Source organism: Amia ocellicauda, chromosome 23, assembly GCF_036373705.1.
Source record: "Amia ocellicauda isolate fAmiCal2 chromosome 23, fAmiCal2.hap1, whole genome shotgun sequence".
NCBI lineage: Eukaryota > Metazoa > Chordata > Actinopteri > Amiiformes > Amiidae > Amia > Amia ocellicauda.
In genome coordinates, this window is record NC_089872.1 from 14,236,468 (window position 1) to 14,480,260 (window position 243,793).

The window sequence follows — 243,793 nt, forward strand, 5'->3', positions numbered from 1 at the left end:
AGACAGTGCAGGGCAAACAAAGGTGGCAGGCAATTAAGTTAGTGAGATGTGGTTGAAAACATGGCAGTACTTGTCACTTCTACAGTAGGCATCTGTGACTTATTACACAGAGCACAGGGCTGAAATGTCATGTATTTTTTTGTTTTTCTGTTCAGCTCCTTATACAGAGGGACATGACAATGTGTTGAAGGCAGTGCTCATAGGGACAAATCTTGTGATAAAGATCACCAAAGGCAAATGAAAGCAGTGCCGATAATTAACACTGTGGCCAGCATATGCTGTCAAGGCTCTGCGACAAAGTAGTAATTGGTAAGAAACAAATCACTGTCTGCCACAACAAACACTTGATGACTGACAAAAGCAGGAAAATGAAATAAATTTTCCTGCCCCAGAATGCTCCATGGCGTGGGGGGCTACAGGAAGGGGGATTACAATTCTAATTCCCATTTAGAAAATTGTCTTATTCACATTAACAGCAGGAATCACTGAGAGATAATGGTATTTAAAAAGAAATCCAGAAAATGCCTTCTAAAAGAAACAGAAACTTCTCCCTAATTACTTTCATCTCCCCTGAGTGTTTTCTGCATTGAGTTATCCAGACAAAGGGTATCTGTGAGCCTCAGTCTATTTGTTTGTTTGTTTTTTAATCTTAAATATTAACAATTTAGTGTTGTTTTGGCGATTTAGATCCTACTTATTAAAATGACCTTTTAATAATAAAGAAAGAAAATAGTCCTGTTAGATTTTCCTTTCATTTTGAATGTTTACTTACCTAGTGATCTCATAACATTTCAATAAGATTTGAGATTATGAAGCTGAAATACTCCATCTCTGTATTAACCCATTACTGGCACCTTGCCATGTACACTACCAGTCAAAAGTCAAAACACCTCAATTGTTCCAGTTTTTAATTAAATTTATGCAGTTTAATGTCTTATTGTACTCTGAAATTAAAGCATAGAACAAATAAACAATTGGAAATTAAAAAGAAATCATGGAATCGTGTCGTTTAACAAAATGTAACCCCTTAAACTGACAAATCCCTTTGATACTTGGTGTGAGTAGGAATAAAAAATCTCAGAAAATATTGACAATTATGGTAGCCAAGAGAATTAGCTTTCAAACAATGTGCGCATTGTAGGAATTGTAACTTCTATGCACAGGAGCTGCCAAATAATACTTAAGAGGGTGTAGTAACACAGTATATAACTCTGAAATGTATGTTATTTTTCAGTTTTTGGTAGCCTAAACTTAATTTTTTACCTCTGGCAGCACTGCGCTTACCTTTGTACCATTTCAGGTTATTCACTGGACTAAATTTCAATAAAAACTGGAAAAATGGGGGTGTTCTAAAACTTTTGACCAGTAGTTTATGTGGACATCAACATCTCTTAATCCACACAGTACCTTACTTTATAACAATCACAATGTAGTATCAGCTACTAAACTGTTTTCACCATTCACACAAAAACCGTACAGGACAGTTCACTGCCAAAACTTTTTAATTTTACATTTCTCACATTGAGTGTATGGCAAATCGGCTGCATGGTAAGCTACTCTTATACTTTAAAACAAAAATATATTGAGTCAGACACATTACAAAGTTGTACAGCCCATTCTAGAAGGCTGATTCAATATCTTATCCTGTGACATCGCACCAATAACCTGAGAAATAGCAGCACAGCTACAGTGCAGGGAAAAGGGATATCAATAGTTATAGGCATAAGTCAAACGATGCCCACTTCAGAGACTGACGTAACAAACGCCACTTCTGAAAACACTCATTATTATGCTTTGTACTGCGGGCTAACAGGGAGCATACGATGGGCATTTATAATGAAAGCGTGTAATGATACTATAGTTAATTAATTTTTAAAATTTTATGGCATTTTATTAACAACTGTAATCGCCTTTAGTCAAAACAGTTGACTAGTACACAAGCTCTTTGAAGGCCTAAGGTGATAAAATAATGAGTTTATTAAATTATGAATACCTAATGCTTGGGGAATACCAGCTGTCGAGGCAGTGGCCAGGAAGAATTACTTTTATGTGACAAAATCTAATTATTTGGCAAGGTCTTGAAGCAGAAAGTGCTGACTGACTGGCCCCATGGGATTGGTGGAATGACTGTTTCATTTTTACATACAAAGTGAGTATTAACCTACAGCATTTAAGGTGCCCAAAAATGCTGTAAGTCCATCAAACCTACTGGGAATTAAATGTGAGGATTACTAATGTAACTCACCTCTTAAATAAAAGATATCATGCTTCTAGCGTGAAACTTTTTTTTTTTTTCTTTTTTACTAGAAATGTGATTTGGCCTTTAAGATGGATTATATACATAAATGCTGTCCTTCACTTTTGTGCACCAGGGACCAGTAAACTTTAGCACAAGCACCAAAAGTGATCATCGAGACTTGCTTTGTGCATGTAATTTTGTTAAGGATTCGGCTGCATTGACTATTTAGTATAGATTTGCAATTGTTAAAATTGATGCAGCAGTTAACTTGTAGCTATATTCAAAGTCTGAGGCCTTACAGATAAGTAAGGTTTAGAGTGTAGTTTAAGGTATAGTTTAGAGTTAGATAGATGCATTGATACCTGTTCACCCACACATTCAATTTCATAGTTACTATTATAGAGTAGCAAAGTCATTATACTGGTGTGACTCTTGGTGTCTTTTACATTGCTTGTTATCTATTGCTGGTTTTTGTGTTGTCCCAAATACATTCAAATAAAGCCTTAACCATGGTGCTGATATGTCTTAGTTTTGTTCAATAATGTGACCTTTACTATTAAATTAAATCAGTGCCTATATGCACAATATTGTAATGAGGCGATGCAGCACAATGGAAAATCCAACCTAATTTGTCATGAGTGTTTGTGTGAAAACTACCTTGTTTGCTTTTTGCAAGACTGTATAATATTAATAACACAATGGCAAAGAAATGTAAACGTTGAATTCTGAGTTGAAACAGCCAATTAAAGTTAATGAAATCCTAATATTTTTATTTAATACGTTTTAATATGGAAATCTAGTAATTGAAAATGTATCAAGTGCTGAAGCCAGAAGGACTGGGTGCATGGATTTATTAGTGTTTATCAGAGCTTTGTGCCCAAGGACCTTCTTAAACACACCACCTGATATCCATGATGTGTGGGCCACCAGAAGCCAAGGGTCTCCACAACCCCAGAAGGTGTGTAGCCTGTTTCTAATGACAAAACAAAAAACTGTCAGGATATTCATGATAATCTTGTTAGGAAGAAGCAGCAAAAGGTCAGAGCCTACAGCCAAACCTGTGAAACATTTCAGCTGCCCTTTCAGCAGTATTAACCAAGATGATATTTGAGCACAGAAGGTGAAAGCAAGAAGCAGCAAGTAATGAATGCACTGTCACTGCCTGCGCTGACACTGTTCCTCCCTACACAGTTCATTAAGGAGAACTTAATGGCTGGCTGCTAAACTGAACTTATTAACAATTCAGTGCCTTACCTGCACACTCAAATTCGTTAAGAGCACGATGTACAGGTCTTGGAGACCACATACTTTAGTCTGGAGACTGCTCAGTGGTCTTATTGGTGGAACTGTTGATTGTAGGTAGGGATATCTCCAAACAACAGTTAGATACTGGTCTCTGACTGAACAGTTGGTACAGCAGCGCACAGTACCATCCCAGATACTTCAGTATGGTTGTTACTGGTCTTGTGCTACCATTTGTGGATCTCCTGTGATGTCCCTGCCTACATCTATGTCAAAGAGTTTGTCAATAGTTAAACCAAAGGTATAAATTATACTATATTTGCTGATGCATTCACTTTTTATTTGATTCATTTTGTAAACTGGTAAAACGTGATGTATGTATTGAGTTATTTAACATAGCATATGGCAAATATTCTGTTTAATTGGTTTTGGATAGGCGCAACTTTGATATCGAACCAAAAAACAATCCAGATTGTATTTATTTTATTTAAAAATAAAAGGACCAAACAGACTTTTATTTCTTCCACATCTTCACGCTCGACACCTGTTTCATTACTGTCTAACAATTCCCTAACAGTCTGAGACATTACACTTAGATGCCCAAAACCTCTGGGCTCATTATTTAGATCTTCTGGAATGTGAACTACACTTTTATGAGCACATCTGTTATACCTCCCAAATGTGAGATCTCAACACACATAATGTGAAATATTATGATGACATCTGGTACACATCATAGAGTATTTTAATCACTTAGATGCCAGACTTTTCTCTATTCTCAGTTTCCTTACCCCAAACAGTACTCTGTTCAGTGGAGGTTGTTTTTATTATAACTTTATTATAACAACATATTGACCAATTGTGCACTACTTTGACAATTTAGCTTAGTTATTTTTTTCCTCACTTCTGTAGCAAAGCATTATACACATGTGGGGTTCAACACAAGTGTATACATTTAAGACTTTTGGGGGAAAACAGGAGAAGTACCTTTTATGTCACCAAATTGGAGTCCACAAACAATGCATATTTTCCCATATACAGCCTTCCAGAGATTGTTGAATACAGATTCAAGTGAACTATAGTTTTTAATCAGCTGACTTAATATTTGAGATGTAGGTAGGTGGAGCTATATATGTTCAGTGTATTGTGTTTCTTATAATTATATTTATGATGAATTTTACATGCCAATGTCTTATTGTGTAATAATTTGTACAGGTTACTTTAATTACAGTGTTGGGCTTTGATAGGGATGCATACATATTTAACAGTCATGCAAATAGTAAGAGACACTGAAAGAGAATAATACAGAACAATCTATTTATTATTCATTTTGGTAAAATCTAGAGTGCTCTTTAGTGTAATGCAGTTGGTTTTCAGTGGGTCTGGCAAATCTGATAAACCTACTTTTTAAACTTCAGGAAAATAGTACAGATTGGAGGAAACAGCAAATCTCAGTTCTTAAGTACATTAGCTAAGGCAGAAACCACGTCTTGGTTGTCATGGTAAAAATATTCCCATTGCACATGATGGCAAAAAAAAAGATCTATTTGTAACTCAGTTAAGTCCGTTAATATGGTATTGAATGTTCTTTCAGCACAGGTCTTAATGAATGTCATCCTTTAATTTAAAAACAAATACTAGAATGTCTCTTCAATTTGGGAAGCAGATTATCTTTCAGATGTTATTCTATTAGCAGGATTCACATTTTAACACAATTACAGATTCCCTAACACTAGACTAGTTTTTCAAATTATCATGCTAGTACTATTATTATTATTATTATTATTATTATTATTATTATTATTATTATTATTATTATTATTACTATTATTATTAAAAATAATAATAATACCATGACAACCCTGACATGCTGAACCCCTGTTTTTTTGCTTTGACTTTCAATATTCATCATCTACTGCTAATGTTTACATGAAACTTAATAATAATAATACCTTTAATGTAAACCTTAGCAATAAATGTTGAATATTGAATGTCAAGGCAACAAAACCGAGGTTCAGCATGGGGTTCAGCTACCTATACACTTTGGCCACAGCCTTAGGATGCAGGTTGCATTTAGCAAAGATCAATAGTCCCCAAAATAAGTGACTCTTTTTTCATTCAGAGGACAGTATTATAATATCATAGTCTTCAGGTTTGATCTTTTCACTGTGCCGGTCATTTATTTCCAGTTCACTTAATAGTATGGCCAGCATTCAAATTAACCTACACAATAATTCAGTGGTGCTTTGACCTTTTTCAGTACTGACCAGTAGATATCTTCAAGATTGTGAAAGCACCACATGCCAGCAAATCTGAGGCCTTAGAAAATGAACATCTATTTCCTTTTTGGACTGATTACAGTTGATCACATACTTTAGACTCATCCCACCAACTCTTAAGATCTTCCAAAACAACCCCCTCCACCCCCATTTTGAAAAGCAACTGCATCACTGCATCATTAACTTCAAACATTTAGTCATTAAATTGGTTAAATACTTATTAGAGTAATACTATAAGATAAAAAATCTTAGAGACTCATTGTACTGTACTATTACACCAATTATAATGCGTAGGCTAATCTTTTTTTTTTTAAAGGAAAAATAAATAGACTAGTCTGCAGTATAAAAGCCATTCCACAAGTTTACTTTATCAAATCCATTTTCAGATCAGCTATAAATGTGCATGTATTATAATAAACAGGGATAGCTTCTGTTTTGTTTAGAAAGTATTCATATTAATAACATCTGTCTCTAAAAGTATTATGCTATGAATGTGTTATGTGCCTATTGCTTATGAATTACAAATATTTATATATATTTCAGTGGTCACTAACACATAAAAAAATCTGACACAAATCAAAATTCTCAAACTGTGCCACTGCTTGTAGCCTTCAAAATACAGACACTCAGCCTTTCTGGTCAGTCTGAATGGGTACATGGGAATTGGCTCATCTGAAAGTTAAATGAAGTGTCTGTCTCTGCAGGTGTGTTTCTATAGTGTCTGCCTGAACTATGGTGTGATAAATGAATGATCACTTCTAAGTTGGCTGTTATCGGAAAACAGAGAACAAGAGCACCATAAAAATATGCAAACTATTATGTTGCTATAAATAATTAATTTATACTTGTTTATTTTATTCTTCTGTGTCATGTTAAACAGAGGATATTCTTACAGTATCTCAAGAGTGCTCTCTCCATTTATTGCTTGATGTTAACATAAATTACAAAGCATATTTGTTTCTTAAAAAGTGTAGCCAACTGGTTGAACACTAAAATTAATTACAGCAATATCTCATGGCAGTGTGAAAACAGCATACTGGAAGAATTTGCATCATAAAAAGCTCCCACTGGATAGTTCAACAAATAAAGCATTTAATCTTTTTTTTAATAAATAAAAAAAGTTATAAATGTTAAAAATGTGTAAAGCAAAATTAAATAAGCATATGAGTATCTTACTGGCGAAGACCAATATTAATTTCTAATTCAGATTTGGGGTTAAATATACTTGAATATAGCTAAAGTTAAAGTTCTAGAAACACTAGGCTACTTTGCTCAATGTGTGTTCATGTGTAAGGAAGTTATTTTGTAACAAACCATTTCAATATTTACCCTCTACATTTCATGCAGATGCTACATATCAGTTTCTGTGAGGTAAATATTGATTGATGTATCTCATAAAGTGTCAAGCATGGGGAAAATTTTGTATTATTAGGCAATATGACTTAATCTCACCTGGCTAAATCAGATTTTCAATAAGTCCACTGCAACCTCATCTGCAAGCTTCCAATGATTCATTAACCTTCAGAGGTGCTTCCTCAGCGTTTCACCGGCCACTCCATTCTGCACCGTCCTTTCCTTGAATCTAATTCATTTATCCAAAATCACTTCACTGCAGTGTCTTGTCACCTTGTAGCTGTTGAGGAATGTGCTGTTGGTACTGTTTTTAATGATAAAACTTGTTTTATTGACTGTTGTCCATTGACTTTGGTGTCTGAGCTCCTCAACTGCATATTTAAAAGGACAGAATGCATGCATTTCCAAGGTTAGAGTTCACAGCAGTCCATGGCATCTACCTCATTCTCAGACTTTGTGTAAAAAGTATAATTGTTTTACAAAGTTTTCAAGGCTATGAAGCCTTAATTGAATTACAGTAAAGTATCAAAGTAAAGTATTTACGTATAGCTACTGAACATGTGCAATTTATTGTAGAACAACAGAGTACGGAAAAAAATATGTAGTGTGTGACAGTGTTGGAATTCACTTCAATAAAACTGTGTGAGATTAACAAGCATGATTTATCTCCTAGTATGAGATAACCCTCTGTCAGTTTACTATCTGTAACAAGCACCATTGACAGCTCCATTAAACATGCAGTCATGTACTGTGCTAAATGTACAACTAAATCTTAAAAATGAAAGGAATTCCTTGTCTGAAATAAATTGTCTATGATCTAATTAATTGTATTAGATCATACAGTCTTCTAAAATTTGATTATGATAATAGTTGTCCATTGTTGTCAATGATGTATGCCTCTGATTAATCCCCAAGTAGTTACATCCTGGATAAAAGAAGAACTTGTCTGTGTCTCCAGTCCACACGGTCCCATCAGGAATGGACACAGGTTTTGACCTTCAAACTCTTATTAAATGAGATTTCCTTTAATTCTCAACTTTTACCATAAGCAGCATTTCTTACAAGCTTTTCTCCCTGACATGTACAATTATTATAAATTCATTCTCAAAATAGCTAACCGTGGAAACTGACCCAAACTAGATTAAATACATATTAACCAAGTAACCAAGTGAGTTGAAATTCTTATCAATCACTTTACAATAGACATTAAGGTTAAAAAGATGTCCCATTGTTCCACTTTATTGTCACTCAGATATGTTGATTGGTGTGACACTATAATATCATTTCTGACATGTAATAAATACAGGATTATCAAAGGCACTTATTGTGACAAAGTAGTATTTAATCAGAGATAGTGGCAAAGATAAGGCCATGGTAATTTTCAACCAAAGAGACAAGCCTTCTTCCTCAAATTGCACTTAAGCACTGTCTGTGACCAAACATAAAGCAACTTCTATGCTCTGAATGTATTCTCTATTTCACACTCTGTAGAGCATATCATACTTCTGCAAATTTATTGTGACTTATGAGATGAAATGGAATGTGTTGTATTAAAGGGACCACTCGAGCACACAAGGCCGAGGCATGAAAATCTAAAATATATTATATAGTGAGATCAAATACGCTGAGTAATTATAATCTGGGTTGTTTTACAAATGGCTGCTCTTGTTCTCTAAAGTGAAATTCCTAAATTCACATGCCTCAGTAAACCCTTCCGTGGAAAATTGGGTTGCAGATAGTGAAAACTGTATGACATGTTTTTCGTATTCAGATTAAATTCGAATAACACTTAAAACGTATTGAGGAATGCAAAATGCTGGAAAATGTTACTGAAAAGATGCTGAGGAAGGTAGGGGTGGGATGCTAAATGACTTTTAAGTTGTGCTTCCAGGTAAACGTCTTATTAGGAAATCTCGCCGGGGTAGCAGTGATGTGGAAAGCTTGTGTGAAGTGTTTAAATTACACAGCCCTCCCTATGCTGAGCCCTAGGGGATGCATGTCAATGCCAGAAAACGTGAACACCTCAGTCTGAGGCGCACTTGCATTGTGGCTTTCTAGCAAAGAGTGTGAGGAAGTGAGTTTGAGGCCTTAGTGCCCAAGAAGATAAGACAGCAAGCAGGGCATTTGTGTATCCTTTGCTTTGGTACACAATGGACATTAGAAACATACACACTGCCAATGTCCTGCTCTTATCCGTGTTACACTAAAGTGGCTGCTGCTGACAGGCTTGACGAAGAAGCATGTAAATAGATGTCATTTGAGTCCGAGGAAGGCACTCAGCAGACTAGACAGCAGAAGAACATACTCAATTGAGCATTATATAGCTGACGAACGATTTTGCTTTTATCCACATCATTTCCTTTCCCATCAACACAACTGCCGAAAAACACTTTCTATCGTCCTTTTCCTTTGTCCCTAAGAAGACCAAACCTAAAATGTGTATCTAAGCAACGCACTGCGGCTGTTTATCTCACTCATACATTCTCAAACACAAATGCTTGTTTTCAAACTAAAGGTGTTAACGTGAACTGGCAACAAGACACCTCAAACTGGGATCTAATTTGATGCACCAGTTTTTAAAGGGAGGGTACTTGTTTCGGGTAGGAATGGTGTGTGGACAAAAATACATCACAGCAAGTACAGTGGTTTATACGGATGTCATGCATGTTTTTATGAGACCTAAGAGTTGCTCAAATCTGCATTAAATTGAAGTCTGAAGTGATTCACAAGCATTATCTAATTTCCAGGAAACACAAAGCATGTTTATTAGCCAAGCAGTTAAATACTGAGTTTTCTTGATATGTCAGAATGCAGCAGATTGTGGGAGATGATACATCACAGATAAACTAATAGAAAATAATAATAATTACAATAAATAAATAATAATATAATAATAATATGGTAACCGGAATAAACTAAAATTATATGTTTTTAACTTAAAATATAGAACAAAACATCCAAGCTGTTTAGCAGTGGCAAAATAAGCTAAAACTTTCAGCAACAATAATTTGCATATTTCATAGGATTTGGGACTGCTTCTCTTCCTTTGAATTAGTGTCATTACGCTGTTTGGAAATCATAAACTGAGACCCATAAATCAGTGCTCGCTATTAGAGAGCAGCTAATCTGAGCAGAAACCCTTGCATTACAATAAACCACAAATCTTATTGGATATGCTGAATAGGTTTAAACAGCTACTGTCACTCTCGAGAAGTATGCATACAGAATTGGCAATGTTCTAGTGCAAAACCCCAAATTGGTCTCTGGGGAAAACAGCAGAGACAAATTAAACAAGGATCACAGTAAGGGGAAAAAACACATCACAGAAATCATCACTTACATGTCTCTCTTGTGACGCTGAGTACGATTATTACATAAAAATGTTATGATGCATTTCATGTCTAAATAACTTTCCATTCCATTGACTTGTTAAAATAGCTCACAGATGAGAATTAAATGTTTTTTGTTTTTTTTATGTATTCCTGCTTATGCAATAGAGCACTGGTCTAAGATTAAGATTAATATTGTAAAGGTATTTTATATTTTGTTGGGAGACTGCCTGTTGTGTGTTTTAACAGGTTGCATTGTGAATGTCATGGATGAATGTGGCAGTTTGTGGAAATTATTTGCAAAGAAATTAATATTTAATGTAGGCAGAAAGATGTGGTCTACATTTGCCATTTTAATGGAGGGAACCATTTTCTCACATAGAAACAATTTGTGGTGCTAGCCAGTGTCAATCATGCTGTCTCACATCGCTGTCAATTCCATGAATCAGTGTGCAAGTGTGACTTGATCCATGAACAGATTTAAATATCTATGTATGGATGTCACAGCTGTTATATTCAATGTAAGTCAACTCGGTTTAAATTGGTCTGCAGATGTTTGAAAGCATTTGGAGTGTATTTAATGTCCATTTTGTTTAGGATGTAGGATCGTGATTAAAATACATTTATGGAAATAAGATATTACAAAATCAATCAAATGAATCATGAGATATTTAATATTACAGTCGTGTGAATATGAAATAAACCAAAATTAAATTGATTTTGACTTTTATTCAATTTGGGTCCTTTATTCTGTAAGTGTATGGAAAGGCTTGAACACTCACTACAGTCAAAATGTGTTAATACTAAAGCTGGAAATAATTGTTATATGGTCAGTTTCTTGCAATGGCTTGATCAAACTTTTTTCTTAAAGCAGATTTCCTGTTTTATTCAGGACTTATTATTCATAATTGTTTATTTGTCTGTGAGATCGTCAGGGTGTGACTTGGTACTTGAGCGAGCACCACAAAGCAGCAGTCTTAATAAAACTAGGGTAGAATGAACTATCGAACACCCCTAGGCAAAAAGTCATAACTTTTTTTTCATAACTGATACAGCAGCCGGGGAACATACAAGTCAGATATGTCTTCGGTACATTACAGTGAAAGATTTCTCCTGAGGCGAGCTTTTGTCATAAAGTAATACAGGTGTCCTTTATCAGGTTTTCTCCTAAACACTAAAAAAAAAGGTTAAAAAAATACATTAATTTAGGGATCTTGTACAAGAACTACAAAAAAAGTGTTTCCTAGTCATAAAAAAGGTCCAGCAGCATCTCCCCAGAGGATGTATATAGAATTATGTGAAATAAATAATGCTTATAATATATGTATTACATTTAAAAGGCTGAGTTAATAGGTGTTTGCTTTCATTCTTAATGGAATTCTAATTAAATAGACTTAATTTTTCCTCCAGAGTCATTACCCATAATAAAGTCAATCATTATTAATAACTGCCTAGTTTGGTCAAGGGTTTTCCTTGTGAAGTGGAAAATTTGCGGTTTTGACACATGCTTTAGTGTCATGATCAAATTAGATTGCCTAGAATCATAAAATGTAATATATTTAAACTAAGATGAAATGGGGGGAAATAGCATTGAATCGTATGATCAAAATACTTCTCCAATCATTGAAACAAACTACAAATGGTAAATAATGAGTGCCGTTGAAACTAATTCAATGTGACAGTTTAGACAGCCCAAGATTAAATTCCTCTTTAGACAAAGACATAAATACACATATAACCACAGTTTTACTGTTAGACTGCTGAGTGTGATAAAATGGGGGGGACATCAAGTTCACATCATTTTTCTTTTATGGCTTTAAAAGGTCACAGATCAAGAAAAAATAAGGAAAATAAAACACTCCTTCCATTCTTCTTGTATTCTTAAAGCTCGTGGTACAGATAATGTGCCATAAATACTGTGTACAAATTAACAATAGGATAGAAAAGAACATAATTTTTTCAAGACAACAAACCATTACTATTTTGAAATAGTATAGTTAATTTGTGAATAAACCTATCTGATCTGCCTGATCTGTCTTGAGAACATTGTTTTCAATAAATTACTAACAGTTTTAGGATTACCTATTGATGCGAAGGTGTTACATATTCAAAGTATATATTAGATGATAGTCCTGCACTCAAACTGCAATTAACTGTGAAATATGTGATGTGATGTTTATCCACTTTTGTACCCGCAGTTACATAAAGACCCAGTAGATTTAAATTATCCTTAAACTGCTTCTATGTATTAAAATTTTGTTATTATTTTAAATAGAATTGTATTCCCTGGAGTTTCAGTGGCATAGGTTGCAAGATAAGTAAACTGACTTTGATAAAGTTATTGCTGATGCATGCCTATAGCTCTACTGAGAGCAAGTAAGGAATGAACTTGAGTTTTCTGTGACAGGAGCTGCTACCTATTGATTGCTCTGTGATCACTAAACAGATTTAAGTTGCCAGAGTTTAACTTCAATCTCAGGAGATGCCAGACAGGGATATCAATCACCAGTCAGGCTTTTTCCACACAGGCTCTATAGTAAAGTAGTAAACTTTACACATAAGCCCTCATAACTGAGAAGGATCTGTATCAGAGAAGTGAATGTGAATATATTAAAAGTTAATTTTAATAAATATGTATACCAGTAATTCCTTTTGCAAGTTGTGATGCTTTATTAGGTAATTTGTTTGAGTGTGACCATTTAACTGCTAATGAACTAATATAATGTACTAAACAACTGTATTATTGAATAGTTGTGATGTAAATTATTGGTAGAAAAGATTAACTGAAATATAAGGAATAAATAAATAAAAAATATTTGCTAAAAATAGGGTTGTTTTTTGTCAGTGTAATTGATTTAAATGCTTAATTACAAGTAAGACAAAACATCCCCAAAGTGTTTTAGGACAAAAAAACACAAAAAAGACAAACATATTTTGACCGTGCTCCACAAAATGACTCATTTGGGGTCTACTTTATCTTCAGTGCCATTGTGTAATTAAACAGTTGTGTTGTTAAATGTTTTTAGCCTCTTTGAACAACTGTATTTAACTTAAATTAAAAAACAAGCTGTTTGAATGTGGAGCCACGGAGACACTCTATTTTAAATTATTGTAATGTCGGTTTAATTAATCTCTGGAGATAATTATTCAGTGATCCTCAGCGCAGCTCTGTAAACCTGTGAAGTGAGGCTTTGAAAGTTTCATCTGTCATCAGCTGTCTTAGTTATTCACACACGAATTAGCACAGTGGTGCTGCTGGAAGGTCAATTAAAACTGAAAAAATTATTAAACAGTGTAAAATATTAAGGTCCTTTACCCAATGTAAACTGTTCTACGCAATGAGCAAAATATTCCCAAGTGAATTTCGAAGGTATTTATTTTCCTTTTGGCTAACTCTTTTAAATACTCATTCATATTCATTCAGGTGTGTTGTGAAATATCCATAATTATACATATGTTGAGGATTAATTGAATGGATCTTATTTTTTCTGTCACATTAGACACATTTCCAATCTGCAGTTTAATATATGTTTGTAATTCTATACTGTTCTGGTAATTCTGCACACAGTGACATTCCTTATTGTCATGCATTTGGGATCTGTGGAACAATTCTGAAGCTGGCACCTCTAAATCACTAAACTCAGCCCTCCCTCTATTTCAGCTGATTGTATATTGTCATAATACACGTGGCAAATGAGCTCCTTTTCATAGATTGTGTAGGTGCTGAACAATGCAATACATAAAATAATGAAATATCCCTTTCTCCAAAGTAAGAACATAAGAACATAAGAAAGTTTACAAACGAGAGGAGGCCATTCGACCCATCATGCTCGTTTGTTGTCCATTAATAACTAAGTGATCTAAGGATACTATCCAGTCTGTTTTTAAATGTTTTTTGAAAATCTAAGTATATCACATCATATGCTTTCACGTGATCTACAGCTGCAGTTGCATGTTCAAAAAATTTGAATAAATTAGTAAGACATGATTTGCCTCGTCTAAACCCATGTTGACTATCTCCAAGAATATGGTTTTAATTAAGATGCTCTTCTATTTTCTGTCTAATCATTATTTCCAACATTTTACAAGTGATGCAGGGGAGACTGATTGGTCTGTAATTTCCTGGCTCAGGATTGGTATGACATTTGCCGTTTTCCAGTCAGTTGGCATTAAGTGTCATTTGGAATATTTGAGTTAGTGGCCTATAAATAATTTTCCTAATTTCTTTAAGTACTGTTGGAAATATACCATCTGGCCCAGGTGATTTGTTTGTTTTTAATTCTGCTAGTCCCTTTAGTACCTCCTCCTCATTTATCCTGATCTCTCTTGGGGTTTGACTGGACTGATTGTTAACCTGTGGCATGTTATCTGTTCTTTCTTTTGTAAAAACCTCTGTGAAATACTCATTTAGAAAATTTGCCACATCTTGTTCGTTTTCCAAGATACTTCAATTTTTGCCCTTTATCTGTTTCACTTGCTCCTTTATTGACCTCTTGCTGTTGTAGTATTGAAAAAAGCTCTTTGCATTAGTTTTAGTTTTAGTTTAGAGCTATGTTTCTTTCGATTTCCCTCTTTGCTTTCCTGATCCCTTTCTTGAGATCTCTTTGCAGTTGCAACATATTCTTTGTATTTTGTTTCATCTCTATCCCTTTTGTATGCGCTATACAACATTTTCTTTCTTTTGATATTTTTTTGCATACTTCTGTTAAACCATTTTGTCCAGTGTTTTTTGGTCCTCAATTTGCTAAGTTTTGGTACAAATTTCTCCTGAGCCTCAAGTAGTATATTCTTAAAATATACCCATCCATTTTCAACTGACTCTGTATCCAGTGTGCTCCAGTCTAAAGTGCCACCTCATACCTTCAAGGTTTGCTTTTCTGAAATTGTACACCATTGTTTTAGACTTTGTCCTTGTTTTGTTAAAGAATGCCTCAAATTTAACCATATTGTGATCACAGTTTGCCATTGGTTCTCTAACTAGTGTCCCTCTGACTCTATCTTGGTCATTTGAAAATATCAAATCAATGCATGCGCTCTCTCTGGTTGGTACCCTGACAAACTGAGTTAGAAAGCAGTCATTTACCATCACAACCATTTCTATTTCTGCTTCTTTAGTCCCAACTGGGCTTTCCCAGTCTATGTTTGGGAAATTGAAATCCCCCATTATAACAGCCACATCCTTGCTACATGCAGTCCTGATTACATTGTACAATGCAACATCTTTCTGAATATCTGAGTTGGGTGGTCTATAACACACTCCTACCACTAATCCTTCAGATCTTTTATTCAAAAGTTTAACCCACAAATATTCTGTTTCATTACTAGGATCTAATTTGAGTTATTCTGGGTTTGTCATTTTTGACATAAAATGCTACCCCATCACCTCTTTGATTTTGCCTGTCCCTCCTAAACTGTATCCTTTCAACTTGTATTCATCCCCATCATTTTCTGTAAGCCATGTTTCTGTGACTCCTACAACGTCATAGTCACACGCCAGCACTGTGGCTTCTAGGTCTAACATCTTGTTCCTCATACTCCTGGGATTGAGGTACAAACATTTCAGGACTTTCGTAATAGCAATTTCCCTTGGTTTTCATTCCTTAGTGGAACATCTCCCATTGTCAGAGCTCCCTGCCCCCTGGTCCCTTGTTTAAAAGATTCTCAATTACTCTGCACATGCGTTCTCCCAATGCATTATACCCACCTTCTGTTTAGATGTAGACCGTCCGGTTTGTCCCATCTATCCCAGAAGAAAGACCAATGCTCCACAAATCTAAAACCCTCTTCCCTACATCAAGATTTCAACCACGTGGTAAACTTTCTAATCTCTGTCTCCCTGGCCATCCACGTTGTACCGGAAGTATTTTATTTATTTAGTTTATTTCTCTGAGTTTAGCTTACCCCACTGAAATGTCGATAGCTGATTTAAAATTAACTTTTCCTACAACATTTCCCATTGCAAAACTCTTCTGGGCATCTTGCACATTATTATATATCAACATCTTGCACATTATTATATATCAATAGGCTATGGGACTATGGGAAACATTTAAGTGTATTATACAACTTTAATAAAGGTCTATATACTTTTGAGGGTTGTGAAGCTTTACTAATGAATCCTACATGTCTGCAATTGCCTACAATTAGCTTGTAATTATGCCCATTCCAAAGATGAATGACTTAATAAATGTTGATCAACAGTGACTTCTCTTTAATGGGATCATCTCAGACATACAGTACTGTGCAAAAGTTTTAGGCAGGTGTGAAAAAATGCTGTAAAGTAAGAATGCTTTCAAAAATAGACATGCTAATAGATTATATTTATCAATTAACTAAATGCAAAGTGAGTGAACAGAAGAAAAGTCTAAAGATAGGCAGATATTTATCCATCATGCAATACCATCAGGGAGGCATCTGATTGGCACCAAATTCATTCTGCAGCATGACAACGACCCAAAACATACAGCGAAAGTCATTAAGAACTATCTTCAGCGTAAAGAAGAACAAGGAGTCCTGGAAGTGATGGTGTGGCCCCCAAAGAGCCCTGATCTCAACATCATCGAGTCTGTCTGGGATTACATGAAGAGAGAGAAGCAACTGAGGCTGCCTAAATCCACAGAATAACTGTGGTTAGTTCTCCAAGATGTTTGGGCCAACCTACCTGCCGAGTTCCTTCAAAAACTGTGTGCAAGAGAACCTAGAAGAACTGATGCTGTTTTGAAGGCAAAGGGTGGTCACACCAAATATTGATTTGATGTAGATTTTTCTTCTGTTCACTCACTTTTCATTTAGTTAATTTATAAATATAAACAATTCAAATGTCTATTTTTGAAAGCATACTTTACAGCATTTTTTCACACCTGCCTAAAACTTTTGCACAGTACTGTATGGGGGTTAATTCTCAGAAATAAGCAATGTGTGTGCCGCTTTTTAAAGATAACACAAGATAAGCCATACAATGCTACCTTGTTGATCAGATGAATGTCTGAATGAATACTTTGTGTACTCTCATACTTACAATTTATCTCTTAGCCTATCTATCTTTGTGCAATGTTTGCATTGTGCGACAATGTTTTAAGACCAGGGAACCAAAGAATTAAAAAACAAAAAACTTGAATGATCTGTCCTGGTATATAGATGTGCTAAAACATGTATGCCTTAACCAAAATCATTGCATCTTCCACAGAAACACTGAAGACATTGATTTATGAAATATCAATATTTTGAAATTCTTCAGGGATTTGTCAAAAACCTTACCATGTGGCGGTCAGACAGTCTCTTATAGGACCACTATATAACCAAAAATTATTATAGCATTTAGGGGGAATGCCAGCCATGCTTCACACTGAGACACCCTTACCTATCAACAGTGTAATTATTGGTATGTCCTGAGGAGAAAACATACCTCTCAACATTGTCATCTCCTAAAGGCTGTAAATAATCAGTAAGGAACAGCGGGTAATATCTGGTTTTATTCTCTTGTTCCTGTCAGTCAGGCAGATTAGACAGCAAGGGGAGAACTGAAGGAATCTTAACTCTCACAAGACGATGAATCAATACTATTAGCTTGTTTCACGAAACACTTATGCATTAGACATAATTTTGTTAAATATAAATGACTTTCTTAATATGCTTATTGACCCTGTTTTTGTTTAAAAAGTCACACAGAAAAGAATAGAAACATTTTATTTTTGCTTTTTCAGCAGAAGAAAATCAACAAAACATCTGAAATTATGTTCAAATTATTATATTATTATATTATATTATAAAATATAATTAAGAGTATTAGTTTTATAGTTATGATATATGTTTTTACAATACAGGTTGATTTGTTTTGGACAGAGTAGCCCCCCGCAGGGTTGGTGAGATCAGTTTAATCTCAGACATTGACATTCATGTGAAAGAAAATAAGCTAAAACTGCTGTTCAGATTTCAAGTACATGGGTGAATGATTTTATAAACTGCAGGCGATAGTTGTACTTTGTATAGTAAATAAACTGTCAAGTGCGATTCGTGGCAACTAGTATTGATGTCAGCACCTGTGTTTGCACTAATCCTCTTTGAGTTGTGGTTAGAATCTGTACCTCAAAGGGAGATCTGACTCCTATTAATACACACATAGATGCAGCAAGAGTGCAGGAGGATGGAAATCTGTAAGGTAGAGGTGTAATGCAGAATGTTAAAACAATTCAAATTACAAAGAGTTTCAATTAGAAATAGAATTGACACCTCTGTGAAGCAGGACAAAAAACAAGAACCAAATTAGCTGCTGCTTTTAGCACTTTTTTTGAAATCTCATTATGTGAATACCAAACAACAGCAATATCCTCTAGCCTGCTATGGTAATATACCTAGCCAATGCTAATATATATGTCTGCTTAAGGAATTTCAAATAGACAGAGGATATATATGACAATATCCAAGTGCCCTCAAGATACTTAAATAACCACAGCAAGGAGTTTTAATGAAGCACATCTGTCTGGAAATGTGCATTATCTGTATTGTGTTGGAGGTGACGGTCTGGTCACACAAGCAAAGGGGAAAAGGATTGCAGGTTTAACACCAGGAAAAAACAGAGCTGAAACACACTTGAATTTTAACTGTTGGTTGGTACTGAGCAGGCTTTGTATGTTAAGCTTTTTGTAATAATTATATCTATATGTGATTACATAAACCAAGTAAATGTTTTGTATTAACTGTTCTAATTTAACATAGTTTATAGTTATTATTCTAATTAATGCATTGGATGATATGCTGTACATAATTTAATACATTCTGTGAAATCTTAAATTGATTATTCTTCCACTCAAATTAATATGACAGCTGATGTTCGTACTTTACTTCTTTCTTAACAGTAATCGTTAATAGAAATCAGTGATTTGTTTTTAAATGAACTGTGAAGTTTATAACTGGAAGTCCATAATAAAATGAAAGTCCATGAGCACAGCACTAATGACAGTTCCCATGTCTTGGGGTTTCCTGACAGTGCTTTCTTTCATATGGCAATAGAAATCCTATGCTACCAGTATCTAAAGGGTCTGGTTACTGTGGAAACACTACATTGGGATCAAATATAGCCAGTCCAGTAACAAATGCACATAGAGTGAAATACGTGCCTTTCTCGTAATTATATTAATTATTCTAGCACAGTGGAAATCAATATAATGTATTGACAGGTAAATATATTGTAAAAATGAAATAAATATTTAACATATTTTGATACAGGGAGACATTCAAAGTCATTCAAACACAAACTTGATTTGAAACAAGTATAAGACTGAGTTGTAGGGATAATCCTCCAGCTTTTTATTGAAGTTATAGGTTTTATCTCTTATTCTTTGTAGGCAGTTATCTGAAGTGTATCTCTCATTAGAGATTTAAGCAGATAAAATGCAGCTATAATTGCCTCTGTGGCTGATCTGTTAAATCACACCAGTAACAAAATCACTAAGACCTCTTTCCTAACACAGAGCGAACACAGTGAAATTAACCTAAACAGACACAAGTCGATTCTTTTCTGCCTTCTCCTTGGGCCCAGAGGCTAATTACATCTGACTTTCCTATTTTTAACCTTAGCCAACCTTCACTTTTTAATCCTGCATGTTGTACAACCTGAAGATGTTAGTATTTCTGTTAAGCTCTTTATCGGGTTTGTTTCTCAAATAAAGCACTGATGCACATCAAAATGAATGAAAAATACATTTTCCCTGAATCCTTAAGTGAAATATCAAATACAGTCTCATTGAGTATTATGTTATCAAATCAGTAAGTCCTACGCACCAAGGGAACTATTTTAAATGTTGATTGGCAGTTGGTTGAATTGTAATTGTTTTTTAAATATATTCCTTGTTATAACTTCTTTAACAGCACAACAGCATTTTGGATGTTGCTATAGTTGATTAACTTGTATGACAATAATTCATTTTGCTTTTTGCTCATCAAAATTAAGATAATTTAAACAAGCTTTTTCAGTGGATTGTTTTACTGTTTGAATTCATTCTATGTTTCCTGATTAGAGTCAGGCATTACACGTGACCTTAGATCTTTTTCATCAGCTTTTTAATTATTTGGAAACACATGGCCCTAATTGCATGCATAAAATGGGATTTCCTCAGCTGTCAAATATGGCCTTCATACTCTAAAAGCAACTTGTTTATTTATTTATTTATTTAATACATGTAAGTTTTAACAAAATCAATAATCCTCCAGCATTCCTGTTTTTTACTTTACTGCAGACACATTTCTCTAAACTGTTCTATCCTCGTGTTACTTTTTAAATTAGGGGTTGTTGCCCCTTCTGAAATGTATAATCATAGTCAATGTATTCTTAGCCTCTGTCCAGAAAGCATCCTGTATTTCGATCTATATTTATTTTTCCTATAGACATACGCAATGGATCTGTTTTCTGAGGGCCATCTCTTACATATTGAAGAGCATCTGGAGCAGGTGGGGACTTCAAAGCTTTTCTCTCTGTACTGTGTATCACTGTGTTAATCAAAATAGTAATAGCTTTTTGTTGTTAGCTATGTGTAATAAATGTTTTAAAAATACATTGTGCAGATATGTAGAATAAATGGCAGCTTAAACCAAAACCAACAGCCTTGACTAATGACCTTTGTGTCGAACAGAAACAGATGGAGGATGTATGAATTCTCTAACAGAATAAGTAAATGTGAGAAAAGTCACATTCACTGGTTATGAAGAGTTATAAGGCTGGATGCTGACAGGTGGTGACGAAGACAAACCGTGTATTAAAATGTATAAAAAAGTTGAGTCCCTTTCTTCCATCTTTTCCAACAACATAACAGTGATGAATTTCAATAATTTGACTAAGGATTGGTGATTGATGGTTGCAATTTAAAACATTCCCATTTTGCCCAACATGGCAATACACAGGAATTCATCAAAAGAAAATAAGGAAATGTTACCAAAAGCTTATTTGCCCACGACATAATCAGATTGGTTCCTTCTGCATGAAAGCAGACTCAAAACTATACAGTATGCAACAAAATTAGTACTACAAACAAACAAACAAACATATAACTTGTAATCACAGATGTTTTCAAAGACTACTCAAGACATGGTGTGATGGCTTAGGGATTTGAGCTCATGAGCAGAGCCTTACATTTCAAAGCAAAGTCTATCATTTATAGTCTGATAATCGCACTAGTCTCTATTAATTGAGCCTTTTAGATGGTGATAACTTGAGCAAAATGTGCACAGGTTCATCAGCAAGCATCTCCACCCAGCAGCGTTTCTACAATGGGGCAAGGCTGCAGCATTAGATACAGGAGCGGAGCATCTGGCAGATGGTGCCTGTCTCTGTGGAAGAGTGATTAGTTCTTAAACCATCAGCTGGATGAGACAGAATCAATCAATGTAATGGTGAATTATTTTCCGTTTGTACTGTGCACTGGGGTTACTTTATTTGCCCACAGAACATGTTTCCCAGAGAGGATTGCTGTTGAATTAATTTCATAAACTGTTTCAAAAAGTGTTGAAATAAAACAACATACAATTAAGAATTCACTTCCAGAATGAAACATCTTTTTGCATGCTCAGTTAAAAATGTTAGCTTGATCTTTACATGAATTTGATATAAAGGATTTGCTGCTCTGTGAGTAATTTATATGATTTAAATGTCTTGAAAGTAACACATCAGTTGAACTTTAAATCATGAATTATGCTCTTGGAAAACCTTTCTTTATAGCAACTGGATTGGCTTTGTTTCAGTGCATTGTACAGTGTATACGTCTATGCTTGGAAAGTGTCAAAGTGTTTATTCCTCATCTATGACTTATTACAGCTTTCTCATATAAGGTATTCTAGTGTTATTACGTTGTCATTTTCTGTTACATATTCAAGATTTCTGTGTCACTGCTGCCACTTAAATTCTTTTGCAGGTCCCAAATCAAATTGCAGGTTCAAGGAAATGTTTTACCCTAGCGCTGAGGGACAAAGGGAACACTAAAATGCAACTGTAATGCAGAAAAGCAACCATAAAGTGAAAAAAAAAAACTTATTAGATCACTGTGTGAAATAGTTTTCTTCTGTCTCTGATCCAATAAGAGCATGTCAGGGGACTTTCCTCCAACTCTCAGATTTTATGATTGAAAACAATGAGATTTATTTTTCTTATTTTTGTTACATATATACATACAGTATGTTATCGCGTAAACACATATTTTTTCTCTGTATAGTCTTCTCTAAGCCCTGAAGTATTAATGATACATACATACAAACAAATAATTGTATACTTTTAAAAGTTATCATATAAAATATAGTTTTGATGATAACTGATAACTGATAATTGGTTTTTACTTCATAAAATATACTTTATATTGGTGGCCTTTCATAAAACTGTAAATAAGCTCTGATCAATAGAATCCCACCCTTAGATTTTTCTCAAAACATAAGCTGTTCAAAATTGTTTCTCTGCTGGTAATCAGGTAAAAGCATCCACAATGCAGCATTCGATGTTTGAAAATATATTTCCAGGGCGAAAATGAAAATCCACCAATAGTTATATGTTGTTGAGTGTTCATCAGTCAAAGATAGGATAAATGTATAAAATAAGACACATCATGTAATGGAAAATCATCTGCACTGAATTGAACTGCTATTTGCCAGGAATGCCTTCAGGGCTTGTCAATATAAATGATGTAGGAAATGTTACAAAATTCTGGTCTCAGTGCTTACATGTATGATTTTTTGTTTTGTTTTACAATTTAATGTATTAGTTTAACAACCTGTGCCTTACAAGGGAGAAAAGAAGAGCATCCAGGATGCAAAGGCACATTCATTGCCACTCACAATTTATGTCTGTAAACTTAAATTGATTCTAATTGCAATTTGGTAAAGCATGCAATAAATGACTGAAACACATGACTTGCAGAATACTGTGGGTCTGAACATGGCATTATTCAAAATGCTTATCTTGTCTAATTGTACACTTTTACAGGTCTTCTTTTATATTGAATCAATAAGTCTGTCATTGGTAGTTAGCTGACTTACCTTTTAGTGTCTTACTGAAACTTTGTTCACCCTTTACCCTGGTGTATGCAATCAAAGTCTTTTTTTAAAACTATGCAACGTTTTTTTGTTACAGCAAAACCGAAAAGAACCTTGAACATTTTGATAGCTGGAATTTATTTTGGTCTCATCATGAGAAGATGGTATGTTCATTCCACAAATACTGAGCTGCAATTTTGCCATAAAACACCCTGAACACTGACATAGAGATAGGAAGTTAATAAGAAAATTATTAATTATCTCTTAAGATGTAAGAGTCAATAACTTCTTTATCATATATCACCTCTTATGATGGTGAAACTGATTTTAAAAAATTGATGGTGATTATATTATTTGTCATTTTAGAGTCAGCTATTTTCATTCTCAATAATTATGACTGATATAATTTTTGTATAAAGATGAGGTTGCTACAGATAGGAATAGGGAAGAGTGTACATTCTGAAGAAATATACCAACATTATTAAATTAGTACATTAAATATGGTATTAGTCTTTTATTTATTAATCAGCACAATATTCATAATTTCCCTGTGTAGCAGATACTCTTATCCATGATAAAATAAATGTTCTTGGTAGCTGGATGTAACCTTAAACATCCACTAGAAAATACATTTGTCATGTTATATAAACAACATTGACTATACAAAATGTCATAAGTGCAGGACTGTCAATTGTGAGTCAATATGAAAAACAATTTTACATCCAAACCCTCTGGCAAAGCTAGATTAAAACAAAGCTGCTATATATTTAAAATGAAGATCAGGTATCAGTTTTCTACATTTATCCATAAATCACAATGGTAAATTTTCTTTAACTGAAACCCTATTCAGTTTACTATTAGAATGTTATAATGAATTTATGATTCATTTTTCATTCAAATACAGTAAATACAAATCATAAGAAGCCTAATCCCACTTGCACCAGTTTATAATATGTTTTTGCCCACCAAATGAAGTGCCCTGGCTTCTCTGTGGATTAGTCTGTGAAAGCCTTGCCTGGATTAGAAAAACAAAAATGTTTGTCAGATGTTGCAACATAAGTTGTTCAGATCTAATTCCCCCACAGACCTTATGTTATCTGAAATATGATGTAACTTGGTTTTTAATACCATCCCAGCAATTCTGATTGAGATCCTTTCTGTGTGATAAATGCACATGCAAACATTAAAATAAGAGCAATGGTCTATGAGGAGTTTATGCTTTGTTACTTTAAAGTCACTGTAAATGTTGAAAAGCAAGATGAGTTTGAGACTCAACTTTTAATCTATCCCTGTTGCTTGACAACATAATATTATCTATTACTTTGCCTTCTATCCCCATGATAAACCTTGAGTGGTGATGGAAGACACCAGAACAGAACTGTTTCAATGGAAAGTGAAAAGGTGAATGAACATAACAGATAAGACAAAAGCGAAATATGTACAGACTACTTTTGTATCACTAGTTCAAGCAAGTGATGAACATTGCCGATGACATTTCTTGTTCCACCCAATATATTGATGATCCTCGCAAAATCAAGATAAATCACTGCTGAAAAGTACACCAAATGTGTACTAAAATCAATCAAGTTCACATCACAAGTCATTAATCAATGAGCACCTCTTCTGTCAGTCGCCTGCTTGGCTGCATTTATTAGGCACTTAACATTCCCCTCACATGTCTTGTATTCCTTGTGCCGGGAGAACTGCAGACTGAAGCTGAGTCGTCTTTTTATCCAGCTTTTCTTGCATTGTCCTCGTGGTATGTAGGATCAAAGGATATCTACACAGTGAAGGGTACTGTTCATAACAGTGCGGAATGTAATTGCATGTAAAACAATCTTAAACTGTTAAAACATGCATCAGGATTAAATGTGACCCTCTTGCTCCCATCCCATGACATATTTCTCTTTCAAGTGCATGATTTCATTAATACATTTCTCTGAAGTGGCTCTTGTTTGTACTTGTCTCTGTCACATTTGTCCAGATCCCATCTGAAGATATTAACATGAGGATCTATTTTCACATAGAGTATTCAACACATTACACAATTTCATACCTGAAATATATTTTCTTAGCACAAGTTGCAATGCATTAAATATCAACCCTCAAATTAATTAAAAATGATCCATATAATGTAAGTATGACAGCTTAATGTGCACTTATGTTAACTTTCATATAATCTATTTCCACTCAGGTAATTCAATTTCTATAGAAGACATGTGACCATATGAAGAACATGAAAACCGCTTTATTTCAAGAGATGCAGCTCCGGATTGTAACGATGCAGCTTGTTAATTAGTTTGCGTCATCAATGTCTGACATTCAGGAAAAGTATCTGTAATTAGAGCTATTCATTTGTCTGATATATGCAGTTAGAAGACATGCTCATTTGTCATCTTTCACCAAATCCCCATTGCAGACAGTTTGTGGTCTAAAAGCTGATTTTGCTAAAATGTTAACTTTTCAAGAAAGATCTGTTGTTTATCAAAGGAGAAACCATATTCACTCTAAATTAGTCAATACATGTGTAATTTTCACAAATAAGGAAATTAATAAGGACATGGAAAAGGTAAAACATTTTGTATTGTTGTAAGCATTACTAGGTAGTACAAACTAGATACATCTTTACAGTAAATTTACATTAAATTCCTATTCTTTACCAGAATATGAGGTCGCTTACTATTAATTCTTCCCATCCCACTCTTATTTTTCTGTTATTACATTAAACTCCACAGTTTCCAACCTTTTTGTTGTTCAATTTTAGGTTAGAACAAGTGGTTGGTCATTTTAAATGCCAAGGTTTTAAAAAACATGAAAATTGATTAAAATGCCATTCTGTATTTCATGCAGCACTTTCCCATTGTTTTCAGAATGCAATGATGTGAGTTTGTATTTTACTGGTGAAGAATACATCATGATCCCAATTGATTTCCCTTCATGACATTTGCTGAGGCACCATGCACATTGATCAAAAAACAGTGTCAACATTTGTCACAAATGGCTGATTGCAATCTCAAAGTTAAAATTGCGAGATGGAAAATTGCATTAACTCTGCTGCTTTTGGTACAGCAGTACAGATCTATAACTTTCTTTCCCCACCTGAAATGAAGTTCTTGTCACGCTTGGCAGCCAGGTAGAGCGGTATCTGGAGATAGAAGACATTAGAAAAGATATTGAAAGCACAAATGTTTTTATAATTTGTGGGGGAATCTTAAATGTGAATAATGATCCAGAACCAAACAGAAAAAGGCAATAGAAAATGAAGAATTAGAGATTTAAGGGGTCATAAGGAATAGCACAAAACTATGACTAATCTTCATATGAAAAGTAAATATTTGCTGATATGATTTTCAGAATATTAGGTTTTAATCTATTTCCCTAATGCAATATATATTTTATGTTATTGTTTTTAGGTCTCCTCATGTACAACAGTTGTCAGCATCCATACATTCTAAAGAAGGTAAGAAATTAATTTGTTTGTCAAAATAAATATGTTTTATGCCTGACCTGTGCAGGAAGAAGGATCCTTTAATAAACAGTGAATGAAATGCTATTCTTCCAGTCAAGTAGAGACTTTTTCCTAACCATTTTGAGCCATGTCACCCCTCCTTAAGGATAAGGTTCCACACCAAAGACTGATGCTCAGATTGGAAGCTGTAGGCATTCAGGGTAATGTAAGTAGATGGATAATGAACTGGTTGATTTCTAGGAAACAGAGGGTGTCGATTAGAGGAGTCACTTCTAACTGGAGTGAGGTTGTTAGTGGAGTTCCACAGGGATCAGTACTAGGGCCTTTGCTGTTTCTAATCTATAATAATGATCTGGACTCTGCGATAGTTAACAAACTTGTCAAATTTGCAGATGATACTAAAAAAGGTGGCTCATCAGATACAATCTCGGTGGCACAGGCTATTCAAAGGGACTTAAGATAATATTCAGTTGTGGGCAGACACCTGGCAGATGAAATTCAATGTGGACAAGTGCAAGGTATTACATGCAGGTAACAAAAATGTCCACTATAATTACACTATGGGAGGAACAGAACTAGATGAAGTAACGCATGAGAAAGACCTAGGAGTCTACGTGGACTCCTCACTTTCTCCATCCAAACAATGAGGGGAAGCAATAAAAAAGGCAAACACAATGTTAGGGTATATTGTCAAAAGTGTAGAATTGAGAACAAGGGCAGTAATGTTCAGACTGTACAATGCAATGGTTAGAGCTCATCTGGATACTGTGGACAGTTCTGGGCTCCACACTTCAAGAAACATATCGCTGCTCTAGAGGCAGTTCAGAGGAGAGCAACCAGACTTATTCCAGGTCTGAAGGAAATGTCCTACTGAGAGGGACTGAACCTTTTCACCCTGGAACAGAGGAGACTACATGGGGACTTGATTCAAGTCTTAAAAATCATGAAAGGCATCAACCACATCAAACCAGAGGAGCTTTTCCAGATCAGCAGGGACACACGGACCCGGGGACACAAATGGAAATTGGGCATCACAAGGCATTCAAGGCGGAAAACAGAAAACTCTTCTTCACACGGAGAGTTGTCACAATCTGGAATAAACTCCCCAGTGATGTGGTTGAAGCTGAAAATTTTGGAACATTTAAAAATAGACTGGATAGGATCCTTGGATCACTTTTGCCTCGTTTCCACTCATTTAAGCGTCCCTGTCGTGCCATGCCATGCCGTGCCAGACGTGTCCCAGAGCTTTTTTTGTAAAACCAGGCCGTTGTGAAGCCCATCGCCTCTTATGGGAGGAGCAGAGCGATTGTGGATTTGGTTTAGTGTTTAGACAGACAGAGATCAACACTACGAGCGATACAGCCTGACGTGGAAAAGACTTTTGTGTCTATTTTATTCTTTCTGCTTTACATGATTGTAAACAGCGTAATAAATACACATTTCTGTTAAGAAATATTAGGAAGAGCTAAACGCGTATAGACAACATTATATTCAAACAAGCACGTTCCCATAAGAATACGTTTCCATGTGCAACAATAACTACATATTTGCTATTTAGTATTATTATCATCATCATTTGTGCTAGTATATATGGATTTTAAACGGCACAACGTGACTCCCTTAACTTATTATTCTTTCTGCAGATTTGTAACTGCAAACAATACTTTTTGCCATATTATTTATAATTTACTTAACAGACGTCCTTAACCAGGGTAAATTACAGTTGAAACAAAATACACATGTTTCACGATTAATCATCCAGCTACAGTATAGCAGGTTATAATGTAATAAAGTGTACACGTCTCAGTCATGGTGTTTATGGACTTATGGATGCAATTATTAAACCAGTCCTTAATGTTTTAGAGGGAAACCCAGATCTGCTGTATTTATTTATTCATTAATTTAAATTGTAAAGGGGCACATGTTAACTAAATCGTGTTCGCCTTCATACTGATTGTCTCTGCGGATTGTCCTGCACACCATTCACAAAACAACAGTGTGAAACACCATCTAGTTGTTCATTAAATATTAATAAAATTGGCTTCCATGGGAAACGAGCTCATACAGATGTACATAGTTTTGTAATTCTTTGAAAATGTATTTATTTATGTATTTAATATTCTCTTTCTTTCTGTTGTTTCTACCATTAAGGTTACTTAGAGATATTTATTTTTAGTACTTTAGCAAATGTTTGCTTTTAAATTAAGTGGTAAAATTAGGATAACATGTTGGTCCAGACTGGGGTTAGGGTTAGAGTCCTCAGTAAACCGAAGCTTTTGTTAATATTAGCATTGTGTTTCCACTGAGGTAACTAAATCGGGTGTAGATTTGTATGGGCCTTTCAATTTTGGTGTTGGATAGGGTTGGGGTTTGATCTGTTTTTCTGACCTAAAATGGACAGGGTAACCTATCAGTTTAATCTAATTGTTTATTGTGTGCTCAGCTTACAAATATGGTAAACTCCTATTTATTTAAATGAACAACACCATTTCAAAGCCATTTCTGCTTAAAAGAATATGAAAATATTTGGATTTGTTGTAACGTCTACCTGAAAGGTTAGGAAGTGACATTTAAAACAAATTACATTGAAATGTCCTGACAGCAATCAGCCTAGCCCAAAAAGTCTTTGAATGATGTACTGTACAAAATGATGAACGACATCTTTATAGAACTGAACCTGAATTAGAATGATGTCCAAATGAATGCCAGCAAGGCAGTTTCTACAATGCAAACCCGTATTCGTATTCAGTTGTTCTGTCCTTAATCACAATTTGATTCTAACACTTCTAGTTTTGTTCTTCTCTTCTTTTATTGATATGAGGCTGAAGTTGGTTCCTGGTTTGCAAGTGATAAGAGCAATAATACTCTGAAGCAATACGCCGTATATTATCATTTTGCTTTTTCATGCAGTTCGAAATCGAGAGGGTTTCAAAAAACATGCAAAGATGACAAGGGGAATTGTGTAAAATGTATTATGATGGGAAAAGAAAGTATAATTTAATATGTACAATTGAACTGTATTACGACAGGGGGTATGGACTGCCCCTCTATAGAAATCATTGGCAATTACTGTCAAAAGTTACACACCCACACGTAACAATCAACTGGAATCTTAGGTTTATGTAATGGCTTTCTTCTTAGACCATTACCTCTCTCTCTCTCTCTCTCTCTCTCTCTCTCTCTCTCTCTCTCTCTCCCCCTCTTACACATTTTTCTAAAGGTTGGCTTTGAATTATATGTAATAAAAAATTATAGGTCATGGCTGAATAGATAAATTACATTATACATAGTGAAACACTATCATCATTATTATGATATGTTGATAATATATATTTCACATTTCATTAATTTAACTACATACATCATCAGTTGCTAAAACCTTTTTTGGTGCTATGTAGGATCCTAATTAATTGTATGAAATCAATTTTCAGACAGTCATATGTGTTTAAAATTTGCTTCAAGATCTTTTTTTAACAATCCTTTGTGGAGGTATAGTTACAGCTCAGGAATGTTGCGTGGGTGATTTTGCTGGATTGGGAATTTAACCCAATGGGAGCTCTGTATTTTACTGTAATAACCTGGCTCTACTAGTTTGACACCATTTCTGCTAATTTAATTCAGTGCTTAAAATGTGTATACAGGGGACAAATCATTCATGCTCCTTGCTTACTCTTCATCTGAGGTGTATTAGTGAGATTTGATAATAGATTTTAAAAAGTATGCAACATACAGAAAGTAAAACAAAGACTGTATATATAATTTTAGTAACATCCAACTTCTGCACTTCCTTTAATAAACACATTTTTCAGTATTCGTCATTGAAGAAATAGACTTCAGTTAACATTGGCACTATGCCAAGTAAACAATGGACTACGGCAAAATAAAACTTATTTCAATGTTTTCAACCTTCTTCAGTTGCTAAACACTGGAGGGGTGTCTCCTGCCCTCTCCCCCTAGGACTGCTCTCCGCTGTGGCCTGTTCCTATAATTACCCACCATGTTTAAGACATGCTGTGCTCTAAGAAACACTAACCCACGGTAGTCAGTTGCCATGATGGATTATTGTCAAAGTAATCTTGATGAAAGCCTCGTAGTCATCTTCAGTTTATTCAAGGCGCTAAAGTGCCTAAAGTTTCATTTGTAGGAGCAAAGTTTTGGATTCGTTTTATATTTTCAGTTTATTTATTTTTCCTTCCATTCTGAAGGCAGTATTTCTAACCTGTAATGTACCATTTAAAAACATCTGACGGCTTTCCCCCTGTGAGTTTGTTAAGTTGAAGGAAGGGAATTGTAGCTTCATTTTGTGTCTGTAGATGGCTGTCCCTGCAAGGGACATTGCTCACAACTTGACTAAAATAAAAATCAGATCATATTTAAAGCGGTTCACAAGTGCCAGTGTTATGTTGGTCATTATCAACACAAGTCTGAATCACAGGATTCAAACCTGAATTATATGAAATGTTTAATCCCAGAAGCCACCGTTCACTGTACACCAGTTGGGAACTTTGCCAGATCCCATGATGAATACATTTTCTCCACCATTTTTATATTTTATGAGGGGCTTTACTACAAACCTTGTGGGCAGGATATTTTGAAGTGTATGCAGTAATCAAATTATGTACAGTTAGGTCTTTCATCTTTAATTTGAGGGTAGTTACATCCAAATTGGGTGATCGGTGTAGGAATTACACCCATTTGTATATGTGGTCCCCCCAATTTTAGGGGTTCAAAAGTATTTGGACAAACTAACATAATCATGAATTTAATTGTGAGTTTCAATACTTGGTTGCAAATCCTTTGCAGTCAATGGCTGCCTGAAGTCTGGAACCCATAGACATCACCAGATGCTGGGTTTCTTCCCTGGTGATGCTCTGCCAGGCCTGCACTGCAGCTGTCTTTAGTTTAGTCTTGTTCCAACCTAAGTGTATATGGATAGACATTGTGCTTTATAAAATAATAATGACAGCTTTGAAACTTTTGCAGCAAAATTATGAATTGTCTTTTCAACGGCATCAGCATATTTTATACTTATAATATGCCTTTGCAAATTTAAAATTCCAAATATTCACCCCAAATCAATGTAAATACAAAAAGTAATTGTTATGGAAAGCAGTCACTGGACTTTTACTTCTTCTTTTTACCTCAAAGTTGCACTGTCAGGAAATTACATTAATCATTGTGTAATCTTAAAAGTCATTCCTTCTTAAAGCCTGACTCAGTTCTTTTAAAATGATTATATGCCCTTTAATAACATTGGGCCATGACAGTGTTGTTTTATAAATCCCTGGTATTCAGGGCATCTGTGGACTCCAGAGAATTTTGATAACATTCCACGTTATATGTGACATTATTACACAAGTCCTCTCCTGACCACAATCCACCTCTGCAAAATTATGTATCGTTGCCATAAGGACTGTTTGTGTTACAAAATAATTTACTCATGGAAATACAGCAAATAAGCTCTCTCTTCATAGCTTCAGTCTTTAATGATGTTCTTTAAAAATATTATAGGTGATCCCTCTGAGAGTTTAGAATTATTATAATGCAGGGAAGATCCCCAGCGTACAGTGAAAATGCCATAGCTGAGGAACCTGGGTTCAGTGATTCTTTTTAAAGACATCTCTAATCAGTTTAGCATCTATACATACTGTGCTTGTGCACTGGAGAGAGACTGTCCTTTATTAAGCCACAAGCAACATTAAGGGTTGACTGAATCAATATTAAACCTCATAGCTGTGTGACCTCCACACCACTTGTTCTTTGGAAAGGGCTGTATGTTTTTGTTTTTTGTTTTTTTCAAATTGTTTCCACACATATAATAAGTCCAATTTCAGCTTTATCTTACTTTGGAAAGACCTGTGAATTTTGAAAAGATTGAGAGTGCACATGTTTGCATATGTCTGCTATTGGAGTAGGTTCAAAACGAGTGATTTATTGAAGGGAATGTATCCTGGACGATTTATTTGGGTTTATTTTTACTATAAGGATTCATAACTTTGCATTAACTAGACAATAATGCATTTCCCTGAGTTGAACATACCAGAGCACCAGAGCAGCAGGCATACAATGAGATTTTTCAATATTAATTATACATGTGAAATGTATTGTACCTTCTATCCAGCTTATTTGTATATTTTATATGCAGTATTTCATTGCACAAATAGGTCTCCAGGTGGAAATGTCATTTTTTGTCACCTTTAATTTCCAGCCAGTTAGAATGGAGCAGCACTAAGATCGTTCAAGCCGTACATATTCGCTTGTGTTGTTATCACAATGGTTATAGAATCCCATCTACAAGATTAGTCATGCAGTGACTCACTACATCGGATAAAGATGACATTTATCACCATTAGGCTGCCCCAAGCATCACCGCAGCAAGAGTCCTGAGCCGAGAATCTTCCTGCTGATTTGTTTGGAACTCAAATGGAGGAAGGGAGAAAGGTTAGAAGGAGAATAATAAACAGTGGCAAAATGACCGACTGTGCCATAGAGGTGCTTAGAGATTTGCTGACATTTAATCTCTCACTGCTGTGTAAACGTTGGGGAGATTTCATGTGAACTTTAGACGTTCCAGTGCCAACCTTTCTTCTTATGATTTTATTCTTAAACTACCACAGACCTCAGGTACAATGTTACCTTGCTTGTGGTGGTTTCTTGGTTTGTTACCACTTTATTGCCTAAGGTGTAGCCTGGGGTTGGTCAAAACCATGACACACAAACTAACAGCAAACTGAAAACCTGTACTTGAGAGTGATTATATTTACTAGTAGAAGAATAAAGCATCTGACATTAAACAAAGCTGCTACTGAGAACAGGCTTGTAGGTTTCTATTAGTGAGGGGTCAAAGTGATTTAATCCCAGCTTGGGTATTGGAATACAGACTGCAGTTAACTGTAATGTCCCACTATCCTACTGATTTAATGTTATTACAGTCCTATCTTAAACAGGATTGTGGCAGTTCTGGTGCCCTACCCTTCCTTAGAGGACGCGGGTGCCATCTCCCTGTAGGTGTGTGATTGGCTGGGTGACCAAGCAATGAAAGCAACCATAATATCCTTCTACCCAATCAGAGTAGGTAGATTTTTCTGTAGTAGGTTTCAGAGTAGTTGGTTTTTCTGATAACCCTTATGTTGATAATCTTCTCATCAAATTTGTGTAGGTTCTGTAGAACAGAATGGTGTATTCTTAAAAAGCTGAATCAAAGTTTATGAAATATTAAAAAGAGCGATGGTAGTACAAGGAAAAATATTTGCCTATCATCTACTAGTATCATCTACTGTATGTTTGTAACCCGGGGGCTACAAACTGAGAAAATATTATTTTCTTTTGAGTTATAAGCCATCGTTTCAAAAAGCATTGTGTGCAGTCATTGTCAAAGAAACATTAACTTAACCTAAGAGTTGTAGACGTATATATATTTGAATGTCCTTTAAAAAATATAATTGACTAAATTAAAATTATATTTAACAGAGTATTTTTTCCACTTCTTCCACGTAATTTGTTTAGACATGAAAATAATATAAGCACGTTAATGAGCATAATTTGAACATTGCTGGAAGGAAGCCCATTTGGCTGGCCATATGCTGGCAGGTATGGTAACTCAGAAGTGTGAAAATAATTCTGATTGAAGCAGTAATTTGAAAAGCATGGGGGAAACTGACCTTCATATCGAAGAGGTCAAATTCTATCAAGAAAGCTTTTGTGAAAACCCAAAGTGACAAAGGATCCTTTGCCCAAGAGAAATAATACGTGAAACGAAAATTCTCTGAGGTCAGGAAGCTCCTTGTTGCATTGCTGCACTATGGCAATTGAGAAATCATTTTTTAGAAAAGTTCTGGCATAGCTTTAGAGATTTTGGCATTTCTATAGTAATCAGACACTGGCTACAGCCACACGTTGCACTTGATTTCCTTCACAATATGCCAGTGGCATAAAAATTGATTAGTGGCGATCTTTACAGCAATGGGCACATTGAACAGAGGTTTTCTTGCAAGGAGAGTCATTTGAGATAGATGGACAATGTCATTTGAGATTTATACTCTATAAAAATATTTACCAGTATTGTAAGAAATGACCCATGCAGTTATCACTGCAGTTAAAATCATTTATACATGTTTACATTTTTGGTGCTTGGATGTCTATATATGTGTGAATACAAACAAGCAAAGATTGAAAATGTGAGCAGAGATAGTTTTCACACATATTTGTATCAGCTAATATAAAGAATATGTTAAACTGAAATACATATATAAATACATATGTGTTATGGTACAAAGCTTTAGTTGAAGCAACCCTTCGGATTCCCCAGTGAATCAGGCACCCCAGTGAACGCTTCCAGTAACAGATGAGACTTTTCAACAGGAGACAGGCCCAGGAAGTAAAGTCACTGACACAATGTCTGTTAGTTTATCTTCAGTTTATTCGAAGTTTCACACAGCCTTTTATACATCTACAAGCAATATTTCAAAGGAGGCCATCCTGAACCTGGATGATATTTTCTTGGCATATGTCCCGGGGCAGTTGCGAGACACAGGAAGCAATAGTTAATAAGGTATTCTTTATAATTGGGGAAACAATATTTTATCCAGACATGGAAGGGCTGGTACCAAGGACACAGCACACACTATACTGATAAGAGCATGATATGTATAGTTTTGGTTCATTACCTAAGGAATGTCCACGGTAGTAGAAATTATCTCTATCTGTCACACAAGTCTGAGCAGAGAAATCATAATAAGAACAAAGAAACCCTAATAAGAGCAAGTTTTAACTAGTAAGTTATTGGAAAGTTATATTATATTTTCTAACAATATGATATACATTTTTTGTAGTACTTTTATTGTTTAGTGCAGTCATTTATCCCCTGCCCTTGGTTTTGTAGATGCCCCTAGGCATCTGTTGCTCTTTTACATTTTTGGTATTGGATAGGGTTGGGATTCAGTCTCTTATTCAGACATATCTGATATGAAACAATGTTTATAGTGTCTTTTCTAGTGTAGTGTATAGTGTATAGTATTTTCTTTCAGATTTGGGTTTTGGCTTGGGTTGGGGTTCAGCCTGTATTTGGGCCTATATTGGGCAAGGTAACCTATTGATGTAGTACATTGTTTTATAGTGTCACAACTTTCCATTTGATGCTGCATCAAAGATTCACTATACAAAATAAAGATTATAATTATTTAGGTTTTAGTTTAAGTGTTTTTTTCATCCCGGTCTGAGGTTAAGGTAGGTAGATAGCCTATTGATTCTGACAGTACCTTATTTATTTAAGCTTCAGTAATATGTATGTGTTTATTACTACGGCACACTGGTTCGGAAACACTGATGTTGTATATGCCTCAATGTGTTTCCTTGTGCTGGTTCCTATCTCAGTTTTTTACTGTCCTCAAATCCTTTTCCTGTTTGGTATAATTGTTTAATCATCTAGGACCACCCTTTGCCTTCAAAACAGCATCAATTCTTCTAGGTACACTTGCACAAAGTCAGGGATTTTGTAGGCGTATACTCAGGTGTATGATTAAACAATTATACCAAACAGGTGCTCATTACCATCAAGGCATCTGATTGGCCCCAAATGTATTCTGCAGCATGACAACAACCCCAAACATACAGTGACAGTCATTAAGAACTATCTTCATCGTAAAGAAGAACAAGGAGTCCTAGAAATGATGGTATGGCCCCCACAGAGCCCTGATCTCAACATCATCGAGTCTGTCTGGGATTACATGAAGAGAGAGAAGCAACTGAGGCTGCCTAAATCCACAGAAGAACTGTGGTTAGTTCTCCAAGATGTTTGAGCCAACCTACCTGCCGAGTTCCTTCAAAAACTGTGTGCAAGTGAACCTAGAAGAACTGATGCTGTTTTGAAGGCAAAGGGTGGTCACACCAAATATGGATTTGATGTAGATTTTCCTTCTGTTCACTCACTTTGGATTTTGTTAATTGATACAAATAAACTATTAATATGTCTATTTTTTAAAGCATTCTTACTTTACAGCATTTTTTCACACCTGCCTAAAGCTTTGCACAGTACTATATATATATATATATATATATATATATATATATATATACACACTCACCTAAAGGATTATTAGGAACACCTGTTCAATTTCTCATTAATGCAATTATCTAACCAACCAATCACATGGCAGTTGCTTCAATGCATTTAGGGGTGTGGTCCTGGTCAAGACAATCTCCTGAACTCCAAACTGAATGTCTGAATGGGAAAGAAAGGTGATTTAAGCAATTTTGAGCGTGGCATGGTTGTTGGTGCCAGACGGGCCGGTCTGAGTATTTCACAATCTGCTCAGTTACTGGGATTTTCACGCACAACCATTTCTAGGGTTTACAAAGAATGGTGTGAAAAGGGAAAAACATCCAGTATGCGGCAGTCCTGTGGGCCAAAATGCCTTGTTGATGCTAGAGGTCAGAGGAGTATGGGCCGACAGATTCAAGCTGATAGAAGAGCAACTTTGACTGAAATAACCACTCGTTACAACCGAGGTATGCAGCAAAGCATTTGTGAAGCCACAACACGTACAACCTTGAGGCGGATGGGCTACAACAGCAGAAGACCCCACCGGGTACCACTCATCTCCACTACAAATAGGAAAAAGAGACTACAATTTGCACAAGCTCTCCAAAATTGGACAGTTGAAGACTGGAAAAATGTTGCCTGGTCTGATGAGTCTCGATTTCTGTTGAGACATTCAGATGGTAGAGTCAGAATTTGGCGTAAACAGAATGAGAACATGGATCCATCATGCCTTGTTACCACCATGTACCCATCCTCTGATGGCTACTTCCAGCAGGATAATGCACCATGTCACAAAGGTCGAATCATTTCAAATTGGTTTCTTGAACATGACAATGAGTTCACTGTACTAAACTGGCCCCCACAGTCACCAGATCTCAACCCAATAGAGCATCTTTGGGATGTGGTGGAACGGGAGCTTCGTGCCCTGGATGTGCATCCCACAAATCTCCATCAACTGCAAGATGCTATCCTATCAATATGGGCCAACATTTCTAAAGAATGCTTTCAGCACCTTGTTGAATCAATGCCACGTAGAATTAAGGCAGTTCTGAAGGCGAAAGGGGGTCAAACACAGTATTAGTATGGTGTTCCTAATAATCCTTTAGGTGAGTGTATATATATATATATATACAGTGAGGGAAAAAAGTATTTGATCCCCTGCTGATTTTGTACGTTTGCCCACTGACGAAGAAATGATCAGTCTATAATTTTAATGGTAGGTGTATTTTAACAGTGAGAGACAGAATAACAACAAAAAAATCCAGAAAAACGCATTTCAAAAAAGTTATACATTGATTTGCATGTTAATGAGGGAAATAAGTATTCGATCCCCTATCAATCAGCAAGATTTCTGGCTCCCAGGTGTCTTTTATACAGGTAACGAGCTGAGATTAGGAGCACTCTCTTAAAGGGAGTGCTCCTAATCTTAGCTCGTTACCTGTATAAAAGACACCTGTCCACAGAAGCAATCAATCAATCAGATTCCAAATGCTCCACCATGGCCAAGACCAAAGAGCTGTCCAAGGATGTTAGGGACAAGATTGTAGATCTACACAAGGCTGGAATGGGCTACAAGACCATCGCCAAGCAGCTTGGTGAGAAGGTGACAACAGTTGGTGCGATTATTCGCAAATGGAAGAAACACAAAATAACTGTCAATCTCCCTCGATCTGGGGCTCCATGCAAGATCTCACCTCGTGGAGTTTCAATGATCATGAGAACGGTGAGGAATCAGCCCAGAACTACACGGGAGGATCTTGTTAAAGATCTCAAGGCAGCTGGGACCATAGTCACCAAGAAAACAATTGGTAACACACTACACCATGAAGGACTGAAATCCTGCAGCGCCCGCAAGGTCCCCCTGCTCAAGAAAACACATGTACAGGCCCGTCTGAAATTTGCCAATGAACAACCGAATGATTCAGAGGAAAATTGGGTGAAAGTGTTGTGGTCTGATGAGACCAAAATGGAGCTCTTTGGCATCAACTCAACTCACCGTGTTTGGAGGAGGAGGAATGACCCCAAGAACACCATCCCCACCGTCAAACATGGAGGTGGATTATGCTTTGGGGGTGTTTTTCTGCTAAGGGGACAGGACAACTGCACCACAACAAAGGGACGATGGACGGGGCCATGTACCGTCAAATCTTGGGTGAGAACCTCCTTCCCTCAGCCAGGGCATTGAAAATGGGTCGTGGATGGGTATTCCAGCATGACAATGACCCAAAACACACATCCAAGGCAACAAAGGAGTGGCTCAAGAAGAAGCACATTAAGGTCCTGGAGTGGCCTAGCCAGTCTCCAGACCTTAATCCCACAGAAAATCTGTGGAGGGAGCTGAAGGTTCGAGTTGCCAAACGTCAGCTTCGAAACCTTAATGACTTGGAGAGGATCTGCAAAGAGGAGTGGGACAAAATCCCTCCTGAGATGTGTGCAAACCTGGTGGCCAACTACAAGAAACATCTGACCTCTGTGATTGCCAACAAGGGTTTTGCCACCAAGTACTAAGTCGAAGGGTTCAAATATTTATTTCACTCATTAACATGCAAATCAATGTATAACTTTTTTGAAATGCGTTTTTCTGGATTTTGTTGTTGTTATTCTGTCTCTCACTTATAAAATACACCTACCATTAAAATTATAGACTGATCATTTCTTCGTCAGTGGACAAACGTACAAAATCAGCAGGGGATCAAATACTTTTTTCCCTCACTGTATATATATATATATATATATGGATATATATATATATATATTAATGGATCTCTTGGGATCCATTCGATAGCTTCCTTTGTCCATCTTTGATCTGTTCTTCTTGTAATGTGTCCAGCCCATTTTAACTTTTGCTCACAAATTTTGTTTGTTCTTTGATACATTCATTTATTTTTCTATCTCTTAGTATTCCAAACATACATCTTTCCAGGCTACTTTGTGTTGTCTGCAGTTTCTGTAATACTTTTGCATTTAGTGAATAGGTTTATATATATATAAAATTTGTGAGCAAAAGTTAAAATGGGCTGGACACATTACAAGAAGAACAGATCAAAGATGGACAAAGGAAGCTATCGAATGGATCCCAAGAGATTTAAAAAGACTTAGAAGACCACATCAAAGATGGGAAGATTAAATAATAAACTTTGCAAGCGTGGCATGGAAAAGAGAAGCTGTAGTTCAAAGAAGGTGGAAAAATCTTGTGGAGGCCTTCATCCAGCAGTGGATCAATATAGACTGATGATGATGATGATGATATATATAATACATATATCGATCAATGTCATAGAATGTAAATGTTGTGATTTCACTGTTATTATTGTGTGCTGGTGTTGCTCAGCTAATATTAATTGATATCAGGTGGATGTATATCTACTTTGCATGAAGTTGAAAAACATTGATCTACTTACATTTTCTTAGATGTAACAAAGCTGTTAAACATGGCTTTTGATTTACTCAGGTTCGTATATGCATTTTCCCTGTATCTGTTTTGCGTTTCAAATGTAATCATCGTCCTTGTTAGCTACTCTACTACTGTTTTTATAGTCTGTTCCTCTTAAAATAAAACGTGATCCTGCATTTGTAGAAACATTGCAACAGGTAAAGTGTCCTCTTAACCTTTCATCACATTCAAACCATATAGATTCATATAGAGGAAACCCAGATGCACTGAATGCAGGCTGTGTATTTATTGTTTTTTAAAACATTTATCCCAGCTCTCCTTGCTGCACTGAGGATATGATAAGCCCTATGGTTTAGTGATCGCTAGTTTCAGCCTGCCCTGTGTCATTAACAGACTGTGATCATGAACTCCCAAGAGATTCTCTGCAACACGCTGCAAGTCCAAATGAAAAAAATATCATATAACCCTTGTTCCATTTACCAATTTAGAGAAGTCAGTTCCCAACATTTAACATTATATTGCACAAAATATTGTATTTTGAATACTACTAGTTGTAATTATGGTCTGTTTAAGGGTTGAATGGGTCTCTGCTTTGTTTGTCAAAGTCAGTAATGGGGGACAGAAAGTTAAACCACATTACTTGACATAATGACTCCTTTTCTAATGAAGAGCCACTGGATTGTGACTGTTTTGCATTCATATTAATCTTTGAATAGAGATTAAAAAAAAGGTTAATAAAAATCACCTTGCTGAAGTGTGCCGAGCTCTATTAATCATCAAGAGACTATTATGTTAAAATTAAGCATGCCCAATACATCAAGATAAGGGGTTAGGTAACTGTTTGTGTCAGTGATCAAGAATTGTTTGCAAAAGGAATGGACTGAATTACTGATAAGCGGTGTGAATGTGTTTCAGAGGACTGACGATCTGAACTATTTCTTGTCATTCATATCTGTGGGAATTTTATTTTAATGATAAAGGTGCAAGCTTTGCACAGGGCACAACCATGCAGAGAGACGTTCTTGTGCCTTTGTGCCTACCAGTGAGGAATATTATTTTTGTGCCTCAGATTTCACATCGTCATCCATCAACTTCAGAATATTGCTGGTATAGCAGGCAGCTACAATTTCTTCCTGCCAACTGGGCTTGCAGCAGCAGTGTAGATATTACTGTAGGGGAAAGAGGCGCTATTAAAGACGCAGACAACAACGACTGGACACTCGGGACAATAGAAACAGTCAAATTTCTACAGGGAAATCCATTACTCTTTTTTTATATAATTTCCACAGTTAACATCAGTAAATTGCTTTTTTCTTTCCTCCAGGCTCTGTTGACAAGGCCCTGCTTTCCTACCTCAAGCTTACAATCTTAATCACAAGCCTGTCTTTCAGCATACTCTTTTTTCCCTTGTGTTTGTAAATGTGTAAATGTATTTACCAGACAGCAGCATTTTTGAAGGAAGTAACAACGCAGTGTCTTCATTTTCTAGAACTAGTTTATTTCAACAGGATTTTTTTTAATTGTCCAAAAAACAAATGTACAACTTGAAATTACAAACTTGAAATTACACAGGGAAGTCAGTGTCATAAAGGGGGTCTCTTACTACTAACCCACTCCACTGGCCAACATTGAGATTTAGTTAAACAAATAAAATATTTTTTATAAGCTACTACACTGAAACTATTGCTGATACAAGTGCAGGTATAAACTTGGCTTAACAGTCCCTGTGGGCTTGAAAATGCACAGTACACAGAATGGATATACATGTAGGTTTTAGTCATCAAAATTAATAGGGCATTTTCTTCCCATCAATGTTGATGGCTCTGTGTTGGTGACTGAGTGTCTGAAGAACATTACCATCTATCTTCTGGAAGATGTGTTGTGAAGAGTGTTCTTGCTATAAACCATTTCATGATTGGTGCTTTTATGGACACCCTGGACTATCTGTCAAAAATTGTCATGTGGAGCTTCTCAGGGGGCAACTGAGAGACTTCCTTATTTGTTATCTAATCAAGTTGTTACATGCCAAGTGTTATTTGTTAACAGCTGGTGGTAAAGCTGTTGAAGTAGCTCGAGAGTAATTATAATGACCCAGATTTTACATGAGTGTCAGAAGGGGTCCTGTCCACATAACCGTTACCTTGTCATGTATTTATTGGTCTTGTTTGATTTTCTCCAGGCTTCCCCAATTGCATTAAATAATAATATTAAGAGTAAATACAACCATATTCATAATTTCAGTAATTAATTCAACTAATGCACTTATTTATTTCACATTTAGGTGACTAACACTTTGCCAGTTAAACTGTAATAACTGTGGCATTCATGTATGTTGGATCACAGCAGGACTTAATATTAAAAGCATCTGCGCCCTACAGTCTTGCACTGTCTGAAGCTCCCAGTATCTTTGATACTGAGAAAAAGAGCACAGAACCCCTTCACTGCACAAGCTGTCTCCCTGGGTCCCTCCTCAAGGTATCATACTTTAATGTTATGATGGCCAACATATGAGTAAGTTATTTTAATTAATTAAGCATTCACAGTACTGGCCTATGGGCTTGGTTTGTTTTAGCATCCAGCTAATCAATTAATGCAGTGGCAACACTGCAATAAAGTGAACACCGAACAATATGACCATGTGTTGACACAAAATTGTTGACTCCAGGGGTTGCTTTCAAGACAACCACTATTCCAAAGAAAATTATCTTCACAAATAATACCATCTAAGAAATATACTGTATGCAGGCATGTTAAATAATACAACTGTTACGTATTGAAGTTGCAGAGATGGACCTATGCAATCAGAGAACATTACACAGCATATACAGGGAACCATGTCATGATACCATGTATTACACCTCTGCAAACATGTCTCTCATGTAATAGTTGTCAAATACCAAAATGTAACAAAACTCCAATCTCACACGGTTGCTAAAACTAAATCTTGTCAGCTGGTTCGGTGCTTATCATGAGAGGGTCTGGGGTTTAATTCCTCACACACACTCACCAACCCTGTCTGACTAGCAAAGTGAGCTATTAGGAAGAAAATGTATTACCTTTCTGAAATATAACCTATAAAACAGGAATATTGATATATGGAGATACCTTTAAATATATACTACTTTTATATTTTTCTTTATTTGTATTTCTCTATCTTTCTTACAAGTTGTTGGACCATTTATGACAATTTGAGGATCAAATGACTTCACATTTACAAAGATGGCTCCCAAGACAGTTTTATTTTCATTACATTTAAGTGAATCTCATTCGATTCATTTGGTTAAAATGTATTCCCACAGCATGGGGCAAACATGTTTATATATAAACATATTTATTCTGTGCCAAGATTGGAAGATAATATTCCTGGTGAAATGCTACATTTCAAACAAAGAAAATTAGAATTAGACTATGATATTATCAGAGGAGTACAGACAAATAAAATATGCTATAAATCGAAATTATTTTTCAATAAAAGTAATAGAACATGAAGGTCTTTATACAGAAAGAGAATGCAGAAAAAGAAAGGAGATAAATGCACTGTGATGAAGTTTGCAGGAGGGATGAGTAAAACAATGCATTTTACCTGTGTTTTCACCGCGGGGCACAAGTTCATAAATGAGCTCTTCCTTCCAGTGCTAACACCATTTTAAGCACCACGACCTTGACAAATCCAGAGCCTGAAGCCCACATGTAATACAACTGCTGCTGTAAACAGCCAGTGTTTATTTTATAAGCCACTTCTTGCTTAATGGAAGACAGTACCAGAAAGCACAGCATAGGTTTTGTCCATAGAAAGTATAGCAACGGAAACAAAATAACAAGATTGATATTGATAATAGTTACACATTCACAGTCCTTATCCGTCCGCCCACCCACGTAGCTCGAGTCCATAACAGCTGACTGGCCGTACACAGCTGAAAAAGCGAACAAAAGCTCTGCTAATGGATGTTACTTAAGATGCATTGCAAATGCCAGTTGATTCATGGTTGTCATTATTATATGCTTCCGAGGAATACTCAAAGATGTTGATAAAGGAAAGAAAATCCATACTGGCTGTGCATTGCATTGATATTTCAGTCCTCCCTGTGTTTGTTTATAAAAACAACAGCAAAAAATACAACCACATTAGCTAAACTGTAATTACATAGTAAGGTTAGTGTCGAGTAGAGTAGATAGCATGTTTGAGTTCTCAGCATGACATGTTATGAATGGAAGGTTTTATACAGAGCTGTATTGTGTTAATTAATAAATTAAAAAGTTTATATTTATATTACATTAACAGTGGGTATAATAATGACAACAGCAGCACAGATATTCAGGTTCTTGTGGGGGGGAAAACCTATAAAACAAAACTGTATGTCAAAAGAGTTTGTATTAAATGCAGTTTAGTCAAGTTCGAAGCCTCTGTCAGGCAAATTCTACTGAACAAGAGGCATGACAGTCACTCTAAGTCTTACAGAATGAAGATGACTTGGGTATTTGGGAAGATAAATAAAGCATCCAAAATAAAAAATGAAAATAAACGTTTAACTTCTTCATCAGTCACAGAGGATATTATAAGGAGTATTATTAGTGGTATCAGCAGCAGTAATAATAATAGTAGTAGAAGGTAGTAGTGGTGTTATTGAGTTTTATTTATACACTTAACGTTGTGGCACATCTGGTGGACGGGTGAGCCAGACAAAGTCTGAAAGATTGTTGCAACGGGGCACGGTGCCATCATGCAGACTTCAACATGTCACCACTGACCTCTGTTTGAACAGAAATACATTCTGCATATTCATTTTCATTCTTATTTTCTTTAAATATATTCATTATTGATTAATAATGTTGTACACTAAGGCTTTCATTGCAAAATATTTATAAATATATCCTTATCTGTTATTTTGTGTTCCTTTATTGCCTGTTTTTCTGGTGTTAGAGCAGCCCAGTTTATTCAGCAGATAACTCCATTGCCGGTTACTGCTCGTGTTAATGAGTTGCACTCTGCCTCCAGTCAATGTTAATGTCAGTCATGTCCTCTTCTATCTGCTAGGCTGTGGCCTTTAGCTGTCTCAGGTTTCGCTCTGAAACAAGAAGAAAGCAGTCACAGTAGCAGGAACCGCTTGACATCCTGTCCTTTAAGCATTTGCCAAATAATTACGACATGCCAATCACAGTGAAAGAAAACATACATGGTCACAGTGCTGACAGCTGGCTTCTCTGACCTCCTTGTAAATAATTAAAAAAACAACTCCTCTGCTTTCTAGTTCCCAAAGAATGTAAAACAGTATAGTGACAACTGCCTAATTTTTCCTATGGGTGAAATGTGACCTACTAACAATACATAAAAAATAAAAATAAAAAGTAAACATTGAACCGGCAAACAGGCAAACATTGGATCAGAGCGGATGATTTCATCAGATTACCCAAAAGCATTTTACAATGTCAGTTCGTATTGAAGAGAAACTATTCATAAACCAGACCTTCTTGTCATCCTATATTGTTGTCTAAAAACAGGGGCGCATATTGTAGAGCACACAACCGCTGGAAGCACACAGGATATAAGTTTTCTACACCTAAATGACAAAGACAGTGATTGAAATTAATTAAATTGAAGGTTGTTCACCAAAGTCATATATTTTATATTGTGAACTTGAAAATTAGCGGCTTGTTCAGAAGGTTTTTAACCATTGATCACCTCTTTATTTTCAAATGAGTTTATTCATCCCTAAATATATATTACCCAGTCACAAGAAATGTCATGAACATTAAATATTACATTCTTCACCTTTCAGCCTTACATTAAAAATCATTATTAAATACAAATCTGCAATATAAGCTTGTGAATATTGAAAAGGATTTGTGATATGTTATTTGTTTTGAAGAGCTACAGTGGTTTTTGTTTCAACCTAGCTCTAAATTGGAATGAATTATTGTGTTAATTAAGAGTAATTTGATCTTCAAACATTGATTAAAGGTATCTGTAAAGCCCCTCAGATTGGGGCTCTTAAATATATGCAACACAAGACAAGTGCTGCCTGCTCAGTGGCTTAAACGTATTCTGAGCTATATTATATCCTACAATGTGTTTCATTCTGTGATAAGCGCATATGTTTTGTGTTTGTGGAAGAATCTCTAGTACACTGTATAATTGCTATCTCTGGCAGAAACCAAAAGGGGCTGGCAATACCATTCCTAGCCTAAAATTCTGATGTATTATCAAAAACCTGATTTCAGCTTTCCTGATGTGTGTAGCTGGAGGTCATATTCTTCTCTGCATGAGTCAATGTAAAGCACACAAAGGTCAGGCTGCTGCTGATAATTTGATCATATGGCCGCCTTTCTTTTTGGAATCAGCAATACAAGCACCTTGTAAATATAGAACTGCAAAACAGAAGAAGGGCTCTAACAAAACACACAAATAAGTATCTGCTTGTTACACATAATGGTAAAGCTTAAGGTGTTGTGAATATGAATAATATAAACACACTACTTCAATGATACTAATGATAAATAAAAAGTAATCTTATGTTTTAGCACATCCTGTAGGCAAATATAGAGGCTAATCAGTCAATCAGAGGTGTAGACTACCAAGAAAGGCAGCAGCTGAGGTTGTTTTTAATAGGCTTTGCTCCTGTAGTTTCAGATTTCTATCCTTGTCTTTATGCCATTTACAGGAATGCTATCAAACAAGGTTGGATGCGCACTGTATCAGACTGAACAACTAATGCAGCTCAGAGTAGTCCCAGTGGAGTAGGGAATATTATTATTCAATAAAGTAGCTCTTACAAGCTTAATTTAATTGCACTTACAGTGCATCTGCACTGCAGTTTTCCTGTAATTTGAACAAAAACAAATGAGAAACCTTAAAGCGCCTAGAGAAAAGCCTTTTCTCTTATGATGTAAATAAATGCAACCTTTAAAATAAACACTCATAATCTAATAATGAAGATATTACACATGCACAAATCTAAGATGAAGATTCCTTTTCATCTTAGAAAAGTTTTAGATTCACAGGGTGCTTCTTTTCTATCATGCTCGAGAAAGTAAGACTCATCATTGTTGCTTGGCAGCTGCAGGCTTAGTCTAGTGTTATGTTTGGTGTGTATCTAAATTTTGCAGTAAATCACTTGTATAAAATACAAATACAAATACTGTGTAGTAATATTAATCTAGAATATAATACATTGCATATTATTTCATGATTACTTTAATATATACTTTGAATATAAATACGAACAGCAATTTTGACATATGTATATTCTCCAGCAAGGAGCTGTTGAGGTTATTTTGAATGAATGCAGAATATCTTTGTGAATGTTATATTTGCAGACATGACCAATATTGAATAAAATATCCCTTTCCAAGAGTAGGAAAATTTAAGACCAAATCTGAGCTGGGGATTCCAAAATATTATGAAACTACAGGTTTCCTCTTTTATAGATGTTTTCTCACATTATAAATTAGATATGCATTTAGCCCTGAATTATATATATATATATATATACACTGATCAGCCATAACATTATGACCACTGACAGGTGAAGTGAATAACACTGATAATCTCGTTATCATGGCACCTGTCAGTGGGTGGGATATATTAGGCAGCAAGTGAACATTTTGTCCTCAAAGTTGATATATTAGAAGCAGGAAAAATGGGCAAGCGTAAGGATCTGAGCGACTTTGACTAGGGCCAAATTGTGATGGCTAGACGACTGGGTCAGAGCATCTCCAAAACTGCAGCTCTTGTGGGGTGTTCCCGGTCTGCAGTGGTCAGTACCTATCAAAAGTGGTCCAAGGAAGGAAAAGCGATGAACTGGCGACAGGGTCAAGGGCGGCCAAGGCTCATTGATGCATGTGGGGAGCGATTACTATGGGAAGAAGGCAAGGCAGTGTGATGCTTTGGGCAATGTTCTGCTTGGAAACCTTGGGTCCTACCATTCATGTGGATGTTACTTTGACACGTACCACCTACCTAAGCATTGTTGCAGACCATGTAAACTCTTTCATGGACACGGTATTCCCTGATGGCATTGGCCTCTTTCAGCAGGATAATGCGCCCTGCCACAAAGCAAAAATGGTTCAGGAATGGTTTGAGGAACACAACAACGAGTTCAAGGTATTGACTTGGCCTCCAAGATTCCCCAGATCTCAATCCAATTGAGCATCTGTGGGATTTGCTGGAAAAACAAGTCCGATCCATGGAGGCCTCACCTCGCAACTTACAGGACTTAAAGGATCTGCTGTTAACGTCTTGGTGCCAGATACCACAGCACACCTTCAGAGGTCTAGTGGAGTCCATGCCTTGATGGGTCAGGTCTGTTTTGGCAGCAAAAGGGGGACCTACACAATATTAGGCAGGTGGTCATAATGTTATGGCTGATCGGTGTATATATCTTTACATTACTGCACTTTGTGGTCATATCTAACAATGCACATTAAGTAATATATCTAGTGACTGCATGATGTTTATTGCACATGAACTCAATCTTCCATTAAAGTTGTCATTGAACATGGATGCCCAGTGCTGAAACATTTTCTTCAAATTGCCCAGTCATCATTTTTTATTGTGTTCTTTACCCTTTTAGCCTAGTCATGACTCCCATGTGGTATGTTAGGTCCAAAGTAATTTTCTAAGGTCATTATCACAAACAGTGTATGATGCAGCAGCTTGCCCTGCAGCCACCATTTTCTGTGTGTAATTTCAGGAGTTAGATTACCTCCATGTGCAACACAAAACATGCATTATTAAAAAAAAAAAAGCACAAAGGCTCTCTGATCAATGCAGTTGGTATAAAGCTGTACAGGTTTAAATTTGATTTAGATTATTAATAATAGGTCATAGGGTTTCAAAAAAATAAACTGCTAAATATGCTTAGATTATATACAACAAGTAATTCCTGTCCCTTCCCACCTCATTGAGTGTAGCATGAAGAACCTACATTTACTTTAGTGTTTTGATTGAGCCTTCTCCTTTCCTGTCTTGAGTATTAATGTATTTCAGTATCTCTTCCAGCAAATATCCCTGTGCCAGGCAGTGGCGGTTCTAGACCATTTCAGCTGGGGGGGCCTGGCCGGGGCCAGTTGTATTATAGGGGGGCTATCATCGTCCCCGGGGTAGGCCGAATTAGCGGGGGGTGCTGACGTTGTGTTGTCCGCGGTGCTACTGGGGGGTGGGGGTGAGGGTGCTGACTGTGTTTTGTCCGTGCTGCTAGCAGGGGGCGGGGGTTGCTGACGGTGTTTCTCACGCCTATAATTTTAGGAACTGAAGTTAGGGGGGACCTGTAGAGTCGCCCATGGTGCCAGGTAATTATCCTAAAAGCCCTGAATCACTACATTAACTGTTTTCGGAGACAGCCATGCTGAAATTAGCTGTGTGATAATGTCTCCTTCTGTGAACTTGATGGACCCCATAGTAAAGGTATCGTCTAGTTTACTGAACAACAGTCACTTCCAGTTTGTTAATACAAAATAATAATCACCTGATCAAAAAATCACTCTTCTGGAACTGCTGAGGAGGTTTGCTCACTTGCTTGGCTTAACGCTGCCTCCAAGATCCTTCCATCAGTTTTTATTCTGTTAGTTGAGATGGGCTAAGCATTATGCATTAATATACTATTTGCAGGATTGTTTTTTTTACCATTATCCAAAATAGTTAATTTTCATAATAACATAATGCCTGTACCATATTAGTTTCAAATATAAACTCTCCTGTGGTATGTCTTTGACACAAACTATTGCACAAAAATTACATGAAGGTTTCATATTCATGTCTGTAGCAAATCTGGAGCAGGGCAGGATTATGGGAAAACAGTGTGCGTTAGGAGTTGGCAGCTTGACAGTAGACGATGGAGGAAATAAATGCTTTTGTATGCTGTTTATTGAAGCAAGCCTGTCTTTTTTTTTTCTTTTGAGGTTAAGACATCCCCTTGGGAGGCATGCACAGTTAATTTGTTCAACTCTGTAAAATTATGAGACTTGTTTATATAACACAAAAAGCACTTGCAATGTTTCTGGGTGTGCACTCTGGCAGCTGACCAGACAAATTGAATTGAATCTGTTTCTTTTTGACGGATTTTTTTCCCTCTTTATTTTACATTGAGTTTGGCTAACTGATAAAAGCTTGTGTTTATTATTTTTTAAAAGCTTCTTATGCTATCTCACCTCTATGGCTTCAGTTGAAAATGTCAGATCTCTAATCATGTTTGCGGCTTATTTAAAAACATAGACTACAAAGTAGGACATGTCTTAGATGGACATTTTTAATCATGAGAAAATGCAAACATGAAAGTCTATACAATTCACTCAATGAACTGTCACTCTCATGATCTACAGATGTTTATGGCAAGAGCAGTGACTGTTGAACAAGAAAACTGTTGCGTTTCCCATTTTTCCGCTCAGTAGAGCAGCTGTTGTTAGATTACGGCAGTTTTTTCTGAATTAATCAGCGTGTGAGAAAACAAAAACCCCTTCCAATCAAAATGATTACCATCCATTTGAAAATATTTATAAATAATTTGTGTTTTTTTTTTTTTTTACATTTGATTAGAACCGACAGATTTAAAATTCTGATGTCATGCTAGGGTCGTTTTTTAAGCATCTACTCTTTGATTTCACATAAATACTTAAAGTGTGTTTCCAATACTCATACTCTAGAACATAGATATTTTATACATTAAAGATACATTCATGTTTAATACAAGGAATAAAGGTATACAATTTATAACATAAACGCCTGCATTGATATGCTTTTCTTCTATTAATTTAACACTCCCCAGGAGAAAGTAGTAGTTTCTGCAATACATAAGGGATAGAGACTTCATGTTTATTCACAACGGCTGTGGATGTGTCAGATGTGCCAAAGTTTGCTGACTAACGTATAGGCCTAGCTTTTTGGGAGGCCAACCAAAAAGCCCCAGGAATGAGCTGACAGTGCCAAATTCAATCTTAATATTGATTAAAGGTCTCAGCATGCAGAGGTGAAAAGGGAAACTTTCCATCCCCGATACGTAACAGACAAGGGCTCACAAGGGATCGCATTTCTCAAAACTCGGATGACCTTGTATGTCTTTTTTTTTGGCAAATTCCTCCTATGGTATTTTATCTTTGAAATGTCCGTAACACTGCAATAAATGCTGTTGTCACAGCCACAGACCAGCCACCCAGTCCAAGCATTTCCACTTTTCCCTCCCAGATGTCACCATCACCCTTCCTTACCAGTAACTTCTCCCAGCTCAATGATTCAATCAACGTTCCTGAAACCCCTGTGGGCTCATGCGATCACCCTCTGCTCCCTTTCGCACTGCACCTCCCAACCTGGTTCTCTGCTCTATATATAAATCCCTTACTAACACTCAATCATCGCAAAGTTTTGTCAGTGTTGTAACATTGTATCCTTGACCTCCTGATTTACCTCCCAACCACGACTTTGGAAATGATTCCCTGTTTGCCTGATCGCCCGACCCTTGCCTGTAACCACGACCACATCTTTGCCTTGCCCTTGTTTGCCCTGTTCTGCCAGTATCCACGCCTGTCTGACAACCTCTGCCACTCACCGCAACTGGGTCCCCTGTTCCCGTGTCCTGGTCAACAAGACAGAGGGATACATTGTTACCAGAGTTCACTGAAGTAACTCTTCAGAATGGTTGTTTTGGGAAAGATGGATTGTGAGTTGTGAGGTATAGCAGGACGAGCTGGTTAAAATGCAGAGGATGAACTGACAAAACAACAAGAGCCGTGTCATTGAAAACCGCAGTGTCAAAAGTTTCAAAAAACTAAAACACCCACAGGAAATTTCCAACTCTCTGCCTTTGTAACCTATGATATGCAGAGGTCTTTAGGGAACTGCTGCAATGTCAGTTTTCCTCGTAAGAGTTCAAAATGATCTTGTAGAATGTGACAGCAATTAAACGTTAGACCAGAGGAAGCTTTAGGTGATAAGCAGCGTCAAGCATTACACTTTTTCACTTTGTAGGCTTACTATGCAGTGCCCATTTCCTGATGGTTTTGTGTCTCGAATGGCCACAGTTAATTTACCTCTTTCATTTCTAGAATAGTTTTGGGTTTGTTGAACCTATTTCATCAGAATGTGCAGCCTGTCTCCATGTAATAAAGACACTCAGAAGATTTAGATATCATTTTTTCCAATGGCTTTGGACTATGTGCCTGACTATGTTTCTATGATTTTAAAGTAGGCAGATGTGTGTTAGGTATTGTAATATGTTCATCATTGTACATCATTGTAAGCAAGGCTTCACACTAAACTTCACAGTCATGTTTGCACAGTACAGAGTTGTATGTTTGTAGACTCAATTGTATGTTTGCTTATGTTGGATTTCTTCTTATCACTCAAGTTTCATAAATTGAAAAGCCTTTCTTAAGGACCCAGATCCCTGAACCAACATATTTGCATTGCATTTTCATAATCAATCAACAAATTTACTTAAGTCTTCCGATTAATCTCCCGTAGGACTGTATTCGAGTTATGCTATAGCGAAGTATAATTATGACATTGTAATCAACAGATTAGGTTTATAAAGACTCAATTTATGTGGAAATTTGAAAATTACAGTATAAATAAATAAAGCATTCTAATTCTAAATTAAGTCTATTAAACACAATGACAATTTCATATTTTAGCTATTTAATAATTCAAGAAAACCAAGTTTGATTGATGAAAATACTTAGCTGTTTTCCAGCTCATATTAACTCTAAGTCGTGTGCTGCATTTCTGTCTTAAATAGACATCATATTCTGTCTTTACTTCGGGTACTGGGGTAAAGAGGAAATTCTTAAGACATAAAAATATCACAAATGTAATGTGGATGCCATAGTGCTATTAGTGGCATATGGGCCCAGATGCCTTCTTAGCATGATTCCAAATGATCTTGTGTAGTTAGGTAGACAGAAAGAGCTCTTGACGTTTTTTTTATTTTATTTTAACAAAAATGTGGCCTTTTCCCACAAATCACTGTTGGATGAAAAAAGGACATTTCTGGAAGTGATAAGTATTAAAACTGCAGCTCAGCTTGCAGTTTTAAGTTCTGAAAATGTATTATAGCAAAGGTTCAGAACTTGCATGTACCTATTGAAGTTAATTATTAGGAAATGAACCACAGCATTCATCTGAAGCTTTGATTTTGTCAACTTTTCTTCTGAGAGAAGACAGAACAGAGTTGCAGGGGAGGTGAGGGGGTCTCTGTTTTCTATAAATGCTGCTGCAAAGACACCTTCACCATCAATTTGAATGAAAGGTTAATTTAGGTTAAGTACATTTAGTTTGGATGACAAAAACAAGCACATGTGTTTACCTGTCTAAATCTAAAATAACATTTTATTGTGTTTATTAGTACATTAGATGCACATTCCCATACCAATTGTTTCCCTTTAACTTTCTAATTAGAGTTCATCAAGACATGTCTCCTTGTGATATATAGGAGGTCATTGTGAGAGAGATAAATCTCTGTAGTCTACTAATGAAAACCACTCCCTGGGGTCCACATAGCATTGCTCTTGCTCTCTTTGCTTTACTCTCCTATGCCCCTGTAGTTAATGCTGATTTACTTCAGTCACATTTTGGAAACTAAAACCTGGACTTCAACACTTTAATTCCTTATTTTATGGTTGGAAAATTAGTTATATTTTATGCAGTTGAAGACCTTTTAATTGTCATTTTTTATTAATTTCAATATTGGGGTTAATTCTGTGATCTGCCATTACAAGTGACATATTGAGGTTAATGAAAAAATAGCCCAGTGTCTTCCCTTGTACTCTGACTGATGACAAAATGTGATCATTTCACTGTGGATCTTTCTTTCTTTTTTTTTCTAAATTTTAAGAACCCATTAGTGTAAAAGCGGACATTTCATTACTCCTGTTGGTCATCTAGTTTAATTCCTGTTCATTAATTTATTCTTATTCATATTAACTTAGTTTAGCAGCACAGTTCATAGTTACTTATTTTCTGCCCAATTAAATGTGGTTTGATTTATAGTTCTAAAATAGCTCTTGCAAAGAACCACCACTGAAAATAAACTACTGCCCATGAGCAAATGGTATAATTGAGGAAAAGTAATACAAAGTTTTCCTAAGTGTCCGTAGGCTTTTTTTACTTTAAAGAAATCTTTGCATCTCTTTCATTCTTCATGGCCTATAATAACTTTGTAGGAAATAAAGAACCTGTCAGTGTTTTTTTTTTATTATCATTATTTCTTTGAAGTGCATTCCATTCATCATAGATTTGTGAAATCAAATCAATCAAAGATGGATTACTTTTCAATAAGTCATTTTCATAAAGCCTGTTCATTGATCATCAAAATAGTGTTTTTGGATTTACTCACAATGTATGATCCTTAATACTGTTCTGCTAAATCTAGACATTTGTTGTCCTGGTGTTCACTATGGGTTCAATGCATGGCTTCACAGACATATGGCTAACGCAATATATAGTGGTGGGTAGATAGTGCTATGGGGGAGTGTTGTGTAAAACACCAGGCACTGATGTTTTCCTGTAGAAGAACTTCATCATTTGGTCTTCAGAGGCACCGTCGGACTGTATGGCAGAGAAAGACAGAATACCCCTGTCTAAGTTTGTGTGAAAGAGAGCCACTTTCAGTTTTGTACTTAGTTTATCAAAATTGATGTATTCGTTGAGACTTACTTGCATTTCTGAGATAAAAAAAGCATTTTTTCTTCCAGTAGTTACACTGATTTTCAAAGGCACCTATTGAGTTTGCATTTTGAGCCTTTCTGAGTCATTTTAAGAATTAATGATGGCTCCCTGGAAACCCTGAAACATCCTGGATTATATAATGACGCATGAATAAAAAGCAGTCCTGCACTTAATGATATATTCTACATGAATGTTAATCTGATTTTTCTTTAGCAGAGTTTCTGAATTTGTGGAGAAATAAATGCCTACATGAGAAATATAATAAGAACTATGATGGCATCTGAACACAGATAGTGTGTTTGTCTTGTAGCAATTTGTTCTGAATGAAATAATGCGTGTTTTGGAATATATCGGACAGTAGTGATGTCTAATTATAGTAGTTTAGGTCTTAAAATATGCCTTGTGTTTTGTCTGGGGACAGACTCGAGTAAATATTTAAATGCATATGTTATTGTTTTGGTACCCACACAGGTGGAATTAACATGTGTCAAATGGGTGACTGGGCACCAACTACAAGCCAGAAATGTAATCAGCTATGTGCTAGATGGGACTGGATGATGTAATGGAGTTTGTATGTGCCAAGCTTTAGTAGTATTATGATTTCTTATTCCTGTGATACTTATTGAAAACACATTACCATGACCTTTAGCAGAATCCTCTATGTGTAAGACTTCCAGTCACTTTTTTAATTTCTGCATATTCATGACCTGTTTTTATAGTTTAATATAGAGAGCAGAAAATGCTGTGTTCTTGTATAATGTGTAATATGCTTTAATCCTTAATACATACAAACAGGTAATAAAGAAGTGTTCAATAGACCTACACCTTTATTTTCTAAATGACTGTATTAGTAGTGTCTGTTCTTCTGAATAATTAAGTTTGCAGTTTCCTTCCAAATACATGAAACCAAATCAGTTTTAATGTGTAAGACTTTGTAATAAACTATTTAAACTGCTCACAAGGTGAAATATTTAATATTCCAATATTGAACAGTCTTATCCTTTTCTAAACAAATGGTGCAAATTATCCCTTTGTACAAAAGGTTGCAATAAAACTGTCCATTTACCAAACACCTGAAAACATGTTCACTTTAGCTATCTTCACCTTTATCTTATTACTATGGCAATGATGGCATTGAACCAGGAAAGAAACAATGAATGATAGTGTTGTTCTGTACACAAGAACCTGTTATGTACCATCAATATCACAATACACCATTGCTTCATGTTCTCACTGCCAAGACGCACATATTGTTATAATTGAATACAAGGCTCCAGTGTTCTGCACAGCAACTAAGAACATTTATTTTTGTCCCTGTATAATTATTTCATCATAAAGTCCCATGGCTGACAGATACCACACACAGACACTTTGTTTTCATCTTCTGTCAAGGTTGTTATTTAATCGATTGTGATACCAAATGGTTCCAGACAAAGCTATTTGTTTTGATTGGTGACACAAGCCTGATAATAGATCAGACTTTCACAGAGATAAAGGGTCTGGTCTAGTATGTATTAACTGAATGGTAACAGTGTTGTTGATTACCGAGTTACTGTTACCTTGACTCTGCATGGAAGTCATAAGAGAAGTCGTGCATGATATCCACATGTTGACATTCTGCTGATGTTATTATGAACTTGAGAAAGAAGGTGTCATGGTGTTCTCAGTTCGTTCCACACAATGTGTTCCCAACGCTCTCAATAGATTGGAAGTTCATTCTTTATCTCTCAGCTGGATTCTCACGTATGCTTCCACAAGGAACTCTACAGTACAATGCAGCTGACCAGTGTCTCACTCTAAACCTTTTAGGTCTGGATCAAAACAAGTCAAAGAGATGTTGAAAGATTTCAGTGGAGGTACATTAAGACCTTTATTAACTCTCAAGATACCAGTGTTATGTATATGTCACAAACATTTGACATGCTTGGCAGAAAAATATGTTTTCCAGGCCACAGGCTTATCGTGCTATGTTCCTGAGTAGTAAGAAGGGTTAAGGCATGCAAGCAACTGATGATTCATTATGATACTTCACATGCTAGTACAGAGGTCATATGTGCCCCTGTGGGCTGTGAGGCCTCTTTTCATCCTCAAGTTATTTAATATTATGAGATTTTATCAATTATGATGGAAGATGTGTGGATTTGCAAAGTCTACATTGTATACTAGACCTTTGATAGATATTTGATCAGATGCATTAGTCTTCAGTTAATATTTACAAGATGCAAGAAATGTGAGTCTGTGATGCATGAACTGTAACAAATGTAAAAAGAAAATATCTTTCCACAACTAGCTAACAGTAGTCCTGTTTCAGAATGACTTTTACCATAGTTGAATGATACAGGTAAAATAGAAAAACATGCAAAGAGACAAAAAATATATGAATATGCCTTGGAAGATTATTAAACCCAAGCATTTCCCCTTTTTAATAATTCCACTTGTGCTTTAAAAACTGCAGCACTCGAAGACAATTTTCATTTTAAATAACAGACAGCATCTTCACAGATCAGTATTTCCCCTCCAGTTCTCATCAGAGGGAGAGCGAGCGAGAGAGAGGAACATTCCCGACAGGAACATTTCAACGAATAGACAGCCTGAACCGTCCCCTACAGCCCACTGCCATGCCACAGAAATAGCCTGCCAGATGACCCACAAGCCTGAGGTGTCGAATGAAGTGATTTCACAGCCTTATCTCTTCATTCTTAAGTGATGGCTTTTATCTTCCCATATTAGGAGAAAAACAAGTCTTTCCTTCAGTCTTGTTCTTTTGTTGCTTATTTGCCACTGAAGTGAGTATTAGCCATAGAATTACAACAACATGAGAACAGGAGAGAGGCAGCACATTATTAATTATATAAGAGTCTACACCTAAACATTTTTTTTTCATCCACATATTTGAATGCATTCAAAGGTAATGGTATTTGTAAGCATTGGCATGTACATTTCAGGGCTCTTCTTTTTATCTGATAATAATGAAAGATGTGAAATATAAAGGATGAGTAAACTCCATTTTCAATGAGGGGTATTTTTTTATGTTTTACCATACCTGAGTGTTACCATAATCCAAAGAAGAACTTTTTCAGTATACTGAGATAAGAGCCACAGTACAGCTGATGCCTGCTGAGCCGGCAGCTTCAACTATTTGGCCGTGAATCTAATTAAAATGAAATGGTACGCCATTCTTCACACGGAAATGTGATAAATGGTTTGACTGATCTATTAAACGATTATTTGGAGTTAGATTAATCAAATATAAAAAAAAGAGGGGCCAGGAGAGAAATTGTAATAGTAGCAGATGAGTAGATGAGCTTCCCAGATAGGAAAATGTTCCAGCTCCGCCATTACCCACGTTTGTTAGAGATTAAAGAGGAATTAATCCATAATTTAAAAAACTCAATCATAAAACCGTGAGAGATACTGGTTCCTTCCGGTTAACAGTGTTTCAACAGCTGGCCCCAAATGTTATCTATGAATGCTTTCAGTTTTTAAAGTATTTTACAGATGACGAAGAGAAGGTGTTACACTGAGTTTGACGACACATCTTCCTTTTATCTACAGTAAGGGGTGTTCTTCTTGAGGACACAATTAATCCACACCATGGTAGGTGAATGGAAAAGAGAGCAGGGCACAGCAGTATGAATTTTTAAACTAGCTTCCCCTATAGCAGCACTGACAGTCGTTTATAGGACAGCTGGGACGGTTATATAAATCAAATCGAACCATATACATGCATACCACTTGATTTGTTGAAGTGCGAATTGTTGAATATTAAAGTGCTTATTATAAAATTATAATTATATAAAATATAAGTGTGATATAAGTCAGAATATGCTGTTGCCTGAAAAATTTATGAATGATTAATTACGTGTCTAAATTATGTTTGAGTGCTACCATTAATCCATTAGACACTGCATGTAAATCTCTTGAGTAGACTACCTGAAATAGACTTTAAATTATTCAATCAGAACCTATACATTGCAAATGTACATGTTCTGAGAGAGAGCATGCGGTCGTTGTATTTTCCATTTACCAAGCTGGAAGCTGGAAATGATCCATAGAATGTGTATTTCATGAAGTATATGGTTAATAAGATCCCAGGTGCATCATTGCATGTCTCATTAGTCTAAAATCTTATTTTCATATATCATTAGCTCTGATGATGTAGAGAGAGCCAAATCTATTTAATTTCTGTTTTTGCTGACTTATAATTTATTTGCATTATGGTCTTTAATTGTGTTCTTGACATCTTCTGAATTTCCCACTGGATGGAAATCCTGTTATATTTGCAATTTTAAACACTTGGAAACAATTTCCAGTGTAGTCTGAATTGATATAATTGTCCTACTTTATCGTTTTCCTTTCAACTGAATTGCAATATTATAGATTTCAGTGAAGGAAGATTATTTGTTTCAAGCCTCAAATCCTCCAATTATAATTTGCTACCAGTAACCTAGACATAACACATAATTTGAAAATAATGCACATACAGTGTCGAGTTTCTCAGTTCATATCCTTATTTCTAGAATCCTTATATTACAAAGTATTTCACTGACTCCCTTACATTACACTGACTCCCCTGCATTACTACTATACCAAGAAGTATTCATATTATTTACTGGCTCAAACAGTTTATTTCTGTATATGTTTTCATAAGCTTCCTTTGTGTATTTATTTTCCCCACAGTATCAATCTCTAGAACATTGGATGTACACTTCTTTAAATGCAACCTGATTTGAATTTTCAGAAATCCCAGTGGAAACGTTATGTTTATATTCCTGGGAACCATGTAATTTAATTCTATAAATCAACCATGAACAAACATTAGAGATAATTAACACCATTTACTACAATTAATATGCATGTTTTTATGTATTTATATGCTTTCTAAGTTCATACAGGCTTTCCTTAAGATATACATTACATACCATTTTGCCTGGGTTTTTCAAATGACCTGACATGAAGCTGTCTCTCAGTTCTAGTTCTATGATAAGAAGTTAAACTATTCCTCCACATTAAGGCAAGGTACCTGTGGAAGACTGTATTAGATTATGCATAAGATTATATCCAACTGAAATTTTGGATGAGCTACAGTCGGCTTCCATCAACAATTAGAAAGAGGTCCACTTTACCAGAAAATAATTTGTGTAGGCAATAAAGGAATCTTCATGAGGTCATTTATGCTGTGATATGAAAAAATCTAATTACAGTTTAATTCAAGGAGGGTAACACTGTAATAGCAAGAAGAATTGAAGGATAAGCTAAAATAACTGCATAATAGACACTATTACCAAGCACTCAGTAAAGGGCATTGGAGGAGAAATTGAGGAGACTTTTAAAATATATTCTGTTGTTTGCAGTTCTCCAGAGGACAAATAAGGTGTTCAATGTAATGGCAAACTTAATTCTGTTGTTTTCAATTCAAGGGCTTATATGGGTTTCAGTTGTAAATATTAAATGATATTCCCTTCTTACAATGACCCCTGCTTGTTTTAATTGCTGCATAGTTCTTGTACAATAAATCAAATATGAGAAACCAGCCAATCACAGAGCAGCATTTCCAAATGTTCCTATACCTCCTATATAAGTTAATATATAAATTGTGTTATGTGTGTCTCTTATTGTATAAGAGACATCGCCTCATGTCATTTGGGAGATGACATATTTTTCATAATAAGAGACACACTAAGAAAACTTATTCTGGACCATAATTCATTATTAATTAAAAGGCTTTGTACTGATGTGCTGTTGCCATGCCTGGATACAAAGCAGTTTAAAATACATCACGCCCTGTTAAGTACTGAAAGGATTCAGAAGTATAATGACCTGCTGAACTATCCCTTCTGTAAGTTGCACTTTAGCAGTGACACATTTCCATTCTAGCTAGTTTTGTGTAGTTGCCTTGATCCCTGGAGATCATGTGATAAACCTTTTCTTAGTGTGGTGTTGGCTTTCTAGTGTCAATGACATACACCCTTAGCAAACGGGAGACATACTTACAATGCTACAGATGATCAGAAGTGACCACTACTTTATGAATAAAGGTGTTATTTCAAACACAGTCTTCATGAAACAATATAAGCTAACATAGACCTCTGATGTCATTCCCATTCCACTTAAAGTATTCTTTCAAGAAAATGTATTCACAACTGCAGTAAAAACAACACCACAGGATCATACAGAGCACTAAAGTGCAATTATACTTAAGACAAAGGTTAAATAAACTGTTCCTGGTATTGTAATGGCCACTTCAAAATATAAAGGTGAGAATAATTACTCATGGTTCAGTTTCTTTTTTTGTTGTCATATCTTGTGTCACATGTGCCTCTTTTTCACTTACTTACTTAGTTTAGATTCTGAAATGGGTGTTTTTCCAAAAGTATGTTTGTAACTAGTCAAGTGCAGATCCATCCTGCTTTGACATGTCACGTCTGCCCTCTGATGCAGCCATATCTTTGTCGTATTGTAAAGTGAGGGTGGAAGGTACACCTAATGAATGAATACAGCACACGCTGTGACTATTTATTTTTCCCATTTGAGGTGAAGTAATATCACTGCTTCCATTTTGGCCTGAATGATGCTGTAGTGTAATGATGTACAAAAAGCATTGCATCTCTTAAGAGTACACTATCCCCTAATTCCTCAATCATGCATAGACATTTTGCTTTTTTACCAACCTTTGATCTTCTGTGAACTTCATCCATCTGCAGATCTCCATTAGTCTCTGAAATTCTGTCAAATGGAAGAGCCGTATATAGCTGGACGTCTTCGCCTTTTCAGAGAGCATAATTAGATGTTAATGGGAATATAGGATATAATTCAGTTGCATACAATATAATTGAAGATAAATAATGAGAGAAACTTAAATAAGCTGTCTATTGAAATAATCTTCAGAGGGCTGCCTATCTTGAAATATAAATGGAAAAGTCAGTTACTAAATAAATTATGGTGCAACAGGCAGATCAATGCTGATCTCCAGAACACACACAATGTCTATATTCGCTGCACAATTGCAAAAACATTGCCGCATGTGATGGCCTAAAATGGAGTTATGTATTCTGTCATATTCATATCATATTTAAATATGTTGCAGAATATCTGTTGGCTCTTCACACTGTTTGTGCTTGTTTATATTATGTCTATATTATGTTAATGTCAGTGGCACTAAACACTGTAAAACAGGTTTGACTGTATGTACTATACAGCATTTCTCACTGACAGAAGAACATAACAATACAGGGTATATTTCAAGAATAATGTAAACTCTTTCTGTTCTCTGTGTGTAAAACACAAATTGTGTTTACGTATATATAACGGTCAGTTCTGCACAGTGTACTAGGATTAGATTTTTATCATTTTTGCCATTCACAAAGTAGTTACTTTTCATCATCTGAAACATACTGTAGCAAAAAAAAGGTCTGCCTCTTATGAGTAAACCTAGCAGTGCCTGGTTTAAGATTTGGAACTATTTCAATCATTATTTAAGTAAGTGGTACTTATGTATTTATTTATTTATTTTAAATGGGTATTGATATAAAATGGCACCCCTTACTCCAGAAGCTCCTTCCAGTTTCATTAGTCCCCTTGTTTCTCTCCGGGCTCTTTTGTCACTGGAGTTATTAATAGTACATGCCTGGGATCTATGTGCGTGTGAGCATGAGATCGGATCAAAAACCATGCGGCTCATGTTGCTGTGCTGGGCCCCGGCCAATGCTGGCATGCAGAGTGGTGACAGGAACGGCGTCCTCTTGTGCTTTGCTGGGAAAGGGATTTCCATGTAGCCTCCACTTTCTGGGCCACATCCCATGGAGATGGCTTTTGGGTCGGCACGGGCAGGGAGCAGTGTGCGTGTGTCGGGTGATAGATAGAGTGGCACACACAGCAAAGTGTGATTTACAAATTAAGACCAGGCACTTTGCACCAGGAGACAGCACAGTTAGGGTCAATCGCTATCCCTGCATATTTCTTATCTTCACCTCCCAAATGTTATGTTAAAGTATTCCAGAACAATCTTGGTAGTAGCAGTGTTAGCATCATGTTTTTAAATACTGCTGAGAATTTAAAATAGGGCTAATATCTAAATAGATGTTTTCCAGCAGTTCCTGGTTAGAAGGGTATAATTACCACTTTGGCTGTGATAACAAGTTTATTGTACTCTCGTATTGCTTCTCCTAGGGCTATTTTTATAGCACAAGGCATATATTATCACACTATAGCATGATACACGCTAAGTTAATGGATCAGTACCCTGCCCTCCTTTGGTAACTTTATATGAGTACTCCACTACAAATGACAGCATACTGTACACGCTTGCAGTTTTGCTTTGGTGACCAGTCGGGAATAACTTGTAGTTTTGACCATGAGTTTGTGTATTTTATGTATTGATCCAAACTAGGGGGAGTGGTCAGTTGTGTGGAGAAATCATTGAATTGGTAGGGCTCTACAAAAGAGCCAATAGCTATCTCCTTTCTATCCTTTCAATACTCCACAACAAGCAGCGTAGGTTACAATGTGCACTGCAATTACAAATGTGGGAAGAAACAAAAAGCTGAAAGCTGTCTCACTGGCATTTGCCGACTGCTTACCCAGGGCTTGACCTAGTGGGTCACAGAGGCAATCTTCGTGAGCCCTGATCCTTACAGCTCCCAGTGATCAAAGAACCATAAGGCACAGTGCCAATTAGATCACATGTGACCTGTGGGTGAAATATATATCACCCAAGACTGAGCTACTCAGATGTTTTAGAATGTGCCGCTCCTTCTTCCTTTGTGTGTCTTTTCATTTTAACAGCAAATCTAAAATGGCCCTCCAGACCCAATTAGATTGTGTTTTTGTTGGTCTATTGTGGTGAATTTCCTTTAAAATCCTTTGTTTTTAGCTCTCTTTATGATGACGCTTCTCAAAATTGACAGAATTTATCAGGTTTTTGTTAACATCCATGTGATGGTTTAGCATCACACAGTGTCAGCAGAATCACAGTGAACCTGCCTTTATTAATTTGTGCAGAATCGTTATAGCTGTTTTATTATCCTCAAGTTAATTGGAAATAAATTATTTACAATGGTAACTGTGGATTACTTTAAATCTGTTGGTATTCTACCTTTAAATGATAAGAGTGCCAAACTGCAAGCATAATTCGTGAACCCACAGTAAGAAATATTTTTGTTAGTTAATGCCCATTTCTTTAATTTGTCTTACAGAAATTACCAAGCCTGTTAACCCTTAAAAATCGAATTCAGGTGGTTTATTTGTAATCATGGTAAATACACAATGAATGATCAATCATTATAACATACCCATTGCAACCTTTATATGTGGCAAAAAGATGGAAGCACAACTCAACATTCAATAGTTGATAGTCAACTGTCAATCTGCATTTAAAAAAGTATTTAATGTATACTAAATATTAGGCTGTAGCTTGCATCCATACAATAAGGCAAAATCAAGGATGTATTTGTTTCTGATATTTATTCCCATATTATTGAACATCATCTTAATAATGAAGAAAATTATTTGAAAATGTAACTATTCAACGAATTCACTGGGGAAAATAAACAGTCTATTTAATTTCTAAGCATGGGTTTCTACATTAACCGTAGATAAATAAACAGTCTTATGTCAGTACCATTATTTTATGCCAGCATCATAGCAAGGGAAATGATAAAACCTCTGCAAAGGACTAAAATATATTTAGCTACACTATGAACAAAAAGGTTACATTGAAAAGAAAAAAATGGGAATGGTATGTTCAATCCAGCTTTTCTGAAAATAGACAGGATATTATATTTCAATCCCATAATTTTTTGTAAGATGCTACTGAAATTACCAATTTATAGGAAATCTCATATCATGTTTGTGTCAGCCCGACAAAATGAATATAAAACCTGTTATTTTATGAACACAGACAAAATTGGAATTGTGGGAAATGTTCTTTTACCATTTATCTTCCATTAAAGAGGCAGGCTGGAAACACGCTGTATAGTAAGCTTTTAAACAAATATGCTTTGTTCTTGATTAAGTTGAACAAAAAACATTATATAAGCTTCCCAAGGGCTGAGAGCTTTTAATTACAGTGAAGCTTGCATAAAATATCCATTTGGATGGTTTATGTATTTAAAAAAAAAAATCCAATGAATGTTTTACACTGGTTATTACACTTTTTATACATAAAATGTAACGATATTGAATTACAGAAAAGGCATAATTCTTGTAGTTCTGCTTCCCATCTGAAAGTAGTTCTGTTTCACAGTAAAAGGTAATATATATAGCTATATGTATAGATACTATATAGTGACATATAAAAACAATACTCCTGAATTTCGTATTGTATCCCCAACAATAAAAAAATGAAACTTACAGCAAAATCAACTGATCCTCTAATTGCTCCCAAAACAGCTTTTACATTTATTTCACGTCATAAAAAAAAAAAAAAAATTATTGAGGGCTGCAGCTTATATCATCGGGGTTCATTGGCTGCAGTCTCCAGTCATTTGACCTTTGTGCCAAGATGTGTGAAAATGAAGTCTCTTCTCTTGCAGATCTAGAGTTTGGGAGGGGGGGACAGTTCACTGGAATCAGTTTGTGAAGAAAAAGCTAAATAGAATAAAATAGAATTATTGTGAGAACTGTAAGTTATGCTGCGTAAGGGCATCTGCTAATAAATAAATACTACTGCTACTACTACTACTAATTAATTCATCATTAAGGAAACTAGATGTCTTATAATGTGTCATTATTTGTATTTATTTGTGTTTTGAAAGCTGGTATGACTCCTTCCTGGTTATTTCAAATTCTATAAGACTATTATTATTATTATTATTATTATTATTATTATTATTATTATTATTCATTTCTAAGCAGATGCCCTTGTCCAGGGCGACTTACAAAATATAAGCACAATACAAAGTGCAATAATACAGTTCAATCCTGTTATCCCTGACAGTCTATCCCCGCTTGGGGTTTGTGGGGTATATATAGGGCTATGTAATAGAATAGAATGCTAATTTCACAGCTGGTGGTAAAGAAGTTCTGAAGTTTCAACATTGACAGCCTGCGACTGGTCTATCTGGTTAGATAACAGTATGCAATGTCGAATAACCTATCCTTGGGTTTAACTGTGTATCACACTGAGCCTATATTTACACTTTAGAAAAGAACACATCTCCCTGATGATCTTGAATTGTGATCTCTAGAACAATCGCCTCTATAAAGCCTACAGAGTCTGTCTTATGAAATTATGATGTAAGAGCAGACATCACCCTATACTTGACATAATTAGATCAAATGTATGAGTGCCACTCAATCTGTGGGATTCAAATCTTTTGCTGCTTTTGTAGAATATTAAAGTATTCATTTGTATTAATTTAAGCTGTGTAGTGTGACATAAAAAAATAAAACACTACTTTTCTTACATCTAGTCATGGTTATTTTTAAGTAGATATTAGTGTAGTGTAACCCATTAATCATTTTGGAAGTTGTTTGCACGTCTTTCTACACATTTGAGTGTGTATGGTATTTTACATTTTGTAACAAAAAATAAATTCGAAAAAATGAATGAATATACTAGCAACGTCTGGAAGAATGAAACATGCTGGATCAGTATGTTCCTTGTTAATTGCATGTTTGCATTATTATATACAACAGAGATTAGATTTCTGTACTGGAGCCCTGCGCACATTTCTAATTCTGAAGAAGACAACAAATGCAAAATACATCTGAACCGCAGCAAAACACTGCAAAGTGCTCCAGAAAACACGGGGTGATGGGGGGGGTGCACTGTGCACCTTAAGCCATTCTATTTACAGCTGATTTGACGCTGCCCTGGAAACAGGGAATTAGCTTTACTGTGATGTGCAGATCTGCAAAGATATGCTCTTCAAGAATGTATATTAGACAGGCTCCAATGAACAGAGGAATTTATAGAACAGATTAGATTTCCAGAGTGGTTGATAATGGTGTGATTGCATTTTTATTTAATTTCAGACTCACAGTAACACCATTTACACCAGGGCAGTGTATATGTGTAGCTATTCAGAGATTTCAGTAATGAAAACACTGATTTCCTTTTGAATTTTTCAAAGATTTTAAAAATGGAATTGCATTAATTTTGCACTGCTCCTACAGAGATTAAATTCTTTGGCTTTCGTTATGCTTCCCAAAGCTGAAACGTTAGTTAAAATATTAAAGAACAAATTATACTCCTGGATCACTTTCATCTCATCATGGAAGCAGCTTTTGTTATGCCGACGGGTGATAGACACGCAATGGGAAGTCAAGCACGTACAGCGGCCTCCATATGTATTCATACTTTTGAAGTGTGACTAAAAGCTAATTTAGCATGAAACTGCAGTTGTAAGCTCCATACAAATATATCAAATAAATAATTGTATTATCAATATTGTGTGGATCAATAGAATATCAAAAAAGTTAAATACATTTCTAAATACACAATGTTAAAATATTTCAATCATTATTTTATCAAACCTCTTGTAGCTTTCATAACATGGAAAAGGTGTTTACTGAAGCCATTTCATAGGTTCAACCACTCCTCGATGTACAGTAGAAAAGCTGCTTGTATTAAGCACAGAGCCTGGTCAATATGTGTAGGGGTTGATATGGGACTAAAATTGTATTACTTTGAGTGCCACCAAAAATGTATGCATACCATACTGCACCGTATCATTTATAGTGATTTAAGAGAAATCCATTCTTCTGTATTCGATAACCACTGCATCAAGTACTGTGATGAGTCGGACCCGAACCCGCTGGACACAGGGTGTGAAGCAGGGGACACTGAGCCATTGCAGGGCAGCTCAAATATTTATCTTACACAACGAGATGGCTCCTGAAATAATGCTTCCCAGAATCTTTGGAGGTCTTTGGAAATGTGCATTTGGTCCAAAACAAATGCCTTCCGCAAACAGTTATTGATGCACCTTATTTATTACTCACACTTTTCAGAGTTGTCCTGGATCTTTTGTATTGATGTAAAAGAAAAACGAGATTAAGAGGAGGCATCATTGCCTGGTTTGTCACTGAATGATGAAAAAGCAATAAAATGGTGGCGATAAACATCCAAAGCTCCGTGCCTAATAGGCAGATTTGTCTGGGCTAAAATCCATTTACCTGATTTAATCACATTGGCACACATCCTACCGTTACAAATTATGCCTGTCGGTGTTGCTAAATAGATGGAGTTTAGAACAGTATATGGTACAATACTGCTATAGTTTCAATCCTCCAGGTGATATTATTATTATTTCACCTTTTTGGAAAGCATAGTACTTTGCCAATGTCCAATCAGATATCCTATTACACACCAAGCATGAACATCTATACAAGACATAGCAGCCAGTGCATTGTGTAGTCAGTCAATAATTGCATGGGAACAAAAAACATCTTTTAATATGTTTAATCCAGATGTATTTCTGCATGATCAACAGATGGTCTGAGGAACAGATTAACCTTCATATTTCACATAAATTGAGACTTTGGAGCTTACATTTTTGTTGTTGATGTGTTTTTTTTTTTAATTTCTATGGAAAGGTAAGGTAGGCAGTAATGTTCTCATTAACATATGAAGACCATGGTGGTCCAGAACTGACTGCCATTACATTATAGCTAAACAGTGGTTGGTTTGCAAATGACACAGGATCAAGTGCAATTACTGTCACTTCCACATCAGTAGGTGCTTATGTAATAATTGTATGCAGCACAATGCTCTTCTTTTTTTGGCTTTAATTAGTTACCTGAAATACTGCGAGTAGGTATCCATGCTGTTTTGTAGATGCCACAAAACATCAGTATCATACTAAAGGAGATGGCTCTCCACTACAATAAAATAGATACGCAATTGGTCATTATGCATGATGGATTTTGATTGTATTTTAATTAAAATCAACTGGACATGTAACTGTCAAAAAAGTATAGCAACTCACAGCATTTCCTTTTACTTCCTTTAAATGTGTCATCCAGGCTGGTTCCCTGTCGTGGCAGTTTAGAGAGTTAGTTGTTGAGTGTAAAGTAGTTGATCTGAGAAACAGAAAGTAGCCTGGAGAATAATTCAGCAGAAAAACTGTAAAACTCTGTAGCATGAATCGAGGACTTTTGTATTTTGGTTGAGGTCCAACAATGCATGAAAAGTATTTGTTTGAAAAATCACCAACAGTGCTTTTGGACACTCAACAGTGTGGATGCAGGTGCTGAGACAGGTTCCTGCCGAGTAGCACAACACCTCTCACTGTAGAGACAGACATGTGGTTTAGATTGTCCACTTGTTGACAGCTCAGTATTGGATATTCGGATTTAATAAGCAACCACTGAGAAATTAAATATTGAGTTTACATTCTTTGCTGTGGACTTTTTTGTTTTGTTTTGTTTATTGTCTTGAAATAAAATGTATTGATCACCAGAAAGGAAATGAACAATTAGAAAAATAGAGTTGATTATGTATTCCCTCAAGAGGATGAGCCCACTGTGAAACATCTTCATTGTTTTTTAAACTTAATCTTAATCAGTGGAGAGCAGAGGAACTCAACGCACTATATAGTTCAAATCTCTAGGGAACAGCAGTCACAGACAGCCTTATTAGGAAGCTCTGGGTCACTGGAGCCACAGAGCTCCTCTGGGCACCTGAATTACACAAGACTTTAGGCTCAGCATAAGCATCTGGAAAGAAGTGGGATGGCATATTTTGTGTTTGTTACTATGCTCGAGTTTAAGAGAAATTTAAGCAGAGAGCTTTAATCAAAGCTGAAGTTACCTTTTGAATGCTCTCAATCTACCAAGTTATGTCTATAGCATTGCAAGATTCATTCTCAATGCACCATGTCAGAAACTGTGTTCTCTATAGCTTTCTGGATTCAAGTCTTCAAGTGCTGTGTTCTTTGAGTTTAGATGTTATGGGTATAATGGTAATGTCCCATTATCTTTTATCTATATTAAATCTATATACAGTAATTACAGTGCACATTTCTAATTATGTGCCTACTTTACTTCAAATATCTTTAAAGCAAAAGCTAATGAAGACTGTATATTTGGCGTCTTATCGCTATAGTGTATGTCCCAGGGGTCAACTGCACTGCGCTTTTATATGAAAAGGAAACAAAAGCTCAAATGGTCATAGTTATCACAAAGATGTGATGCGACAATATAAAAAAAGGAAGTAAATATATTTCCGGATGTCTCTTTTCCTTGACGTTGCTCTGAAAATCGTGAAATGAGATATAAGCTGCTGCCTGGAAGGAAGATTATATAAAATTGCAAGAGGGGAAATTAAAATAGAAACTTAATGACAGGAGAGGATCCTAATATGGAAATTGTGTTGGATTTAAAATCAATGAAAACCAGGCTCCTGATATGACGGAATAAAAGAGATAAGACTACTGTGGTGAATCACATTTTGACTTTAGAGATACAGATGGCCCTGAAATATATGACACGTTCCTCTGGAGTTTAAAGCCAAAAACAAGTCTCATGACACCCTTAAACTTTTTTTTTTTTTTTAATTAGTGTATGTAAAGTATGAATGAATCAATCAAGTATGAATTAATCAATCATGAAACCATTTACAATTTGAAAAAATAAAGTGTATGTTCATATTGTCTAAACTAAGATAAGCTTCATTCCAAATTATATCATTTTTATCTGCCAAATTAAGGAATAGGTATAGTTTACTGCTGAGGCTTGCTATACATTAACATTTCATCAAGCCTCTTGAGAAGTGACAGAAATATACTTTGCTTTGTACAGAAAAAAGTACTATCCCTGATAATATTTTATAGGGACAGATGATTTTATAGTTTCCTTCTATACAAAATAACTCAAAACAGCAATTCACTATGGGTGTCACAGCATCACAGTCATGTATTGATCTGAAGTTTTAATAAATAATCTTGTTTGAAAAAAAAGTAAATGTTCAGCATTCAAACTACAGAGTATTACAGTTGTAAAGAAGAAAGGTTGTAGAGGTAAATTACATTAAAGCCCATATAGAATAATCCCACTAAAATGTGAAGTCATTGCCTTTTATAAATAAAGCACTGCAGGTTTTACTTCCATTAAATTTTAAGTTTCAATTTATACTGACACATACATATTGTTCAATACAATCTCAAGCTTAGGTTTAGCAGCATGTATGCTAATAGGATAAGCACATCATATTAAAAGTAATTTATAGAACGTTGAAGGTCAAATGTGTTCTTGACATCACCCGAAGTAATCTAAAGTAAGTTTCTGAATTATTTTGTTTGTTTATTTATTTCATGCAGGTAAAGGCTATCAGTAGGAACTAAGCAAATATTGTAATGGTTTCTGGTATCCATAGGAACAGTCTCTGGATTTCATATTCACTGCATTCCAACAGTTTTTCAAACTCTTTCAGCGAAGCCTTTGAATGTCACTGCTGTAAATTAAACATTGCCTTGTTATTACTACTTTCAGATGGCTGATCAAAGTCTGAGGTAATTATATTCCATAATATAAGGCTATCTAAATGTATCCTTACTGCTATTCCACGGTGTCACTTGTTTAATATTGTTATGAACATTGCATATTCTCTATACTGTACAAGGTCAGTTTCAATCATAAATTATACACTTGTACATGATTTACCCTCTTAGTCATGTACATAGAAACAAAAAGAAGAACAAATACTTACTGAATTAACACATTTGCAGGACATAATTTGCAGGAGCCAGTTATCCGTTCTGTTATTTCTCAATTAAATGAATGAGTCTGTTTCATTGTCTCACTGTGTAATGATTTTCACATCAAGGTTACCCATGCACAATATGTTTAATTAAAAAAGAATTGTACACAACTTCACCATAGGTGGCGTGGTTAGGCCTTGGTATTAAATCTTTAGATATTTAAAAAAGACAGTTGGAGTTGCGGCCACCGTGGCCGTGGTTGGTAAGGTAATTAAGAAACTATCTTAGCAGTGCTTTGCAGATTACCATAAACGGCTACACTACTCTTGTTTGCCGTAATGACCAATCTAAAGTATATTTCTATTGGCATTTGGGTACCGGCTGATATAAAATGTTCAATCCCAGTCAAATGTTAACTCGGTCATTCTCAAAATGTTCAATCTATTTTGCTGGCATCCTAATTAACTTATTATGAGAACAGTATAATATCCAAATGTTTTTCTTTGAATTACAAAACCTCCTTGTAACATATCGGAAGTGCAATAGATTCCTTGGCCATAAAACTGGCAAGCAGAAAGAAGATAAATTAGCTGCATTATTAATAAGAAGTATGTAATGTCTTGTGGGTAACATAAACATTTCAGGCTTTTATCTTCTTCATAGTTCACTGATCTTAGCTTTCTTCTGTTGGCTTAGTATTTTGGATTGCACATTATTCTTTGTCATTCTTCAAACCAATAAAGACATTGGAGGAAAAATAATTATGTTCAGCTAGGCAAGGCTTATTTGGAATAGACTTTAAATGTTTTGTGCAAACTGTTCTGTACATAAGAAATCATAAGACTCTAGGAAGTTGGTGTTTGCATTGAATGAGATGGAGAGTGTTTTTTCATCTTATCAAATTGGTATTTTCTGATATCTTATTGGGCACATATTTGAATATAAGATAAGTGAACTGTCCTTCAGAATGGGTCTGATCAGTAAGGTGGTATGTTTTGGTCCAGGAATCTCTCGTGTCAAATAATGATATCCAGTGAATTAATTGTATCATTCATCAGATTGAGACAAAGTTCACAGAGTCAGTTCAACTGGCAATTGAAATTCCCCTAGAAACACTTAAAGCATCTGTTAATTTAGTGCACAAGTCACCGTATTTTTAATTACTTTGTCATGAACACATAGCACAGTGCGAAGCCCTGGTACATTTCAGTTTAAAAACAAACTCAAATGTGTTCAGGCTGTAAGATATTCTACGGTGCAGCCTATTTCTCGATCATGAGAGATCCTAGCTTAAACTCTTCTTAATCTATGTAAATACATAGTGTGCTTTATCCACACAGATAGGACTGGCTCTGTGCTTCAAATTGTGAATAAAGCTGCAAGTTTTGCATTAATTCCAAAACAAAGATTGTTCCTCAATACTATTTTTAGTACATTCAATGAGACAAGACTTCACATTAATTTATTTGCATAATGCATTCCCAATACAATAAAATAACCACAAACAAATAAATACAGTAATGTGCACACTATGTATATATTAGCATAAATGTTTTTTTAATTTATAATTTCTCCTTTAAAATCCCTTTGTTTTGCAACTTAAGTTATTTCAGTTTTGTTTTGAAGGTGAGGTAGGATTCTTTCATTTCACACATCTTCACACCAACCAACGTTTTACACATTAACATTTAGGATGAAACCTACTGGCTTAAGTAAATGATGTGATGTCTCACATACTTAGGATACTAAAGTAGTAAAAAGTGTTTACATGACTTGAATCCCAAGTGAGTCCCGGTATTATGCAGTATGCTCCAGGAGGCTGAAAGTATTTATTTGAGATTTAAAGCAAAGAGTACTGCAAAAGTACACTGAAATAATTGCTTTTATCCATGTGTGGACACATCCTGTCACTCTAAAACAGAAAGCAAGTACATATCAGTTGAAGTTTGTGTCTTCTAATGTATATGGTCTACAAACTTGTATGAGTGAATTGTAGTTACATTATAATCTAGAGATAGAGATATTTATGTAATGTTATCCTTGTCATCTTACTATTTTGTTTCCTTTATCGTTTTCTAACATAATCTTCAAACTGAGTGGTGAGAATGACCTTAACAGTAATATTAGGAAAATGTTTATTATCAATTGATTTTATTTCCTGTTATTTTGAAAGATACAGGTCAAATCCAACTATTACATATTAGTCCATGTTATTTTCTAAGCGAATGTGAATATTTCTGAAGGATGTCCCATGCTAGATGATAAAACAAATATGAACTGCACAGCATAGTGAATTTTCAGTGCCTAATCCTCGCACAACAATGGATCGATGTGCAGCCTTATTGTATGCAATCTAGGCACATTTAAAATGCATTTATTGTACCATTGTACTTTAAACAGCAGCATCAGTGTTTCATAATTTCTGCAACAGGATTTCTAAATTGTTTTATTTTTAGTTCTTTTTAGACTTTATCTATTATGAAGATACAAAAGGAAATGCAGTCATATATGAATGAGTTACAGGAAACCTACATACTTTGTGTTCACAAGAGAATCATTCAAGAAAGGTGACTAAACAATATGTGATGAATCGAGTGTAGGCTGACTTGTTCAATGTTATTCTCTCACCTGATTCAGTCTCTGTAACTCTGCACAAGTGCTGAAGAGTGATGGTTAAATCTGCTTCTGCAGTGTAAAGCTTCCCTGAAGTACCCGCTGCTGCTGTTCCTATCCCTCCCGTATGATGTCATGGTGTGATGTGGATACAGCTGTTTTCAAGGACTTCTTTCATTGGAAACTGAAGGTCTTATCTGTTAATTTTTTCCACCAACAACAAGTGATTTAACCTTGGTGTCCTAGATACATTCTTACTAAGAAGATAGGTATTTTAAAAACAAACCAAATCTTGCTCTGGATAACATTTTAAAACCAAGATGTAATCTCTCTATTATCTGTGAAAAAAAAAAAACATACATTTGAGAACTGACATTATTTCTGTACGCAGCAGGATACATTGTTTTACTTTTAATAATTGCTTTTTTGTTATAGTTCTTATATACTGCATTTGGAAAAAGTAAATTAAGTGATATCGGGGACCTGCAGTTTTTACACTGTTGTAGAATTGGATTTAGGGCAGCAAGCTACAATGTATGTCATGTAACATAATTTCATCACCTGGGTTCCCTCCACCAGTTGAGTTTCATATACAGCAAATGGTTAGATAAATTAAATAAAGACACTGTTTTCTGTCTGTTTTTGTTGTTTCTATATTCCTTTACACTTGACTCTATTAGTCTTTTAATCCACTGTCCTCTGTAGGTAAGAAAGTTTCGCTGGCAAAACAAGTCTAATTCAGATTTAAAGTGGCTGTACATCAAGGTAGTAGCCTCTGGGAACATTTGTGTATTCTCCTTATGTATAAGGAGACCCTTATACTTCTGCAAAACTATAAAATAATAATAATAATGGAGATTGAGCATACTGTATTGCAGCAGAGCATGGACCTTGTATCTCACTGAATGTAGCACTGTAGTTTCCTAATCGTCATGAGCATTGTTCTTCACAGATTCCCTTCTCTGCAAACATGCTCCTTGTGTTCCACATTTCCTACTAGGTGAGTGGAAATTGATCCTTTAAGTGGAGGCCCATTAGAATAGAGCAAACATTGTGCTTCTGTAGAAGCGGGTCAGGCTGCGAAGGCTGCAATTATATCTGTACGTCTTATTTGAGTCAGATATGAACACACACAGCAATAATGCTTCAGTTAAATAGGACTCAGGACTATGGAAATCAATGAGAAAGACACAACTGCAGTGGTAATTGATTTCAACCTGCTATATATATATATATTAAGAAGGAGAATTATACTTTAATCCATAAATGTATGACTTGACATTGTGTACATAACTTGTGTATCAACTTGACAATCGTGTCAGGTTACAGAGTTCTGTAACACGTCAGCTGCACCTTGCATTTCTCAGTGCACCTAAAAACTAAACTAGCCTGGTATCTAATACTTAATTGTCAAAGTTTTGAATTTGTCTGTGCCCAGATTTACACATACTCAACATAGCATACATATTTAATGTATGCATGTATTGAATTCTAAAAAATATATACATTATATGGTGTCTTGGGTGTGTATACAGATAGTTTGTTATCTAGTCCCAGGTCCATTCAAGTGATTTTTCTGAATCTGAAATGAACCTGGAAAGCAAACATTTTAAAATAGAGCAATTGTTGAGGTATTGCAGTAACTGTATGTTACTAGAACTGAACTGATGTTTTGCAACCCGGGAACATAATTTTGCTTTACACAGGGTTTCTCTTGTGTTTTCTCAAAACAGCAGAACAAAGTTTTCTTACAGAATTAAAATATGTCATGATGTCCTGAATATGTCAGCATTTAACTGCAGGTGCGGTGTTGCATGTGAGATATAGCTATGGAATAAATACATTTATCAAGTGAGTTTGGTTCCAGAAGAGGATTTTCTGGTCTTATGCAGAATGCAACCATTTTATTTATGAATTGGTTTGCAATTGAAAAATCCAGGCTTATTTGACTTAGATCCTTAGGGAATCTCAACAGGCAAACTGTCATATTTACTGCATAGTGCATTTAATGGGGTTGAAGAGGGGGATTCATTTTTGGTATCCCACATAAAGTGAATGTAACTTTTCAGGCATGATATAACTGATTTACTATAGACCAGATCAAATCTCTGAGCAAAAGTCTTATTCTTTAGATAGTTTGTCTTCCACCATTTATTTGAAACATATTGCATTGAAACCTCAGTAAAAAGTTCCATACTTAAATTAATTTATTAAAGATACATTGCATAAAGGAGATATGTTATTTTGTTTATTCCCTGGTATAATAATCATACCAGTAAGTTCAAAATAATCAAATCAATTTAATAAAAAACTATGCTGTTAAACTTTTCTTTGGATTACTTTCAAAAACATAAACTTTTATTGTTTTTCCAACATAAAAAAGGTTACACAGAAAAAAAAGGTTACAAAGTAACTGTTCAGTGTAGTACAGAGGTCGAAATCCAATCTTCTTATAAAGAAAATAACAGTAAATGGTCTTATGTAATATCCTTAGTCGAGATTAATGTTGACAAACAGAGTATAAGAGAATGGAGGAATGGAGGCATTATTCTGAGGGTTTAGCAATCTGAGACAAGCAGTTATTTGTGTATCATCCAAAATAAAATAAAATATGAAACTCCAGGGACTGGCACATAGGAGAGAACTAATAAAATGTTCAATAATATCTAGTCATTCCAGTTTCATTGCACATGTAAACAACTGAGCTGCTCATTTGTCTGTTGGTTATGTTTCTTCTAGGGAGGTAGGGAACGATCCGAGAAGAACAGAATGCTATAACATACATCCCTTGCTTTACTTGTACAGAGAGACTTGATTCCAAAGAGTTGCACCTTTTGCACAGATGGTCAAAGACAATATGAAACAATATGAAGTCCTGGCGTGCTTCAGTAATGGTCACCTTGAAGGTATAGATCCAGTTGTACATGATTCTTCAAGTTTTCTTCTTTTGTTCTACAGGTGAATGCCTTCTTCAGTGCATGTGAGAAAGCCCACATCTATCCTCTACAGTGTTGGTGAATGTCTCCAGTCACACCTGACGTGGCAAACGGCATACAGCGGTGCTAACGAAGGCTCTTGTCAAGAGGCATCAAAGCTGTAAGGAAGTATGAAATAGATGCTTAAAATGGCTTTATTTTTAGCTTCTTTATGAGAGAGACATTAGGCATTAATTATGATAAATCAAAGCAAACAGGCTTAATGCAAACTGCTAATTTCAGTCACTCAGTCTCTGCTAATCAATTTTCCAGTGCCTTATCTCTTTCTCTCTGGAGAGAGAAACTCATCAAGCATGTCTCCTGTCTCCTTTACTAGTCAATATAAAAGACTGAACCCTTTGTTATGTACATAGTCTCATCATGCTATTGGGTTTGAGCCCACCACCACCGTACAGTCAGTGCAACTGAAGTTTTGTCTGTGCCACTGATATCGCAGCAGTCTTGTCTGTTTAAATATATCCGTATCATCTTACCCTTTTATGACTCTAAGTGTTGACTTGGGGGATCAACGCTTGTTGGTTTCATTGAACTGTGACAGAGGGAGATTACTTTCCTCAAATATTTTTATGCCACAAGATTGACTTATTTTCCCCTCTCATTTGAAATGGTCTCCAGCAGCCATTACTTATTAACAATTCAATTCCACACCCTGCTTAGATCAAACTATGATCCCAAAAGACATTTTCTCTATAAAGGTAGATTAAAGACAACTGTGATGAATTGACCTACCTCCTAGTCTCCCTGTTGGAAAGCTCAAGCACCATTAGAGTGAATGTCATACCTAGGTTTTTAAACATAGGTATTGTATATGCTGCAGGGTGACACCATTCATCTTGCTTTTAAATTAGACTCATTTTATGCAGTTAAGGTGAGCACAAAAATCCCTGCATGGTCCCTATCACAATGCCAGTACTGGAGCTCATCTTAGATTCTGATATACAAAGGGGCTACACATAAGTAAATAAGACACTATAGTTTGGGAAGAACTTCTCTTTCATATGGAAGCAAACACAGCGCTTCTGTTTAGTGCATCAGCTATTGCATTATGCAAAGTAGTACTACATCAGGAAGATGTGTGGACAAGACCCGCACTCTTGTTTGTGGTGCTGTAACCCATTCTGTGCAAACAATGTGTATTCATGTTCTCCAGGGAGTGGAAATGTGGTTATATCTAGTCTCTGTATATATTCACAGTCTCTTCCCAGATTCAGTTACTCTATTCAAATGTATGAACCTTCGTTGAGAATGCAGTGATGGCAGATCCTTACCTGTCCCAAAGCTTGACACTCCTACAGGTGGTTGTGCAACAACCAGCGGATATTAGTGCTACAAAGAATGAGATCAAAAGTAATCAAATACGGCCCAGATAAACCAATGGGATTCTAGTAAAGGATGTATTGCTAAATAAATTAATTTTGTAAATGTTAAATCCATTGCTATGCACATTTTAATTGTGACTCTTGAAAAGACTTTACCATGAGAAGTTTGGGAGTGAAATTATAATAACCTACTCATTTTCCATTGTCAATTTCCAATCATATTTGAATTCTAATTGTGATGTCATTATAAAAGATGTATTCATGTTTGAAACTGTTGTGATACTGTTGAGGTCCTGTGCTTCGGGCTTTAATGTGATCTAGCAACCACGGGCTTAATGGTGTTTACCAACCTGTATGGACTTGGTTGCATCATAACATTTATCAAATAAAAACAATTTATTTTATTTGCAATGCATCCTTGAATAGAGCAAATCATCATGTATATATTTTTTTGTAATACAGAGAAATGTGTAACCTTCCTCTTGCTATATAGAAAAATAAATGTAGGCTACATCCTGAATATGTTTGTAAATTATTAACATCATAACTGGTGACACTAGCTTTAGGCAAGTTATTTTTTTCTAATTAACACTCTAATCTTCTTCTAGACAAATTAGCATATGGGTGAACTCTGTTTTTCACTGTGGTAGATGTAGAAGGTTATGAGTATGCTGACCACATATATTTAACCAACAAATATATAGAGAAGATTAAATCTGCCCCCACCATTTAAATATGTACCTTAAAACAAATTAGCCTGGTGTTTTAATATTTATTTATTTCCCACTTGGTGAGTTTGTTTGGTGGAGAGTCGTAGAAGATGAGCACCTTCACTTTACTGTTCGGTGAGTAATTTAATGTAAATGGCTCAGAACTATAATTAGTCAGTGGGGAAATGTCATACCTTAAGCACTTTAGTAAGAAATTGAGAGAATAATGGTGATTAAACATTAACAATCTCTTCACACATTTTCTTTGTACTTAAACCCAAAGGTCAAAATTCTACATATTGCACTAATCACTGTCAATTCAGACTGGATTCTTACATCTGGGATTAGGTCAATGTTGTACAATATCTTATTCCTCATGTTTCCTTTAATTAAATGTCTTATACCGTCTGTAATTATCATCATAATTTTTTTTGGACTGACATATAATTACCTTTTTTGCCCTTTTTACAAATTTTCAAGGTAGGTTTTGATGAGCTGCAAGGTCTGATTTGTCTGCAGCCAGATACACAGAAGCATTTGATAGAGATTCCCCAGTAATGAAAGCTGATGGCATATCTAATGACAAGACTCAGTCTACGGTCTGTTGCTCGTGCTGATATAAAGTCTCCACTAAGGATAATGTCACAAAAGAAAACCTGTTCCTACAGGTAACATACAAATGTGAAGGATAAGAACACAATCAAGTTATTGTCAGTACAGCTTAGAGATCTAAATGTAACTTTTGAAAAGTATATAGCCATTCGGTAGCCTTTTGAAGGAAATCTAATAAGAAAATATAACTATTATCTCTGGAGGCTCATAGGCAGCACTTAGCTGAACCTGACATCAGGAAAGAAGGCAGTAAACATCAGGTAAAGCCCTCAATCATATAGTTAAGTGTCTAAAGCCAGATCTGAGACAGGTGTGTAAAGCAATTTCCTCATTTGAAATTATTTTTAAACCTTGAAAGCCATGCAGATGTATATTTGTGTTTTTTTTTTTGTTATTTTGTTTGTCTTTGTATGTCTTGTCCATTGCATGTCATTAAAAAGGCTGCAGTACATCCAAATGGGAAAAACAACAAGTGTCTGCATAATGAAGCCGTTTTAACTAGGTTCAGAATGGTTTGCCCGCATCAGCTTTAATCACAGGACTGAACGCTGTGATTGATGTCTCCAGTCGGAGAGCCCACATTGCTTTCTCATGTCTTCTGCTGTTTTTGTCTGCCTCACAAGACAACCAGTAAGATGGTTCTTTTTCAGTCGGTAACCCTGTCTTTGATTAAATCCCTTGTCAAAGAAGACCAACTAAATGTGTGACACTGTTTCTGTGTGGTGAAATACCTTTTCTTTGTTAACTGTTCTCACATCCTACAAGCTCTGACAGGCAGCCAGACGCTGGTGTGGCATTACTTCTCGTTTTGCATGTGACTGGCAAAAAATATATTCTCATTCTAAGAAATAATAAACAGCCTGTCATTGCATTTGTTATATATCGTAACTTGTTTTTGTTTTTTTAATAATTGTAATTTCATCCCACATTACCTCTCCTCAAAGTAGGGCAGAAAAATAGATCTCATGACATGTAAACAGGAGACATTCTTCTTATCTTAAGAGATAGAAATGTGTGTTTTGTCTCTGATGAGATTTTTACAAGTATAAGCAAAATATACCTATGCCTCTTGGTCTTATAACTACTTATTCCCATGGTTAAAATACAAATCTTAGTATCAATGCATTTTAAAAGTCTAATAGAAAAATATATTTCACTTGAAATGATATTACCCTATGACAGATTAAGTCAATGATTATAACACCATCTTTAAAAAGTTGTCTATTACATCTCTTCTTATATTCCTAGTTAGCATCACATTTATTCTGGTGATAACAAGCATTTAGTAATGTTTCAAGCATACTGAGCACAGTTTATATTTGTTTTTCTTTCTGAAATGTGAATTTCTGCCCTGACATTAAGCACTATTTCTGATTCTCAGCTGACTTGTGTGTAAGTAGTTTAAACAGTGATTTGCCCAAACTCAATTTGCAGTGTGTTGTAAAGTGTAAATTGCCTGCCTGAAAAGCTTGACAGCAGCCTGCTTTCATTCACATCAAATTATACAGGGAAATACGATTCCTTTCAACAAAACTGCTCCTGAGACACTTTAATTATCTTTATTTATCCAGGTATATAATTTTGTTTTACCATGAGTATTATGAACTTTTATTTTCTATAAGACTATAATATGATTTTTACTATTTTATTTTAATTTACATTACGGTAGTTGTTCCTACTGGAAGCTAAAATGTTAGGATTTTAACTGTATATTCACTTCTACCAAAGTACAACCTGTATGAATTAACAACCATGACATCCACATTGGTTCTTGTACATTTCAGAAAACGTACAGAATCACTGCCATGTAACCTGTCTAACATAATTCATGTCTGAAGGAAACTGGAGACTTGTAGGATTTTCATTAAACATCTCATGCACACAAATAAAATCCAACTTGGGGCAATATAGCTCATCCAGACTTTTGGAGTCTCATTTCAAACGTAAAGCAGCAAAAAAAAAAAGTATCTAATAGCTGTTGCTATGGCTACAATATACATCTGGGACAACAGAAAAATGGTGTGACTGTGGAATAACTAGACCTTCTGCTTTACAACTTACTTTAGAGAAATTCACCTGAGGCATAGAACCAAAAAAACACATTTCAGTTTCATGCCAGTTTCGAGGTGCAATTTAACAGTAATTACTCTAAAATTCTAATTAGAAATTAATTTACATCTTTGAGAAGACATTGTTTAATATAGTCAATTGAAAATGGTATTTATGTGTAACTTTTATTTGATCTAAGTGCTTAATTGTATTATGGTATATGAGAAGTCAAACATTTGCATTCTGGTCTAGGCTTCGTGATGATATCTTTATTTATTTCACAAGGTTGGAACTCAGAAATCAATATCCTTATCATTTTATATCATGTCACTCAAAGCAGCTCAATCCTTCAACATCAATTATTTACTTAACCCATTGGAAAAAACAAACATCCTGGGCCAGTTGCCTAGGGTGAATGCAGATATTTTTTCTAGAAGTACATTGATCATACTTTCCTGCAATTTATTTCACATATGTCTTAGGAGTGTGATCAAAACCAGTCCCATAATGCATCATAATATGACCAATCTGTCAAGCATTACTGGTCAGCAAATCTGCAACAGTGCTGTAGTTGGTCAGGAAACCTAACATCAGTCACAATAAGTGCTTCAAATCTTGTTATATCAAACAAATGCCCAGACCTGACAATTGTATCATCCATTTCCATCAAGTGTGAAAATCCAGTTGGCTCTTGTTTTGACAAAAATGTACACTGAAAGAGACCTGCAAATACTAGTCACAAAGAAACTGAGGAAGAAAGTTCTAGCACCAGCCTATAGAAAACGAACCTTATTTTCTGAGTAGATAGATGCATGCACTTTTCTAAAACATTTCTAAAACATTCCACTCTGTGAATTATTGTATTATAGTACTCCCTGTAGGCCAGGGAGTTGAACATTTCAGTTGAATTTTCAGTTGAACATTTTACATAAATTACAAGTAAATCTTGCTGCTGAAATGCTTTCTGATGGAAAAAAATAAAGTAAGTCTTAACTTTTGTTGCTTAAATCATACAAAGTACAGCCAGTGAACTGTCATCATGTAGAGACAGAATCTCGGGAGATTAGGGAGCCTACAGATATCAGTAAGAAGTGGATAACCTGCACACTTGAGACATATGACTCAAGACACATTTAGCCCATATGTTTGAGAAGCACTATATATTACAATGGCCTTAAACATCTTAAGTTCTAAACTGATCTGTGAGCCCTGGGTGTCTTTAACCATAACAACTATTTAACCATAAGTCACCTTTAACTAACCATAAGTCACATGTTTAGCCAAGCTTTATGTTCAACATAACACTTAGGATAAATGCTGATATGGACAATGACAAATGTTTACAATACTTTAACCACACCTCATTTGAGAGCCAATTATATATACAAAATTAGTGCAGGAAAAGTATTGTGGCTTTAATTTATCCCCTGTAGGGTCGTCTTTCACATTCCCCTTATAGATGGTAATCGCTGGGAGCTAGGTCTGAACTGTGGGCCTGATTTATAAATCTCCCATAAGCATGTGGCTGAAATAGGTGCCCTGCATAAAAATGCTTACCCTGGGAGACCAAGCAAAGGCATATATCATGAACCATGTTTTTTTTTTTTTAAGGAGCCTGCAGGGGTATGGTTTTTATATCTCCAAACACAAAATTCTGACACATTTCATAAATTTATAAGAGCTATGACTGACTCCCTGAGGCTTGAGCCCGCTAGTCGTGCAGTCTATGCAACGTCTGCGGTTCCACGGGAGGATGTGCCCAACCTAATAGGAGAGTAAATGTAAAAACTGTTCATTTATTTTTCATTATCCCAGTTAGCAAATCCTGGCAAATTGTCCTCTGTCTCTTTACTTGAGATGAGAAATGTTTTCTGCTGCTCACGGAGGGTTTTCTGGTATCGCTGGCATGCAGCTGGCTATTCAGAGGCATATGGCTCACAAAAGCCAAAGGACAGAACAATGATTGATGACCAGCTTATGATCAGCTGAGGCACTGATGTTCCTTTGGATGGTTTCTTTGTACTCTCATTTGGGGTTTTGAGACACTTTCTTAGTGCTAGCTTGATTCAGAGAGAGAGAAACCCTCTGAAATTAAGTTTTGTATAAATATCGGCTGTGTAAATGACAACAGCACAGTCATACAGTAGATATTAAGCATGGATTATGGGCCAACAGCTGTCCATGTTTTCAGTGGTCATATGGATGCTGAACTGGGGGAGGGGATTTTTAAAAAACTCTGGCTTATGATATTAGAAGAATTTATCGAGATACCTCTCACTTACCCTGAATTAATTCCTTTAAAAATACATAAATAGACATTTAAACAGTGGGGGGGAAAGCCCGGATGTCGGTGTTAGTAAGTGTCAGATGTTGTTTCTGAAAATGTATCAAGGTTACGTGCTGGTTGATGGAAAGGGTCAGTTTGTTGGAAGCATATGCACCAATTAGATGTGAAATATTATTCACTACAAATACAAACTTCAAAGCAAAATGCAAATTCAGCCAGGAGAGCAGCTGTTGGCCTACTTAGCCTGCCCCTTTAAGAAAGGCATATGATAGCTCTCGTAGAAGGTCCAAAAAGTAATATTGGAAATAAATTAACAATGAAGAAGAGGTATTATACATCATCTGTGTTCTGCTGTCAATCTTTTCACCCCAAGACTCAAAACTAACATCATCCCACAACCACTAAACCTGTCTCCTGAGAACATGCATTAATGAGTTTTCTGAAAATATCTTTTAGGTTAGGATCTTATTGACCTAGTTCCCTCGAATAAAAAAATTATAAAAATAATAGTTGATTTGGATTTTTAAATTTTTATAATTTAACTAATTAGAAGTTCATCTGGTCGGTAAACAATAATGACAGCACCGGCTTGAGATCTAAACTAAAGCTGGGAGATCACAGTGTTTTCGATTCAGTATATCTCACTCTGAAAGTCAAAAAGTTTTGCAATATTCTTTATCTTTCAAAAGGAAGATATTGGTATCATTCCAAACTGTGGAACTGGAAATTCCTGACTTCACTGGTTTATTTTTTCATACTATGCAGGAATGTAGGGTTTTTATGAAGGCTAAAATAAAGATCCTTTACTATAATAGTCGAATATATATGCAGAAAGGGGAAATGTTCAAGAGTTGATATTAGGCCCTTGGAGATTCTTTAGGACTTATGTACACATGACATAAGACCCCCTCGAAGGCAGATGAGTCACAATCGAAAGTATGTGACATTTTTAGATTATATCTTTAGGTGGGAAAGTGAGATGACTGAATCCTCTTTCTCAGAGGGAACAAAGAAGAGGAAACAGAGCCTTATTGAAACACAGAAATATGTACACTACAAGTCAGCTGGCAGTATTTTTCATTACCTAAACTGCAATTAAGTCAGTCCATGGGGCCTCTTTGAATGTCTTTGAACTTCCACCTAATTGATTACTTATGAGATGTAGAAGCCTGTTAATCACAGCATAAAAAGTGTTTTGTTCATTTTTATATAAAGCGATTTAGTTTTTGTTCCACGTAATTATTTTATAAACCAGACTAAAAATCAAGATGAATGTAGTTTTGTATTCTACAGGTATTTATGGATGTATGCATTTTACAGTGTTTCAACTTCAAATAAGAGTGGCTGAAGTTAAAAATATATTTATAGGTTTAATGTATACAATAATCTGATTAATAAATAATGTATTAATCATCTGGATGGATCATCTTGATACTGAAAGGTCATTTTCATATGCCAAGCAAACTGTAATAAAAAAATAAAGAAAGTCAAAGGCGTATATATTAAAAAAACTAAATTACCAAATTAATGTTAATGATATTTAAATAAATATACAGACAGTTATTTATTATTTATGGATGTGAGCGGCTTGGAAATATAAACCAAAAGGGCTGTTTTTTCTCTCCTCTCTGAGAAAATGCAGAGCTGGAATGTGTCTTGGGATCTCTCAGGCCCAGAACTGTGTGCCTGTTTGAAAAGGGTAGCACATGCAATATAAGCCCCAAATGAGAATAACCTCCTCAATTTTAAGATTCAAGCGAAAATTTGTTTAATATTTTTTTAAAGATGGAAGGTAACAGTTTGCAATTCATGACCGAGTTAGGGATCTACATCAGTAGTTCCCACACATTCCCAAAATAACACTGACGGTTGCTTTACTTTTAACAGTATGGAGTTAGACTGAACAACCAGTGATGTGCAAGAATATTTTCTTTTTCAAGTCACTTTTCTGTCATGGCTGTTTTTGAGGACTGTGTTTTTGAGGAGTGTGCACTGTTTTTATTATGTCTTCCTTGTGGTTTTACTTATGTGTTTTCTCCCAGCCTCTTCAGAGTAAGCATCTACTTGTGATAGCATAAAAATAACCATGAGAGGCATTGCGTCTCTGTCTCCCATGGGAACAACCACTTTGGCGTTTTCATTGCAGATAGTGTTATTTCCTGAGAGACAAATTGCAGGTGCTGTTAACTCCTCATAATCCATACTGCCATCACCACAACTAGGGGTTAATTGCTTACAAACCTAACAAAGCAATATAGCATTCAATTAAGTAATTAAGACCTAGGTTGAACAAAAAACAGCAGGACAGGGGGTACTCCAGGACCGGTTTGAAAACCCCTGATATAGTTTATTGGCTGCAGAGATCTCCTTTAAGGTTCAGTTGGTCCCCGAATAACAAAAGTGTCAGACAATTGTCATCGAAGAATGAGAAAATTTACAAATATTAATACTGTTACATTTATATTAGGACCACGTTTACATAAAAAGGCTACAGGTGCAGATCTTTCTTGTGGCAAAAGTATTTTATCTGCACAGATAAAGAAATGTGCAGATTGGCTCAAAACTGCTCAATAGTTCAGCCTGCTTACACTACTGCTTTTAAAATATATATATAACTTGCAACACTAGGTGAATTCGGCATTCAGATGTATGCACAACCTACAAAGCTTGATTGATGAGATGACAATAGCTTTGGTGACCTGTAGATACCGAGAATCAACCATCTCTGCCCTCAGCAAACAGCCATATTCAACAAAGTCATTACTGTGGAATAATTAGGAAGGTTTTCACTTCCTTCACATGTAATAGCATTTGCATAACTATTTTGTTTTAATGGCCCTACCAATTAACTGTGATTGTTTCCCAATTTCTTGCAGATCACTGACTCATTTCTCCTTTATTACAAGACTGACTCAAAAGTATAATTTTGAAACACTGCGTTTATTCGTTTAGCTCTTGGTTTTCTACAGCGCTTTCACATATCTTGCTGTTACAGCACCACACTAGATTGACACAAGCTGTCTGCTACAGCGTCTAGACAACAACACCACATATATGTTATTGCCCACTGTGTTGCACTCAGTTTAGGTGCACAGCATGTTTCTTTCTTTTCAACCACACATGCTTGATTTTGAGGCCTATTCTGTATGATCCATTGTTTACTGGTATACAGTACTGCCTGTATTCACTGACTGTAATCGAGAGCTGAAACCAATGACATACAGATCAAATGGATGACTGAATAAACAACTGGTTGAATTCAGAGAGGTACTGGTCGTGAATAATAGGTTAAGGAAGTATGACTGAACTTAGAAGAATGGTATAATTGTTTGTGGTTTAATAGTGTGGTCACTAAATATACTATCGTTTTCAGTAGGCTTTTTTTGTCAAACTAATCAAGTTAGGTCACGCACACAAATATCTCATTGTAACATCATAAATATTGTGTTAAATCAATGAAATCAAAAAATTCAGAGCTAGAAGATTCGACATTGGTCCAATCTGAAGTCTTATGGAATGAACTGTCAATCCTGGTCTTTCATAACTGCATCAAAATGTAAACCTGTTATATCTAATAGGAAGCTTATTATCTAACTATTCACAATAATTTTTTTCTTGATTGGAAAATATAATAGACTTTTTCAAAATCACAGGCATAGAATAGACATGAGGATCATATGGGAAATGTATCAGAAAACAATATTTTGTTTACTTCACTACAAAAGTCTATCAAGCGTATGTTATGGCTTCGTGCATATGATGAATTGTTCATACACTTGAAAAGTTTCTATTGGGCATTTTTCTATAGCAAGTTTCTTAATAATTGGTCATTATCCACAAACATTCTACTGTAAAATATATTTCTCTCTCTCTCATTTAAAAGTGTCAGTCATCTTTCTTGACTCATTTTCTGCTGCAATTACAGCACACCATTGCATGCCACAGAAAACTGAATTTAAAAACAAAGTTAACTGGAGATTTGTAAGCCCTGTTTTTAGCAATACTAGTGTGTCCTGTCAATGACCTGACATGTCATTTAGGCTACTCTTTTGATTATGCCTCGCTGTACACTGCTGAGCTTTTAAGCAGCTTTGAAATGCTGAAAGAGCAGTGTGGTTTTGAGGCAGTATATAACATCTGAGTATATGGAAAATCTGTGGTACATGCTGTTATTAGCTAGTCCCCAATCCTAAGCAATAAGATGCATTATTCAAATAAAACCAGGACTCTACTGCTCCCTCATCAATATACAGAGAGCAGCGTGTGAAGGAAAAGATTAATTCAGCCTCACTCTTTTTGTACTGATTTTGTGAATACATCCATCTCTTTCTATATACCTTTCCTTCCAGAAGAAAAAGATTATTAAAAGTATCCTGGAATGTCACTTTAGGTAACAGTGTGATCAAACAGGGGCATTCTTAATATGTAGCAGCAAGGCATCAAATGCTATATGTTGCGGTTTGGCTGAAACAGTAAGAATGGATAGACAAAGTCACTGAACAAGAAAGCTCAAATACCAGAGGAGAACCCATACTTTAAGTTAGGAAATTTAAAGAAAGAATACTGGCTTCCTCTCCAAAATTCAGCCTTTCAGACAAGAACTCAGGTAAATCACATGACTAGCCATTGATTCACATACAAGTGTACATGACATTAACAAGAGTCTAAGATTTTCTGCCCCACGGCACAGTAGCCAACATGATATTTGTTTGACTCAGTCTAGGTCTCAGTGGGTCCCTGCAGTCATACAGCAACTGGAGCGAGGGTGAATTAATTAATACTAGTCAGATTACATATTTTTGTTAACATCACAATATTCAGAACAGTTTGTACAACACACTTAAATTATGAAGGTACAGCCTCTCTGTATATGTATAAGTTATAATCCGAAATGGGCTGTGTGCAGAAATCTATCACGCCTTTTGTTTTTGGCCTTTAACCACCAAGGGCATTGCAAACAGCTGCAGAGTCAGGATTGGGTCATACCTATTAAAAAACAGTGGTTTAAAAATAAATAGAAAATACCACTGTACTGATTCAAACTGTCTTACTAATGGTACTGCATTGGGTGCTTCTTTTGCATAAGATATATATGAAATATACGTGCATTTAGTGATCAACCCATGTTCTTATTACTTCACATCCTGTAGCTAACCTTGAGATAGTTGCATAATATATGATACATTGTATATATAGTTAAAAGAATCTCCATATGTAGAAAACAACTTTATGAAATAATAATTTTCAATCTGTAGCTTCAGTTGCTAAGCAATAACCTGCCAACGATAACAGAAAATAGCTTTCTCTCTGCAAAGTATTGAAGGAATTCCATGCACCATTTCTGATTATTATGGTGCTCTGTTACTGCCACAGAGGAGTTTTATGGTAGATATAGAAAGCTAAAAATACTATGATTAAAATTGTGATGTTTATTAAAGTAATAAAAGCTGACAAACTACTGATTGAAAAGTACAATATTGGGGGCGATATATATACATATATTTTAATGGCATTGATGAAATATATCATATTTTTGTAATTTGATTAGTCAAATTACTAGATTTGTATATAACTAAACAATGGCATGATTGGTATATATGCCTGTTATAATTCAATACCAGATCTGGTCCAATATCATACTCACAGTTATAAACCTGTTAGAATGTGATCTGGGATAGAAAGCTGTTATTAAAACATGTTTAGTTATATAAATATCTTGTCTCTGTGAGCATCTGTTCTGAAATCTTTGTGTTAGAGAAAAGTAAACACCACAAGAAAATCCTACACAAACACAAACCCTAGTTTACAAAGAAAGCAGATTCCCACATTCAGGCGATTGTGCATCTCAGACACACAAAGTAGATGATGTGCTTGTTCTTTGGTTTTATTATTGCAACCTCTATGTACCCTCTATGGCATTCTCCCTTTGATGTATCAGCAGATGTCCCTATAAAGGGCTAGATTTTCTTCTCCAAGCTCTCAGGAGTGAGGCCGAGGTCAAAATGTACTGCATATTTAATGATTGTAACAAGAACCCTTTAATTGATAGGCTGTATATTGTGGGGTTGTGTGCAACAGATATAAATATGTTCTGAAAAGTGCAAGAGCTGAAAACTTCAGTAGAGTAAAGGGTATCATTTGTTATTATTGTTCTAATCCTAAGAAACTGTAATGAAATAACCCACTATACAGAAAAGACAGGTCACAGTGTCGCCATATGCATGACTGAGCTTTCTTTCTGACAATGGTATGAAGTATTATTTGCATGCTATGAATTAAGAAACAAAGAGAAAACAAGCAGTCACTCCAAATAAGGGATTCTAGACCTGGAAGTAGAAGTTCCTCAAGTTAAAAAGTGAATAGAATATAAGTAGAGAGTTTGTTTTTTTGTTTGTTTGTTTGTTTGTGTGTGTGTGTGTGTGTGTGCGTGTGTGTGTGTGTTAAATCCGTAGGCCAACTGAAAGCCCACCCAAATTAACTAAGAGCGGTTTCGCCTGCCAAGCTGACCAAAGCGTGGCATTCCCTGCTGTTTCTTACAACTGGCAGATCAATATTGTTTCCATCTGCTTGCAACTCGTATGAAATATTGCCGCGTTAAAATGGACACTCTGGGATGTAGTGGATAACGAAGAACTGGTAAAAGAAAGCAAAGCCAAACTACCTGCACCATTGTGTTGCTCCTGTCCAGGCACAGAGAGGCAACATATAGTGCTCTTACATTCATACCACTTGTTAAAACTGAGAAGATAATGATGAACTCTGCTCCAGGAGATTGCTTAACTATGTGCCCTTGCCTTGTCCTACTCTCATGAAAAGGATAAACTGACCTGCTCCTTAAACACTTCTGACGACCCTTCCACATCTCCTCGTACACATTTGCTTTATAATTGGCTTAATTTGTCAGTCATCCTCTTACTTTGAGTGAGGAAGTCTGTGTGTTTTACAGGTTCCTCTAAAGTGTAGATATGCATGTCAATGTGATGGGGAGGAACAAACAAAATGTGGATTCAGGACTTTTTCCAAAAGTAAGACTTAGAATCGCATTTCTGAAGCCTGACATTATTATAGTTTCTTATAGTTTTATCATATTAATCAAATATATAAGTATAAACATGTGCTTAATCAGTGTGTAGCCAAATTGTCAATTTTATAATTGTATTAAACTGAAAACAATACATTAAAAAACTCATGAGAGGAGAAGAATAACATTCTCTTTAACTTTTCATAAATAAAACAGGGCATAGCTTTTGATACAGAAAAGTCCCCTAGCATATCATACAACTTTTGAAAGTCTTTGGCATTTGGATAGCATGAGCCAGCAACTGCACAAAGACAGTTGTAAGGATTTTTGGGTAATCCAATAATCAGGAGAGTACAGACTAATTACTATTCAGCCTCACTGCAGCTCTGTGTCTGTAAAGGTATCACTCCCATGTTACTGCAATAATTAACATAATATTGTGTGATTTGGGAGGGAAAGAAAAGATTCTGTAATTAAGTTTTTCTTTACAACCACATTCACAGTACTGAAATGTATTCAAAGCTTTGTTATGTAAGCCATGGAATCTAGATTTTATAAAAAAAAAATGTGTTTCCTACATGGATTCTGATGTGGTTACTATTTTAATCTAGTTCAGACGTGAATCAAAAATCTATATAACAATCACGGTGGGAATAAGAATGCATCAAGATTTTGTGTTACAGTTTGTAGAAGTAGAATTGGTCCAATATAGGATTACTGTATTTCTTTTCATCTAATATTATTACACAAACCTGAACTATACAATATATAATTTAACAAATTGAAAGAAAACAACAACTATCAATTAATTGTAACAATATTTTCCTTTGTTAAAAACTGGACTCAAAAAGTCGATTGTCGATATCTGTATCTTTGGCCTAAGTGTCATTACCTACTTCTTCCTTTCTATCATTCATACATTTTGTCATTTTGTAGATGATTATATCCTGCCAGCAGAGCATCACAGCAGCTTCCTGTTTTCTTAAAGAATGTGTGCTTCATTTGCCACATATGGTACTTTCAAAAATACATTAAATCCAAAGAAATACAAAGTTAAAGCAGTGCAGAGAGAAGTTGTGCAATATTGCATGGTAAACATATTATCTGTCTTTAATCTATTTTTGTGCTGGAAAAAAAGGTAATATTTCCATCACAGGACTTGTGTGTCAGGTTAGATGGAAACCATTTTTTAAAATACAAAGTTTGTGTAAATAGTTACATAGAATGGCTGAAACCCACAACTAGGGGGTATAAAGGTTAACAACTTTATGGCACCATTTCTGTTCTGTCAATGCATTTTGCTATCGTCAAGCCATTAGCAACACAAACCTAATTGACATGAGGCCAACACAGAGGAATTAATTTCAAAGTAGCATCAAACAAAAGCTTGGAGTGGGGATCTGCTGTTATCATTGTGAGTGGAAAGTAAGTCCATTTTTCATTTTCCTCCCAGCACCGTTAAAAAGATTAATGGTGGCTTGATTTAAAACAAATTAGTTTGAAATGTATTGCTGCATCTACAGCCTCATGATATGACATAAGAATAATCCATCCTAATTTGATACATTTTGTGAGTAAAAACTCATTTACACCACTAATACTGAGTAGATACCCACTATATTCAATTATTTTATAAATCACCTTCATTATCACACCTATGATTATGGGTTTTCAAGGTCAGTAGAGAAGGGCATACTAATAGAAAAGAAGCCAGATATATGGACCAAAATGGTTATTGGACGTTGTATTTTTTCAATTATTTTTAATGGTGCCAATGTTTGTTGTTTCAGATTACATTTCATTCATTCCCTCCCTCAAGTTGACACTGGGCTATATTAAACAGAGGTTTTATAGCCTAACCTATTCTGAAAAAGCGCTGCCCATTAACTACAGGTTAGTAAGCTATTACCTTTATTGGCATTTATATACAACAATTACAAAATTTACAGCAGCTTCTAAGTCACTGCTACTTATAGATTTAGATATACAAGAAATCTATATGTTAACTCATATAAAAGATAGTGTAAAAAATCTATCTTACACATAAACCATGAACCTCAACCGCAATCTTTCTAAATGCAATTTGGTTCAATTGCAATTACATGTTCCAAACTGCTTTTCCCTTCGGGGAAAGTAAAATGCCCCCCAACAAAGTAAGGGATTGGCCTTGATGCTAAATTTAACTTTAATTTTTCTCAAGGTCACTGTATAGAAATTCTCCACTGATATAACAAATGCGCTTCTGCTAAGTCCTGCAGGAGTATTGACTTGCCTTTGGTGAGAATACATTTTTTTTTGTCTTGAAATTCTTCAACAACTTCAAGCTCCGCTGTGTTTAGCCTGACCTTGTATTGCTTACATTTCTTAACCGCTTTGGGGGATGTTGTTGAACTTTATTAAATCTTATTATTTCACAAAGACGACATGTGGTTTGCTATGGTATTCAACTGCAATTCATGTTTTTTTCCCCAGTTGGAGCTGCTTAAATAAATTTGCAGAACATGTGATTACCTCTTTAGAGCCAGAACTGTAAACATGATTAACCTAGATTGCAGGGCCTGCAAAGCCACACTTATGGGCTCTAAGTCACTACGTAGTTTAGAGTAATAACTAACTCCATAGAAGGAGACAAACCCCAATTATTATTTTTTTATTGTTTGTTCTTAATCTTTCAGTACCTCTCCTGTCCAGACCTATAAATCTGCTCAGCTCAAACAGAAAATAACACATTTTACTGTTGGTTGTGCTGCAAGGCATAACATCTTTTCAGGTACAGACTATAAACATCTGTCCACTGCAGCGTTGATTATTATTTTAAGTAAAAAATTACCAGAAAGCAAAATCGCCCGTGTTGCATGAAATCTGACAGTGGTAAATCTGACACAAAAGATGTCAGATGAACACTTACAGAAGTCATTGAACACTTGCAATTTGTTCTGTGTCTGATATTATGTTGATAAAATGTCCACTTATTGAAGCACAGCCCTTTTGACTTTTGACAATAGTATCACTTTGAGCGCAGCACACTTCCACAAAAATAAGTCCATGAAAACCTCTTAAGGGATAATCCAGCATGATGTTTTAAAACTAAGCTGTACATGTTCACAGAATTTGAATTCCTAGTTAATGGCAATGCGTTTTGCACAAATGTGAGCAGCAAGCAAAGGTAATGTATCCTTTTTGCTAATAGTGAATCCAAGGTTTATCCCTTTTCCTTCTTTGTGACTTTGTTTAGTTTAATTTATAGGTTAGGTTTAGGTTCATTTTTTTGTATCCAAGGCAAGTAACAATAAAAATAAAAATTATAAGTAATGGAATATATTTGTATGTTTTGAAGAATGATCATCAAAGCAAAACAATATATAAGAAATTACAATTAAATAAATCATGAAGCTGTACTTATGAAGGAACACTCTAGGACGGGCCAACATCAAGTTGAAAGTCAAACTTGGATATTACACGGAAAGGACTGTAAAAAAATATGGCAGAAACAGAAATGTTTATGTGCTAGTTTCACTCTTTCCCCCAAAAATGAAGCCTAACCTGTTTAACCTTTAATCTAATTTCAATATTAAAAACACTAAAGATTTGACTTTTCAGATTAACTGTCCAAATATATTACTTTGATTTAATGTTAAGATTAAGTGACGTTTTTGCCAATAATAAATTGCCGACAGCACTTCCAGACAATGGCGGAACAAATCTAGTTTGAATGCTGTTGTTATTAAGCACACCCAGTCACCACAGTCTCCTGTTTTTTTCCTTTGCAGACAGGATTCTGGGAAGCACAGTAATTGATTTCCTCAACATCATTAAGAATGGACAGTTGTGCCTGGCACATGCAGCTTCAATAGACTGCTTTATGTCTAGTTAACTCATTTTATAGATACACTGCATCTGTTCTGTTAGAAACACATATAAAAATACGATGGAAAATTATGTAGAAATATAAGTAAAGCTTACACAATGAAAAGTGCTGTTCTTGTTATAAAATAATATATTATTTATATAAAGAATATTTGTATTTGTTTTATATAAAGATCAAGTACTGAAACATAGGAGATAACTAACTAAATTAGATTTTGTTAATCGAGAAAAACAAATCTGCATATTAAAACATGTCTGAAAGCCAAATATTGCATCTGCGAACTCAGTGCAATTAACTATAAATGAAACACCATTATTTTGTTTTATCGCAGAGTAAGGCAAACAGTTCACCTCCAAGAATGTGCCCTGTGGTTTCAGTAAGCTAAACTAGTTAGCACTTTTCTTTTAAAAATCCTTATTAACCACAGTAGGGGTTGAAAATACATGTCTTACGAATGCTTTGATATCTTTTCACACTGCCTTAATCTACTAAACAAGGCTAAGAACAAAAATTAGAAATAAATATGCAGAATAATTTAATTGCAAGACAAAAAAAGAAATCTAATTTTAGTTTATTTTTAGTTTGGTTCGTATCAGACACAAATCATTAGGCCTTGTGAATCAGGTCAAGATTCTGGAAAATAAAATAAAATCCATTCTTGCATCCTAATCATCATTTAACTGTTACCTTAAAACATTTAAAATTAAGAATATTTTGTTTAAAACAACTTTTTTTTGTTTTCCAGTAATAAATATGTAATAAAGCCCTGCAAAACTACCCCACAATAAAGAGGATAATATTGTTAGAATGAAGGAATTAGATATTGCATATAAATTATTTTATATAAAGAATAATATAATAAAGGTGTCTAAAGTTGCATTTTAAATCCCTTAAGATATAAATGCTCAAATGTGCCTACAAATGTAAAATGTTTATTTGCAAAACTTCACTTTAGTGTTTCTTCGTATTTCTGGGATTTAAACTTCTATTAAATCATTCTGTGAATCACTTGAACTGAGTTGCATACCTCACAAAACAAACAACAATACAAATATATATATTTATATAGGGCCCTGTAGTGCAACTATGCTCTAACCCTGTGGGATGTTCCTGATGTGCTATTTTAATGTCACCACTACTGATGCAGTGAAACCTGCAGTGTCTCAGAAACCCGAGAATTACCAGACCCCTGGAAGGCCTGGCAGTTCTGGGTTTCAAACGTCAGAGAGAGATACTGTCACTGCTTAGTGTTTGGTGTCTTATGTGCCTGAAGTCTTTGCAAATGAGGTTTCAGTAGGTCTATCAACCCACCATTCATCCCATTGTAAATACTTCGGTGATGAGGTGACATTTCCTCTGGCACTGGTCTCCTCGGCATCCCCTCTCTACTGGGACTCGGGTACTTTAAGTGCTCTGGGCTTGCGCTGTACTGATGCCTGAGCGGCTCCGGGCTCCCTCCCCGGGCTTTCTGTAGATGATCCGGTGTGCTTGTCAGTGCCTGTTTCTGCAGATGCTCAGAACTCACACTGCTGTGTTTTTGGAGCTCAGGACTAGCACCACCAACACCAGCTCCACCACCCCTGTGCTTCTGGAAGTGCTCTGGACTATTGGTAGTGCTCATGAGGTGTTTCTGCAGGGTTTCTGGGCTGGCACCAGGGTGTTTCGGATGCTCGGGACTTCCTCTGCCCAGGCCATGGTGCTTTTCAGGGCTTACCCCTCTCAGGTGTTTGTGATCGGGGCTCGCGCTACATTTTGTCTTTTGCTGGTACTCTGGACTGCCACTCCTATGCTTTTGGTGCTCCGGACTTCCTTCACTCCGTGGCTTCTGCAAGTGCTCTGGACTTCCTGTGGTGAGATGTTTGTGATGGAGGTGATCGGGACTGTCTGTGCTTCCTGCACTGGAGGTGCTGCTCCCGTCTCCCACATCCCTTAGTAACCCAGTACCAGGGGCTGATATATGGGACAGGCTGTTCTGGCTGTCTATGGAGTTACGACTGCCTGCCCCGCCACTCTTCTCTTCATCGAGCATCAGACAAAGCTCTTTGAGTTCTAGGTTCTCCTTGATCACCTCTTCTTGCTTTACCTCAAGCTCCTTGAGTTTCTGCAAATACAATGTCACCTCTTTCCGCATAACCCCAGCACTGTATCTCCCAAGCCTTTGCCACTCCCTGGACACTTTTTTTCCCTTTTGCCTGTCGTCATCTAAAAAGCAACAAAGGTCTCTCAACTCCTGGTTGTCCTCTTGCAGCTTCTGGTTAATGTCCTTAATTGCACAGAAAAAGAATAAAGATTTAATTCCAAAAGGGAGTTGAACCATTGTCCACAGTACATATAGAAATCTGCTAGCGTGTGATACTGTGTTTCCCAAATATTTATCATAAAACATGTTTAGGATCATTTTAGCAGAGTTAGCGCATGAAGAAGGAATGTACTTCAAGTCATGCCTGAGTTGTCTGTCTAAGGATTTACTCAAAGTGTAAGAGATTTCAAGACTGGCAGCTTAATTTGCAAAAACTCTCTACCATCAGAAATAACGTACATAAAAACACAAATTATATGATCTGTAAAAAAGCAAAACATGAAAAAGGCAGTGAATGAAAACCTCTAAAAAGTCCACTGAGATTGATGAATCAGTAAAATAATCAAAATCCATTTATATGATATGCCTTACAGCAGTGGAGGGAGGTAGGCATGAAAATGTTTGACTAGTATATTTTCAAAAGTGATTGTTAAAATACCCTCAGGATATTTCTTTATTAGTAATTCAAGCTAAATCCAAAAGTGATACTAAGAAAAAGTATCCTCTCCAGCATGGCAACAGAAAACGCCTTGGTCAATGAAATACAATTAGGAGGTAGGTGTGCACGCTGTGTGGGTGTATGACGTCAGTACTAGGAATATGAGTGTATCAGAGATCGTGTTCTTTTTTTCGGAACCTGTCAATTTGCTGCAGCACAGGTTCCCTGCCTGCCAATTCAACCCCAGCTCTTTTTATGCTGGAATCATTCAGTGACTCTTTGGAGCATCCGGCTGTCTGATTAGCTGAAAGTTATTCAAATTTAGAGTCTTACAAAGGCATCAAAGTACTTTTTTGTCCGCCTCAATTAATAAAAAAACATCCTTAACTATCAGGTGGAAAGAATTTGTAAAAATAATAATATCCATCACACAAATGTATTATGTACTAAAAATATGATTTAATGTTTAATCTGTTTGCCTGTAAAGAGTTGTGTTATACTGCTATAAGAAAGTTGTTTTCTTAAATACGGTTCCATTTGAGATAATTCAACGAGGTTTAAATATAATATAGATGACAAAGTATTTCCATTTTTTATATAAAATCAAAGATGAACGTTTGTGGTTTTACCATTGTCATGGACAACAGGTGTTTCTCTGCTTACAGTGTATGGACTAACACCCTGGTGAATAGCAAAACTACCGTAATGTGTATTTGCACATTCTATATATATATATACACACACACATATATGTATACGCACACACACACATATATGGTCAGTGAAGACTGTTCATGACATGATTTCATTTCATGTTAAAAAATATATAAAAAATAGATGTATTATCTCGATACTATATTAAGAACAAGATCAACTAAATTTCAGCTAATGTATGGAATATATATATTCCAATTTAAATGCTGCTAAAACACATGCACTTTCCCACTATAGCAAATGCACAGAGGAAAATATACGTTATCCTAGTCATCTCCATTTGGCAATCAATACTGTACTTTGCGATGAGGTGTATCCTTTCCAGTTGTCTTCTCGGTTAGCTGTAGCTGCAGGTACATGTCTGTTGTTTAACATGACTATGATGACCTTACCTTGAGTCCCCTGATCTCGGTGAGGTGCAGCTGCAGTCTGCGGTTGACCTCCCGGATCAGGTTGCCGTGGTCCAGCATGAGGCTCATTTTCTCGGCTTCAGCCCGCCGCAGCCTGCGGACCAAGTCCTCTTTACTCCACTTCAGCAGCTCCTCGTCGGGCAGCTTGGACAGATCTTCAGCGGGACTTTCGGCACTCTTTGACATGGTGGTTATTATTAGCGAAACGCCCTTTCCATAGACACGAAAAATCAAGATACTCGCGTAGCCTGTGTGCTCTTGATGAAGTTAGTCTCTATCGCATAGTCGTGTGTTACCCATCTTGAAAATATCATCCGAGGCAATAACCCAAATATCCGAAACCCCGCGTGCAGCCCCGCGCTGGCTCACGTGGCTAGTCGCGTTCCTTCCGCAGTGGGCTGAGCGCGCGGCGGGCTCGCGGGGAGAGCCCCATCTCGAGCGGGGCGCGCGGGAGCTGCTGGCTGTGCAGAGGCATTGGAGAGGCTCCGCAAATGCAAGACACTGCAGCGACCGACTCGGCACACTGGCACCCTGGAAAGCTGTTTCCTTTCCTTTTTTTTTCTTTTATTCCTTCCCGAGAATCCAATTCAGAAAGAATGCATGGTTCCCAAGCGCCACCTGCAGTATTAAAGTGTATATGCGTCACGCTATCACTGTTTTGTTTGTCTTTGAGCTTTGAATATTATTGCTGAGCAATGTTTCAACCAGTAGTTAAAAAAGAAAACTACAGCTGCCGTTTTCAAATGGTAAAAATGTAGTATGCATTGATCGTTTGCAGCGGTCATTTGCAAAACGAATGGTGAAGGAGTATTGTAAGTAGTTTCTGAATACTTCCTCAATTGAAACATAACACTAGCATACAATTTAAAGGGTAATTTAGTTCCATTACAGGGTGCAATTTTCTCTATTTATATATCTATTTGTATTGTTGTATGAAGCACAGTCTGATTTATAGGCTATAGCTCTTTGAATATATCCTTACATGTTTATTAAATTACTATAACGTGACAACATGATCACTACAAAATTAATTTGTGCTGCAGAAAAATCTACTGCAGTGCAGTTTCCAAAATTGTAGGTGGCTAATAACTTCAGCACACTCTCCTATAATAACCCTGTCTCACAGCAAAGTGTACCATTAAGAAATACATTAACAATATTTACAAATGCTGTTCGTTAGTGATTAAATATAATAAATTAACAATAAACAAATGTTTTACACTAAATTACCCCCCCACACACACACACACACACACACACACACACACACACACACACACATATGCCCACATTAAAATATGATTTAAAGCACTTACATTTGTATTACAAATAGTTACAACTATTAACTATTAACTATTACTATTCAGTTTAAAATACACTCACCTAAAGGATTATTAGGAACACCTGTTCGATTTCTCATTAATGCAATTATCTAATCAACCAATCACATGGCAGTTGCTTCAATGCATTTAGGGGTGTGGTCCCGGTCAAGACAATCTCCTGAACTCCAAACTGAATGTCTGAATGGGAAAGAAAGGTGATTTAAGCAATTTTGAGCGTGGCATGGTTGTTGGTGCCAGACGGGCCGGTCTGAGTATTTCACAATCTGCCCAGTTACTGGGATTTTCACGCACAACCATTTCTAGGGTTTACAAAGAATGGTGTGAAAAGGGAAAAACATCCAGTATGCGGCAGTCCTGTGGGCGAAAATGCCTTGTTGATGCTAGAGGTCAGAGGAGAATGGGCCGACTGATTCAAGCTGATAGAAGAGCAACTTTGACTGAAATAACCACTCGTTACAACAGAGGTATGCAGCAAAGCATTTGTGAAGCCACAACACGTACAACCTTGAGGCGGATGGGATACAACAGCAGAAGACCCCACCGGGTACCACTCATCTCCACTACAAATAGGAAAAAGAGGCTACAATTTGCACAAGCTCACCAAAATTGGACAGTTGAAGACTGGAAAAATGTTGCTTGGTCTGATGAGTCTCGATTTCTGTTGAGACATTCAGATGGTAGAGTCAGAATTTGGCGTAAACAGAATGAGAACATGGATCCATCATGCCTTGTTACCATTGTGCAGGCTGGTGGTGGTGGTGTAATGGTGTGGGGGATGTTTTCTTGGCACACTTTAGGCCCCTTAGTGCCAATTGTGCATCGTTTAAATGCCACGGCCTACCTGAGCATTGTTTCTGACCATGTCCATCCCTTTATGACCACCATGTACCCATCCTCTGATGGCTACTTCCAGCAGGATAATGCACCATGTCACAAAGGTCGAATCATTTCAAATTGGTTTCTTGAACATGACAATGAGTTCACTGTACTAAACTGGCCCCCACAGTCACCAGATCTCAACCCAATAGAGCATCTTTGGGATGTGGTGGAACGGGAGCTTCGTGCCCTGGATGTGCATCCCACAAATCTCCATCAACTGCAAGATGCTATCCTATCAATATGGGCCAACATTTCTAAAGAATGCTTTCAGCACCTTGTTGAATCAATACCACGTAGAATTAAGGCAGTTCTGAAGGCGAAAGGGGGTCAAACACAGTATTAGTATGGTGTTCCTAATAATCCTTTAGGTGAGTGTATAGTGTGTATGTATGTAATATTGAAGATGTACTAAATTACTTTTGAAATAAATTGTACTATTCGGGTATCTACCCAGTTTTACTCATTTTAATCAATATACTGTCTGTTTGTTTGGCTTTGTTTGATTGTTGGTTTGTTTGATGTTTTTTTTTCTATTACGTTATGAAAATGGAACAAAGATGGTAGCAGGTATGTTTCCTTGTTACCCCACAACTGCACTCCTAACTCATCACATCAATTTTCATTCTGCTCAGCTCTTTCCTTTTTTATATTCAACATCAGGTCCACTGTCTGTTTCCCTTCCTTTCTTCAGTGTGACAGGTGTTGATGTTAACATCACAGCCAATGGGGATTTCATACTGCTTGCCTTTCTAACATATTTTAGATTTTTTCCATTGTTCAAGGGATTTCAGACAACATTGAACACATACATTGCTGCCATTTTCTCAGCACCGTAGGACTTCTGTTTAGATTCTAAGTTTAGACCCAATCAAAATGTTGTCTTACCTGTGAATCACATATTGTGCCCCATTGAATTTTTAGTTATACATAATAGAAAATGGGTTTCTAACAATAAATTAAAGCATTATTTGGTAAAAGGTTGTAATTGTGATTTACAGGTAGGTCTTAGATTTGATTTGTTTTAGGTCCTATTTACTAGAAAATAGTTGTTTTAGTTAAGCCTTTCAAAAAGCTAAATTCCACTGAAGGCAAAGCAGCATTTTAGATGACAGGTTTTAAAGAATAAACAACTCTTCTATTTACTGTTATACTAATTTGTTCTGTCAGTTTTCCAGCTAGAATTACATTCTGTCATGTTTCCAAAAGTCATAATACTTCTTCTACTTGTTGCTTTAATGTTATGGTTTTTTAAAGATAATAGCAGATAATTACTTGTTGTATTACTGTTAAATTATAATGTTTTGTCAAAAAATATGATTGTCAGTTATACGGTATTCAGGAATCAACACCTGATGTGACATTACATATTACACAAATACATATGCAATAAAACACATAACATAAGGACAGATTCACCTGCTGCAAAAATATAGGTGCATGCTGGTATGATAAATCTGGACTCAATTTGCAGTGTGAGATTCCAAAACATATGGAACAATGCTGGTTCAACATCCATGTGACCCAGGCTATATTACTCATCACCCGGCTGGCTCTCCTTCTCCTGAGCCTGCCATCACATGTTCTACAGCTGAATGCCTCCATCTGCTGGCCCAGTACCTCCTGCAGCAAATCAACCATCTGGTGGTCCTTGTGGTTCTGCTCCTGCTGTAATAAACGGCCTGACTTTAAGCAAGTCAATGACCCAAATACTGACTCTCCTTGAGGCAAGGGCACCTGCCCAAAGCCCCCTTCCCATGTCTCCAGAGTGGCCAGAGATATCACCATCACCACTGGGGTCTAAGAGAGCATCAGTCACTACCTCTTTGGTGAGAAAGAACAGTGATTCCCTGCTACAGTTTTGGTTAGATTATATTGATTTAATATTTATGTAATGTTTATAGACAATTACTGAATGAAAGAATGATTGACAGGTTTTTGTAACTGAAATCCTATCTTTCTTTATGGAGAATGTGTGAGCAATAGATGTTGTGGTCATTACATTATATTTCAGTAGAGACTACGCAGGTACACGTAGGTATGGGCGTGCCAAAAAAGCAAGATAAAACAAGCTGGTAAACCGGTAGCAGCAGTGTTTTCAAGTGCGCACTTCTCTTAAAAACCTCTTTATTTCACTGGATAAAGGTAAACATTCTCAGCTACTGAATGCAGCACTGTCTTAACATTCTTATAGTGTGTATATTTTGCTAGATTGGTATATTTAAAATGTGTCAGTGTATTTCCTGATTTCTTGACTTGACTTTCAATGTATGTGTATGTACAGCACTTTAAAAAACAAACAAGCTGTTTAACAGGGTTTTTACATTCATAGTTTAACACATTGGTCATCTAATCATAATTTAACCAGCTGTATAATTGCAGTTGATTGTATATACAGAAAAATAATTCATTGTCATTTAGTTTGACGTTATGAAGAAGTTATTTCACGGTTTTGTATTTGTTGTTGGAATCATTTATACACTTCCTTATTTGTTTTACCAGAATTGTGTAATTGTGAAGTCTGTCACCACTTTAGTATTTGTCTTTCCAGATTAATAAGGGAACATGACATTCTTGTGGTACTGTGTCTGTGGACTGTTTTTCTTCACAACTGTGAAGGCTACCAAGGGGCTTGTAGGAGGCATTGAAGAGATTCCTGTGAATAACTCTGGAGTACTTAGGAGTGCCCAGTTTGCTCTGGATAAGTATAATAATGCAAGCAATGATATGTTCATTAATAAAATAACTCAAATTTTCAATGCAAAACTGCAGGTAATTTGTTTTTGTATTATTATTATTATTATTATTATTATTATTATTATTATTATTATTATTATTATTATTATATAGGATTGTAAATAAATATATTTTTATTTTTCAATAGGTGGTTAGTGGGATTATGTACCAGTTTGGTGCTAAAATAGGACGCACAGACTGCATGAAAAGAAATTTCCCTAATGCAGAGTCATGTCCTTCAGCCCCAAGTCACGATCAGGTTTGTTTTTTGTAATGTGTCTTATAATACAGATAAAAGAGACCATAGAGGATGCATCAATAATGTATTTTTGTAAAATCAGTGCATCAATTTGTAAATATATATTTATTTCCTTTAGCAAATCATTTGTGATTTTGAAGTCCTGGATGTCGTATGGCTGGAAACAATGGAACTTTTGAAAATGGACTGTAACCCCGAAAACTATTGAGCATTTAAAAACAAACTCTCAGAGGAGCAGCATCTTTAAACAGCAGAAATCATTTCGCTGCCAGGTATATGGAAAATGTATAAAGCCTATACACACTGAGCAGTTACTTGATGATAGAAATGATAGATTATGTAGTTTGTTATTTTAAAACAAAAATGTGAATTCATGTAAAGTCTATTTTCTATTGTATGTTCTTTGTGATGATCAGTTTTGAACATAATTAAACATAATTTACTCTATTCAACTTTTCTTCACTTAACCAGTAAGTATAATCTGTTCACTGTATAAATACATTCATACATAAAAATCTAGATCTTGATATTACATATATCAGGGGATGAACTGATGTTTTGATTGTTTTAAACAGTTTTGTGTCTGCTGATATTGTGTATGCCATATTGAAAACATGATCCTACACACCATTAATTTTCCACAAGTAAATGTATCGAATGGTTAAAGAAACAATTGGTCTTATTTTCCTCATTGAAAAGACTGGCTTTACTATCTTCAAACCTGTTTCCATCTCAGAAAAAAAGACCAGAGATGTATTACAGAAGAAGATATAGCATGTATTCTTGTTTAAGCCCTTGCTTAAGAAACAAAAACATAAACACAAAAATATTTAAAACATTTAAAGAAGACATCCTCCCCAAATGACAATAGTACCAATATTTGAATAATGACCTTTCAGATTGAACTCAAGTCTCAGCACAAATCAGATATTCACAAAATTCCCATCCACTGTGTGTATGAGATAAGCCTCAACTTCCGGTGCAGAATCACCAAGTTCACAGATCTTGTGGAAGAATAATGTAATACATACATTCAAATCCAATTGTAACTCAGAAGCCTGTATAAGAACTGACAGAGATTTTAAAACAGTCACCAGATATGAATGCTTTTTAACAGTGTAATTAATTCATCTGATTGCCTAAGCAAAAGGCAGAATAAGCTCTACTTCTGGGCATGGATTTAGGCTGTTTTAACATGCAAAACAGTGTTTTCAGTTTTACTGCACAAGGTTGTGAATGCACAACTGATGTAATAAATAAAAACAAGTTATATAAAAAAACATTTTTTTCATGAACAGTATACATAATAATGTATACATTAATTCGTGGTCATGAATGAAGCTACATGATCAGTACAAACAGTTAATTAAATAAATGAAATTACAAATGAAAAGATCAAAACTTATTAGACAGCAAATAACACTGATTTTCCATGATTTTCTCCTTTTCATGTTTCATGTAATTCCATGATTTATTTTACTTCCTTTCAAAACCAAATACTGAAAATATGAAATTACTGCATTTAATCAAAATTTAAACATTTTTCAATGTGTGTATTTGGAGCAGTATGTTGTTGTGACAATTCCACTCAGCACCTGTAGATGGCGCATTCGTCTTCATGGGTTTGCAGTTTCTCTTCCTTGACGTGGCGATCAACAATTGCGAGTGACGTCGACAAAGTTGCAACCAATCACGTTTCTGCTGAGCCGGATTTCCTGAAACTGGTAGTAACACGTCATTCCACGGGCGCTGCAGGAACCGGCGCACGGAATCGCTTCCATTCATTAATCCATATAAGTTCATCTTTCTTTTTCCAAATTTAGATTTTTTTTAAATACATATATATTTTTCTAACACCAATTACCAGGTGTGGATTGAACACCGTTTTTTTTTCTCCCCCATCTGTGTTCTGTTAAGAGGTAGGTTACATTTCTAAGTAGGCCGCTGCTTTTTCTGTGAAGCCTGCGATTCAATTAATGTATTGATCCGAGAATTGGAAGTGCTGGAAGGCATTCATGTTTAATCTTTAGATGTATGTTGTGTTTCTGTTAAGAAGCCTTCAGCACATTATACTAAGTTTGACTGAAAGCTAGACATTTTAATTCAGTAACTGCTACTAGCATCATTTTAACCATATGTAATAATCATGTAGTTTAAGTTAACGACTTAGCTCCTACAGTTGGGTTTCTTAAAATGTACCTCCTTACCTGTGGGGTGGGGGAACGCGTTTAGTCATTGTTAGTGTATTTTAAGTTGTCACATTACTTTTAACTTGTGAATATTAGTGTTGTGTATATGTAAACATCCTGTTCCAGCTGGTGGTATATATTGTGCTGTTATATAAATCTCACTTCTTATAAAGGCAACATTGTCTCTCAATCCTGTTGTTGTCTGTAAAGGTAGATTCCTTGGAGGGAAGGGGGATCCATATTTTATGTCTATTTTTAGGATTAAGGAATAATGAATCTGCAGAAGTGTCTCTCTGAATTTCCCACCATATAATTTTTCTTCACTAAAGTTATTTCATAGTTATTTTTCTTTCTAAAAATATTTGAAAGTGTTATAGCTAAATCGGTAGTATAGTTTTTAAAAGTTGGTCATTGTGTTTGTTTTGAAATTTACATATCAAGGATGCAAACAAGTGTAGTTCTTGCATACAGTAGAAAATAAATCAATGTATGGATATTGCATTATATTGAAAAACAAGAGTAAAGGTCAGTTTTATCTTCCTCTCTGTAATTCTACTTAAGATTAGCAGTTCAAACATCTGCTCATAGAAGCCACAGTTTGTCTTCCTTATGTATACGTATACCGAATCCTTCAGAATGCAAATACAATCTCCATCAGCCTATATCCATTCACTGCTGGATGAAGGCCTCCCCAAGATGTTTTCACTGACTTTGATCTACAGTATCTCTTTTCCATATCACACCTTTAAAGTTTTTCATATTCCCATCTTTTATGTGCTCATCTTCTAGGTCTTTTTTAATCTATTGCTATCCATTCAATAGCTTATTGGTCCATCTTTGATCTGTTCTTCTTGCAGAGTGACCGGCCCATTGCCGTTTAACATTTTCACTCATCCAATGATGTCACATTTTGGTTTGTTCTCGGATCCATTCATTTCTTTTTCTTATTCCAAGCAGACATCTTTCCATGGTTCCTTTGTCATCTGTGCTGTTCTGTTGTTATGAACACAGTGTAGGCTGTGAACTATTTCTCCATTGGTTGTGTTCTTCAGATCTAGCTGATCTAAGTACCACCTGGGAAAGCTGTGCGGCTGTGCAGAAATTTAACACCATGTATGTGTGTTTTTGTTTGCCTATATACACATTTGAAATACTGACACAAATGTCAAGCTCTCTTTTTCTTCTGATTTACTATTTGATACTGGTTTAACAAAACCAGGCAGCACTGTGAAAATGCTTCCGGTGTCTCAAAACAATGGAACTGAAAGAAAACAAAGAACTAAATATAAGTGCAACGTAAATTGGAACTGTAGGTGTGTCAGGGTTTACGCACTTGCATTGATAAAGTGTGCTCTTGCCATTCTTTGCATTCTGAAACTGGTTCAGCAGGTTAATTTGACGTCACAGCCAGTGACGCATTGCACACGTAAAAGAAAAGTCAAAAGGGTAGTTTTGAGTAGTCAGAATCAGAAGTTGTGTGGACTTGTTATTGTGAGGAACATACTTAATACAAGGGGTTCAACGTTTGTATTGCCATTTCTGGTATGTATATGCTGCTGTACTTTTATTTGTATGAATTCATTAAGAATTCCAACTTTCTTTTTTCAAGGTTTACTTTACAGTCAAGTATACATACATATAGTCCATGCCTTACACTAAAAATGGTTTTGGGTGCCTTCACTCATGTATTTATTTGAAAATTTGGGCCAGTAGTTTTCTACGTGTGTTTAAGACAATATACCTTTTTTGTGTGTGGTATTATTCTTGAAGATTAATTTATTCAGGGCAGTACACTACTTTTTTACTACATTGTACTATAATCACTGACAGTGGGGACCCATTCTGTTTTTTTTGTGTGTTTAATAACCCTTCTGTAGCCGTTTGAAATATCAACAAGGTGAAGTTCACTGAAATGGCCAAGCTTATACTATGTAGCTGATTACTAACATTTTTGGTCATGTAAATATTAAATTACGTGTCTCTGAAGTACAGTGAAACAGAGTTAAACAAAACTTGTTTGATGTTTGTGTTAGCTGTGTGTATGTATATTTATGTATATGTGTGTGTGTGTATGTATATATATATATATATATATATATATATATATATATATATATATATATATATATATATATATATATGCAGCTAACAAGAAAAAACTAAAAAAAACATGCTTTCTCTTTTGGTCTCTTAGTGTTTCATGGCAACATATCAGGAGTTCATCCAGCAGAATGAGGACCGGGACGGGGTGCGCTTCAGCTGGAACGTCTGGCCCTCGAGCCGACTGGAGGCCACAAGGATGGTGGTGCCCCTGTCCTGCCTCTTCACCCCCTTGAAGGAGCGCCTGGACCTCCCTCCAGTGCAGTACGAACCCGTACTCTGCAGCCGGCCCAACTGCAAAGCTGTGCTCAACCCCCTCTGGTAGGCTATGTTTAAGATGTTTAAAAAAAAAGTTTAAGAGACAGTTATGTTTCATGTCATCCAAAGTATGCCGAAACTATTTATGTATATTTCTTATTCCTGGTTTATTGGTTTCCTCTTCTTGTAAAGCATGTGTCATAGTGGTGATTTTGATCTGGACAGGTTATACAGGTTTTTTTGCCTTTTTTTTTTTTTTTTTTTTTTTTTTCCTCAATGATGTTTTGACGTGACTTCTTGTTTTCCTTTTTTTCCAGTCAAGTTGATTACAGAGCCAAACTATGGGCGTGCAACTTTTGTTTCCAAAGAAACCCAGTAAGTATTAAGCTAAAAGATTGACGGCCGCATTCATAAAACATGTACCATTGAGCTACGTATTTATATCCTTCATTGTTTTTTGTATCATTCTGTGATTTGTTTTTCATCTGTTCAAAAAGGTGCCATTCAATTTTATGTGAAATTGTGAATGTTGATACTTTTAAACTGTGCAATTTTTAAACTCCTTTCTTGTTTTTCCCCACAGTTCCCCCCCACATATGCAGGCATATCAGAAGTCAACCAACCAGCTGAACTAATGGCACAGTTCTCTACAATTGAATATATTGTACAGGTAAATGTTATACCCCTTGTGTAGTTTTGTATTTTATTCTGAATTTTCAATCTCAAATCCATTTACTAGACATGTACAAGAATGTTCTTATTTTTCTCATTGTGAAAAAAGCTGTGTAACTTGCTATGCCAAAATTAACATGGCTTTGATTTGTCTGTACATTATTGTAGAGCAGCCTGCTGTCGTACTTGGTGAGTGACTCGAGTGGGTTGTTTTGTTGTTGTTGCAGCGTGGACCCCAGACCCCTCTGATCTTCCTGTATGTGGTGGACACATGTCTGGAAGAGGAGGACCTTCAGGCATTGAAGGAGTCCTTGCAGATGTCCCTGAGTCTCCTCCCTCCTGACGCACTGGTTGGCCTGATCACATTCGGCAGGATGGTCCAGGTGCATGAGCTGAGCTGTGAAGGCATCTCCAAGAGCTACGTCTTCAGGGGGACCAAGGATCTGTCCGCTAAACAAATCCAGGTAAAGAACTGGAAAACAACAACAACATTGAATCTTTAAAAATATAACCTTTTTAAAGATGATGAAATATCGATTGTATTTATTTACTAGGAAATGTTGGGTCTGATGAAGCCTGCAGCCCCAGTACAACAAGGGAGACCTGCTCCACCTCAGGAAACGTCCACCTCCAGCAGGTATTGTGAAGCTTTTCATTCTTTCTATAGACAATATTTTATATGCCCTACAGTTTTTTTTTTTATCCTAACATAATTCCTGTATTTTTGAAAGTTATTGTATGACAGTATTTATATTTTAAAGATGGAGGAAAAACTCATGCATCTTGACTGTCCCTCTAGGTTTTTGCAGCCTGTGCATAAGATTGATATGAACCTGACTGACCTCCTTGGGGAGCTTCAGAGGGACCCCTGGCCTGTCCCTCAGGGGAAGAGACCCCTCAGATCTACTGGTATCGCCCTGTCCATTGCTGTGGGGCTCCTGGAGGTATCCTTGCTCTTTCACTTCATTTACTTTTATAATATGCCATGTAAAGACTTGACAAGTTTTAATAAAGATGATTTTATTGATAAATGTTATCTGAAGCTGTATTGAGACATATCTGTCTTGACTCAGGGTACTTTCCCCAACACCGGGGCTCGAGTGATGCTCTTCACGGGCGGCCCGCCAACGCAAGGCCCAGGGATGGTTGTGGGCGATGAGCTGAAAACCCCTATCCGCTCCTGGCACGACATTGAGAAGGACAACGCTCGCCACCTGAAGAAAGCAACCAAGGTACGGGGCTTTGCGCTGCACCCCTGAGAAACTGAATCTTTTTAATCAAGTGTTTCCTGGCTCTTTATTTGGCACCTTGATTGAACCTCAATCAAGACATCAACTGAATAAATAATTTCAAAGTAAAAAAATGAAGATTAACTTGGCATGAATAAAACCCTAGTAAAAGTGTAGTTGTTAAAATCTTTTAATTTATTTCTTCTGCAGTACTATGAAGCTTTGGCCAACCGTGCAGCTGTTAACAGTCACTGTATTGACATCTATGCCTGTGCTCTGGACCAGACTGGTCTTCTGGAAATGAAGTGTTGTTCAAACCTTACAGGGTAGGATATTTGCCCCTTCTGACTACTTACTAATCTTATAATTACTGGAAAACCATTTAATATTAGTTACAATTTGCAAATGCTTTACAATTGTTGTACGATTAGTTGATTTGTGCAGTACCATTTAATACATAATTTACTGAACATTCTCTAAATATATTGGTTTTCTTTCTCTTTTATTCATAGCACTGTGTAAACCGCATTCTTTAGTTAATCTTGTTCAGTTCCAGAATGCAGATAATTTAATATACACAATGTAAACAAGAATTTTATGCATGCGCTTAATTTGTTTTCCTCTTTATTTCAGGGGTTACATTGTAATGGGGGATTCCTTCAATACTTCTCTGTTCAAGCAGACATTCCAGAGAGTCTTTAGTAAAGATTACAACGGGGAATTCCGCATGGCTTTTGGAGGAACATTGGAAGTCAAGGTAATTGAATTTGAGGTTGATACAAGTCTGTACATTATCTATGTCCCCAGTGTAATTGTGCATAATGTATCGGGAAGTCTTGAGGATTCACTTTTTCATTCTTTCTTGTTCAGACTTCAAGGGAGCTGAAGGTTTCTGGAGCCATTGGTCCGTGTGTCTCTCTTAACGTAAAGGGGCCGTGTGTGTCAGAAAATGTAAGTCTTCCAAACGTCACTTAAAAATCATTGGTTTTGGTTGCAGGTCTGTGTTCTATTCAGTTCTGACATTCCTTATTTTTGTTTTACCATTGTTAGGAAATGGGAGTTGGTGGGACAAACCAGTGGAAGGTGTGCAGTCTTAACCCCTCCACCACACTCGCAGTCTATTTCGAAGTTGTGAATCAGGTAAGGGTCTTTAATTCCATCTGTAGGAATCGCGCACATGGTTATTATGATACGTGAATTCATTTTGCACTTAATCTATGGCAGTTTCTATCAATAGTTGGAGACATGTGAAAAACTGCATATTTAAAAAGAGTTGGTCAGAGAAATGTTACACTCCTTATTTGTTAGCTAAAAGGGTTGCAGTGATTTCTTTTTGCTCAGGTTTTTCTCATCTCAATTCAGTGTTTGTGTTGTTGTTTCAGCACAATGCGCCAATTCCTCAGGGAGGTCGAGGAGCCATTCAGTTTGTCACGCAGTACCAACATTCGAGCACACAGAGGCGGGTCAGAGTGACAACGGTTGCTAGGAAGTAAGTTGTCTTCTAATGCTACCATTTGATGAATTGATTAAAGCATCCAAAAATCAACAGGAACTGAAGCACAGACTGTTTATAATGAAATGCCTCAAGTTTACCCTGATCATTTATAGCAACAGCAGTAACATTCACAATGTAACTATTTCATTATTGCTCACAGGCTGTTAACTGGCATTACTTTTTGGGTTTTCTTCATAACACTATATAATGATATAATATAGAACTATATCCTAATGATTGCGGTGTTCTTCCAGCTGGGCCGATGCACAGTCTCAGATCCAGCACATAGAAGCGTCCTTTGACCAGGAGGCGTCGGCTGTTTTGATGGCACGCCTGGGTGTGTTCAGAGCCGAATCTGAAGAGGGGCCCGATGTGCTGAGATGGCTGGACAGGCAATTGATCAGGCTGGTGAGAGCTCTTGTTAATATTTTACTGAGGCATCATCTCATTAAAATTATATTGCACCTCCGGAAAAAAAGGACAGTAACTGATAGCTTGTTTTTGTTTTTACAGTGTCAGAAGTTCGGACAATTCAATAAAGACGACCCAACCTCTTTCAGGCTGTCGGAGTCCTTTTCTCTTTACCCACAGGTAAGGGTAACGATAAGATCACTTCTTGTAAATGTTCAGCTACTTTTTCTTTCTCTTCCGAAACTAACCTTCTCTTCATATTATTTCCAGTTCATGTTCCATTTGCGGAGATCACCTTTCCTTCAGGTGTTCAACAACAGCCCTGATGAGTCCTCGTATTATCGCCACCATTTCGTGCGACAGGACCTGACCCAGTCGCTCATCATGATCCAGCCTATCCTGTATTCCTACTCCTTCTATGGACCTCCAGAGGTGAGTGCTTTAGCGATTATTTCCAGTCTGTGAACCATGAGTTATCTTCTCATTTTATAGGAAAAATATATTAAATGTTTTTTGTGGTGAATGTGCTGTAAATGTCGCAATGAAAACATCAAGTTAATCAAAGAATATTTGCCTTTCAGCCTGTGCTTCTGGATAGCAGCAGTATCCTTCCAGACAGGATCCTGCTAATGGACACATTCTTCCAGCTGGTTATATACCATGGAGAGGTAAGGGTCATTTAATATTATTAAACAGCTCTTTGATCTTTACTTGGCAGTTATGAAAGGTTTCTCACATTCATAAATATTTGAATAAAACTAAACATAACTAAAAATCAAGTCCAGTTATTGTTAGTTACTCGACAACCTCTTACTCGTGTGTATTTTCACAGACCATTGCACAGTGGCGCAAAGCGGGATACCAAGAGATGGCTGAGTACGAGAACTTCAAACAGCTCCTCCAGGCTCCTTTGGATGACGCCCAGGAGATCCTGCAGACGCGCTTCCCAATGCCCCGCTATGTTGACACCGAGCACGGAGGCAGCCAGGTAGGAATCTTACCTCCCTTCGAAGACGTTATGGGCTCTTCATTAGACAGACCACAATTACTGGACGCTTAATAGTTTATTTTAATTGTATAGCTCTGGAATTAGTGTTTTAAATATTTTCAATTGTTAGTGTATATGAAGTGTCTAATCTTATACTATTTATTTGCATGCAGGCTCGGTTTCTTCTGTCAAAGGTGAACCCATCTCAGACGCATAACAACTTGTATGCATGGGGACAGGTGAGTAATTCAGAACTAAAACTGAAGTAATTCAGGACTTTAGATCATTGTATTTACTACCATGTTTGTGAACTATGATTTGAAATGGTTTATCAGGACCTGAGCCATGTTAACTTATGTCCCCCCCTTGCCTTTTACAGGAATCTGGGGCCCCCATTCTGACCGATGACGTGAGCTTGCAGGTGTTTATGGATCACTTGAAGAAACTTGCCGTTTCTAGTGCGTCATGATCGTGTTAAAGCACCCGTCTGAAGGATTCTTCGGGAAAGCTATCCATCTCTATTGGACCTATTGACATTTCAAATCCTTACAATATTTAAACTTTAAAGTATTCGTTTTGCTTTTGTATATGTACTTCTGTCATGAAGCATACTGTAGAGATAGAGGTTTTAATGGGATGATGAAACATCAGGCTTCAGAAGTTCAGAAAAGGTCAAACATTTTTACAGTCACCATTCCTTTTATAATTCCTTTTGTATCTTATTTCTGGAAAGGAATGACCAATTAACTTTTGTAAACCTGTAGTTTACATTTTGGTATTGTACCTGTAATAACTGTCCAATGATTATTGCACACTGATATGACTGTTTTTGCAAAGCAAGCTGTAAGAAAATGTTCTTATGAATGGAATACTTCTTATTAAGCTTATTTTCTGAATATTTAGAAACTTTAAGGCTGTAATTTCCATGAAGAACATGGATATGATAACCTCGAATTTTAAGTCATGTGCATTGTTAAAAAAACTGATGCATTTCCTCATCATGCAGAATTAGCATGCAAATGCAAAATATAGTATATGATTAATGCATTCCATTGATCTAATAAGTCTTTAGTTTGTATAGATTTAGGAAGCATTGTAGTAATTCTAAGTGTATGTATAAATGTATGTTTCACCTGTTTATATTGTATAAAAAATGATCTCAGAATTTAATGTCTTAATTCCTGCTTCACCATTAAACTGATAAAATACAAACAACACAGAAAAGTGACTGAATTTAATAAATTATTGCAAAAAACATGCGCACACGAAAATGCTGCTGGTGAGGACGTTTAACCAGAGCTTTATAACGTGTGTATCTTTGATCAGACTGGTTTACATCCCCGCTGCTATTACAATTTTAATAAAGCCTTCAGATGATTTAATTACCGAAAAATGAATTGTAATATGAAAGGCTGTAGCTCACCTGGTCTAATACAGGATTTGACGGTATCTCTCTCCTATAGAGTTTCATTTCTACGCTAAATTATTAATCTTAAAATGGCTGATTGGCTTCGGGGGTAGGTAAACACTTTCTTCGTCAGTTATTAAACTGAAGGTTGAACAAGTCCAGTTTAATTTGCATTATCTGTTAAATAAGTTGTATCGCCGGTATAATGCTAATACTTTAAATGATAGTCTCCAGGAGATGGCGTACTGTGGAAACAACACAGTCTTGTTTGTGCGGCTGCGCAGACACCGATTAGCAAGAGAGGATAGCCAATCAGAAAGTGTTTCTTTTCAACATGGCCGCGCCCTTGAACCGATCCGGTGTGCGGGGCTCACTTTCCGTCTTCAAACAATAGCACAGAGCTTGCATTTCTTCAGTAAATTTGCGACAGACCTCTGACATACGCGCAAAGCGGACGCCATCTCGATGCGCAATGACCCTGCGGGACGTGGTGAAGTGGAACAGGCGGGTGTCGCTGCTGTACGCCGTGGGCATCTGGACGATGTTCGGCACTTACGGGTATTTCCAGATCAGGTCGAAGTGGAGTAAAAAGGACGATGAAGAACACATTAACGGTATGATTTCCTCTTCCTTGCATATTTCCCATGTTGATAATACCATTATTACACTGGGCACTTGGGTGTTAAAGGTGCTGATGTACACCTGTGTGTCTTGCAACAAGCTGGAGTGTTTGTTGTCCTTTATGCATCCACTTTTACATGCTTCTTATTTTAATGTCTTCCACAGAGACACCACCTGTAGAACAAGAACTTGCAGATGAATATATACCTGAACCAACAGCGAATGAAAGCAAAGCACAGGGACTACGTGTAAAATCAACAGTCACCTACAGGGACAATTTCATCCCCTATTCGTCGAGAATCTGCAGCTATCTGCAGTCCCTGCGCAGCAGCTCCGAGGATGTGAGCGCACAAGACCCTGCTGCTCAGAAGTGATGTCCCCAAACCAAATCAATCAATCCTTATTTTACAGTGACAAAAAACCCAACTATATTTAAAAGCTGTATGTTTTCACACACATTTAAATAAAGTTATTGTATGGGGTGTTGACATACAATGTCTCAACAAACATTTGATGACAGTGTCAGAAGCTTTGTCCTTGTTATTGCCTTGATCAATGATCTAATATATAAAGTATTACATTGTCTGGTGCAGAAAATGCAGGTAACAAAGACACAGCGAACAAATATTGAATGTATATTGTATAGTCTTCCTTTTAAGGATTATTACACATATGAGGATGGAATGGGATGTATTCACAAATGTTATATTTTCGGTTACTAACGTGTTATTTTGTCTATTGTAGTCAACATCACACAAGGTGCTCTGCTGGTCTATTAGACACACTCAAGAAGTCATTTTTGTATCATATGGTGGCTGTGTATTTATTCAAACTTGATTTGCCTTAACCCAAGATTGATAAGAATTAATACCATGTAAAAAAGGAAGGAAGGCCATTCACCCATACTAATAGCTTTAACACCTTGAACTTTAGATTATAAACAATAAGTATCCATATGAATGAGCAATATACTCCTGATAATGATCTTTCTCTGCCAATTTCTTAACACATCAGCAAAATCTCTATATTATTTGATTGACTGATTTGCTTGTAGTGGTTTTCTATACAATGTGGCCCACAATTACATTTCAGACTAATCAAAATGTTTCTAATTAGAAATTAATCTGGACACTGGGCGCAAACCAGGAGGATAATTTAAATGTCTATTGTATAGCAATATAGATGTTTCAAACTCATCCAAATTCAAACCTCAAACCAATAATAATTTTCCATATTTTAGGGGCTAACTGTGCCAGTCCTTATCAGCAAGTGTTAAAACACGTGTTTTTATGTAATGCACAACACCGAGGTTGTGTAAGCCTGCCGGTGCTTTGTTTTGTAACCGAGCGTATTGGGTTACACCCCTAAATAACGATGCCCTGTAGCGGGACGGGGTGGTGACGTCACACAGCAGCGTGCAGCGCAGAGTTCCGCAGTTTTGCGCAGATGTGCGGAATCCCGCTGATGCCATTGGTAGAGCTGCGCAGAGCTGCGGAAATGTGCGCTGCACCGACGCGGGCAGGGATATAAATTGTGCAGGAGGCGCAGCACTGCGAGGTACTGCGGAGCAATGAGGGGTGTCGTGCTGCTGCTGCTGGCGCTGGCGGCTTGCGTGCTAATTGCTTCTGGAAATGAAGAGAGTGAGAATAAACCGTGGTTTTGCCATGGATTAGACTGTCCAGAATACACCGTGGTGACGAAACATGAGGTAGTCTAACATTATAACTGCTTTGCCTTTTTGCTTGCTGTGCACTGAAGGGGAGACCCTGCGGACACAATCGTGATTGCTGATGCACTGTTTTCGGCTCTACAGAGTGGGTGCAACTTTGAGTGATTCCAGCAAGTTTTATAATACGTGATGCTGCATTTAAAAAAAAAACCTGCAAGCACTAAACCGTATTGAATGTCTATTGTATCATTTCAAATCAAATCCGTCTACATTTTAGACTTGTGATTTTGTTAGACTTGGTAACTGGTTAAGTTAATTTCAGTTTGCAGTGGTCTCCAGCTGAGGCGTTATACTGAACTCTTGGTTGCACTTGCCTTATTCAAGGTTTATTGCATGTTTTAAATGAACTTGTAACAAGAACCTATAATTAAGCAAATTGATTTACTCAGGGCCGATTTGCTGACCCAAAACCCTAATAACTCGGATTAAATCATTAAATTATACTTTAATCTGGTGGCACAAAAGCAGGTTTTATATGTAATCTGTTTAAAAAGAGATTTCTTTCACCAAGATTACAATCCTATTGCACCACTATTTTTAACCCAGGTTTAAATGTGAACTGTGGATTGTTTAAACTCGGTTTGGAGGGGGGGAACCTGCAGTAAATCTGGATTTGTTCTTGCAGACTTTTGAAGAGCGATCGTATGTCGCCACCCGGTGGATGACGACCAATGTGGAGGGGAGCTACATGAGTGCAGTTTTTCAAGGTTTTATGCGGCTCTTCAATTACATCGATGGAAACAATGAAGCAGGTAAAGCCTTCATCTCTGGGGCAGTTTGCTTTCACATCTTTCTGCAGCTGCACATAACGATTAAATCACTCTTCTACTTCTAATGGTTGGTATTACTTGGTTCTAAAAGGTTATGGATGAATGCAAAATCTGGTTAATCTACATTTCAGGGGAAAAGATTCCTATGACAGCCCCTGTTGCCGTTGAGATGCATCCTTCTGGCGGCAAAACGGGCATAAGCAACATCTCTATATCTTTCTTCGTCCCAGCAAAAGGCAACCCTCCTAAAGCAAAAGATCCCACCATTTATGCATCGAATCGCCCAGCAGGCGTAGTGTATGTTCGGTAAGTCTGCAAGAACTTTGTATGCGATCTCCATTTAATGCAAAGATTCACAACTCCTTCCCTCCTTAAACAGTTTCAGCACTACGTGGTTGACCTATAAAGCCTTGCATTCTGTTTCCCAAGGTCTTTTGATGGTTTTGCGATGGAATCGGACTGGAATGAAAATGCCCAAGCCCTGAAGGATGACCTGCAGGCTGCTGGCATTTCCTTCAATCCGCTCAGTCTCATAGCAGCTGGCTATGACCCCCCATTCAGGTTCATAAACCGACACAATGAAATCTGGTTGTATGGACCCTGAGGGGAGAGAGGGGAGGTGCCTGCAAGTGCTTCTGAGCTTACTAAAACTTGACTAAAGAATGTAACCTATCAGTAAATAAATTGTGCCTTTCCTTCCCCAAACAAAACTGGACTTTTGATTAAACTTTGGAAAATGCGCCTAAATGCATTGCTTCTTGCAGGTTGAAATTGAACAGGATACATTTGTGCATGTTCTAATGTGTGTATGATAACCTGCTGTAATTGTATGTATTTGTGGATGTTTTTTCCTAGGCATTTTGTTTGTGGGTATGTAACAAAATAAAACCACTTTGAGAAACTATTTTTTTAAATCTAATTTGATTGGTTTTTAGCCTGTCTATGGCTATTGGTTAGTTGCGTTTCTAGATTCAACATCTTCTCTACAGTACATAAAGAGCAGTGTTTGGAGTAACCATGGGGAAGGGTTAGGGCTGATTCAAGAATTTGGCATTGGCTTTGAATTAGTATGTAGGAATGTTTAGGAGCTCAAGACTGCAATATAAAAGGAGCAGGTTTTGTCTTGGGCTTCGCTGACCGTGACATTCACGTACTGGAAGAAGCCTCTGCAACCGAGCACTCCATAATCTGGTTTGGTTTACTTTCCTTCAATGGGTCATTGTCACTTTTTCTGTCGATCTAACCTTCTCCAGGCCCATCTGATCCCTCTCCTGCTGAAAGGGGGAAAAATGCAAATTAAGCTTTGAAATGTACACTAAACCCAAGAACCACTGGCACAAATGTGTTGATATTAAGTGTTACAGATAACCAGACAATCCTATGAAAAAATGTGGGGAAGATTGTTTAAAAACACTAATGAATGACTGATATACACTAAACTAATCCATTGTAGCCTCCATACACAATTACTAAACTACAGACTTTATTTTGACTGCTTCTGAGGTACAAACATATACATAATAGCTCCGACACTAACTTACCTGCTATTATCTCCATCGATCCCTTTTTATTCAATTTAAATCGCATGTTGCTGGTTCATATCTCAGACCCAGAGCTTTCACTTGCTTAGCTTTGAATAGCTTGGTCTCATTTATGTCTCCCTTTCTCTATAATCCTTATAGGTTATTTACTATTGGGGCTATTTCCATTGTATGGTCAATAATACATATTGTAAATTACATGGCTATTCTACTACAGCTACTATCCTACTTCCATTTACATACTCTTAACTGTTGCATACTGCTCCCAACCTAAATTATACTGTTAGGCCTACTATGTCAACTATAATTACTGATATTAATCTGCATAATACATATCCAGTAATATAGCATGCAAAAGTACTGCCACATGCAGACAGAACATTCAGATATTTTCAATTCTAGTACTGTGTAGTACAGCAGAAACAGGACAAAGGCAACTTTGTGTATCCAGATGCTTGACTGCTTCCAAATCATTCTGTCTGGTTTATTGCATGTGTCTGTTGCATGCATATTACAGTGAAACAACATAATATGTAACACAAGAACATAAACACAGAGCAGGGGGTCTTAAGCCTCGATGTATTGCCTGCATCTGTCCACACAGTGAGCGGCAGTGTCCGTGTCGCGGCGCTAGGGGGCGCTGCTCGCCCAAAGGGCATTCACTCAGCGCTCGAACAGCTGACCGTGCTTTCATCCCCGACGCTTTTCCGCAGTGCTGTGGCATTGTCTGACAATGAAAGCCATCATCCAGAGGGTGTCTAAAGCCAGTGTGACAGGTCAGTAAGAACCAGTTTGATTTGCCTAAATGGGATTTAAATGTAAAAGGCATTGTGCCGGCGTGGTTGTGGCAGAGTCTCCAGGATCCGGTTGGCTGGCATTGCAGGCCGCGCATTGGCTGCTGCAGCTGTCTAATATGAATGGAGCTTTAATTCCGCGTTTGTGTTGGTGATTTGCTTGCATTTGTTTGCTTATTGATAGATATCGACACAGAAAAGTAATTATAAGATGTATTGCCTTTCTGTTGCGCACATATAAAGCGTTAAAAGAAGACATACATGATCTATGTGTGTGAGAAGCCGGTGTCTGTACTTCCTGCTCTCCGCGGGTGGAGGGGATTGACGCAGCATGTGGGCTGTAAATGTGTCTCCTCTGTCCACATATACCGGTTTCTTTTGATTTATAAAGTATATCCTGCATTTTCTTTGGTAAACTATGACTTGTTAGGAAATAAACGTCATGTACGGACGTGGGGCTGTGTGCAGTGTGCCCTATAAAAAGCATAACAGCAAAATATTGTGAATTTCACACATAATTATTCTCGACATGTCCTCAGCGATAATTGTGCATTGACCTTCCTGTAAGATGCATAGAAAATCTTGAATAAGAAGTTGACTTGACCAACCTTATTTAGTTTGACACCAGTTCAGTTGCTGTTCAGGTTAGGGTTGTGTTTCCACTGAATTAACTGGATCAGGTGCAGAATTATACGTCAATAACATGGATAGCTAATTATATTTGATGTAATTCATGTTACTGTGTTCTGCATTATATTTGAATACATTACCACAAGATACTTTTCTATAAATAAACTTAAATATTGTGTTTACTTTTCTTTCTTTTTTTGTAGTTGGTGAGGAACAAATCAGTGCCATAGGCAAAGGTATTTGTGTGCTACTAGGGATATCAGTAGAAGATACTCAGAAGGATGTGGAATATATGTAAGTATGTCGTGCTTTCTTACTGATGGTGTTTTCATAAATGAGACCATGTTTATTTCACACACAGAAATACCCTACTTTTTATACAAACCTTTGTGTAGTTTCAGGGTACCAGTAACTGAGTAATTCTGTTGATCGTGGGGCTTAAATATGGGCTAACCATGGTAAAATGAAGATGTAACCCACTTTGAGCTTGCTACCAAAATGCACCCGTTTAGTAACTTGACATCCATTTTTTTTGTTTGTTTTAGAAAAGAATCGTAGGACTGTCAGCCTTTGACTTTAAACATGAGTTTGTTTCTTGGCTCTTTGACAGGGTTCGTAAGATTCTTAACTTGCGCTTGTTTGAGGATGAGAACGGGAAGCACTGGAGTAAAAGTGTGATGGATAAACAGTACGAGGTGCTGTGTGTGAGCCAGTTCACACTGCAGTGCATCCTAAAGGGGAACAAGCCGGACTATCACTCGGCCATGCCTGCTGAACACTCCCAGCCTTTCTACAACGACTTCCTAGAGCACATGAGGAAGGCCTACAAGCCCGAACTGATAAAAGGTGCCAAATCCTGCGACTGTTCTTCTTTGTGAATATGTCTGATGTTTTATGTTAGTTATCCATCCATGAAAGAGACATGAATACTTTCATATACTGCCTAAAATTTATTTTATTCTGTTGGAAACTTGCTTAAAACAATGTGGTGGGTTCTTAAAAGGTATTAATTATTGCAGTCAACAAAAAATAATCATATCCGCTGCAGCAAGGTCATTAACAAAGAGCCTATCATTTCCAACTAATGATCAGAGTTGTCTTTTGGGACTTATTTTGTCAATGAAAGATGTGCTCTCTTGAAAATAGGTTAGATCACCAGAGAAAAAGCGACCGAGTACATCTAGAAATGACTGATAGGATGGCTACTTAATTAGTCTCTTTAGTCCTTTCTGAAAACCGGTGAGGTTGCATTCTTCTTAGTTCTACAGTCTATCGTATGCTTGCTGAAAGTGATTGTATAAAAATGAAAACTTTTTTTAGTCACAGGAGACCCATGCCTCCACCTGCTGCCTAATAAGCAAGCTTGAAAACCATGGTACTGCTGTAATACCGTGGGTCCTTTGTAGTGAGAATGCATGATTGATTCAGAACAAAACATTTCTAAATGTAAAACAGTGATGATACAAAGTAAAAAAGGAAAGGCTGACGACATTGAGGTCTAAAAGAATAAAGCTGGTCTTTGCGACCAATAATAAAGTTTGGAAGAATCCTGGTTATGTAACATTCTAGAAGATAGGGTTCTAACACTTTATCTTTGTTTTGTAGATGGGAAGTTTGGAGCCTACATGCAAGTCCATATTCAGAACGACGGTCCTGTTACTATTGAGCTGGAATCCCCTGCTGGTCCCATCGACCCAAAGCAGGTACTTTGTTCATAGAGTCAGTGGAGTGAAAAGTGAAGTGGAAACTTACACAGTTCATAGTCTTGTTATTAGATAATGAAATAAGCATGGGCTGCTGTTTCTCACAATTAGTATCTTTAAAGTTCTTGGGAATATAGGCTGCCACTTTTCCTTTTCAACATTATTTTACCTCTTACTTAGAATACATTTTTATAAAGCTGTTAATTTATTCAAGTATAAATACATCCCTTTCACTGTAATACCTTTGAACGTGTGCTAGAGGGTGCTGTTGGTTTTCCCTATGTTATCAGAAAAAACTGCAATACTTGAATTTGTCTTCAGAATCACTGTAAATATTGAAAGTTCTGTAAAGCCATCTAATTAAATGGTCTGTTGCTCCATAGTATGACACAATCTTTCACCGTGAATGGGTGCCAAAAATTCCAAACCACAAAAAGGGTCTGTACATGTTTTGCTATTGATCTTGATTCACTATACCTGCAAAGGAAGCTTCCCAAATAGGGTACAGGTTGGTATCTGTTACATTATCCTAAGGTAGTAGATCAAAATATTCCTAAAACGCTAGAATAAGATGACCATGATTGTAAATCCAATATATATATATTTTCATTATTGTCATATCAACATTTTGAAACATGTATATCAGTAACCAAATTCTCGAGAAACACAATTTGGTCTCGTATTCATTCAGCAAGTACAATTACAGATACTTGCAAATTGTGCTTTTATAAATGACCAAAGTATGAAGACTGTAACTGAATGTAATTTGAATGCCTTTGGTCCTGTATGAAACTGCTTTAGTGACTCCAGGCCAGTTGTAACCCATGTGTTGAATGGATGCTTTTAACATATTAACCCAGTTTCCATGGAGACACTGTTGGTGTGGGTGGCATGCCATTTGTGAGACGCAGTTATACTAAAAGAAAAAAGAAAAAAAGAAAGTACATTCATGAATCAGACTGCCCACCCGTATAATGAGACATTCATTCTGGGATGCACTGCAGGCAGCGCTGATGGAGTTTAAAAAAGATTTAAAGGCTGTTCACCGCGAGTAATGCCAAAAAGAAAACCTTGGCCTTTTTCTGATTCATGTTTTGATGGAAAACAATACAAAACCGTGTGTGTGTTTCTTGAACTTATTGGAGATGGATGAGGGGGCAGCCAGTTGAATTGCTCTGGCGGAGGGCTGCAACTGGAGATAAATGCTAAATTCTCAGATTTTGTTTTTCTAGTGAATAGAAGCTGTTCAATATGTTCCATCTAATTAAAATTTTGCAAACAAATGTATGGCTGATTCTTATACGGAATGCAGTGCAGGATTGTTGTTTTAAAGTTAAAACATGGATGAATAAGTTATGGTGTCTTGCTTTGTTCCACAAAACAAGTGAAAGTCTAGTGGATACAAACATATTTTCCTTTATTTTATTAAAACATGATTTATTAGATTTTTTTTTGTTTTACTTTATTCCAATTCCAGTCACTTTGCCCATTTGATAAATTATTGAATGAACTCATTATTACTTTATTATGCAAGACAGATTGACGCACTTTGGTTTTAGAATTTTAATTGAGTGGTTCCGGAACCTTATGCAGAATGAATTTTGATGCAAGCAGCCTTACTGTGAAGCTTTAAAAGTCTTACCGGCTTCTCGTACTTTGTTTTATCACAGAGATTCTTCTCCCTTTTTTATTGTTGTTCTGTGCCTGTTCAGATTTTGCCATTAGCTCTTATGGTCATATTATTTTTGATAGTTCTACAGGCCAGAAGTGAGCTCATAAATGTATTTCTTGGTGTGATTATAATTTGTTTCACATGCAAGAAATCTTTGATTGGAAAAGGTATAGCTAAGCATACATGTTTTTTCTTGCTGTATAATCTGCAATTTTTCAAATATATCAACCCCTTGGATTGCGTTACTATGAGCTAAAGCAATAACATGGTAGAGATTGTGCTTTATGGTTTCCCTAATAACTTGTTATGAACAATTGTTTTAGGAAAAACAAAAACAGCAGGGTGTCTAAACTGCCTTTTTTACTATCACAAAAATATACTGTATGTTAACATGCTTTACATTGATCTGTTATGCATCTGAAAAGATTATAGGTAGCTTTTAAAAAATAGATTAATAGATCCCACACTACTTTACATTTACCTATTTTTACTTTTTTGTAACTTCAAAATGTTTTATGCAAACTCATCAAAATTTTGAAGTTGGAGTTTAGGTGCCTTTGAGGATAAAGTAGGTCTGTCTGATACAGAACTTGAATTTCTTGCAGTTCTTGTTTGATGTAATAGGGTTAAAGCCTGCTATGAATACCTGTTTATTATTGATGCAGTAACCTTATTTATAGCAATTGTAAAGGGCCACAGAACTCAGAGAATTCTAAACAAGGCTTTGGTTTGCGCAACATAAATGCTGAAAGAGCACAAAATAATTGTTTTAGGCTAATGAGTGCTTTTCAAAAACTTATTGAACTTTACATATTGAGAAATATGAAAAGACAATTATTTTGTTTTGTACACAAATACTGAGAATATAAAATACATTTTTGATAATGTACCGTCAGGTGAAGATGAATTTCCAACATTTGTTACTTAATATCAACTTTAACAAGTTATTTATTTTTTCATTCCTCTTCAGTATATAGTTTCTTTATAAAAACACATGTGGCTGTTTTAATGTTTCTCAATGTCTTTTTGATAGATTTGTGTTGGGTTGATAACCTAGGCCAGCGGTTCTCAACCCCAGTCCTGGAGGAACCCCTACCCTGCTGGTTTTTGTTCCAACCAAGCTCTCAATTACTTAATTGAACCCTTACTTTAAGTAATCATTTCCTAATTCATATCCTTTAAACAGTTGCGGGTTTAAGTATAAAATTGTACAAATAACTTATTAAAGAACCAACTATTTTATTACACAATTTAAAATTGTTACTTAAGGGTTCAATTAAGTAATTGAGAGCTCGATTGGAACAAAAACCAGCAGGGTAGGGGGTCAAATTTTTATGCAAAAATGTTAGTGTGTGTGTGTGTGTGTGTGTGTGTGTTGTAACGGGTTAGGGAGCCCGTCACAAGAAAGGGCTGTATGTAGGCGGGGTCTGGTCTTGAAACACACAGTAGGGAGGCAGGCAGAGGGTACAAAACAGGCTTGCTGTTGTTTTATTGCTTCCCTTAATGGCAGGCACAGTGTCAAAAAGGCAAAACAAAACCTAGCTCTGTCCGAGCACTAACTAAACATAAACAATCCCTAACTACAAAACAAACAATAACAATAACAGTAAATGCCCGGGTCGGTAGAGCCGAACACCGGGCAGACAGAAGCATAAAGGGCTAAGGCAGGTTCGTAGTCACAGTCCGTAATCAAAGTTCGTTACCGGTGGGGGGTTGTCAGACCGGCCAGGGTTCTAGCGGGAGAATGGTCCAGGTCCAGAAAAAGGGTCATAAGCCAGTGAATCCGTCAACTGTGAGCTTTACCCTTCTTTCTCCTGCTCTTCCACGCTCTCGCCTCTCGCCTCTCGCCTCTCGCCTCTCGCCTCTCGCCTTTCGCCTCTCGCCTCTCTCAGTTGTCTTCTCGCCCTCCTGTGCACCTTGCAACCCCCAGCCAAGCATGCACACACTGGTTCGCTTCCTTCTTCCTTTTATAGGGGAAGTGGTGGGCAGGGCTATGGCCATCAGGAGCCCTGCTGGCTTCTGGGGTTTGGAGTCCTGGAGGAGATGTTTTATAGTCTCCTCCACTGAAAGACCCGCCCTGACCCCAGTTTGCCCACTCTTAAAGGGAGTGCTCCTAATCTCAGCTCGTTACCTGTATAAAAGACACCTGTCCACAGAAGCAATCAATCAATCAGATTCCAAACTCTCCACCATGGCCAAGACCAAAGAGCTGTCCAAGGATGTCAGGGACAAGATTGTAGACCTACACAAGGCTGGAATGGGCTACAAGACCATCGCCAAGCAGCTTGGTGAGAAGGTGACAACAGTTGGTGCGATTATTCGCAAATGGAAGAAACACAAAATAACTGTCAGTCTCCCTTGCTCTGGGGCTCCATGCAAGATCTCACCTCGTGGAGTTTCAATGATCATGAGAACGGTGAGGAATCAGCCCAGAACTACATGGGAGGATCTTGTTAATGATCTCAAGGCAGCTGGGACCATAGTCACCAAGAAAACAATTGGTAACACACTACGCCGTGAAGGACTGAAATCCTGCAGCGCCTGCAAGGTCCCCCTGCTCAAGAAAGCACATGTACAGGCCCGTCTGAAGTTTGCCAATGAACATCTAAATGATTCAGAGGAGAACTGGGTGAAAGTGTTGTGGTCAGATGAGACCAAAATCGAGCTCTTTGGCCTCAACGTGTTTGGAGGAGGAGGAATGACCCCAAGAACATCATCCCCACCGTCAAACATGGAGGTGGAAACATTATGCTTTGGGGGTGTTTTTCTGCTAAGGGGACAGGACAACTGCACCACAACAAAGGGACGGTGGACGGGGCCATGTACCGTCAAATCTTGGGTGAGAACCTCCTTCCCTCAGCCAGGGCATTGAAAATGGGTCGTGGATGGGTATTCCAGCATGACAATGACCCAAAACACACAGCCAAGGCAACAAAGGAGTGGCTCAAGAAGAAGCACATTAAGGTCCTGGAGTGGCCTAGCCAGTCTCCAGACCTTAATCCCATAGAAAATCTGTGGAGGGAGCTGAAGGTTCGAGTTGCCAAACGTCAGCCTCGAAACCTTAATGACTTGGAGAGGATCTGCAAAGAGGAGTGGGACAAAATCCCTCCTGAGATGTGTGCAAACCTGGTGGCCAACTACAAGAAACGTCTGACCTCTGTGATTGCCAACAAGGGTTTTGCCACCAAGTACTAAGTCGAGGGGGTCAAATACTTATTTCCCTCATTAACATGCAAATCAATTTATAACTTTTTTGAAATGGGTTTTTCTGGATTTTTGTGTTGTTATTCTGTCTCTCACTGTTAAAATACACCTACCATTAAAATTATAGACTGATCATTTCTTTGTCAGTGGGCAAACGTACAAAATCAGCAGGGGATCAAATACTTTTTTCCCTCACTGTAGCTACATTGTGTCATTATGCCTGCGAACGTTAGATAACACACCATAATAAACAGCAGTGCAATAGCGGCTGAGGGGGTGCTGAAGAGGATTAATATGACCTCTCAGCAGTAGCCCTTCACATTATTGTTCTGCTCATTTATTTGTCCTCCGTAAATAATGTTTTATTTTATTTTATAATGGGACCCTTTTTTAAAAACTAATTACATGGGGAATTGGAGAATTAGACTGGGAATCATTTATTTTGTTTCTATTCAGATCTCAGTTATGTTCTGGTATTATTATTTTCCTGATGTGTTAGAACATGGTAATTTAGAATATATTTGTGTGTTTATTTTTTTATTCAAGAGATGCTTTAGGAACAGTACTTAACAGTACTCGTTATCTTTACTTGCACAAATCTTATGAACTGGATAAGTTAAGTAGGAGTTATGAGCTGTTGGAACTCCAGGTATTCTCTCTTTACTAGTGCTTTATGGCATATATATATACACTCACCTAAAGGATTATTAGGAACACCATACTAATACTGTGTTTGACCCCCTTTTGCCTTCAGAACTGCCTTAATTTTACGTGGCATTGATTCAACAAGGTGCTGAAAGCATTCTTTAGAAATGTTGGCCCATATTGTTAGGATAGCATCTTGCAGTTGATGGAGATTTGTGGGATGCACATCCAGGGCACGAAGCTCCCGTTCCACCACATCCCAAAGATGCTCTATTGGGTTGAGATCTGGTGACTGTGGGGGCCAGTTTAGTACAGTGAACTCATTGTCATGTTCAAGAAACCAATTTGAAATGATTCGACCTTTGTGACATGGTGCATTATCCTGCTGGAAGTAGCCATCAGAGGATGGGTACATGGTGGTCATAAAGGGATGGACATGGTCAGAAACAATGCTCAGGTAGGCCGTGGCATTTAAACGATGCCCAATTGGCACTAAGGGGCCTAAAGTGTGCCAAGAAAACATCCCCCACACCATTACACCACCACCACCAGCCTGCACAGTGGTAACAAGGCATGATGGATCCATGTTCTCATTCTGTTTACGCCAAATTCTGACTCTACCATCTGAATGTCTCAACAGAAATCGAGACTCATCAGACCAGGCAACATTTTTCCAGTCTTCAACTGTCCAATTTTGGTGAGCTTGTGCAAATTGTAGCCTCTTTTTCCTATTTGTAGTGGAGATGAGTGGTACCCGGTGGGGTCTTCTGCTGTTGTAGCCCATCCACCTCAAGGTTGTACGTGTTGTGGCTTCACAAATGCTTTGCTGCATACCTCGGTTGTAACGAGTGGTTATTTCAGTCAAAGTTGCTCTTCTATCAGCTTGAATCAGTCGGCCCATTCTCCTCTGACCTCTAGCATCAACAAGGCATTTTCGCCCACAGGACTGCCGCATACTGGATGTTTTTCCCTTTTCACACCATTCTTTGTAAACCCTAGAAATGGTTGTGCGTGAAAATCCCAGTAACTGAACAGATTGGGAAATACTCAGACCGGCCCGTCTGGCACCAACAACCATGCCACGCTCAAAATTGCTTAAATCACCTTTCTTTCCCATTCAGACATTCAGTTTGGAGTTCAGGAGATTGTCTTGACCAGGACCACACCCCTAAATGCATTGAAGCAACTGCCATGTGATTGGTTGGTTAGATAATTGCATTCATGAGAAATTGAACAGGTGTTCCTAATAATCCTTTAGGTGAGTGTATATATATATATATATATATATATATATATATATATATATATATATATATATATATATATATATATAGAACAGAACAGGGTGAAGAACAAAGCTGTTGTGAATTGAAATGGAAACAGCTTATTATATTTTCCAAGAATAATCATTGGAGATGTTTTTATGGTTGTTTCATTGTTTTTAAAGATGAGTGCAGTCTGTTCAGTTCTTTGCTGTTGTGCTTTGGTTTGAATTCTCACAAAAACAATCCAGGGCATATTTGACACTATAAGTTATGTATATATTTTTTCCACCACTAGGTGGTCCTATCAGCTGTGAGAAATTCCACTCAAGGACAAGTTCTCTTTTTTTTTTTTTTTTTTTTTTGTTTTTGTACTTAATCTGACAAATTTACATTTTTTAAAATAGTTAAAAGTTGCTAATATGATACAATTGACTAGAAAAATCTGATACTTTATAATCTACAATCTTACCAATACATTAGGACATGTACATCATATTTTTCCTTTAAAGATACAAGAATAATAAGCTTATTTAAAAATGTAAGCTTAACAAATATGTCCATGTTGGTGATAATGCACTAGTCTATAGAATCACAAGCTATAGTATGACATTGTGAAGGATTTTAGAACAGGTTGCTCATATTGATTGTCGTATAAGATTACAAATTTAATAGAGAATGATTTGTCCAAACATATAAGGATTACACTATACATCAGGCTTACTCATTAAAGTCATGTATTAATTTTGCAGCAATAAAGGCATTTTTAGATGCATACCACATTATCAGTAAGCAGTATAATTCTGATTGGCTTGATGTTACAGGGCTTCAGAGTAGCAAAAAATAAGGGCAAATTAATTACACATACTTTTGCTGCATCAATGAATAAACAGATAAGCAGAATGTTTATATGATTTAAAAAACATTTCTGTCCAGGTCACACGGCTTTGAGTTTTTAATGGGAACAAAAGCAGAAGATGAGTTTTAATCTAGCAATACTGTGAATAAAATGCTTCAGTACAAATCCTATTAATAATAGAGGTTAAAAAGTCTAAAAAATACTTGTGCATCATCTTGTAAATGGAGAGAATGTATTTAACAAAACAATGTATAAAATGTACTGTGTATTTTGTTATCTGGCAATGTCCCCAGAAAGCCTTAAATCAAAATTTGCTGATTAAATAGGAGTCCATAATGAAGAAATGCTGCAAAACCTTTTGCTAGTCAGGTAGTTACAGATTTAGAGGTTATGGAACAAGGTCTGTGGTGAAGTTCTTAACTTTCAGCTTTCTGGGATGCATTGATAATATGCTTCTGCTCTTCCTCCTCACTGTAGACCTGTTTTATCTTTTACTTACCTTTAATCTTCTCTTGCAGACCATACCTTTAAGTTTGAATGAATGTTGCATCTGTTGGCAACTATAGTAAACTATGATAAATGGGGAGGCAAGAAGGATAGCAAGGTAGTGATTTGGAGGAGTCTTAGAGAAAGTATTAAAAAAGCCCTACTTTGGCTGATTGGTAATTATTGTTTTTTTTGTTTCAGACAGATTTAGGTCTTGTTTGTCTTTGGGGGTAGTTGATTATTTTTCGACTGTTTTCTATAGTTTCTTTCTCTGTCTTATTAGCAGTCAAAGCTTGACAAACAGCAGCGCAAAGAGAAGATGCGAGCCAAGGGGCCCTCGGAGTCCAGCAAAGAAAAAGCCGCATCACGTTCCAAAGTGGACCCCAGCGCCAGCAGTGGAGCCGAGGGAGATGTCTCTTCGGAGCGGGAGCCGTAAACAGTGGAGTGGTATGCACGTTGCAAAACAACGCATTCTGTAATTCAGAAACAAAACAAAACACTGCAGGTTGTCACATAATACATTTCTTTTGTAATTACTGTTATATGTGCAGCAGAGCCCAATTTAAACCCAAAAGGATTTATGTTAGCTGGTGATCAATGTAACACACAATATAATTTCTTTAGGGATATTAGTTCTATGGTTTTGGGGTAAACTTTAATTGTCTGTTAAACTTTCCTCCTGATTACACAGCTAAATGGTCAGTATGTAATGGAAAGTGAAACTGCAAAAAATTACTTTTATTAAATACATTTGAAGTTGCATATTATGTAGACTTTCAATTATTACAGATATTAATTGTAATTGTTAATTTATCAGATTTATCACAATTAATAATTTCTACATGAACAGCTTAATTAGTTCTTTTTTCCTTTTAAATTTGTGCATGAGGTAATTAGGCCATGAAGTAAATCTATTTACTCTCCTAGTGGGACTTTGATCAATTTTCATGGGAACATTATTTACTTTTTTCCCCCCTTCGTTGGGGATTCACCAGTCCACATTAAGTACTGTAGTTAAGTTCTGGTTCAACAGCAATGTCAATTCATCCTTTCTAGATTTTTTTTAATACCCAGTTGCCCTTTATACATGTGGTTATGCTATGTACACCATGTCAGATATTCCACCATCATTTTACAATATCATAAATCTCAGGAGGGTTGTTTATGTATTGCATTATTTAAATGTTATTTCAAAGCATGATAATGAGATAAAAAAAAAAAGCAGCAGCAGCCTTTGTTGATCCACTGCCTGATGTAGGCCTTCTTCCACACGTCTCGATTCACATCTCCTTTTCAAGTTGAACACGCAAAGTATCCAACTTTGTCCTGCGATATTTACGTGGTTTTCTTGGTCATCTTCCCTCTCACTGGATCCATCCCATAGCTTCCTCAGCCCATCTCTGGGGTGTAGCCCATCGTCATTTTAACATCTGCACTCTTTAAATTGTCTCATTTGTTTGTTCATTCTCTGAACTGTTTTTACATTCCTTTACATTAGTAATACTAAAAGTGGTCCCACATAATTCTCAAAAGTGTGACTTATATGCATATGTTGCATTTATCATCATGACTTCAACATCATGAATTGCATCAACAGTTACAAGGACTGCTTTGCGAATAATCTCTGATGTAATAATCCATAAACTCTGCATGTTTCCAGAAGCTACATCATGAACCATTGACTTTTACAAGCACACTAGATTAACGATATATGTTAAGGTACCACCACTAATGTTTAGAAAATATATTTTCTTAGGAATGTCTGTCTATCAAGTTAACAAAGCCCTGTGGTATTGATTTAAGAACCAGTGGGTTTAGAATGAAATTGCAGTCAGGATAGCAAGAGTAGATACTGGTTTCTAGTGCCATTATTCTCTGATCATAGATCTGTTCTCATCAATCAAGACTGTTTTTTTTTGTCAAACAGCAAATGTTAGGCATGGGAACAAATAGCTGACATGAGTGCTATGCTATGAAGGGAATCTTATGTAATTGTTCATTTCAGGGTGGATTAGAGATGTTTTTACAGAATTAAATATTTATTCCAGGTCCAGCACTATTTTTTTTAAATGCCTGTTCTGTTTGATACACATGATTGTAGTGCTTTGGCTACCATCTGCTTGCCTGACTTGACCTTGGTTGAAATTGCAGAACTGATCTGATTTGTGGTTTTCATAACCTGGCATCCCACTGCACATTTTCTTCATCTACAAGTGGTTATCTACCAGAGTCATCCGCAATCCTCTCTAATGATAAAAGTTGGTAAACGTATGTTACCATATTAGACAAGACTCCAAAGATATTATGTAAGAGCAGATCACAGCAGCTCGACTGAACAGCATTTGAGAAATCTTATGAGTGTTTTTCTATCATTGTAAAATGCAATCAGTGGAATTCAGAAACCTTTTTTAACTTCAGTCTATAAAAAGCAAGACATAATGTGAAGCTAGAAGATAATCAGTCAGAAGAAACAGAGAAAAGGTAAGATCCCCCTTGTATTACATCTAGGTGTCAGAAAGTGGTATTCATAATAGTTTGGATGAAATGGATCTCCCCTTATAATCTGGATTCCTTATCTGCTTCTGTGAATGCATATCGGCAAAGAAGGGGGAGAATCTGAGGGAAAATACGGGGTTTTCTTTGATCTAACTCTTTTCACTTTTTAGATGCTGTTGTTTGGAATTGATGAACACCACAAAATCCCCAGAAGACTTGATCTTCATTGACCTCAAAACATCATCTTGGACACTGAGCACAGTGTCCCGGGGAACGAGCTCTCAAACTGACATTGACATTAAACCAAAGGACTCCACCGCCTTGTGTTTCTCTGAGAAGTCCATTTGAAATAAAAAGGTGGGAACTGAGGGGAAAAAAAACTGGAACAAATTTGATCGTGGCAGGACAATGTTCCAACCTGCATTCATTTTGACCTGTGCTGTTCCATATAAACTTGTGCAGAAAAAACATTGTTACACGTGAAATGTGTGTGTTGAATGTTGAAGGCAGATTCTGATTTAAGATTACAATACAATCATTAAAAAGTAGTCATTTTGTAAAGTTCAACTGCCTATATTATCTACTGCCGCCTGCATGACTCACAAATATTAATTGCTGTATGTTCAGTCTGAAACAATCTGAATACATTTGAAATGTCTAGAAGGACAGAATCTGCCCACCTGACCTTTTCCTACAGCTCTTTTCAGCATACCAGGAACATGGGGGGTAGGATAATAGGCTGTACATATAATAGCTGGAAATCAACTTTATATGTGACTTTAGGTTTTCCTACTAGAAAAGAGAAGAGGACCTAAGTTACATTCATCAATTTAAATTCAAAAGTCTACCTGTGTATTGAATAGAATTTGCCTGTCTATTAATTTGTTGCATTTTGATAAACATAATATTTGCATCAGTTCTGAAGTCTATTCATTGTTTTTAAGTATAAAATTTAAGTTAGAAAATAAAATGCTGCAGATTGTGTAGACCTTATCGAGATTAAGTAGGAAACCAGCAGATTCTCCTAATTCTTTAGGCTGAATTATTAGGAAGAGATGTAATTATTAGTATATTATTTCATTATATTAACAAAAGTACAGTGGCAAAATATCAAAGAAAGCTGTTCACTGTGTATTTAACAGTGTGGAGGTTCAGCCTTGGATCAGTGAGCCCTCGGTTGCACAAGAAGGTTCACTTTCCACTCCATCTCGTGGCCAGAGAAATACTGTGCTGCTCTGCCTACTGCATACAGAGATATTGGTGTCTGCAGTTCTTTCCTGATGCACCAGTCCATTTAATCACACGTGTGTTTGATAGGATTGTGAGCAGGCCATGACATGCTTTGTAGGTTTCTCTGCTTAAATGAATCCCATCTTTTGTGAAGTGGGGGGTTATCATGTTGAGGGATATACATTGTTTGTTGTAGCTGTTGTATCATCTCGGTTCAATTCCTTATATGCAGTTGACCCATTTGCAGACACAGCTGTGCATTGGCTGATGTCCTTTGTGATGGTTGTATGGTTGGTCTTCACCACATAATTCTCTGTTTGGCATACCTGTTTCAACATAATTTCCCCTCTGCTTAATCCCAAATCTTCTCTGGCATGCATTCTAGAGCTCCACTTCTGTACAGAAATCTACATGGTGGTTGTGATATGGCAACCAATCACTGTTCTGTGCTGATATGTGGCCAACTCAAACAATGTCTCATACTGGCAGGAACTGGCTGACAGGATGAAGGTTGTCTATGGAATACCAAACATAGCAAATTACCTCTGCTACAATATCTTACCAGTAGACAGAGGTGTGTCCCATATAATTGTTAATATAGTCTATTTCAAATCCTGGGAAAAAAATAAAGTGGATACAACAGGGGATCTGAAGTTTTTTTTTCCTTTTATAAATTAATCTGTAATAAAGAGTCATGTTTTAAGAACACATGTTGCATTTACTCTTGAATATACCTCTGATAAAAGGCTACTCACAGCATCATTTAATGCATGTGGTTATGCAGTTAAATTTAACATCCATTTATTGCACTGGTGGCCAGTGCTGGTCCTAAAGAATCTCTAATTTCATTGGTCATCCTAAATAATTTGTTGAAAGCTTGGAGCACTTTATTGGTTTATCTAATTTTGATATTAATTGGTTAATTTAAGGGTGGAATGTGGGATCGGAAGGTTACAGGCTTTTCACATTTTCAAATTAGATCTGGAGAAACTGGGTTTTTATCTAGTCATAATGTTTGTTTTTTATGACCTATCTAAGAAGGTGTATCAGGTTGGGACCATCTGAATTCACTGAATAAGAGCTTTGCCATTAAAGAAATGTAAAATAAGTACAGAATAATTTAACATCACAGAGCTATATTATCAAGGTGTACTGGCATGTACAAGGTAATCAAAAGGGCATTTTTAGAAAACTGGCATGTTGGAATGTTATAGATTTTGTGACATTGGTTGGACATTTCCAAGTTACATTCTGTAAATTACATTTTGGCACAAATTCAATGTTAACTCAAGATGAAAGTGGAGGTCCTGTCTTTTTTTTTTTTTCATTTTTCAGAGAAATGTAAAATATTGAATATTTTGTTGATCTCAAGAATTTGACATTGATTTCATAAGACGTGCATTTTGGCTGGAAGATATTTTTTCTTTCCTGCTTTTTTACTGTTTAGAGCAGTAGTTCTCAAACCTGTCCTGCAGTACCACCTACCCTGCTGGTTTTTGTTTCAACCGAGCTCTTAATTGAACAAATATTCTCGTAAATATAAAATACTTTTAATTATTTTTAACAGTAGTGGTTTTAGTATACAATTGTATAAGGAAATTATTAAGGAACCAACTTTTTTTCAGTTACACAATGTAAAGAGTCAAATGTAATCAATTTTTTTCAATTAAGGGTTCAATTAAATAATTGAGAGCTCGGTTGGAACAAAAACCAGCAGAGTAGGTGGTACTCGAGGACAGGTTTGAGAACCAGTGGTTTAGAGCATACCTACAAATAGATAAGAGCCTCTATTTTTAACAGAATGGCCCATGTCGTGTATTCCAAGTTTCCAGCTCTGGTGTGTGATTTGTCTCTGTGACTGAGTTGATCGATCAGATACCAGGGTGAGGTTAATAGCACTTGGATTATGAAGATGAAGAAACCCTTGTGAAAAAAGTATTGGTGTAACTTTTATTCTAGGCAGTAGCCTACATCTTACATATGTTTTAACGTGTAGAACCATAGACTTGTTTTAGTGCTCATGATTAGTCATGTTAAGTTACATGTTAAATGACCAACACCTATATCTGTCTTCTGCTTGCACTGTATCACTTTGTTTTGTCTTAGGGCAACTGGTACATTTTATTTTACTGTCAATTCATCTGTCTTGAAATATTAAAAAAGTTGTTCATTCATAAATGGATTTTTAACTTAAAAAAAAAAATGGCTTTGAATCATTACCCAAGAGAGATGCAGGGACATTTTGAGAATTCTAAGTAATGTTTCTCACTTATTGTGACACAAAGAACATTATCTAAAGTGACAGTGTGAGTATTATTTACTCTGCACTTGCTTGAAAAACTAAAGTCAAAGTACAGGAGGAGGCATTCCTTCGGATTTTAACAACTACTTGCATGATTTCTTGTCTTTTACTCTTTTTAATTGCCTTGACAATGCATTATTTCCCCATGTTATTTTTGTACCAACCATGGTTACTATCTGAGATGAGTGGGGGAAATATTTCACACAATAAATTGCTTTGTATTTTTTGCATTTTTAACTTACCTGAGACAAATTCAGTTTTACATCCATACATGCATTTGTTACATTGGACATTTTGCTTTATATGAACTACAAAAATATTTGGATTTAGTTGATTATTTTTCCTTGTTTTGTTTGTAATAGAGCTCATAATTATGATATGTTCATACTGTGAAGATCTGTCACACTGGTGTGAGACCTGATATCTCACTCTTTCCAAATCATCCCATTCTTGACTTTCCCTTTTGGTCCTTAATTTTAGGACTTGGATGTGGGGACATTGTACTTGCACAAGGAATATCCTCTGGCTCTTTATTTGTAATTTACCAGGCATGGATAATAATAATAATAAAAATAAAAAAACAAAACAAAAAAACTCATCAAACAAAACCTTTATTGTGCTGTGTATCTTCTATTACCTCTTTGTGATCTATTCAGACCATGTGAACATAATTTTTAATCACTTATCGACAGTGATTTAATGCTTTTGCCATTGATCAGGTAAAATGGTATATTTCACTGAGCGTTCACTGTTAAGCTTGATTTAAGTTAATTTCCAAAGGATTTTTTTTTATCTGCAATTTATCAAGATTTCTGTATTTTGCCAGGTTTTAATTAATAGCTGAGTTAGTGTATACTCGCAAATTGCAAATGCAGTGTTTATTTTTAGAAATACAGTGCATTTTTACTATTCTTTGGACATTATTACCAGGAAATTCCAGGAGTTCTTAGAATCCTTTTATTGAAAGATGAAAAATGACTTATTTGTCCATACATAGTGGAGCCTCATGACAGGGACAGAAAAGAAAAAGGGCACTGAACTGTTGTAATAGGACTGAAAGGTTTACTGAAAGCAGTATGGTACAGTATTCATGTAGGATGTATGAACATGAAATTAATAGATCTTATGCAAGGACAGGCGTTCAGAGATTCTTTCTCTGCCATTTATTTCAGTATTTTGCTTGAACTGTTTATTAAAGTATTTTTTTTTTTCATTTAAGAATACATAGTATATGATGTGTTTCAGATTGGTATTTTTTTTTAGAACAGTGACGTTAGATGTCTGAGTAAATATTTTATTTCAGCTGTAAAGTGTAAAAAAAGGAAAAAGGAAAAATAGCAAAAATGAATCGTAAATGTTTCAAGATTGACAACACTGCAAAAAGACCTGTATGATTCTGTACTTTATTTCCAGTCTGTGCCTTTGGTGGTTGTAATAGCCTGTCTTCAGTGTTTGTCATCCTAAGTTTGTGTAAAGACCTCTCTGTTCGGTTGAGGCTCTGTGCTTAGGGAGACAAACCTTAAAAAAAACAAAAAAAAACAGAAATGGATGAAAACATGCAGGATCCTATTCTCAGAATGTCTAGGTGCTGACTTTGGTAATCCATCCATCCAAAATACTTTGTAGGTGTATTACACAATGGTGTATTATTCCAAGAAAAGAAAAATAGGATTCCAGTATCCCTCACAGGCAGTTGATTTGTATTAAATTAGCAATCACTGCATATTGATCAATTTGACCATTTGTGAAATATGTCTATTTAAGGGGAGTGATAAAAGCTGAGGATTTAACACAGCTGTTTTCATTCTTAGGCAGTTGACTGAGTTTGAAGGGAAATTATTTTTAAGGTTATTTTTTACTGAAAAGTCAATTTTTTAGAGCTGTAATTCTACGGTGTTCTGAAAATCAACTGTACTCCAGTGTTTTTTGTGAGATGTCACTGATATTTGAGTCTTTAAAAATGTAGTTAATCTTTATAAGAATTTATAAGAAGTGCATGTTACTCTTTGGAGTTTGGAGATATTTTCCTATGACTATGTCTATAATAGGCTGATCCCACTCATATTTTAGAGTTGGAGAGAAACCAAATGCTTTTGTGTACTTTATGCCTTTATGAATATGAACCTATGCTCTTAACTGTTTTTCTCACATATTTTCTCTAATCACTTCCCATCAGACATTTTAGAAAAACAAGGTTTACTTCATCACACAGCACACATGCTTTTAAAATGAAAAGAGAGACTGTTAATATCTTATTCACTGCATTTCCTTTCCGTAACATTATGTTGAACAAGGATAAAGACGCTCTCTGTGTATTCAACTATATTGTAGTGTGTTCATCTGTGGTCATTTATTAAGGTGTAGTACTTGTCAGTGTAGGTGTGTTGTCAGTGTTGGTGGGCAGACATAGAAAGCCACTCCCAGAACATACATCAGAGTTTGTTGGAACAGTGCAGGACAATCAATTAAGCATGTATTACATAAGGCAAAGAAGTAACAAACAAACGAACAAAGAAGAACCATCTGTATAATGTGCTGAAAGAACATGTTAGAAAACCTAAACAAATCACATGTTTGCAGTATAAGGTGGAATCCCAAGTGGATTTTGTTCACAAAACGGGAGTGCAGCTGTAAGCAGATTTGTTGTTCCAGATTGGTTTTATCTCTTTGTAGGTCCAGAAGGATGTCGTGTTCTGTTTACTCCTGATCTGCGTGTCCAATTCACAGATGGGTGAAATAATGAGTGTGATCCCCTTGCACCTGCTGTCTGTGCTGCACAGGATCCTTCGTTGCCATCTCAAAATGAGAAAAAAAAAAAAGCGTTTACATAACCACTGAAGTCAACTAACTGCATTGCAATGGCATATGCAGTAGCACATGTTGAGCTCATTGACATCTAATCCTTTTCAGTACAAGAGGTCTGTCGTGTCTTCGGTTCTCGCCCGTACCTGCATGGCGACGTGCTTCGTTGAAGGCTGTTTCATTGCAGCAGTTTGAACACAATTTACGTTTTCAAACGATCTACAAATGCTGATCAGTGCAAATTGAAATGCTATTTTTTTTAATGTATGTGTCACACTTATCATTATATCTAAAAAAAAAACTTATTGAAAGCATTGCTTGGGGCTCTTGCAAGAAGGTCACTGGGTTTCCACTTCTTGTTTAAGAATGCAGTGGTTTAGTAATTAGCTTTCAAAGTGAACTAAGCATGATGTACTATGCCAAACAGACAACACTACCAGGAATGTCAAGTTAATCTCTATTAAGATACATTATCAAATTTCCTTTTAGTCTTTTTCTGTTTAGCTGGGTCCTTTGTGGGGTGTACTAATGGTCTCTGGTGACCTTCTGTGGTGGACCTAAACAAACACTTGACAATGAGAAAATGCAGTGTCATCAAATAATCAATTTTGTAGGTCCCAGGACAAAATAAGCCAAATTTGAGAAATGTCTCTGTCTTCATCTGAAGGTCATGTGGGTTAAAATGACCCTGAAGAAGTATTGAATTTGATAAATGAAACTACAACACAACACATGCTAAAATACAGCCTGTGTTCATTTGTACCCTCTTGTATTAAATGTGTTAAACCAGGCCACGCTTACCTGGACAGTTTTGCTTCTAGGTGATATTATCACAACATGAATGCACAGAATGCAGTAGGTAAGGGCTTAAAGTAAATTACTGGAAATTGGAAATATTAACATAATCCTACTGGCTTGGAGGATTAGCCAGTGAAAAAGCAACATTTCTGTGTAATTTTTTTTTTCTTCTGCTGTTGAGTGTGTCTGCCTGCTGTGTGTAGTAATCTGAAATTGGTAGTCAGGATTATTTTATAGAGGCACACAGTTGTGAAACATCTTCTAACTCTTTATTTTTTAAGTGTTCGACATAAGAGATAAATATAACTAAGGTTATGAACAGTTTTCATTATTTTAAAATGACCCAGTTAATAGTCAGTCGCATTTCCATGTGGTAGAATATTCCTGCCCTTGGGGAGTTGGGGGAAAGATAAAATGTTTGTTGCTCTTCTCCTGTTCTTATGTTCATACTTGCAAGGAGGTTCCACCACATAAATATCCCACTAAATATAACCCACTAAATATCTTGTTTCAATTGTGACATTCATTGTGTAGCTTTCCTGCACATATTAAGGATATTTCTATAAATATATGCATGTTTTCACATGTTGTGTGCATCCTCCAGTTTACTACCTTGTCATACTGTTCAACATGTCTCTTTAGTTCATGTGAAACCACATTGTTTGTATGACTAGAAAAAAAAGATTTTGGGAATTCTGCACTTTGCCAATTTAGGTGAAAACTCTTTTGTATGAATAGTTACTTAACCTGCAGTTTGTGAAATGCCTCTAAAGCATTTTAATTATAATACATTATCCTCGTATAATTAGAGAGGAAAGACATTTTTCTCAAATTCCACTTGACCCAGAAGGTTAATTTTTCCTATCCATTATTGTTTGTTAAACACTAATTTAGTGTTAATTCTTTGTTAATTTGTAAATTTTTTGTAACGCAAAGGTTAAGAACAGGGCAACCATCCCCATTTCAGAATAGCAGACTATGAAATTGAGTTGTGTGAAGAAGTCAGAGATAATATTAACAGTTCTCAAGTTATAATCATGAATGTAGGAGCTGATTAACTGGTACCATTAAATGTGTGTAAAAGTGAGATCACATGGTAGTGGCATGGGTACATTTGAGAATTAAAAGACAAAAAACATGTATACACATTTGTATAAATGTTTTTGTAAAAGCCACTACTCATGGGTAATGGTTTGCAATAGAGGTTGTTTTATGTTTAGAGAGCACGTGGGTAGTCCAAAGGTATATAAAGGCAATCTGCAAAGTGTCACAGTTTGTGTCAGTTTGGATCAGAGAGTTGACAGTGTCTCAGTGAATGCACATATGATTGTCTGGAAGAGTGTGATAACTTTATGCACCTTGATTACTATGGGTAATATTGTACTGAAGAGGTTTACACATTTTACATCATTAACATCATCTACTGAGTAGAGAGACTTAGGGATGTACGACCAGCTGGCTCAAATTATAATTTTAAATAAGGGAGAATATATATTTTTTTATATATAGTATTTTTGTGTCCTAGGAATTACTTCAGACATTAATTGAACTAATAAATGAGTTAATTAAATGTGCAGTTTCTTTGAGCTTTCTCATAGTATGTAAATGCTGTCCTCACAGATCATCTGAATCCTGACTTCAGCCTTCCCTTGTCCTAATTTAACCCAGACAACAGTTATAATATTCCTGTGAAAATGGACATAAGGAAACAGATTTTTCTTCAAGGGCATTGATCTGCTTCTAATCCTTTTTTAAAGGGTTACAATTATGGGGTGATAGCATGCCAGTGCCTGTCCCTATGGGGCAGCATTCGTTTACTTTTTTTTTTTTTTCTTCAAGGTACCCTTCAATTACTCAAAATCTCAACTGCCCATGCTAGCCTTAGCTTCGTTGCTTGACTGAGTGTCTCTGACTATGTTGCTCCTCCGAGGTGCATTTTTTACAGTCCATTTTGTACCCTTGAGCCATATGTTTCCTATGGGTTATTAATTCACATTACACAATAGGATTGAAAATTAGCTGTTTGAAATGTCAAAGTTATCTGGCACGTTAGAAAGCTCAGAGTGATTAGTCCCCTGTAGTGGATTCATTATCTTCTCTACAGTGGGTCTGAACTCTAGAGCTTTGAACTGAAGAATTATGAGCCTTGCACTTTGTGCTCCGTACGGCACGAGGCATGTACATGGGAAAGGCAAATATTTTGGCATTAGTTTAAATAATGTATCTGTCTAATTATCTCTAATTGTCAGAGCATTAAGGCAATAATGCAAAAGGTCCACCTATAATGAATCACTAAAAGAGGAATAATATGCTGTTCAATAAAAAAGGACACAATGGATTTCTGTCCTATTCAACATCTCCAAGAAGTTTGGCTTCAGGTTAGTTTGACAAAGTAAATGTAACGTTCACAGTTGGGCACATTTTGTATTTGTATTTGAGTGGATGAAAATGTGAACTAATTAATGCAACAAATGAATGTTTATTAATTATGCCAAATCGTTGTTTTTTTCCATCACGAGGGGGTGACAACTAGTTACACAATAGGACGATTGCTCAGTGAAAGTCAGTAAGCAATTGTTTATGTCTCAATGCATATGGTGCACTGAATTAGTAAACCACAATGTCTCACAATACATTCCTCTCAATTTCTGGACTTCTATGACTTTCAATCTGAATCTGCTCACCATTATTCTGCCCACAGACAATATCTGTCTCTCTACAGTTTTGGTGCATTGAAAACTATTTTTATTGATATTTAATTAAAATATCCACTTGTTCATGGAATGCTTTTCATTTGTAGGGGAGTGTTTTTCAGGCACTTCGTCTTCAGCCTTGGCTTTTAAAATCTAACCTTTGTTGCTTTCCTGTTGAAATGGTTGTGTTGTGCAGAATAATATAAATATATTTTCAGTGGTGTTAAAAGAGGTACACAGGCTGCCTACAACACAAAAGCTGATCAATTTTTCAGTAAACAGATTCTTACACTTGCCATTGTACTTTGGAGGCATCTTACAAATCCAAATCTTTTATTGATACGTATCCTCTACCAGAAAGGAATGTATTAATAATTCAAAGAAGTTCCATGGTGGAGAAGTATAAAAGACAAAATGTCAACGTAACATTGACAGTGGAATATGAAAGTAAAAGGAAAATAAATAGTGTATTGCATTGTGTGGAACCATTTTATATTTATAACAGTTAGATCAAAATGTTCAAAGATATTCTCCCCTCTCCATCTTTTATTTTAGCTACACTGAGACACAATGGGAGTGCGCTCAATCTGGTACTGGTATGACCTGGGGTCCTGTGTGTCGGCAGTAAAGGCCTTAGGGTTTTATCAAAGAAAAGTAATCTCTAGGGATACAATCCAGGGAACAAAGTACCTAAACACTGCATTACTATTTAGGAAACACTAGACAGGAACAATTGATCAAGGGGTTTTATGATTACTCTGTGTGTAGATATCTTTAAATAAAGGTTTTAGTCTTTAAAATAAGTTAATAAATATATTCATCACCTGTTGAGTTGTATTTACACAAATGTTCTCCCATTTGCACAGACTGAGATACTACAAGGTGTATAGAAGGGTGTTACATTAACAGGGGAAACTGTATCACATTCCTGAGATTCTGTTTCATTCTGACTCCATAGCGTGGAACTGTCTGTCTAAAGTTTATCTCTTTCATCTAGTGTACACTTTCCTTGCCAAGCCCACTGGCAATGGAAAAACAATTTAGCTGAACTTCATTTGTTTTTTCTTTTCTTTATATGCCTTAGAAGTTAACTGTTAGGAATCTGTCACACAGTGCAGCCTTTTACTGACTGCAGACATAAGATGTAAAGGGAAGCCTTTCCAACCATTTAACCACTTCTAAGAAATATTTTACCTTTTTGTTAAATTGGACATTTATGTGTTCATTTTAATGGGTTAAAGAATTGTTAACAGACAGGGAAAATATCCTGTACTCTGAAGATAACCATAGCTAATTCAGGAAATAGCAGAGAAAAGGAAAAATGTAGGAAAAATCATAGAATAAATTATTTTTTTTATGTCAAACCGTTTTGTTTTTCAATAAATTATTTAATATTTTGACTTTTATGTTTATACTATATACATTACAGTGCAAAAGTTTTAGGCAGGTGTGAAAAAATGCTGTAAAGTAAGAATGCTTTCAAAAATAGACGTTAATAGATTATATTTTTCAATTAACTAAATGCAAAGTGAGTGAACAGAAGGAAAATCTACATCAAATCCATATTTGGTGTGACAACCCTTTGCCTTCAAAACAGCATCAATTCTTCAAGGTACACTTGCACACAGTCAGGGATTCTGTAGGCATATAGTCAGGTGTCTGATTAAACAATTATACCAAACAGGCACTAATGATCATCAATTCAATATGTTGGTTGAAACACAATCATTAACTGAAACAGAAACAGCTGTGTAGGAGGAATACAACTGGGTGAGGAGCAGCCAAACTCAGCTAACAAGGTGAGCAAGACTGAGCACCACAACAAGACACAAGGTAGTTCTACTGCATCAGCAAGGTCTCTCCCAGGCAGACATTTCAAGGCAGACAGGGGTTTCCAGATGTGCTGTCCAAGCTCTTTTGAAGGAGCACTAAGAAACAGGCAATGTTGAGGACCGCAGACGCAGTGGTCGGCCTAGGAAACTTACTGCAGCAGATGAAAGACACGTCATGCTTACTTCCCTTCACAATCGGAACATGTCCAGCAGTGCCATCAGCTCAGAATTGGCAGAAAACAGTGGGACCCTGGTACACCCATCTACTGTCCGGAGAAGTCTGGTCAGAAGTGGCCTTCATGGAAGACTTGTGGCCAAAAAGCCATACCTCTGACATGGCAACAAGGCCAAGCGACTCAACTATGCACGAAAACACAGGAACTGGGGTACAGAAAAATGGCAGCAGGTGCTCTGGACTGACGAGTCAAAATCTGAAATATTTAGCTATAGCAGAAGAAAGTTTGTTCGCCGAAGGGCTAGAGAGCAGTACACGAATGAGTGTCTGCAGGCAACAGTGAAGCATGGTGGAGGTTCCTTGCAAGTTTGGGGCTGCATTTCTGCAAATGGAGTTGGGGATTTGGTCAGAATGAATGGTCTCCTCAATGCTGAGAAGTACAGGCAGATACTTATCCATCATGCAATACCATCAGGGAGGCATCTGATTGGCCCCAAATTTATTCTGCAGCATGACAACGACCCCAAACATACAGCGACAGTCATTAAGAACTATCTTCAGTGTAAAGAAGAACAAGGAGTCCTGGAAGTGATATGTAAATCATGGGAGCACAATTTATTTTAACAAATATTGTAACATTTAAAATATGTCTTATATTCAATTAAGTGGTAGCCTGCTATCAGTGGAAAACGTTCTAACCTGCAATTTATTGTATCTTCCTTATCACTTGCCACTCAATGCTTTCAAAGAAACAGGAAGACGTTATAGATAAGTGAAGTAAACTAATATAGATTCAGTGAAATTATACTGAGGACTGAGAGGCTCTTTTACACAGCTGTGATCATCAAAAGGAAAAAACAACAACACTGTGAAAACCAGTTCAATGACATCAAACAAAACAACAGGTCAATGAGGTGCACGAATCCTTAAGGTAACTGAAACAAATTATTTTATTTTATGAAGAGGGTGTTGTGAGTCCAATAACAGTGTTATTGTATGCTGCATTTAGTAGAGAAGCCAACCTTTTCTTTCACATTGCTCTGGTATGTGCAATAATGACATTTAAATATAGGAATTTATATCTTAGATATATTTTTAAATCTGTAATGGACTTTAAAATTCCACTTATTTATTTAGGTTTCTGTAATTGCATTGTAGAGGCAACCCCTAAGTTCTGTGTAAGGCAGCATTTCATTGCCATTACGTTACCCCATGGCGTCATTGCTCTGAACTTGCTATGGGCACAAAACGAATGGCTGCTGTACGGCTGCATGTTTTGAATTACATTACCCGAATGGCACCCAGACTTTACTGGAACTGAGACTTTCTTTTTTTTCTCTCTTGAATTTTCTCTGCTGCGTCTCAGACTGAAAGGGGTTAAAGCCTGAGTGAAAATTTGTAGCCTAGAGCGTAACCACTTTTTCCATCCTTGCTGGAAAATTTCCAGTGCTATTTATAAGACCACTTAGGCTTTGGAGTAAATGGTGTCCACCACTGAGGTGAATTTCAACAAATATGATGAAAACTGGGATGCTTTCTGCTACTTGGTGCTAAACGAAAAAGTTGTACTTTTAAAAGGATATGCTGTCTGGGATTTTTATGAAGGCTTTAGACTGGATTACTTGACTTTAGATAGTCTCCTTTTTCCACAGGCAGAAGATTTGCAAATTGCAAATTTCAAGTTGTTCAAGCATTAGGAATGGTCTTCTAATCTGCCCTGTTGCAGATTACATCCAATATTCTGTCTCTAGTACACTAGTGCTTGTCAGACTAGTCTGAGTGGTCAACCATTTACTGGGTCTGGAGAGCCCCAGTCTTTTAGGTTTTAAAGGAGTCTTGAATCAGGGATTAAAATCCTCTTCATCTTGACTAACTAAAACAATACTTGGTTCATTTATATGATTGAGAATTTTGCTGGAATTAACACATGACTGGAAACAGTTTCCATACAAGATGCAAGGCTAGGCTATACAGCAGCTATGGTGCTCACACACAGAACTAAAGAGGTTATCTGCTTCAGTAAAGTACAGCTATCAATACATGTAATCATCCAACTGCTGCCATTTCAGATGTGCTGTATTATCACAGTTTCACACATACATACTCCTTATGAGTGGCGGTGTGTATTTTTAGAGCTAATCAAAGTGATAGTCTTTAGGTTTTCCATACCTATCCCATACCTATCCCATACCTATCCCATCCAGGACATTGATAGTCTGTAACTTTTTTATTCTGCATCATATGGTAACAACTTTTCCTATGACAAACTGTGCAGGGTAAACAGCAAACCACATGCAGCCCCTGACATCCTGTTGTGTAATCACTGGATGAAAAGCTTATTTTGAAATCCTGAAAGTAACCAGTTCCCCCTACCACTGTGTATATGCCTTCTGGTATTCACAAGTAATCTGTCTTAAATTCCAGCAGCTTGTGTAGCACAGAGATCCATATGCATTTTCTTTGTCTAACCAGATGACACTCAGATTTAGGCTTGGTAAGCTAGGGTTAATCATTTGACCTCCATGTGCTGCAGTCTCAATCAGCAGTGAAAGTGGACGGTTGCAAGATGGAAGAACTGAAATAACCTATACAGGAAGAACATCTTTTACAACATTTGTTTTCTAATGGTTTATGAATTATGATTTTTTTCTATATCTATTGGTATGTTTTCCATATTTAAAGTAACCATATCTTTCACATTAAGATTGATGGTGTTTTGGTATGGAAAAATGATCTTTTCATAAGCATGTATTACTACTAAATAATCATAATTTTATCCATGTCAATTGCACAATATACCCCTTTAAAAATTGCAGGGTCATCAATAATAACTGGACATCCTGGTGTTAGCAGAAATGAACATTGACATGATATAATTGATGCATGATTTTCAGGAAAACAATTTTCATGTCATGAACTAACCTTCTTGGATCCCGAACCCTAATCCCTCTGAGTATCTGTGGCATGTGGCAGAGGGATAGCTACAATCAGACTAATCCCCAATCTCACTGCTTATACAGTTTTTGGTGATTGTGAGTAATGGTAGAGAATACTACCTGAAAATGATTGGATATTGTTGGCTATGATAGACTTCTCAAGTGCAAACTGTAATATACATATTGTGTGTTTTATTGAAATGTCTGGATTACAGTGTTCATATTACCCTGAATAGAAGAACTGTAAACTAGATTATAATCTGTTCATCTGTAATAATTACTAATTTCTTTTAAATTGTTCATTTGGAAATAGTAATTTGCAGCTGTATGAAAATCAAATGAATGTTCAGTAAACCTGTAATTTTAAATGTATCAAAGCATTAACATAGGAAGAATATTTCTCCAATGAGTCTTTTTAGAGGTATAAAATGTCACAGTAAATGTGTTTGCAGGACAATGCAATCTAAGCGGGGAATAGCTCTTCAAAAGATGTGCAACATTTAATTATATTATGGAGAAAGACAAGCATAGATCACAGACCGGAGATGAAAGTCTTGGATCATTGCTTACAAAAGCAAAGGGCATTGATGTGTTACAGAGCTGTTTAGAAACAGGTTGGTACTTAAATGACTTTCTGCGATCACTTTTTACATTGCTGTTTGTGATTTAAATGGGTGAGACACAACACAAATCTGTTACACAAATCACAGCTTGCATGCTAAAAACAGTGCAGATGTATTGTAATGGAATTGCAGTTTTGGAAATATTCTGAAGTCATGCTTTCATACTGAATTCATGTTGTTGTTGTTGTTTTTTGTTGTTGTTTTTTTTAACGTAAACCTTTATATAACTGCTTACTTTTAAGTAATCCATTTTATATTACCCAACAAACCCTAACCCTAATTTGGCTTCTTTAATCAATGTGTTTAATACAGTGTCTTATGGACACTGTAGGAGTTGTTATGGGAAACAGACTTTAAGTGTTAAGTCTCTGACAGTAACAGGCACAGAGTATTTTCAGTGTAAGTGATGTCTCTGGGTCACCTGGTACTGTTTAAAATACCGGCTTCAGCACGTTCTCCCAGCTGGGGCCTTGTTTAACCTTTACCTATTTTTTCTTTACAAGTACAGTTTTTCTTTCCATTGCTTATCTGACTTTGATGATCCTTTCTGTCTGCCTAAACCTCATATAAACACCTGTATACAGCAAAATCTGATATGACCCAATTTGATTTGCATACCTGCAACTGAAATCTGACATGCATGTAGCCAAAGGATCCACTGATTTCCCCTACTAGGACAAGACATCAATCTGTGTAGAGAATTGTAACTATTTGTAATATCAATGCTTAATTAAAATGGGGTAATTACTTACTACTGTAAAATGTTCTTATAAAATATATTAGGTATATGAAGTCAAAACACCACTAGTGGATTATGTCCAAGCTTTATTAATAACATTCTGGGGAATATGTCCACAGTTATGGATGAAGAAACTACATAGCTGCAATTTACTGTTCAGATTATTTAATATTAAATGTTTTAATCAATGTCTGATTGAATTTCATGGGAAACACATAATCATATAAGGTGTCTTATTACCTACTATGGTACTTTAATACATAATTTAATTGGATGTAATTTTATTAACTATTGAAATGGGAGCTAAATACATATCCAGTGTTGATGCAATATAGAACGAGGGATATTCATAATTTTCAATGCACCAATTGGATTAGATGGTGGACTCCCAGAGGTAACATACAAACACTTTTGTAAGATTTGAACAATAGGCCATCTCTGGATCTCAGAGCCTCATAGATTCGAGCTGACAGATATTACAATATATGTTTCTCATAACTTATTTTTATGTTTAATAACCAGAGATTCAAACTCAATCTTCTTTATCTATGTTAGGTTATTTGTATTTATTCTCTGTAACGCTCTGTTTATCTCATTGTATGGAGGAGCTATTTTGGCTCAATATAGATGCATCATTTTACAATACAATGAGATATCGAAAGCAGAACATTAGTACAATTATAGATATGGTCAGGATTTTTCCAGTTTGGAAGGATAGACCCTTACCTTCCTCAACCAACCAACAAGAGGTTCAAATAAAAACAATATATGATGCATCCTGCAGAAACCGAGTTTTTGAACGATCTTGTATGTTTCCATGTGTGCAAATTTGCAATTGAAAGGATATTAAATGTATATATAATTAATCCTGAATCCAATATATTTTTGTCCTTACAGAGTCTGTAAAAAAACATCTGCACCCACACTCTTCACTTGGCGAGTTCAGGGCCACATTCGGTATGTAAGTCTAATTGACGCAAGTGGACCCCAGTGCCTTTAAATTGAATGGACCTTAAAGAGCTTTGAGTGGTGAAAGGTTTTTGCATGATACTACATCTTTACTTGGGTTACTGGGATATCACCTCCACTAATACCGATTTGAGTCAACAGTAAGTATAATGCTAGAAATCTCAGGCAACACATCCTGAGCCTAAATAGATGTATTTCCCTTTCATGGCCCAAAATTGAAACAATGAGAAACACAGTTTGAAGTCACTCTGAATTCATGAACATACAATAGTAATCTCTCTCTTGGGGATTCTTGAAAATATGCCACCTCAATATGTCTTATTTTGGATAAATTATCTTATCGTCTAAATATACCACAGTGCCTAGTTATGTTTTCCTCACCAGTGCTTGCTGCATGCAGATGTCAAATCCATTTATGTTCAATATATACATTAGGCCTACAAGACATCATTATGTATTGTACCTTAGGACATGACAGAGCTATATTAAATACCATTGTATTTTTTATAATTATTTTGCATTTATTTTTAAAATGCAATTCTGAAGTTCCATTTTTATATATTGTTCACATACCCTCCTTGGGGCTCTCTTTTGTTATTTTCATAACTTGTTATAACTGAGTAGGTTATCACAAAGACAAAGTTATGTATGTGGACTGAGTAGCCTGACAACATGCCTCCAGGAACCTCCGGCAAGCCCCAATTAACTTTGATATAGTATTTGTTCTCATTGTTAACGCAGGATTACTATCATAAAAAGATGTGTATTGAATTTGGACATTGTGAATGGATCTTTCATTTAATTTAAAGATAAAATAAGCCAAACAAATCTGTACAGATATTGCACCCAGTGTAGATGTTTGTACTAACATTTGAAAGCTTTGAATGTGGTGAACTATATTTACCAGTGGCCTCTTCACCTGTCTTGTCTCAGCTCTGACTAGCCATATAAGCTTGTTGGGTATCAGTACCTTGGTCAATAATTGGAGTGATTTTACAGTATAAATTCAACAATTCCTAGTCACAGCTCACATCCAGTTCAAGATCACACGGCACCCACCTGCCTCCAGACTCTCTCCCTATGAACCCGTCACTCTCCCTGGGCTCGAAGACTGGACGTAACCCCCCTTTCACTTTCCTGCCTCCGGAGCCTGTTTTTTCTCCATCCTTGTGAAGAGAAGACTTACTGAGGTCAGGACCACACAGATTCTGCTCAAAAGACACCTCAATTTAAATTTATCAGCAGAATATCGATACATTCCAACATGACAGGGTTGTCTTGGTTGTAGTAGTTGTGTTCTTCATAGGAGTAATTTGGTGTTTTAAAATTGATTATGGAGTTTTACATTTTGGAAAAGCTTTAACCGATACTGTTATGAAAGCAATATTTTTTCTCTCAATTAAAAAAAAATACTTTTGTATAGGTTTTGTATCTCTTATATCTTCTGATTCGATACTGAGAAACTCAATAATATTGAGAAACATAAGGAAGAGAAATAAATATACATTTTCATACTCTGCTCAAGTGCTTATAAATGTGATTTGCCCCACCCTCATTTCAAAAGATGACTATTCCTGGTAATCTTGTCTCTGGTGGCCCTTTGCATTTACATAACATATAAAATATATATATGTATGCCTGAATTCCAGTTGTGTGTAAATGAGAACTTAAACACTCAGTGTCACTTGCATGTACAATTTCTCATACCTGAATGATTTACTTGGCATATGATGTAAGGATTTAAAGTGCTTATTAAATTAACAACATTCTACTTTTAATTAATTCCATTATATTGGAATGTCAAGAGAAATATATGGATTGTTTCAGTTTTCATCTGTATGTTCTCTTATTTTTTCTGCCACATTTAAATTCCATTGCTATCTTATTAGAGGCTTAAACAATGGTGCATTTTTCATAAGCTGCAAAATTAGCGCATTTAATCATTTAATCATTTTGTTTGTTAGTTAATTGATTCATTCAGCATAACCACAGAGATGCACTTGAGGTTGTTAGCTTCAGAGGCATTCACTTGGTAATGAGTTGGAAGTCAATGCCAGCCAACTGGTTGCTAGATGTTACTTAAAGGTTGTCATAGCAGGTGTAATTTGTTTTCAAGACAGTAAGGAACCTTTTGAATAACTTCAGCTTCCATGACTAACCGTACACTTTTTTTCAGTCAGGGAAAACATACAGTTGCTAATAAATGTACACATATAATAGTTTATAGGAAACCACCCATAATTACTTTATTCCATTGATTTCTAAATACTTTTTATGTTGTCAGTGGTTATTTTATATGCATGCAACTGACAGTTTATAGCTAGAGAGCATACGAGTTGTATAAGGTTTGCTCCCACACTATATTTATCTTAATATTTGCTACTGACTATAATCATAGGATCATTTGTATTGACAGTGCATAATGTCTACACCTATACTGCTGTAATAGCTAATAATAGATCCACCATGCATGATGGGAAAAGTCCTGACCAAAAATAATGAATGTAAAATGTACATTTTGTATTTTATTTATTTACTTTGGTAAATATCATACTATTTTTGGAAAACAAACCTGGAACAATAGTCTCCTGCCCTGTATCTGCACATTATTGTACATCAGGTCAATGCACATTTGGTATTTCTGCTGCTAAATAAGAAATCTAAGTCTAATTTAAGATTTTATTTGAAACTCTTTGACAAGCAGTTCTATAGAAATATGAATTAATGTCCTGCTGACAGGTTCCTATCTTTAATTCCCCATTATAACAATGAAGACAATAGATGACTGGGAACATGTTCTAGAGGAAGCTGTGGATGGTTTAGTGTTTAAGGAAGAAAGATTATAATAGACATGGCTGGAAAGGTATTATCCAAATGTCAGTACACACAAAAAAAAAAAGAAGTAACAATGTGTGGAAGTGTTTTGTAGTAAGTATGCATTTCTTCGTCTTCTTCTTATAATTATTCACAAATCAATTATGCATAAACAATAAATAAACACATATCATGTCGTTATGATTGCCACCTATTTTGTCATTAAAAAAAAAGTTTAAATGCAGCATGACAGAGCATCAGACCACAACATGTTTTAAATTGTGGCATTAGCAGCGACGTTAGTCGGAGCAGTGATGTCAGCATGCATTATACATGATACACTGGCATTATATGTCGTGTCCATGGTGTGTACATAAACGGAAACACATATATACAGTAAAATAATGTACACATTTGTGCTCTCTGTTTTATCCCCAGCAGATGGCAGTGAGAGTTGGTGCGAATCAGTGAGACTGGGAACTCCAACAGCCTGGGATCGTCTCTCTCTCTCTCTCTCTCTCTCTCTCTCTCTCTCTCTCTCAGGAGCTGTTTCACCATCAAACAGCTGCACAGTATCAATCTGGATAAGCGCTTCTCTCTCTCTCTCTCTCTCTCTCTCTCTCTCTCTCTCTCTCTCTCTCTCCCCCTCTCTGTACAACATCCACCAGCTCACAACAGACCGGTCCTGCCCGACTTTGGCACCAACCTCATATCCATGGACCGCTCCTTCCGCCCAGCACCCTCCCGTTGCACAATATTAGGCTTTAAAATGATATAGAAATCAGCTAATTTGCTATATAAGCTGACGGTTTTCCATCCATTCGGTTTTGAAACTTTCCCCCCCACCACCCTTTTGTTTCTTCTTTTTTTGGGGAAAAGCTCCTGCTCTGGTCCTGCGCCCCATGGATGGGGTGGATGCCAGGATGTCTCTCCCGCTCCAGACCAGGAGTCGGCAGCTTCAAGTGATGCTGAAACAGAAAAGGATCAAAGCGCGCAGGAAAAAGCGCAAGGAGTTGTTTTTGGGGCAGATCTGTTTCATGGGCTTTTTCCTGTTGGGGGTGTCCAGTCTTTCCTGTCTGGCTGAGAAATCAGGTGAGCTGTGCCTTGTTTTGCGCCCCAGTGTGTGAACCTGGCCGTGGGGTGTGCGTGTCTTTACGCGTGGGTATGGTTTTTACGCGTCTGCTGGGTTTTAGGAAAGGGTCTGTCCTTCTCCTCTGTGTTTTTTCTTTCTTTCTTTTCACCCTTTCTGGGTTTGATCGCTGTTAGTCTTTGTGGTCAAGCAGATAACGTCAACTCAGCATTAAGTTAACAATCCTGTTCACAAACATGTCCCCCCCTTTAAAGAAAAGTTATACATTTAAAATAATTCCATTCTTCAAATAGTCGATGTTGTAAACTCTATACAAGTCTTCAGGCTATTTATTTAGTTGGCATTTGGTGGTAGTGGTAGTATGCCCTACACATGGGTAGTAGTAGACTATCATCCCTATGGGTTTTGAAGTTGAACTTGCAGTATTGCATGTCATGACAGTTTCCCAAATTGTTGCTGTGTATGTATGTTCGTATCTATTTGTCCTGGGCGACATGTAGTGTTTACAGTTTTACATATAAATGCAACATATAGATTTTCACGAGTAAGAGGAGTATAGTTAGACATCCAAACAGTGAAGTGCAAGACAATGTGATAGACAGTACCAATTTGAGATTAACAGATAGTACATTGCAATTTAAGAATATGAGATGGATGTGGTTTAGAAGTCATAGATATAGAAGGTGTAGATGTGGACAGTTTAGATAATGAACAGAAAATATTTTAACAAACAAAGTAAATATTTTAGTTTTATATAAACTTTATGTAAGTGTCAAACCTGGTGTTCTTTTTAGCTAATACAGGCTGCCTGAGGCAACATCATGTTTTTGCCACCGGTTGAACTTTTGAAAGAGAACGTGGAAAACTGTCCAGTCCTGGGAAACACTGGTCACAGTAGAGTGGACACAAGCAGCAGTAGTGCACATATACATTGTACTTGTTGTATACTTGTGGAGCAAACTATTTTAGTCATAAGCGATTAAATGCAAATTATCCAGCATTCCATAAGTTTTTATGAGAGATGAGGAAACCATGGGTATTACAGCATTATTGATGCACATTGGCAAGTGTTTTCTGCCTGTCATCTGATACACTAAATAACAAATGCATTCTTGGAATCTCTGTCAGTATAAAATGTGAAGATGAAAAGTGCTATACTTAAACTTCTCTTTCAAAAGCCTACTATTACAAAAAGGGTGCTATAGTGTACCTTTTTTGCTAATGTGCTTAGAAAATATTACAGCTATGTTACATAACAAGTGACGCAATCTACAGATGATGACAAATTCGAAATGCCATGGAAGTAACTCACGCTAAAGTGTCCATATAATCTTCATAGCTGTTCCTTATGTTAATGCAAATACTGCTTGACTTTACCAGGCACCTCTGTCGGGAGGCAGATCTGATGAATACAGCTGAGAGTAAGAGATAATGAGAGCACTGAGATTTGCTTTTTTGTCTTAAAACAAGAATAGATGTCTTTCAGTTTCATGCTCAGGTTATTCCAGTTCATTGCTAATTATTTGAGGATATTTCAAATATGTATTGTCATAGAATGACACCAAAAGTTCCCTTTTACTATATATTTTTTTATAATGGAAAATGTGATGTGTTTTTCTGATTTAAACTGGGGTCATCTTTTAAATTAGCTTAGGCAAAGTAGTGTAACAAATGTCATATGCTTTTCATTACAAAGCTTTCTAGGAGCCTAGCTTTAGTTTTTCAAAGGTTTTGTACCCTGCTGGTAAAAAATTATGGAGAAACCTATAAATCTCATTGAAATCATAGGGAAATTAGAATGCTATATGAACCATTTTCTTATGCAAAATATGCGTGCACGTGTAAGTCAGTACATATGGAAACTCCACCAGAGATTACTGCAAACAATATAAAACTCTGAGTGGTTATTAGAACTGAATGGAGCAAAACAGATGCTAAAGTTGAGTGACTGAAGATCTCTAGGCTGTGTACAGCTTTGATACTTTGATGAGAAATGTGTTCCAGAAAAATATATAATCTGCTGTATTTTTTGTAGACAAGGCTGATATATCAATAGTTTATGCTGATTTTTCCATTCTTAATTATTTATCACCATAATTGCAACTGCCAGACTAAATACTTCATGTATAAGGTTTATAAATAAGACAAGACAAATCATGTAAATATGGGTTCTGTGGAAGTATCATCAAGCTTTTTGCAGCAGTGACTTTATTAGATCCAGGCATTCTTGCCATAGTGGGATTGAACCAGTGTTTTGCATAGGAAGAATACTCTTTTTGGCCCACGCTCAGTAAAATATTTGCTCAAATCTCTTTACTGAGCCAATATATTTGGATTGAATAAAATGCAAGTTGTGCATGTTAGGAAAAAAAAAAAAAAACCTCTTTGTTGGCACTTTTTGTGCAGTATCACAGATCATGTAAACTCTTTAAATCAAAGCAAAAATATTTATGTGAAGCAAATCAAATCCTTAAGCAATAAATCTAGCATTATTCTAATTTTGTAGATATCATTCCTTGGCCTAAACATAATAACTTGGCTTTTATTTTACTTCCTGTATTTATCCATTTCCATGTTTCCATATTATATATATAATCTGAATTTCATATTAGTGCAGTTTCACTCACAGACTGATTTTTTCAGCTACATCTAAAAAAATATTTTAACTTCAGATGTGGCATTACGTTGTAATTTTGATATTATATTGCTATTCTTCAGAAGAAAATTATAAGAGCTCCAAATACAGTTTACAAAATGATTACAGGGCTGTTCTTCTTAACGCCCACTTTTATTAAACTTGGAAACTTGCACTTTCTTATCACACACTGTATTTAATAACGTGTAAAAGTCTTCTTGTAAATTCTCATTTAAATACTATCCTTTGTGAATCTTAATATTCATTAGAGTTTGCCAAATGTCTAGGACTATCTTGGAGTAGCCAGATTTTCAGATTAATCACCTGGACATTACTGAGAGCTCCATAGCAGAATAATCCTTCTGAGGAATAGTCTAAATGTCTATTGGACATTGATTCTGTCACTAGCTTTTTGGGGAGTGTCTTGTTTGATATGACATACATTCTTCTCTCTGACTGTTTATTATTGTAGTTGTTTTTTTAAATCATGTTAGCATTTCGTATTGTAGGGCTATGGTATTCCACTTATCTCAGATTTCCTTTAGGGCTAAGGTAGAATTTAAACTCTGTTAACTAAGATGCAGGTAAGAGTTAGGTGGTAGGTAGGTCTAGGTAAGGCAGTGTTGCTGTAATATACTACCATACGCAGTGCTATTGTCACCAAATTTATTTTCTTTTGTAGACATGCTATTGACAGACTTACACAGAAGGTTTAGGCCTTACTTATGCATAATGTCAAGTCGTTGCTTTTTGCAACTGTAATACACTATAACTGTTCAGAATAAAACTGCTGATCTGGTGTTTAAATGCTTTTGATTAGAAAAGGAAAATCCAATATCAGAAGATAATATACTTGAAGATGCAAATAAACAAACTAATAGAATAGATTTCATAGACTGCTGTGAGTTTCAGATGCCTGGTTGATCAGTCCTTAAAGCCGTTATATGATTAAACCTTCAAGATCACATTGTAATAGAGTTGGCAGCCCCATTAAGCATTGTTTTAGTCCCTAGTGCCCAAGTATACTCATTTATGAGCTTTCCTTGGCACATTGTTTAATTTATAGGGAGAAATTGATTTACTTGATTTAGCCAAATGGATGTCAATCGGCTACTTCAGCAATCCAGGATAATGATGTAAGATTTAAGCTCATGTCCAGAAATGTCAGTGAGCTGTCAAAAGATTTCAGAGTGGTATTGGTCACAGATTCAGTAAGTGAAGAAAATGTCTGCAACATGAAAGAATATTGGCTGTATCTTGATTTTTAAAGTCACACATGTTTTTCTGATTGATGACTTTAGTACAAAATATGAGCTTTTTTACTTTAGCAACATTTAGCATCTATTTAAACACTTGAGGCATTTTGGAGCAACAAGTGGACAACAGAGCCACAAAATATCTGTTGAGGTTTTCTTTATAGGACTATGAATTACCTGCAGATTAAAAACGACAAAGTTTTGATGCCTTAGTATAGTATAATAGCAAATTTTAGTAGTAGTATTTAACAAACAAAATAATGTCATGGTAAGACGCGTGTAAGTCACTAAATACATCTGTTAGTAGATGCATTTATGTTAAAACAGTTGGTCTTAAAAAACTTGGCATAGTATGGATAACATGTTAATTGGAACAAGGATAGATATGAGAATTTGTTTTCACGAAGGAGATATGTATAAGACAGATGGGTGGATTTGTCTCAGCATCTGGAAATATTTCAGTTTAAGGTAGCAAAATTGACTAAAAATCCATTATATATTATAAACATTTTTGAATTTCAGTTCATGTGTAACAACAATATACCCAAAGAACAGAATAGTAAAGGTCATTTGTTGCCACACATTAGATATCTAATGAGCTAAAATACAATTTAGTTCCATTTGCCAAGGAGAAATGCGTTTACATGTTTTCACCTTTAAATAATGTGAGGATTGTTCCTCTAGCCTTGCCGATAAGCTAAGAGGAAAAGCAGGTCATTAATTCTGTCTTTTGGAGGCAGGTTTGATTGTTACTGGGGGAGATGGGATATGGGATTGTCCTACATTCTCTGCTAAATATAGAAATTCCTAAATGCCCTCATTATATAGCTGATTAATGATATGATTTGGTCTTTGCTTATTGTATTTTATTGCCATATATCTCTGTTATTTCACACAAATAATTTATGTATTTTTAGATACACTCTCTGGCACTGTGCAGGAAAATACTTTGGATCTCTTGAATCTATTTAGAGATCATTCTTGCCAATAACCTTTATAGTTTTTGATGCATTCATATTATTTTTCAATGTATGTGTTTTACAGTTTTACAAGATATAGCAAAGCACTGTGGATTTAACTTTAAGAGATCATCCTTTCAATTTTGAATTTGCTGATTTAGCCTGCTTGTATCGACTGATTAAAATCCAAAACATGCAGAGTTCCCTTCATAAATATAAAACACTGGAGGAAAACATACTGGCTTTTTAACATGGTGTGCTGTTCTTATAATTAATGTAAAGTTTCCATTGCTTTGTTGTACCAGGCCAAGAAATCAATGGATACCTGCCAGATGCTTTGTAAGTCTTTTGTTGACATAAGTAGATGTAAAACAGAATCTGACCGTAAATTAATTAAATATATTCTGTTACCATTTTTGAGACTGCAGTGATTAACAATATCTATACATCATTAATAGGATGCATTAAAATGAACCCAGTTGAACTATATGCAGTGACAAACCTGTTGTTAAACACACACCACTGTGCCAGAGCAAAACTGCTGGGAAACAGTGCTTTAGGAGACATTTGCTGCTGCTTATCGTACGAGCAGCTTACTGCTACACCGAACCTGTGGCTTTAGCTTTTCATCAGGCAGTCCCTAATGATGTCTTATTAATGGTCTAAACAGTTTAACCATTGCAAACAGCTAGTGCAGGAAGTCCACATCTTGCATACCATGTATAACTAAAACCATAAACTGGATATTTTATTGATTTATTTATTAGCAGACGAGCTTACCCTGGGGCGACATATAGTTTACACAAGAACACATTTCAAAGCATTACAAAATGCAGTGATACAATCAGTACAAAATATAATAAGCATACACACTAATGCAATGAGCTAACAATACATAGTGAGCAAGAGCATAAGGAAGCATAGTTTAATTTAGGTGGATGCAGTCCATTCAAAATGATGCATGTTTGGATTTTTTATCCTGTCATTCTTGAATTTGAAGACGTAATTAGTACATTTTATGGTTTGATTTGCTTATTATGATACATGACATTGTGTATTTCTGCAACTGATCAGATTGTTTTGTGGAGATCTGTGTGGATAATTCAGACAAAAATATGAAAGTTTTCTAATAAGCAGTTAGCACAACACCCACTTTAGAATCTGCAATGAAAACTTTATTTGTAGGCAATACATGTAAAAAAATGAAAACTCCACTTAAGACACAATTTGAATTGCTTGTTTGGAATAACTGAATGGCTAGAGTGTGAGACATGAGTGGTGAAATGTTAGTCACACACTGATGTGCTTGGGATGGGAAGTGTTCATTTAATTCGTTAATGGTGATTAATATTTTTTATTGTCATTTTATATACAGTTTGAATCACTTTTTCCTGGTAAAAATAATATTAGAACAGTTTAGTAACTAACATAAATTTCCATATGCCTCTTAAAGTAATTTGATAAGCATCTCAGATTGCTTGTAAAGAAGTCATGATTCTAAGTAATGTATAGTCTATATTGCTCTTATTGTTTCTCAATTACAATGTAAAATACAATGCAACATTTAATTGTGCATCTTTTAGAAGTATTAAGCAACAGCTGAACTACAAAATGTTCTCGGAATTTTAAATATATGATAAATATATGTCCTTTTCACTGCACATGTATGTGGTGCATGCAGGTGAAATGCATAAAAATTCACTTATTGTATACTTAAAAATAATCCTACAATTCTCATTCTTGGATGGTAGTGAAACTGTTTGTTGGTGATCTTGTAAATATCATCTCAAAATTACACAAATACATATAATGAATATTCCACTTTAGCACTCTCTCCTCTGGTGTGGTATTGAAACGAGAGAGCTGGCATTCTCTTCGGTCCAGATGGGAAATCATTGGGCGTGAAGCCGCGTACAAAAGTGTTAACAATCTGTTGGCACTTCACTTGACAAGATTTCTGAAACGCACCATGATGCAAGAGCCTATTTGGCCTGCAAGGTGAACAATCTTGAGAACTTAAGAATCATTTCAGATTTGCTGAACTTGAATTTCTTAAAGTACATGTAAGGAATAACAGGAATAATACTAGGAAAGCAGAGTGTCACCACTGAACAGCTGAAGACACATCTCTCAGTTGATTGCCTATTACCCATGCTGGAGGCGTTGGGAGCTTCTGACCACAGCTGATTTGTGCACAGCCCAAATTAAAACCTGTGTTTTCCAGGTAGGCCACATCCTTCAATCACAATGAGCTTCACAAATGTTTCCACTTTTTCCCAGGATACTTTAAATTACACCAGAGGTGGTGATGACAAAATACACATAATGTGAGTCGGCATACATTGTTAATTAAATGGTTTAATTACCCATGTTGTAATGAGTTTAGTTCACTTCACTTCACTTCCTGTTGCACTTGCACTGTTGCTAATTAGCATAAAATAATAAGTGTATGTTTTGTGTTAAATGAATGTACTATTTTAGTGGTTCTGCAGAGGCCTTAATTCTGATGTACACCAATCTGTTTAGGCACTTCTGCTGTTGTAGTTTCATAAAACAATGCTGATCCTTTTATCGTCTTTGTATAGACACGGATAAAATCAATTCATTTTGTGGTTTAGTAAAAATAAAGTCAGTTTTACAAAGGAATTAAAAAATAAAAAATGATTAGGAGAATATTCAGTGTCCGCTTTTCTCATAATCCTTTGCCAAGGTTAGCTGTTTGCCAAATTGTGGTGGACGATTTAATCAAATTCTAAAACATCTTGCAATCTGGCACAAGACAGTTTTGTTTTTCCATATGAAAATATGCTATGTATTCCAAAGTCAGGAAAAACGCCTGAGGTGCTTTTCATTTTAAGGTCAAATTATTTCAATTTTGCTTTGCCTGGTGTGAGATGTGTTGTATTTAGGGTAATTATAAAATGTCAGTCCATGCTGAAGATATATAATTTAGCCAAGATATTGCTGGTTCATCTTCCGCTGAGTCTAAATCAACTAAATCAACAAAACTTTATCAATAACTGTTTTTTATTTAGTTTTTTGCAACAATTTACTTACAATTAACCACTAAAATATTTCACCTAGGACAAAAGACATGGAAAAGAGCAATACAGAAAATACCCATATGTAAGACTCTCAGCATCCTTTTGTGAAATCTACATACCTTCAAAACTTTCTGCAAGCTCAGTAAATGTTTGTCAGAAATAGCAACTGATCAGCCTTCCAGGAGCAGAGACTGGCATGTGGGGAATGTATCGCCATAACAACCATTTCACATATTTCCATCACTCAGCTCAAACTTACCCTGAAATACCTCATAAACTAAACATGAAGTCAAAAGAAACAACATTTATATGAAAAAAGGACCAAGAGAATAAATATTATAATATCCAATTCTATTAACTTTCTAATTTCAAAGTCTACTGTCTACCATTTTGAGTGATTTGATTATATTTTGCATTAAATATAAGTTGAGTTTTAACATTAGTGTTATACTTAGATCCAGGATAGAGTTAGAATCTGAGCCCCTCATAAACTTAGACTTACGTTTGTGTTTTTAGACAGAGTTAAGTGGGGTAAATTAATTAATTGAGCATAGCTTCGAATTTGGGTACTGGCCAGGGCTGGGGTTCAGCCTGTTGTTCAGGCCTAAAATGGGGTACTTCATAACATATTCATGTTACACAATTGTTTGTGATGGAAATCACCTTTAGAATTGCTTAAAAAATAAATATATTTGCTAGAAAAATCTGTGAATTCTGTGGTTCAGAAATTCTATAGAAATGAAAGAAAATAGAAAACCCCTACCTCCTGCATGAAGTGTGAAATGGTTTTATAGTGTGGGGTAAACATCTAACTCAAGAGCAGAGAAAAGAGGATATATTTTTCTCTAAACTGGAGATTTTGTAGGAAAATTCGGATTGACATTCCTAACAGCTAGTTGGAAGCATTGTAGGTAAATTGTGCAAATATCAGAAACTTTTCCTCTTTCTTTTCTCTGCTCCATTGACACTCTTTTTTAGTGTCTGTTTCATTTGAAAGTTTTAGCTTATGCCATTTTGTTTTGTGATTCTTTGTATTTACTTTAAAATTCCTGTAGGGCTAGATTATATATGCTTTGTATATATATATATATATATATATATATATATATATATATATATATATTGTTTGCCTTTTGATTTCAAAATCCGAAGTAACTGCAGATGTTGCTTTTTCAGATATTGTTTCAAGTTAACTGTATAAACATATTTTTTAAAAATCACTTGCGATTTTCATAACCAGCCTTTCCATGCATAGGCATTGTTAAATATTTTAAAAGGGAGAGCCATACATATTAAATTTATATATAACCGGGAGCTAAACCACATGAGTTCAGAGTTCATGAGTGTTCATTTATTGAAGTTATTAGAAGTGTCAGCAGCTTTATCGGGTTAATAAATATACAACAACAAAGCAACTGTATTTAATACCAAATGTTTGGTCAAGATGATTATGATCCAATGCGTTAAATAAAAATAGAAGGGTTTTGTTAGCACCCAAAGGTTATGTTCCTTAGGAAGATTTAAGACTGCATCTGAAGAATGAAAACCTGTAATCCCTTTTTCATGGTTCTATAAAAGACATATCTCTCACATGTTACATTATTAAAATAAAAGAATACAACATTTTTGTACTGGAAGAATTTGAGATTTGCTGTGTTCCTCACAGTTAGATGCTGAATTAATATTGAAAGAAAAGTTTAGGGAGATAATTAATTGACCTTTTGAATGTTAGGACTGAGTGGCTGCCGTTGTTTTCTTTCCAACAAAGACATTTAGATGAACATCCAACAATTGGCAAAACAAACAAACAAGAAATGTGAAGTCCATTGTGTGTTAGCATGTATTAACTGTGCGTTATATCAGTGTGCAATTAGTGGTCCTCCAGCCCTGGCTGTTGCGTCACATCTCCATAGTAACTTATTTCCCAGTGCTCCTTCTAGTTCATTGAACAGGTAATGTCATCACCATAAAACGTGTCAGAAATCCACAAGATGTCTGCAATAGATTTTCAGTCACACAACCACAATTAAACTTCGCTTTGTGTTTAGTCTTGAAAAATAGTTTAACGTTCAACGCAAATTCACACTCCAGGAGTAGACAAGAATTACTGTGTGACATTTTTCTCCACTAGAAATGGCAAACTGTGAATCTATTGTGTGAGGCCATTTTTGTTTGCCTTCAGATACTGTTGCTACGTCCCAATAAAAATGATTAATCATTATCTTACAGGTTGCATGTTTTTCCATTAATTCAGGAGTTACATAGTACATACAGTAACATGTCAGAAGAACCATGTTTTGCTCTTAAAAATTTGATCTGTCGTCTGTACCTGCTGCCTTGAAAAAATAAAAAATAATAGTAGTCTTAGCACAGAGCTTCAGTTATAAAAAAGGAATGTTTATCAGTGTGTTCTAAATATTTTAAAATGTCTTAACCTCAGGTATATAAGCACATTTATATACATATCTATGAAACAATAGTTATTTACCATTTGTGAGATGCTCAGAAAGATATAATATAAATAAAAAGTCAATCCTATTCCTGTCCTATATTTATCAGTTCTGCGTTTTCTTTCTTAACATGCATAGGGACATTCTTGGATTGGTCAGAACAGAAGACGGTCAGAACAGTTTTATGTTAAAGCACGGTCTGTACTGTGCGTTGGATGGTTTCCTTGTGTTTGAATAATGTTAATGCCAAGACCGAAGTCCAGTAACCTCCAGTAAGGTTCAGTAATCAGTATTCCGTGTGTAAAATAACCTTTTCAGTTGTTGTGACGTGAGAGGGGAGGGCTGTCTGAGCTGGGAACTGAAGCCAGATCACTGGCACTTCAGACAAGATCGTTACCACATTACCAAAAGGCCTGGACCACCTGGAGAGGAAGTAATTGGCTCCTGCATGCATGCAGTCCCTCTGGAATTGTACCAGGGGAATGCATTTTATAAGTTTTATAATATTAATGGAGGTATTGCTGAATACCGTGATGTTTGAGCCAGTAAGCAGCATGGCAATGCATTCCTATCCAGGTTGTGTCAGTTTGAGTTCTCAGTATCACCAATCTCCCACTCTTTGTAATGATGCTATTTTTTAAAAATATTTAGGACAATGTACTAAAGTATTCATCATTGCTGGTATGCAATGCTTTTACTTAATTGAACACCTTTTGTCACAGATCTTTTAAGTACTGTGGAGATGCTTGACCAGTTTCCAATTAAGTGCAGACATGAAACAGGTGTTTGTTCATGCTTTATTGGTGCTGAGGATGGTCACTCTTGGTCTGAAATCTTAAATCCTGCATTCTGTTGCACTGTTGGCCTCTTTGCATAAACATAGCATTTCATAATATTCAGTGTACAGATTGCCTTTACACAGCAGTAATTAGTTAGGACAATAAAGTCCAAAATAATTTGCCACCAGTCACATTCACATGACAGAAACCCCTGCCAATAAAATAGTCATACACCCACATGTTCCTGTCTCAGCTGACAGATCCCCCAATCATCATGGCCATTGGAATGGTTTAAAAAAGCAGTACAGATGACTAGACATTTAATGTGTTCAAGGTTTGAGCAGTTGGATGTTTATAACCTCATTCTTACAGTTTGTAGCAAAAGGATAATCTTCTCTAAACAACAGGCAGTGCGGAAAGTACTGGACACTACGATACTTTAAAGACAGTCATGGAAACATGCCAGCCCACTTTTCTAAAACTCTTTTGTATTCTTCAGTTTTGTAGCTGTGTATACTTTAACATCCCACATGATTTTGTTGTAAACTATGCAACACTACACAATATTTTACATTTTTACATTTTACATTATTCTTTATTTTAAGTGAATCAGTTTGTGCTCTAAATCCCTTGCCTAGATCTACTGGTATATCAGCATGTTGTTTAGGTGTAACTTCCAGCTATGAACTGAACTGTTTTGAATAATGACATTTCTGCTGCCTTTTATTTCTAGGTTATGATATACTAAGCTACAATACTGAAGACAATGACAGGTGGAGCGGTCGTAGACTAATGCAAGAGCCCGATGGTAATGGGACAGAGGAAGACCTGCAGAAGGGACAGCTGTTTAAAAACTGCACTGAGCCAGGTAAGAGTGCCTTTTCTCTTGCTGTGTTTTAGTGATGGGTTTTTTGTGAAGCGTTCAGCACCATTTCAACACTAGGCCTTGGTTAAATAATACAAATAAGTTGCTATTATGCTTCGTATCTTGAGAGATGCAGATGTTAGTCAGAACACATTAGTCTCCAAAGATACGTTGTTATTTTTGGAAGGGAAGTTCCTGAGGTGTTTAATTAATCTGCCAAAACGGGATGATTCAGCCGATGCTCTCTGTCAGGTACAGGAGATTGTGATGATACAGAAATAAGTCTGGGGTGTACAGTGTGGAAGCGGGACAGATTACTGGGCATTAGCTGCCTCTCCACCATATCTTTTTGCTCCAGCCTTTCACTCTGTCTTTTGTTTATTTTGTGTTTTAATCCTGTGGATACAATGTAACAAACGGGCTATTGTCACCCTGCCAAATTGGTCACTGGCTGATGAAAGTGTTCGTCCAATGGAGGAGTGAATATCGGCATTGTTTTGTTGATGCTTACCTAGAAATAGAGCCCTCCTTTGAATGCCCACAGACACACAATGAAGGCTAAAGGACAGCAGGTCACAAACAGGAGACCTTGCAAAACAGGACTATGAACTATTTTTCTGTGGTAGTGTTTCTACCTATTAGAAAATGATTAGGTGGCCAGTCCTAAATGCTACAGAAAGGTCATCTGTTGTGGCAGTGTGCAGGTTCAGTAGATTCAAGTTCAAGCCCCTTATGCAATGAGAGACCTGTTGTGTGCAGACAGAGGTGCTAATGCAATGTACTGTAATTCCTTTTTGAGGGTCCCTGGGCATGATGTGCTAATAAGAGACTCATAAAGCTATTTTTCAGAACCTTTGGTTTGGCCAACATGTGCAGATATCCGCGTTGTCAGCGGTTTCCTTTAAGGGTTGAAGAGAGAGTGTTTAACTGATAAGCCTAATACTGTACACAACCATTTTTATGTATACAAAAAAGGTAGACATTTCTCAAGCTCTTGTTTTGAAAATTGTATATTTTGTAAGGATAGTTGAGCAAAATGTCTCTGTGGGAGAAAGTGACTGTGAATTTTCTTCTCCTGTGATGCATCCCTCGCCAGAGCTTTCCTGCTGCTGACTTCATAATTCGATCACGTTTGGCCCAGAGGCACTTCCTCGTGCTTCTTCACTCTGGAATGCCCTTCTCGTGTCTGTGCATGAGCTTTCCTCTGGGTTTGCTTTTAAAAGCATGCTGATGTCCCACTTGTTTTATTTATGGGACGCTTCTCAGTAAAAGCCCTGTACTGATGGTCACAATGATTGCCTATGACTCCTCTTTCTGTGGTAGTATTTACACTGGAATTGCTTCAAGTATGTTTATTGCATCTGTCCTGCTAGTTAAGCACTTTGTTGTCTCAAGGCTATAAATTATTCCACTGAAATGGGATGCACCTATTAATATTTTTAATATCTTTTTCTGACCTCTAAATTCCTGAATTAACAACAATGCAAAAATTATTCATAAATAGTTAAGGTATATGACTGTTTTGTTATGTTACATACGGCAGAGTGATAGATTTTTGTGTCTATTTATCTTTACAACCGTCATTGTGATTCCTGTGACTGTGAGTCAGTATTCCTGTAAACAGAGGGTGAGCATGTATTTCTCTGTTTTCAGTGGCTTTAGTCAAAGGATACAACATTCAATCTGGATGTGTTAGAGACTATTCTTTTAATTTAGTTTTAAATTATCTTATTACAAGGAAGGAGTCTCAAAATATTTCACTCTCCTTGAATAAAGCATTGTTTGCTTAGCTCAGGGACACAAAAGTGAAGTTCACGTAGCAAACTGGGCTTCTTTTTTATTTCAGTTTTGCTTATTGTGGATGACAAGGCATGCAGTATTTCTCAGTTCACTGTAGTGCATGAGCTGTAAAAGCATGGCTGCCTAGATCTTCAACAATATTGCTGAAGGCACTTGATTTGCTTCAGTTGTATTATGAAAGTTTTCAAGAAATCCTGCCAAAGAAAATCAAATTTAGGTTTTCTAAGATATTTTTTCATTTACTATTGTAGTAAAGGGAACAAATAACTTCACCACATAAACTGCCATCTACTGTCACATTTAAATTAAATGTAAAATTCTGAATTACAGAAGTCATTAAAGCAGTAGTCTGTGGCATATCCTTGATTAATTACCGTGCACAACATAGCTTTTCATTGAACTACAAGATACAATGCTCCAGTCATAAAAATATTATTAGCAAGTAATGAATGTTGATACAGCCAAACCTACTTCATTTCTATTATATTAGTAGACAGGAAAATAGTCTGTTCTGTTTCTGATGTTTTATGTTAAAGTGAATCAGCTGAAAAACATTTATTTTAAATTTGTACACGTTAAGAAAGTTGCTCTGTAGTTTTGGAAACAGTATGGGGCCCAAAGCATTGAAAGATGCATAAGGTTTTGTCTGTTTTGGCTTTCACAGTGTGACACTCTGTTTCACACTTCTGCTATCTTATAATCTTTAGATCTTTAGATGCTTTTTGGTTAAACTGATGTTGTGGGCTGTGGATATTTGTTTCTCATTGTACCTCATTGTATGTACATTGTTTTAAGTGTGAAAGAGCCATGGTTAAATAATGAAAATAAGACCTTATTGTAAACAAGATAAAACAGAAAATTCAAGATTAATGTTAAGGGAATTGCTTCTCCTTTCTTCTGCTGTACTAGTTTAAAAATCATTACTCAGTACGTTAAGGCTCCATATCAATATTTTTTACCAGAAGACATTTTTTCTCCCCTGGCACTGAAGGATATAAAGGGCCAGGGGTTAAAATGTGGTAGCAGGCCTGAAACGGCTGACCTGGCAGACTTGGATAAGAATCTGTGTTAATGGAAGAGAAAAAAAAGCTGACCAGGCAAGTTCTAAAAAAAGCACTTGGCTACTACAGTACCATATGAATTGACAAATGTATTCCCTGTCTGGGTGACCATTAGTTCTGATATTGAAATCTAGACTGTTGCTTTGGAAATGTGTTGCAGAAAACTAAAAAAATCTGTGGAACTCACCCTTTTTGGTATTGAGTTGTTTTACAGTGCAATGTTTTTAAGCTTAAACTGGAATTTGTTTCTTGAAAAGCAAGAAAAGGAAGACAAAAAAACAGTAAAATGGGATTTCTGTCATATTGATCAAATTCCAAAAAAAGCTTGTTTAAAAATAAATACATAATATATATATAATGAGTGTAAAGCATCTTAATTATTCGTAATGATTAACAGGGTCTGAAAAGAGTGATTGATGAAGGTAATACTAGTAAAGGCAGATAAAGAGAAGTTCAGCTCACTGTTTTCCAGTGAGACAGCGTACACATTATAGGACTCAATATCAAAACAATGTTAAAATAATTGTACTCTGATTGCTGTGTACAATTATAAGTTGTTTGCAGCTGATATTGATGATAAACTGGGAGTCCCCAGGTGGTGGAGGCTGGCTGGAAAAAGATTTGATGCGCTGCACACTGGTGACCCCTGTGGCTGCTCCAGCCCCTGCAAGTTCAACATGTTTGCTGTTCTGTCTGCATCAGATCCTCTGATTGCCAAATATGATTAATTTATTTGATAAGGAATGATTTTAAAGTACTAGCTAGCAGATAATAAAATAAGAAACTTAAACACTTTTTTAATGTGCCATGTGACTCTAAGGTCTGTCAAAAATAGCAATGATCTTTCATTGGGCAATTCTATAGTGGCTGGTGAGGGATACTTGAGTGGTATAATTCTGCTGTTTTTCTGCTGCTTTTTGTAAACTTAAAAAGTTTCTGTGTCTTTCATTAAACACTACTGAATACATATGTAAGAACCAATGCATTAAACCCTGAAAGGAAAGAGGAAAAAAGAAAGCTGCTGATATTAAAAATAGTCCTTATCTGTCCCTGTGCACGCACACATATTATTGGTTTCAGAAGAAACATCCAGCCTGCAGCTAAATGTTATGTTGCAGCAGCTGACATGAAAACACTGGAATGCAATACATAGCATACATACGTGTGTGTGTTTGTGTTGGTGTGTATGCACTATATACACATCAAGCTACAATCCATGTTTAAGTCATATATGCTGATGCAGTCGGGAGGCTAAATGGATCATCTTCAGAGCCAGCGTTACATTATCATGACAATACAGTAATTACTGGCAATGCACTAATGGGTGCCAAGATGCAGATAAAGTGGATATCACAACCTATAGAACATATAATGCCATCAACAAGATCACAGCCTGAAATTGAATTTAATTTGAATTTATTGACTGATATGTCTTTTTATTGAAGAGTTCCTGAAATGGCTGTTGATGATCTAGCACAAGAATGAACACTAAACTGGCAATAGAACAGCAATGACTGAAATAAAAAAAATGTTTTTATCCAGTAACGCAAAACAAAATGCAGACTATGCACTGCATTTGTGCACATTTATATGAATAATAGATTCAGAATCTGTCATTTACTATAATGCACCTGAAATTAAAACCTCATGTATGTCAGAAATGAATAATATATAGTAGCACCTGTGTAAGTGTAGAGATTAGTGTACGAATTTCCTTGTGTTTATAGGCTGTGTTGTCCATCAGTGCATCCAGTTACACAGTGGTGCTTTCCCAGGGAAAGAACACCCCCTGCAGCTCAGACCAGCAAAGCTGCTCTCAGACTGCAGATGTAGTACAATGAAGCACAGATAATTCCAAGAAGTGGAAAAATAAAATTAGACATTTAGACAACAGTAAATCTTTGAAGATGATGCTGAAATAGCTATGCAGAAAATGGTTTAAAAGTAATGAACTTTTTCTGCTGATAAGAGGTAGCACTATTTTTGGCAGCTGAACTGAGATAAAGTCAAGACAGATCCTCTGTGGCAGATGAATGTATACATTTTAAATGCAGTTCACTGGTGTATAGGTAGTCTGATGGCTGGTAATAGAATATGTAATAAGCAGATTTTTCTTCTTGTTCTTCGTGTGAAGTTGTGTTGCAAGCACTGCCTTGTACCTATTCTTCCTCAGAGGATGGCTTCATCAACCCCATAAGTATTTGTTGAAGGAAAGGTAGGAAGTGGAAATGCCTTCATTATGGAGATTGAAGTGATTAATTAGGGGATCTCTTGTTGCTTTAGAGTGGGCGTACGAGTGGGTGGAATCCTGCCCAGCTCATAAATTAAGTCTGGTTAAATTAGGCGATGTAGAACTGCATCGCATTAAAGGAAAAAAGATTGCATGCATTGCCCAATAAAATTAATCAGACAATGCATTAGGGTTGCCATATCTTCATTTTTGTTTTCCTTCATACTCAACTCAAAACATATTGGAAACTTGGATATGCCCGTCAGGCAGATTGGTTTCCAAAACACAAGTGTTCTCTATGGACATTTTCGTTGTGACTGGATACTGCAGAAGACACTGAATGCCAGAATCTGCCTAGTCAGGTATATGTTGCAGGGCTTCCGAATTGTACAACAAGGTGTTAGGCAGGTTATTAGGTTTCCTGTAGCAACATGATGCATGCACTTTCGCCTGAAGTCATCTTGTCATGTGTACTGGAAATATCTTGCATATCTTCCATGCAGTAGTGGTATCTTGAACATTTATCTAGCATCACCTTTGTTACTATGGATGTCTGCTTCAACAATGTCATGAACTACACAAAGCATGGAGCAAGAAGCGGTGAAGTGACAGTGTAACTAGTCATCCATCAGTAAACACCAGAAGCTGCCTCTATTTTGTGTCTGCACTTTTCCTTTACACAGGTTTTTAAACAGTTAACAGTTTGTCGCAGTTTCAGAATTGACCAGGAACTGTTGCCTGTCTGACCTCTTTCGCAGCTACTGGAGAAATGGCACCTACAGGTACTTCAGTTGCATCATGGTTGGGAGAAAACCATTGTGATTGCAGTTGTGAGGGAATGTCACCGAAACCGCAACCTCAACGATTCAACCCTGCACAAATTCGAGCTGACATCTTGAAAGTGGTGTGTTAGATTTCTATCAAATGTATCAAGTCCCCACATAGTCTCCTCTGTTCCAGGGTGAAAAGGTTCAGGTCCTCAGTCTCTCAGTAGGACATTCCCTTCAGACCTGGAATAAGTCTGGTTGCTCTCCTCTGAACTGCCTCTAGAGCAGCGATAGCGTTAACATGGGCAGTAGTGCTGGACTCTGAAGCACAGGGTCATGGGTTCAATCCCAGGTGGGGGCAGTGCTGTTGTATACCTGAGCAAGTTATTTTACCTAGATTGCCAATAAAATGCCCAGCTATATAAATGGTAAGTGTAAAAAAAGAAAAAAAAGTGATATCTTGTAACAATAGTAAGTCACCCTGGATAAGGGTGTCTGCTAAGAAATTGAGTAATAATAATATCTTTCTTGAAGTGTGGAGCCCAGACCTGTACACAGTATTCCAGATGAGATCTAACTAGTGTATTGTACAGTCTTAACATTATACCCTAGCATTTTGTTTGCCTTTTTTATTGCTTCCTCACATTGTTTGGATGGGGAAAGTTAGTCCACATAGACATATAGATCTTTCTCATGCATTACTTCCTCTAGTTCTATTCCTCCCATAGTGTAATTATAGTGGACATTTTTATTACCTGCATGTAATACCTTGGACTTGTCCACATTGAATTTAATTTGCCAGGTGTCTGCCCACAATTGAATATTATCTAAGTCCCTTTGAATAGCCTGTGCTGCCGAGATTGTATCTGCTGAGCCACCTATTTTAGTATCATCTACAAATTTGACAAGTTTGCTAATTATCCCAGAGTCCAGATCATTAATATAGATTAGAAACAGCAAAGGCCCTAGTACTGATCCCTGTGGAACTCCACTAACAACCTCACTCCAGTTAGAAGTGACTCCTCTAATCGACACCCTCTGTTTCCTATACATCAACCAGTTCATAATCCATCTACTTACATTACCCTGAAAACCTACAGCTTCCAATTTGAGGATCAGTCTTGTCAAACCTAGTCAAAAGCTTTCTGAAAATCTAAATATATCATATCATATGCCTAAACGTGATCTACAGCTGCAATTAAATGTTCAAAAAAACTGTAATAAATAAGTAAGACATGATCTGCCTCATCTAAACCCATGCTGACTATCACCAAGAATATGGTTTTCATTAAGATGCTCCTCTATTTTCTGTCTAATCATTTTTAAAAAAAAATGTTACAAGTAAACCATGTGAGACTGATTGGTCTGTAATTTCCTGGCTCAGTTTTGTTCCCTTTCTTGTGGATAGGTATGACTTTAGCAGTTTTCCAATCAGTTGGCACATCCCCCATTCTAAGTGTCATTTGGAATATTTTAGTTAATGGTCTATATAATTTCCCATAAGGTCTAGTGTTTGTTAAACCTGAAATCCTTGCTGGTGTAACCTGAACTATGTAGATACAGATTGATTTTTAATTCCTTGACAGATGGGACAGGGTGCCATGATGGTTGATTAAAAGAGTATTTTAAGTTATTGATATGTACTGTTTGTAGGGTTTGTCCTTTCTTAACCTCCTCAAAACCTAGATGTACAGTCTCTAAGAAACCTCCCACAATGCTTTAAGGCAATTAGCTTAACAAGCTTTTCGACAGAGAAGTGTGCTGCATGCTGCTTTTAAGTCATCTCGTTTCCTGGCAAAAACATGCATAATGCAATTCCATTACAAATAACACAACAATTTCCGTCTGTCAGATTAAAACCAAATACAGTTACCTTAAAGAGAATTTACTCCACATTCATTTTAACCTTAATTTTGTTTTTTTTAATGTCTGGTCTTCAAGACAGAACCCTCATTGTTTTAAATTTGAAATAGTAGAGATTAGCCACAAAATACATACGTGTTACTAACATCGATTCTGCAAGTGCCTCAAACCTAATTATATTCCTCGGCAGGAGGCCCAAAGTACAAGAATTTAATTAAAAGGAATTTATGGTAAGATAATAAAGGACTGACATTCATATTCTAAGCAGCCTCTTTGGTGGGGATGTGGCATTAATATAAGGGGCTTTGTGGCTGCCTGGATTAAGTCCCTGATGTTTGAACTAAAGATGGCAGTTCAACTTTGCTCTCTGAAGAAAACATGAAACTGTTTCCATTAAGAATCAAAGGTTATTGAAGCTAATGTACTGACTCATTGCACAAACCCACTTTCCTTTTCTAAGTGACCTGTAACCAAACCCCCAAAAAGCTATTTAAAGAACTGTCCCCCTTGCACTAATTATATAAGTATGTGCATGTTTGATTTGACGGTTTTCTGCCAAAGGTGGACATTTTCGGAATAACTTGGCGACTGTTTTGGAGCCCATGAGTCTCCAGCAAGTGATCAGGGTAGTGCGTTTACTGTGGAAGACCTCATTCTGGGTGGCACTACAATAATTAGAATACATCCCTTGAGACAGCCCATCTAATGTACTGGGAAAACAAAGTTAAAGCAAAGATGCAATTTTGCTTGTCTGTTTCATGTCTACTGGTCATTAGTTATGTGCTAAGTAGCAGCTGCTGTTGTCCTGTTGTCATACAGCAGGGAATGTCGTGCTGAGCAGGAGGGTTAACCAGTCAAATAAAGATTAGATATTATAGTCCAAAATACAATGTCTACTTTCTGTAGTGCAAGTAAAAGTTTTAAATGGGAGGTATTTCTTGTAGTCTTTCATCAGTTAATTGCTTCCTGTGAAGAAAAGAAATTGACTGAAGTGTGTATTTCCAAATAAATACAAAACATAGAGCCTAAATCATCTACCTTTAAAAAAAAATGTATTTTGGGTTTTTGCTGGCAATGCTGTTTTCTGTGTCTGTCGCTCACACTCCTCAGATGGGCTGGTTCTGTTTTGTGCCTGTGTTTTGAAGAGTGTTTTGAACAGAGTGTAGTTTGTGCCAGAGCCAAACCTGGATCATGGGGTTTTGAACTATGGAACCAATCACAGTCCACCCTGTGAAGATCTGTGCCGCAATAATACTTCACATCTGAAACAACAATCGCCCAGCCAAATGCTGCCTGCATAAAATAAACAGCCCTGTTTCCTTATAAACTGTTGTAGTAAAAGAAGAAAAGAAATCACCATGGCCCACTTCTACCAAACTATGAAGTCTGCTTTATCTCAGGATTCAACAAGCTGAGACCATTCTATTCTTTTCTTTTCCAATATATATATATTAATGCCTTTTTAAGACAGATTAGTACTTCATTAATATTTGTAAAAAAGTTTTAAAGATGTACTGAGCTATTTCATGTTACATACCGTATAACACTATTTAAAAAATGTGTCTTTAGAATGGCACAGCTTTTAAAAATCCTTTTGCAAACCACTTCATATTTCACAAGATGGTTCATGTATTGAAATGCCAGAGAATGAACAGAAGACAAATTAAAATGAGAGCAGCTCATAGAAAGAGATAATCAAAACATAGTGAAGTAGTCTTAGTTACCCATATGAGGTAGATAAAGTAAAATCATTAACATTTTCTTGTAATAGTTCAAGTGAAAGGGCCAAAACGCATGTACCAAATGTCTATTTATCCCATTATATTCATACCTTTATACCTCCCTACACACTTCTCAAACCTGAATTAATTACAATACATATAGCAGGAGATACTGTAGTCATTTCAGCTCTCAGTGCCATGGGCAGGACCTGCTCAGTGCTTCTACATGTCCAATTAACGGAAACCACGAGATGGAAGAACAGAAATTAAAAACCATAAAATCAAGGGTATTGTCCTCCAGATTCCAGCCCTTGTCCCACTTTTGCATTAGACTATGGCTTGATCTACAGTTTTAATCAAAAGCTGAATCAAGTTAAAAAAAAAAGAAAAATCCAAGGTTGTGGTACATTGGTGGTTGTGTTGACATTTAAACTCAGAAACCCATCCCCTGGCAAAATTGTTACTCCACTCCAGTAATGACTTCACTTCCAATAGGAAATGCAGCACACACAAAATAGTTTTTTATAAATGGTAAATTGCTTATTTTATTTTTGTATTTTACCAGCACCCTGATAAGTACTTCTTCTAGATTGTTATTGTTAATATGCTAGCTCACTTACGGCTCTGAAATCAAAAATGTTACAGAAACTGTGGATGACACAAAGAAGCATGGAAAGATGAATGCTTGGAATAACAAGAAGAGAAAATTAAACGCATGGATCTGAGAACAGACAAAAATATGTGACATAATTGAAAACATGAAAATGTTAAAATGACTCGGCCGGTCACATTGCAAAAAGAACAAATATTTTCAAGATTCAGGTTTCAAAATGTTCCTGGGATTAAAAAAAAATACAATATCATAAGTTAAGCATTTTACAATAAGTTTGTGAGAAGCACATGGTAGTTTAAAACTTACTACAATACATTTCAAAGGAAGCTTTTGAATGGATCCCAAGAGATAGAAAAATAGATGGAAGATTAAATAATGAATAATTGACTTTGTAGGCATGGAAAAGGGAAGCTATAGATTGAAGCAAGTGGAAACATCTTGGGGAGGCCTTCATCCAGCAGTGGATCGATATAGGCTGATGAATATATATAATATATTTTAAAAAGTAGTAGTACTAGTGATAAGTAATACATGGAAATATACTAGTAGTATAGTAGTTTAGTTATTAATATTCGCCACATGTTTCACTTCAAAAGATGTGGATTAGTTATACTTTTATTCAATTGCATCACTCTCAGTCCCAATAACCTATAAATTTGGTTGAAAGAGTGAAACACGGCAGTGCATAGAATAAAGTGACTTGAAGCTAAATTCTCACTAGGAAAGTGGAAAATGGCTTCAGGTATCAGACTACAATCATAGATAAGGTAACATAAAAGTGTCCATTAAAAGCTTTAAAATAAATGTTTCCGTGTGTCACCCTATGCCCCACACTAGCTCGGTATGGCTGCAGAGTTACATGAGTACTGTCTTTCACTCTCTCTTTAATTACAATCTCTTCAAAAAAAATAAATGCAGGTTTTGATGGTCAGAAGGCAGTACCTGATATTTTGATGAGCAGAGCCTTTCAGATGTCTCAGAGCTTTGTGCTGCCACTTAGAATCAAATCTGTGCCTTCCCAAAACCCCTGCCCTTCTCTTTTCACAACCGTGTCCTAACATGGTGGCGCATTGAAGTGCTGGCTGACTGCGAGAGGTTTCACTGTCTAATCAGATCAGTGATGTCTGATGTACAGAATACAGAATGTTAAATAAGATCCCTGGACGCAAGCTGTGGTGGCTTAATGGACTATAGTTCTCCAAAGTACCTTATTTGAACTATCGTCTCCTGTCCCTTGATGCGCAGGCTTAGACCCTGAGATCTGACCATTGCCCCCTTCTGTGTTCATTAGTCCAGCTTGGGGAATTGGTTTAGAGGAGTCTAGGTCCTTAATTGTGTAGAGAGATGACATATACATGAAATCTCACATATTGTTTTACATGTGTGTTTGGAATGGTGAGGAGTCAGTGCTTTGCTCGTATCATACCAGGAAGTAAATATTTAGGATGCATGTCATGTCTTAATTATGACAGTCACTGATGAGTGTGTATAGCTTTGCGATTTTAATGAAAAGTTACCAGAGAAGATCCAGCTTCCAGTTGATCCTCTACAGCAATCATTGGGAGGTAGCTGCTGCAGTCAGCCAAACATCTTTCGCAAATAGAAGGAATGCACGGTGAATTGTGCAGTGCTATCAGCTGTTTGGCATATTTGACACCTAGGGGTGACAAAAGGGAAGGAGACGAGGAAAAGACGAGGTGATGGTTTGTGACGCAGCTCAGACAGATGGGTGGCATAGTTTGCACATCATAAAAAAGTTGGGTTTTTCCTAACACTGCTCCTACACCATCATTAACAACAACAACAACAAAAAACTCCTTCTGCTGAGTATGAATGCACTTTTTTGGGGCATTTTCAGGAGTTTTCAAAAACAGCTATTTACACAGTAACTTCAAGATTTGTTTTTCTTCTCGCTGGTCCCGTTAGTACATGCATTGTGCGTGTTCTGCAGTGCAGATGGTTTTGAGGGGGCTGGTTCCCTTTGGAGTTACTATGATACATCTCTGAGACACCCTGATGTATTTAATATGGCAGTTGTAATATGAACCTGGCTTTTATTGATGGAGATGATGCAATGCTATCACATTTTCTCGTTCACCAAATCCTGAGCTTGGGAGGTGGGCAGGTGCGCAATTAGTCCAGTGCCCCTGGGGTTGGGTGAGCTCAGTGTTGGTCAAAATTTTCTCAGTTTCCACACAACAGCTACCCCTGTGACTGAGCAGTAGACTAGGAGCTTACCTACCAGTGTTACCAATAAAAGTCCATATATGTGCTGTGTGTGCTGGAGATTTAAAATGTGAACACAACTCAGTGGTAGTATGTATTTTTCTTGTCTTCTTTGGCAATTTAATGTATGATCCTTCACTGCTCTGACTCTTTTTTTGTGTATGTGCCTTTATTGAAATATTTAGTGAGAAGTGTTGCTGAGAAATCACACATCTGTAGGCAAAGAGGGGCATGATTTGTAACAAGGGGCACACATGGAGGTATTTATCAACAATACAATTAGTGTGTTGCCATAGTGCATCTGTAGTTCCACAGAATTATATTTATGAGTAGAATATTTATTGAAGAGGCCCATAAAAAGCCTATGTGAAGCCTAATGTTCCAGATAAACAATTTGCTGTCACAGTAAAGACATCACATCTGGCATCCATACAAAAAGCAGATGGACGCTTTGTCATTGTTTTTCTTCTCAGAAGAGTACCTGCTATCAAACTTTATTTTGTTAATATGATTTTCTGAATGAATCGTTGCCAGGTTTTAATTATTTGTGCAGGCTTCATTTTTAGTTTGAGACCTAGGAAGTAAAAAAAATAGAAAGTAATAAAAGAACCCCACCTAGTTATGATGCTTACTACACACAACGTGCCATATTTCATTACTTGATACGTAGTGTAAATTGAAAGTGTGTGAAAAACAGACAGTGAATCTGCCTCAGAGGACAGGGAGCAAGGTCAAGCTGATGTGTGGGATATCTAATATAACCTGGAGATCTTTTTTATATATTTTTTTATAGCTCCCAGGCTGTTATGTTCAAGGAGTGATGTCTTCAGTTTATTAATGTCTGCATAAATATGCTATAATGTGAAGTGTTTACATGAGGAAGGAGACCATGTTGTGGGATTAAAGTACAGTCCACTAAAGCCTCTATCAAAACTTCAATCCACCACCAATTGCAAATTAAAGACATCGCACTTGATGGTGTTAGTTGAAAACAAGATTCATCTGTCAAACACCAAACTACAGTCAAGTATTAGAGTTGGAATGTGGAAATGGCTGCTGGGTCAAAGTTGTGATTTGGTCTGGGCCTTATGTAGTTTTAGTTCGAATGTTGTGCTGATTCCTTATATTGGCTTAGTGTCATGAAAGAAAATGTCTGAGTACTTGGAAGCATTATAATTCAGAATCCCTTTCTTTATGAAAGCTTTCTTTAAGTGTTCTGGTGCTTTTGTTGAAATATTTTGGCTCAAGGGAACATAAGGGAGGAGAGTAACTATGTTCTTTGAAGGATGGCTGGCCATTGTCTGGTATTGAATACAAATTTCTAAAGTGTACTATAAATAAGACTTGCAGTGTTGTGTTGTTTTTCATTTTCATTGACTGAACTGTGACCTGAAGTTGATACCCTGGTGCTTTTTAGCTGATGTTAAATAGCAGTCATGTCTAATCTAATAATAAATGCATGCCACTGAATAAAACTGGACATGATCCTGAATAAAACTGGACGTATAAATCTGCTGGACTGTATGGAGAGTTCAAATCAATCAACAAAAACAAGTGAGCTAACCTGTATGATTTGGAAACAATGTTGTGGTTCTGAAATGACAACTTACCATTATCAAATCATAGGTTAAAGTCTGCAGGATTTTTCTTGTGCCTTGGCTGATTGTCCTGGGAACTGAAACGATTCAAATGAAACTTGCTTTGCACGTTATGACAAGCGATGTGTCTGACAGCCCATTTATCTTGTACGTTACATTGCCTCTTCTGCACTTCGCACCCTCCCTTTGTAATGTCATGTGAAAAGCAGTGGCTGTGATGTTATTTAATGTCTTGAATTAGTTATGGTTTTCGGATACTTAAGATGTAAAGGCTTTATCTGTTTTTCTAATATTACAAAACATTGAACTATGCCACTGCTCCAACTTGGCTCAAACCATTTGTCAATATAATGCATACTTACCATACAATGAAACCACTATGCAGGGGGGGTAAGTTTAAAGCCATTGTTTCACTGACTGAAGCACAAGCCCGTTCTACGCCCTGTTTAACAATATGAAGAGATTCCTTGCTGTACTGTTAGTTTGCCATATGGCGAAGTGTTAAAGCACTCAGCGCAGTTTCTATTTTTAGCCAAAGACGCATGCAGTGTTTCTCTGATGGGTTTTAGTGTGGGGGGGTTGAGACTTTTTTCACAATAAAATAAGCAGTTTAAATTAAATTCTGTTTCTTTAGGCACATCTTCACAATCTTAGCAGTGAATTTGGCTAAGGATGTCAGCTGAACATAAACTTAAACTTAACATAAAAGGTATGGCCATTTGAGTGGTTTTGTTACACAGATACCATGTTCAGTCAGGTTCTATACAGACAGTGAAATTCCTTCATTATCGGGGTTCAACTGCAATGTAAGAGCATATTGTTCCCACAGATGGTCAGAGAAGTCACATGTGTCCGTATTACTTTATGGGACACACGTGCTATTGAAACAGCTTGCACTTGCATTGGATTGGCTCATTAGCATTTTGATTTCTATTAAATTGGAGCAATGAATCAAAGCTGAGATAAATGTTTTTACACCATTGTCCTTGACCAGATTCTATGAATTATGTGTCATTTTATTCACATTGTCCTTAATGTTTGAAAATGCTGTCCTTGATCGATGGTCCAGTAGATTGGAGGAAATGCAAATTATGATGTTCAGATAAATGTAATTTTGGATGATGTAAGACTTTAGTACCAAATGCGAAAACGTTTTTATTATTTTGCTAGATTATACTACAGAAGCCCTAGATGTTTTTCAATTTTACAAATCTGTTTTTAAAATGTACCTTGAAGATCTACCTTCAGCTCAAGTCTAATTTTACGCCACACAAAGACAGATTTCTCTATATTTACATGGCAATTGCATATTTGCTTGAAAGATGCTGAGAACCACTGCTAAGATGAAACCCTTTCATTTTAAGAAGTCAGATGAGATTATTACACAGAGAGAGATCTAAACTACACCCTTTGATATGCCTTTTCTTTCATATTCTGTTTCATAATTGTGACTTGAAAAGTTTTTTGTGACTTCACTTTCTCTTTCTTTGGGGATATTTGAGCACTATGGTGTTACTTCCATTAGCACCTCAACACAAACGAGTTAAGGAAATTAAACACAAACCCACATTTTTGAAAAGCACAAAGTAAAGGGAATTCAGTGACTTAAAAAAAACAAAACATATTAATAGCAGGATATGATCCTTCTCTAAAGACTCTCAAGGCTCTGAATTAATTCACCTTAAAGCAGAAACCCAAGTTTTACTAATTAACAAGACGCCTGAAAGTTTTCTTTAGAGTCTTTAGCACTATTTACAAAGACAATGCTCCCACTGTGCTTAATTATCCATAAATACAATACACAGGGATGTATTTGGGTTTCTAATTGCCCGAGGTGAAACCAAGCTTATGACAGAATTAAAAGCATGATAGATCTATAACACTGAGATTTCCTGAGCTTGTTATAAGAGAATTGATTACTGTGGGAGTACCACGTGATTGCCTATTATTCATCTTGACTGAAGAACTTTGCAAGCGGACACCATTTGTTTCTATCCTGGCACTACAAAAACTCTTGTCAATGTTCCTGACTGCTGGGGATCTCCTATACTGCGGCCAAGGTTATCGTCTGTGTTTAGACGCATGCTGTAAATATCGCTCTTCTTCAGGCAGAGGTGGGCTTCGATTGGTCCTTGACATCTGCTTCTCTTGCTCTGCTTTGTTTTTTTCTAACATTAAACTTAATTAGGAAATTGCTTTTGCAGTTTACACTTCAGCCTTGGCACATACAACATGATGTTGAGAGTTTACACTGTAAAATGCTCTCTGTTTTCACACATGCTGCTTTTCAGTGCGACACAGTTCGCCGTGGAGTCCCAGTAAGCCTTTTGTTCTTGGAAATTTCACAGAAAATGGGGAAGAAAGAAAGACTTTATTGCCAATAAAGTGATGATCATTTATTTGAACAAAACCAGACATGTTTTTGAGGAGGTCTCCCTGAACTTCCAGGTCTACATGATACAGAGTAAGACGGACAAAATCAATAATATTATGTAGAATTTAATCCACTGGCTAAATAATACAAGAATGCTCTGTTACTGTCAAAAGGACACAATACAGCCCTTGACTTGATAAAGCAATTCTGTCATTATTATTTCTGCTTTCAATAAAAATGTTTAGAGATGAGTTGTGGGATTTAATTTTGAGAAAAGTGTTTTAAAAATGATATAAATGTTTATGATTAATAAGCACATAATACCACAGCTATAGAGGGAGAGGAATATTAACTGCGGAAAGCCATCCACTTGAGAGAGCTGTTTATGGCAACATCAATAATAGTATGTGCATTTTTACAGAAATCTATCAAATTGGAAAATAAAAGATTTTGTATTTGTTTTTTAAGTTTCCTGAATTGACAGAAGGCTATTGAGTTTCAGTTCAGCCGTGGTAGTCTGGCAGTTTAATGGGCATTCTTTTGTATTGCTTAAAATCAGGTGTCAGTTATTTCAAATTAATATGGAAGGAGAATCGTTACAGAGAGATAATGGTTTCCCAGGGAAATGCAAGGCTGTGTTGCTGCTGATGTGAAATCAGTTCATACCATTATCAGTGCTTTGAATCCCACAAATGGAATCTGTAAATAGAAGGTAATCTCAGATTAGACGCTTTTCCATTTTGCGTTTCATTGTTGGTATGTCCAACTGTAGGGATTTTAAGTGTTTGAAGTTATTATAAATCCTAATAATGGCCCTAAATACATTAAACAAAAAAAACAAAAAAGAAAATGAATCTATTTTATCCTCATGTCTTGAAGCTTCATCATCCAGTGCAAGCTTCATCACTCATCACTTTAAACGCTGGATGTGTGATTTTGGCAGATTAATTTTCCTGCTAAACAAAATGACTGCTGTTTACTCAAGCAGCTAGTAAAAAGGCCAGACCGTGGTTCGCCTTGACAACATAATTGAAATGCCCTCATTAATGAGTCAACCTGCTATGACCAATGTTTCCAACTGAGTAAACTGTGCTTACGTTGCAGTGCAAAAGGCCAACACTTCCACATAAGGCAGCTCGATCATAATGTATGTCCAAACAATATTTCAAGGATGGAAGCTGCGTCCAGGAGGCCTGTTTAAAAATGCCACCTCCACAGCAGCATCCGTTATAATAATAACTCAAGAGGAAAACGCTTGGAGAGTATATAGTACACACCTTTTTTTTTTTTTTAAGTGTATTGTGAATTGCCATTCCACCTGATCTGATTTATTTGTCGGTGGTGCCTTTCTGCAACCTTTCTGTTAAAATATTTCTGCTACTGCTACTTACAACAGCCATAGTAAACAATATGTTTCTAGGTTAAAGATGGTTCTCTGAGAAAGTACGATTAAACTATAAGGATTGATGCACTACCAAGTATCATCCAATTATTGTATTAATAGCTTTAATCTGCATTTCCCATTAATTGATTATCCAGGGGCTTTTTATGTATTTACTCTTTTAACTGATTTTAAGCCAATTCAGTTTCTTAATTAGAACATAAGAGAGAGCAATTAATCGGAGTTGAGATCCTTTGGTTTTGTGCTGCAGCTTGAATGTGCTTTTTAAGTGATAATGAAGCAAAGAAAAATGCTGTCCACTTGTATGTGTTAACAAGATAAATGTTTGTGTTTTAAAAGTTGTCTGTGCAAATGCCTAAATCTCTACGAGACCCCGCCATTTTAAAAATCAATCAGTTTAATTCATGGGAACCACTACACAATTTGTAGCGTTTGTATAAGTAGAACTCACTCAATTAGAAAACAGAACACAAATAGCTAAATGATGGCCGTATGTGGCTTTGAAGGCAAGCTGTATATACAGTAATTGAATCCAGGTTTTACAGTGTGTTGAGATCCAGATAACAGATTGGGTGCCCTTTATTCAACATCATTTAATTCTGAGTGGTTTTACATCAGGAAGGAAACAAACATTAGTGCTCATGTGGTGATGTCACCCCAAGGAAGAAAAGCTTCTAAACAGAAAGCGCTAAAGGGCAGCCTTATGTTTTTTTAGCTGTCCCTCTGCATTTTCTTTCAACTCCTCCATTTTTACTCATTGTGCACTAATGTGCCCAGTCATAGTTAAAGCCCTGCTTTTCTTATGATTCTGCAGATAGCCAACATCCCAGTAGCATGAGTTGCCTTGGCAACCTTGCTAAGTATGATAATATCAATGCTGTAAGACTTTAGTCGGTAGTCTGTAAAGCCTGTGGCTCTCTAAGGTTACATAACCGAACAAGTTCAGGCCCGGGATAAATGTAATGACTTAGGAAGAGCTTTTATTACAGGACAATTTGAAAATAAATAAACTAGAATAAAATCTGTTGCTGTAAAATTGAATACCACACTTTTGTGATAAATATAAATATTATTTTTCTGTTATAATGTTTACTTCCATCTCCTAAATAGAGAGAGCTCAGAAAACTCCATATTAAAGTGCTTCAATAAACAACATTTTATATTGTTTCTAGTTTATTCATGAACATTTGCACAGAAAACTACTCAGAGCAGTACACTCCAGCCATTGCAACACTGATATACTTTATCTGCAGCCAACTAAGAGCTACTGATTGCATCTTAAGTATTCTGATGATATTCTTATTTTGGTCAACCTGTCCCATATGGGTTAGATCCTGTATGTTTCACAAAGTTGGCTAGTGCTGATACCTACAGTGTATCATTTATATTTTGTTAATTATATATTGATATATTGTATATTGTCAGGCTGACAAATAATTTGATATTTACACGATCAGCCATAACATTATGACCACTGACGGGTGAAGTGAATAACACTGATAATCTCGTTATCATGGCACCTGTCAGTGGGTGGGATATATTAGGCAGCAAGTGAACATTTTGGCCTCAAAGTTGATGTGTTAGAAGCAGGAAAAATGGGCAAGCGTAAGGATCTGAGTGACTTTGACAAGGGCCAAACTGTGATGGCTAGACGACTGGGTCAGAGCATCTCCAAAACTGCAGCTCTTGTGGGGTGTTCCCGGTCTGCAGTGGTCAGTACCTATCAAAAGTGGTCCAAGGAAGGAAAAGTGGTGAACCGGCGACAGGGTCATGGGCGGCCAAGGCTCATTGATGCACGTGGGGAGCGAAGGCTGGCCCGTGTGGTCCGATCCAACAGACGAGCTACTGTAGCTCAAATTGCTGAAAAGGTTAATGCTGGTTCTGATAGAAAGGTGTCAGAACACACAGTGCATCGCAGTTTGTTGCGTATGGGGCTGCGTAGCCGCAGACCAGTCAGGGTGCCCATGCTAACCCCTGTCCACTGCCGAAAGCGCCTACAATGGGCACGTGAGCATCAGAACTGGACCACAGAGCAATGGAAGAAGGTGGTCTGATCTGATGAATCACGAGTTCAAGGTGTTTACTTGGCCTCCAAATTCCCCAGATATCAATCCAATCGAGCATCTGTGGGATGTGCTGGACAAACAAGTCCGATCCACGGAGGCCCCACCTCGCAACTTACAGGACTTAAAAGATCCGCTGCTAATGTCTTGGTGCCAGATACCACAGCACACCTTCAGAGGTCTAGTGGAGTCCATGCCTCGATGGGTCAGGGCTGTTTTGGCGGCCAAAGGGGGACCTACACAATATTAGGCAGGTGGTCATAATGTTATGGCTGATCGGTGTATATGGGTTGAATGTGGATACTTAGTAAAAGGGGGTACAAGTCTTCATTTCATTTTTTCATTTAATAGTTTTACCTGAAATAACACAGAGATGTAACAAATGCAAGATAAATTGAACTTAATTTTCTCAGTCCATAACACAAACCATATGCCTGCCGTTCTAGTATGCATAATTGATTTGAAAGCAAAAATGTATTGATAAAGCTTGGTGTTTGTTATATGTCCCCTTTTTTGGAATATAATTGATAAACCATTAGTAATGTCACCCACCCAGATACATATGCTTTGATTACAAAACAATAATCCTTAATGCCACCATTAAAATGTTCCATGTGGATAATTGCCTTGCTCTGCTATATATTATACGATTTTCAGTGGTTATATTGGATTTAAATTTACATTGTGGTTTTAAGATGTTTTGGATTGACCTTGCAACATATTTTCTATTCTCAAAATAACATTGCTTCTTCAAGTGCTGGAGCTCAATTAATGAATGGCTTTGACAAATAGATTTATCAACAGTTACATTTCAGTGCAGCTTCTCATCAGCCCACTTCAAGTCTGCCCTTGTACCATTTCAGTAGGCACATTTGGAATGATAAAATGCTTGAAAAACTGGTTTTCAGATGAACAGTGCTTATGAAAACAAATGAGGAAACTAAGACAAAAGTGATGTTAGATGTTACATTTTAGGAGACCGCTAACAGGCCTCTAAATCAGCATTGCACCACTTGGTTGTGGTTTCTATTATTGCCTATTTAATAAACTAATATTTACATACATTATTATTATTATTATTATTATTATTATATATTACATTAATATTTTCTTAAAAACAAGTTTGCATGGTGGATGTTGTAGCTTCAGTGATGTTCACTTTTACCCTAAGAAAGTGTCTTTACACTGTACCTTTAATCCTCTATAATGGGTAAAAAATAGATAAGAATACTCTATTCCTCAGGGACTTGCAAAGGAGATACACTGCATAATGTCTGCCACTTGAATTCACTTTGAGCGCCAGGGATGTTGAGATGATTAATGGGAACATTGGATTACTAGGAGCCAAACAACGCCAACATTAATAACTGACCACCTGCTGACAAGCTGTTTTATCAACCTGGTAAGTTACTTATAATTCCCAGTTCTCTGAAAGTGGGCTGAAGGAACATACACATTAAATATTTCATCCCTGATTAAAAAAAAAATAAGATTAAAAAACCGTACAAAAGCCCAAAGCCTAGATATTCACAGATGGAGATGTCAAGAGTTTTAGATTCACAATTTTGTATCTACACTTGTTCAGGAATCATCTAGAAACAAAGAAAGAAGAATTAATAAACTCAGTTTTATGAATTATTTATTTGAAGTGTGAAGCGACTGCTTTTATGGTTGTCATTCCTATAGACTTATTGATCACTGATTGAAAAGAGTAGCAGGATTATTGTAGTTGTCCTCAACACCGCAACACATGATCTATTAGGCTACATTTCTATTTCTTCCTCAATCATCTTTGGTTCTCTGCCCACGAGCCTCTGATTTGGCTGATGCTCAGAGGATACACACACAACTGAAGGTGGTTTCCCATATTGAAAATAAATATGAGCACTATTAGTTTCAAAACCATCAGTTCTGTTTCTTGTCATATGTTGTTACATCACAGTATTAAATTATATATTTGTCGACTCTGACTTGTCTGGGGGAAAATAAATCAAGAAAAGAGAAAACATTGCAGGTACTAAAATGTTGAAGCAGTTTAGTAGAGAACGGTTCTTTGAAGAAATGTCTGATTTGTGACAGATGTTTTCAGATTTTAACATTATAAATGGCAGTAGTTTTCTGCGCGGAGCAAGATGTTCAAAGGGGATTGGATAACAGGTGCTTTTCATTCAGCATCTTGAAATCATGCGGTAGTTTATGTTCTTATTTTTGTATTATGGGATGTAAGTTGAAGGCATTGCCCAATTCATGTGCAGGGCTAGAATGCTCTCATAATGGCATGACCTGTTACTGTCACTCTCACAGACCAATATTTGTGAAGCCAAAGTTCTCATTTTCAGATTCAAAGGGTGGTGTGGATATTGTTTCTCTAGCTTTATTAATATGACTCCCTTTGTGGAAATAATTTAAAGGGATAGGGACTGTCAATCACTTATAGTATTTGAGAAGCACAATGTTAGCTATTTGAATATAGGCATCACAGGAAGTTTTCATAAGATATAAAACAAATAGTAGTGTAGTACAAACATGTAATATATGCAAATTATTAGTTTTCTGTCATAATACTTAATTATTATTATTGTTACTAAGTTTATGCCTGTCCAGCACCAGTGTTACTGCTGTTCTGTCCTCTCTTCTGATTTTCAGTCTGCATTTTAAACAGACAAAGATTACACATATAGGTTATCTGCTGTTTCTGGCTGCATGTTAGGATGAAGTAGCTGATGGGTATCTAGCTATCATTCAAATTTAATGAGGGTGCTGCGATACTGTTGATTATGCTAATTTAAAAATCACCATCGGAGTAGTCTCAGAAATTAGTATTTTAAAAAACAATAGCTTAATCCCTGCAAGGGAACTGGAAAACCCTGATAAAAAATGATAAAGCTGAGGTATTCCCATCACGGAAGAGACTGATAGTGTGGGCTGAAATGAGCTTTGAAAGCTAGATGATACGCAGCGCTCCCAGAGCACTGCAGAAGCAGTTTCACACACGGGCCGAACTCGCAGCACTCGCAATTAAATAAATGGGAATTTAAAGAGGCAAAGTTACTTAAGGAACAGATGATTCCCAGTAGCTGGAGACAACTCCTTTTCAGGTAAAATAAGAGAACACATAATTTTACTTCAAAGAAAAATATTCAAATGAATTCCTGAAAGCCTTCTCTACCAGATATATATTTATACAATAGAAATGGGTACATTTACATCACATTGATGATCTGTAAAGACACTACGTGTTTATCTGGCCAGCATCTTCACACAAGGCTTCCCCTAATTAATACGCAGATGGAGGAAGTAGTATAATGATGCCTATAGAAAAATATACTTTTACCCACTCTATCATTTGTTTTCCAATCATGTTCTTCAGATGTAGGCAAGGACACGGGAACAAAGAAAAATCCAAGGTATTCTATTATATTCTGTTTCCTTAAATGTAATTATGGGAATGCATACTTCATAAACAATAGTGCTGTTATCTGTGAGGATGCATGGGTCTGGCCTGGACAGGGTATTTTTTTAATCTTTTAGTCACAACCAATATTTACATTTGGCTAAACATAATAGACCACATATAGCATGTCATGACTCATGGACTAGATGGCAGAAGTGTAAAAGTAGCACATTTGTTTCTTAAGGCTACCTGGTGCCGCAATACACATTGCCACTGTTAAAATAGTAAGAGCTTTTAATGATTTGTTTTCTAGAAACATGTTCACTTTCCTAATAAGAGTAATAAGTGTGGCTTCACGTGCCCCAAGACCACCCCCACAAACAACACCTCTGCCACACACAAAGACACAAACTTTTTTCCAGTTTCCTCAGAATCCGCTGGCAGAAATCCTTCAGTTTACAAGCATTCCATTTAACAAACCAAATCTGCTTGCAATTATGCACAGGGTAGGTCATGTGACTGCATTTAGATTAGCAGGCCTGAGAGATGTTGCAATTCCACTGCCACTGTGTTGGTCACTGCTTGTTATCTATAAGAGAGGACAAGATGTTGGTTCCTAAGATACAAAATACAATTGGGTTTTGACATTCTGTTATTTCTTCAGAAAAAATCAAGGTGTTGATCCAGTGTTCATCATTACATTAGATTAGGGCCAAATTATTTCTGATTCAGTATTCAGTAGTGGAAGCAATTTATTCTACACTGCACCTTATGTGTCATACTTTCCTGTGGTAAATATGATGTTATGAGCAGCTTTGAAATGTAAGGTTAAGACATTTTAAAGAAAATGCCCAGCTAATGAACAAGAGTTACTGCAACTAATGACAATATTGAATTCTGACAAGTGAGTAGTACCAGGAGTTTAGAGATATGGAATAGAAATACAGTGTAAATCATATGGTTTGGATCTTTTTCTATATTCAACTAATATTTTTGCATTTCTTAATTGCGTATTATATCACATACAAATTCCGTAAACGCAGCAATTTCTGTGTCTTCAAGATGAGGCGGTGGCCATTTCAGTATTCTTCAGGTTTACATTTCAAGATGTAACCTAATTTTGGTCTAGAGCATAGAAAGCAGCATTGGTTACATCTGTGCACGCTTTTATACATGGGGAGACCACAGGGATTTTACGAGGCAATTTTTCTGAGAAGGAAACCTTAATAGTCAAGTTCAAGGTCAAGTGCTTTCCTCTATATTGATTCTCAGTAGCAAAGGCAGTGTATTAGTGATCTAATTATCCCTTACATTTCTGGTATTGGTTAGGCATCGAGTTGGTACAACAGCACTTATTAGATATATAAGGTCCCGTTCTATGACCTCAGTGGTCACCAGACATTTTTTGTTTGTTCTCAAGAGACATTTGAAATTAGGCATTTACTATTATAAACCTTTCAGCATAAATGGGATGACATTGCCATGCCCAGATACATTGGTATAAACCAATTGCTAAATATTTCAAAGACAATATAGGTCAATATAACTAATTGGATAGTTTAAATGTAACTCTTAGTTAATGCCAGCTTGATGGAGTAACCCTCTCATGGAGAAAACAGCTTTGATTTAAATGTCTTCTGTGAACCTCCACATACCCCCAAGTTACCATGATGCTCCAGCAGATTATGAATCACCCTGCATACTTCATGGAAATAGTTATGATTCTTGGAATACATTAAGAGATGTGAAGGGCAAAGCAAAGCATCTTCTGAGACCATAAATTATGGCATTCAAGAGTGACTATCATGCATACCCACACGCATAGATGCATGTGCTTGTCTTCAGCCTGTATTGTACAGACCTTCATGAGACATGAACACCTTCATCACTGATTAATGACATGGTGTGTCTCCTGCACTTTTTGTATAAAATATGATGTTTCTAAACCTACCACTTCAGAGTACAGTACTATTCGAACATACCTGTCTATTAAATTGAATAACTGTCAATTGTATTTTATGAGCTGTCAAACTTCCCTTTCCAAGATATACATTATTATTCAAATTATGTGTTTCCATATCTTTCACACACATACTTTTGGAAGGTAGTCCTCATATAAATTGCTCATGTTCAAAGTTTTCGGTCAAAATGTTTATTCATTCATTGCTTTTCTAATAATTATGTGGCAGGAATTTAATTGTTTGCAAAACTTACAAACAAGACATATATACATAATGAATGACTATACAGTTTCCAGGTGTTTGCAAAAAATGATAATACAGTTAATGTTAATTCAACTCTGTTACATTCATATAGGCCAGACCTAATGGGTAGCCAAGTACTAATGTGAAGCCAGCTCAGATTAGATAAACAGATTATTAAAACTGAGATCAGCATTTCCAAAATGATCAAGGATTATACACACAGAAGTAATAAAACACTGAGCAATAAGTATACCAATAAATGCTTGAAGAAGTAGATGCTAGTAAAATCTAATAATACGGTTATTATTTTGGATTTGAATGACTTCCTTTAATTATCTGCCTTGATTGTTTATCATTTTCTCAAATTGTCAACTGTAAAAACATCAAATAATAAAAACAAATAGGATTTGTAAGTAACTGACAGAAATGAGGATAACCCCAAATCTCACGCCTGACGTCCGCCTTAGTTATGAGTATTAGGCAACACATGCACTTTCCCAGCATGCATCGATTTGCATCCTTTCTCCACCCAAAATACCACCTTTTTGCAGCTCCTTGGCTTATTCCAACTGAACTCCTGCACATTATACTGAACAAGTAGATACAGTTTCAAATAATCTTGTTCACTCTTTTTTGTTTACCAGCATTCTGTTTCAGGTTTCAGATATCTACAGCTGCAGATAAATAGCAAAAGTACAGATTTTCAATAGTAGTGTTACATCTCGCAGTGTGTTTTGGTGAATTAATATACCGTATTGCATGGAATTTAATCGATCCTGGATGCAGATCTGGGTTGTCTCAAGGAACTCCGTGGATGTATTTTAAAAGGGGGAAACAACACCTATGAATGGTCCCAATAGGATGCTGATTGTTACATAATGTTACACTTTATATAATCCAGTGAGTTATTTAAAAATTAATGTACTGCAACTCTTACAAGGTATTTTTTATTCATATCTATTGTAGTTTGTGATTAATTCTGGCTAAAGTTATGTAAGCTTCTAGGATATTTAGGTCTGCATGTAGGGTATGCCTTTGCGAAGAAAATGCCTATTTTTTATATATATGAAGCAACGTCCATCTATTTTGGCAGAGTTTCATTTTTGGTATTTAATTTTCAATGAATAAGCATTTACTGAAGAAACTGTATTATTTACAGAATCCACAGTTGCATTTGGAAACCAAAATCGAGCGATAAAATCCATCAGTCAGTGGCAACAACGGTATTAGCGGGCGACTGCTTTCTAGCTAGGCTGATTATCTTGTTGTCTCTGCTTCTATGACAACATACATAATACATCCCTGTGTTGGTCCTACAGCTCCTACAGCATTGCCACCCATGGAGAAACTATGACTGTCCTGCCTGTCACTTGAGTTTAATCTTGAATCTATAGGAACAGAGCCTGCTGTTCACAGCCCATTACCCCACGTGCCAGCCTGCATGTTGAGGCCTTGCTTCAAACTCACAATCTTCTGGGCTCTCTGCCACATAGGTTCCCATTCCCCTTGCAGTTGATATAACATGCCATTGTATCTGTAGCAACACCCAGCATTCCTGTGTCTGCAATTCGGAGAACACACGTTTCTGTATAACACAATTTTCTTGTAACACAACTTTGAGTTGCAGAACCATACAGAAATAAAGATTTAAATATATTCACCATTATCAGACGTATCAGATGTATATTATATTATAGTGCATATTATATTTTGTTACATGTCATAAATGTCAGTAAAGCTGTCTGTTAAGCATTTCCCATGGCTTTGAATTAGCCTGGTTATTTTATTGTGGTTTTCACAACTCAATTCCCAATGTTTTATGGAGTTTTCTTGGACATTGCAGTAATTGATTTTTCTTTCTAAGGCATTATAAACAACATCTATTGGGAAGTTACTGTGCATACTGTGTTTGTGGGATTGGGTTTGTGTTAGGCAGTCTGCAGTTTTTATGTCATTCGTGGCTCCAGGAGTTTGATTCATACATATTTGGCTAAATTCACAAACTGTAACAAAAATAAAAAAGAATGAATAAATATCGAGTTCTGGAACAAAGAAACTCTTAATGAGGTGTACAGATGTGGACCTGTTTTCAATCAATGTGCCATGAAGCCTGTAATTGGCAATACTGAATAAAATCTCACCTCACATTACTACGCAGATATTCCAAGTTATACAATTATATTAAAAAGGCTTAAAATCACTGATGCAGAGACCTGCATGCTCTTTACACAACGTTAAGCATTGCATAATAAATGTTTTCCATCTATTTCTTTGCTTCATCGTTTACTTGTGGACCCCTTATCCTTATTACCCTTATTACCCCTTACGATGCATCTTATCTTGAACAGTGTTCTGAATATGAACTACCGATAAACTTTCCGCCTTCAGTTTGTGAACCTCGTAGCTAGATGTTCATGTCTAAACCTTTATGGGTGCTCTTAATTTATGTTCACCCTGACAAATGCAAACAACTGGAGCCCAAGAAATTGCATACAAGAAGCCTTTCAATCCTCTGCCGCCAGGAAGAAGCACACAAACAAATGAAGATCTTAAAATAAAGACCAATTAAGATTTTTGTCCTGGTGGAACCTCTGGCTGAATAAACATTAGGCTTTCTCACAGTGTGTAATATGCATGGAGGCTCCAACAGAGCAGACAAGTGACATAAATATTGTGAAGCTGGGGTATTTGGAACTGAAAGAAGGAAGGCTGTCTGCAGGTGACGATTGCTGATTGATGGGTCATGGTGTGGAGTGTATGTGATTATAGCGAGGGGAACACAGCCAAGAAGTACACAATCGCGAGTGACTAAAGCCCTAACAAGTGCAACGAGCCCCAGGTTGTGCTATTACTAATTGTAGTTTTATTCCTTGCAGGAGATATTCGTAAGACAAATGTTAACATGCTGCAGCCCTGAGCAGAGCAACCTGTGTGGCTGAAACTTTAAGATTAATGGAGAAGGTTACTTTTTTTATGCAGTCTCTCGTTTTTTCTTTGCTTGGAATTTTTTAATGTGAAGAAAGGTGGATTCATTCTCCTTCTCACACTTAAAGATGTACTGCAAAATTTAACAATAGATAGTACGAGGGAAGGATGCCGAGGTCAGAGGTCACACCATTGAATTTAATCCCACAGCAGGAACACTTACAAACAATTTGGTGTAAATGCTGCCGAGTCAGTCACAGAAAATAATTTTAGGAAGCTGTCTGTTAAATGTAAAGCTTTCTATTAATTGCTTAACACAAACACAAAATTGCTTAAGAGTTTTGTAAGCTCAAAATAGAACTTGGATTACCTTGGTTGCAAATATGCAAATTCTGCATGGTTTGAAAGCCAAGAAATGGGGCAGTAGCAAGCAATAACGAGACACGGATTCAAAGTTTGAACTGAACCTGCTTTTTTTTAGCTGCGCAAATGTCAGAAAGGCTGGTGAACTTATCCATCTTAGTTAAAGCCGGTCTATTGTCTGACTATATCCCTGAAGTCTGTCTTTAGCTTCTGCAGGACAGTCCTTTAACTGAATGTTGAGAAATCCAGGGGATGGAGAGAAAGTATAAATGTGTTCTAGCTTGATAAGGGGTGGTCACTTTACTCTATCTCCAGGCTTTGCAACTCCACGGGTTACTAAAATAATTGGAATAGGTAGGACTGTCATCTCGGGGGTATTCTCAGGCTTCAAAAACCTCTTCTTTGAAACACAGGATGTAGCTGTCAGAGCCTGCTGTGGAGATCTTGAGTCATCTTTCGTCTAAAGGGCCCTTAATGAACAGCACCTGAAAGAAGGTCTTTCTTGGTGATTTATTTGGAAATGGAGTTCTCTGTCATGTTCTAAACTAAGCCTATGCTGAAGCAGGTAGTGCAGGTCCTTTGATGAACAATTTATCTTTGCCACCTTGCGGAGGATATTAAGGCTGATAGCTTGGGAGAAAAAAAACAAGAAACTGCTGTGAAGATTTATTTTCAAAATTGCATCTCATAATGCCCTCGAACATCTCGTCTTGTAGGTTTGTGTAAGATCACATGACGCCTTTTATTGTATGTCCAGGTCTTCTAAAGAGCATGTGAAAATTAAAAATGCTGCATTTACACTTCTGTTTTTGTCATTCCTGATTTTGTAAGCATCTCAACTGGGATGTTCATACTGTTTTAGGAATACTTTTTTCCCCTATGAATTGTAATTATTAGGGCTTTTGTGATCCTGTTTGGGTGTTGAGAGTCCCAGAATCCCACCAATAAATGTCCAGTGTATTAGGTAATATGCCACCCAGTTGTTTTTAAAGCACTTTGTTAGTAAAATAAACGCAACCACATGTTCTCTGTTCAAGAGTTATGTCATAGTGTGTTGACTAGTGGAAGTAACAGGGAAATTGTACTTAAAAAAAAAAAAAAATGTGGCAGCATATAAACAAACAAACAATCATTGGCATATATATTTTAATAACAAATATTTTTGGAATGGTTAGGTACATCCATAAAGCCACACAACCCTGGATCCCATGGATTTGTTTTGCACATGGATAAACTTCTTTCAGTAGTTTTGTGAAGTACTTCCAGCTACATCCCTAGTATGTGCATACTTTGGCAATGTTTGTTTCATAAAGTAAGAAAACAAACAACTTTCACTTACTTGGTTTACCAGTCCTTCATTGTCTTCTGTCTAAGCCTGACTAACCATATGGGACATTCACGACCTCTTTTCACATCATTGCCATATTCATTACTACCACTCCTCACTAGAGAGGTATACTACTGAAAATCTCTTTTCAGGCAAAGACAGGCTTATTCATGCATCTAATCAGTATGCCATGTCTGGAATAAGTTCTTCTTATTACTAGTAATAAACCATATCAATCTAAATTGATGGGTCTGAAAGTTTACTTTGATATCTTAGCTCAGTATCATTATAATGAATCTAGGATAACTATCAGTACTGAATCTCTTGATTTAAAAGGCTTCTGTATTTCTCTAGTTGCTTCCCTGTCCACCCCAACCTCCTCTGTCTGTGTAAACCTTCACACCATGGTCATGAACCCTTCATTAAAGAAGCAATGAAACAATGGTCGCATATCTTAGGTGATAGCAGTAACCATAGTGTACCTGCACTCATGATTTGTTGAGTATCAGAGCTCAGCACTTGCCCGGAATGAATGTAAATACCAACTGTGTCCTCTGTGTACAGTATAGCATTTCTCCTTTCGAAGTATCCTTTGCCTTTGCCCTTTGCTTGGTTTTAAATCCAATTGCATATCTCTCATTCCAACATGGCCGCTGTGTTGAAGGTTATCTGGACCCTTCTAGCTCCTCTATGTAAAGTGAATATGCAAAAGTAAAGGTTACTGTCTGGGCATCCTGTACTGTAGGCTTTCAATCACGAGAAAGCTTTCATTAGGCAAAGTGGAACAAATAAGGATGAAATATGAGTGAATATAATAAGGCACTGACCTCCTGCTTTTACCATTGCCATCTTCAGAACTATTACTATTACTATTATTATTACCAAGTCACCCATCAAATTTCATTACCTTAATCCTTTGGCTGGGTGATCTCTTGAAAGAAAGAATGGTTTATAAAAATGTTAAATGAAAGTCAGTCTCTTATTCGGTTATGTTTTACAGCAAAGTGTCTTAACACATATTAATGACATACTGTTGGACAGTTGTCAGCTTATTGTGAGATTCTGTGATAATACTGGTAGTGTTGCGCTGACTGTGTTTTAAGCTACATGAACATGTCCAATGAGACAAGTAGAACATTGCACAAATTACATTTGGGATGTGTATCACAGCTGATATCGAAACTATGTTTGAACAGTTTGCAAAAACAGAGAATTTCTGTGCTTAATTAAATATTTAGATGTATGTAAATTAAGAAGCAGGAGAAGGCATAGACATTTAAAGGGGACTGTATTATTTGAAGTGCTGAGAGACTGATTATGTGGCTCATAATCAACTACTGTGCATCAGTCCTGGATATTATGCTATGGATTCTCCTCCTCTTCCCTCATGCTCAGCCAAAATATGTTTTAACATGCAATACTTTTTAAAATGAATAGTTTTATTAAATAGCAATTATGATCATTAAAGCATCTTATAATTCGGACGTGCATAGTGTGGAGTCAAGCAATCTGTGTTTTGTGATTTATAATAGTGTGTTCAAACCATGCTCAGTATGTGGAATGAAGTATTACCTCTTATTTAAGAAGCAACCCCGAGGTTTTCACATCTTATGCTGAAACAGACGGAGGCATTTTTCCTCCTTAACCGTTCGTAAAAAGTGTGTTTGTGTGCTGTCAGTGTAAGTGTAGCCATTTTGTGTGTAAATATTATATTACCATGCCTTTGATAAATAGCTACTGAAGCTCATTAATCATTAATCGAAAAGCTCTATGTTTAGAAGCTTTCGGTTGGGTTGGAAGATTAAAGACTCCTCTGAAATAAATCTGTGGAGCCTTATGTCTTCTCTCAATACTGGCGCTTATTTTTAATTGGCCTGTATAATTGAATGCTGACAATGTTAATGTACAGTTACAGGCCTGGTGCATGAAGCCAAGGGTTTACTGTATCTAAAGCCAGTGTCATTTCCTCTCCTCTCAACAATAATTACCCTACGAAGTGAATGTATTTTCTCTATAGTGTTCTGCATAAACTGCAAATTAAAGAATATGGATGTATGATATAGGTCAGTATGTATATCTGATATTTTAAATAGTATATTGATTAACAATTCAGTTACCTGAAGTAGAATCTAATAATTGGAATTGCAATAAGGGGCCAGTTCATAAGGAGTTCCCTTAAATACTAACTTTAAGACATAGCTTACCAGAAATAAGAAAAAGAGAAGGTATTGCAGGTTTCAATAGACATCACATTTATTGACATACTGTCTCAATCAAAATGACTGTATAGAAGGCAAATAACATCTAGTTGAAACCTGACATGAAAATGAAATGCACACTTTCCCTTTAGGGATCATGATAAACTAAGTGCAGACATGCTTGTTTTCATAATAAACAAAGAGACGTGACAGGAGTACTAATAATCATGAGCCTATTTAAATGCCTCCAGAATCTCCACTGTTGTCTAAGGTCCAGAATTTAGAAGGTCTTTGCTGAATATCGAGTTTCATATTAATTCACCTCCTCCTTGCTGATTCATAACTCTTGTAGTTGAGTAGGCCTGGCATTCATATTTTTGTGAGCTGTTTGATTTCATTAAGGTGTCAGAGGAAGTAAAGTGAACACAACTGCTTTCAGTTAAAAAAAAAAAGGTTTGAAACTTTAAATATCAACCCAAACCGTGCTTTCAAAATGTGTGCTACTGAATCTACTGAGTTCAAAATGTTGGCACTTATGGCTTGGCCATTTCTTTGTGTATTATGGAACATTTAGACCTTAAGATATAATCTTAAAATATATCTATTTATCAATACCTGAAAACCACTGTACAAAACACTAAAATGACCTGCTACACTTGCTGTATTGAAGAAGATTAGATTCACATAAACTGTGGAAGAAGCTTGATTGCTCCCACCAGACCTCTAATCTGAAACAGTCTGGATTCGGTGTCCATGCTGTAGAATATTCCTCACAGCTTTGAAGTACATATCACCTCAAGGAAACACACAGTTCATCTAGGGAGCAAGGAGTTTAAAGGGTCATTGTCACCACAGGAACCACTATTATCTACTCGGGGGACATTTAAGTATGCATGTGTATTTAATTAGGGTTAGGGTTTGGGATGCAGTCAATGTTATGCTTAGAAATGGCTATCTGTAATAAGCTGCAGGGTTCAGTCCTGAAGAGTTTTTAAATTTGAAAGGCCAACACACTGTCTTTCAAGATGTCAGCTGCCATTAATGGGAGGGGCTGTTTTCACAACGCTTCTGCCTGTGCAATGTCACTTATGGCTGCTGGAGAAGCAGACACTTCTACTGCATCAGGTTTTGAGTAACGTCAGACAGACAGCAGCCTTGAGGGACCCCCCCACACACATGCAAGCTAACGTCTTGGAAGTGAGTTCCAAAGGACTTCTTGTCAGGATGTGAATAAAGATAAGAAGACTAACAGGCATGTTATTTAAACAGCTGTACAACACGTGGCGATGTATTAATATATATATATATATATATATATATATATATATATATAAATCCTGTTAATTGCTTTGTAATTCAGTTTCAGTGTCCGGCAGGCTTGGGTCTTTCGAGGATTGTGCGGTTTGTTGTGTATGCATCAGTTAATCGTCTTGCAGGCACGCTTCTGATGAGAAACTGCAGCAGTTGAAAGTGCCACTGAACTGATTATGCAACCACTTGTAGCCGACAGAAAGAAACAAAACAACCGACAAAATGAAACATCTGGCTACGCTGAAGGTTACAACTCTGGTCAGAAAGGTTTAGAAATTAATTAAATGCATTTAACAGACAGCTTTCTTTCCAAACATTAATAGCATTGCATGGTCTCAATAGGTAAGCAAATTAAACAGTGTATATATGTTTTATTCTTTATAAACTGTGTATTATTTGGCTTAGTACTGTGTAACTTATGAAGAATAAGTTAGTACTAAATTTACAGCTGTAGGAATCTAGGCAGTGCTCTGGTGTTTGTGTCCACTGTGGAGTATTGCTGGAAATGATCAATATATTTTGATATCTAAAGGGAAAGTGTAATCTAATTTAAAGGCAATAGGAATAGACTGTGATAGTGATAGTCACAAATGCACTTTCCAGCATGTTAATAATCCAAAGCACACCTCGAAGTCTAGGACCAAGTGGTTAAGGGAGCACCAAGTGAATGTTTTTGATTGGCCATCACAAGCAACACATCCTGCTGGAGTTGCTGAGGTTTTGTATGGAGGAGTGTCTAATATGCCTGCTGAGAAAGAGGTGAACCTAATAAAATGCTACAGGAAATGCCTCCTACATGTTATCCAAGCCAACTGACGATTCATAAAGTGCTGATTGCTGTGGTATGAATACCACATGGGGTATTTCTTTTTTACAGATATACTATTTAAACATACAATATTGATATACAATTAATTAATTTTGTATTTATTTGTATTGAAAAATACTGATTGTAGACCTGCATCTTCTAGCTAAATATTTTATTTAGTTACACCTTAACAAGGGTATGATTAAATCCATTTGTATGTATGTATGTATGTATGTAAAGAGATAGTGTAATCCTGACTAAGGTTATTGAGAAAGATAAGGAACTCTTATTGTTGCCCCAAAAAGCTCTTCTAAACTCTACGGTCTATTTAATGATGTATAGGATTGCAGTGAATATTTTATGAAACACGAATTATATAACATTCATACTGTTATATAATATGCATGGCATCTCCGCTTTCCTTCTGCTTCAGCAGTAGCCTTGGCAAACCAGTTGGATCTGGCGTAGATTTAAAACCAGGGATTTGTGGCCATCCGCTCAAGTGTGTCATCAAATATGCCTTTCTCCGACCAATGTGCATGTGTACAAATACTGCAGACCCAGATACTGCAGGGCTTTCTACAGACATGCAGATTCAGACAAAATATACAAATAGACACATAGGACCCCAAGGGCCTCTCAGGAATATCTCCATAAAATACCTTGTATTGTGTTCTTTGGGAGAGAGAGGTAGCTATGGTCTAGATGCACTTAATATTGACTGTGCACATTATTGACCGTGTTGCATCTGCTTCAGATTACATATAATTTATCTTTATTTATATATATATATATATATATATATATATATATATATATATAACAGTTTAGCAGTCCAAACATCACCTCATCGAAGCCAGTTTGTCTTCCTTCATATATATATAACTTCTCTATTCCATGTCACACCTACAAAGTACATTATTTAGTCTTCCCATCTTCTATGTGCTCATCTTCTAGGTCTTTTTTCATCTCCTGGGATCCATTCAATAACTACCTTCGTCCATCTTTGATCTGTTCTTTTTGCACTGTGTCCAGCCCAAATGCCATTTTAACATTTCTCTTTTGTTGATGAATAAGACACACCTTTAACATTGATAGATTTATGTGAATCCTTTGAACAGGGTTTCATAGTATCTTCAAACCATTATTGTATTAGTATTGTCCTAATATATATGTATTTTTAGAGTTACATAAACTAATTGGTTAAAGCAGCTTTGTGGAACATTCTTGAGGTGTATGCATACAGTTAAGTTGAATTGGCTTATTTGTAACAATAAAGAATGGTAGATTTGTTAATGTATCATTTTAATGGCTGTTGACATATAATGCTTTTACTCATCAACCACAGTTTATATCTGATGATAATCAAAGAGAATCAAACACACCAGTTTGGGTCCTCGGAATTTTCAATCAACTTAGATGAGTATGATGTCATTGATAACTTTTATGTAGCTTTATGAATAGAAAAAAAAAAGTTCTGGCAAGAATGCATTTGTTTTAGGACCAGGGGTGATTCATTGCATGCTACACATTGTGCACTCTTTCAAGTAGTCTCGTAATAAATGTGAATTATTGTTAATGCACATTATGCCAAATTTCATATAACGATTGCATAACAAAGAGTAGGCAAGATTAATGTTTATTTTATTTGATGGCGTATTAAACAAAGTACACTTCTAGCCCATAATATGTGTTGCTGTAAATAGCCTACTGAAACTGTCTTTTTTTATTTAAACAAAATGAAGAAAATGAAAAACATTGAGAATGGAAACTAAGCTATAGTGAAAAATGAAGTTGTTTTGTTTCTGTATTAGATTTAAAGTCCACCTCATGTCTTTTCATTCTTTGATTTCATGACTATAAAGTCCAGCTATTGCTATTATTATGATTATGACTAAAAATATTGTATAAGAAGCTGATTTGCATCAACCTAAAAACTGCAGCTGGAAATATACTTACAATAACTGATTCCCATCCACTTCCCCCAAGTTAAGTGGCTTGCTAGTACAAGAACAAGTTTTTAGAAGGAAAGACATATTCTAGTTGCTGTCCCATAAATTTGTTGTAGTGTAACAAAACTAAAAATGTTGAATAACATTAACTTAATTTACCCAAATGCACAAAACAAAACATTATCTTTTAAATTGCTATTATGTAATGGGTTTACTCTTTATACATTTTTTTTTTAATTTATTATAAATGTTCACTGGGTAGACTAAGGTTTTGGGCACAGATCTCATCTGTGTCAAAAACAGCTGAAATCCCTAAGTACCCGATATAAGATGATGATACTCATTCTTGTCCCTGAGCGAATTTTCTAACTAAAATAAATTAACCCTCATAAACATGAAGACACAGCCTCTTTGGAAAGAAGCTAATTTACTTGGTTTCCTGGTATTTCCTTTGAATCAAAATGAAACTGGAGTTGCCACTGTCACTGTTTTAACAACATCAATTTTGGTATAAATTTTCAGCAACAGTTTTCAGAGTGACTAGATATTCCTGGTACTGACTATATATAGGCATTTCTTAATACCCATTTGTTAGTTGATTATTAATATTTTAATTAAACTGGAATTAAGTATGTTTTTATTGCCTTTGTTTTCTATAAAAAAAGGTTATTGAATGTAAATCTAACTAATACTTATTAATACAAATTAATCACTGTGTACTTTCATGGAAAATTGTCCCTAGTCTTAAGGATAGGCCTTAAAAAAGAAGACTGGCATATTGAGAAAGTGTTGCAGTTTAACAAGCAATGAGTGTGTCATTTATATATTATAATGACAAAATCAAATCAGCTTTTTTGTTTTTGGGAAACATTTTAAGCTATTACTGCTCAATCTCTTTATTCAGAGAATCCTTGAAGAGATTATTTTTATACATATAAACCAGGGAATCGTTATCCTGTGTCATCACTAAGCTAATAGTATCCTTCTATTTTGAATAAAAGCAATAGACCAAATTAATAAAGCTTTAGGGACTTAAAATGTCATTTTCTGTCACACTGATACTATATAAAATGTATGTGAAGGTTACTTAGATTTTAATGAAACAAAGATGCTTTATAATTATGAGTAAGAAAATGTCTGAAGATGAACATAAGGATAATTCTACTTTATAAGCTCTTGTTAATGACTGTTCTAGATACATACTCCATTACATCCTTAGATGAAGGAGAATTGTTAACTACAGTTTTGTTAAACTTCAGTTTGTCTTGTTCTGCACAGACATTTTCTAAGGTTTAAAAATTCTACCCCCTATCTATTTCACCAAAAAGTTAAGTGCTAGCTGTGAATGCAATGCAATATGTGTAGACTTATTGACATTGTGCTTTATGAGAAGACAACATACCCTTTGATCTATTAAAAGATCAGTAATTGCTCCATTATACTCACCACCAAGTTTATTTACACTAAAGCTTTTTGTTACATTAAGCATACTCAGCTGCACCGTACTCCTTTTAAAATGCATTTGAAATAAATACACACAGACCTTTGCTGAACATGTATTTGTATTACATGGATAATCACCTTGAATTATGTAAGAACTAATGGATTCTGCTGCATTTCTGGGTGTTGATTTTGTGTCCCAGGTAGAGAGAGACTCGCGTCTAGAGGGGGAACTGCAGGGGTTTGAACAAGATCATTTATCTCGGCGGGAGCTTAGTCTCACGGAGGATCACAGTTTCCAGGAACGTTAAAAAATCGTTTTTTTCTGAGAAGAGGAGTTTGTGTGGGAAAAACAGTATTCAGCTGAAGAGTTTGCTTTTCAGACATATGTTGACTGATTCCATTATATTGAATAGGAAAATCATAGACTGCAGAGGACAGAATGAATATATAGTACAATTCAGATATTACTCTATCTATTGTATTTCACTCTTAAGGTATTTTTGGAAAGGAAAGTAAAACACCCATATCTGAAATATTTATCATCACCATCAGCCCTTTATCGATCCACTGCTGGATGAAGGCCTCCCCAAGATGTTTCCACTTCATTCGATCTATAGCTTCTTTTTTCCATGTAATTGAAACTCCTGCAATGTGTATGATTTCCCATCTTTTATGTGTTCGTCTTCTAGGCCTTTTTTAATCTCTTTGTATCCATTCAATAGCTTCCTTTGTCCATATTTGTTCTGTTCTGCTTGTATTGCCATTTTAACATTTTCACATTATCACACTTTCTATATATCCTGTCTCCCTCCATTGTCTTGCCCATGGTCTCTTTCTTATCAACCTGTTTTTTTCAAGAAGACCAGATTAATGAATGCTTACAGCTTGTTGGCACCTGGTCTAGAATCTACTCTCAGTGGCCTCCTTCTAAACAACATCAGGTGTAGCAAAGCTTTTTTGTAAATAAAGTCAAGCTGAAATTAAACGTTCATCTGCAACTGTACAGACCATCTCTAAATATTATGATGTCCATATGGCTGAAAACCTGGAAAGCAGAGTTATTTAGGAGTGTATTTGCATACAATACATAATATATTGTAGAAATTAACCTCACCAGATATTTATATTACAGACTGAAATATATTGTATACACATCCGTTTCTGAATAGGTTCTGCAAAGGCCAGCTAGTAAATCAATCAGTTATCAATCCTACAGTATTACTGTGCTTTTAAACTGGACTGTGGCTGACCCGAAGACCATTATCTATACTTATGTATAGTTCTCAGAAATGCCAAGTCCATGCTTTCACTTACGTCATTATTTCACATATGGCTCTTTGTTGGTTAGTATTGGATATGGAAGATATTTTCACTTAATAATGTCACATACTCAGCAGGCAAAGACAGCTAAACTAGTTTTAAAAACTAAATTGTATTGTAACACATGGTACCTTGATGTTTCAGATATTTTAAAATATCTGTGTAAACCTGTTTAGGCTGATACGTTTCTAATGCAGCATTAAAAGACAATGCTAGACACTTGTTATCAGTGGAGGCATTGGAGAAGGATGCTGATACATTGTCCAGAAGTGAGTGTGAAAATGCAATAGGATCATCAGAATGCAGATGGCTGAGAAAAAGTGTCAGTGGGAGGAAATAATAGCATAGTAGAGTGACAGAGAGCTTGTTTTTTTGGTGTGATTGGACAAATAAGAGAGCTGTGTGTTGTCCACAGTGCGCTTGTAAAAGGATTTATGAGAACAGGATTTATGTATTGTGCTTTGTGAAGAATAACAGCAGATCTGTTTCACTCAGTATATAATGATAAAAAAAGGTATAAACATCATGCTGGTGAGTGTTTGTGTGTGTTCATATTGTCCAACTAGTGATAAACCTATCATAGTATAGCTGTGGTCTCCTCAGAACCTGACATGTTGACATCTCACGCAGAAAATAGAATCCTCCATATTTAAAATAATATATTGTTATGTTCCGCATACATTTTCCATTTATTTATGATTTAATTTTGAATCTCATCAGCTTATTTTCTTCTTTATACCTGTTGTAGAAACCAAAACATAGAGGAGAATGGATGAAAATTAACAATTGTAAATGCTGACATTCCTGTTTTACCACCAAGGGAATAGCTTTCATGCCACAAAGACATTTACCCTTCTTGGCTTGTTTACTTTTCTTTATGTCTTAAATACAAATGTACAGAAATAGGTTGTTTTCTTGCCAAAGCTCCCTTTATATTGCGCTGCCCACATTCATTCACGTCAGTATATATTACAGCAGAACTATCGGCTCATTAGTTGAGGAGAATGCAAGAAAACTGCATTCACACTAGGAAATGGTCAAATGAGAAGTTCAATTCAAACCTATCACGCAAAAAAGCATGTCAAATTGCTGAGATTGGAGAAGTGTTTTTTCTAATTTATGAACTAAGAACCTTGAACTCATGTGAATCCCTCAGTCCCCTCCTTTTCCACATTGTGTTTTCTTGCGTTTTCGTACCCTTCAGAAACAAACACACTGCGCCAGCTCTATTGTCTGGATACGTTTTTCAGGGAAATGTTAGGAAATACAAAGCAGATGTGTGCGGTGGACTATAAATCTTGTGTTGATTGTTGGACTGGATTTCACTCACATTGAAGGACTTTCTTTGCAGAATCCCTGGAACATTCACCACAGGCCTTACAGCATCAATGCACACTAAATTTGACACATGTCTTTATATATGGTGCTGAAGATGTTCTGTAGTCCAAAATCCAGAACTCAGGGTCCATATAAACTCATGATCTATAACCTGCTGAACTGACAGGCCTCTGAGGGAAGTGGCCACTGGTCTAAAGGGATTGTGACTGTGGACATTAATAATCATGAGCCTCCACAGAAATTCTCCCTCCCTGACAAGCATACCTATTGGTGTAATTTCTCCAACAAGATCAAACCACCCTGATTGAAACATTTTACTACTTTACTGTGATGAGCAGAATGTAATTTTGCGGATGAGAACAGAACTTTTCTCCAGCTCTGTCATTTTTTCCCCCTTAAAGATTAAGAAAGTGAAACAAAAGTATTCAAAGAGGCTTGAATCTTTGATTTAGGCATTGTGGATTTGTGTTACTTTACTGGGTTTGGCTGAAATTAGTTTTAGTGTGCTAAGCCGCAACAGGAATTAAAGCATGGCAGAACGTCCCCCGAGTTGTGTAACCTTCATATCCTGGACTTTATGTTTCATGTGTGTTATCAAGCAGGTTTGTTCTGTTCTTTCTGTTTTTTTTCAAATTTCATGTGTAATCCTTTAACGTAGACATTGCTTGTGAAGATAATTTAATTCCAATGTGAAACGGGGAGAGAGAGAGAGAGAGAGAGAGAGAGAGAGAGAGAGAGAGAGGGAGAGGGGCAGTGTGTGTGTAAAGTTTTCTATTTGAATTTGATATTAAAAAGGAATGAATATTGCACATTTTGCATAATTACACTTTAAAACGCCATCCATTACACAGCAGCAAACAGTACAATCTGGGAGTTCATTAAGCTGTATTGCTTTATATCTCCAAATTGGTGAGCAGTCTTTTTAATTGATACCCATACCCCTGAGAAGAGAGAGCTTTCCTTGAACTAATTAACATGTCAGTGCTTATTTCTCCAAAGACAAAAACATTGGAGGATAGATGCCAATGTGTCCCTCCACAGATGCCAGCTTGTCAAAATGACAACTTAGTTAAGGGTGTCTAATTTGGTACACAAACCCAAGCAAAATGTACACTGCCTACATGTGATGAGACAGGATATAGAATTTGAAATAATTGCGTTGTCTGACAATATAAAAACAGCTAAATGCTGATATTTAAGGCAGCTAGCCTATGTCACAACACAAAATACAGAAGGAATGCATCCTGTTTTGACAATGGGAACAGAATTAGAATATCAAAGAAAGCTTGTGTTCAGCAACTGATATCAAAATATGTCCCTTTTTTGTTGATGGGATCCCAAATCTTTCTCTTGAAGCTCTCTGTGTGTTTAGACTAGATTGCCCTATTTCCAAGTCCCACATTCAAAACTGTGGAATATAGCAGCAACAGGACTTTTTCATCCTTCAGAGTGCTTCATAATAAAAAAAGACACAGCACTGTTTTAATCTCATATGGCAGTTCATGGCACATCACAGAGGGCACTATTTTCTCATTGACATGTGTAATGGGTGTCAGAGAGAGAGTTTTGCATGTTGGAGGAGCAATGAACTATTGTGCTGATGCTGTTCAGCTAATCCCTCTGAAAGGTTGTTACACAATGTCTGCCTCTCCTGAGATATTATTATTTGTCTTAACAAAACCACAAGCTGTATGGAACATATACAATTACTTCACATAACTGTTGGTCTCAATTGGTGTTGCTAAGACAGTAATAAAGACCATTTGGAGGAGGGAAGAAAGAAAACAATTAAAACTCATTTACTTTGTGGAGAAATCTTTCCCAACAAAACCAGTAAACCAAAGAAAATTGAAAAACTGAATTTGTTGATATTCCTTTTGCTTTGCACGTGGACTAATATTGATTTAATAATTTCATACATTTTTAGAAACAAACTGTTTAATATCATTTTAAATCTGATCAAAACCTGAATCATAGTAAAGTAAAACACCAAGAAAAATGGGGCACATTGTGCTGTCTGTATTCAACAGTAAAATGGAACTTTGGAGAGAGAAAATAAAAATGCATTTATTTTACATTGTTACATTAAATATTGGAAGGTATGATAAGAAAAATGTACTTCTTACTTAAGTAATCGGTACAGGAATTACAACATGACGTAACGTGGTGTTGGAAACTGTATAGAACAGATTAGAAACTGAACACAGAGATTTAGACAATGTAGAGAAATGAATTAACTACATCCTTTCAGTTATAAACATGTTGTAGTTCAGCCAGTGTTTTATAGTACCCTTGGTACTCCAAAGACGACAACAACTACCATCAATGTATCAAAGGCTGAAATGAAGAAGCTCAGATATACCAACGTGTATTGCATTCAGCGTACACATTCATCTGTTGGAGCTCTATTGATCTCTCAATTGTTTGCAGCATCCCACTGAGCATACGATATATACTGATATTGAAGCTAATGTAAATCCGATCAATGGCCTCACATTGAATGCATTGTGCGTAGGTGCATATATTGTTTATATTGTGCTGTACTGACAGAGCTTTGTAAATTGGAGGGATATAATTTCTTAATTTGCAAAACCTGCTAACATTGTTGTTTCATTAAATGGTACAACCAAGGTCATTTTTTTTGTTGTTTGCCTCAATTTAAATTGTATTAGGTAACGTCTCTTGTGAATCACCTATAAACTCATATGAATTAATCTGTGGGAGCGCAAAGTATTGCAGTAGGAACTTCAGTAATGGCATAGTGTAGGCGTTGTATCCATTTTAATGAAGTAATCTTGGATAACCTTCCGTAATTAAAGAAAATCCAAAATCTGGGTTTTAGATTTTTTCTGAAGAGTATATATTTTTTTAATTTTCTTTATTAATTTGTTGTTTTGTTGTTTTTTTTTTATGAAAAAAAAATATATTTTCCTTATTAGGTTACAGTGAGAAATCATGTCAAAAAAACAAACAGCTTTTCCTTGCATTATATTGAAAATCATCAGAATCAGTACAATGCATTCCAAAAAAATGTTGTGCTGTTGTATGAAAGAGTTTTAAAGAATATTTCCATACTACGTACTTACACTCCATTGGCACTAAATTGTAGGACAAAAAGGCAGAAGGCAAGATTTAATTATTGATTTTAATCTACGAACCTAGAATCTGTCTGATGAACTGTCCAATCAAGTGTGTAGAAAGCCCAATTTTGCCCCTCAAGAATGAGCCTTAAACCTTGCTTTCCAGTGCAGTCCGAACATGGTGTAGTTGTGTGGCTGAGATCTTCCTTTGAGGAGATCGTGGTTACCTGCTTTTCTATGGAAAGTCTCGACCAGTCTTGCATGCTAATAGCCAAGTCACGTTGCTGCCCATTGATGCTGCAAAAATAACAGCCTCTAACTGTAGTTGCCCTATAAGGCATCATGCATTAGCTCAGGAGAAAGTTAATTAGGCTTGAAAACTGCCCCCTCCCACCAATTGAAAAACAGACAAAAGCCTTCAGGTATGCATCTGCACTCAATTACCTAAGCTGACTCAAAAGGCCCTCACTCCCATCTCTTTGCTCCTCCTTCAAATTCTCACTAGCCAGTCTTCGTTCTCCAGCAGATGTCCAATGGTAAGATACCTTGCAGAGATGTAGGCCTTTGAAGGTCATCAGAACATTGTCTTGTCGAGTGCATTAAACTCTGCCACTTTTTGTAACCACGTTCCGAAGATAAAGCTCCCTGACGTGACCCCTTCAGCAGTTTGTGCCATGATGTCAAAGAAAATGTGCAGCATTCTGTACAAGCGCAAAGTTATGTTTTTTGCCTCCGAGCTCTGGCATGCACTTTTGAAACTTGAGGCCACTTGCTGCTTTATTATGAAACAGCAGCTGCTTTAATTATACACTGCTAATCACGGTCCCCTCGCTCCTTACGTGACTTAAAAAGAAAGCTTCATTCTGTGTATGTATTTTAAACTCTCTTAATTTCTCTCAACTCCTGGTTTCTTTGTAGATGCACCAAACTGCTGATGCTGTTGTTTCAGTATTATTCATTGTTCTCTAGTGCACACTGGATTAAGTTTACACCCACAAGAGTATGTAACTGCCACTGTAACTCTTAATAGGATTCTGTTCTTGGCCATGTCAGGTATAATTAATGGATTATCAGCTTTAATTAGTCGTGATTTTAGGTTGAAAGCTAAGCCATTTATTTTTGGTCTCATCCTAATCTCTTTTGGTTTTCAGTTTTTCACCTGTTGTCTGTCCAATTTCCTGTGTCATTGTCTACATTTAGAAAATATTACTAAATTAATTAAAAAAGGCTTGCAAAATGAAAATAGTAGATTTTAAATCAATACCGTAGGTCTTTCTTTAAAATATAATGTTAAATTGTGGTCACCACAATACAAAAAGGTCATTGCTCTACTGGAGATTGTTTGAAAGATTTAACTTTTCTTGTTGTGCATATCTTACAAAGGTTTACACATTATCAACAGACAAAGCTCAATCACAATGTTTGAGTGTTCAGTCTTATAACAATTGTGAAGTTCTAACTCCTACAGTCTTCCTGTTTGGATTGTAAATGTTGACAATGTAACCTGCACACCATATTGTTCTATTGTAATGATTCTCTACAGATGCGTTACAGTGTTTTACATTTCCAGAGCTATGAACTGACCAAACACATACATAATAAATGTAAAATAATGTTATATTGTATACAACAGTGAGAAAACAAAAACAAGAGACTCGGAATCACTGGCTCTTGATTGGAAAAGTTCTTGTTTCCTCTTTTGTTAACGCCTGGGCTGCTTTTGGTTTGCAGGCCTCATCGGAGGAATTGCCCCTGAATTATCAGGATCTGAGTCACTGCTGGTGGAAACTGGATTCATCCACCGAGGCAGCAGGGACTTTAGAGAACAAATCAATGAAAGTGGTATCATTCGGTGGCACCTCGCAGTGAGAGTACCTCTGTGTAAATCTGTGTTTCTGCTTCTTTCAGCTCTTCATGAATTCCCCACGGACCTTTTCACGCACAAGGATAGACAGGAGGGTGCCATTGCTCTGCATGTCATGTGTGTAAGTTAACAGGCATTTGCTTAACTATTTCGCTTGAGCTGGGTAAATGTAAACTCATAAGAATCCCACCTACTGATTAAAGCATTATGTTTTTGATGTCTGGTACTGTACACATACTCCAAGAAAACCTTTTTGGGTGTTTTTAACTGGGTGTTTAACTTCCAGCTGGCGCCTCACCAAATTGAAACAAATACAAACCAAGTCTAAACACAAATGATAAGTGCAGAAAAGCAGCTGTTGTTAGATAGCAGGATCTCGGTTAACTACTCTCCTACTAGGATCTTGTCAACCCTGTTGGCAGTTTATTTACCGCAGCCCATAAATATGTTCAAATGAAATCCAGATTTACATACACAGAATTTACAGTGTTTGGTTATCCTGTGTAAAGCAATGCTGCGATAAAATATGCTGCATCTGGACTACATCCAACAACTGGCTCATACCAGGCATTCTGATGATGATGATTTGGAAAAAAATGCCCAAGGAAGTGCAAGTACAGTAGAATCGCATTATTGTGTGGCAATATTCTCAGGTCAACTATGGCTGTTGGTTTGCTGTTTCAGTGCCAGAAAGGTCTGCCGGATTATCCCTATATGTTTTTTTTTATCTTTGTTGGTTTGCTTTTGTTTTCTTTCTTTCTTTTTATATATAAATGGTCCATCCTGGAACTAAATGTTGTCCCTCTCACTATAAGAATGTCAGTCATGATAGAAGGAGTAATAATGCATATTAATATCAAAGCAAACGATCACTCCATCGTATCTGTTGTTGGTCTGCATTCCTGTATCTGCCATCTGTCAAGCGTAGTGCTTTTCTTCATGGGCTGGTGACCGGGGGGCAGCATTTTGTGCCATTTGTGTCTTCTGTGGCAGCCCTGGTCTGAGGCCTCCCCTACTTCCCTGAGCAGAGCGCATCACCCCTCGCCTCCTGTTATCCATACTGTCAGAGTAGAAATAATGGGAGAGGGGAGGCTGGAGGGTCCTGCTGACATCTGACATTCATTATTAGCTTCTGTCCTGAGAAAAATTATTCCTCCACGGGGGATATGGAGTCCTCTGGTACTCTAACATAACCCACCCACCCCTCCACACACCCACCCAGGGAGGTCAAGCAGACTGTGGGGTGTGAGTCATTCCCACTCCGTCACTAGTACAACCTCGTGTGGGCAGCCATGACATCTCTGCTGGACTCTGCACTTGGGAAGTTTACAAATTAGATACACGAATTCAGGTTTTCAACTTCTGTTCTCTAAAAGATGATTGTGATGGATTTTAGCAACAGCTGATGCTCATTTTGGAAACAGTCCTCAGATGTATCTCTATATTATTGACTGTTCCCCAGAAATGAAATGTCTGTACGTTGGAAGGAGTGCACAGTTTGCCAAGGAGATAATAGTTATGGATTGTGTTAATATTACTCTTCTATAATGTCATAAATGAACAGATTGTAAAGTTTGATTTTAGTTTCAACACTTAAAGAACATTGCTGTCTCAGATATGATTAAGAACAGCTCAAGTTTTTCAATTATTTAATTAGACAAACAGATGTTAATTACTCAAAACATTGTCTCACTTTCATCTATAATTATTAACATCTGTAATTAAGTCAATGGCTTATATCTGCCTTTCTGGGGTTTTTCATTCAGTGAACAGAAAAAAGTCAAACTCATGAAATCCTGACAGAGAATAATCACACCAAAGATTTTAATTAGGCATTATCTAATTTAGACTGCAAGCCACTTGAGCACTACTATTCCTGGAAAGAAAAGTTAACACCAGCACAGATTATAGTTTGTAATCTGTTTTCAGACTAATTAATAGAAAACAGCATGATTTTCCCCAGTGAAATGTCTGATAGATTTCCACACTTGCTATCAAGGTTTCAATGTTATTTTTGTCTATTCCCAGAGCTTAGGGTAGGGGAGACACATTTTCCAACTGGTTTCCACATATTTTGTTTTTCTCACCCCATCAAAATGGCCATGAAGCAAGTTTAGATGTTTATACAAATTAAATCATGTTGGGCCTAGCAATCAGAATTAAAAAGGGCACATGGAGAAGTGAAATTGCCTGTGCTGGCATTGCAGAGGACATATGCTTGCTTGTTTTGAAGGAGCACCAGATGGCATGTTTGTATTTGAATTTTAAATCCTTTTCAAACATGTCGAGATAGAAATGTACAAATATGTAGCAGCAACGCCTGCTTTCTGTTTCCCTTGCTGGGCATTATTGTGTAACCTTATTTCTTTGTTAATAAATGTCAGTGGCAATAGTAAAGTCCGACGGAGAGCAATATTGAACACACTCAACTCATTCCCTCATCCTGTTTCAAGAGCACCTGAAGAGTTGTCCCACACAGAACTAAATCTGATGATGAAAACAGGGTCAGATAGAGACTGTAAGAGATTGAAAACATTCCAGTTTTAAACATGAAGGCAGGGTCTTTATCTATCAAATAATGTGTGGTTATTGCTGGTATAGGTACTGGTAGCAGTCCTGTAGATTTACTTTAAGTTGCCTTTGAGAAAGGGTTGGTTTCCTTTTGGCAGGTGGATCAGAGCTTTGATTTAGTCCAGGCCATAGTTTAAATGTTTTTTTTTTACTGGCACACATTGCCAAGCAGTTCATGTTAAAATAAATCAGTGTCATCAGATACTGTTTATGAACCTGAAATATAAGGCAATGCTCAAAAATGGCTTTGCACACCTAGTGCTTGATGAGCAGCAAAATCCACTGTAACTCTGATCTTATAAAGATCAAATCCTCAAATGCTATTTTATTCAAATAAACCAATGACTATAAGACTGTTTTACCTGTATTATTGAGGAATAGTGTGGAAAAACATTTGGAGAATTTAGATTACATTCCACTGCCACACAGAGAGCGGTTTTATTTCAGTTGAGTGCTTTTCTACAGATGTCTAAACTGCTCACAGGCACCTTGTAGTTTTTCTGTGGCAGAAATTCATATATTACATCAATTATATTAACTGGAAAAATACGTCTTCAAAGTGTAGACAGTTAATGTACCTTTTACAATGTGTTACTCTGTTAACTACTAAATAAGATTCTGTACAAGCCAAAGCCTGGAAATGACAGAATTGACCATTATCCCAGATGTTTGCATTATACAATTCCAGACTGCAATATTTACTTTCAATTAAATTAACACATAACCTCATTATTGAAATAAACAAAAAATAAAATGAAGTAGTTTTCATTCCCGGCATGAGCAAGAACCAAACAAAAGAAGCAATAAACAGACAAACAAACAAAAGCACAAAACACTTGAATTCTGTTTCATTCTCCATGTCGCCTGAACTTTGCCTTCCAATAGTATAATGTGTACTTCAGAATTAACATAATGTCGTGTGTTACCTTTGAGTTGTGATTCAGCAGGAGAATTATATACAGATGGTAGAAATGTACTATCTATGTGGCATCACCCTTCAGCGATTTCATTTATTCCAAAGGCTTTCACTGTGACATTGTGTTTATTCGGTTTAGAGCTTGTTACATAATTGTCACATTTTTTGCCTCAGTGATGTGTGGTGCAGTGATTGGCCGTAGCCTTTTAGAAAGTAATGTTCATAACTCCCAGGGGTTTAGTGATGCTGCAGACTCCATGCGCTGTATCATAATTAATGCTTTATATACCGTAAATTGAAATTAACACATGCGTTTCCTTTAATACGGAGGGAAATTATGTGTTTAATATAGCTTACTTAATGTAACATCCAGGAGGATACATTCTTTTGGCAGGATTACCCTTGAAAGTCAGTAAGTTGATTTACATGTTTTGACATGAAATGCATATTTTATAGGCAAGTGCACATCATCACATCACACACTGAAGACTTGATTTTTTTTCATATTCTCATCTTCTCGACATGCATGTATTTCCCATTGGAAAAGGGTGATTATGAAAAATACAGGCATCCAGATATTAAAGGAAAGGGTACCACTAGTTCTAAAATCACAGTTTTCTGCATCTTTATGAGTTGTTATAGTGTAAGTAAGATACATACTAGTCTTCCAGATCGACTCCTTCAAATAAGCAACTTTAAAAAAAAAAAGAAAATTAAAAGTTACCAAATAATGGTGGATGTCAAACTTAAGCACGTAAGCTCTCTCTCTCCCTCTCTCTTATTCCGGATGTGTCGTGTGTCGTAATATCCTGGATGGAAAAAAAAGTACAGATCATCAGATTTTTCTTCCCCACTGCAACTAGTATCATCCAGTAAATCACATTAAAAAAGGACAATTTCTAGCAATCACTTTGATCTGGAAGAGTGGCTTGTATCTTATGTATCTTGCTTATACACTATAACAACACATAAAGATGCATACAACTGTGATTCAATAACTAGTGGCACCTTTCCTTTAAGGTTGCTTGCTTAACCAGGGCAGGGAAAATGTATTCAATGTATATCTACTTTGTAAATTCCTTTTCCCTTATTACAAGGTGCATACAGCTCACACCAGACAAATGAAAGTAAATATTTAGCAAGGCATTGGCTAGGTTACCTATGGGATAATTTGTATATTAAAAATGCAATTTCAATGTATTTTTGGATTCGTTTTTTCTCTTTGGAAATTAAAGTAGCCTACTACAGGTTAACAGTAAGACATGCCTTTCAGAATGATTAACACATTTCTTAATAAGAAACCATAAAAGGAGACTACTTACACATATATAAATATGGCTCTGAAGAGAACACTGGAGAACTGACAGCTTTTTCTAAAATCTGTCCCTAATACGCTGATGATCCAGATGGCAATTATCATATGTGTTTATTTGGCAGGAGATTCAGCTCAATATATGGAAATAATGAATATCCTAAGTATTGCTCTTTAAAAAAAACATACAATAAATTATAACATAAATCCTATTTTTCAGATATTTTACTACTACTGAAGCTGAAAACTTGGGAACATTCAAAACTAGACTGGATAGGATCTTTGGATCACTTAGTTATGAATGGACACCAAACGAGCATGATGGGTCAAATGGCCTCCTCTCGTTTGTAAACTTTCTTCTGTTCTTATGTACTATCGATGATGATGATAATATTAATAATAGTTATTATTGTTGTTGTTGTTAAATAAAAATGTAAAGTTTAAATTTGCTTTTATGGCAATTGGCACGGAAAGTCCCATGGTAAAGTAAGAACACATGACTCCCAGTTGTGTGTAAACTTCCCCACACTTGGTCTGTGGTTGGTTACTCACTGTCCTGTGTTTCTCTCCTGCAGGCGATGTACATGTTCTATGCCCTGGCCCTTGTTTGTGATGACTACTTTGTTCCCTCCCTGGAGAAAATTTGTTTAGTAAGTCCTATCCTGTGTTACATAACCCTGAAACTCACACAGACACAATCATTTGCATATTTAATGAGTGCGTGACTTACATACACCTAAAGGATTATTAGGAACACCTGTTCAATTTCTCATTAATGCAATTATCTAACCAACCAATCACATGGCAGTTGCTTCAATGCATTTAGGGGTGTGGTCCTGGTCAAGACAATCTCCTGAACTCCAAACTGAATGTCTGAATGGGAAAGAAAGGTGATTTAAGCAATTTTGAGCGTGGCATTGTTGTTGGTGCCAGACGGGCCGGTCTGAGTATTTCACAATCTGCTCAGTTACTGGGATTTTCACGCACAACCATTTCTAGGGTTTACAAAGAATGGTGTGAAAAGGGAAAAACATCCAGTATGCGGCAGTCCTGTGGGCGAAAATGCCTTGTTGATCCTAGAGGTCAGAGGAGAATGGGCCGACTGATTCAAGCTGATAGAAGAGCAACTTTGACTGAAATAACCACTCGTTACAACCGAGGTATGCAGCAAAGCATTTGTGAAGCCACAACACGTACAACCTTGAGGCGGATGGGCTACAACAGCAGAAGACCCCACCGGGTACCACTCATCTCCACTACAAATAGGAAAAAGAGACTACAATTTGCACAAGCTCACCAAAATTGGACAGTTGAAGACTGGAAAAATGTTGCCTGGTCTGATGAGTCTCGATTTCTGTTGAGACATTCAGATGGTAGAGTCAGAATTTGGCGTAAACAGAATGAGAACATGGATCCATCATGCCTTGTTACCACTGTGCAGGCTGGTGGTGGTGGTGTAATGGTGTGGGGGATGTTTTCTTGGCACACTTTAGCCCCTTAGTGCCAATTGGGCATCGTTTAAATGCCACGGCCTACCTGAGCATTGTTTCTGACCATGTCCATCCCTTTATGACCACCATGTACCCATCCTCTGATGGCTACTTCCAGCAGGATAATGCACCATGTCACAAAGGTCGAATCATTTCAAATTGGTTTCTTGAACATGACAATGAGTTCACTGTACTAAACTGGCCCCCACAGTCACCAGATCTCAACCCAATAGAGCATCTTTGGGATGTGGTGGAACGGGAGCTTCGTGCCCTGGATGTGCATCCCACAAATCTCCATCAACTGCAAGATGCTATCCTATCAATATGGGCCAACATTTCTAAAGAATGCTTTCAGCACCTTGTTGAATCAATGCCACATAGAATTAAGGCAGTTCTGAAGGCGAAAGGGGGTCAAACACAGTATTATTACGGTGTTCCTAATAATCCTTTAGGTGAGTGTATAATGTAAAACAGTTCAACAAAGCAGTATAAGCTGAAACCATGCTGGTGGCTGACAGTTTTTAGTTTTCATTTGCCAAATATTTAATACATAACACATCAATTATACAGAAGCGTACACAATTTAAAGCATTTTTGTTTTTGTTTTCACTGTTCTTCCCAATACTGAATGATATTTTTTCATGAATGTATTCTGTTTTGAATATTGAATGAGTCTGTTAAGTCTTCTAAACAGTTTTTCATTGATATTTAATTGAAAATACATAGCCAATGTTCCCCCCCACAAACAATATTACAAAAAAAGCTGTAGCAAAATCCCTGTCAGTGCAATTGTGTTTTGTAAGCTGTACTTAAGGATTTCTTTCTCCTCAGCGTCTGCACCTCAGTGAAGATGTGGCAGGGGCAACCTTCATGGCGGCAGGAAGTTCAGCTCCTGAACTTTTTACATCAGTCATTGGTGCTGTATTAACATTTTCAAATTGACATGAATCTTATTCTGCTGAAGCATGTGTGTTAATGAGGAGAATGCTGGATACTATTTTTTATATCTTTTAATGTTAAAATACACTTATCCTTGTTGGTCATTTTATTTATGAAAAGTTGGGACTTGGACTAGTGTTAGATTTACACTTGGATTGTAATTAAGTTGTTACCTATACAATTTTCTCATTATCCAGTTAATCAAATAATGGTGTAGGAACTTTTGCAACCATAATGCGGCTTTAAAAGTATTAATAGTCATAGCTGCAGCCTCCAATGTGGGATCCATATTACTGGAGATGAAGCTAGTGCAATAGTTACAAAGTGCTGTAGATAATTAACAAAGATTGAATGGTGGCTTCTTTAAGAGTTATTCTTGGGTCTTTTGAAGTTCAGCTGCTCAATCATGGCTGATGTTCATCTGGCTCACTAGGGAATCCCATTTCCTCTCCTGTGGGTATTTCAATCGATAAAATAAATGTGTTTTTTAACAGCTAGAAAGTTATTATCGAATTATTACACCACAAGCCCTTTTTTCTTACATTACAATTTCCAAAAGGAAAGGAAAGGCCTCTGTCTTTTTAAATTTGTTCTCATCTGCAGTTTACACATTTCTTTAGTATGTAATGTTAAACCTGAGAATCTGCATTGTAATTTATTATGTTGGCTTGTAACACTTTTAGTTTACTTTAATGTACAGCACAAGCAAGGCTTAGGAGCTCAGGATTGAAACTGTTACATAAACCCATTTATAGTAATATATTTTTTTGTGTGTGTGAAATTGTTTTTTAATATTAATGCAGCATTTTTCAAAATTCATAAAGTATATATCTACACATTGGAGACAAACAGCTGAGGTCTAATGTTTCTTTATTTGCTTCTGTTTTTCAGGAGTGTTTATTACCAAGGGAGATGTGGGTGTTGGGACTATTGTTGGATCTGCAGTATTTAATATCCTCTGTATAATTGGAGTCTGTGGGATTTTTGCTGGGCAGGTAATATATGTCTGAGCTTAAAACTTTGTGATGAGTTTTCTTACTGCAAGAAAAATAAAGAAATTAGGTTCACTAGTTTCTTTCTTTCACTAGACAGTCAGCTTTGAGTTTCCACAAAGTTTTAATATACTCTTCCGATTCAGTGGAGTTTCAAGGTACAGATTGTCTATTGAATTCATTGATCACTTCTTGGTCAGCTTGGCTTCAGTCAGAATGTGGTTTTTCATGACTTTTGTAAGACTCTATCAGACAGTGAGTTTGATTTGATGCTGTCTTTTCTCATCTACTACTCAAGCAAATCACTCCTACAACTTGATCAATGACAGTCAACATTTGCTCTTGCTGAGTCACTACAAGTGTTTTGTCTTCCACACAATCATTTCACAAGTGCAGATGGAGGTGACAGTGAATCAGCGATGAAAGCAGATTTTACACCAAGCATATTTTATATCAACAGCTTGCAATCAGCTGTAAAGCTCTTGTCAGCACTGTGTCAGTCATGTAACATTGTAGCAAAGAAAGATAATCATACATGATAACATATACATGTACTAAAACCATTGGTTTATCGCCCTTTTGCATGTTAAAAATCACCAAACAATAATAAGGGCAACCTGATATGTCTACTTCTTTCTCCAATAACAGCTTACATTGAGACTCAGGATGTAAGACACCCAAGTCATATTTCCTTTATTGTTTTTGTAACAGCTTTTGGCATTCCCCTTGTCAGTTCTGCAAATGTGTTTTCAGTCCAGTGCTGGAAAGTAATGCTGAGCTAGGCAGTGTCTTTTTTTGGGTCTGTATTTTGTGTTTTTTTTTTGTGCCGGTTCAGATAAAGTTGGTAACGTTTGACATCTGAACACTTTGGTACCCAGTCTCTATGACAGCGTGACATTAACAATAGATATCACAGGAGCTTTTATGTGAGAGTGACTCAGTAGGCCATGCATTGTGCAGTCTGAAGGCCGTAGGAGCATTATCACACTGGAGACCTTGCTGAGATGTGAGAGCTTTGGCCCGTTTCTTTGGAGACTAAAAATAGCTTCTTTCTTGTAATTATTAGATTTAAAAAGATGTATATTTTCATATACATATTCCATATATTTCATATTCAGGGGGAAATCTACTATACAGATAGGGAAGCTATTAGTATGCCTTTATTACTGGGAACCTTTTGCCCGTCCTGAAGTTTGATTTACTTACTTGTAAATGCTCTCTGTTGCTTTATGAGCCATCTCGTACATGTTGATGAAAGTTATCGCCTTGTGAGGAATTGTTTACCCTTATAGTCTCTTATTTAAATGTAATTGAGTACCATGTCATTGGTTAGTTATGAATCGCTGTTAATGTACAGTGCTTTAATATATCTTTATTTATGGAGTGTAAACAATATAGTGCTTAAAATACACAATTGCTGAAATGTTTGATTTCAGTTTAAAAACAAGGCACTTATTTTGGTGTCAACATCATTTTGACACCTCAACTCTTCAACAGGTGCTGCAAGGTATTTTGTAATTTTTGTAATTAACATCATTTTATGGTTTTGAATGAGCTGAGTGGATCATTTACTGAAATCTTGTGTGCACAACTCACGTATGTAACTTGTAATATGTGCAAAGTTTTTTTTTTTTTCCTTTTTCTGCTGGAAATACATTTAGCCTGGAATTTAGCTCTGAAAGAATTCTGTTGGATTCTTGTCCCCTTGTCTTTACCTCATCTTCTGTGATAAACAGATTAACGCCACATTTTTTCATTCACTCTGGTATACTCTCTGTGCCAGCCAGGGATGTAAAGCACATGAAATGTAAACAGCTTGTTTTGGTTTCAGTCAGCTCTGAATTGCCATTTCAGTAACCAAATGTATTCCTGGGCCACTTTCAAGTTAGACGAACACATTTTGCTGGGGGGTTTAATATTGTTTCATTGCTAAACGTCTGCTGGGGTGTAAGCTTAGATCCTCTGTGGTCTGGAATTGAACACAGATAGCTAGGCCTGAACAGCTGACTCTGTACACCATGGACGTCTTTAGACTGCATCATGCCTTAAGATATTCTATGTCTAAAATGTGTGTATTATATTAGTACAAACCAGCGAGGAGAGCTCTAGCCATCACAGCCTCAGGCAAAGTGTGATTACAGTGTGCTCCCGGCTGATCACAGCTCTGAGGTTGAAATGGTTTTTTAGAGCTGCTTTTATGGCCTGTATTTTATGGTTTCAGGAATTCCAGTGTAGAAATAGATGCCCCAGAGGTCCTGACAGGGATGTTTAAATAATAATCTGTGAAGCAATAGCATGAAGAGCTGATGCTTGGTGTGTTTCTTACACATTATTTATTTACTATACTGTGTTAAGGTACACACAGATAATAAGTGTTTTTACAGTATTTCACTTGTACCTTTTTACATGGATGTGCGTCATTCTCCGTTATTTAAATGATTTGAGTTTAAAAACTTGCATACAATTAAGCAGTGCTGAAAAGTGAAATACAACTCAATATCTTTTAACTACATGCCACTAATCAAACTGGAGGAAATCTAGTGGAAAGAGTATATCAAATACCTAATATATTCCTTTAATGTCCACTAGTAAAAGGAGTAGTTTCTTATTGAAGTTGGGCATTCATGGACTAATATCATTTTTATTAAGCAAGTTCAGGGAATTCAGATAATGCCCTGCATTTCAAGATATTTTATTGATTAATGATAGGTGGAGTTTGATATTCGCAGGCATTCTTTGGCTCTCACATGATTGAGAGACAATAGCCTGGCAAATAAGAGTGAAGACAGTGGTACCAGCATGCCAGTGATGAGGGAGGCATGGGCCAAATAGTGAACACTGAGAAGGAAGTGGAATTATATATATATTTATACCTGAACAATGAGTGAGGTAGTTGGCATGAACAGAGGGTTATTGTTTTATCTCTACAAGGTCAGTAATGTATGAAGGTAAAATTAGAGTACCTGCACTACACAGTAGTATGGTTTTGGATATGTAAGTACGTTTTAGCACGTGGTTAATGAGATTTATTTACCGCATCAATGACTAGGCATGTGCACAGATAGACCCCAGGTGGTGCTTGAGTCCCTGCCCTTTTTCCCTTAGACTCAAAAAGTGCCCTTTACCCGAGCATCCCTCCCCCCCCTCCCTCCAGAACACACTTCGCCAGTGACCCACTTATTTGGGCCTGTATAATGTATTTTACTTTCATGGTGCTAAATGATGATCTGAAAAACAGGATCTCCAGGAAAGTGGCAGAAATCTCTCAGAAAATCAAAAATCTGAACAGAGCCATTTTCACCCCTATGTAATTCCATTAATATTGACTTTTTTCAGTGGACACAGTTTTTTTAACTGGTCTGATTGAATAGTTTTCAGTTTGTTTTTAAGACTTTTTTTTACTTCTTTTGGTTACATAAATGTGGTTAGTAACCGGGATGTGCGGGGGGGGGGCAGGGGTGGCTAAAGGATGCCCCTTTTCATTCCCCTGCCCTTTTTTTCACGGAAGTTGGACCACAATTCATCAGCACCCCACTCCCACTGCCCCAGGACCGCAATTCTTCTGCACTCTCCAACCCCAACCACCCCCACCACCCCTGGACGAAAGTGCCCAAACTTTTCCCTAAGAGGCCGTTTATTATTGACCGCTATACCGTTGTAAATTAAGTTATATAAGGGGAGAGACTGCAGGTTTTGCTAGGAAACCGCTTGTAAATATTCCTGCTGCCTTGTACTCTCAATGGGAGAGAGGATAATCAATGTGTGTGCTTTCCTCCATGATTTGCAGGTGTACAGCCAGCCCTCTCTCGTTAGCTATGCATACAGTAGGATTAAAAAGTGATCAAACAACTCTAGAGCCGGCAGCTAAGGATTAATAGCCTTGCTAAGAAACAAGAATAAATAAACGGGGAGATTATATTCTGCTACAAATTTAAAAACATCCTCTGAAACTGTTAGTGAAAGAATGCCCATAATCCAGTAGGAACAGCTGCAACTTCTAGCTACTTCAGACACCTGGCACTTTGGTAACATTCATACATGGGAGATATCCACATTAATATCAATGTAAATGTGTTTAAGTAGTTATTTATTGTCAGCGCTGCAATATTAAAAGAGTAATATACTGAGACAGATGGAAACTTTCTGTGCAAATGTCTAATATCCTAATGGATGCAGCAACAGTTACAGAGTTCAATGTTGCTGTTAGGACGAGAGCGTGTTTTCTGGTGCGGAGGATTAGAACAGTAGTTTATCAGAATAAGAGTCCAATGCTGTAAATCCTGAAACAGCTGAGGGCACATAATTATTCAAAGAGGCTTGATTCACTCATTCAGGGCTAAGCAGAAGTCATCAGATTTAGTGAACTTATATTTCATAGAGGCTAAACTGTTATGGTACATGGGGTTTGTTTGTTTGTTTGTTGGTTGTGTACTGTTCTGAGATTTGTATCTGTGTGTTTATTCTGTGAAGAGGGGTATTCTGGGACTAGACTCCTAGCTCGACCCAGATCAGCAGCTGTCCCTGGAACAGTTTTTGGTGTGTCGTCTTGTGATTTGATTTCTCCTGCACTGCCTTGTCACTTTTTAAATCACTGCTGTTGCTAAAACTAGAGCCCAGCAAGACGTACCGTGACTCTTCTTATGGTGTCTGTGTCTCTTTAGCAATCTCATGTACAGGGTATATACTGCCTTTGAACAGGTTTAAAATGGTGTGCCGATTTGGACACTTCAGTATATATCTTTTTTATACAATCCTATCAATTTAAAAAGTACATAACATATTACAGTGTTCCGAAAAATCTAAATTAAAGCAATGGTAATGGGTTCTTAAATACTGTATAAGACAGTGCTGATGCAGCGTCTCATATAAGAGTTTGCATGCAGAGAGCCTGATTTAAGCTTCCCAAAACAGACTCAGAATTGCAATTGAATACAGATTACATATTATATAAGGAATAATAGCATGCTTGTAGTGTATTAAAGTCCTGTAATACAATCATTGAGTGATTCTCAGGGTAAGACAGAAAGAGCCTCTCACATAATTGTATTAATAATGTATGTTACCTGCTGGCTATTATATATATATACACTGTATTATATTTTAATTCAAATATAATTTATAATACAGTGTGAAAGAGGAATACGAACACAGGGATTTGTGTAGCCATGTGACAGTAAGCCAGGACTTGAACAGAGGAAGACTTGCGGAGTGTTTTTATTTTTCCACGGTATGACATTAGCATATGCCTTACTACAACTTACAAGCCACGGCTTTAGTAAAGTAATGTTCTCGTAAAGCCCTTCACATGCTGATCCCAGTTTTGGCACTTCCATCAAGTCCACAGACGAGATTAGCATTACAGTGATGTAAAATTCTAACTATTAATATCCCCGACCCCTTGCATGCCAGACGTATTATAAGATGTTGCAGTTTAGCGTGTGGCCTCCTTATGTCCCTGTTTCCTTCAACATGGAGTAATTTTTAATGGGAACTTGTGACCATAAATGAGTGTCAAATTAGAGCACCTGTTTTGGGAGCCAGGATGATTTCTCTTTTCATCTCATTACCGCCCTACATTTTCTATCAGAGGGGCCAGAATCTACTATCGACTTTTATTTTACTGTATCATCCTTTTGTACCTTTTTGACTGATCGTGGTTTCCTTTGGTCCACAGGCCGTCCACCTGTCCTGTTGGACTCTTCTCAGGGACTCTGCGTTCTATACCCTATCAGTGGCCGCGCTCATCGTGGTGAGTTTTGCTGGCTGCTTCAGTCAGATGTGGATTCTTCTTCCATTTGTATTCCCTTGCAGCAAAGTTCACTCAAACCTGGCAGCTTTTTGCATTTTTTGATTTCCATGTTGTGCCATTGTGTGCAGTTCTTAAAAACATAATAAATGTAATTCTCATAATGCTGTGTATCATCTTTTGAAAGTAAAAACAAATAGAAAACCTATGTTTATGTTCATCTGTATGTATAATCATTACCCTGAATCACATTATTATTATTATTATTATTATTATTACTAAAAAATATACTGATATTTCTGGAGATGCTTTTAAGCAAGCTATTTTTAACATCATAATAATGATACAGTTTATAATCCTCCTATATATATATAGATATGCCTGCCAGTTATTTGAATGCCTACCCTGCCAGTGCCGTGTTGCAGTTGAGTGGGTCCCATTTCTCCTGTTTTTGGGCCAGATTCCAACTGTTCCAGAAATGAAATTCTGCAAATTCCCATTGTCTATGTTATGCTAGTAGTAGTGGTTTGAGATGTAGAGCAGTTTATGCTGGCTCTCATCCAGGATGTTTGGTGAATGTGTGATGGTAGAGTCTGCTACAGTGAAGCTTGATTTTAAATCAGTTAAAGGATGGCCCTTTATAGGAGAGCAACACTAGAAATACCTCATTACATATGAATGAACAGCGTATTTAATGCTCTATTCGATTAATTATCTTTATATTTTGCATTAAAGTGAAGGGATCAAAATTGGGTTACATTTGTGTTTGTACTAGGGTTAAGTGTCTACAGAGTATGCGTAGACAGACAGTATTGGATTGGGCATAGATTGAATTGTTGGCGTTCACTAGGGTTTGGGCTCTAGCTATTATTAGGACTAAATATTGGGTATATATACTGATGTAATACAAGTCTTTCTGCTGTGCACTGCAATGCAGTACACCATTCAGAAGATGAAGAAGTTACTGTAATTCATCATGATCATTGTATTAACTGTTGACTGGGATGAAAAAGAAAAATATCTGATTTTTCTTAATGATTGGGTGTTTAATTGGGTTTCATTATGTAGATATTTATATATAGAATTAATCTTTTGAACATAATTAAATTGCAATGATACTTAATTGTTATCTGTTTATAATTTGATAATTTGTTTTTTTTCTTTAATAAAGATCAATAAACAAAACTATTAAATTAATACATTTAAGTGTTTCAGTGGGCTCCTAAAAAGAGGTGCAGATTGCAGTTGTGTTAGCCCTCAGAACTGTTACTATGATATTTTATTAAACCTGACAGACCTCAGTCCACTATTGTTTCCAACATTAAGATATAGCCAGATTAGATGATTAAAATTCAAGATATGTCAAGATATTTAACTTTTATTTAAAGAAGTTTAACTTCTAATTCAGCCCTCAGACAACATATTATAGTTTAAGAAGACTTTAAGATGTTTGAAGAAGCTTAATATCAGGCAGAGGCTTATAGCGGTTTTGTCGACAACTAGTGCTGAGGATCTCCTGCCATCTTGTGGTTCTAAAATGACATCTCCCAGCACATGTGCTCCATGTCTTCAACTCAGCACCAAAACTATGTCACAGCTGGACACTATACTAAAACTATACACAAGTCAGCAGATCCTCTTCTGACCAGCCATTTTCAAACAGTTGCTTGTTTATTTCCCTCCCTAATACCCCCACTCGTTTGAAAATCTGTATTATTTAAATTGGAGGTTTTGTGCCATGTGCATTTTTGCATTTACAGCACGGCTTGCTCCAGGACAGTAGCTGAATTTGAATAGTTCAGTAGGGTATAAGCAATTATTTTAATAATAAGTCTTGAGCACATTATAATCTTTTGCAGGAGTAGTGAATCTGTCAAGGTCTTTTGGAATTGCAATAATTAATTTAATTGTTGTTGTTAATATTGCAGCATTGCGTCCAACAGCATCTGTCTTTAACAGAAAATGCATTTCAGTAAAAGGAGTTACACATTTGATTGTAATTGTGTGAAGAAACATGTTTAACAAAAGTTATCTGAATTATTTTCAGTACTTGGCAAGTCCTCACTGTATGAGTGAGGTGTCTTATATAATGTCTCATGATGTAACATACATATAATTGTTTTTCTTTTCTTTTAAAGTTTATTCATGATGAAAAGGTTTCCTGGTAAGTGTCATTTGATTTAATGGTCTTTCTTTAAAGGTATTTTAATATCGTATTAATACCTTAATTAATTAATTAATAGCTCAAAAATTTGCAAGAAGGTCCAGACAAACGTAAAGTACAAATGAGCCCCGTGCAAAGGAAGTGTTGTGAAGTGTGCTGTGTTGAGATGGCATTAAACTGTCTTTACAAAAGTAGGAAAACAATATATATGGTTCACAGGCTGATCCTAAAGGTTTCACTGTAATTTATGAATATACAAATAGTGTATCCTTGATTCACAACTGAAGAGCATATTAAAGCTGTGATAAAGAGAAACACACTGCCTTCAATTGTTGTCATTTTATAAACTTGTTTCTTTCTCTTTCACAGGTGGGAGTCATTAATTTTAATATCGATGTACTTGGTGTACATTATGATCATGAAGTAAGTGCAGAGTTTGTTTGTAAAACAGGTCTTTTTCCTGATATTTCTGATATTGCATGATGATAATACATTTTGTGAATATTGCAGAGGGGTGGGATTTATAAACTGTCTTTAACGGTGTAATTCACATTTTCTCAACATTTTATTTAGGTTTAACTCCACGGCACAGCGTTACTTTGATAGAAGGAAGAAGGGTGCAATAAATTTGGCCAATGGAACAGCAAATAATACAGACATGGATGATAACAGCAACTGTGACGCTACTGTAGTGCTACTAAAGAAAGGTAACATTGCCAGCAATTGGGGAAGCAATATACCGTATTTACTGAGTCTAGGATAGGAATGGGTGCAGGTTTGTGTTCTTGGTGTTGAAATAAAACAGTGCTGAAAATGTTCTGGAGTCCATGTAGTGATCAAATTCTGGGACTATTTGTTTTTTATTCAGGCACATTTTGGACAAACTGTGTAAATTTCCTTAATAAACACTGTTCTGTTTTTTGCAAAAGTGTTAAGTCAAAGCAAACCCATTTGCAAGCCAGTTTATTCATGCCACTCTGCAAAAGCTTTGCATAATTGTTTCAGCTGATTTTGTCAAAAACACGTCATTGAAAATGAAAGCAGCTGCTTACATAGTGACAGCAGAAAAACATTAAAATGAATACTGCATGGCTGAGGAGTGCCTGATTTCTAAAACATATATCTCTCGTGTTTCAGGGTATAGAGCCAACAATTCCCTCCCAAGAGAGCATATACATTTCTTGTAACTGGGGCAGCATTTTCTGCAGGTGCTTTGTAGCCTATTTGGAGAAGACCTTGCAGAAAAGACTCACTTAGTCGCTGTGCAGATTGTTTAAAATGTCAGATGTTATTAGCTCTGTGTTTCCATTAATAGGCCAAATAGTGCAGAGAGCCAGGAAAAAAAGCCATACTTGATAGCACTACATCTGAAACATTTAGTGTTGAACTACTGTCTATTTATCTAATGAACGTACTGTATGTATTTTTAAGAGAATAAATTGTATGTTTTTAGACATTACATTGAAAAACAGACTGACAGAGTGATCACTATATCATATATACATTAACCTTACAATATGTCTGATTGTATAGCAGGAGAGTGTGATCTTTTTCAACTAGACAATGTATTTTATTGCAGACAAATGTTTTGAGAGTTTTGTAAACAAGAACGAATGTGTGATACAATAAATATTTTGATGTATTTTTAAGTCCATACCCTATATGCATACATCTCTCTGTGTATACAGAAAGTAACTGCATTTATTTATTATTATGTTTTTAGCTTTTTATTTATTATTGTGTTAAAAAAATGAATGCTGGAATAAATCTCATAAACCACAACAATGCTTCACTTCATTTCCAGCAAACTTCCATCGCAAGACCTCCGTGCTGATGGTGGACGAGCTGCTGTCCGCATACCCTCACCAGCTCTCCTTCTCTGAGGCCGGCCTGCGAATCATGATCACCAACCACTTCCCTCCGCGCACCAGGCTCACCATGGCCAGCCGAATGCTAATCACTGAGGTATGGCACTGCAGGTGGCCCCTGCCTCACTGTCAGCATAGTTTTACTACCACATAAACCCTTTTTCCACGGGCATATCCTTCTTTCCACCCGGTGGTCAGTTACAGTCATGCTGCCAAGTCCATCTGAGCGACGCCAAGGTGACAGGAATAGATGTATTAGAGGTAGATGCAAATCTTGTCTCTCTGATCACTTATTGAAGCTCAGGTATTGAATTGCTTTTAAACTACTGTACCACATTAGTGTTGATTTTCTGTGCTGTTCCATTGGTGCAGAGGCAGCGGCTGATCAACAACAAGACTTTCAGCAACGGTGACTCTGACGTGGCCATCAGGATCCCCAATAAACATGGTATCGAGAACGGGCTAGGCCTGGGCACCTCCTCCGACAGGGGCATGAACGGCCGCCACGGCGAAGACGATGGGATGGAGACCGGCAACGAGACCGAGAACGAGAATGAGGACAACGAGAACAATGAGAATGATGAAGAGGAAGAGGATGATGATGAAAATGAAGGGCCCCTTGTGCCCTTTAACCCCCCAGGTAAAGTAGGGCCTGGGGCGGAAGGGCCCTTATCTCTGGGAAACAGATTTGGATGCAGTATTCTGTGAAAGAGATTTAAAAATGTTCCTTCTGCAATCCACACTTCTTACAGTACTTTTAGTATCTTCACATTCAGTATCCTGTCAGTGCCCCATTACCCCTTTGGAAACATACTGGGAGAAATACGGTCTCTAATCCACAGCCTTTCTCTCCTTACAGCTGGTGTGTGTAACAAGATTAAGTGGCTTTTGGCTTGGCCACTCTGTCTTCTGCTCTATTTCACCATCCCCAACTGTGGATTGCCCCGGTGGGAGAAGTGGTTTATGGTCACGTTCATAACCTCTACCATGTGGATTGCATGCTTCTCCTACGTTATGGTCTGGATGGTAAGACAAATAGTTTTGTTTTGGCCAGCCGAAAAATCTTTTACAATGTTATTGAACACAGTATGGGGTTGTTAGTGTAAATACCTCCTTTGAAATACATGTTTCCCTTCATAACTATTAGGGAAAATAGGCTTTGCTGGACTGAACTCAATAGTTGTAACCTGGCAGGGTAATGGCAGTGTTATAAATGGAAATGTGTATTTTCTGTTTTCTAGGTGACTGTAATTGGATTCACTCTGGGAATCCCAGATGTGATCATGGGTATAACCTTTCTGGCAGCAGGGACCAGTGTACCAGACTGCATGGCCAGTCTCATTGTGGCACGGCAAGGTAGGGAGAGATCCCTTCTCGTATTCAATTTTTTTTTTGCTTTTGTTGCTTTGCCTCATTTTGTAGCCAGCTTTCGTTATAAGCTATGTTCCTCAATTATTTTTTATTTGTCGACTGTTTCCTTCCATTTGCTTCTACTGCCATTCTACAGAACTTTAAATCAATGCAGCCAATAGTTGACAAATGCAGAAATAATGGACATCCTGGCACCTTGACTTTCAAATTCGAGTGAAATAGTTCCTAATCTACATACAGACAGGGGCTTGATATCACTGGATCGTGACTGATCATGAATACTTTTTTTCTTTGAACCTGCAAATTTTTGAAAATAGAAATTATGTTTTCAAGGTAGCCTATTAATTATGGATAGAAGTTACCATAACATGAACAATAACAGGGACAGAAGAACGGGAGTTTACTTTAAATAAAAACAAGGAGGCTTTGAAGAATGGCTTGAAACTAGTAATGTGCAGAGCTGTCACTTAATGCTGAAGCAGCTTTTGGGAAATGTGTTTCTAGGGTTACATAAGCTATGTTTATCCCTTTTATCTTTATTTATTGTTCACTTTTGCCTGTGTAACTTAGGCATAAAATATTTATAATCATTCCAGAAGCAAGATTTAAAAAAAATATAATGTAAGTTGTGGTTTTGTTATTTTGGTGTTTGAACATGTTTTCTGTAGGTTTTCCACTCACTTCATTGTGTTTTTGACACCTAGGCTTGGGGGATATGGCAGTCTCAAACTCCATTGGCAGCAACGTGTTTGACATTTTAGTAGGACTTGGACTTCCATGGACATTGCAGACATTGGCCATTGATTATGGTTCATATGTAAGTATTTGTGTTAGTAATAGTAATTCTAGTAATAGTATGGTAAAACAATTACCATATGCTGCTAATGCAAAAAGTTGTGAGAGAGTCGCAGCTCTGAATATCGCAGCACCACTTCTGGCTGTATTAAACCTAAAATATCAGGAGCTATGAACAGAGAGGAGACACACTTTGCTGGTGTGGCTTCCAAACTGGACAGGCAATGAGAAAGCCACGGGCAGCCAATCACATCAGTTAAATCTGAGAATCTGACCCCCAACCCCACCGGAGATTTTCACTACTACTAAGCCGCTACTGAGTACAGTATTATAGTTTTCTATTAGTGTGTGGGTCAAAGTTTTGATTTAATGCCAACCTTAATTTTGAAAGTGTCAGCATTATCAGAATAAAGATTTTGAATATTACTTTGGTCATATGATAATAAGCATTTCCAAATGTGGAGCACACTAGTTTTTCACATGGTTTCTTTCACTTGAAAACACTATGTGAAGTACTGTATTGCCATCCCAGGAGATATCCCTCATTGGATGTTTGTGTAACGGACGCTGTGGGTGACACATGTTGTTCGACTAGGTGACAGGGCCCTCAGACCGTAAACGTTGTAGGGTATGTTCCTCACAGTCCACACCACCAAGTCTTCCTGGGAGTTGAGCAATCACAGCTGCAGTGTATTATATATTCACTCATCTTCCTGAGTCACCGCATTCCTGAGCTAATAGTCTTTCTCCTGGGGATCTCTCTCTTTTCCCTGCTTCGACTTGTAAAGCTTTAATAATGTAACGTGAGCTTCAGGAAGCATATCATGAGGATGGCATTCATAGGGCCTTTTAAGGGTCATTAAATATTTTAGACATCTTGGGAATAGGAATTGACAGACATCTACACCATTGGGCACAGAGGTATGTTGCCCAGTGCTATGGCTGTAGGTCACCTGTGCATCATTAGATTAAGTGTACGGCGCACCCAAGCAAACCCATCCAGCTGAGGCCGGCCTCCAACGTATTGACACGTCATCTGTCTCTAACGTACTGTGAACATCACTGTAGAGGAAGGAGACACATCTCTGTATGTTACACGGAACACCTGCGTCATTTTCAACGTCCTCTGGGCTTAAAGGAATGGAATTGCAGGAGATTTTCATAGCATGCACCTTGATACACTAAAACCTATTAACGAATTGCAGGGAATTTGTTTGCCAAAACTGGAAAAATGCCAACACTACCCAGAATGTGCAGTGTTTCATGTATTGGGCGAGTTGCTGTTGATAAAGCAAGATATAATGATGTTATTCCCTACAGTAAGCTTTATGTAGAGCGAGTAAATTCGAACGGACTGTGATAGTGATGTATTGTTTAATTCTCTGGAAAGTGGGATTAGAGTAGTTTATTTGTTGAAAGTTATTTATTAAACTTTCCCTTGTCCTTTGGAGAGTGGTATGAGACCATCTGGAATGACTCCAACTGAAATAAAGCTGGATATACACCTGTTGTACACCAGTATAGTCAAACCACACTAAATTAAACACATATGGTGAAGGCCAAGACCGCTAAAGAATGTATTTTGCCCCTCCCTTAAGACAAATATCCAACAGTCCTTGACATAATAGTCTTATTATCTTTATTTATTTTGGTCAGGATGTGAAAGATTGAATTTACTCAGAACTGGGTTACTATGAGGCTTAAAATATGTACAATCATGAGTTTCATAACCTTTCACAACCTTCTCTATACACGAGAAACCTCAACACATGAATCCACATGAAAGTAAAAAATACTCCACCTGGTAGTGTATTTTTTTTTCCCAAGAACACACATACAATATATTTTCAGCTGCCCTAGGGGGAAAATAAAGGAGAATTTAGAATCACAAAGGACCTTTCGTGGACTGCATATTTGGTCTACTGTACTACTAAGTTTGACAAGAAAATGTGTTTCTTCTAAATCAACCCATACATATATAAATATTATAAAAACAACAGCATTTCTGTTGATAAAACAAGTGTGTTAAACCTGCTTACAGCCTTCTCCTATTCTAGGTAATATCACATTAATTTGTATTTTATTTCCTTTAGATTCATCTGAACAGCAAAGGACTCATTTTTTCTGTTGGACTGTTGTTAGCTTCAGTTTTTCTCACAGTAAGTACACATCAAAATAAATCTGTAAACTGCTTACCAATGAAAAAATGCAAGGCCTGTCTTTAGACCAGATGTGTATGTCAAGCATATCAGCTTGTTTAGCAGCTTGTGTTGTTTTACATTTGTTGTCAGTTTTGTAATACTGCATGTCATTCGTAGATCATTAGTAGAGTGTGAACTTCCATCACGGAGCACATTTCTCTTGTAAAACGTATCTGTTTTGTTAATCCAGACATGTATCTTTGGTGAACGCAAGAGCAATTTCTGACACAGAACTGTGGTTAAAAAAGGGAAGCAACCCAACAGCTCACTCTATCTTTCTTCAGAGATTTGTACATCTGTAACATATCAAACTCCTGCTGAAGCAGCTATGGTTCTGTTCAGGGTATCTATAAATCGACCAATCAAGGTTGTGTTTCAGATCGACAGCTTACCTAAGTAAGACTGCAAGGCAGATGTATGTGACTCTGTGAATAATATGTTTTTGTAAATCGTTTGCCGGAGATTTTATCCAGTTTTTACCACCATATTTTGATTGAAAATAAAAAAGGTGCTTTGAAAAGGTTTTCGTCTCTTGAGAAGAGATGTAAAAAGCAACGCCAGGCTTGTAAATGTGTAGGCGGGATATTATTTTTTAAAGCTTCTATTCAGTCAATCATCTGAGCACTTAATAACGTCAATGTTGTGAGGGAGCTCTATCCTTGAGTTGTGCAACTGTAACATAAGGAATGGACTGTAAAATGTCATATTAAGGATAAAGGAGTAAAAGAAATTAAATAAAATGTTGAGATCAAGTAATGGATAACAAGATTTGTCGCTTACAAGGGGTTCAGGCTGTGCAGGAAGAAGGATTTGGTCTCACCTGTGTCTTTTGTGTTTGTCTCTAGGTTCTGGGTGTCCATCTGAACAAATGGGTGTTGGATAAGAAACTGGGGTTTGTGTGCCTTTTTCTGTACGCCATTTTCCTGTGTTTCTCCATCATGATCGAGTTCAATGTCTTCACGTTTGTCAACCTACCGATGTGCCGGGATCTCTGATATTTCCTTCCCAATCAGCATCTGGACCTTCATTTTTTTTTTTTTTTGGGGGGGGGGGTTTGTTTGTTTGTTCGTTTGAATCCTTTTAAATTATTTCTTTTTTTTTTGGTTCTTCAGTGCAATATGAATAAGGCTTGTGCATCTTTTTTGGTGAAAAGAGAGAAGAACTTAAAGAAAACAAATATGTGCACAAAAGCATATATCCTAGACTGTTGATGAAAAACCACGCAGACATCACAGAGAAGCAAAGTGTTGAATAATGCCTGCATTGATGTGAAAACTGATTTTAGATTTTGTATGTGAAACTCACAAACCTGAATTTTTGCAATGGATTTGTTTTCATTAGCTGCTACCTGGCTGAAAGCTGGACTGAAGAGAAAGCTATACTGGATTATTATTATTATTTGTTTTGTTTTAATTTTTTGTGACTCAATGAAAGGTACAGGTGACCTAATGTATATATTTGGCGATGGAAAATCACATATTTGAAGTTCCGTTTGATATCTGGATTCATCATCTTGCAAGCCCCACCAGTCTGACTCCGTCATGTCTTCATTCTGCTTATGTTTTTGGAGCTCTGTATGCCAAGTCCTCACATCCCAGTCGAAGAAAAGTGTATCCTTCAGGAATGACATTGTTTTCAAGGCTTTATATTGAGGGTGGCTTATATCCTGCAGTATATATAGAACAGCACTGTATTTCCTTCAGGTTTCATTTTTTGAAGAACTGGTTGTGTCAACACACACCAGTAGTATTTCTCTGTTCCAGTTCTGCTCATATGTATTTATAAGATAGTGTTTGGGAATCAGTATTAAAGTAATAACACTGCCTTATTACAGAATTACAGAGAAGGTCCCTTATTGGATGGTATGTGTAGAGAAACCCCTGTCTGTTGTAAAGTGACCTATATAGCACCACTACCAATACATTTTTTCAGTGACTACTAAAATGTTCTGAATTTAGAAAAACATGCCAAATATAACTGACTTAGAGTACTAGAGGATGCATCATATCATGGGTCTTTTAAAGATAATACCTAGTTAGAACACACTGTATATGTGTACATGTATTAATTAATGTGATTTTCATAATTGTTCTGAATATAAAACCTGCCCTCTCCCAAAGATGAGACCCTGATGATCAGTTTAATAGTATCTCTTAGTGGACCTATTTTACTTTTCTTTGTATTATTATTAATGCATTGTGACTCTATGAGACACAACATCCGACTGGAGAAAAACAGTATTCATGGGCACAAATAATATAAGCTGTTCTCCTGCTTAAATGTGAACTCAAATCTTCTAATTTAAGAATAAAGGTGCAAAGTCAGTTAATTCATTATTCGGGGGATCTGTCAGGTTAATTAAATTAAAGATATACAAAATGTATATTTGTCAGATGGGCATTAATTCTGTATTTTTCAGGAAGGGCTTTAACTAAACTTTAGGGCTTGGTTGGTTGTGACACCCCATTCGCTGCATAATACGATCCAGAATATTTCATAACCGGCAAATAACGTGGACATCTGTGTGGTGATTGAATCTACTGGATTTATGTCCACCCTCATTAGAAGGCTGTCTTGTGTATAGGCTGGGTTTGCTTGAAGGATCTGGGATTGTCTATTTCTGCTTGGAAGAACTTTGGAAACATCCAGGCATTCACGCTGTAAAACCATCCTGATTCTGGTGACATTATAAGCAGCCAGGGATTTAAGGAGCACATCATCCAATTTCCGTATGGAGTTCCACTCCCCACCAAAACTGAAGCACACAAATAATATGGAAGTCTAAGGAACCTTTTACAACGCATCGTTCTGCTCGGTTGGACAGTAGAAGATATAAAAGCTAAAGGGGCTATGAATTCAGCATATCTTGATCAAGTGAATCAAATGTTTCATGTGATAGTCTAAGGCACATGCACTAGCCCTGCAGTGTTTTGAAAGGACCACTTTGATTTCTGTCAGATTATTTTAAATGGCTTTCATGGTAACCGGCACTCCAAAACTATATACTTGTGAAAAAAACTGGGATTGTTTAGGACAGTGCTATCATGAGATCTTGGTGTCTCATTTCTGTTGATTAAATAAGTTATTCATGAAGATAATGCTGGACAATTTTGCTATTTATATGATATATGTCTAAATTATATCTTCCTATCTTTTGAGGTTTTTCAAGTCCGTTTGCACATTGCTTGTTAATGAGGCGGTAGTATATTTAGAAGTCATACACCCCATTATTGTTCTTATTTATTGGCTAGAACTGTAGTTGAATAATTATGTGATTCTCACAATTCTTGCTGCAAAATATGTTTAGTTTTTTAAAGTTATTATTTGTATTTCTAAACGCACACGTCTAGAAATGTGTTATGCTCGCTAATCGTGAGGAAATGCATCAAAATGATTACTGCTCGCAACCTTTGTGGTGTCTTTGTAAATTCACCACTATTCGTTCAAATTAATTTTCTATAGCAGTTTCAGAAACGCAGTTTGAATCTGAATTGAGACAAACTGCCATCTAAAGGAATGCTACTTATATTTTTGTATTTTCTTTTTTCGCAACAGCCCGCTTTTCATTTCCCGTCTTTGCCTCCTGTTTTCCTCCACCCAAGAGAAAATATTTCAACAAGTATGCTTTAGTATGAGTGTAATCGGTGCAACTCTCAGCAGTGATTCCAGTAAATCTTACTTTGTTGAGGCTTTTTTTTGGGTTATGTTTTTCTATATTCAATTTACAGTTAAATAGTTCAAACCAGTTTATACACATATCATTAGCCTTTCAAAATACACTGTAGTGGTAGATGGAAAATAATAAAAGGGAAGTAAGATTAGTAACAACACTTATGGTTTTTAAACAGACAAAAATCCTTTTTATATGACATCTACTCATGTGCTGAATTCTGTTTTAATGCTTTTTTGTCATTGGCTCCTAACTGGCAAATGTTTACAATCCCATGCAAACAGGCACCTTTTTTATTTCCATGTTCACCCATCATCACAGAAGCGCAGTTACAGAACTGGTTCCTCTGGTACTATGCTATGGTATTATGGTATGGTGTCTGTCCTGAAATCATGATATTCTCTGCACTGCTTGGTTACCGTTCTGTCCTTTGGAAAGGTGACTAGTGGGTGTTTGAATGATGTGTAAGTATTCCCCGATAACGATTTTCTTTTCCTTTTGCCATGAAGAAACACTCTCCATGTGCACCCTGTAGATTAACGTGCACTTGCACTGTCTGGCCCTGGGTAGATCGTACTATTGTATATAAGGACAGGCTAACCCCATATATATTTGGGCTTGTCCATTTGAGGCCTTAATTGGCAGGTCTTTTATTTTCTTCAGAAGTCTCTAACTCAGATTCTTATCGTGAAGCAGTTTTGATTTAAAAAGGGGTTTTGTGGTGAGAAGTGGGCTTCAAAACCAAAGGAAATACAGCAGTTAACGGGAACTTGTAATTTTCTTGTGAGGGACAAATCACAGGGTTGATTAAAGAAAATAAAAAGTTTTGTGTCCAATTATATTCCAAGGTAGGTTGTATATGTATTTAAATGTGTGTCAAGATGTGTTTGTACAATGGACTTGTACTGCCACCAGGGGGCAGTACATATACATAATGGATCATTTTGATCAGATACTTTAAGTACATGTATATGTTTGCATCTTTTTTTTCCTCAATCATAACAAATAGCATGTGGCAGATGATTCATTTGACTGGGTTTTTTAAAATATGTTTAATTCCCTTTGAGTAAGATGGCCTCAAAACTTTGCATTATTTTTAACAGTCCTACATTTGAATTAAATACATACATACATACAAATGCACGCACGCACACACACACACACATATATATTTGTGTTTGTGTGTGGGTGTGTGAGAGCGCATGTGTGTATAATTGTACTTGAATGTATTCATACCCTTCATCTGAAACAATTTATTCTGATTTATTTATTTTACATAGTCTTCATTCAATTATACTTATTTATTAATGATATATGTTTAGAGTTTGTTGAACTGATTGAGCCTGTAAAGATTCCAATCAGATTGACTTTGACTACCATTCAATTTATTTCTATGATTGATAAATTAATAAATAAATGTATACCATTGTTTCAAATTAAGGTTTTGGATACTTTCCACTTACAGATTAATGTATATATAGAATACTTTTACGTAATAGGAAATTATGTGTATTAAATTCCTCATATTACTGTATGTTTTTTTTTTTATTATTTTGTTGGCAGCAGGTGCTCTGCACTTTTTTCATTTTATAATTTGTGATATTCACAGGGTGAGCGGTACTTGTGTGTATATATCTATATATATTTTGGCTTAAGCTGTATATCTTTGGTATCTCATTTCCTTCAGATAATATGTTTATTATATTTAGATAAATATTATAGAGAGACTTTCTGTTCCTCTGCACTGTTTTATTATTTTCAGATTTTGATGGAAATTGCAAATCTTAGCCATTGAAAATGGTTTACTTGAGTGTTGACCGCATGGTGAACTTAAAAAAAAATAATAACAGTAATAATAACGAAAAAGATAATCTATTTATTTTTAATGAAAATGACACTAAACATATATAATTATGTAATGGGCACAGGGCACAATAGTGGAACTTGGTTTCTTACATATCTGCATGCTTTGGTTTGAATCATTGCTGTTATGTTTCCTCTTTTATAGGTAATAGAGTACTTTATCAGTTACTGGAAGTATAAAAATATATAAATATAAAATATTTTGTGTACAGAAAAGGGGTTATGTTTGGTTGTTTCTTTCTTTTGTGAATCTGAACCTTGCCACTTTACTGTAAATTAAGTGACCTTTGCTAAAGGTCAGGTCAAAGGTCAAGTGTTGCCACGCAGGAGTCCGTATTCTCTTTATAAGCGGAATAAAATATGGGACTCCCCTATATAGCATCATAAAAGTATTTAGATATCAAACCCCCACATTAACACTTAATTAAAGAAACTGTTAAAAAAGGCTTTATGTAATGCCAAAAAAAAATATTTTTAATAATAATTTTATTTATTACACATTTTACTGAGTAGAAGTAAACACAATTATTATTGAGTTAGAAGTATACACTCACCTAAAGGATTATTAGGAACACCTGTTCAATTTCTCATTAATGCAATTATCTAACCAACCAATCACATGGCAGTTGCTTCAATGCATTTAGGGGTGTTGTCCTGGTCAAGACAATCTCCTGAACTCCAAACTGAATGTCTGAATGGGAAAGAAAGGTGATTTAAGCAATTTTGAGCGTGGCATGGTTGTTGGTGCCAGACGGGCCGTTCTGAGTATTTCACAATCTGCTCAGTTACTGGGATTTTCACGCACAACCATTTCTAGGGTTTACAAAGAATGGTGTGAAAAGGGAAAAACATCCAGTATGCGGCAGTCCTGTGGGCCAAAATGCCTTGTTGATGCTAGAGGTCAGAGGAGAATGGGCCGACTGATTCAAGCTGATAGAAGAGCAACTTTGACTGAAATAACCACTCGTTACAACCGAGGTATGCAGCAAAGCATTTGTGAAGCCACAACACGTACAACCTTGAGGCGGATGGGCTTCAACAGCAGAAGACCCCACCGGGTACCACTCATCTCCACTACAAATAGGAAAAAGAGGCTACAATTTGCACAAGCTCACCAAAATTGGACAGTTGAAGACTGGAAAAATGTTGCCTGGTCTGATGAGTCTCGATTTCTGTTGAGACATTCAGATGGTAGAGTCAGAATTTGGCGTAAACAGAATGAGAACATGGATCCATCATGCCTTGATACCACTGTGCAGGCTGGTGGTGGTGGTGTAATGGTGTGGGGGATGTTTTCTTGGCACACTTTAGGCCCCTTAGTGCCAATTGGGCATCGTTTAAATGCCACGGCCTACCTGAGCATTGTTTCTGACCATGTCCATCCCTTTATGACCACCATGTACCCATCCTCTGATGGCTACTTCCAGCAGGATAATGCACCATGTCACAAAGGTCGAATCATTTCAAATTGGTTTCTTGAACATGACAATGAGTTCACTGTACTAAACTGGCCCCCACAGTCACCAGATCTCAACCCAATAGAGCATCTTTGGGATGTGGTGGAACGGGAGCTTCGTGCCCTGGATGTGCATCCCACAAATCTCCATCAACTGCAAGATGCTATCCTATCAATATGGGCCAACATTTCTAAAGAATGCTTTAAGCACCTTGTTGAATCAATGCCACGTAGAATTAAGGCAGTTCTGAAGGCGAAAGGGGGTCAAACACAGTATTAGTATGGTGTTCCTAATAATCCTTTAGGTGAGTGTATATTAACTGTATTAAATATCAGTCAAGAACTCTAAGAATGATCATTTGTTATTGTAATCAGCCATAGATTTCTGAAACAATGTTTGCGATTGTGTATAATTCAGATTGTGTATAATTCATTCCTGTGAGTGCAATATGTAAAAAATAATTCAATAGAGATTGCTCTTTTATTTCTGTTGTTTCTTGAAATCAGTCCAAGATTCCCTGACAATTGTCTTAAAAAATGTACAGAACATAAATAGAAGATATTTCGGCATATAAACAGGTTTTACCTCATCCAGCAAACATGAATCAACAGTTCAGTGGGTGACTATCCCAGTGTCTTACTCAAACTAATAGAAAGTATTGTAATAGCTATCTTTTCAAGTTCAAATTTTAATATAAAGAGGCATTGTTTGAAATGTATTAGAACTGGTAACCATTAGCCATCTTGACCAGTTTAAAGGAGGAAATACCAAACAAATGCAAGTGAGAAGACCCAAATTAGCCTTGCAAATTGCGTGTCAGTAATTATGTAATGCACACACAGGGCTTTAACTGTTCCTTGTGTTTTAGTTGTTTATTCCCTGATTACAAACGCCTGTTACACCTCGCCAAGGAAGCATGTCTCTAACTGTAATGGTTTCCTTTTGCTATTTTACTAAAATCAAAATTGTTCAGTTATTTGTTAAACAGTTGGGGTATTTATAGCCCATAGGCCTGAACTAAAATCAACATATGTCTGGAATTCTCACACCAATATGCATTTGCTTTATGATTGTGCACTAATTTATGGATCTTAAAAATACTCAAAAACACTGAAAAACAGATTGATCCAAATTCGTCATTATTTCTCTTCTCATGTAAAATATTAAAAGTCCTTGATTGACATTGATGTTGCCAAAGTATTGAACACGAGACTGTTTGGGAAAGTTGTTTAGATGTTCCCATTAAGCGACAACACTTGACCTTTTCCCATTAAAGTTGTCTGTTGGAGTAGATTAAAAGCAATAGACTTGCCTAAAACTGTAAAAAATAATAATAATAAATAAATAAAGTAAAAAAAGGCTGTCTTGTGATCACGGCATAATGGCACGTTATGTCGTGATCATGAGATAACCAGAGGGGGCTATTTTTTGTTTTGTTTTCATGTCCTCAATGAACCACCGTAGGCTAGACAGGACATCACTTATATTTTATTTCATGTATTGCATTGTTGAAATCCGTTCTTATTTGTTTTAAATGTTAGGTTCAGGGGGAAATATATACAAAGGGTATGTTTTCTGTATTAAAAAAACACGTACCAGTTTTCCAATTACTATTGTGCTGTTTTTGAGAGGGAGCCCTACAACCAAGCTAACACTATATTTTTGCCACTCAAAGCTCACAACTACAACTTATCACACAGACCTCGATTGCTCTAAAAAAGTGTATAAATGCATTTCTTTACAATATACAAGGAGAACAATAAAATACAAATTACATTATTTTATATTTTTTAAACTTTGCTGAAGACCAGTTATGAATAATGACAACTCACTTCAAAGTTTTTTTTATTATGATTTATTTGAAATTTGGATTGGTGCAATATCAGATTTTTCAGTCAAACTTATGGGTAAAACACAATCAACTATTAAAGATAGTTAGCCATTAAAGATTGTTTCAACTAGCATGTCTAAATGCACAATTATTAGTAGCTCTTTGTAATTTGATTAATGTTTTGAAACTTACCAAAACAATACTGAAGTTATTTATTTTAAAAAGAGATAAAAATAAAAAAGTTGGGGTAGGCGTATTTCTACGTTGAATTTTTTGATCCTGAAATATTTTCCAAAGGGTGAAATAGGCCACTACTCAGGTCCATATTACTGACCCTCAGGTCTTTGTTAGATTTAACGTGGTGTCAGAAATGAGTCAAATATACTATGACCACTTTAGGAAAAGCATGCTGATGTTGGATCTATAATAGGAGTGATTGGTTCTAGAATATCTGTCAGAGTTTTGATCACCCAATAAAAAGCTGTTTGCTATGTAATGCAGAGGTATGTGTTTTCTATGGATGTCCTAACCTGTGTTTTTTCCTAAATTTAATGAAAGTGTAATTAAACTTCTAGCCTTCTAAGTGAAGGAGATTTATATGTAGGTACAAATGGAATATTTTATTGAAATTTATTTTTTAAAAACCTCTACAGGGAAAAGAGGAAACTGCATGTTTTAAGTTGAATAAAAACACAGCTCCCAAAGTTGGGAAGCTTTAGTTTGTGTGTACATGAAAAACTTCCAGCACTGGAAGCTGACACAATTTTAAAGATGTTTTATCCTTGAAAATATATAATAAATACATAAATTAAGAATGTTAAACCAAACCTCTGGAAAAAAAAAAAAGAATGTCAGTATATTCCTATATTTAAATTAACCAATGTAATTTTACTGTTATATTTCCTGCAACTGTGAAGATAATTAAATGACTGTTTGTGAATCTTTTCTGATTTTTCTTTGAGGCTCCTGGAGCATCTTGTTTATTGGTCCAAAGGAGAAGATACGGA

The 243,793-nt window shown here is 36.4% G+C and overlaps 6 protein-coding genes across 9 annotated transcripts; 5 read left to right on the top strand and 1 right to left on the bottom strand.

Moving 5' to 3' along the window:
- Positions 1–76,496: 76,496 nt before the first annotated feature.
- Positions 76,497–99,529, bottom strand: LOC136718933 (coiled-coil domain-containing protein 85A). 2 transcript variants are annotated; one of them, XM_066696734.1, is made up of 4 exons: positions 98,971–99,529; positions 96,438–97,389; positions 78,529–78,586; positions 76,498–77,358 (listed from the first exon to the last, which is right to left on the bottom strand). In XM_066696734.1, the coding sequence occupies exons 1-4, from the start codon at positions 99,172–99,174 to the stop codon at positions 77,343–77,345; spliced, it is 1,230 nt and encodes a 409-aa protein (XP_066552831.1). In that variant the 5' UTR covers positions 99,175–99,529; the 3' UTR covers positions 76,498–77,342. The 2 variants fall into 2 exon arrangements, with proteins under 2 accessions (XP_066552832.1, XP_066552831.1); XM_066696735.1 differs by lacking the exon at positions 78,529–78,586 and having other exon boundaries at positions 76,497–77,358.
- A 6,266-nt stretch (positions 99,530–105,795) lies between these two features.
- Positions 105,796–114,709, top strand: sec23b (SEC23 homolog B, coat complex II component). Of its 2 annotated transcripts, none has more exons than XM_066697383.1 (20): positions 105,796–106,121; positions 108,586–108,812; positions 109,067–109,124; positions 109,333–109,419; positions 109,649–109,885; positions 109,976–110,058; positions 110,221–110,365; positions 110,495–110,653; positions 110,861–110,976; positions 111,284–111,407; positions 111,521–111,601; positions 111,701–111,790; positions 112,033–112,139; positions 112,400–112,553; positions 112,659–112,736; positions 112,827–112,988; positions 113,138–113,224; positions 113,389–113,544; positions 113,718–113,783; positions 113,924–114,709. In XM_066697383.1, exons 2-20 carry the CDS (start codon positions 108,592–108,594, stop codon positions 114,011–114,013), a joined length of 2,301 nt encoding a protein of 766 aa, XP_066553480.1. In that variant the 5' UTR covers positions 105,796–106,121; positions 108,586–108,591; the 3' UTR covers positions 114,014–114,709. The 2 variants fall into 2 exon arrangements, with proteins under 2 accessions (XP_066553480.1, XP_066553479.1); XM_066697382.1 differs by lacking the exon at positions 105,796–106,121 and adding an exon at positions 107,841–107,933.
- Positions 114,710–115,264: 555 nt separating this feature from the next.
- LOC136719455 (small integral membrane protein 26) lies at positions 115,265–116,087 on the top strand. Its single transcript, XM_066697385.1, has 2 exons — positions 115,265–115,566; positions 115,739–116,087. Exons 1-2 carry the CDS (start codon positions 115,425–115,427, stop codon positions 115,945–115,947), a joined length of 351 nt encoding a protein of 116 aa, XP_066553482.1. The 5' UTR covers positions 115,265–115,424; the 3' UTR covers positions 115,948–116,087.
- Positions 116,088–117,118: 1,031 nt separating this feature from the next.
- soul2 (heme-binding protein soul2) lies at positions 117,119–118,976 on the top strand. Its single transcript, XM_066697384.1, has 4 exons — positions 117,119–117,281; positions 117,928–118,054; positions 118,204–118,378; positions 118,502–118,976. Exons 1-4 carry the CDS (start codon positions 117,144–117,146, stop codon positions 118,674–118,676), a joined length of 615 nt encoding a protein of 204 aa, XP_066553481.1. The 5' UTR covers positions 117,119–117,143; the 3' UTR covers positions 118,677–118,976.
- A 1,266-nt stretch (positions 118,977–120,242) lies between these two features.
- On the top strand, positions 120,243–137,126 carry dtd1 (D-aminoacyl-tRNA deacylase 1). Of its 2 annotated transcripts, none has more exons than XR_010805337.1 (6): positions 120,243–120,389; positions 121,241–121,331; positions 121,648–121,883; positions 122,643–122,740; positions 131,152–131,373; positions 133,535–137,126. XR_010805337.1 is itself a non-coding variant. In XM_066696759.1 (6 exons), exons 1-5 carry the CDS (start codon positions 120,347–120,349, stop codon positions 131,302–131,304), a joined length of 621 nt encoding a protein of 206 aa, XP_066552856.1. In that variant the 5' UTR covers positions 120,245–120,346; the 3' UTR covers positions 131,305–131,315; positions 133,535–137,126. The 2 variants fall into 2 exon arrangements, 1 of the variants encoding a protein (XP_066552856.1); XM_066696759.1 differs by having other exon boundaries at positions 120,245–120,389; positions 131,152–131,315.
- Positions 137,127–153,955: 16,829 nt separating this feature from the next.
- Positions 153,956–240,329, top strand: slc24a3 (solute carrier family 24 member 3). The gene is made up of 17 exons (XM_066696915.1): positions 153,956–154,369; positions 166,224–166,358; positions 211,645–211,721; positions 216,975–217,049; positions 218,721–218,805; positions 219,720–219,823; positions 225,495–225,569; positions 227,705–227,730; positions 228,100–228,153; positions 228,304–228,437; positions 229,535–229,695; positions 229,971–230,238; positions 230,458–230,624; positions 230,840–230,954; positions 231,674–231,786; positions 233,858–233,923; positions 234,811–240,329. The coding sequence occupies exons 1-17, from the start codon at positions 154,180–154,182 to the stop codon at positions 234,958–234,960; spliced, it is 1,995 nt and encodes a 664-aa protein (XP_066553012.1). The 5' UTR covers positions 153,956–154,179; the 3' UTR covers positions 234,961–240,329.
- Positions 240,330–243,793: the final 3,464 nt, after the last annotated feature.

What these genes read in the sequence shown, in the direction of transcription:
- soul2 (XM_066697384.1), top strand. Translation starts at nt 117,144, where the DNA reads ATGAGGGGTGTCGTGCTGCTGCTGCTGGCGCTGGCGGCTTGCGTGCTA. An exon ending in CCGTGGTGACGAAACATGAG is followed by an intron (nt 117,282 to 117,927) that starts GTAGTCTAACAT and finishes TTGTTCTTGCAG; the next exon opens with ACTTTTGAAGAGCGATCGTA. An exon ending in GCAGGCGTAGTGTATGTTCG is followed by an intron (nt 118,379 to 118,501) that starts GTAAGTCTGCAA and finishes CTGTTTCCCAAG; the next exon opens with GTCTTTTGATGGTTTTGCGA.
- slc24a3 (XM_066696915.1), top strand. Translation starts at nt 154,180, where the DNA reads ATGGATGGGGTGGATGCCAGGATGTCTCTCCCGCTCCAGACCAGGAGT. An exon ending in TTGCTCTGCATGTCATGTGT is followed by an intron (nt 211,722 to 216,974) that starts GTAAGTTAACAG and finishes TCTCTCCTGCAG; the next exon opens with GCGATGTACATGTTCTATGC. An exon ending in CAGTGGCCGCGCTCATCGTG is followed by an intron (nt 225,570 to 227,704) that starts GTGAGTTTTGCT and finishes TTTCTTTTAAAG; the next exon opens with TTTATTCATGATGAAAAGGT.
- LOC136718933 (XM_066696734.1), bottom strand. Translation starts at nt 99,174, where the DNA reads ATGTCAAAGAGTGCCGAAAGTCCCGCTGAAGATCTGTCCAAGCTGCCC. An exon ending in CCGAGATCAGGGGACTCAAG is followed by an intron (nt 97,390 to 98,970) that starts GTAAGGTCATCA and finishes TGTGCAATTAAG; the next exon opens with GACATTAACCAGAAGCTGCA. An exon ending in TATTTACAATGGGATGAATG is followed by an intron (nt 78,587 to 96,437) that starts GTGGGTTGATAG and finishes CATTCTTTGTAG; the next exon opens with CACTAATATCCGCTGGTTGT.
- LOC136719455 (XM_066697385.1), top strand. Translation starts at nt 115,425, where the DNA reads ATGACCCTGCGGGACGTGGTGAAGTGGAACAGGCGGGTGTCGCTGCTG. An exon ending in CGATGAAGAACACATTAACG is followed by an intron (nt 115,567 to 115,738) that starts GTATGATTTCCT and finishes TGTCTTCCACAG; the next exon opens with AGACACCACCTGTAGAACAA.
- sec23b (XM_066697383.1), top strand. Translation starts at nt 108,592, where the DNA reads ATGGCAACATATCAGGAGTTCATCCAGCAGAATGAGGACCGGGACGGG. An exon ending in TTTGTTTCCAAAGAAACCCA is followed by an intron (nt 109,125 to 109,332) that starts GTAAGTATTAAG and finishes TTTTCCCCACAG; the next exon opens with TTCCCCCCCACATATGCAGG. An exon ending in GAAACGTCCACCTCCAGCAG is followed by an intron (nt 110,059 to 110,220) that starts GTATTGTGAAGC and finishes CTGTCCCTCTAG; the next exon opens with GTTTTTGCAGCCTGTGCATA.
- dtd1 (XM_066696759.1), top strand. Translation starts at nt 120,347, where the DNA reads ATGAAAGCCATCATCCAGAGGGTGTCTAAAGCCAGTGTGACAG. An exon ending in GTCTAAAGCCAGTGTGACAG is followed by an intron (nt 120,390 to 121,240) that starts GTCAGTAAGAAC and finishes CTTTTTTTGTAG; the next exon opens with TTGGTGAGGAACAAATCAGT. An exon ending in GTCCCATCGACCCAAAGCAG is followed by an intron (nt 122,741 to 131,151) that starts GTACTTTGTTCA and finishes CTGTCTTATTAG; the next exon opens with CAGTCAAAGCTTGACAAACA.